This window comes from Rhinopithecus roxellana, chromosome 1, assembly GCF_007565055.1.
Source record: "Rhinopithecus roxellana isolate Shanxi Qingling chromosome 1, ASM756505v1, whole genome shotgun sequence".
NCBI classification, from domain to species: Eukaryota; Metazoa; Chordata; class Mammalia; order Primates; family Cercopithecidae; genus Rhinopithecus; species Rhinopithecus roxellana.
Window position 1 is genome coordinate 79884595 of NC_044549.1, and position 287345 is coordinate 80171939.

The following is a 287345-nucleotide window of genomic DNA, read 5'->3' on the forward strand; positions in this document are numbered from 1 at the left end:
GGTGATTTAGGCAGCCCTACGTCATGCTGGGGTGGTGGGCTTCGAGCGCGAGTCCCAGGACGCCGTGAGGCGCAGTGCCTGCAGCAGGCGGCAGGGGGCGAGCGTGGCCCAGGAAATTCCGCGGGAGGGTCGGTACGGGGCGGGGCTTAGGGGGGCCGGGGCGGCTCAGCGCGCAGGCGCGGGGCCAGGCGCCTCGCGCGGCCGGAGGCGGGCGGCCGCAGAGCAGCATCGGCCGTGGCTCCGGTAGCAGCAAGTTCGAACCCCGCTCCCGCTCCGCTTCGGTTCTCGCTACTTCGGCCCTTGGGCCTCCAAACACCAGTCCCCGGCAGCTCGTTGCGCGTTGCGTTCTCCCCGCCACCAGGATGCCGGTAACCGAGAAAGATCTGGCGGAGGACGCGCCTTGGAAGAAGATACAGCAGAACACGTTCACACGCTGGTGCAACGAGCACCTCAAGTGCGTGAACAAACGCATCGGCAACCTGCAGACCGACCTGAGCGACGGGCTGCGGCTCATCGCGCTGCTCGAGGTGCTCAGCCAGAAGCGCATGTACCGCAAATACCATCAGCGGCCCACCTTTCGCCAGATGCAGCTCGAGAACGTGTCGGTGGCGCTCGAGTTCCTGGACCGTGAGAGCATCAAGCTCGTGTCCATCGGTGAGTTCTCTGGTCAGGCCCAGGAGCCGACTGTGGTGCCGACCCGCCCCCGCGCGTGCACCCCTGGGGAGGGCGAAGACTTCCCGCAGCGCGCCCCCCCCTCGGAGACAAGGGGGAGTCGTCCCCGGGGGTGGGATATAGGGGGCCTAGATCCCCTCCCCGGTACCCTCCTCTGGGCTGGGACCTGGTGTGATCGCTCCCCGCCGTGCGCCCCAGCAGTGCACCTTTGGCTGGCTAAGGGTTGAGGGTTTGGACTGGGGTCACAGGAGGAGAGGTGGAGTTGTGGCATTTCTCTGCACCTGGGGCGCCCGTATGGGAGCTAGGGGACTAGAAACCCTCGTTCGCCATTCCCGGGCGCGGGGCCCTAGAGTCAGATGCTCTCCGGAGCGCTCGCCCGGCTGCGCCCAGGTTGGTGCTCTCTGCGGCAGCTGAATGGGCGTTGGCTCGGAGGCCGGACCATGAGACCTGGGGAGGAACCGTTCTCTGCGCCTGGGGCCTCCCCGCCCAGGTGGAGACGGAGACCTGGTACCTTCCCCTGCTGTCGCTGGAATGGGTGTGGGCCCCGAGGTTGCAAGGGGAGGCGCGGGTGTGTGTCCTCGCTCCCTCTGCTCCCAGCTCAGCTCTGGCCGCGCGCCGCAGGTTGAACCCACTCCTTGCTGCCGAAGTTATAATTTAGGGATGGTGGTGGTAACAGTAATTGCTGTCTTGTAGGGAGCCCAACTAGCGTTCTCTGTGTACCGTCAGCCTTCTAAGTTATCTCCGTCCCTACACATCCTGCGAGCTGGGGTGAGGCTAGACCCGTTTTAGAGATAAGGGGGTCCAGAGGGTTAGTTGACCTGTCCAAGGTCAGCAAGTAGGGCCCAGCTGAGAATTGAAGGAAGTGGGCGACAGTTAGAAGAAGGCTTTGTTTTCCTCTCCCCTCCTAAACCCACACCAGGGTCTTCCTGAAAGGAGGGAGGGAACTGGTGTCTCTTGCTGGACTGAGCCAGCTGGACTGGGGAGGAAGAATAAGGATGAAGTTTCCCTTGTGGTCTGAGATAGTTGGGGGCTTCCAGGAGGGCCACAAGGCTGCTGAGAGTGTGGGCTGTGACAGTAGGGGCAAGGAGTTTGTAGTATGTGTGTGTGCATGTGGACATGTTGTGCAGAGAATGTGTGTACACACATAGCATGTATGTATAGTGTGTGCATATGCAAAGAGAGTTTGCATGTACACGGAATGGGTGTGCAGAGTATGTTTGTATGCAGAGAATGTATATCCGCCTACGTGTGTGTGTGGGGGAGTGGGTGGGTAGGTGGGTTGGGGCGGGGGAGGGTCCTGAGTCTGGATCTCTTCCTAAGGAGAACCAGGGACTGGCCCTGGCCTGTGACTTGGGTCTTTTCCTGAGGAAACCAGGTCACTATAATGACCCTAGTGACAGGAAGAAAGGGAGATGGGTGTGGCTGCCAGGACTTTCTCCAGTGGAAAAGGGATTCCCTCTAGGCTGAGCCTCCCCTAGGCTCAGGGCCTCACCCTTCTCTTCCCCCACACCTGTCCTGGCAGGTAGGGCTGCTTCCTGCTTCCTGGGCAGCCGCACCACCCAGCCCAGCCGCACCACCCAGCGGATCTCCAGCAGCCCTCCCCCTCCCCAAGGGTGGCTTCCGGGCAGAAAAATCCACATGCCATGCTGTTGTCTTCTTTCTGGGGTCCATCTCCTGTACTGGGGAGGGATAACCTCAGAATCTTCTGGAATTCTTTACGGTTCAGAAACCAGCCTCCCCTCTGAAGAATCCCAAGGCCCAGCTGGGCTCAACTTCGATCTGTTCTTTGTTTTCAAAATGTGTATTTATTTAATTAACTGAATAAAGAAACTTAAAGTAAACCAGAAGTATCCAGATATGACATGAAATCTCTACAACAACAACAAAACAAAACCAAACCGCAGCACTAGCAAATCACAGACTGCCTGATGTACCAACTGTTTACAAAGGCAGCAGCTACTTCCAGCACTGTCTGTCATCAGTGCCTGGGGCTGTGGGTCTCATTCTAGATTTTGTCTGGTCGCTTACATTTTTTTACTTGGTTCTCCTGATTCCCTGCTCCCCCTGCTCCCTACCACCCCGCCCCAAGATGGAGCCTTGCTCTGTCTCCAGGCTGGAGTACAATGGTGCCATCTCCGCTCACTGCAACCTCCGCCTCCTGGGTTCAAGCGATTCTTCTGCCTCAGCCTCCTGAGTAACTGGAAATACAGGCACGTGCCACCACGCCCGGCTAATTTTTATGTTCTTAGGAGAGACGGGGTTTCAGCATGGTGGCCGGACTGGTCTTGAACTCTTGACCTCATGATCCACCCGCTTCGGCCTCCCAAGTGCTGGGGTTACAGGCCTGAGCCACCGCGCCCAGCCCGGTCCTCCTGATTTTTATTTTCAAATCCACTCAGGCCCTGGCTACTCCCATTGTCCCGACATTCCAGGGTTAGTTCCCCTTCGTCTGTGCTGGGCCTGTGGGCTGTTGGCAGCTTCTTCCTGTTCCTACCACAACTTACATTCTAGTTTTTTCCTTTTTAATGATTTCTTGGATCATATTCCCCAGAGTGACATTCCTGGGTTAAAGGGTGTGACCACATTTATGACTTGTATCATTGGCTGTCTAATTGCTCTCCCGAGAGATCTTGCAACAAACAGGTTTTTCAGCCTCTGGAGACCACAGAGAGCCTTGGCAAGTGCTAGGACTGCTGTGGGGATAAAGCAGGAGGTTTCTTCCCTCAGCTCTTGAGGCTGTTGTGGGTAATGGTCCTTCAAGGCAAAGTTACCTCCAGCTTGGACTAAGGTTCATATATTCACTGCTTAGGTTGTGTTACATTGTGCTGACAATGACACTAGCTTCTATTTGGGGGGCACCTACTGGGTGTTAAGTGTGTTCTATTGATCACCCCATTGAATCTTCATGCTAATCATTGATTGATAGCAACTACTGCCCTATCTCTAATGATCTGCTTCTGCAAGTCACTTAGAGAGTTCAGGGCTTAACTCTGTCCTGGGCATGTGTTGCTTAGAAAATGGTGCCTGTTAATTAAATAAGGTGCTGTCTAATAATTATCTCAAAAGTAATGCCAGGGCTGGATGCCATGGCTCACGCCTGTAATCCCAGCACTTTAGGAGGCCAAGGTGGGCAGATCACCTGAGGTCAGGAGTTTGAGACCAGCCTGGACAACATGGTGAAGCCCTATCTCTACTAAAAATAGAAAAATTAGCTGGGCATGGTGGTGCACACCTGTAGTCCCAGCTACTCGGGAGGCTGAGGCAAGAGAATCACTTGAACTGGGAAGGTGGAGGTTGCAGTGAGCCGAGGTCTTTGTGTAACTGCACTTCAGCCTGGGAGACAGAGTGAGACTCTGCCTTAAAAAAAAAAAAAAAATCATGCCAGAATGGTTTGCACACTGAAGGGACATTCAAAATCAGGGGAGTACAGCCTAGTTGTTCCTGTTTGGTTGATCCTACTCTTGCCGCAGTTAGTATTATTATCTTTATTTAAAGATGGGAAACAGGAGTGAAGCCACTTGTGGAAGTGACCCAGCTAGCTAGTAAATGGTGTCTGAAACCCAGGTCTGCCCAGCTGTTGAATTGAAGCCTTAACTGACTTGCCTTCCAGTTTCAGAGATGAGTAAAATACAGCTTTTCTCTCCACATCAGAGGGTCCTGTGACACACTAGGTTTGCAAGTCTTAGGTGTTAGGGTGGTGGCTGGATACCCATACTCTGAACCTCTGACCTTCGACAAAATAGGGATGTCAGGGCCTTCCATGATTGGCAGGATGAATCATCTGGGCTGTGATGAGCGTCTCACAAGTTGAGAGTCAGCTGGGAATTAAGTGGGGTCAGTTTGCCTCTTGTGTTTTCCTCATTATGTTTTGTTTTTGGTTGGTTGGTTGAGATTTCCTACTGCCCAATGGATGATGTTTTATTCCATCGTCAGGGAAGGTATCGTTGAACGAATACAGGGTTTTGTATGCTTTGGATAAGGCCAGACAGTTGGGGGAGTCATTAGAATTGTGTACATGCCTCCAACTCTGAGATAGGTGGTGGTTCAACAGCTGCCAGAGGACTCTGGCTTTTCTGCCTAGAATTCACTGAAACACAATCCTGGCTATTTATTCACGTTTGTGGTTCATTGTAAGGTAGGCCCCTAGGCACCATCCAAAAGTTGAAAATTTCCTTACGTTTCTTGTTATGTGGTGGGCAGTTCATAGCGAGGCCTCAGTGTCTTTAATTTCAGATGTTTGCCAGGAGTTGGCAGTTTTATTTACTTGTTTTTCCAAAAACCTTTCTGACATGGGGCAGCCCAGCCAGCTGGGAGGAAAAGGGGTCTCTCAGCCCAAGAATGATGATCAAGGCCTAGAAGTTTGGGTGGTGTGTTTTGTTTTGGGCCTTTAGAGAAAGAAATTGTTTCTTTTTCAGAGGATGTGGTCTGACCCTAAAGTTTACTTGACTGACTTGCACCAGGCCAGCGCCAGAGCAGGCAGGGTATGTGTTCCCAAGACTTCGGGTCACTGGGCAGTTTCCAGGGTGGCGGGTCACTGGTCCAGTCAGCTCCTTTTCCTTCCTCTCCCTTTTGTGCTACTACTACCAAAATAATTTCCAAATAACTTTAAAGTTCTGCTCTTTCTTGCACGTCTAGCAGATGCCAGCGTGTCTTTTAGGCAGTACAGAGAGTGCTTAAAAAGTAGCAAAGTTGGCTGGGCACAGTGGCTCACGCCTGTGATTCCAGCACTTTGGGAGGCTGAGGCGGGCAGATCATGAGGTCAGGTCACCATCCCGGCTAACATGGTGAAATCCCATCTCTACTAAAAATACAAAAAAATTAGCTGGGTGTGGTGGCGGGCGCCTGTAGTCTCAGCTACTTGGGAGGCTGAGGCAGGAGAATAGTGTGAACTCGGGAGGCGGAGGTTGCAGTGAGCCAAGATCGTGCCACAGTGCTCCAGCCTGGGCGACAGAGCGAGACTCTATCTCAAAAAAAAAAAAAAAAAAAAAAAAAAGTAGCAAAGTTGGCTGGGCGTGGTGGCTCACACCTGTAATCCTAGCACCTTGGGAGGCCAAGGTGGGTGGATCACCTGAGGTCCGGAGTTCGAGACCAGCCTGAACAACATGGAGAAACCCCATCTCTACTAAAAATACAAAATTAGATGGGCGTGGTGGTGCATGCCTGTAATCCCAGCTACGCGGGAGGCTGAGGCAGGAGAATAGCTTGCACCCAAGAGGCGGAGGGTGTGGTGAGCCGAGATCACGCCATTGCACTCCAGCTTGGGCAACCGGAGCAAAACTCCATCTCAAAAACAAAAAAATAGCAAAGTAGCATGCTTTGTTAGAATTATTAATAACAAGTTCTGGGCCATGTACAACAAGGTGGCACATTAGCATTCAATGTCACTTGTGTAGTAGTTAAGAGCAAGGATTCTTGGTTCAAATCCCACTTGCCACTAAGTAGCTATTAAGAAACTTCTGTACCTTGGTTTTCTTATCACCAAAATGGGGATAATAACCACCTCCTTAAAAGGCTGTTGTAAAGATTAAACAAGTTAATAATTTTTAAAGTGCTTGGCCCAGTTTATGGTACATAGTAAGTGCTCTGTGAATGCCTGTTAATTAAATAAGACACTGTCTAATAATCTCAAAAGTCATGCCGGAAAGGTTTGCACACTGAAAAGTCATTTAAAATCAGCGCACTCTGGGGAGAACAGCTTGGTTGGCTAAGGTTGATCCTACTTGCTATAATATGGCTATGGACTGCCTAGAGGGTGTTGCCTCCTTAAAAGGGGCTGCCCCCTGCCTCCCTGAAAAGGGGCTGCCCCCTGGTATGTTGTGGCTGCCTCCGGGGCCCATTCATACCAGCTTTGTTTCCAGGCTGGACAGGGAGCTCCAGGCGGCTGGTCATTCCAACCTCCCACCCCGTTCAGGAATCTCTGGGCCAAATCACTTCCAGATGGTGGTTGGGCCTCTGTGGAGTTCTCCCAGCAACAGCGGAGCCAGCATGCCAGTCAGCAGCCGCCTTCGTTCTTGGAGAGTCTGTGCTAAAGGAGGGCTTTGATTTGGAGCCAAATTGTGTCTCGGGTCCTGGTTTTGTGCTGTGAGGCAGGTACCATGCAGTGGGCTGCTGACTTAGTTGAGGATGGCTGCCCTGCTCCTTGGGGGAGCAGATACCCAGGGCCTGGAGCCTTTAGGCCCTGCCTCCAGTGGCTCCATGGTCAGGGTGCCAGTCACCCTGCTTTTTCTTTTTCTTTTTTTTTTTTGAGATGGAGTCTTGCTCTGTTGCCCAGGCTGGAGTGCAGTGGTGTGATCTTGGCACTTGCAACCTCCGTCTCCCGGGTTCAAGCAATTCTCCTGCCTCAGCCACCTGCGTAGCTGGGATTACAGGCGTGTACCACTATGCCTGGCTAATTTTTGTATTTTTAGTAGAGGTGAGGTTTCACTTTGTTGGTCAGGCTGGTCTCGAACTACCAACCTCATGATCCGCCTGTCTTGGCCTCCCAAAGTGCTGGGATTACAGGCGTGAGCCACCGGGCCCGGCCAGCTTTGCTACATCAGTCTCCAGGTAGCACATCCTAGGCAAAACTAGATGTAGCCTAATGATTCAGGGCCTCTGTCTGAAGCTAAACTGTTTGGATTCTAATCCGCACTCTGCCTGCAGGGCCTCTGTCTGAAGCTAGACTGTCTGGATTCTAATCCGCACTCTGCCTGATACCAGTTGTGCAACTCTAGTCCACTCTTTTAACCTTTCTCTGCCTGCTTCCCTGTCTATAAAATGCAAGAGCAAAATAGTTGCTATCTTTTCATTGCTGGAAGCATTATATTTGATTAGGTTAAGTTATAGCACAGTGTTGTCACTATCACTATTAATATTGTGCTTTTGGACCCAAGTCCAGGACTTTGTCTTGTCTTCTGTCTATTCTCTGGCCAGTCCAGATATTTTTGGAATCCTATTGCTGTCATCTGGTGTGTTAGCTGTTCACTTTCTCCAAGTTCAGAACCTCTGATGAAGATGTCTCCCAAGATCCCTTCTTCTTTTCCTCATTCAACAAATATCTGAAAGCCCATCTCTGAACCAGGCCCTGTGCTGGGTGCTAGGACCACAGGAATGAGAGGATCATGTCCTTTGCTTGCCTCAGATACTGCTCAGAGGAGAAGAGACAAGCAAGCAGGGTGAGCCATGCAGAGGAGAGCTGCTCAAACGTTCAGGCCCCTGCTCATCACCTGGGGACTTTGTTAAAAATGCAGGTCTGATTGAGTAGGTGCTGGGGTGGAGGAGGCTGGGATTCTGCTTTTCCAGCCAGCTTCAGATCCTGCTCTCTGTGGACCGCGCTGTGAGTAGCAAGGATCTAGGTGCCAAGCCCTCTGAAAAGGAGGAGCACTACCCCCAGGCTGGGTATGGGTAATCTAGAAGGTTCCCTGGAACCTTCTAGATTAGCTGAAGGGACCTTTCAGCTAAGACCTAAAGCATGACTAGAATTAGGCAGGCAAACAAACATTTAGCACAGGAGCAGATGAGCGTGTCAGTTTAGAGGTCTTGATACTCAGGTCAGGGGGCCGTGGAGGGGTGGGCAGGGCTGGCTTACCAAGGACTTTCTGAGACTGGAGGCTGCCTATGGGGTGTGCTCCTTGAGTTTGTTTGTTTATTTATTTATTTTTTGAGTTGGAGTTTCACTCTTGTTGCCTAGGCTGGAGTGCAGTGCAGTGGCATGAGCTCGGCTCACTGCAGCCTCCACCTCCTGGGTTCAAGAGATTCTCCTGCCTGAGCTTCCCAAGTAGCTGGGATTATAGGCATGTGCACACCTGGCTAATTGTGTATTTTTAGTAGATATGGGGTTTCATCATGTTGGTTAGGCTGGTCTCGAACTCCTGACTCAGGTGATCCACCCGCCTGGCCTCCCAAAGTGCTGGGATTACAGGAGTGAGCCACTGCATCCAGCCCCTTGTTTAGTGTAGGGTGGTAAACCCAGGCGAAAGGGGTCATCTATCTCAGGCATATCACCTGTTGCTCCAATCATTCCTATTAGAAGAAAGTCTTGTATGTGCCTCTTCCTCATATATATATATATTTATATTCATATTTATATCTATATGTTTATATATATTTATAAGCTATAAACATATTCTGCCGTCAATTTATATATTAAATATTAGTAAAGCTTAGTTTCTTTTTAGATGACAAATCCGAATATAAAATCTGGTTTTTTTTCTGGCTCTAACGGATTATCTTGTGTGCCCTTGGAGTGCATATACCTCTTTTGGAGGCTCCTGTGAAGGCTTGTGTTTCCCCATTTAGTTTTTTTCTTTTTTCCGTATTCTTGTTATTCTGCTTCTAATTTTCATCTTTGAGTATTCTAAATTAAGGAGCTGGATCTGTAATTGTAACCCCTTCCCCCAACAATAAGTTTAACTAAATGAAAACATTCAATGGAATGAGCCATTTTAATCTAAATGGGGCTATTTCTTGCTTTTATAATGATTACAATTGCTTTTCATGACATTCTACTAGAAGACATCTTACATTACTGTTGCTAGTTATTCATTAAACGGGCGTAGTAATCCCTAAATTGGCTCAGGTTACTGTATAATAAACAACAATACTTTCTTCTTCGGGAGCCTGAGAAGTGATCTTGTGTTTTTAAGGTGCCTAGCTCACTTTTCATAGGAAACTGAGTCCATGTACCAGGAAGGAAGCTTTTTGGGGAAAATGATTAGAAAACCAAATGGGTCTCTTTATGACTAAAGTGATGAACCAGTAGATGCGAATAGGTATAGATGGTATAGAGGACAGAATTACTGGGTATTTTAATCAGGCCTGCTTAGTATCACAATTTATTATTTCATTTTATTTTTATTATTATTTTTTGAGATGGAGTTTTGCTCTTATCATCCAGGCTGGAGTGCAGTGGTGCTATCTCAGCTCACTGCAACCTCCGCCTCCCGGGTTCAAGTGATTCTCCTGCCTCAGCCTCCCAAGTAGCTGGGATTACAGGCATGCACCATCACGCCTGGCTAATTTTTTTGGGTTTTTAGTAGAGATGAGGTTTCTCCATGTTGGTCAGGCTGGTCTTGAACTCCGGACCTCAGGTGATCCGCCCACTTTGGCCTCCCAGAGTGCTGGGATTACAGGCGTGAGCCACCGCGCCTGGCCAGTGTCAGGATTTATTCTGTGGGAGGGGAAGAGAACAAAGAAAAATACTGAGCTATGTTTGAAGCTCCTGCCCTCTAAGAGCCTTACAGCAGCTGCCTTAAATGTGTTCCTTTGATAAACTGTAGATGGTTGTTGTAACTCTTCTGCAAACAGTTTATTTTTAAAAACAATTTGATGAGATTTTACTTACGCCTATTGTTTGAGAACAGCATTTACCAAAGAACAGTTTTGGCCAGATCCCATGCAGTAGAATGTCCTTGGCCAAAATTTTCTTGTATTATAAGCAAAGGAGCAGTTTGGTTTTTCACTTAGTCAAGACTGCCTATCAGACTGAGTTACTGTGACAGAGCCGCTGAGTCTCTCCCTTTCCCATGATCAAAACCTGGCTTTTCTAAGCAGCACATGTAGAAAGCTTGGCAAGGAGGATCCTTGTCCTCCTACATACTATTCCTTGGCTCTTCTTGGTACCAAGAATACATACAAATACTGCTGACTGTGTACCGAATGTTGAGGCGTGCACCGTTGAGGATATTTATCCTCTAATATAACATCAAGTATTTCTCATACCTGCCATCTGCTGAGCATTGGTCTGTCTTACTTATACTACTTCTAAACCTCATGAACTCTGCAAAACTAGTGGCTTTACATCTATGAGAAAACAAAAGAACTTTTATCGGAGGAAGGCGAGTCCTTTTAAAGTATCAGGCCTGGAAAGACATTAAATGAGACAGCAATCACATTCTAGTACCCTCTTTGAGCTATGTATTCATTGACTTAGTTTTTTAATTTTTTTTTTTTTTTTTTTTTTTGAGACAGAGTTTTGCTTTGTTACCAGGCTGGAGCATAGTGGTGCAATCTTGGCTCATGGCAACCTCCGCCTCCAGGGTTCAAGTGATTCTCATGCCACAGCCTCCTGAGTAGCTGGGATTACAGGCGCCTGCCACCTTGCCTGGCTACTTTTGGTATTTTAATTTTATTTATTTATTTTGAGATGGGGTCTCACTCTGTCACCCAGGCTGGAGTGCAGTGGCACGATCTTGACTCACTACAAGCTCTGCCTCCTGGGTTCCAGCGATTCTCCCGCCTCAACCTCTCTAGTAGCTGGGATTACAGGTGTCTGGCACCATAGCCAGTTAATTTTTTGTATTTTTAGTAGAGACAGGGTTTCAGCATGTTGGCCAGGCTGGTCTTGAATTCCTGACCTCAAGTGATCTGTCTGCCTCAGTCTCCCAAAGTTCTGGGATTACATGTGTGAGCCACTGTGCCCTGCCTATGTATTCATTTCTTAAAATTGGTTGCTGGCTAGGTGTGGTGGTACATTCCTGTCCTGTAATCCCAGCACTTTGGAAGGCCAAGGCTGGAGCATCTGTTGAGGCCAGGAGTTCAAGACCAGTCTGGGTGAGATCGCATCTCTACAAAAAAATTAAAAAATTATCTGGTTGCAGTGGCAAAAGCCTGCATAGTCGTAGCTACTTAGGAGGCTGAGATGGGAGGATAGCTTGAGCCCAGGAGTTCATCTGCAGTGAGCTATGATTACATCACTGCACTCTAGCCTGGGTGACAGAGTGAGACCCATTTCTGAAACAAAGAAATTGCTATTGTCACAATTAGCTATAAATTAATCTAATAATGCTGCACGCAATACTATAATCCACACCCTATAGCTTAATGATGGATGGTCAACCACTGATCAATGCTATTTCTGTAAGCCAATAGGAATTCCTGACAAACAACTTTGTATCAGTCCACTGCCTGTCTGTCCCCTTTTTTGCTTTTAAAAACCTGCTTGTAACAAAGGCCAAACAGAGCTCATATCCAAGGTTACTTGGGCCTGAGTTTTTCAGGCAGCTGGTCTTCACTTTGGCTCAGGTAAACTCTTTAATAGTTTAAATTTTAAGGCTCAGCAGCCTCTTTCTTTTAGGTTGACATCTGTTTCTATTTTACAGATGAGAAAACTGAGGCTCGGCTCAGCCTCACTTTACAGGTCAAGCTTAATCCCTGCCTGCATCATGCTGTAAAGGACTTTTGTATCAAAGTTGGGTTTGACACTCTGTAAAGTAAAATAGATATATTGTAGTGAGAGGGTATGGAAGAGACTGTTTTCTGCTTCTGTGGATTTTTTTCTTCTTGTTTTGCTTTCCTCCAAACTTGACTCATTTGCACTTGATTCATGTGAAACTGAAATTTCCTTCTACAAAACAAAACTTTCTGGGGGCTACCTGCCATATATCTTTTCCCACACCATGGAGCTCTGACTGGGACCTTTCCACAGTTTTTGGAGACATTGCTCTAGTTCTTTCCCTGTCTTTGGTCGCGGGGGGAGGGGGGGGGGCAGTAATGTCACCGCAGGTGTGGACAATAGGGACTAGCTAAAGGTTGCTTTGGGGAAGGTGGGCAGGGCTTTTCTTTGTGAGGTCTGGAAACCAGAGGTGAGGAAAGAGAAGCCCCTGAAACTCCTCGTGGCTGCAGGGCTCACAGCACACACCATGACACCACAGGACATGTCTGTGTGTGTGTGTGTGTGTGTGTGTGCGCGCGCACGTGCGTGCTGGGGGGAGTGTTGTTGAGAGCCAACTATGCCAGGAGATCCTTGGTGACAGTGGACATAGGCACAGCTGTGCTCTGTCAGGAATGAGTTCACCCACAGCCTTTTCTTCTGCTACCTTATTTAACTGGTGGGAGGGTGTGCTGGGTTGTGTTTGCTGGTGAGCCCAGCAATTGCACCCTTCTTTCCAGGCCTGGCACCCCGCCTTTATCAGTCTCATGGCCCTGGCACAAGTGGGCAGCCTGCTTCCAATCCAGCCAGGCGGCTTTCGGCTCATCTGCAGGTAGCCTCGTGGGCAGACCTCTTGCTGTGCACTGCAGCAAGAAGCTGCGTGAGCCAGAGCTGAACTTGTGATCCCCACGGGCATCTCCTGAGGCGCACCTCTCCCGAGACAGAAAGCTGGTCTGTCCAGCCCATTCAGGGCTCAGCCTCCCCAGCCGTGGCAGGGCTGGCTTGCTGAAAGGTTTGGGTGTTAACACAGCACTCCTGTTCTCTCTCTCTGAAGGCCCTTTATGCTGGCATGAATTCCTTTTCTCATAGAGATCTGAAAGCTCTTTTGACTAAATGGGTCACCTTTCTGAGTATTTTCATAAGGCTGTCAGCCTTTACCACGCCAGACAACTTTTCTGGAATTTCCTTTCCAGAAAAAAAAAAAAAAAGCTACTAAAGAGGTTGGAGTTACTTGGAACGCAGGGTGGAATTTTGGCATTCGAGCTATAGGGAAATGGGTGGGGATTTGTGGCAGGCACTATGTAAATTTGCCGCAGCCCATAAATTCAGACTTTAAGATGAAAAATGGCAAGCAGCAGTCAGCTTGCCTTCTACAGACAGGAGCGGTGCTACCTTCCGCCTGTGCTGAGTGTGACTGAGGGAGAGGCAGGCCTCCTAGGGAGGCCAGGAAAGGTTTCTTGGTGGCTAAAATAAGATTTCTCAGTTTCCCCCGTGTCCCAAGAAAATAAGTTCTTATCATGCTTGTACCACACTTCTTGTGCGTATCACCCTGATTTCCCTAAACCTCCTTGAAGTGGTTTATCAGATTCCAGGGACACAAGAATGGTTTGGCATCTACAGCCTATTGTGGGAGCAGGGGCCCGGCCTGGTGCTTCTTGCCCAGGAACAAACTGATTGTTCCCTTGGTGTGGGGTAAAGCAGGCCAGAGTATGGGACCAGGCCCTGCCTCCCAGGGGACCTGAGGTGCAAAGCCTTTGAGCTGAGACCCTAAAAGGCCTTTGTGAGTCTATAGTGCTATCAGTTGAGCAGAGTTCAGGGTTCTGTTTACAAGATTCCCTCTCAGCAGAGGCAGGGGTACCTGCTGGAAGACCAGGGATGTGCTGCCACTGGGACGGGGGCCCTCGGTGGAGCTTCCAGCCATCGGGGGCAGAACCCGGAATGTGTTCTGAGCGAGGCGCCTTGGGAGAATTGGCTTGAAAGCACCTGGGCAGTGGCTTGTCACATTCCTTATCTCCACCAAAGGAGGAAAGCTAGCACCTGGGGAATGGCTCTCCCGTCAGGGAGTCCTTCACAGGAAGTAATCCAGGTGTCACATTACACTTCCTGCAGGCATGTACCTCTTACCTAATTGTCTCTCCTGTTCCCTTTTTCTGGCACTCTTGTCTGACATCCATGGGGAGTCACACCCAAAGTTGGGCGTGAGGTCCTCTCCTGGGCACCCAACACCTTGTTTTTCTCTTTTTTCTTTTTTTTGGAGACAGAGTCTTGCTCTATCACCCAGGCTAGAGTGCAGTGGTACCATCACAGCTCACTGCAGCCTTGACCTCCTTGGCTCAAGTGATCCTCCCACCTCAGCCTCCCAAGTAGTCACAATTACGTGCACACACACCAATACTCCTGGCTAATTTTGTATTTTTTGTAGAGATTCAGTTTGCTGTGTTGTCCAGGCTGGTCTTGAACTCCTGGGCTCAAGTGATCTGCCTGCCTCAGCCTCCCAAAGTGTGGGGATTACAGGCATGAGCCACCGCGCTTGGCCACACTGCCCTCTTACTGAGCCGTATTGGTGTTCTAAATGGCCTTCTTACGTTCCCACGGGTTTTCAGTGCTCCAGGGGCAGGCGCTGTGTCTCTTGTTTATCTCTGTGGCTCTGAGCTTGGCACTTAATAGAAATTTAATAAATAACTTGTTAAATAAACAGTCTCTAGCATAATAGGTTGAGTATTAAGTCTGGTACATTGACTTATTTGCAATTCAGAAAATGCAAAACAGTGGCTCTTTGCTGCCTTTAGTGAAGTGGGAATTATATGTAGTAGACAGCTGGGTCTGGGGTCCCGGTGGAACACTTCACTTTTGGACTGTGATGCTGAACTTAAAGAACTTAGTATTTTGGGCCGGGCGTGGTGGCTCAAGCCTGTAATCCCAGCACTTTGGGAGGCCGAGATGGGCGGATCACAAGGTCAGGAGATCGAGACCATCCTGGCTAACATGGTGAAACCCCGTCTCTACTAAAAAATACAAAAAAAGAACTAGCTGGGCGAGTTGGCGGGTGCCTGTAGTCCCAGCTACTCTGGAGGCTGAGGCAGGAGAATGGCGTGAACTTGGGAGGCGGAGCTTGCAGTGAGCTGAGATCCGGCCACTGCACTCCAGCCTGGGCAACAGAGCGAGACTCCGTCTCAAAAAAAAAAAAAAAAAAAAAAAAGAACTTAGTATTTCATGTTCATTCTCTGGACATCTGTGATTTGCTTCAATAACTGTTAGAGAACAAGTCCTTTTCCAGGTGAAGCTCAGAAAATGAATTTAATAGGAAACGAGTGAAAGTCACAATCATAGTAACAGTTTCATTAGTTATAGTGAATGCAGAGAGAGCAAGTACTAAGTATCAGGCATTGTGGTAAACACTTCTTACTAATAGCTATACGAAATATCATTGCAATTCTGAGAAGTAGTTATTGTTGTAATTCCCATTATGCAGATGAGAAAACTGAGGCACACCCAGATTGGCCAGTGAGTATGTGGTTATTACTCAGATCCTTGTCTGAGATTTTAATCTTCCTATTTTACTGCTTTCCCAAGGAAAGACATCAGCTCAGCATGTCTTTGAAATTTGCTGCTGCTGCTGCTTTTTTTTTTTTTTTTTGATACAGAGTCTTTCTCTGTCACCCAGGCTGGAGTGCGTTGGCGCAGTCTTGGCTTACTGCAACCTCCGCCTCCCGGGTTCAAGCGATTCTCCTGCTTCAGCCTCCCAAGTACCTGGGATTACAGGTGCATGCCACCACGCCTGGCTATTTTGTATTTATAGTAGAGATAGGGTTTCACCATGTTGGCCAGGCTGGTCCCGAACTCCTGACCTCAAGAGATCAACCGGCCTCAGCCTTCTAAAGTGCTGGGATCAGGTATGAGCCACTGAACTCAGCCTTTTTTGTTTTTTGTTTTGAAATGATGTCTCCCTTTTGTCACCCAGGCTGCGATCTTGGCTCACTGCAACCTCTGCCTCCTGGGTTCAAGTGATTCTCCTGCCTCAGCCTCCTGAGTAGCTGGGACTACAGGCGCGTGCCACCATGCCTGGATGATTTTTGTATTTTTATAGAGACAGGAGACAGGGTTTGCCATGAAGGCCAGGCTTGTCTCGAACTCCTCACCTCAAGTGATCCGCCTGCCTCAGCCTCCCAAAATGCTGGGATTACAGGAGTGAGCCACTGTGCCTGGCCTGAAAGTCACTTCTAATAAGTTTTTATTGGAGCATTAAAAAGTTATATCTGTAGTTCTTACTCTTAGCAAAAAATTGCAAGAACACAGAAAAATATAAAGAAAAAACATCACCTGCGAAGAATTGTAATGAATCTTTCTACTTTTAGGGAATTTTGCTTACAGTTGCTTTTTAATCAGAACAGGGAAGAAGGAGATTCCTTTCTCAGGAAAAAAGTGACTGTGGACTGGAAGCGCTTTGTGAAATAATTTTGGTCATACTGATGGTTATGATGAGATTCGTCCTCAATTGAGTTATTGCTGAGCTTTGTCCAGCATTTAAATGTAAGGTCTCATTTGAGTCTTATTGTGGTTTGTAAGTCTCCCTTGGTCTAGAAGTATGTTTGGTCAACCACGGCATGGAGGTGTTCCAGCTACTTTCTGTCTCTTAAAAGTTTTTAGGACCCACTTTTATTGGGACTGCCGAGATCTCTTAATAATAGTTATTATACTTGGTAACTATTGTGACCTTGTCTCATAGGCAGCCCAGCATAGAAACTCATTTAGCTTTTAGTTGCTCAGCTCCATTAGCTGTTTAAACATGTTTCAGATGTGAGCCTGACAATGTAGTTGGGCAGCTCGGTTCACCCTTGACTGCCTGGGAACTTTGAGAAGTCTGAAAATTATAGGTAGCCCTAAGGTCTTCATTGTATTGTTTTTTGGAGGCACCATTTCCCAACAGCCCTCAGAATACCAGGCTCATGAAGCCATCCTGTCTCAGCCAGGAGGCAAAGGAGATGGAATGGAAACCACTTCTGGATACAGATCCAGCCACTTCCCGAGTGCTTCAGAGCATGGGTCAGATAGACCTTGCTGCTTTCTAGCTGGCAGACTTGGGGAAAGTTATTTGATCTGAGTTTGTGTCCCAGGCTATAGCAGTACCCACTTCTGGCATTGTCGAAGATAAAATGATATAATCCTGATAAATCACTTGACCCAGTCCTTGGAGGCGGTGGTGGGGGCTGGGGTAAGTGCCCCATGAATGGTGGTCATTATGCCCCCCCACCTCCTTTTTCTCTTCTTTCTCCTTTCCCGTCTTTCACACCCCTAATTCCTGGACCTGGGGGTGATCTCTCCAGACTAGATGAAGAAGCGACCCAATTATCTAGGAAGGTAAAAGGTGGTTGGGAATACTCCCAGAAACAGGTCAAAGATACCTTCTCTTACCTAAAAGACTCTTTTTAGAAGAAGAGGCAACCTGGGTTTTTGGATAACTGTTGAGTAGGAACCATCATGAGTGGCATTTCTACATTTCTGGTCTTCTGGACAAGCCTCCTTTTTTTTTTTTTCCTTCTTCTTGAGATGGAGCCTTGCTCTGTCGCTGGGCTGGAGTGCAATGGTGCAGTCTTGGCTCACTGCAACCTCTGCCTCCCAGGTTCAAGCGATTCTCCTGCCTCAGCCTCCTGAGTAGCTGGTACTACAGGTGCCACCACCATGCCCAGCTAATTTTTGTATTTTTAGTGGGGATGGGGTTTCACCAGGCCAGGATGGTCTCAATCTCTTGACTTCATATTCTGCCCACCTTGGCCTCCCAAAGTGCCGGAATTACAAGCGTGAGCCACTGCACCCAGCCTTCCTTTTTTTTTTTTTTTTTTTTAAGTAGCTCCATTGCCCTTCCTCACCCTTTCTTTTGTCTCCTGTAATGCCCTTCCCTTCCATTTCTTTTTTTTCTTTTTTCTTTTCTTTTCTCTTTCTTCCCTTCCTTCCTTCCTTCCTTCCTTCCTTCCTTCCTTCCTTCCTTCCTTCCTTCCTTCCTTCCTTCCTTCCTTCCTTTCTTTCTTTCTCTTTTTTGTGAGATAGGATCTCATTTTGTGGCAAAGGCTGGAGTGTAGTGGCACGATCATGGCTCATTGCAGCCTCAACCTCCAGGGCTCAGGTGATCCTCCCATCTCAGCCTCCTGAGTAACTGGGTCCACAGGCACACACCACCACACCTGGCTCACTTTTGCATTTTTTTGTAGAGATAGTGTTTTGCCATGTTGCCCAGGCTGGTCTTGAACTCCTAGGCTCAAGGGATATTCTCTCCTCAGCCTCCCAAAGTGCTGAGATTACAGGCATGAGCCTCTGCACCTGGCCTTCCCTCCCATTTTTTTTCTTTCCTGGTTTTCCCTGTCCCAGACCACCCTCTTGGAAATATGCTCTCCCAGCAGCAGCAGTAAGGTCCTGGTCTTGTGTTTGCTCCTGGGCCTGAGTCTTGGCTTTGCTCCTTTGTAGCTAGCTGGCTGATACCAGGGAGCTGCTTCCCTCCAGGAGTCTGTCGTCCATATGCTGAATGTGATCCTAAAATGGTCTGTCTAACAGCGGCCAGGCGTTGTGGCTCATGCAATTCAGGAGGCTGAGGCGTGCAGATCACTCGAAGCCAGGAGTTTGAGACCAGCCTGGCCAACATGACAAAACCCTATCTCTGCTAAAAATACAAACATTAGCCAGACGTGGTAGCATGTGCCTGTAATTCTAGCTACGCGGAAGGCTGAGGCAGGAAAATCGCTAGAACCTGGGAGGCGGAGGTTGCAGTGAGCCGAGATCATGCCACTGCACTCCAGCCTGATCAACAAAGCAAGACTGTCTCAAACAAACAAACAAAAATTGCTCTGCCTTACAGAGTTCTTAGGTATAAAAGAGAAGGTGCATCTAAAGTTCTTGGCACTGTGCCTGGCTCATACTAAGTGCCTGGTAAATGTGAGCTGCTGCTATTGTGGTGTTAGTGTCAGTAATGTTGCTGTGAGACCCTGCACTTCCCGCTTAGCCTTGGAAAAATAAGTCTTAACGTTCATGCCATGGGCTACCGCTTCTCTTTTCAGGGCTTCGTGGAGGAGGGTGGAGCTGGAGAGACACGTCAGGGACTGCCAGGGTTACATCCTCCCTGAGGCTGAGGCTGTGCTGACTGCCTTGTGTGCTTTCAACCTGGAGTAAAGGGTGGCTGTGCCAGCTGCTCCCATACCCCAGGAGTCTGACTCGTCCCTGCCTTGGCCCTGGGCAGCACTTCCCTCCTAGCTCTTTGGCATCTGGGGTCATGGTGGGGCCGCCTGCCATCTGTCAAAATTTTTGCTGCCCTGGGTGTGGCGTTAAACCCCTCACTATCCAACCTGGTGTCATGGAGCTGTCGACAATATTTTTACAGTGGTTAGTGCTTGGAAACTGGACTTCTGGGTTATACCCTGTACAAACAGCATCAAAGTCACTGGGCTAGGGTGACAGAGGAGGCTGCCAACAGGGAATTCTCTGGCTCCTGGGACAGGAATGGATATGGGAGGTTGGGGGCCAGTATTTTGAGTCAGTATTTGAGGAGTTGGCTAGTATAGTCTTTGCCCTGAGGGATCGAAGGAATCTGTCTGTGTCTTGCATGAACCGTGTACTTCCCCCAGTTGCTGCTTGGATACCAGCTGCCTGCTGTTCATAATTGGGCCAGATTTCTAATACTGCCGCGCTACCAAATGTCAGTTTTAGGCCGTCTCTGGTGTAGCCAGGGAACGCCCAACACCTTTCCCAAAGGTAGAATTTGTGTGGGTTTTACTTCACTAAGTGACTAATGCAGATCTTTATGTTTTAATGATGGGAAGAAATTTGTCAGCCTAGGTACTTTTTCCATGTGATGGGGCAAAAATTTAAAACACTTGCACAACGACTTTTGTTTCTCCAGCTACTAAAGGTGACTATGAGTTAGGCATTATGAGTATGATCAGCTGGTGTTAACCCACTCCCCTTCTGGAGACCTGTTTCTGGTTCTGGGAAAGGTGTAGGACATGCTGGATTTGGCAAGATTGCAGGTCCCAGGCAGATGTCCGGACTTAGACTCTGGCTCTCTCTCTTTTTTTTTTTTTTCCCAGACAGGGTCTCCCTCTGTCTCCCAGGCTGGAGTGCAGTGGCGTGATCTTGGCTCGCCACAACCTCCGCCTCCCAGGTTCAAGGGATTCTCTTGCCTCAGCCCCCTGAGTAGCTGGGATTACAGATGTGTACCACCATGCCCAGCTAACTCTTTTTTTTGAGATAGAGGTTCACTCTGTCACCCAGGCTGGAGTGCGGTGGCCCGATCCGCCCGCCTCGACCTCTCAAAGTGTTAGGATTACAGGCGTGAGCCACCGTGCCTGGCCCCAGCTAATTTTTGTATTTTTAGTATCAGCGAGATTTCACCATGTTGGCCAGGCTGGCTTTGAACTCCTGGCCTCAATTGATCCGCCCACCTCAGCCTCCCAAGGTGCTGGGATTACAGGCATGAGCCACCGTGCCTGGCCCAGACTCTGGCTCTTACTCCTGGGTCTACCTCTACCATCACTGGGGCCCTCGCTCTGAAGCTTTTCCCCCATCTATAAAATGGGAGAACTAGACTAGGTCCCCCAAGCTTACATCATTCCTAAAGGAACCACCTTTACTATTTTGCGATATCCCACGGCTGTCTCTATTTCATTTTTCACTTAATATTATTTTCCCCTGCAGTTGACTCACTTGTAAAACAAATGTATTTGAAAAGGAGACTTTGTGTCACTGTAATAATGGAAAAACAGCGTCATTAGGTAAATGGAAGGTGACCATAAATAAACCCCAAACAGTTATTAAATTCTAGCCAGCACTGTTGCCTGTTCACAGCATGAGGCATACTCTCTTTTGGTTAAAAAGGAAAATTAGCAAGAGATGGAGAGGTGTTGAAGGTAACCTAGCACTACATTGAGCCTTTTCCTTGACCTGCTCAGAAGGATTGAGAAAGCACTAGGAGAACTGGGAAGAGAATAACGTCTTTTTGTGATGCAAAGTGCCTGAGTGTGACCCAGAGCTCAGAGTAGTAATGTATAGATGCTTTGTTCGGATACTTTTGCAGCCATTACCATGTGCCAGGGGTGTAGAGGGGCTAGGAGTATAGAGGGGATTGGGACTGGTTCACCGACCTCCGGTTGCTTGTGGACTAGTAGTGGGGAGGTGGTCATAGGAGAATAGTGAATGTAAACGAAGGTCCGAGCAGGCTGCAGGAGTTTAATAGGAAAATCACAGGACTAAGTTCTGTCATGTGTATATGGGGTCTACAAATAAGAGTTGTTTAGAATTTTTTTTTAAATTTAAATTTCTGATGAAATGTGTAATAAATCTGTTTCATTCCAGAATGATTCTAGAGAAGCTCTAAATACATTAAAGTTGTGTTGGCTGGGTGCGGTGGCTCATGCCTGTAATCCCAGCACTTTGGGAGGCTGAGGCAGGAGGATCACTTGAGGCCAGGAGTTTGAGACCAGCCTGGGCGACATGGGAGACCTCATCTCTACCAAAAAAAAAAAAACTTTTTTTTTTTTTTTTGAGACAAAGTTTCACTTTTGTTGCCCAAGCTGGAGTGCAATGGCATGATCTCGGCTCTCCGCCTACCGGGTTCACACCATTCTCCTGCCTCAGCCTCCCAAGTAGCTGGGACTACAGGCACCCGCCACCACGCCCGGCTAATTTTTTTGTATTTTTAGTAGAGATGGGGTTTCACCGTGTTAGCCAGGATGGTCTCGATCTCCTGACCTAGTGATTCGCCTACTTCAGCCTCCCAAAGTGCTGGGATTATAGGCGTGAGCCACAGCGCCCGGCCTCATGTTCTATACTCTCTGCAAAGCAAGATATACACCAGAATTGGACCTCTAAAAAGCCTCATACCGTTGTTAATCTCTGGGAATGAACAGTGTTCTTTGGGATAATGGGATATGAAGCTCAGTCTGATTTTTCTGTTCTGCCGGTAGCTTAGGGCCCCCTTTCTTCTGTTGGGTTTCTGGGAGAATGAGAATTTTTTTTTTTTTTCTTGAGAGTCTTGCTCTGTCGCCCAGGCTGGAGTGTGATGGCGCAATCTCAGCTCACTGCAGTCTCCGCCTACTAGTATCAAGTGATTCTCCTGCCTCAGCCTCCCAAGTAGCTGGGATTACAGGCGCCCGCCACCATGCCTGGCTAATTTTTTTGTAATTTTAGTAAAGATGGGGTTTCACCATGTTGGCCAGGCTGGTCTCAAACTCCTGACCTTGTGATCCACCCCCCCTGCCAGCCTCCCAAAGTGCTGGGATTATAGGTGGGAGCCACCTCGTCCAGCCAAGAATGAGAATTTGGGAGTCAGGCAGCTCTGGGATTGAATCTGGAATTGACTGAGTGACATGCTTTCTCTGAGGCCTCCGTCCTCACTGCTCTCATCTATAAACTGGGAATAATCATAGTTTCTATCTGAAAGAGTGGGTGTGAAGATTTAACGAGCTAGATTGTAAAGTGCCTGAGACATGGGAAGAAGTCAGGATGTGCTAATGGGTAATCCTACACTTCCCTAATGGAAAGGGCCAGTTTATATTACTCTAGGTTGGTAGTGAGCTAGGCAAAGGGGATATCAGGTTTGGGCTTGGTTAGAACATGCTAATGGCATCAGGACACTCAGAAGAGATACAGAGTTTGATACAAATGGCACCATGAGCCCTGAGACATTGTGTATGGGGTGAATAGGATAGCAAGAATAGCCTTCAAGGAGGGAGGTAGGGCAGTTAGAATCCTTTCAGCTGCAAGGAACTGAAAACTGGCTCACATAGAAGGAAAATGATTGGCTTATGTCAGCAAGCCCAGACGCAGAGCGAGTTATGGGTTTCAGGGATCCAGCATCTAAGTGATAACATCAAGAACCCAGGTTTTTTGGGTCTCTGCTCTGTTGGTTTCTTTCATCCTAAAGCTGGTTCTCCTGTGGTTTACCATAGTAGAGTTCCTGTGAGAACTCTACTCTGACCAGTGGGGCCTTCCCAGAGCTTCTGACCAATCAGGCCTTCCCAGAGCTTGGGGTGGAGTGGCTTCTTTTGAGGCCCATGGGTCCTATCTGGAGCGGGTGGATCCAGACTCCTATCAGGAATCTAGGAGGGGCCGGGCGCGATGGCTCATGCCTGTAATCCTAACACTTTGGGAGGCCAAGGTGGACAGATCACTGGAGGCCAGGAGTTCCAGACCAGCCTGGCCAGTATGGTGAAACCCCATCTCTACTAAAAATACAAAAATTAGCTAGGCGTGGTGGCAGGCGCCTGTTGGCCCAGCTACTCGGGAGGCTGAGGTGGGAGGATCACTTGAGCCTGGGCGTGGAGGTTGCATGAGACTGTGGTGAGCTATGGTTGTGCCGCTGCACTCCAGCCTGGGCAACAGGGTGAGACCCTGTCTCAAAAACAACAACAACAAAATCTTATGTACCCCATAAATATATATACCTGTTGTGTATCCACACAAGTTAAAAATTAGAAAAAACAAATTGCAGAGATTTCCATATGCTATGATACTGTTTATATGAAGTTTTACATATGTCATAAAAATACAGATAACCTTTAGGGGAATGATCATTACCAAACTTTTGGATAGTGGTTTCTGGGGATGGGCAGAGAGGGCTATACAGTCATGAAGAGGTGTGTAGGGGCTTTCAACTCTTTGTAGTGTTTTATTTCTTCAGTCCCGTGGTGGTTATGTGATTCTTCACTCCCCCTTGTTTTGTGTGGAATATTTTTCTTATAAAAAGTGTGTCTTTTTTTGAGATGGAGTCTCACTCTGTCGCCCAGGCTGGAGTGCAGTGGTGCGATCTCGGCTCACTGCAAGCTCTGTCTCCTGGGTTCACACCATTCTCCTGCAGTCAGCCTCCTGAGGAGCTGGGATTACAGGCGCCCGCCACTACGCTCGGCTAATTTTTTGTATTTTTGGTAGAGATGGGGTTTCACCGTGTTAGCCAAGATGGTCTTGGTCTCCTGACCTCATGATCAGCCTGCCTCGGCCTCTCAAAGTGCTGGGATTACAGGCATGAGCCACCGTGCCCAGCTTTTTGTTTTTTTGTTTTTTTGTTTGTTTTTAAAGACAGAGTCTTGCCCTGTTGGCCAGGCTGCAGTGCAGTGGCCTGATCATGGCTCACTGCAGCCTCTACCTCTCAGGCTCAAGCATTCCTCCCACCTCAGCCTCCCAAGTAGCTGAGACTATAGGCATGTGCTACCGAGCCTGGCTAATTTTTCTATTTTTAAAGGTTTTGCCATGCTGCCCAGGCTGGTCTTGAACCCCTGGGTTCAAGCCATGCTCTCGCCTTGGCCTTCCAAATTGCTGGGACTGTAGGCGGGAGCCACTGCAGCCCCACCCAAAAGTGTCATTTTAATGCTGATATTACTAAGTGTCATTTTAATGCTGATATTACTAAGTGTCAAAAGTGTCATTTTAATGCTGCATTACTAAGCTTGACCAGGGGAAGAGAAAGAAAAATATCTTGTGTTTATTATTTTGTTTGTTTGTTTGTTTGAGACAGGATCTTGCTTTTTCTCCCAGGCTAGAGTGCAGTGGCATGAACATGGCTCACTGCAGCCTCCACTTCCCAGGGTCAAGCCATCCTCCCACTTCAGCCTCCCAAGTAGCTGGGATTACAGGTGTGTGCCACCACACCTGACTAATTTTTTTGTATTTTTGGTAGAGACAGGGTTGCCCAGGCTGGTCTTGAACTCCTGAGCTGAAGCAATCCTCTCTTCGGCCTCCCAAAGTGCTGGGATTACAAGTATGAGCCACTGTGCCTGGCTTGTTTGTTTGTTTTAAAGACAAGTTTGGGCCCAGCTTATAAGAAAGAAAACAGACCATCCTTAGGGTGTCAGGATGATATTTTGTCAAAAGACTTTCATGCTTAGCAGGATTGTCCTCCCCCTACCCCCACCCCAAGTGTTGAAATGCCTGAGCTAATTACCTTAGAATGTAAGGCTTCCTCTGTTGCTTGTGAACGAGGGAGACTTGGGATTCTCAGAGACAGCGGGCTTCAGAAGCTTGCTTCCGGGAGCGTCCCATCAATAGCTTTTTGTCTAAGCAGAAGGAGATATTGCCTAAGGTACTATCTCAAGGGACTGCTGAATCAGTTGCATTGTCTCTAAAAGTAGGTAAAAGTCTAGAGTAGGGGTTGGTTCAATAGTGGAATGAGTGTTAAGAGAGAGTTGCATTCTAAGAACAACTTTACACCGTGGCCAAATTCAAGCAGGTCCATTTTGTGGTTTGGTGGTCCCCATCTAGTGGGCTGTGGTATGGTACCCCAGACACCTGAATATATGAGCTCAGATGGGTTTAATTTTTTAAAAACTGCTTTATTGGCTGGGTGTGGTAGCTCATGCCTGTAATTGCAACATTTTGGGAGGCCAAGGCAGGAGGATCTGTTGAGCCTGGGAATTCAGGACCAGCCCGGACAACACTGAGAGATCCCCATCTCTACCCAAAAAAGAAAAAAAAAAACTGGGTGTAGCTGGGTGTGGTAATGTGCACCTGTGGTCCCAGCTACTCAGGAGTCTGAGGTGGGAGGATTGCTTAAGCCGGGGAAGTCAAGACTGCAGTGAGCCGAGATTGCATGACTGCACTCCAGCCTGGGCAACAGAGTGAGATGTTGTCTCAATCTCCCCACCCCCGCCAAGAAAACCCCCAAAATATTGAGGTATAATTGTCATACAATAAAGAACACATTTTGATAAGTTTATACACACACTCCTATGTACACATGTACACTCACACATCAGGAAACCATCACCATAATCAAGACAGCGAACCTCTCTATCGAGCCCCGGAAGTTTCCTTGTCCCTCTTTGTAATTCTTGCCTTTTATCTCTCCATGCCTTCCACCCCCATCCTCAAGCATTCACTGATCTACTTCCTGTCCTTATAAGTCAGTTTTCATCTTTTAGCCTTTTATGTAAATGGAATCATATAGTATGCATTTGTTTGTTTGTTTGTTTTTTGAGACAAGAGTCTCACTCTGTTACCCAGGCTGGAGTGCAATGGTACGATGTCGACTCACTGCAACTTCCACCTCCCGAATTCAAGCGATTCTCCTGCCCTAGCTTCCTGAGTAGCAGGGATTACAGGTGCATGCTATCACGCCCAGCTAATTTTTGTATTTTTAGTAGAGATGGGGATTCACCATGTTGGCCAGGCTGGTCCCGAACTCCTGACCTCAGGTGATCCACCCACCTTGGCCTCCCAAAGTGATAGGATCATAGGCATGAGCCACTACGCCCTGCCAGTATGTACTCTTTTTGAATGGCTTCTTCCAGCATAATTATTCTGAAATTCATCCTTGTTGCTTGTGTCAATAGTCCTATTCCTTTTTGTTGCTGAGTAGTAATCCATTGTATGGATATACTACATTTTGTTTATTCATCCTTCTGTTGATAAATTTGGGTGGTTTCTTATTTATTTATTTTTGACACGGAGTCTCACTCTGTCAAACAGACTGGAGTGCAGTGGTGCGATCTTGGCTCACTGCAACCTCCACCTCCCGGGTTCAAGCAATTCTCCTCCCTCAGCCTTCTGAATAGCTGGGATTACAGGCATTTGCCACCACACCTGGCTAATTTTTGTATTTTTAGTAGAGACGGGTTTTCACCATGTTGGTCATGCTGGTCTCCAACTCCTGACCTCAGGCGATCTGCTTGCCTCTGCCTCCCAAAGTGCAGGGATTACAGGCGTAAGCCACCGAGCCCAGCTGGGTGGTTTCTAAATAAAGCTATCACGAACATATTTTACTACTCTTTGTACGGATGTATATTTCTATTTTTCTGAGTGGAATGTTAGGATCATACATCATAGGTATATGTTTAACTGTTCAAGAAACTGCCGAACTGTTTCCCAAAGTGGTTGTATTGTTTTACATTTCCATCAGCAGTGTTTGAGAGGTCTAGTTCTTGCACATCCTCACCACAAAAGGTTTTGTTTTTTAAAGACAATTTTTTTTTTTTTTTTTTTTTTTGGAGACAGTTTCGCCCTTGTTGCCCAGGCTGGAGTGTAGTGGTAAGCTAATCCCTGTTACAGACCAGAGACTGTGCTCAGTTGGTGTTTTACACCAAGTATCTCACTTCACTCTAATGCTCCACCATTTTACAAATGAGGAAACCGAGGCACTGAGTGGTTTAGTAACTTGTGGCACAGCCAGGAAGCAGTAGAGAAAGACTTTTGAGTATACATGTATCCATTAGGATGTATATGGTTCCAAGTCATAGGAAATCAACCTAATCCTGGTTTATCCAAAAAGGGAGCTCATTGGCTCTCGTAACTGAAAAGTCAAGGGGTAGGCAGGCAGTTGGATATGGAAGTCTCCAGGGCATCAGAGAACCGTGGCTCTGCTTCTCTGATTCTGTTGTCTCTCCACAGATGGGTGGGTGTAGCAGTCCCAGGCCCGCAGCCACACCCCACACCTCCCAGAGGAAGAAGGCAGGCTCTGATCCCAGTAGTCCCAGGAAAGCCCTGAGGTTCACTGTGATTGGATCAGCCTGTGTCACCTGCTCACATCTCAGCTAACCACTGGCAAGGGTGTTTGACTCTTGGGAATGACTCTTGGGACTGGCTTAACCTAGATTACATGTTCTACCTGAAATTAGGGACATTGCAGAGGATTGGTGGAGTGGACCTCAAGGAGGTGTTTCACGTGGCTTTCTGTGACACTAGGTTGCCATTTATTCTTTAGAATCCCCCTTCGTTTGATGAAACCCTGGTGTCTGTCACAGGCTGTGTGACTTAGAGTAATCACCTTGTCCACATCTGTGAAATGAGATTACCTCTTCACCTCACAGGCAGATCAAACAGGAAAACAAAAACAAAACCAAACCTCAAATACAAGTAAATTGTAGAGTGCTTGAGGTTTCTTTTAAGCTGTCTGTATAATTAAAAGCTGTTACTTAGACTTGGATATGAAATAAAATCTGACTTCAAATTTAAGTGGTGTAATTTCCATGCCTCTTAAAATATCAGGTAACTTCATTTGTGAGCCTCAGTCTGTAGACTTGAGGGATTTCCAGCTGAAGAGGGGGCAGATTGGTGGCTTAGGGAACACAACATGTACCCCCACCCCCAACTTTTTTAGGAGGAAGAGTTGAAAGAAAGAATGAACGTGTGAGAAATAGGGGGTTTGATTGCCTTCCAGGGTCCGTGTTGAAGGAGAGGAAAATGTAGCTCAACCACAGTGACTCTCCCCAATTAAAAACTAAAAAAAGATCTGTGGTTATAGGGCTTGGACTTCTGACAAGCCAGCAGCCTCAGTCATTGTGAGTGTGATTCCAGATTGGAAGGTTCTGCTAGGAGGAAAGTGGAAGTTTTGAGAATTGCTAGTTGGACGGAATGCCTCTTGATCACGGCCCCAGCTAAAGGAGACCACTCTTTGCTGGATGGATTAGTCGGCTACGTGTGAAGTTTGGCTCAGTACAACATTCTCGGCCTGGGGCGGCAACATGGGAAAGATTTTTATTGGAATTAACTTTCTACAGAGATGCACTTTCAAATGAGACCATCCTTTTCTCACTGGTGAGCTCACCTGGGCTCTTATTCCACAAAGCTTAATTGTTTTGGACCCATACATTTAAACTCCTTAATTAATTGACTCAAGACTTAGGACAGATTTGCTTTTCTTTATAATGAATCCATGGCTGTAAATGCTGATTCAGATGAAAGAGGATCGTGGAGCATAGAATGAGAAGGACGTGGACTCAGGATACCAGGTTCTTTGTTCTGACTGTGCTCTTCGTCAGCTCTGGGGCTTTGGACCTCAGTTTTGTAACCACCTAACGAGTTCACCTTGCCTGCTGCCTGGACAGAGCTGATTTATCAAGACAGAGGAATTGCAGTGGAGAAAGAGTCACCCAGAGCCAGCTGTGTGGGAGGCTAGAGTTTTATTGTTACTGAAATTAGTCTCCTGAGCATTTAGGATCAGAGTTTTTAAAGATAATTTGGCAGGTAGGGGCTCAGGAAGTGGGGAGTGCTGATTGAGCAAGTTGGAGATGGAGTCATAGGGGGTAGAAGTGAGGTTTTCTTGCTGTCTTCTGTTCCTGGGTGGGATGGCAGAACTGGTTGAGCTAGATTACCGCTCTGGGAGGTGTCAGCTGATCCATGGAGTGCAGGGTCTGCAAAATATCTCCAGCACTGATGTTAAGTTTTACAGTAGTGATGTTATCTCCAGAAGCAATTTGGGGAGGTTCAGACTCTTGCAGCTTCTGACCCCTAAACCTTAATTTCTAATCTTGTAGCTAATTTGTTAGTCCTACAAAGGCAAACTGCTCCCAAGGCAAGAAGAGGGTCTTTTTGGGAAAGGGCTATTATTAGTTTTGTTTCAGAGTGAAACCATAAACTAAATTCATTCCCAAGGTTAGTTTGGCCTATGCCCAGGAATGAACAAGGACAGCTTAAAGGTTAGAAACAATATGGAGTCAGTTAGGTCTGATCTCGTTCATTGTCTATAGTTTTTGAAAGGCGGTTTCAGTTTCTCATCTGTAAACATTGAAGACTGAACCAGAATCAGGGTCAGCAAATAGCACCCCGGCTATACTTTCCTCTCTTCGTGACAAACACTGCTAGTCAGTTGATACGATATTCTTTCCTACTGGGCCCAGATTTGACATTAGAGTCTTTTTTTTTTTTTTTTTTGAGACAGAGTCTCACTCTATCACCCTGGCTGGAGTGCGGTGACTCCATCTCAGCTCACTGCAACCTCCGTCTCCAGAGTTCAAGCGATTCTCCTGCCTCAGCCTCCTGAGTAGCTGGGATTATAGGAGTGCGCCACCATACCCAGCAGATTTTTGTATTTTTAGTAGAGACGGGGTTTCGCCATGTTGGCCAGGCTCGTCTGGAACTCCTGACCTCAGGCCATCCACTCGTCTTGGCCTCCCAAAGTGCTAGGATTATAGTCGTGAGCCACCATGCTTGGCCAACATTAGAGTCATTTTAGCCTGCGATGCAAGCTGTCCTCATTGGGCCACTAGCATTGGCTTCAACCTTCATATCAGCCAGCTAAAGCCCCTTGTAATGAATGGGGAGGTTCCTTCACGCTTGCCTCCCCCTGCCTCCGCTTGACCACTCATTTCTTTTTTCTTTTTTTTTTTGAGATGGAGTCTTGCTTTGTCACCCAGGTTGGAGTGCAGTGGTGTGAACTTGGCTCACTGCAACCTCCATCTTCTGAGTTCATGCAATTCTCCTGCCTCAGCCTCCCAAGTAGCTGGGATTACAGGCATGCGCCACCATGCCTGGCTAATCTTTGTATTTTCAGTAGAGACAGGCTTTCACCATATTGGTCAGGCTGGTCTTGAACTCCTGACCTCAAGTGATCCACCCACCTCAGCCTCCCAAAGTGCTGGGATTACAGATGTCAGCCACCACGCCTGGCCGACCACTCATTTTTTTTCTTGTAGTTCAGAAACCAATTCAGATGATTTCCCTTGTGAAGCCCTCTAGAAACCCCCCAGGTAGACTTATTCATTTCTTCCCTTGCGTTCCCACAGCACTGTGCCCACAAATTAGAATCCTTGTAAAATGGCCACGATTCTGTTTATGACCCTGGCCCTCCACCAGACGAGCCTCTCTGCCCTCTGGCTTTTTTAGATCACTGGCATGGTTTCTGCCTACTCCAGGTGCCAGTATTATTTTGTGAATGTTTTTTTCTTTACATCTACTCATCTTTATAGTACTTTACTCATAAAAGGAAACTAGAGAACATGATCTTAAATGAAAACCACGATCACTTGCCAGAAAGAATAGGTAACTAGGCTTTGAAAAAATAAGTTAGAGGAGATAGCATAAGAAAAAATTAAAAAATAAAGTCAATGGAAACAATGTGTTACTAAATTCTCAAAAAGTTTGTTGAAGACTCTGAGCCTGAGGCCTATTCTTATTGTTTTTTTTTTGTTTGTTTGTTTGTTTGTTTTTATGACAGAGTTTCGCTCTTGTTGCCCAGGCTGGAGTGCAATGGCGCGATCTTGGCTCACTGCAACCTTTGCCTCCTGGGTTCAAGCGATTCTCCTGCCTTGGCCTCCCGAGTAGCTGGGATTACAGGTGTCCGCCACCATGTCCAGATAATTTTTGTATTTTTAGTAGAGATGGGGTTTCACCATGTTGGCCAGGCTGATCTCGAACTCCTGACCTCAGGTTATCCACCTGCCTTGGCCTCCCAAAGTGTGGGGATTACAGGTGTGAGCCACCATGCCCAGCCTGTTCTTACTGTTAAAAAGAGAGATTTGTGTGAAAGCTGCTGACATCTTTTTGGCACCAAGTCAAGACTGACTTAGTTCTTGTCAGAATCTGATTATTTTTGAATTTATGGCTTTTTTTTCCCCCCTGAGTTGGGGGTCTTACTGTGTTGCCCAGGCTGGAGTACGACCACTATAACCTCAAATTGCTGGGCTCAAGTGATCCTCCCGCCTCAGCTGCCCAAGTGGCTAGGACTGCTAGGCATGCTCCACCATGCCCAACTAACTAAATTTTCTTTTCTTTTTTTTTTTGGTAGAGACAGGTTCTCACTATGTTCCCCAGGCTGGTCTCAGATTCTCAAATTCCTGGCCTCAAGTGATCCTCCTGCCTCAGCCTCCCAAAGCTCTGGGATTACAGGAGTGAGCCACTGTGCCTGGCTGGATTTTAAAGTTCTGCCCATGCACCTCCTTAGCTCTGGCAGTTACTACCTGTAGGCAGCTGCTTTGTCTGCACTGCCCCTTGTTGGGAAAGGCGGTGCTGACTGTCAGCTGGCACCCAGTGCATAGAAGAGATAGTTCTCTGTAGATGATGTTGAACAATGTGGTACTGTAATCCCAACCTGCTGTGTCTTTATTTACTGTCAAAAGCAACAATTGGGCTGGGCATGGTGGCTCATGCCTGTAATCGCAGCAGTTTGGGAAGCTGAGGTGGGAGGGTTGCTTGAAGTTAGTTCTTTTTTTTTTTTTTTTTTTTTTTTTTTTGAGACGGAGTCTTGCTCTGCCACCCAGGCTGGAGTGCAGTGGCCGGCTCTCAGCTCACTGCAAGCTCCGCCTCCCGGGTTCACGCCATTCTCCTGTCTCAGCCTCCCGAGTAGCTGGGACTACAGGCGCCCGCCTCGTCGCCCGGCTAGTTTTTTGTATTTTTTAGTAGAGACGGGGTTTCATCGTATTAGCCAGGATGGTCTCGATCTCCTGACCTCATGATCCGCCCGTCTCGGCCTCCCAAAGTGCTGGGATTACAGGCTTGAGCCACCGCGCCCGGCCTCTTTTTTTTTTTTTTAAAAAGACAAGGTCTCGCTCCGTCACCCCGGCTGAAATGCAGTGGCATGATCATAGCTCACTGCAGCTTTGACCACGTGGGGTCAAGGAATGAACCATTGTGCCAGGAGCTCAACACCAGCCTGGATAACACAGTGAGACCCTGTCTCTACAGGGGAAAAAAATAAAAAACGGAAGAATTGCATAAGGATCATCAGAACTGTTGAATGGAAAACCAGACTTTTGTGGGTTTGGTTTGTTAATTACATCTCGTTGGATTAGAATTTGATAGGTTAAAAAAAAAAAGTGTAGAAAAGTGATTTTTTCCTCAAGCCCCAGTCTTGAGCAAATTTTTAATGGAAAACGGTGTCTTGGTTCTGTGTTCACTACAACTTGTATCTAAGGGAAAGCCTAGTGATGCAGACATTTTATTTCGTGATGGGAACACTGATGCCCAGAGGTTCACAGCTGACTAGGGGCTAGTCTGATTGGGGGAACTAGGTCACCACCCTCCTTGCCTTGTTTTCCCAGCTTAGTGCATTTCCTACTAGACTTTACATGTAATTCAAGTTTCTGAGTAGCAAACAAGAACCACAATGACCAGAAGAAACAGAACTAACTTTTTTGCGATCTGAAAGTGGAAACTTATTGAGGGTTCTTTTCATCCCAAATAATGCAGAAGTGCCCTGATTTGCTTTTGGAAGGACACCATTCACTTTATTGCCTCTTCTCATTGTTGCCCAGAATGTCACCATGATTCATTCATAGGTGGTAGGGAGGGTAGCACTAGTGTATGCTCCCAGCAAGGAGGAACATCTCACGTTGTGAAGAGATGCGCAAAGTCAGGGCAGGGCGTGGTGGCTTACGTCTGTAATCCTAGCACTTTGGGAGGCTGAGGTGGGCAGATCACCTGAGGTCAGGAGTTCGAGACCACCGTGGCCAACATGGTGAAACCCCATCTCTACTAAAAATACAAACATTAGCCAGGTCTGATGGCAGATGCCTGCAATCTCAGCTACTTGAGAGGCTGAGGCAGGAGAATTTCTTGAACCCGGGAGGCAGATGTTGCAGTGAGCTGAGACTGTGCCATTGCACTCTAGCCTGGGCAACGAGTGAAACTCCATCTCAAAAGAAGCAAGCCACATCTTGGGGTGCTGCAATGGCAAATTACCCAGTGCTGACCTCTCAGGTTCTCTTGTGGGATTAGTGTTTGTTGAATAATAAGCAATACACCCTGACCCAGGGAGCAAAAGCAAACAGGACAGTAACTGAAACTGCAGGGGAGTGTGAGTAAACAGTTACCTTCTACCCTCATAGAGCTGGCCTCTGGCCAGCAACATGATAGCTGTTTGCATCTTACTCTTATGGAACCATTGGCCCTCTCATTAAGGTGGGGGCAGCTTCTGGTCCACGCCTGCAAGTCCTCATGGGTGTGGGTACCTGACAGGGTGTAAGGGGTAGCTCTGAGGACATGGTTTCTTTTTTTTGTGGTTGTCGAGATGGAATCTTGCTCTTGTCACCCAGTCTGGAGTGCAAAGGCACTCTGTCTCCGGGTTCAAGCGATTCTCCTGCCTAAGCCTCCTGAGTAGCTGGGACTATAGGTGCATCCCGCCATGCCTGGCTAAGTTTTATATTTTTAGTAGAGACAGGGTTTCACCACGTTGGCCAGGCTGGTCTCGAACTCCTGACCTCAAGTGATGCACCCACCTCAGCCTGGGATTAGTGCTGGGATTATAGCAGCACGTGAGCCACTGTCCCCAGCCAACAAGGTTTCTTTAAAATACACTCCCCCCTCCACCCCATTCATATATGGGAGTTGAACTGCATCTGAGTGGTTTTTTTTTTTTGTCTTTTTCTCTAAATCTTTTTCTAAATCTTTCTTGTGTTTTTTTTGGATCACAGAATGGATACATGTTAAAGTTTGATCATTATAGAAACTTAATTAGACTATTATTTGAGTGCTAACCATAGTGAGTGAGTGCTTACTGTGTGCTAGGTGGCTTTTTATGCCTCATGTCACTTACATGAGGTCTGAGAAACAGTGTTAATCCCCATTTTGCAGCTGAGGAAACTGAGGCTATGTTTACGGTCACCCAACTGGCAAGCAAGTGGCTGAGCCTGAAGCAGCAGCAGATCTGGGGAACTCCACAGACCAGATTCCTGTGTGGTATCCCTGTTTACACAAGGATTTAACCTGATTCTTTTTGCTTTCAGTATCATTTTATGATAGTACAATGAGCTTGTAGTATTTATTTTCAGAAGAAAAGCCAGATTATTCTCATTTATAAGAGAAGCTGCCAGGTGGGCAAGGATTCTCAGCACTGAACCAGCCAATGTGTGCATCGTCTCTTCCCGCTGAGCGGCCCTGGTGTGCTGGGTTAGTCTGTGAGCTGCAGGAAATGTTGTTAGGACCTCTGGGCTTTTGGATGTCAGCAGGCCTTCAGTGGTAGGGGGATCGTGGCTGGACTCAGAGGACTCCTTGCTTTTCCTGAACGACCCTCCCCACCAACCACCACCACCACCAGTGTGGCTAGCCCATGCGCTGTAAGCCAACCTCTTCATTCCTAACTTAATTTTCCAAAGAATAGTAACTTACCCACTACCATTGCCATCACTGGGCTGGGAAGACAAACACTCCTGCCTTGAATCCGTGCCTTGAGCCAATAGCCTTTTTTTTTTTTTGAGAGAGAGTCTCGCTCTGTTGCCCAGGCTGGAGTGCAGTGCTGTGATCCCGGCTCACTGCAAGCTCTGCCTCCCAGGCTCACGCCATTCTCCTGCCTCAGCCTCCCAGGCAACTGGGACCACAGGCGCCCGCCACCACACCCGGCTAATTTTTTTGGTATTTTTAGTAGAGACGGGGTTTCACCATGCTGGCCAGGCTGGTCTCGATCTCCTGACCTCATGATCTGTCCGCCTCAGCCTCCCAAAGTGCTGGGATTACAGGCGTGAGCCACCACGCCCGAGCCAATAGCTTTGACCCAGGGTAAGGCAGTTATGTGCTTGGTCACCTGGGTCATGTTTTTGAAATTGTCTCAAACCTACCTTACAAATCCTTCCTGGAACCCTGCTTGGCTTTTCTTTGTGGGCTTCCCTTAGGAGGGAAGCTTCCGGAACAGCTTGTCTTGACTATAGCCAGCTGGGTGGTCCCAGCCACACAATTTAACTGTCAAACAACCCCAGAAGTGTTCCTCATCCAGCTGTCTTGCCCCAAGTGCCCTCTTTGCTTTCTTTTTAGAGAGTTCTGAGACTCGTTAGAGAGTTTAGAGATTTTAGCATTCTTGAAGTTCTTTCTGTGGTCACTTTGGTGAACCATTTCATTTCTAAAGTTTCTCAGTTGACCCCATTCTTCCCCAACTTCATATTCTCCATGAAGCCACCTGTGTTTGGTGTGTATGGGTTTTCTGAAACCTAGGTTGAGCAAGTCCTCTAGAATCCTGAACAATTGGTGATTCGTGCTGGCCTAGTTTTTCTAATTGGCCTGGAAATGTGGCTGTAGTGGACTTGGCCTCCTCCTTGATTCAGGATAAACTTTAGATTTGCATTAGCTCTAGCTCTGTTTGATTAGAGGATCTTACTGGTTTTTGTTGTTATTTATTTACCATATATTTACCTTTTAGGAGCTTTAGTCTCTTAGGTGTTTTTTTTTGTTTGTTTGTTTGTTTGTTTGTTTTTTAAGACAGGGTCTTATTCTGTCACCCAGGCTAGAGTGCAGTGCAGTGGCATGATCACAGCTCACTGCAGCCTCCACCTTCCTGGGCTCAGGTGATCCTTAGTTTCCTGAGTAGCTGGGACTACAGGTGTGTGCCACCATGCCCGGCTAATTTATTTCTACTTTTTAAAGACAGGGTCTCACTTCTCACCCAGGCTAGAGTGCAGTGGCACGATCACGGCTCACTGCAGTCTCAACTTCCCAGTCTCAAGGGATCCTCCCACCTCAGCCTCCCAAGTAGCTGGGACTATAGGCACGCATCACCAGGCCTAGCTAATTTGTGTTTTTTCTTGTAGAGGCGGGGTTTTGCCATGTTGCCCAGGCTGGACTCGAACTCCTGGGCTGAAGTTATACCCTCTCCTTTGCATCCCAAAGTGCTAGGATTACAGCTGTGAGCCGTTGCGCCTGGCCTAGTCATTATAGATTTATCCCCTCTTTCATCTCATGCTACGAAAGCAGTTCTTATATTCTTACCCGACTTGTGACTTTCTACTGGGAATGTTTATTTGTGATGGTTGGCAGGGTGCTGAGAGGGAATTAATCCCAGGAGGCCCAATATTGGGCCGTGTCATGCTGTTGGCCACAGTCATTTGACACCTGTAACTTCTTATCAATTCTTCTGATGGACTGGGGAGGAATTGGGAAATTTCCTGGATTTTTGTCTGCATTATTGTGTTGTTTTGAGAACATAAACCTTAAACTCTAGCTGTGTAAACTGGATAAGTCATTTTGGTAATTTGGCATTCCTTTTTTTTTTTTTTTGAGACCGAGTTTCGCTCTGTTGCCCAGGGGAATGATCTCTGCTCACTGCAACCTCTGCCTCCCAGGTTCAAGCAATTCTTCTGCCTCAGCCTCCCAAGTAGTTGGGACTATAGGCACGCTCCACCATGTCCGGCTGATTTTTGTATTTTTAGTAGAGATGGGGTTTCACTATGTTGACCAGGCTGGTAATTTGGCATTCTTTTGAGTACAAGTGACAGAAACTAACTTGAGCTGGCTTAAGCGAAAACATTCTTTGTCAGGAGAGTTTCATGAATTTCTTTTTAGTGGCAAGTCATGGAAACCCCTTTGAAACTGCTTAAAGACAAAAGAGCTAATTTGTGAGCTATTATTTATTATTATTATGTATGTGGCCAACAAACATATGAACAAAAGCTTACCATCATCACTGGTCATTAGATAAACGGCAATCAAAACCAAAATGAGATACCATCTCATGCTATTATTATTATTATTATGGAAGATATTCTGTTAATCAGAATCTCAGGCCGGGCGTGGTGGCTCAAGTCTGTAGTCCCAGCACTTTGGGAGGCCGAGACGAGCTATTATTACTGGGAGCTACTTGTCCCAGTAACTGAGATATCCCAGAGCCGACTGCCCCCAAGCATTACTTGGTCCCAAGTCTCAAACGGGTCGTCAGGGTTTGATCTCTCTCCTCATCTTCAGTCTGCTTCATTCATTTTGGCTCTATGTGGTGGCAGAAGGGCTTCTGGCATCTCTGGACCTTTATGCCTCCCAGGTCCAAACCCAGCCAGAAAGAAGAGTGACAGTGCTGAGTGCAAAACTCTCTCCTATGGCTCCTATACAAGTCCAGGATTTGCTGTTAGACTCCTTGAACCATGTGACCAGCTCTGAGCCAATGACTATGTTTAGGAGGCTCCTGTCTCATGCACCCACCCCGATACTGGGCATCAGAAACAACCAGTGATCCCTACAATGAACCATGGGTTCACAGACTTAAGTGCAGTCCTGCAGCAGGGCCTCAGGAAGACTCGAAACCCAAAATCAGAAAGCCATGGTTTTTTCTTGTCTTCCTGGTATCTGTTTCGTCCCCTTTTCTCTGTAGAGGAGTCCCGCTATCACTGTAGGCAATGGGGCTGCCCTGCAATTCCTGCTGTTTACATTTCACTTGGTGTAGCCATAGGCAGAGACCTCAGGGAGAATCTGATTCAGCTTGGATTAAGTCAGGTTCCACCCCAGTCCAATCAGTTGTGGACTGAGAGGGGATGAGGCTGGGCCGTTTAAGACAAATCTGGGTGGGTAGAGTCTGTGCTTAATGAAGTTGTGATGTTAGCTGATGGCCCAGAAGGGACTGGTAGGTGCCTCTCATTGTCTGGTTGGGAAGCATTCTCTAAAGTCCAAGATGATGATAAATAGTATTAGGCCAGGTGCAGCGGCTCATGCCTATATATCCAGCACTTTGAGAGGCGGAAGTGGGAGGATCGCTTGAGCCCAGAAATTCAAGGCCAGCATGGGCAACATAAAGAGACCCTGTCTCGACAAAAAACAAACAAGCAAAACAACAATTAGCCAGGTATGATGGCACACACCAGTAGTCCCGGCTACTCAGGAAGCTGAGGTGGCAGGATCGCTTGAGCCTGGCGGGTTGAGGTTGCAGCAAACTGTGGTAGCTTGAGCCTGGCAGGCCGAGGTTGCAGCAAGCTGTGTGTGAGACCCTGTCTCAAAAAATAAAAAATTCAAACAAACAAACAAATAAATAAATAAAATCAAAGGCCCCTCTCCCAAGCTAGGAAAATATCAGCTGAAGCTGTAGCCCAGCTACGTGGATGGCTGCTTCCTGCCTGGAAGCGATGCCCAGATCAGCACTTTGGGACCCCTCTGAGCTTGCCTCTGCTCCAGTGTGGGCCCTTCCTTCCTGCAGAGGAGACAGCACTGTCTGAGAGGCATGAATGAGAATTTCCTCCTTCTAGGCCCAAGTCAGCATGACTCGGAGATGGCTTTGACTGGAAAAACTGAATCAAAGAGTGTGCTACAGCCAAGGATTTCCCCAAACACTAATCAGTGCTGATTACTTCCAGGGTATTGCCTTTGGCTCTGTGGAGTTTTGTCCACTGTGGCTTCAGTGTCTGGCTTGTGCTGCCCAGAAGATGAGAAATGAGTTTGTACGGATGAGCCTGGGTGAAGGGATGTGCCCTTCACCATCCTGACCTCTACTAGGTGTAAGAAACCCTGATTGCCAAATTCATAGGTCATAGGTTGGCTCTGCCCCCAGCATTAACACTCGGGGGTGGAGTTGGGGGAATCATAGTATTACTTGCTTAAATGGAATCCTAAAAGTTTGCTGGGACAGCTTCATAAAAATCCTCACCATGATCAGTTTGAAAATGACGTTCCCCTCACATCTTTGTCTTTTGAACTGAGTTGCGATGCTGAGTATGAGTTTGAGAGTCCCAAGATCTTCTAAAGCACGCTTGTCCAGCCCGCAGGCTGCGGGCCGTAGGCGGCCCAGGACAGCTTTGAATGCGGCCCAACACAAATTTGTAAACTTTCTTAAAACATTATGAGAGCCTTTTGCATTTTTTTAAAGCTCATCAGCTATCGTTAGTGTTTGTGTATCTTATGTGAGGCCCAAGACAATTCTTCTCCAGTGTGGCCCAGGGAAGCCAAAAGATTGGACACCCCTGATTTAAAGGAAGTAACTCAATTTTGTGAACCTGAAACTTGATCTTGGATGAACCAAATGAAATTTTATGATTCTCTTAAGCTCACGAAAGTTCAATAACTGTGCTGTGTAAAATAGAGGTAAAAGACTTGAGTTGGACCACGAGCGGTCGCTCATGCCTATACTCCTAGCACTCTGGGAGGCCGAGGCGGGTGGATCACTCGAAGTCAGGAGTTCGAGACCAGCCTGGCCAACATGGTGAAACCCCCGTCTCTACTAAAAATATAAAAATTAGCCGGGCATGGTGGTGTGCACCTGTAGTCTCAGCTACTCAGGAGGCTGAGGCAGGAGAATCTCTTGAACCCAGGAGGTGGAGGTTGCAGTGAACAAGATCATACTACTGCACTACAGCCTGGGCTGCAGAGCAAGACTCCGTCTTAAAAAAAAAAAAAAAAAAGACTTGAGTTGGTTCTAATAGAATACCTTGGAGAACCTTAAGATGCCTTCTGGTCCAGCCAGGTTTACAGATTGGAAGATATTCTGTTAATCAGAATCTCAGGCCGGGCGTGGTGGCTCAAGTCTGTAGTCCCAGCACTTTGGGAGGCCGAGACGAGCGGATCACGAAGTCAGGAGATCGAGACCATCCTGGCTAACACGGTGAAACCCCGTCTCTACTAAAAAATACAAAAACCTAGCCAGGCGAGGTGGCGGGCGCCTGCAGTACCAGCTACTCTGGAGGCTGAGGCAGAAGAATGCCATAAATCTGGGAGGCGGAGCTTGCAGTGAGCTGAGATCCGGCCACTGCACTCCAGCCTGGGCGACAGAGCCAGACTCCGTCTCAAAAAAAAAAAAAAAAAAAGTCAGAATCTCAGACAAGGACAGGCCATACTCAAGGTAATACAGTGAGTTGTGGTGGCTGGGCTGGGCTAGAACCTGGGCCTCCTCAGTTCCAGGTCACAGGGACCAAGGGATTTGGCTTGTCTTAGTCCTACTTGTAACTATAATACTGCCTTCTGCTAGGAAGAATAAGGGCTTATAGGCTAGAGGAATTTATAGGAATTTTATTTCTTTTAAAAAATCCCCCCCAAAACAGCTTTACGGAGATATAACTCACACACCATAAAATTCACCCTTTCAAAGTATACAATTTTTAGTATTATGCAGCTATCACTATAATTTAAGAATTTTTTTTTTTTTGGAGATGGAGTCTTATTTTGTTGCCTAGGCCAGAATACAGTGGCACAGTCTTGGCTCACTGCAACCTCCATCTCCCAGGTTCAAGCGATTCTCCTTCCTCAGCCTTCCGAGTAGCTGGGATTATAGGTGCACGACACTACACCCAACTAATTTTTGTATTTTTAGTAGACATGGGGTTTCACCATGTTGGCCAGGCTGGTCTCAAACTCCTGACCTCAGGTGATCCGCCTGCCTTGGCCTCCCAAAGTGTTGGGATTACAGGTGTGAGTCACTGTGCCCGGCCAATTTTAGAATATTTTTATCCCCTCAGAAGAACCCCTGTATCCATTAGCAGTCATTCCCCCTTTCCCTTCCCCAACCAGGCCCAATAAACCACTAATCTACTCTGTCTCTATAGGTTTGTCCATTCAGAACATTTCATATGGTAAAATCATACATGTGTTCTGGTGTTACTGACTTCTTTCACTTAGCAGCATGTTTTCACGGTTCAGCCATGTTATGTCTGTACTTTATTCTTTTTCATGGCCAAGTGTTGGAATGTGTAGGATTCGAGTTTTCAAATAAAGCTGTAAAGTTTTCAGATTTATTTTTACTTTGTCTGGTGTGTTTTTTCCTGGAAAGCCAATTTCTACATTTGGAGATTAAATGAGAAACTTTTTGTTTTTTTTTTTTTTTTTTTTGAGTTGGAGTCTCGCTCTGTTGCCCAGGCTGGAGTGCAGTGGCGCGATTTCGGCTCACTGCAAGCTCCGCCTCCTGGTTTCACGCCATTTTCCTGCCTCAGTCTCCCAAGTAGCTGGGACTACAGGTGCCCACCACCACTCCCGGCTAATTTTTTGCATTTTTAGTAGAGACAGGGTTTCACCATGTTAGCCAGGATGGTCTTGATCTCCTGACGTCGTGATTCACCCACCTTGGCCTCCCAAAGTGCTGGAATTACAGGCGTGAGCCACCATGCCTAGCCTTAAATGAGAAACTTCCTCAAACTCCCTGTACCTAAGTGGTTGCTGCTTTTCTTAAATGTTTTGACACCAATGAGAAAAATTAGTTTCTAGAAGAAAGTGTGTTTTCTTTTATTGCCAAGAAAATTAATGCATGTTAATTAAGATATATGCTCAAGACCCAGAGTTGTAATGAACTTTTTTCTTATATTTATTTTCCAGATGTTTGACTTATTTTAACAGTTTTCATTTTAGCAATAATGTTTCCTTCCCACTCCCAAATTTATTGGAAACCCTCAATCAACCCTATTTATTTATTTATTTTAGAGATGGGATCTCACTTTGTTGTCCAGGTTGGTCTGGAAACCCTCACTCTTATAGGTAGTATGAGAGAAGATTATAGCCAACTCTTATATAACCTTCCCCAGAGCCTCCAATTGTTAATGTTTTGACACATTTGCTTGCTTTATCACTTGTTCTAAAAATGCGTATCACATACTTTTCTTTTTTTAATTTATTTTTGAGACAGAGTCTGGCTCTGTTGCCCAGGCTGGAGTGCAGTGGCATGATCTTGGCTCACTGCATCCTCTGCCTCCTGGGTTCAAGTGATTCTCCTGCCTTAGCCTCCTGAGTAGCTGGGATTACAGGCACAGGCCACCATGCCCAGCTAATTTTTGTATTTTTAGTAGAGATGTGGTTGGCCAAGCTGGTCTCGAACTACTGACCTCAAGTGATCCTCCTGCTGCAGCCTCCCAAAGTGCTATAGGATTACAGGAGTGAGCCACCATGCCCAGCCACATGCGTATTTTTTATTGAATCATTTGAAAGTACTCAGCTCATATCATGACCCTTCACCCCCACATACTTCAACAAGAATCTCTGAGAACAAGGATATTCTCCTAACCACAGTGTCTCTGCAGACCCAGGACATTCTAACCACAGCGTCACTGCATACCTGGGAGTTAGCACTGATATAGTAATAACATCTTGTGTAAAACTTCCCAAAATGCTCCCAAGTGTCCTTTATGGCAGTTTAAAAAAAATGGCATTTTTTTGGATCCAGGAACCAATTACTCAATTGAATTTGGTTTCAAAGTCACACATCTCAGCCTTTCTTTTAGTCAAGAACAGCCCCCCTACCTTTTCACATTTTTTGGTCTTTCATGACCTTTACATTTTTGAAGAAATCAGGCCCATTGTAGAACTGGTGTTTCTCAAGTGTGCTTGGGAGGGTCTTGGTAAAATGCACATTCTGATTCGGAAGAACAGGGTGGAGCCTGGGAATCTGCACTTTCTAGCCAGCATCTCGGTGATGCCAGTGCAGCCGGTCTTCGGCTGTAGAATGTTCCACATTCTAGGTCTGTTTCCTTGTGATTAAATTCAAGTTAAATATTTTTGGCTAGGGCACTTCCTGAGGTCGTAGGTACTTCCCATTGCCTCACAGAACAGGCACACAATCTCAGTTTGTCCTGTGACTTCGTGGTGTTAAGTGTGGTCACCTGCTTCATGTGGTGTCTGCCTGCTCTCTGTTGGAACAGTACCTTTCTCCTAGTGTAATGATTAGGTAACCTGTGATTGTAATTGATAAGTTATCTTTGAGACTACATGAATATCCTGTTCCCCAGCAATTTTCACTCATTGGTGAACTGTTTTGGGAAAAATAATAGCATCCTATAGTTATAATCCCTTGCAGGTAACACGTGGCTCTTATGTTAATTGTTTGTATGTGTGTAATTTTTATTTTTTATTTTTTTGAGACGGAGTTTCACTCTTGTTGCCCAGGCTGGAGTGCAATGGCACGATCTCCAGCTCACCACAACCTCCGCCACCTGGGTTCAAGCAATTCTCCTGCCTCAGCCTCCCGAGCAGCTGGTATTACAGGCATGTGCCACCACACCTGGCTAATTTTGTATTTTTAGTAGAGACGGGGTTTCTCCATGTTGGTCAGGGTGGTCTCAAACTCCCAACCTCAGGTGATCCGCCTGCCTCGGCCTCCCAAAGTGCTAGGATTATAGGCATGAGCTACTGCGCCCGGTGTAATTTTTGTTTTTAAAATGTAGCTAGTAACTGATAACTGTCATTTGTGTTTTAAACATCGGCTTTTACAGCTTCTCAGTACATTTCACTCTATGTATGTTTTTGTTAGAGCATTTGTTGTCCTGTGTAATGGTTTAGGAAATCCTGTAGGCCATATGAAGGGCTCGAGACTCACCTGTGTTCCTACCAAGGTTGCCAGAGAAAATACGGTTAAATTTGAATTTCAGATAGACGATGAATAACTTTTTAGTATTTGTGTTCCAAGTATGGCAGACAGCTCTCACATGTTATAAGTCGTTGCATAGGACATACCTATACTAAATGATTTGTTGTTTATCTAAATTCATATGTAACTGATATCTTGTGTTTTTATTTATAAAATCTTCCAAGCCCATGTCCCACCGCCTTCTCAGGGATGGCCACCATTTGTATTTGCTGCCTGGTGGTGTTTGCAGCTGCAGCAAAGGCCTTGGAGGAGGAGAGAACTGTAGTGGTATCTCCTTGCTGTGGCCTTGGGCACTGGGGTGGGGGCTAGATGAATAATTAGCTAAATATGACCTCACCCATGAAGAATGTGCCCTTGCTAGGTATTAGCAGAGGTTTAGGCTCCAGGGAGCCATTGTCAGAAGCTTGTCAGTGATGTCATCAGCTGGAAGGCCAGCTTTCAGGCCTCAGGAAAAAGCTTGAAAGCCAGGGCTCCAGTTTTGGTAATAAATGGAAATGGAGTTTCACAGGTAGGGTGTGGAGGAATTTATTATGACAGGAAGCCTGATGGAGCCTCCTGCCTGTGTGCAGCCCCCAGCCAGGTTTCTGAGTTCTGTTGAACTACCAGAAGCTTCCACCACAGCCTGTGATTACACTGTTGGCTCAATGCCCTGGAAAAATTGCCTTGCTCTTGGGGAACACTCCAGGAGCTGCAAAGGGGGTGTCAGGACTGTTATGCAGCTCCCCTTAAATTGGGGAGGGGGGGAGGCTGATGTGAAAGTTGTTCATTAGACTGCTCAGGGCAGTGTGAGAAAACGTGTAATCTGTGGGCATCTACCCCTAGCTGCCCCTCTGATCTCACCCACTACTGTGGGAGGACCCCATGGATGGGGGCGGGGGAGGGTCCTCTGGATTTAGACACTCACAAAACTTCCTTTTACCGTGTTCGTTGGAAGAAATAGAAAATGCCTTTTTTTTTTTTTTTGAGACAGAGTCTTGCTCTGTCGCCAGGCTGGAGTGCAGTGGCACGATCTTGGCTCACCTCAACCTCTGCCTCCTGGGTTCTAGCAATTCTCCTGCCTCAGCCTCTGGAGTAGCCGGGACTACAGGCGCATGCCACCATGCCTAGCTAATTTTTGTATTTTTAGTACAGACAGGGTTTCACCATGTTGGCCGGGACGGTCTCGAGCTCTTGACCTCGTGATCTACCCGCCTCGGCCTCCCAAAGTGCTGGGATTACAGGCGTGAGCCACTGCGCCTGGCCTCTTTTTCATTTTTAAAGGGTAATTTGCTGTGCAGGAGTGGGCTCTCAGACCAGAAGGGGGGACCTGAATTAAATCAAGGACTGAGTATGGTAACTACAGCCATTTAATTTTATTTGAAGTCTCCCATAAAATGTTCTGGAGAAAACAGGGGTTCCAGGGGTGGGTGGGCAGTTTCAATCATGGACTGGATTTTGCGGTTCAAATTTCTCCGGGCCTGTTGGAGATTCCCGTTAAGCAGTTACCCAAGCCAGTTCTGCCCAGCTGTATTGATTACCTGCACGCTGTACCAGTGAGGACTCACAGGTGAGCAGCTGGGAGGCGCTGAGCTTGATTCTGAAACCCTGGCCTCCATCCCACCTGACATTCAACATCATATTAGAATTTGGAAGACCCTTAGTCTCCAGATTGGTGCACTGGGTAGCTCCTGAAATGGGGTGGCTGAGACAGGTCCTCTGTACCCCCTTTTCTTCCACAGCTTCCCCTGGGGCCCCTCTGCTCACTGGCATGTGGTTCTGGGCAAATAGGCCTCTCCCAGTATTTGTTTTGGCATCTGTGAAATGGGGCAATATTTGTTCCTATTGTGGGTGAAGCACTGCTGCTGGGGTGCTCAGGTAACTAACTCTGTGGGTAGCTGATATTGGCTGGGCAAGTGGCATTTTAGAGGAAATCTGTGCCATCAAAAGAGTTGGGCCTGATCACACTTTTGCTTTTGAATATGCTTTGTCCCAGCCTGGCCATTCGTCACTTGGGACCCTCTGGGTCTCTCTGACCCACTGTAAAATGGATATGCCATGGAGTTGTCCCAGGAATCAAGGGCAGGTCCTCTCCAATGAGTGATGGGCTTGCCTCTCACGTCTCTAACACCCTTCTGCTTCCTTGTGTAAGATTTCGCTATTAGTGGCTATTCTTCTTTACTGAAGAAAAAGGGAGACACATGCCCCTTCTAGTTCACTGTTCACCATTGCAGCATATTTATTCCAAGGGACTGGCAGAATCATCCCTTTCTTTGTTAGAATGTGGTTTTGTTACCTTGAGACAAGTGGCTGGCATGTCTGCACTGAAGGAGGCTTCGCTCAATAGCCTTCGGCACCTCCAGTTCTGCAAGTATGTACAGTACTTGCTCTCCTTTCCCTGTCTTTGTATACTTTTTCTGGTCTGCTACGGGTCCATCTGCATGTGGATAAAGGGTTGTCTTCTTGAGTAGTGATTTTGCTGTGATGGGATTCCTGTGGAGACAGTGATTCCGAAGGTAGACCCAACTGGAAAGCTTTTAAATTGCTGATACCCCAGCCCCACTCCCCAAGAGATGCTGATTTTGTTTTGTTTTGGGGAGGGGCAGTTTTTTTTTTTTTTTTTTAAAGCTTTTTGATGTGTAGCCATGGTTGAAACTGAAGTGATTTTTGTGAGTAACAGAGAAGTGTTAAGGCTTGAGAAGAAAGTTGGAAGAGCCATGCCTGAGATAGGACCAAAGTCATGTGCCTGGCATTAGCCCAGAGCACCCCTGACCTGTTGGAGAGCTGGGCTGGATGGATGGGGTCAAGGAAGATTCTTTATTTATTTATTTATTTATTGATGCAGTTTCACTCTTGTCACCCAGGCTGCAGTACAATGGCACAATCTTGGCTCCCTGCAACCTCCGCCTCCTGGGTTCGAGCAATTCTTGTGCCTCTGCCTCCTGAGTAGCTGGGACAACAGGCATGTGCCGCCACGCCCGGCTAATTTTTGTGTGTTTTTTTTTTTAGACGGAGTCTCGCGCTCTGTCGCCCAGGCTGGAGTGCAGTGGCCGGATCTCAGCTCACTGCAAGCTCCGCCTCCCGGGTTTACGCCATTCTCCTGCCTCAGCCTCCGAGTAGCTGGGACTACAGGCGCCTGCCACCTCGCCCGGCTAGTTTTTTGTATTTTTTTTTAGTAGAGACGGGGTTTCACCGTATTAGCCAGGATGGTCTCGATCTCCTGACCTCGTGATCCACCCGTCTCGGCCTCCCAAAGTGCTGGGATTACAGGTTTGAGCCACCGCGCCCGGCCTATTTTTGTGTTTTTAGTAGAGATAGCGTTTCACCATGTTGACCAGGCTGGTCTCGAACACCTGACCTCAGGTGATCCATCCACCTCTGCCTCCCAAAGTGCTGGGATTACAGGTGTGAGCCACTGTGCCCAGCCTCGACTCGCTTTATTGTATCCACACTTGGAATACAATTTGGATTGATTGTAGTGGGACATTTTATAATTAGGAAAAATTAATCAGGAAAAATCACTCCATGTAGATTAGTACCACCATATGAGGGGACAAGAATTTCTTCAGATTAGGAACTTCTTCCAACAGGACTGACAGGGTCCAAAACTGCTCTTGGATCCAGCTTTAAGATGGACCCAGCCCACTGTTGAGTCCCCTCTGAGGTCTTCTGTGGATGGATTTGATTGTTAACAATGGCTGAGTCATTTGGCACCCAGCCTGGTGAGTAAGACAGCTGAGTAAGAGGGGAAACAGGGCCTTTGGTCAGAAAAACCGGACTGACTTCAGTCTTATCTGTTTCGAGAAGCCCCAGAAGCTGCAAAAATTGCAGCTTCCAGACGTTAGTGTGCCGTGGTCATGACATCGGTGTGGATGGCAGGTTGTCATCTGAGCAGTCAGGGCGGCAGCACACAGCTTGCGGGCTGGCTGATGGCCGAGGTGTGTGAACTGACCTGCCCCTAGTGACTTCAGTGCTGAGCACACCATAGGAGCAGTACTAAGGGTATGGACAGTATGCTCGGAGGACATTAGGGAGCACAGCTGTGTGTAAAGGGCTTGCCCTGCCCTGTCCAGAGATAGAGCAGCTATAGCACTGAAACCCCATAGTCACCCTTGTGTTTCTACACTTCTGCCTGTGCCAAGTCTAGTTTATGTGTCTCCTCCATTTCGTGTGTACATGGGGGTATTTTTTTCTGCTAAGCAACTGCGATTTATGCCTCTCAGTACTGTGCTTAGTGTGTACTGTTCCTACAAGGTGTAGACATTGTCAGCCCATTTTACAGATGAGGGAAATGGAGTTTTTGAGAGGGTGATATCATTCAGTGGCAGAATGGAATGTTAACCCAGGTAGCCTAACCTCTCTGCTGTAGATCTGATGTCCATTTGAGCCTTAGACTTCCCATCTGTGTCTAGAGTCTAGCTCTTAAAAAATGTGATAAACAGGTTTTTAGGTAAGTCTATTAATTTCAGAAAGACATTATTATTATTTTTTAGAAAGTTAGAGTTTGTATTAGGGCTCAGTCTATCCTCCTGCCTCAGCTTTCTAAATAGCTGGGACTGCAGGCACATGCCACAATGCCTGGTTAATTTCTGTAGTATACATCATTGATTGCTGAGAAGTCACAGTCATTTGTTAAATTAACTGAGCTATTCATAGCCAAATCATTTTTAAAACACAAATTTAAGCAAAAACAAAACATTTATTTATTTATTTATTTATTATTTAATTATTTATTTATTTATTTATTTATTGAGACGGAGTCTCGCTGTCACCCAGGCTGGAGTGCAGTGGTCCGATCTCAGCTCACTGCAACCTCTGCCTCCCGGGTCAAGCGATTCTTCTGCCTCAGCCTCTCAGCCTCCTGAGTAGCTGGGACTACAGGCACCCACCACCATGCCCGGCTAATTTTTTGCATTTTTAGTAGAGACAGGGTTTCACTGTGTTAGCCAGGATGGTCTTTATCTCTGACCTTGTGATCTGCCCGCCTCAGCCTCCCAAAGTGCTAGGATTACAGATGTGAGCCACTGCACCTGGCCCAAACATTTATTTTTTTAAATGAAAGTGTGTTTATTTTACAAACAGTGCATTCTTACTAATTTTACAGGCCCTGTACTAGGGACATGGGCTTGTCTTCCACTATCTTACAGTGAAGAAGTAAAGACAGAGAAAGTATGCATAAGTTACTACACAAATCTCATTTTAGTGCCTCCCAGAGGCGTGAAGAGCAACACCTTTCACCTGGGCTGTCCTAGAAGGCCCATGGCAGTGGTGGGGTTGGTGAACAGTGGGGCTTAAAGGGGTGAATTCAGAAGACAAAGGACCTTCTGGGCAAAGAAGGGCCCAGTAGCAGGAAGTGCAGGAGTGTGATTGAGAGTGCCTGGAGTTGCCCACTCACTGGCTCTGGCACTTGGTGCTGAGTGCTTGGGAAGCGTTGGGAGGATCAGTTATGTTGCTGGCTGGGTTCTAAAGAACCTCAAAAGTTATATAAAAGTTACCTTTGATTTGACTGTGCTACCCTCCAGTTACGTGGCTTGTTAAATTAATTAAATCAAATTTAAAATTAAGCTCAGGCATACTAAGCATATTCAGTGTTCAATAAGTACATGTGACTTGTGGCTAAGGCTCTGGACAGTGTACATATAAAACATTTCCATCGTTGCAGAAGCTTCTATTGAACAGCGTTTGTATCAGTCTGTTCTCAACGCTGCTGTGAAGAAATACCTGAGACTGGGTAATTTATAAAGGAAAGAGGTTTAAATGACTCCCAGTTCCACAGGGCTGGGGAGGCCTCAGGAAACTTACAGTCATGGCAGAAGGGGAAGCAAACATGTCCTTCTTCACAAGGCAGCAGCAAGGAGAAGTGCAGAGAGAAGAGGGGGAAAAGCCCCTTATAAAGCCATCAGATCTTGTGAGAACAGCAGCATGGAGGTAACCGTTCCCATGATTCAGTTACCTCCCACCAGGTCCCTCCCGTGACATGTGGGGATTATGGGAACTACAATGTAAGATGAGATTTGAGTGGGAACATAGCCAAGCCACATCAGTGGTGCTATTAGACAGTGGTGCTGTGGTGTGTAGGTGGGAAAACTATGGCCTGTAGGCCAAATCTGGCCCTCTGCCTATTTTTATAAAGTTTTATTGGAATACAGGCCACACCCATTTATTTATGTACTGTCTATGGACACTTTCACACTGCAACAATAGATCTAAATAGTTGCAAAGAGACTGTGTGGCCCACAAAACCTAAATATTTACTGTCCAGGCCAGGCACGGTGGCTCATGCCTGTAATCCCAGCACTTTGGGAGGTTGAGGTGGGCAGATCCCTTGAGGTCAGGAGTTCAAGAGCATCCTAGCCAACATGGCGAAATCCTGTCTCTAATAAAAATACAAAAATTAGCTGGGCTGGGTGGTGCTTGCCTGTAATCCCAGCTACTTGGGTGTCGAGACACGAGAATTGCTTGAACCCAGAAGGCAGAGGTTTCAGTGAGCTGGGATCATGCCACTGTATTCCAGCCTGGGTGACAGAGTGAGATTCTGCCTCTCCAAAAAAAAAAAAATTTTTTTTACTCTCTGGCTTTATGGAAAGTTTGCTGACCTCTTCTATAGATGGTAGGGTATAGTAGAAGGTGTTCAAGCCAGGAGTAACATGAATGATTGTATTTATGGCCTAAGATGATAACTCTGGTCGTGGTGGACGGGCCATGTTGGTGGAGAGACCCATTTTCAGTGACTTCCAAGAGTCCGCATGAGAGATGACTGAGGCCTTGCCCTGGCAGGAATGGTTCCATTAATCTGTGTCTCATTTGACAAATGAGGAACTACAAATGGGAACTACAGTTTAAGATGAGACTTGGGCGGGGACACAGCTAAACCACATCAGTGGTGCTAATAGTCAGTGGTGCTGTGGTGTGTAGTGGGGAAGACTATGGCCTGTGGGCCAAATTTTGAAGTCCTTTTACTTTTTGGTTCTAAAAATTATTAACTGTAGCCAGAGTTGTTAACTTAATATGTCTTGGACCCCTTGGGCTCTCTGAAGACTGTACTCTTTCTTTCCATATAATAATAAACCCAATGATATTGAAATAGATATCAGAAATAAAATTTTTAGCTATAGCGATAAATGCACATCTGTATTAAAATGTGTAATAACAAGATCTAACAGTGAGTCTAATAACTACCATCATTTTCATGTAGCAGTGGCATAAAGGATAGTTTGTACTATATCTAAAACTCTGTCACATGACAGGAGAAGATCTGATTTCTTTGGTGATAAAACGACAGGTGCTGCTAATACACCTGTGTTTTATGGTCTTCGTTCATAATGGAAAGAAATGCTATTAATAAATTTTATTTATTTATTTATTTATTTATTTATTTATTTATTTATTTATTTGAGGTGGAATCTCACTCTGTCGCCCAGGCTGGAGTGCAGTGGCATGATCTCGGCTCACTGCAATCGCCACCTCCTGGGTTCAAGTGATTCTCCTGCCTCAGCTTCTGCCTCAGCTTCTCAAGTAGCTGGGATTGTAGGCGCGCTCCACCATACCCAGCTAATTTTTGTATTTTAGTACAGACGGGGTTTCACCATATTGGCCAGGATGGTCTCAATCTTCTAACCTTGTGATCCGCCTGCCTCGGCCTCCCAAGGTGCTGGGATTACAGGCGTGAGCCACCACGTCCTGCGACTAACTCAGTTATTTAAAAATTGACTGTAATTTCTCAGCAATCAGTGTGTACTTGGAAATTGTTGGGATATGAGAAAACTAACCTATAACTCATTTTCTTTTTTCTTTGAGGCAGGGTCTCTCTTTGTTACCCAGGCTGGAGTGTAGTGGCATGAACAGGACTCACTGAAGCCTTGACATGGACTCAATCCTCCCACCTCAGTCTCCTGAGTAGCTGGGACTACTGGCATGTGCCACCATGCCTGGTTAATTTTTGTATTTTCTGTAGAAATGGTGCCTTACTGTGTTGCCCAGGCTGATCCTGAACTCCTGAGCTCAAGCGATCCACCCACTTTGGCCTTCCAACATACTGGGATTACAGGGGCGAATGAGCCACCATGCCTGGCCTGGAACTTCTATAAATACCAAAGTTAGTAATTAGTGAAGATGATAGTCTGCAAGCTCTGAATTATACTTCTATTAATTTCAATTCCTTTCAATTTTCTAATGTTTTATGCCCAGCCTGTCCTGTCTGCCTCTACGCAGCTTTAGAAGTGTTTTGTTGGTTCCTGAGAAGGAGCTGTGCCTAAGGGGTATGAGGTTGCCCTCTGAGTTCAGTGAGGAGATTTGGGAAGAGTTTTGATTTGTAGGCTTAGATGGAGTGACCCATAAAGGGACTTGACATTAGCTGGTGGCCGCTGGGCTAGGGAACAACTTAGAGACAGCTAACAGGATTCAGGGAGAGTAGATTTGGTGGGAGAGAGTAGTCTAGGATGAATCCAATTGGGTTTTTATGGGTAGTTTGGTAGTTGGTTGACTGGGTGGGTCGTCCCTTGGTTGTTATTTGTTGGTTAGTGGTTGTTGTTAGGTTGGTTACACTTACATTATAGTTGATGGAATCTCAGATTTGGATCTAATACCACATGTAAGTCGAGTGTTTTTTTTTTTTTTTTTTTTTTTTGAGACTTTTTTGGCTCTTGTTGCCCAGGCTGGAGTGCAGTGGAGCAATCCTCGGCTCACTGCAACCTCCGCCTCCCGGGTTCAAGCAATTCTCCTGCCTCAGCCTCCTGAGTAGCTGGGATTACAGGCATGCACCACCACACCCGGCTAATTTTGTATTTTTAAGAGATGGGGATTTCACCATATTGGTCAGGCTGGTCTTGAACTCCCCACCTCAGGTGATCCGCCCACCTCAGCCTCCTAAAGTGCTGGAATTACAGGTGTGAGCCACTGTGCCCAGCCAGTTGAGTAGATTTTATTAGCACTCAAGCTTCGTGGCTCATTGCTATTATTGTGCATGTGAGCATTTTATCTTTAAGTAGCATTAGGGATGCTACTTGGATGTTTTAGTTATTACAGAAATAATTTTTACTAACTTTTACTAAATTCTCTTTCCTCTCCTGTGTAGGAAGTTTAGAGTGAAGTAGCAATTGGCTGGAGGTTCTGAAGTTTTCCCCCTTTCACATAATTTGATGTTCCAGTTGTCCACATCTGGACGACTCCCTCTCTTTCTACTGATGTAAGCAGTGGGCCAAATTATGGGGCTCCATCCCTGCATCTTCCTACTTGTCTAAATCTTCATCACAGACAACATATTGGCATTAGAAGCTCTAAAGGAAACCTAGAAAGGAGGAGAAGCTGGTTTTAGCCCAAATTCCTCAAAATCATCGCCTGTTGTTTAAGAATTACAGTTTGCACTGAAACAATAAGATGTTCCTTAATGTGGTTTTTAAGTGAGTTGGTTGTCACCAGAATTTCATAAACACTGTGGCTAAGGATTGTGCAAAAGGGTGTGCTTCCCTTTAGCATCCTTAATTAGGGACAACGTTTTGAAAACTGCTTTTTATTGTCCTTTATCTGCAAAACTTCTTGAATCCAAATAGCAAGATTCTAATTTCTTAATCACTGCCACAGAAAGTTGTAGATTAGAGAAAGCTCCAATTCCTTATTTCCTGTCTTCCTTTTTTTGTGTGTTTATTGCCTGTGTCTCATCCTCACTCCTGCCAGTTTTATAGAATGTAACCTCCCAGCCTCTGGGAATGTTTGGAAGACTTGTTTGTAGAGGATCTGAAGAGCAGTTTAAAGTGGACTTACCCAAACTGCCTTCTGGAGAACATTAGTCTCTTTGAGATGAAACTATGAAACTTTTAAACATCCCCTAGTCCAATAGTGTTGGCAAATTCCCTGTGACACCGTAGCCCTCTCTTTGAGATTGTCAGTGTACACTGGCATGTTAAAGGCTCTGAGAAGTCCTGCAGCAGTTAAAAAATTGTTTAGTCTAGTGTGCCTCCAGTTGTTTGGCCACTGAAACCCTTTTTCTGGAAAAACCAGCTAACATCTAGTAGTCTTTTCTAAGAGGTGGTACTGAAGATGATACTCATGTTACACATTTGAAAATTCTAACATGTATTTTTCATGTATTTATAAAATGCAACAAATGTATCAAACCTGTAATTGCCAGGACATAATTACTTAAGCTAAGGAAAAAAGAAAACATGAGTGAAGGAAAAACTTTAGTAAATGGGCCAGGTGGTAAGAGGAGAGAGCCTTGTCTGTGAGTGTGGTCTAGGGGGATGTTGGACCTAGCTTTTCAGAGCTAGGTTCAGGCAGAGCTGCTCTGAGATGTAGACATTGCAGCTGGGGTTCTTGTTGAGCCGGGAAGCAGCTTCTGACTCAGGCGCAGACTGTTTAGATGAGCTGGTCATAAAGAGCCCTGACTGTGGACTGCGTTTCCAGCCACGGCAGCAGCTGGTGGATGGGGTGATGCCTTGGATATTCATCGTATGTTGCTCGCCTGCCCTGCCCTTGGACAGTGTGCCTCAGGAATGTTAGAATGTGTTCCCCTTTTAGCAGCAAAGCCGATCTGCTGGTTACTTGGTCTGTTTATCTTACTGCTATGACCGTTTATCGTGGGCCAGAGTTCAGGGGCACAGTGATAAATCTCTTTTAGGAGGATGATGTAACCCTCAGCATTTTCCCTCTCCTTGGTTCTGAGTTTTTAAAGCCTTCGTTACACCATTGTGTCCTTGTTTGGGCATCTTCCTGTGTCCTCTCATTTGGGTCTCCAGGGTGAAATGGCCAACAGTGGATTCCAGAGTCATGGCCTGGGTTCAGATTCCTGCTCTGCTGCTTATCAACTCTGTGACTTTGGGTTTAATTGACCTATTAATTATTTTTCTTAATCTGGAAAATGGAGCCAACAGCAGTTCCTCTTAAAGCAGCTGTGAGGATTCAAGGGGGTAACTGCACGGGACCAGGCCCTCGGGCTTCACCTCTCACTGGGAGATCGGACCTCTGCATAATGGACAGGCTCTCTTTAGGGTGCAGGTGAACGGGGCACAAGGGAGTTAGGAAGGTGAGTGTTTTTTTGTTTTTGTTTTTTGGTGGCTTGAAAAACATGCCCAAGGCTGGGTGTGGTGGCTCACGCCTGTAGTCCCAGCACTTTGGGAGGCCAAGGCGGGAGCACTGCTTGAGCCCAAGAGTTTGAGATCAGCCTGGGCAACATGGTGAGACCCCCTCTCTTTTGTTTTTTGCGATGGAGTCTCGCTGTGTTGCCCAGACTGGAATGCAGTGGTGCAATCTCAGCTCACTGCAACCTCTACCTCCCAGGTTCAAGCGATTCTCCTGTCTCAGCCTCCTAAGTAGCTGGGATTACAGGCATGTGCCATCATGCCCAGCGAATTTTTATGTTTTTAGTAGAGATGGCATTTTGTCATGTTGGCCAGGCTGGTCTCGAACTCCTGATCGCAGGTGACCCTCCCACCTTGGTCTCCCAAAGTGCTAGGATTATAGGCGTGAGCTGCCGTGCCTGGCTGACCCAAAAAATTAACTGGGTGTGGTGGCACACATCCCTGTAGTCCCAGCTACATGGGAGGCTAAGGCAGGAGTATTGCTTGAGGCCAGCCTGGGTAACAGAGCAAGACCTTGTCTCAAAAAAGAAAAAAAAAAAAAAAAAAAAAAAAAGAAAGAAAGAAAGAAAGAAAGAAAAGAAAAGAAAAACATGCCCAAAGGCAACCAAATGACTCCATCTTTTGCAATGTAATCTTCAACATCTACTCCTCTGGCAAGCTGTTTGGAAATGGACTTTTGGAAATGGCAAAGTCCATCTCCTGAGGCTGGGAGATTGCTTGTCCAGGACGGGTGTGTCTGGTGAGGAATGGAAGGCATTTGGATGGCCACTGAGAAAGCTGAGCCAAGGAGCGTCAGCAAGACAATCAGGCAAACCCAGAGAGTCTCCAGGTATTCCTTTGCTGATAGGTAACATTGCACTAGCTGTTTAAACAAACAGGTGAAAGGCCATCACCCTACTACCCCGCCTCACCTCCATTCCTTGCTGCTCTTCCCAGAAGCAACTGCGTGGTCCGGGAATAATTTTTTGTCTTGTCCAGAGATAGTCTGTACATAGATGAATTCAATTATGTGATTTCTGTAGTACCCTGTACTCAAATTTGAACCTGCCATACACATTGCTTTTATCATTTCATAATACCTGTTGATTTTCCCACATTAGTACCTATAGATCCTGACAAACAATTTTGTTAAGATGAAGATTTCTTCATATGTATATTACTATGTTTCTTTTTTTGGTGGTGTATGTCAAGATTTATTATAAAAGCAACAGATGGGTAGGGCGTGGTGGCTGATTCCTATAATCCCAGCACTTTGGGAGGCCGAGATGGGAGGATCGCTTGAGCCTGGGAGTTCGATACCAGCCTGGGAAACCTGGCGAAATCCTGTCTCTACAAAAATTATGAAAATTATCCAGGCATGGTGGTGACCGTCCCAGCTACTCGGGACCCGAATGTCCCAGCTACTCAGGAAGCTGAGTTGGGAGCCTGATCCTCAGAGGTCAAGGTTGCAGTGAGCCGTGATTGCCCCACTGCACCCCAGCCTAGGTGACAAAGTGAGACCCTGTCTCCCGCTGGCCTCCAGAAAAAAAAAAAAAAAAAAGTAACATATGTAGCTTAAATTTTAAAAATTCAAAATTTTTTTGGACTGGGCATGGTATCTCACGCCTGTAATCCCAACATTTTGGGAGGCCGAGGTGGGCAGATCACCTGAGGTCAGGAGTTCAAGACCAGCCTGGCCAACATGGTGAAACCCTGTCTCTACAAAAGCACAAAAATTAGCTGGGCATGATGGTCGGTGCCTGTAATCCCAGCTACTTGGGAGGCTGAAGTGGGAGAATCGCTTGAACCTGGGAGGTGGAGGTTGCAGCGAGCCGAAATTGTGCCACTGCACTCCAGCCTGGGTGACAGAGTGAGACTCCATTTAAAAACAAAAACAAACAAACAAAAAAATTCAAGCAATGCAGAATAAATAACAACAATAAAATGAAAGCCCATCTTCCACCATTGGCTTCTTAGTTTTCTTCCTAGAAGGAGCCAGTGAGGACAGTTTGGTGTTCATGCTTCCAGATCTTTCTGTTCAGATGCAGTCATGACTCTTGAACAACAGGATTGTATAGTTTATACTTTTCTACAAATTATCCCCTTGCCTTAATACATCATAGAAGCCTGTTCATATTGGAACAAACAAACCTTTCTTACTCTTTTTCACAGCAGCCTGTTTTCCTCTTGCTTGAACGAAAAGTTTATTTAACCACTTACTGTCAGGGAGGCATTTGTTTTCAGTTGTCCCTCCCTCCCCCCCAGTTATCTTGCAATGAACTGCTTTAATGGCTAAAGATCACTTTAATATCAAAACCTCCCCCATCTCCCATTAGAAAAAGAAATCATGTTAGGGAACTTCAAATTGAATTTATGGACCTTGTGTTTAATTTTGTGTCAGCAGTGGCCCAGCCTGGCCCCTGCAGACTGCCCGGGAATCTGCGGGAGGAGTTGCGGTGGCCTGCACACTGGAGCACACTGCCAGTTCATTCAGCAGCTCACCGAGCAAGAAACATCTTGATTCTATCAGGCTTAATCCTGTGTCCCATTAGGGACCCAGCTCTTGTGGTCATTAGCAGATGGAATGCTCATCTGTGCTGGAAGGTAGACTTCTAGGGCATTGGGCTCTGAGCAGTCTTGAACCAGAAATGAATGGCTTGAATCCTTTTCACAATGCCAATGGGGAGGCACCCTTAGCTCCCAAACTTGTGTGTGTTATAATACTATGACAGTAATAACAGTGGTTGCAGTAGCCCCCATGAATTTGATGGGACGATCATCAGGCAGTGCTGCTTGCTTGCTTTACTCCATCGTATCACCGCAGCCTGATGAGGCGAGGCAGTTCCGACTCTCATTTTGCAGATGAGGAGACTAGGCACAGGCACTCAACCCACTCATGGTCACACAGCTAGTAAGTCACTGTGCTTGGGAGGTGAACCAGGCTTCTCTGACGCCCCAGCGGGACGTCTGAACTTCTAGCTGCCCCATCACTGACTGACTTAATGCCCCTGACTCCTGGGTGACTTGGCCACCAGTTACTTCAGCCAGCGACCTACCCTTTCTTTGAGTGGGTTCCACCCATCCCTGCACCATGCTTTTTTTTTTTTTTTTTTTTTTTGGAGACAGAGTCTTGCTCTGCCACCCAGGCTGGAGTGCAGTGGCCGGATCTCAGCTCACTGCAAGCTCCGCCTCCCGGGTTTACGCCATTCTCCTGCCTCAGCCTCCCGAGTAGCTGGGACTACAGGCACCCGCCTCGTCGCCCGGCTAGTTTTTTTTTGTATTTTTAAGTAGAGACGGGGTTTCACCGTATTAGCCAGGATGGTCTCGATCTCCTGACCTCGTGATCCGCCCGTCTCGGCCTCCCAAAGTGCTGGGATTACAGGCTTGAGCCACCGCGCCCGGCCGTGCACCATGCTTTTTACTGTGGATGTTGGTGGCATGGAATTCCACCCGTAAGAAAGAGGTCGGTCCCTGGGCTGAGAGAGTTCTTTGCAGAGAGCTCTGTTGGGATTGGGTGGGTCGTGTGCTCGGAGGCCTCCTCACGTAATTGTGGGCTGAAAGGTCCAGATTTGGGGATATAAAGTTGAGCCGTCAGCTGAGCTAAAGACAGGGCACAGGGAGGAACCATCCAGAAAGTGTCAGTGTAGGTAAAGCAGGCAGAGTTCCCCCTATCTGTCCTCTGAGGGCCTCCTTTCTTGTGGCTTCCTCCCCTTTCTGTGGTGATGGTCAGAGCCAGCGGTTATAAATTATTTGAAATTTTCCTCAGCTTGGTTCCTACTCAAGACTTTAAATTAGGAGTTTTGTTCCTTTTATGACTTCACAATCGTTGGGCAGGCTGCCATCTCTATAACAGACTTACATGAGTCGTAACCTGCAGTGAGTTACAGGGGAAAAATGGAAGCGGATTTCTTCTCTTTCAAACCAAAGAAGCCACCTTGATCTGACTTTGTAACAAAGCTCAACTTTTATAAGTTTGCAATTAAAGGATAAATACCTATCCTATTTATTATTATCATGAACTGTTTTTCATAAAAGGGGGAAAAAACTCTCAGGAAACATAGCCTAGTATGAGGGACAGAAAGCCAAAAGGTTTTTTTTTTTTTCTTCCTTTAAAAGGTCCTCAATGTCTTGCCCTGTGGACACTGGTTTTTATTATAATAATGCTGTTATCTCTTTGTAGAGTCATTTAAAGCCAATTTAACTTTCTCATTTAAAAGTATAATTGGTATTCAGCACAGAGCTGGGAGCTCAGTAGGCAGTTAGAAAATATGTATATAATTTTTGAGATGGAGTCTCGCTCTTGTCACCTAGGCTGGAGTACAGTGGTGCGATCTTGGCTCACTGCAACCTCCACCTCCCGGGTTCAAGCAATTCTCCTGCCTCAGCCTCCCGAATAACTGGGACTATAGGCACTCACCACCACGCCCAGCTAATTTTTGTATTTTTAGTAGAGATAGGGTTTCACCATGGCTGGTCTCAGACTCCTGAGTTTCGCCAGGCTGGTCTCAAACTCCTGATTTCAGGTGATCTACCCACCTTGGCCTCCTAAAGTGCTGGGATTATAGGCATGAGCCACTGTACCTGGTGGTAGTTAGGAAATATTTATTGAATATGAGAAAAGAAAAATAGAGCAAATTGAATCTTCAAGTACTGTATGAGTAACTCTAATTTCTGTTTTCTGGAAAACACGCAGGCTGATAGGTTTGGGTAAATAAGAGCAGAGCTGCATCTTCTCTCAAGTTCCCTGATTCCCTCAAGGAGTTATCTGAGAATAGCTCTGTGCCAAGCAGTGAGGCATGCATAGGGGACCTCTTGAATGGAGGGACAGCCCATTATTATTAGAATCCCCAGTTCCAGCCAGGTGCAGTGGCTCACGCCTGTAATCCCAGCACTTTGAGAGGCCAGTGTGGGCAGATTGCTTGAGTTCAGGAGTTCAAGACTAGCCTGGGCAACATGGCAAAACCTTGTCTCCCCCCACCACACACACACCACACACACACACACACACACACACACACACACACACACACACAAGCCAGGTGTTGTGGCAGGTGTCTGTGGTCCCAGCTACTTAGGAGACTGAGGTGGGAGGATTGCTTGAGACTTGGAGGTTGATGGTTGATACTGCAGTGAGTCGTGATTGTGCCACTGCACTCCAGCTTGGGTGACAGAGCAAGACACTAGACCCTGTCTCAAAAAAAAAAAAAAAAAAAAGAAATCCCCAGTTCTTAGGGTGTAGTAGAGACTGAGTCAGTCATGGCTGAGACAAAGGGACTGTGCTCCCTGTGCCTCCTGTGCCCTGTGTTTATATGGTTCATACGCTACCTGTCCACCATGTTTTTTCCTGAGAGCCTTGGCAGTGTGGGCATCGTGGGAATGATTGGGGCAGGTGGAAATTCAGAGGCCCTGCCCTGGGGGGCAGAGAAGCCTGGCTTACCTCCCAAGCACAGCATATGGGTAGATCACTTCTCTGCACTCAGTCTCCTCATCTCCAAAATGGGAGTCGTAACTGAGCTCACTTCATCAAGTTGTTATGAGATGATGTAGATTCAGGGAAGTAGCAAGAGTAGGAGTTTGGGCTTTGGCAACACAGAGAAGTGAGTTTCCATCTAGATTCTCCCCCTATGTCACTTTTGGCAGTTGGCTTCACCTCTGTGGGCTTCTGTTATGTCATCTGTAAAATGGGATTAGCCCTAAAAGCCACCCCGAGGATTGCACAAGGTGATGCAAGTGGCATGGGGCCTGGCCCAGGAGAGGGGGTGGAAGAGAACGAGCCGCTGTTGTATTTTGGTTGCTGTAGATCTAAAGGAGAAGAGGTGCTTAGGAGTCTTTCCCAGGCATGGTTCCCCCTGCCTTCACCTATCACTCCTTTCCTTGAGGGATTCCCTGTGGTGTACACAGCCCCAGGGTGGGCCTGGCTGAGCTCACAGGAGCCTGGGCTGTGTTTCAGGTGAGGTGGCCTCACCACATGACAAACTGAGCTGGAGTCAAAGGGTCATGAGGATCTCCGTTCACAGCCAGCATTTATTATTTCAGCTGGAAATGTTTGCCGAGCAGTTGTAGCTGGAAGCTGTGAGCGAGACACAGACCGCCATCAGGCTGAGGCCTCCAGAGCTCATGCTGGGCTTTAACCTGAGCCTCTTAGGGGCTGAGCTCTGAGCTCTTCCACTTCTGCTCATGCCCAGGCATCCTTGGGGGCCTTGAACTGTCAGTTGTCCAGGGGAACTGTGTGGCAGCAACAGAATGAGTTTGTATAGGGACCTGTTGCTTTGAGGTCTAAAACTTAGTTTAGAACGCAATTGTTTTGACCATTTTGAAGTGTCTATCCTTTTTTTCATCTTCTTTAATCTTTTTTTTTTTTTTTATTTGAGACAGAGTTTTGCTCTTGTTGCCCAGTGGCAACAAGAGTGCAATGGCGAAATCTCGGCTCACCGCAACCTCTACCTCCTGGGTTCAAGCTATTCTCCTGCCTGGGCCTTCTGAGTAGCTGGGATTACAGGCGCCCGCCACCATGCCTGACTAATTTTTGTATTTTTAGTAGAAACGGGGTTTCACCCTGTTGACCAGGTTGGTCTCGAACTCCTGACCTCAGGTAATCCACCTGCCTTGGCCTCCCAAAATGCTGGGATTACAGGCGTGAGCCACCACGCCCTGCTTCTTTGTTTTCCTTCTTTAACCTTTCTAACAAGAGGTTAGAATCCTGGTTTTAACTTTTAAAGGATTTTCCAGTGATAGAAAGTGGTAAGATAGTTACTATATCCTAGGCCCTTTAGCAGACCCATCTCATTTATCATGGGTGGCTTTGTTGTTGGATATCAAGTAATTCTCAAAATTTTACCTTTTCAAAAGTGGCATTGAAAATAAAGGCATTGGGTGATGAAAATGGAACTTTTAAATACAGCGATTCCTGTTAACCAGAAATAGGGTGTCTGGGATAATTTATGAAGCAGTACACCGTCATAGATTTTATGAGCTGAAAGTTCACCAAACTCTCTATCCCAAAATAAAAATAAGGTATTTATGAAGTGATTCGTTCCAAATATTTGAGGCAAAAATTGTCCAGCAAGTGAGAGAGAATAGAAGGAATAGTTGGCAAAGTAGGGAATTTGAAGTCTGAGGTTATGCGTAAGGAATGTGTTATGGGCCTATAGTAGAAATCTCAAATCAGGGATTAGGGAATGTTTACTCAATTCTGTTGTGGAGAAATCCTGGCCGCCACTCCCCCATGCCATGCCCAGGGCAGGCATTGCTAATCTTCACTGCCTCCATTCTCCATACCCTGTTCATGGACGACATTTCTAATGCATTTTAGCAGCCTATTTTTGCTGAATCCAGATGTGGCCTCAGAATCCTTCTCAACACAGTGTGCTAGCACCACTTGGCGCTCCTGATCTACTGTATCATCCCTTGAAAAACTACTAACATAAAAAGACCTGCCAAGTCAACTCTATCTTATCCGAACCCTTGACACAGTGATGGATAAAAATTAATTCAAACACCTTCTTTGTGATCTTTGAGTAGTTCATGAGCAAGAAAGAGAACTGGAAATCCAGCCAACTTCAGTCCCCTTGTCTACTTTTATTTTATTGTGGTTTATGTTTTCTCTCACCAATGGAGATAGGCCCATGTGACTTCTGGTCTTCCAAAGCCCAGAGAACATCCCCACATTATAGTTCAACCACCACTGTAACAGAGGTTGTTTTTTTTTTTTTTGAGACAGAATCTTGCTCTGTCACCCAGGCTGGAGTGCAGTGGTGCGATCTCAGCTCACTGCAAGCTCTGCCTCCCGGGTTCACACCATTCTCCTGCCTCAGCCTCCCAAGTAGCTGGGACTACAGGCGCCCACCACCACACCCAGCTAATATTTTGTATTTTTAGTAGAGATAGGGTGTCTCAATCTTCGGACATCTTGATCCGCCCACCTCAGCCTCCCAAAGTGCTGGGATTACAGGTGTGAGCCACCGCGCCAGGGCAGAGGTTTTCTTTTCTTTGAGACGGAGTCTTCTTCTTCTTTTTTTTTTTTTTTTTTTTTTTGAGATAGAGTCTCGCTCTGTCGCCCGGGCTGGAGTGCAGTGGCCGGATCTCAGCTCATTGCAAGCTCCACCTCCTGGGTTCATGCCATTCTCCTGCCTCAGCCTCCCGAGTAGCTGGGACTACAGGCGCCCGCCACCTCGCCCGGCTAGTTTTTTGTATTTTTTAGTAGAGACGGGGTTTCACCTTATAAGCCAGGATAGTCTCGATCTGCTGACCTCGTGATCCGCCCGTCTCGGCCTCCCAAAGTGCTGGGATTACAGGCTTGAGCCACCGCGCCCAGCCTGAGACGGAGTCTTGCTGTGTCGCCCAGGCTGGAGTGAGTGGCGCGATCTCGGCTCACTGCAAGCTCCGCCTCCCGGGTTCCCGCCATTCTCCTGCCTCAGCCTCTGAGTAGCTGGGACTACAGGCGCCCGCCACCTCGCCCGGCTAATTTTTTGTATTTTTAGTAGAGACGGGGTTTCACCGTCTTAGCCAGGATGGTCTCGATCTCCTGACCTCGTGATCCGCCCGCCTCAGCCTCCCAAGTGCTGGGATTACAGGCGTGAGCCACCGTGCCCGGCTAGAGGTTTTCTTAAAAACAATAACAACAAAAACAGTTGTGGAAAGCATGTAGAGTGTGGGTTTTTTCAGTCTTCAGGTTGGCAGGACATCTGGGACCCAGGTTCCTTCCCTCACCTTGCTGGGCCTCTCCTAGTGCAGGCCAAAGCCAGGTAACTGCGCTGTCCGGGCTCCTGGCTGGCAATCGGGGAGAGAGTGCATGAAGCAGGCACACCCCCTGTTCAGGTCCTGAAGCTGTGGCTCGTTTCATACCATTTGTTGCCCATTTGAAAGACAGGCACACCACTGACTTCCAGGTGGAAGCTGCACGCCTGGGAGGGAGAAGGGGATGAAGGATCTTCGAGGCCACAGATAGACATCAGTTGTCAGGGCCTTGAGTCTGCTTTGTTGGCATGCAGCGTTTTATTGGATCAAGGTCCTGGAGAAAATCCCTGAGCAGGAGGAGATAAAACAGTTTGGTCCCCTTCATCCTACCCAGGGGCCTCTGGGGTACCTGAGCCAAAGTGCACAGTTCATTGGCTGTGTGGATGGAAGGGCTGTGGGACTTGAAAATGTGACTCCGGTCCTGGGCAGCTGACCAGGACAGCTGACCGACATGGTCCTCGTTAACCTGCTCTCCAGGGAGATGGGTTGCATCTGCCTTGGTTTTGACTGAGGACCTGAGGAGAGCTGTTAGCTGTCCCCGCTTTGGTTCAGAATGCCCTTTTGTTTGGACAGCTGAAGCCTACAATTCAGCCAAGGTTTGTCTGGGCTCAGAAAACAGGCAAGGATGGAGAGAAACTGCAAAACTGACCTGGACTATCAGTGGGCACCAGGTCCTGCTGGCCTGGGGTCTGGATGCAGGAGATCTGACCTTTTCAATGTGGGGTGGCCTTGCAGCAGCTCTTCACAGGCTGCTGCTGCTGTAGGCTCACCCAAGCAGCCAAGACAGTCAGGATCTATTCTAGTTTTGCGCAGAATTGGATATAGAAGAGGCATTAGCCAGGTCAGGAAAGAGGATGGATAAGGAGTTCCAGGCCAGGTGAGCATGAGGCAAGGTAAACTGGGATGTTAAGGAGGGGCCAGTTTGTGACCAGCCTGGGCAACACGGCAAAACCCCGTCTCTATAAAAAATAAAATTAGCCAGGTAGGTGGCATGTGCCTGTAGACTCAGCTACCCAGGAGGCTTAGGTGGAAGGATCGCTTGAGCCCAGGAGGCGGATGTTGCAGTGAGCAGAGATTGTACCATTGCACTCTAGCCTGGATGACTGAGACCCTGTCTTAAAAAAAGGCGGGGAGAGGGGCCAGACCCCTGACCCATATGTGCTGCTTTTCTCTTTCAGGGAGGTTTGATAAAATATCAGTAGTTCAATTCTTTTTTCTCTCTCTCTCTCTCTCTGAGATGGAGTCTCACTCTGTTGCCCAGGCTGGAGTGCAATGGAGTGATCTCGGCTCACTGCGACCTCTGCTTCCTGGGTTCAAGTGATTCTTGTGCCTCAGCCTCCCGAGTAGCTGGGATTATAGGCACCCACCACCATGCCTGGCTAATTTTTGTATTTTTAGTAGAGACAGGGTTTCACCATATTGCTCAGGCTGGTCTCGAACTCCTGACCTCAGGTGGTCCGACTGACTCAGCTTCCCAAAGTGCTGGGACTATAGGCATGAGCCACCGTGCCCAGCCCATAGTTCAGTTCTTCAGGTGGTTCTTGGTGCTGCATGTGAGATCTCTGCAAGAAGGACACATCTGAGCTGTGTGGTTTAGAAGGCCAGCATGGCCCAAGACCCTCAGAGTAGCACCAAGAACCACTTAAAATTCTTTCTCAGACGTGTCCTCCTTGCAGAGACCTCATGTGCCCCAGGTTTGCTGCAGCGTTAGAGGTCAGCCTCCCCTTGGAACAGGAGAGCAGGGGCCTTGGAGGTGGCGGTCATGGCCCCCCTAATGAATTGCTTGACTCAGAGAAGTGATAAATCGAACATTTCAACCACCTGTTAATTCACAAGGTACTTCTTTTCATTTCTTGTTGCTTGCACAAAACACTTGGAGTATGTCTTGTGGATGTCTGGCCCTAGGGAAGAGTGTTTGGCACATAGCAGGTACTTAAGTATTAGGAAAATGAGGATGGAGGGAAGGGAGGGAACATTATTAAGCAGCCAACTGTGAGACAGGCGTTGTGCTTGACTCTTTTTTTTTTCTTTTTTTTTTGAGACAGTCTCGTTCTGTCACCCAGGCTGGAGTGCAGTGGCGTGATCTCAGATCACTGCAACCGCGCCTCCTGGGTTCAAGTGATTTTCATGCCTCAGCCTCCCCAGTAGCTGGAATTGCAGGCGCCTGCCCTTATGCCCTGCTAATTTTTAAATTTTTAGTGGAGACAGGGTTTCACCATGTTGGCCAGGCTGGTCTCGAACTCTTGACCTCCGTGATCCACCTGCCTCGGCCTCCCAAAGTGCCAGGATTATAAGTGTGAGCCACTGTGCCCGGCCGACACTTGGCATTCTCTAACCTACCTACTCCTTATAACAGCACTGGGAAGTAGTTGACTGTGGCCATTTCTATTTGGTAGATGAGGAAAAATAAGGTTCAGAGATGGATTGTTCAAACTTACGTATCTAGTCAAGCTGCTGCTTCCTGAGCCTGTGTTTGCAACCCCTCCACCATGCAGCCTCTCCAGGTGGTAGAGATGAGGGGGCAGAGTGCACATCCTGTTCCCTAGATGGCCAAGTCTTAGTGCGAGTGTCTATGGGCTTGGTAACTTGTGTCAAGCACATACCCCATCTCTCTCTTTTTTTGAGACAGAGTCTCTCTCGGTCGCCCAGGCTGGAGTGCAGTGGTGCCATCTTGGCTCTCTGCAACCTCTGCCTCCTAGGTTCAAGCGATTCTCCTGCCTCAGGCTTTCGAGTAGCTGGGACTACAGGCACATGCCACCACACCCAGCAAATTTTTGTGTTTTTAGTAGAGACTGAGTTTCACCATGTTGGCCAGGATGGTCTCGAACTCCCAACCTCGTGATCTGCCTCCCTTGGCCTCCAAAGTGCTGGGATGACAGGCTCTCTCTCTTTCTTTTTTTTGAGACAGTCTTACTCTGTTGCCCATCTTGGAGTGCAGTGGCGTGATCATGGCTCACTGCAGCCTTGATCTCCTGGTTCAAGCAATTCTCCTGCCTCAGCCTTTCAAGTAGTTGGTACTAATGGTCATTCACCACCATACCTGACTAATTTTTTTATTATTATTATTTGTAGAGACAGGGTCTCCCTATGTTGCCCAGGCTCTGGTCTTCAACTCCTGGGCTCAAGCTATCCTCCTGTCTCAGCTTCCCATAGTGCTGGGATTACAGAGATGAACCACCTGGCCTACATACCCCATCTCTCCTTGATTCTTTTTTTTTTTTTTTTTTTTTTTTTTTGAGACGGAGTCTCGCTCTATCGCCCAGGCTGGAGTGCAGTGGCCAGATCTCAGCTCACTGCAAGCTCTGCCTCCCGGGTTTACGCCATTCTCCTGCCTCAGCCTCCCGAGTAGCTGGGACTACAGGCACCCGCCACCTCGCCCGGCTAGTTTTTTTGTATTTTTTAGTAGAGACGGGGTTTCACCGTGTTAGCCAGGATAGTCTCGATCTCCTGACCTCGTGATCCGCCCGTCTCGGCCTCCCAAAGTGCTGGGATTACAGGCTTGAGCCACCGCGCCCGGCCCTTTTTTTTTTTTTTTTTTTGAGATGGAGTCTCCCTCTGTCTCCCAGGCTGGAGTGCAGTGAGGCGATCTTGGCTCACTGCAACCTCTGGCTCCCAGGTTCAAGCGATTCTTGTGCCTCAGCCACCCAAGTAGCTGGGATTATAGGCACACGCCACCATGCCCACCTAATTTTTGTATTTTTAATAGAGATGGGGTTTCACCATGTTGACCAGGCTGGTCTCAAACTCCTGACCCCAAGTGATCCTCCTGCCTTGGCCTCCCAAAGTGCTGAGATTACAGGCGTGAGCCACTGTGCCTGGCCTCTCCTTGATTCTTACAGTCACTTTGTTGGCTGTTTCTGACGCAGCAGCTACCTGCCTTATGGCCAAAGGATGACTTATTCCTTCCCAGGAGGGCAAAAATGTAGAATAGTGTCTGTCCATGCCTCTCCTCATGGGCCACCACCTCGGCCACCCTGGTTAATCAGTAACAACCAGGAGAGAAGCTGCTGGAACTGACCTCTGGGAACTCCCTGGATAGTTTGGTGCAGGAATGTAGTAGGCATACACATGGTAATGTGGATCTGGGCCCTCCTGATGTGAGTAGAGAGGTAAAAGGCCACCATCTCCCTGACCTCTGGGGAACTCGTCCACGAATAAGATGTTTCCAAGATGCTTCTGAAGGTTGCCTAAAAATAGCTGATTTCCACCCCCATAAATGCATCCATTCCAGAATACTCCTTCACCAGAACCAGAGAACTGATTTACAGAAGTGACATGAAGACATTCCATCCCAGAATTTTAGTAGCTCAAGTTAAGTTTCTAGCTATTAAACAAAACAAAACAAAACAAAACAAAACCAAAAACACCCACCCTGCTCACTTATAAGCAGCACTGAGTAATTTTAAGTAGTTTGAGAAAATGTATGTGGTTTGAGGGTCAGGGTTGTCCAGAGCCAGGACCAGTTATGTGGGAATTGTGATTGGCTGGATTTGAGGAGGAGAAACCCATGGCCCAATTCCAACCCACTGAAATCTAAGCAGATTCTAGGTGGTTTGGCGGACCTGGTAGGCGTTGGTTTATTTTATTCCCAAAAAAGGCCCTCGAGCAACTCGTGGGCCTCACGTGGAATCCTGCTGAAAGGCTTCCGTCTCATCTGGCCTTTTCCTCCTCTTAAGGTTCTGCTCCACGTTTTACCCTCGGCGTAACCATGAGGTCTGAAAAGCATATCATCTATGTGATGGTCAGATGTTGTTGACCCTGTGATGCTGTGTAACATTTCATTTTCGAGGCATGGGGAGTCTCCTATTTCATGTGGATGGGAACCTGGAGGTCTTTGGGCAAGTCGCCATCTTTTTATTGTTCCAAGAGTTTGGTGAAGCGTTTGAACCTTCACCTGTCAAAATCAGTTTTGGAATGAGAACGGCTCTCTCTGTAGCTCCTTAGAATAGCAGACGGAAGGTATCATTTATCCCAATGAGACCATAAAGGGGGCTTTCCCATGTGAACACCCACCTTGAATTCGATTGGAAACAGAAGTTCTGGGCATTGTATTTTTTTGTAAATTTGGCTCAGATTTCAACTGGGTCATATTTCCCCCAAAATCTTTTCAAAAAAGACTTGTGTCTCATTCCTTTTGACTAGCATTTGTAAGCTGGGTAAAAATAGAGCAAGCTGATTTCATGTTGATGATTTCATGTTAGGTTTATGAATCAAATCTGCGAGTCTGCTTTTGAAAAGCATGTAACGTATAACTTGGGAAAGTTAGAGTTTTGCAGACTAATGCCGGTGGCTGGATGAGACTTCATAACTCCATCCAATCCCTCCTGGTGCAAGAGATCAATGCCTTGAGGGTGCCTGGCCACCACCATTACCCCGACAGTATACCCACTATTTATTTATTTATTTATTACCCTTTTGAAGTTTGCTCTTCTCCCTTTAACTTAAAGGAAATTGGCATGGGAACTTGTTTGATCTGGAATTTCTGATAATCAGTACGTAGTAACTCCATAATCAATCGCACTTCAAAACAACAACCAAATAACAGGATAGCTAATCCAAAAAATTCGGTCATGGTCAAGGACTTCCAGCTCAGGAAATGTCTGGTCCCGTGGGGTGAATTCCTTGGATAACCAAGTTCTGTGCAGGGCCTGGAGTTTTATGCAGACCATTCATTGCTCCTTGATTGACCACAGGACCTTAAAAGGAGGGCTGGCTTCATGACCACATGACCTGTGTGCTCAGAAGGGCCCTGTGCTTGGTTTTATTGCTCTGCTGTTGCTGTCTTGACGTTCTTAAATTTTTTTTTTTTTTTTTTTTGGCAGTAGGGAGTTGCAGTTTCAAACAACACTCATTTATTGTCTCACAGTTTCTGTGGGCCAGGAGTCCAGCCATGGCTTAAGACCAGGTCCTTTGCTCCAGGTCTCACAAGACTACAAGGAAGGTGCCATCTCGGTTGTGTTTTCATCTGAATGCCTAACTAAGGAAAAATCCACTTCATTCAGATTCATTCAGGTTCATTCAGGTTTTTAAAAGAGTCCTATTTCCATGTGATTGTCTCACTGATGGTCCCAGCTTTTTACTAGCTGTTGCTTGGAGGCTAACCTCAGGTTTTAGAGGCTACACTCATATCTCTGCCACGGGGCCTTCTGCATAGGCAGTTAATGACACGGCTGTCCTGTTTCCTCACAGCCAGCAAGAGAATCTGTCTCCTGTCTGCTAAAGTGGAGTTTCATGCATCATAATATGGTCATGGGAGTAATAGCCCGTCACCTCTGCCATTGTTGTATTGGTTAGAGTAAAGGCACAGGTTTTCCCCCACACTCAGGATGAACCCATGATATAAAGACTTTCAGTAAAGGAGACAACAAACAGAATATGGAATGATCAGAATTACTCTTATGACCCAGACCAAGAGCATCAGCATTACCTGTGAATTTATGGGAAATTCAAATTCTCCTGTTTCACCCCCGGACTGTTAAATCAGAAACTTTAAAAGCGAGCCCAGCATTCTGTGGTTTAACAGGTCCTTCAGGTGATTCTGACACCTGCTAAATTTTGAGAACCACTGGTCTAGAGGCAGGCAGGTCTTGCTCCCCTAGGAGTTAAGTTTGATGTATCTTCTGGTAATACTGAGAAATGAGCTGGGAAATGGTTCCGAAATCGGGTTATCCTCCCCAGGATCAACAAGAATCATAGTTGCAAAAGAGAGTGAAGAAGAGAAACTAAAAAAAGCAAGAGGCTGGGTGTGAAGCTAGATTCAAACCATTAAAGACAGCAACACATGGCAAAAGATGGGAATTTCAGGAAGTGGGTAGTGAAAGCAATTCTTGAGCTAAATTACAAGAAAACACAGTGAATTTGTATCTGTTTCCTGTATTTAGGGGCCTGGCTTAAACGTTAGTGATACATTTGGAGAGTAGAAAATGGATGTTGATGTGAAGTTCTTAAGTTTTGAACAAGGAACTCTGTATTTTCATTTTTCTCTGAGCCCCATGAATTATGTAGACAGTCCTGCTCCGAAGTTATTATTTATACAGTTCATTATAGAGAAAGTCCTTGGGAACCTTAACTTTGAGTGAGGATTGCTTGAATTAGTTTTTCTTACCAGCCACTCCATGATACTCTTTGTTTTTTCCGGGTTAGATGATCAAGTTTTATTATGACTGAATCTGCAACTGCAAAATTAATTCTGATTAATTAATTAAATTCTGATGATTTCTCTCTGATGGTTTGGGTGTGGGCTCTTAAAGAGGGTCTTTTGTTGCAAGAGAATATAACAATAATCAGGTTAATTAAATAAAGCTGTCACCCTTTCAGTTTTGCGTGGCATGCCACGCACCCCTTATCAGTGTGTAAGTTGCTTTTCATGTGGTTGTGGTTGGGTTTCATTAAGTATAGTTTGGCATGTGTTCAACCAGCATTCAGGTGGCTCTTGGCGGGTGGCTGGGGAGACACGAAGATGCAGACAGCTCAGTCACTCCCCAGCAAGTGGTTTCAATTCTGGAGTGAGGTGGGAGCCCAAGGAACTCACACGTAAATGCTGGTGGGAGTGAAGTGCCACCAGCTGTAGAATCTGGTGTCAGAATTATGAGCCAGGAGTTGTCCCACAGGAGGATGGGTGAAGGTCTTCCCATCAAAGGGATGGAGAACACACGAAGAGGTCCAGAGTCTTTGAGCCTGTAGTATGGTGGGTGGGAGTGGCAAGAGTGGAAAGCGGATCAGATGGGTGTTGTGTAGGTTCTGAGGTGTGCTGTATGTTTAAGAGTTGACTGTGTGTAGCAGGGACCCTGGTGAATTTGGAAGCACAGAGGTACCTGACGAGAAAGACGGTTCTGGGGTTATGTGAACAGTGATTTGCTTGAACCCGCGAGGCGGAGGTTGCAGTGAGCCCAGATCGTGCACATGTGCACACACGCATACACGCACACACACAATCTGGTACACTGTATACTACCAGGTTAGCAGGTTGTTACCTCTGGGAGGCAGTCACTCCTTTTTATCATCTATATTTGTGAAATGATTTCTTTCAGTTTTTGAGACAGCATCTCACTCTGTTGCCCAGGCTGGAGTGCAGTGGTGTGACCTCGGCTCTCTGCAACTTTGGCTTCCTGGGCTCAAGCGATCCTCCAACCTCAGTTTCCTGAGTAGCTGGGACTATAGGAGTGAGCTGCCATGCTTGGCTAATTTTTTTTTTTTTTTTGGTAGAGAGGGAGCTTTCCATGTTGCCCAAGCTGGTCTTGAACTCCTGAGCTCACAGCAATCCTCCTGCCTTGGCCTCTCAAAATGCTGGGGTTACAGGAGTGAGCCACTGTACCTGGCCATTATTATGGAAAATTTTAAGCATACAGAAAAGTAGAGACAGTGGTATCTTACGTGCTCATGAACCCATGATCCAGTGACATCCGTTGACAGCATTTTGGAATCATATTTCATCTCTTCTTGTCCTCAAGTGTTTTGAAGCAAATTTCAGCATTACATCCTTTCACTCTTTTTTTTTTTTTTTTTTTGAGACGGAGTCTCGCTCTGTCCCCCAGGCTGGAGTGCAGTGGCCGGATCTCAGCTCACTGCAAGCTCCGCCTCCCGGGTTCACGCCATTCTCCTGCCTCAGCCTCCCGGAGTAGCTGGGAATACAGGTGCCCGCTACCTCGCCCGGCTAGTTTTTGTATTTTTTAGTGGAGACGGGGTTACACCGTGTTAGCCAGGATGGTCTCGATCTCCTGACCTCGTGATCCGCCCGTCTCGGCCTCCCAAAGTGCTGGGATTACAGGCTTGAGCCACCGCGCCCGGCCACATCCTTTCACTCTCAGTGAAGTATCTCAGTATGGTTTTCTAATAGTTGAAGACTCCATTTACATTTATATAAGGAGCATAATTTACACTTGTGTAACCCAAAGGACTGACCAAGGCTGTGCTTCTCTCCGCAGATAGCAAAGCCATTGTGGATGGGAACCTGAAGCTCATCTTGGGTCTGGTGTGGACGCTGATCCTCCACTACTCCATCTCCATGCCCGTGTGGGAGGATGAAGGGGATGATGATGCCAAGAAGCAGACGCCAAAGCAGAGGCTGCTGGGGTGGATTCAGAACAAGATCCCCTACTTGCCCATCACCAACTTTAACCAGAACTGGCAAGATGGCAAAGCCCTGGGAGCCCTGGTAGACAGCTGTGCTCCAGGTAAGTGCCCAGGGCTGCCTAAACCATCTGTCCAGGATGGGGGCGTGTGGGTCCCAAACATTCTGGTTTTCAACAGAAATGCTATCGTTGCTTTTGATTGGTGTATTTCTCCAGGTCTTGGCCCATTATAAAACAGCTAAGGAAACTAAAACTGGCTCTGTTTACCCTTCCAAGGGCAGATCTTCTAGATATATCCATAGACATGTTTGAGCATCAAGTTGAGCCTTTTATCCAAATTCCAATGAAGGAGTTGGTGCTTAGAAGCAAGACTTGGGTTTAGCTTCCAGACTCCAAAATCCTGTGTCATCCCACATTGGTGCTCAGTTTCTTGTTGGATTTGGAGAAACATTTGGTCCTATTAGGTGGCTTGGCATGAAAATCTAAAAACTTCCATGGAGTGGAAAGTACCCATTTTTATTAACCACTGGTTTGACTATATATGGCATTCTCCACCCTTTTCTTTCTGTGTTACTGTGAAATAGCACTTGGTCAGGATCCAGCTGGAGCCTTTTCCACCCTTGATGGGCTGCTTATTTCTTAGTGGCTGAGTGTATATGAAGGTTGTAATTATTTCCACTAGAGGGTTTAGAGTGATGGGTAGAAAGACCAGAGCCAGAGTTTACACACACCCCCTAAAGTTGATTTTAATAAAAAAAAAAAAAAGGTATTAATCATATTTTCCATTTACTGTGTATTCTGTATTTACTGGGCACATTAGTATTTAGTTAGTTAGTGGTTCTTGACATACTCAAAGCAGAGCTAGTGTAGTTGGGTAGGGGAGGGCTGAAGGCCTCATTCTTCCTTGAGAGCCTATAAGTTGGTGTCATCCAGGAAAAATTCAAAGTGCAGCATTAATTGATTTCCTAATATCCTCTTTTTAACTTCCATTTAAGGACACGTTTTAGGATACCTCTTTTCAATTTAAACCTGGGAGTTTTTACTCTAGTCCTTTACCTGTTGTGCTTATAAAGCCTTTTAAGATAATTCTAGGTTTGTGCCTTTGAGCAAGTGGATTTTTGAATTACACAAGATGCTACTCTAGACTTTTTAGGTATATCCAGGAATAGAGTTAAAAAAAAAAAATCCCTCCTGCATAAAGGCACCAGGCTTTTTCCAAGCTTTGTTTATTTTTTAACACCACTCCTTCAAGGAATGGATAATCCCCATCTTCATGCAAGAACATAGCACCCGGAGGAGAAGTCTCAGTGATGGAGGATATTTTATACCCTGGCACTCTCATACCTGTGATACTTTTTGCCTATTAAATATATGATTCGCTCAGATTTTAAGAAAAAATCATTCTCTGAATTAAAAGAACAAATGGGGTTAGTTTAGGCACATGGTTTCCTTTAATCTCTTTGGTCAGCTAATGCTAAAAGCATCTTTTGTGTTCTGTTAACAGGTCTGTGCCCAGACTGGGAATCCTGGGACCCGCAGAAGCCTGTAGATAACGCACGAGAAGCCATGCAGCAGGCAGATGACTGGCTGGGTGTCCCACAGGTATGCACAAGTGTGCCAGGTCCTGTGAGGTTGCCCCCACCACTAACTTGTCCTGTGGATGCCTTCCTGGGTCAGGGAGGCAGCCCGACCTTCTTGGCATTGAGACTTAAAAGAGCATTGCTTGTGACGCGCTCTCATCTTCTTCAGTTTACCCATAATAGTAGGTTCTCATTGACTTAGGTGCTTATAGATCTTAGTGTGTTGGTTTAATGTAGATCATCCAGAAATTTTCATGTCACTCTTCTTTGTCACACAATGGCAAATTTCCTAGTATTTCTTCTCTAAATATTTTGAAGGCTACCTTTAAACCCCAGACTACAAATATGAACCCTAACTATTAGGTTGAGCCATAAGAAATTGATAATGTTTGACCATTTTTCAATCTACATTTTAAAAGGTAATTTTAATCCAGTAGCTTAGGAAAAGTCACAGGACTTAAAACTTTTGGTTGTTTTTTTTTTTTTTTTTTTTGAGATGGAGTCTCGCTCTGTCGCCCAGGCTAGAGTGCAGTGGTATGATCTCGGCTCACTGCAACCTCCACCTCCCGGGTTCAAGCAATTCTCCTGCCTCAGCCTCCTGAGTAGCTGGGATTACAGGTGCACGCCACTGCGCCTGGCTAATTTTTGTATTTTTAGTAGAGACAGATTTTACCATGTTGGTCAGGCTGGTCTCAAACTCCTGACATCATGATCTGCCCGCCTCGGTCTCTCAAAATGCTGGGATTATAGGCGTGAGTCACTGCGCCCAGCCGACTTAAAACTTTTAAAAACATGTAAGCCAGGATAATCCACCATTAATGGAAATTCTGGAATAATCTCTATCACCCATAATCCTATCATAGGAATATAACAAGAGGACTCAGAAATCAAGTAAGTCTTGGATACCATCTACAGTAGTCACATTGCCTAGTTGAAGTCTGATCTTCCTAGCTGGGAGGAAAACCAGTGTTTTCTTTCCAGAAACTCCCTCTAACAGTTAGGCACCATGAGTCCCATGTCCAAAGGCCAGCCAGGGAAGATTGCAGGTAGCCAGGGCCATGGGACTGATGGCCTCGCTATAGGCTGCATTGAGGTCTGAGTTCAGTGTATTTTTTAACAGGGTCCCTTGGAAGGTAGAACAACATGCCTGTTTCTTTGGTTTGGTTTTGGAGTCATGTCTCTCCTACATGGCCCATTTGTTTCTTGGCTCATCCACTCAGGAAGTGGTGTGGTGTGTTTTTCATCTCCGCTTAAACCTAAACTGTCTCCTTTTTACATTCATGTGATGTTGGCATGGGTGAAGTTGTTGAAGGAGCTGCCGGGAAGAAATGCCAAATCGACACACATCCTACTTTTTATGGAATGTGTTGAAGGCGACTGTTCAAACCCAAGTAGCTCTTTTGTTCCTGCAGGCTAATGGTCAGAATGTTTTCTGGTGCTTTTTATCACATGGGGAGGGAAGTTGGACACATCTGTTGTTCGTTGCACATGGTAAACCTGGTTCATGAGACACAGCCTCTGTTCATCCGAGGAAGTGTGATTTACCTCCTTAGCACCATTGCTGGAGGCAGGGAGGACTCTGCATGCTGTTTAGGGCTGGGTCAGGTGATGGTACTGAAATTGAGGTGGTGGCACCTTCAGGGAGGTCACCTGTCCAGGATGGGTCTAGTCTTGCTCCTAAACTGAATGTCAAGAGAAATTCACCCACTCCCTATTTATTTATTTATTTATTTATTTATTTGAGACAGAGTGTTGCTCCGCCACACAGGCTGGAGTGCAGTGGCATGATCTCAGCTCACTGCAATTCGCCTCTCCTAGGTACAAGCGATTCTCCTGCCTCAGCCTCCTGAGTAGCTGGGACCACAGGTGTGTGCCACCGTACCCAGCTAATTTTGTATTTTTTAGTAGAAATGGGGTTTCACCATGTTGGCCAGGGTTGTCTTGAACTCGTGACCTCATGATCTGCCCACCTCGGCCTCCCAAAGTACTGGGATTACATGCATGAGCCACTGCACCCAGACTTTTTTTTTTTTTTTTTAAGAGACGGCGTCTTACTCCTCTGTCACCCAGGCTGGAGGGCAGTGGCATGATCTTGGCTCACTGAAACCTCTACCTCCTGGGTTCAAGCCATCCTCCTGCCTCAGCCTCTCTAGTAGCTGGGATTACAGGTGTCTGCCACCACACCGGTCTAATTTTTGTAGTTTTAGTGGAGATTGGGTTTCACCATGTTGGCCAGGCTGGTCTCAAACTCCTGACCTCAAGTGATTCTCTTGTCTCGGCCTCCTAAAGCAATGGGATTACAGTCATGAGCCACCACCCCTGGCTTCCCTATTTTTTTAATGGCTCCTAGTATATTGAGATCACATATCTAATATTTATATGTTGTTTCTTTTTTATTTACCTTTTTTAATTAGTAGAGTTAATACAGATACAGACCATGAATATATGAGGAAAGGAAAAAGCTGGTTAACCTGTGCACTTTTTTGTAACATGCTCTCATCCTGTGTGTGCTTCTTTCTTCATTTTCCTGACTTGCTATAGTTTATCCTTTTATCATTTTTGAAAGCTTTGACCAGAGGAGTAAATGGACTTTTGGGGAATGGGGAAGACAATGAACTTTTGGAAGTTACATGCAGAATTTTTTGGAGAGGGGCCCCTAGCTTTCAAAGGGGTCTGCAATTTCTCAAAAATGGTTAAAAACACTGATGCTGGTCTGTTGGTTTAATGTAATTTCACTTAATTGAGAAGCTGACTCAGTTTCCTAATATTTGTAGTGCTTGATTTAAGAGGCATTTGCAAACACTTCAATGGTTGCTAAGTGATGTGTCCTGGGTGTTCATCCACTATGTCATTATCCTAGGTCATCACTCCTGAAGAAATCATTCACCCGGATGTGGACGAGCACTCGGTTATGACTTACCTGTCCCAGTTCCCCAAAGCCAAGCTCAAGCCAGGGGCTCCTCTCAAACCCAAACTCAACCCGAAGAAAGCCAGGGCCTATGGCAGAGGTGAGTGTTGGTCCTCTGATGTTGTGTTGGAGACGTGTCCTCTGGTGTTGGAGATGATTTCATGGCTTCAAGAGTGATGTTCTCGGAAACAAAAATATATGGGTGTAATCCTCAAAGATACCCCAAGCCTTCTTTATAACACATTTTATGACTATTTTATTCTGCCTTGTTTTTCTAAGGCTTTAAGAAATCCTTCTGCTTAGATGGAAAGGGCAAGTTTGCGGCTTGGTGATTTTAGTGCAGTAGCCCGTTGCTCCCATTTTTCAGAAGAGGAATCACGGGGTAGGGAGTCAGGGTTGTTTGGTCTTGCCCCAGATCACTATAGTCAGTGATGGGGGTGAGCCATCTGGCTGCTGATTCATTTCTCCTTCTGTGACGCTAAGACTGCCTCAGATTTCCAGCCGGAGTGGGAGCTATTGTTAACCCCTGGCAGATACTTCCTTGCTAAGACATCCTGTTTATGACTGTGAGGCAGCTGCAAGAACACCGTTCTGCTCAGAACATTATAGTGGGTAGAAGCCATTTCAAGGCGTTTGGCGTTGTGACTGGCACCTGACTTCAAGCACACTAGCTTTGTGAAGAGAACAGTTACATGACTGCAAAGTGTGGTTTCTGGTAAACATCAACACGGCCAGATACAACTTAACGCCTTTTCTATGGGGGAGGGGAAGGAGTGCATTTTATTTCTCATTTTTCATAATTAAGAAAATATCGGCTGGGTGCGGTGGTTCATGCCTATAATCCCAGCACTTTGGGAGGCCGAGGCAGGCGGATCACCTGAGGTCAGGAGTTGGAGACCAGCCTGGCCAACATGGTGAAACCCCATCTCTATGAAAAATACAAAAATTAGCCGGGCGTGGTGGCGGGCATCTGTAATCCCAGCTACTCAGGAGGCTGAGGCAGGAGAATTGCTTGAACCCGGGAGGCAGAGGTTGCAGTGAGCTGAGATCATGCCACTGCACTCCAGCCTGGGTGACAGAGTGTGTGAGCCTCCATCTCAAAAAAAAAAAAAAAAAAAAGAAAAATGTTATCCCAGTGGGATAACAGTTATATACACAATATTCTGCATATCTTCTCCCAGAATTGACAGTTGTTACCATTCTAGCTTAATGGTTTTCTCTTGCCCTTTGTGTGTATTTGCATATGTGTTTGTGTGTATGATTGCTGAATTATTTGAAAATAAGTTGCAAGCATGATGACAGTTCTGTCCTCAGTACATCACTAAGCTTCTCCTAAGAATAGGATATCCTCTTGCATAACCATAGTACTCGTTGGCCGTATGTAAGAAAATTAACAATAGTTTCATATAGTCTAATATTGTTTGTGTTCGAATTTCCCTATTGTCTTAAGATTGTCTTTTATAGTTGTTGTTTTACAAACTAAGGTCTGATTAAGGTTCACTTACTACATTTGTTATTTCTCTTTAGACTCTTTTCATGCTAAATAATTTTCCCAACTTTTTTTTTTTTTTTTTTTTTTTTAATGACACTGACTTTCTGAACAGTTAAGGGCGTGTGTCTTGTAGGATGTTCCTTCCCTACATATGTTCCCTTTGAATAAAGCATTTTCCTGCTTGGTATCAGCTTAGTGGTTTTTGTTTGTTTGTTTGTTTGTTTGTTTTTGAGACAGAGTCTCGCTCTGTTGCCCAGGCTGGAGTGCAGTGGCACATTCTCAGCTCACTGCAACCTCTGCCTCCTGGGTTCAAGCAATTCTCCTGCCTCAGCCTCCCGAGTTGCTGGGATTACAGGCGTCCACCACTATGCCTGGCTAATTTATGTATTTTTAGTAGAGATGGGGTTTCACCATGTTGGCCAGGCTGGTCTCCAACTCCTGGCCTCAGGTGATCTGCCCGACTCGGCCTCCCAATCAGCTTATTCTTAAGATGACACATGGCTAGAGCAGTGGTGCTGACCACGTGCTGTTCTCACCTCTGTGGCCGGGTCTTCTTATCTGACTTTTTCGGCATGATATAGACCAGCAGATAGTTCTGGAAGGAACCCCTTACCATTTGAGGTTCTGTTTGCAGTGAGGTGTGAGGTCTGTGACATCACTTGTGTTATGTAGGGACTAGGGACTTCAAAGCCCTCCTCCCATTCACAGTCACTTGAAGGTTGGCATGTCCTCACTTGCTTTAAAAGTGCTTTCTTTGGCCTGGTTTGGTGGCTCATGCCTGTAATCCCAGCACTTTGGGAGGCTGAGGCGGGCAGATCACGAGGTCAGAAGATCGAGACCATCCTGGCTAACAAGGTGAAACTCCGTCTCTACTAAAAATACAAAAATTAGCTGGGCGTGGTGGTACAAGCTTATAGTCCCAGCTACTCAGGAGGCTGAGGCAGGAGAATTGCTTGAACCCGGGAGGCGGAGGTTGTAGTGAGCCAAGATCGTGCCACTGCACTCCAGCCTGGGCGACAGAGTGAGACTCCATCTCAAAAAAAAAAAAAAGAGGGGAGACTTTCTTTAAGGTATACCACAGGTGGTGGCTGGAATGAGGAATCTCTGACTGTAAAGATTATGCTTCCTTAATGGCAAAACAGTTGCAAACAACCAAATAAATCCTTTGTCAACCAGATTGGTCAAATGGACTGAATCGAACCAAGGCATGATGTATGTTTGTAATAACCTTATCAGTGGCTGTCCGGCTTCCCTGTTGTTAATGCGAGACAGTTTCCTTTCACGGTGCTATGTTCTAGAAAATGATCGCTTGTTATGGTTCAGGAATGTGGCTGGTCATTGCCATTTCCTTCATCTGCCTCTTAGCAAGTGTGGTGCACTTGTGGAGGAAACACACCCTTTTTAAAAAACAATTTTTTTTTATATGTGTGCATTTTGCATTTTTTTAAATTGTGGGAAAATGGCCATAACATAAAATTCACTATCCATTTTTAAGTGTGGCATTAAGTGCAAACACCACTGCTATCCATCTCCAGAACTTTTTCAGCTTCCCAAACTGAAACTCCATACTCATTAAACAATAACGCCCCATTCTCCCCTCCCCTCTGCTCTGGTAACCTTTATTCTACTCCCTGTCTCTGTGAATTTGCTTATTCTAGGTACGTCCTAGAAGTGGAATCATATGCTGTCTGTTAGGTACCTCCTAGAAGTACAGTCACATGCTGTCTTTTTTTCTCTGGCTTACTTCACTCGTCATATGTTTTCAGGATTCATCCATGTTGTAGCATGTATCAGAATTTCATTCCTTTTTAAGGCTGAATAATATTCCTTTGTATGTCTGTATTTTGCTTATCCATTCATCTGCTGATAGACATTTAGGTTGCTACAATCTTTTGGCTATTGTGAATAATTCTGCTATGAAAATATGGGTGTACAAGTGCTGTTTGAGACCCTGCTTTCAATTATTTTAGGGATATACCCAGAAGTGGAATTGGTGGATCATATGGTAATCCTATATTCAGCTTATTTTTCAGGAGGAAGTGGCCTCACTCTGCTTTTTAAAGTAGGAAGAAAAAATGGTCATATTAGGTGACAGGGTCACAAGGCCACATGGGTGGGGCTGTGAGATATTGTTCTTGTCATGTGGTGAGATGAAAGCCAGGGTCAGTTTTGGTCTCCTCTGTGTGACCACATTGCTTCATTTCTGCCACCTGAGCCCAGGAAGAGAGACAGTTTCATCTTCTCGTTTCTAAAAGATTTGAAAGTGTTGTTTTATTTTTTATTTCCTGGTTGTTTAATAGATGCCAGTTGCCAGCCAGTTAGCATTTGTCGATCTATTCACTGAGCCCTACCTTGGATCTATTCACTGAGCCCTACCTTGCTTAGTTCCAGTGGGATGAAAGGAGAGAGAGCTGGGGTGAGGTGGGCCTCCAGCCACAGATCTTTGTGGTGGGCTTCCTTTCAGGGTTAACTATGTGAAAAGCATTCGTCCATAAGCTAATCAGAAATCTTTGTAAAAATCTAGTTCTCTATGAAGCATTTACTGTAGAGCAATCCTTTAAGCATCCTTCTATCTGAGTAATCAGAGGGGGGCCAGTTGTCTTCTTTCATGGTAAGCAAAGCTCCACAGGAGTTTACAGAGTAGCGGTGTGGTTCAGCCTCCTAACCAACCATGGTTAGCCACAGGTGACCAACCCAAGCCCAGACCTTTGACAAGCTGCAGAGTAAGTTGTTTCTTAGGCTGCTGGAGTCAGCCAAAGTGGGACTTTTAGTATTTTAGGTGCATGTTTATTTACTTACTTTTGCTGTTGTCATTTTGAGATAGAGTCTCACTCTCTCTCTCTCAGTGTAGAGTGTTGTGATGCCATCATGGCTAACTGCAGCCTTGACCTTGTGGGCTCAAGTGATTCTCCCACCTCAGCTTCCCTAGTAGCTAGGACCACAGGTGTGCACCACCATGCCCAGCATATTTTTTTAATATTTTATTTTGAGACCAGCCTGGCCATGTTGCCCAGGCTGGTCTCAAAATCCTGAGCTCAAGCAGTCCCCCTGCCTTGGCCCCCCAAAGTGGTAAGATTACAGGCATGAGCCACCATGCTTGGCCATTAGGTGTATGTTTAAATCCATTTGTTTATATCAGTTACATAACCTGACTGTTATGTAAATCTTAAGCAAAAGAAAAATATATGAAATAAAATTTGAAACTCACCTCCTAACTGCCAGTCTCATTTCTGCCTTCAAAGTTTGAGGTATTTATTTCCAGCCTTTTTTCTATGCTGAGTTAAACTGTGTATCTTTTTTGCTTTGCATTTCTTCCTGAGCAGTGTGGGAAGGCTACCTTTTAGACTTTATTTGTAATTCTTTATAATTTTTGCCTTACTTTCTTTTTAGGCAGAAAGATTATCTTATTATGTAACAGTCTACGGCCATTTTTTCTTAAACTAAATTATTGGGAAATGAATAGAAATCCAGAGTGTAGTAACAAATGACCTAGTATCTTTAACAGATTTGTAGCAAGGAAAAGGAAGTGATGGAGAGACAGCCAGAGGTTAAATGAGACTTAAGAGACTTAGCAACCATTTGTAATATGTGACCTTATTTGGATGCTATTCCAACTGATGGTTTAAAAAATTCATGATAGCCAGGTGCTGTGGCTCACCCCTGTAATCCCAGCACTTTGGGAGGCCAAGATGGGTGGATCATGAGGTCAGGAGGTCGAGATCATCCTGGCCAATGTGGTGAAACCTCGTCTCTACCAAAAGTACAAAAATTAGCTGGGCGTGGCAGTGCATGCGTGTAATCCCAGCTACTTGGGAGGCTGAGGCAGGAAAATCGCTTGAACCCGGGAAGTGGAAGTTGCAGTGAGCCGAGATCGCGCCACTGTACTCCAGCCTGGCGTTGGAGCTAGACTCCATCTCAAAAAAAAAAAAAAAAAAAAATCATGATAAAGCAGCAGTTCAAGGTGCTGTAAGAAATTAATGATATTTATAAGATAATTGAAAATTTGAACACTGAATATTTGACATTAAGGAATTATGTTTTTTAATGTGGTATTGGTATTGTGGGTACTTTGCGAGTATCTTTTAAGGATACATAGTGATTGTTTATGGATAAAAAATCTGGGGTCTAGGATTTGTGTCAAAATAATACAGGAAGAGGGAGGAGGCAGGAGTGAAGGTGAAACAAGACCAGCTGTGAGTTGATAGTTGTTGAAGCTGGGTACAGGAGGTCCACTGTGCAGTGCTCTCTACATCTGTGTTTGGAATTCCTTTTTTTTTTTTTTTTTTTGAGACGGAGTCTCGCTCTGCCACCCAGGCTGGAGTGCAGTGGCCGGATCTCAGCTCACTGCAAGCTCCGCCTCCCAGGTTCACGCCATTCTCCTCCTGCCTCAGCCTCCCGAGTAGCTGGGACTACAGGCGCCCGCCACCTCGCCCAGCTAGTTTTTTTGTATTTTTTAGTAGAGACGGGGTTTCACCGTGTTAGCCAGGATGGTCTCGATCTCCTGACCTCGTGATCCGCCCGTCTCGGCCTCCCAAAGTGTTGGGATTACAGGCTTGAGCCACCGCGCCCGGCCTGGAATTCCTTTTTTTTCTTTTTTCTTTTGGTTTGGAGTCTCACTCTGTCGCCCAGGCTGGAGTGCAGTAGTGCGATCTCGGCTCACTGCAACCTCTGCCTCCCGGGTTCAAGCAATTCTCCTGCCTCAGCCTCCCAAGTAGCTGGGATTACAGGCATGCACCACCACCGCCCCCCCCACCCCCTGTTTTGTATTCTTAGTAGAGACAGGGTTACACCATGTTGGTCAGACTGGTCTTGAACTGCTGACCTCAGGTGATCCTCCCACCTCGGCCTCCAAAGTGCTGGGATTACAGGTGTGAGCCACCGCGCCCAACCTTTTTTTTTTTTTTTTGAGCCGAAGTTTTGCTTTTGTTGCACAGGTTGGAGTGCAATGGTATGATCTCAGCTCACTGCAACCTCCACCTCTGCCTCCTGGGTTCAAGGGATTCTCCTGCCTCAGCCTCCCGAGTGGCTGGGATTACAGGTGCCCACCATCACACTTGGCTAATTTTTGTATTTTTAGTAGAGACAGAGTTTCATCATGTTGGCCAGGCTGGTCTTGAACCCCTGACCTCAGCTAATCCACCTGCCTTGGCCTCCCAAAGTGCTGGAATTACAGGTATGAGCCACTGTGCCCGGCCTACTTTGGAATTCTTCATAATAAAAAGCTTTTTAAAAAGGTAATATTTGAACTTCTGCTCCTGGGAAGATGGAATAGAAGGACTTTTCCTAATTCTTTCTGCTAACTACAACTAAAACCCCTGGGCTATACATAAGGAAAACATAGGGAGACTCTGAAAAAGGATGAGGTAGACCAACCAGGGATCTTGGGACTCGAGGAATGACACAGTACTGAATTCCTTGGGTTTACTTTGCTTTATATATTCCAGATTTGGCCAAAGAAAGAAGCCAACAACCTGAAAATGCCAGTGGGCACAAACACAGAAAGTGCCAACAAAAGCTCCCCTGTCCAGCCAGAAGACCAGGAAAGGGCAGCCCAGTGAGGCAGAAAACTTTTAAACAATCACTGCTCTACTCCAGGTCCACACCATAGAAAAAACGTGCAGCTCCGCACTTACTCACGCAGAGCTGAATGGGGAGCCTCGGCTTTGACAGCAGTCTAGCAATAAGGAAGCCACTCCCCGGTGCCATGGAGAAGTAATGAGGTACTCCTAGTCCCTCCAGCCAGAACTTGCACCCCCATGCACCAGTAATGAGCCCCCCAATCTTGAGCATCAGTGGAGGTTGAATGGAGAACCTTGACTTCTTCCCCCACTGTTAGTAACAAGGTGTGTATCCTTCCCTCCCCTGCCAGCGTGGTATCATAAAACACTAGCTACAACAGAACATTTACAGAAGACCCAGAGTCTCATTACATGATACCCCAAATATCCAGTTTCAGAAAAAAAAAAAAATCACTTGTCATACCAAGAACCAAGAAGATCTCAAACTGAATGAAGAAGATAGTTGATGCCAACACTGAGGTGATAGAGATGTTAGAATTGTATGACAAAAATTTTAAAGCAGTCATTAAAAAAGGCTTCAGTAGCCGGGACATGGTGGCTCACGCTTGTAATCCCAGCACTTTGGGAGGCCGAGGCGGGCGGATCACCTGAGGTCAGGAATTCGAGACCAGCCTGACCAACATGATGAAACCCCGTCTCTACTAAAAATACAAAAAAATTAGCCAGGCGAGGTGGTGGGCACCTGTAATCCCAGCTACTCAGGAGGCTGAGGCAGAAGAATCGCTTGAAACTGGGGGGTGGAGGCTGGTTGCACTCCAGCCTCGGCAAGAAGAGTAAGACTCCATCTTTAAAAAAAAAAAAAAAAAAAAAAAAAAGGCTTAAGTAAGCAATTAAGAACAATCATGAAAAAAATGAAAAAAGTAAAAATCTCAGCAAAGAAATACAGTGTCCCAGCAAAATAATAATAAAAATTTAGGAGATATAAAGAATCAAATGGACATTTTAGAACTGGAAATTGCAGTAATTGAAATAAAAACTCACTGGATTAGCGCAATAGCAGGGTGGAAGGACAGAGAAAAGAATCCTTGAACTGGATAACAATTGGTTGTTTTTTTTTGAGATGGAGTTTTGCTCTTGTCGCCCAGGCTAGAGTACAGTGGCATGATCTCGGCTTACTGCAACCTTTGCCTCCTGGGTTCAAGCTCTTCTCCTGCCTCAGCCTCCCTAGTAGCTGGGATTACAGGTGCCCACCACCACTTCTGGCTAATTTCTATATTTTTAGTAGAGACGTGGTTTCACCCCATTGGCCTGGCTGGTCTCGAACTCCTGACCTTAGGTGATCCACCCACGTTGGCCTCCCAAAGTGCTGGGATAACAGGTACGAGCCACTGTGCCCAGCCTCTGTAAGCTTTTTTCTGTGTTTAAAACTTTTAATTTCATTTTTGTACTTTTAAAACTTTTTTTTTTTTAATTAAACACACGCATTAGCCTAGGCTTACACAGGGTCAGGATCATCATTATCACTGTCTTCCACCTCCACATCCTGTCCCACTGTTCCACTGGTAGGTCATCAGGGACAGTAATGTGTGGAACTGCCGTCTCCTGTAATAACAATGCTTTCTTCTAGAATACTTCCTGAAGGGCTTGTTGAGGCTGCTTTACAGTTAATTTTTAAATAGAAGATGCACACTCTAAAATGTAATGATAGAAAGTATAGTATATTAAATACACAAAACAGTAGCATTGTCATTTATCATCAAGTATTGTATATTGAACATAGTAGTACGTGCTCTATATGTTGCTATGGCCAGCAGCACAGTGGGTTTGTTTATACCAGCATCACCACAAACACATGAGTAATGCGATGTGTTACTGCGACGTCAGTAGGCAACAGGAATTTTTTGGCTTAATTTATAATCTTATGGGACCATCATTGTATATGTGGACTATTTTTGACTGAAACTTCATTGTGCAGCAAATGACTATATTAACAAATAAAATTGAGCTGTATATAATGAAGAAGTACACGTTATAACCAAGTGGGGTTTATTCCAGGGATGCAAGACCTGGTTCACTATTAGAAAAGCAGTCAACATAGGCCGGGCACGGTGGCTCACGCCTGTAGTCCCAGCACTTTGAGAGGCCCAGGCGGGTGGATCACCTGAGGTCGGGAGTTTGAGACCAGACTGACCAACATGATGAAACCCCGTCTCTACTAAAAATACAAAATTAGCCTGGTGTGGTGGTGGGCGCCTGTAATCCCAGCTACTTGGGAGGCTGAGGCAGGAGAATCGCTTGAACCCGGGAGGCAGAGGTTGCAATGAGCCGAGATCGTGCCATTGCACTCCAGCCTGGGCGACAAGAGCGAAACTGTCTCAAAAAAAGAAAAAAAGCCAGTCAACGTAATCTTCCATATTAACAGACTGACGAAGAAAAGTTACATGATCCTATCAATAGATGCTGAAAAGGCATTTGACAAAATTCAACAGCCATCCATGATAAGAATTCAAACAAAAGAGGAATGGGGGAACTTTCTCACTTTGATATAGAGTGGCTACTACAAGAAACCTACAGCTAACACGATGATTAATAGACTGAATGTGTTCTCCTGAGAGAAACAAGGCAAGGATGGCTGTTCTGACCACTCTTATTCAACACAATGCTAGAAGTTTTAGCCAGTGCAGTCAGGTAAGAAAAAGGAAATAAAAGACATGCTTATTGGAAAGTAAGAAATAATACTGTCTCTATTTGCAGATGTAGATGATTGTCTATGTAGAAAATCCCAAAGAATCCATGGTGGGGAGAAAACCCAAATACCCCCCCTTAAATAAGTGAGTTCAGCAAAGTCACAATATACAAGATCAATATGTAAAAATCAATTATATTTCTGTATAATTTAATGAACAAATGGACACAAAAGTTAAAAATAGCATAGCCTGTTTATAATTGCATTACAAAATGTAAATGTAATAAAATATATATAGGAGTTAAATGCTGAAAACTACAAAAACACTGATAAATAAAAGAGACCTAAATAAATGGAGTGATATAATGTCTTCATGGACTGTAAAAGTCAAATAGTGGGCCGGGCGCAGTGGCTCACACCTGTAATCCCAGCACTTTGGGAGGCAAGGGTGGGCGGATCATGAGGTCAGGAGATTGAGACCATCCTGACTAGCACAGTGAAAGCCCGTCTCTACTAAAAATACAAAAAATTAGCTGGGCATGGTGGCGGACGCCTGTAGTCCCAGCTACTTGGGAGGTTGAGTCCCGAGAATGGCATGAACCTGGGAGGCGGAGCATGCAGTGAGCCAAGATTGTGCCACTGCACTCTCCAACCTAGGTGACACAGTGAGACTCTGTCTCAAAAAAAAAAAAAGCCAAATAGTAAAGATACCACCTCTCCTCAAATTGTCATTGAGGTTCGATGCAATTGCTGTCAAAATCCCAGCAAGAGCTTTTGCAGATAGCAAGAAGAGTATTATTTTAAACATATATGGAAAGGCAAAGGAATTAAAGTAGCAAAAACAATTTTGAGAAAGAAGTACAACGTGGAGTCATCAGCCTTCCTGATCTCAAGACTTACTGTATAGCTACAGAAGTCAAGATTTTGTGGTATTGGTCAAAGGATAGACATTATAGATTAATGAAACAGAATTGCAGCCCCACACAAATATGCACAACTGATTATTGACAGAGGTGCAAAGATAAGTCATTGGAGGAAAGAACCTTTTCTGCACATGGTGGCAGAGAAATTGAACATCCGTAGGCAAAACAAAACAAAAGCAAACCCCAAACCAAAAAACAAAAAACCCATATAACTATAAAACTTTGAGAAAAAAACATAGAAGAGAATCTTTGAGATCTAGGGCTAGGCAAATAGTTCTTAGATTTGACACCAAAAACATGATCCATTAAAAAAAATAAATTGGACTTCATCAAAATTAAAAACTTTTTAACGTTTTAAGAAGGATGGTGTGTCTCAAAAGCTCAACATGGTACATGGTGGTTGACCTTTATGTGCTGTTGAGGGTTTTCTTGCATCGAAGGGTGTACTCCTGGGTCACCCACTGTCCTGCAAGACAAGCTGTCTTAGCCCTCACCCTATAAAAGCCACCCAGACACATCTCAGACAGAACTCAAAATATTGCTGAGACTGGGATCTGGGGGCTAGATTTTACTTTTACAAACAATTTAAAACTTTTTACAGTTAAAGGATGAATACACAGCTAAAGACTGGGGGAAAAAATGCCCAACAAAACACAAGTATCTAGAACATGTAAAGAACTCTCAAATCTCAGTGGATAAAAAGTAGACAAACATTTAACCAAACAACCCAATAAGAAAATGGGCAAAAGACATAAACAGTTTCTGCTGAAGAGTACATCCATATGACCAAACCTCCCCCCCCAAAAAACATAGAAATTTGTTCAGTATCATTAACCATGAGAAAAATGCAAATTAATCCTAGTACACACTATCAGAACAGCTAAAATAAAAAGTATTAATACTGATAACACTGAATATGGAAAGGATGCAGAGAAACTGAATCTGGGTCACTCATACATTGCTGGTGGGAATGTAAAATGGTGTAGCTACTTCGGAACTCTGTTTGGCAGTTTCTTAATAAAGAAATAGGCTGGGCACAGTGTCTCACTTCTGTAATCCCAAGCACTTTGGGAGGCTGAGGCCAGAGGATCACTTGAGCCCAGGAGTTTGAGACCAGCCTGGGCAACATAGGGAGATTGCATCTCTACAAATAATTTTTTTTTTTTTTTTGAGACAGAGTCTCGCTCAGTCGCCCAGGCTGGAGTGCAGTGGCACGATCTCGGCTCACTGCAAGCTCCACCCCCTGGGTTTATGCCATTCTCCTGCCTCAGCCTCCCCGGTAGCTGGGACTACAGGTGCCCGCCATCACGCCCGGCTAATTTTTTTGCATTTTTAGTAGAGACGGGGTTTCACCGTGTTAGCCAGAATGGTCTCGATCTCCTGACCTCGTGATCCATCCGCCTCGGCCTCCCAAAGTGCTGGGATTACAGGCATGAGCCACCGCGCCCGGCCTACAAATAATTTTAAAAAACTATCCAGGTGTGGTGGTACACACCTGTGGTCCCAGCTACTCAGGAGATTGAGGCAGGAGGATTGCCTGAGCCTGGGAGGTAAAGGTTACAGTGAGCCATGATTGAGCCACTGCATGATCCAGCCCGGGCTACAGAGTGAGACTGTTCTCAAAACAAAAACAAAAACAAAAACAAATCCTCAAAAAACAGTACATGCAGCTACCATATGGCCCAACAATTGCACTCCTTGACATTTATCCCAGAGGAATGAAAACTTACTGTATAGGAGAGCCACTGTTTTTCCTTCTATATTCTCATAGCTAAAGAAAAAAACTTTTCTTCTCTACTACTTCTCTCAATACTTCACTTCTGGTCACCAAAATCTATGGACTTTTCCCCCCATACTGACCAATTCTCCAATTTTATGTGGACAACAAGTAGGTGTCCTATAATCAATTCGCTTCAATTCTGACACCGTCTACCTGAAGTTAGTGCGGACCCCACTAAGGGCTCAGTCCCTCAAAACTCACCCCGACTTCAGGGGCCAGTCAGAAGTGGCGGGTCCTCAGGCTACCCACGACTTCTGTCCAGGTTTGCTACAAATCAGAAGTTCCCATTACCCTTCCTCCTGTTGCATTATTTGCTAGAGTGGCTCACAGAACTCAGGGAAACACTTCCCTTTAGCAGTTGTGTAGTGAAGGATATGATAGAGGATACAGATGATCCTCCAGATGAAGAGGTGCACAGGGCAAAGTTTAGAGGGGTTTTGAACACAGGAGCATCTGTCCCCATGAAGTTGGGGCGGGCCATCCTCTTGGCACATGGATGTGTTCACCAACCCAGAAGCTCTCTAAACTCCGTACTTAAGGGATTTTTGTGGAGGCTAAGTCACGTAGGCATGATTGACATTAATTGAGACTACACTTCCTCTCCCTTCCCTGTAGGATGGGGAGTGGGGCCAAAAGTTCTAAGCTTCTGATCATGACTTGGTCTTTCTGTTGATTAGCCCCATCCTGAAAGCTATCCGGGAGCCCACTAAGAGTTGCCTCATTAGAACAGAAGATGGTCTTGTCACCAAGGACATTCCAAGGAGTTTAGGAACTCTGGAACCAGGGACCTAAATATGTAATTTCTTACTATTTTATACTTACATTCACACACACACACACACACACACCCCTATGCACAGATGTTTACAGCAGCTTTACTGGTAATAGACAACTAGAAATAACCCAGATGTTCTTCAGTGGGTGAATGGTTAAACTGTAGTACGTCTATACCATGGAATATTAGCTACTCAGCAATAAAAAGGAAAAAAACCATTGATAGAAGCAAGAAGCTGGGTGAACCTGTAGACAATTATGTGTAGTGAAAAAGACCAGTCCTAAAAGTTTACATAGTTATGATTCCATTGATGTGACATTACCGAAATAATAAAATTACAGTGTGGAGAACAGGTTAGTGATTATCAGGGCTAAGGAGAGTGTGGGTGTGGTTATGCAAGGGCAGCAGCAGGACTCCCTGTGCTAAAGGGAATGTTCTCTATTTTGATTGTATCAACGTCAGTACCCTGATTGTGAGATTGTGTCATAGCTTTTTACCGTGTTACCACTGGGGAAACTATTTTGAGAGGGAGTCATGCTCTGTCGCCTAGGGTGCGATCTGGGCTCACTGCAACCTCCACCTCCCCGGTTCAAGCAATTCTTCTGCCTCAGCCTCCCAGATAGCTGGGATTACAGGCATGCGCCACCACGCCTGGCTCATTGCTGTATTTTTAGTAGAGACGGGGTTTCACCATGTTGGCCAGGCTGGTCTTGAATGCCTGACCCCAGGTGATCCACCTGCCTCAGCCTCCCAAAGTGCTGGGATTACAGGCGTGAGCCACCGTGCCCAGCAAGGGCATTGTTTCTTACACCTACAGGTAAAATCTGTCTCAGTGAATTTGCTCAATCATCTTAAAATAAAAAGGTTATTTTTAAAAATGGTTGAATGTAATTTTTAAACATGTCAGGCAATGCAATAAATGCTGTTTAATGAGAAATAAGCTTCCCTCCTCCCTGCTGTGTTGCTTCCGTCAAGGCAAGCTCTGCTACTACTTACTAACTACGTTATTTTCCACAATTTTGTATAAACTCCTGACTGAGGTTCTCTGAATATCAAAATTGGATATTGCTTCAGTAACATGGACAAAATTAAGGCTTTCAACCTGTCTGATTGTTCTTGTCAAGGCAGTTTGTCCCCATTTCCGATGTGGGATCTGCAGGGCTGGGTCCCATCTCTCAGTTCCCTGAAAGAGATGCAGTGGGCGATGGCTCATGCCACACTCTCGCCCGGCTTCTAACGTATCTGTGTAAACCTGTGGCAGGAATCGAGCCCACTGGAAACATGGTGAAGCAGCCAGCCAAATTCACTGTGGACACCATCAGCGCCGGGCAAGGAGACGTGATGGTGTTTGTTGAGGACCCAGAAGGGAACAAAGAGGAGGTATGTTGGAGGATGCTGCCTCTCCTTTCTAGCACCTCATGGAAATTTTGGGGCTTGTAATGGGGCCAGGGACTGTGCCTCCATTTTCCTCATTTCAGCTCACAACAGAAAGTTGTTTTTTTTTTTTTTTTTTACCAGAAGGATACTGAGGCTTATAGCTGTTAAGTAACCTGCCCAAGAGCTGAGCCTTGAAATTGAATTTAAATTGATTGCCAGGGACACAGTGTTTAATGAAATAAAGGATACTTTGTATTTAGCAAAGGTGCCTTGTCAGTTGAGGTTTTATTATTTTTATTTATTTATTTATTGAGACGGAGTTTCACTCTTGTTGCCCAGGTTGAAGTGCAGTGGCACAATCTTGGGTCACAGCAACCTTCACCTTCCAGGTTCAAGTGATTCTCCTGCCTCAGCCTGGCTGATTTTTGTATCCTGAGTAGCTGGGAGTACCGGAATCTGCCACCATGCCTGGCTAATTTTTGTATTTTTAGTAAAGACAGGGTTTCACCACATTGGCCGGGCTGGTTTCGAACTCCTGAACTCAGGTGATCCACCCGCCTTGGCCTTGCAAACTGCTGGGATTACAGGTGTGAGCCACCGAGCCCAGCCTCAGTTGAGGTTTTAGATACTGATGGCCAGAATAATAAGATAGTCTTGCCCCGCTCTCTTCCCACACTGGCCATTCTTTGGTTCCTCCCTCAGAGCCTTTGCACATGCTGTTCTTTCTATCATTTATTAGAACCTATTTTATTCTTGGCATTTAGCATAATTTGCAATTCTGAAGTTTACCGCTGGATGGTCCGTTTCTCCCACTGGGGTGGGGATTGTGCCTGACTTGCTCATGTTTTATTTTTAGTACCTAACACTGGGACCGGCATTTCATAAGCTTTCGATGAACTATTGAGTGGATAAAGGTTTAAGTTTCTTGCTTCATACTCCATCTTACCTAGAGAGTGCCAGCCTGAGCTGGACACTGGAGAGTCCTGACTCTGTTATGCTTCTGCACTGTGTGGTTTTGTTTCTGTGACTTTTGGCAGCTTCTCTCTTGGGGCGTTGTGCAAGAGGGACAGAAGCTCGCCAGCATCTTCAGTGTTCCCAACCTGGCAGCTCCTGCAGAACCCCTGCTGACACAGCATGCTCCTTACTCACACCTGGCGCCTTTTCTAACTGTTGCCCACCTTTCCTCCTAGGCACAAGTGACCCCTGACAGTGACAAGAACAAGACATACTCTGTGGAGTATCTGCCCAAGGTCACTGGGCTGCACAAAGTAAGATGAAGCAGCATGGCCGTGGCTTGGGCTGCTTTTGGGACTTGGAGAAGAAAGATAGCCCAGGAAAAAGAGTGTTTTTCTTAAGTGAATTTCTGATTTTCCTTTCTGATTATAGAAGGATCTATGCTCCTCATAGAAAATTGGAATCGCTAGGATTCCCTCGACTAGCTAGGATGAGTTGTTTGCAGTGTCGTAAGGTTTTTCCAACTCCATCTAGGTAACTAATGGTTGCAGCTGTGTGTCTGGAGTGTAGCTGCTGTGGTGACTACACTATAGATGGGCTCTTTTTCCCTGATTCTTTTTTTGGAGATGGGGTCTTGCTCTGTCGCCCAGGCTGGAGTGCAGTGGTGTGGTCTCAGCTCACTGCAATCCCCGCCTCCTGGCTCAAGCGATCCTCTCACCTCAGCCTCCCGAGTAGATGGGATTATAGGTACCCACCACCATTCCCGGCTAAGTTTTGCATTTTTAGTAAAGACCGGGTTTTCACCAGGTTACCTAGGCTGTTCTTGAACTCCTGACCTCAAACTATCCTCCCGCCTCAGCCTCCCAAAGTACTGGGATTATAGAAATGAGCCACCGCACCCTGCTGGCTCTTCGTCCTTAATGCTTTCTTAAGTACTCCCCTTGGAGGTGCTCTGGAGGGGCTGTCAGCATTGAAGGCTGAGGCTGGAGTAGTTCAGCTGAATATAGTAGAGGGAAATGGCCCCCTCATCACCTGGAGAAATGATAGGGATTGAGGCCTCAGGCTCTTTGTCTTGGCAACCTTTCGTGTTCTGTTTGAGATGACATCTAGGTGGCCTATAGGGCAAGAGCTAAGAGAGCCTGTCTTGCAGGAGAGTGGGGTGACCCAGGATCACACTTTTCATTGGAAGAAAGCCCTCAACAGCACATAAAGGCCAATCCCATCATGTACCTGCCCAGACTTTGGAATATAGACTGAATATAGACCACCTTGGGCTTTAGTGAATTCACCTGGAACGATGGCCTTAGCGTTCTCTTAGACTCTTAGAATATGATGCATTTGGAGTAAATGCTCTTGAAGGGAGCATTTATAATGTAATTAATTCATTCCAATCAATATAGGTTCATATGAAACCCAACCCAATTATTCCCCAAAAATTTCAAAGATGAGAACAGTGACTCAAGTTTTAGATGGAAATCATTCTGCTTTGTCCCAAATCCATGTGTCTAAGAATGATCTTGGTCCCTTGAAAAAACAGTTTGGCTGTGGATTTGAAATCCTGGAACTGTACATTTTATTCTGAGGGATAGTGGCCCATTCAGCCCCCTGAAAGGACTCAATGTCCAGAGATTGAAATGTGTTTGTTTCCTATTAAAGAGACTAAGCGTATCTAAGGTCAGCATTTTTATTTTGCTAAAGGTGTCATGCCTCAGACCCAGCTGTATGGCTAAAGGGGCCAGGTGGGAGTCCTATTCAGGCTGTTAAACTTGGTTCCAGGGCTCCTCATTTTAGACACCTTGTGTGTGCCATCATGGGAGGGTAGGAGAGGTAATCATGAATGTATGTGGCTTGATGGCAGTCTTGCTGGGCGCACAGAGAAGTGATTATGTATTTCTCACCTATCTGTTACCTACAGGTCACAGTCCTCTTTGCAGGACAGCACATCTCCAAGAGCCCATTTGAAGTGAATGTTGACAAGGCCCAGGGAGACGCCAGTAAAGTCACTGCAAAAGGTCCAGGGTTGGAAGCTGGAGGGAACATCGCCAATAAGCCCACCTACTTTGACATCTACACAGCAGGTAAGGTGCCTTTCCTCCATGGATCTGACCTTTGGGCTTCCTTCCAAAGGCTGAAATGTAATCTTCAGGAACTTGAAGGCCTGACCTTTTGTCTTTTAAATCAAATAATCACAAAGACAGTTTTTTCAAATGTGTTACATTAGATTTTTCAAAACCAGCCTTTCTTCTCTAAAATACTCAAGCTTCACTTGAATAAGACATACTTCTTGAATTGTCAGCTTCTTTTCCATGTAGTACATAGAAAATGCAGAAAAAGGAAACATTCAACCATAAACCCTTCCACCCCTAGAACATAGTTAACATCTTGGTGTGGACCTCCCTGAGAGCTTGTCTCCTGTTTGCCTTTTTTTTTTTTTGGCGGGGGAGGGGTACAGAGAATCGCTCTGTTGCCCAGGCTGGAGTGCAGTGGCATGATCTCAGCTCAGTGCAACCTCCACCTCCTGGTTTCAAGCAATTCTCACGCATCAGCGTCTCAAGTAGCTGGGATTACAGGCGTGCGCCACCATGCCTGGCTAATTTTTGTTTTTTTTTTTAGTAGAGATGAATTTCACCATATTGGCCAGGCTGGTCTCGAATTCCTGACCTCAAGTGATCCGCCCACCTTGGCCTCCCGAAGTGCTGGGATTACAAGCGTGAACCACCACACTGGTCCTGTTTACATTTTGCACTCAGCAGCAGTGAGCTTTCAGAGAGGGTGACCTGGGCTCAAGGAGTGCTTGCTTTCTCATAGGAGCTGGTGTGGGTGACATTGGTGTGGAGGTGGAAGATCCCCAGGGGAAGAACACTGTGGAATTGCTCGTGGAAGACAAAGGAAACCAGGTGTATCGATGTGTGTACAAACCCATGCAGCCCGGCCCCCACGTGGTCAAGGTCTTCTTTGCTGGGGACACTATTCCTAAGAGTCCCTTCATTGTGCAGGTTGGGGAAGGTGAGTGCTGGGTGTCTGGCCACATCGGCTTCTCATGTGGAAACTGACTGCACAGCTGGGCACGGAGGCCAGGAAAACAGGGCCCAACAATGACCTTATGCCTGTCCTTTTCTGCCAGGGCTACTTCAGCAGGAAGTGGCTTACTTTGTCCTCAATATATTAATATTAATATCTTCTATGAGCCATGCAGAGACCTAAGTGCTTTACTTATATTAACTCATTTACTTCTCTCCAAAACACATGTACGGGAGAGTCATTATCCTCACTGAGGGAGGTGGGACTGAGGCAGTGGGAGGAGTCGGCATCATAACCGAAGTTAGCAGCAACATGGGCCCTGCAGCCTCCATTGCTTGGCCTTTACTGGCCCAGGCACTTACCATGACTGCATCTAATCATTGCATCAGCCTGTGTGTTGCAGGTGCTATTATTATCCTTAGCTTGCAGGTGGAGATGCTGAGGCTTAGATAATGTTAGATGTCAGTACTACAAGGCATCAGTAGGGCTAGAACCTCAGACTCTGTTGGCCTTACCGTTAACTACTCTGCTAAACTCCCTCTGGCGCTGGGGGTATGCATTTTTCTCAAATGTTAGACTCTCTCCCTCTGACTTTGTTGCCCCTTTTTTTCTGTTTTGTTTTGTTTTGTTTTCCAACTGTACTACCTTTTCTAACCCACGCTTGCCTTTCCCTGTTCTGTCCTCCGAATCTGCGTCTGCAGACGTGGCTTCCTCTTCCGAATCCTACCTCTGGGCCAGCCTGGACCCTGAAGCTGTTGGCTTCCTAGTTGAGACCACTGGGCCAGAGGCCTCTTGCTTGGTAAGGGCTGGTTGGGTGGGACTTCCTTGCCAGTTCTTTGTGCTGCTTGTGAATGTTAGCTGGGCCCGTGCTCTGTGTGATTTTAGGAAACTCCTGTGCAGGTGTTATTATTACAGCTTGTCCAGCCGGAACCCAAACCCACTCTCTAATTGCCTTTAAACACATCTAGGGCTTTTTTAGATAGTGGAGGAGCTGGTGGTGCCCTTCAGACTCTAGCCCCATTTAATGTTTATATGAACTCAGCAGTTACTCTTTTGATGTTGAGACTGTTGCACACGTTCATAATTTCCATGAGTGTGTATGTTTCTTAAGACACATTAAAACCCTCCGAGGAAGTCCTGTCATTGTATTGTGACTTATTTCTGGTGTGACCAACTTTTCTCCCTCTACAAAGAAAAAACAGGCAAAAAAAAATTCTAATATATTCCCAAGCAAAGCTCTTTTTTACATAAGAGAGCATTTTGAATAGATTTCCTAATTCTACTATTGTTTTCCAACCTTTCCTCACTCATGGACTTCCTTTTTCTTTTCTGGCCTGTACATCCTATACTATTTAGCATTTAATTAATAACCTTTTTCTTTTAATTTACTAACATCCCCTCTCCCACCTAAATGATTTTATATATGTAAAATGTATATATATTTGTAAAAAAAAAAATATATATATATATATTTGCAGGGGGTCAGTGGGAAAGATACAGGGTCTCACTCTGTCTTTTGGGCTGGAGTGCAGTGGTACCATCATGGCTCACTGTAGCCTCGACCTCCCAGGCTCAAATGATCCTCCCTCCTCAGCCTCCTGAGTAGCTAAGACTGTAGATGTGCACCACCATGCCTGGTTAATGTTTTACCTTTTTTCCCCCCCTTTTCTTTCTTTTTTTTTTGAGACAGAGTCTCACTCTCTCACCCAGGCTGGAGTGCAGTGGTGTAATCTTGGCTCACTGCAGCTTCTGCTTCCCTGGTTCAAGTGATTCATGCCTCAGCCACCTGAGTAGCTGGGACTACAGGTGCACACCACCATGCCCAGCTTAGTTTTTTTGTACTTTTAGTAGACACGGGGTTTCACCATGTTGGCCAGGCTGGTCTCGAACTGCTGATGTCAAGTGATTCACCTGCCTCGGCTTCCCAAAATGCTGGGTTTACAGGCATGAGCCACCATGCCTGGCCTAATTTTTCTCTTTTTGTGGAGATGGAGTCTCACTATGTTGCCCAGACTGGTCTTAAACCCCTGGACTCAAGCGATCTCCCCGCCTCAGCCTCCCACAAGTGCTGGGTTTATGGTGTAAATGATTTTATGTTAAAAGAAACTTTTTTATCACTTTCACAATGGAAAACCGAAGTCACTTGCCGTAAAGTGCCACCATAAGCTTATGTTCATCCATAAAACATCTAAAATCATCTCTAACTCCAAGAGTATATGTATGACTCTTTGGGAAGCAGTTCTTTGCCAAATAGCCAGCTAAGGCCATTGCAGGAAGGATGAACCAGAGAAGGAATTACCTTCCGTCTGTGGAGTAGAGTCCCATCTTCTGAAGTCTGTGACCTTCCTGTATAGAGAGTTGTCAAATTTGCAGTATTTGAAAGGAATTTGAAGGGAAAAGCCACTTAATACGACATTTTCCCCACTAGTCTCCCATTTCTATTTACTGAAAAGGTTGTCCGTGCTGGGCAGAGGATTTATTCTAGGGCATAAAGGTATCTTTTATCAACCTCTAGATACCATGGAACAGTAGTTCTGTGGACATTTCAATAAGGGATATTAGAAGCTATCTTTGTCCTTAACTTTTAGACTTACAACTTCAGGTTTTCAAGCTAGACCCGGAAATGAAATCAGCAGTGGTTTTTACTGCTAATTATTGCCTTTATAGCCACCCACATTCTGAAGGCCTTGTAACAGACAGCACTAAAAGATTGGTCTGCCTCAGCCAAGGTGGGGCTGAACTGGTCTCTTTCCAAGCTGTGTTGGTTGTTTTTGCCTGGTTGTTCAGGTGGAAGACAACAACATTTAGACACTTAAAAATGGCTGACCCAGGTTTTGGAACCCAGACAGGCATTTTCAAGTACTGCATTTTCCAAGAAGACTTGAAAAAGCCCAGTCTATCCAATTACTGAGCCCTTGAGTATGGCAGTGAGGTCTGAATAATGTCCAGTACTCGGCCTTAACTCCCTTTCACAAATGAAAGGTTAATGCTGGTACCAGGAGCACAGCATGGATTTGCTGTGCTCTCCTGTTTTCTTTGCCAAAGTCGCTTTTCTCCAGTCCTTCTGTGGTGTGACTGGACAAAGTTATGTTGTGTCTGTATTTGCTAGCCTGGTGTGCTCCCTGAGTGGGACCCCTGGTCTTGGGCAACTACTGCATACTATTTGTGCAAAGCAAATATTTTCTTGGCGGGTGGCTCCAGGTTACCTTGGCTTTCACGACTCGGACTAAAGAATGAAAGATTGAATTGATGTCAAAACTGTGCTTGCAGCCTGCAATCCAAATGCCTGCCGGGCCAGTGGCCGAGGCCTGCAACCCAAAGGCGTCCGTATCCGGGAGACTGCAGATTTCAAGGTTGACACCAAAGCTGCAGGAAGTGGGGAGCTCAGTGTAACCGTGAAGGGTCCTAGTAAGTGTTCCTTTGTTTCTCTATCTCAGGTGTGGTTTTGACTAACTTTGCAGTCATGGCATATGGATTTCATCCCACGGCTGGTTTTCCTCAATAATCCCAGAAGGCTATGTCAAGGATTTGAGGCTATCTGGGCTCCTTGGGGAAGACAGCAGTGATTGATTAGTAATGTCTGCCCTGGATGCAGACAGTGGGTGGCTTGACAGCTTTACATTGCATCAAGACTTCTGGGAGTAGAAAAAGCAGTGAGGTAAAGGAGTTGGGGAAATGCTGCTGTTGGAAACCAGTGGCTCATTTTTTATTTTAGAAATCTAGGCTCAGAGAGGAAGGCTCTTGCCCAAGGTCATACAGCTTTTGTAAGCATCTGAGCTGGAATTCAAGCACTGTCTCCAAAACCAGTGATTTTCTCACTACAGGTTAAATTTTATAGAGTATGAAATTATGTCGAGTACTTAATTACTATGATCAGTGCTTATAGAAGGAGAATAAAATTCCCTAAGATTAAGTTTTCTTTGTAGATAAATGCCATTTGTGGAGGGACAGGTTAAACCCTGCAACCCATTCTCTCTCCCTCTTTTGGGGAAGGAGACAGCAGATGTGGGGACGGGTGTCTTCACTTTTTTCCTTGGAACAGAGAAGCATTTCAGCACTTCTAGTCTTGGGTGTAGCAGCCTTTAGTGGTTTTACTCCCATACCTGTGGAATCTTGAGCTTCCTGTATCAGGATTGCTCTTACCCTCTGTGTTCCCAACAGGCTGGGGCAGGAGCATTCTGAGCTCTGGAAAGTTAATGTTTGACTTCACAGCACCTGGCTTTGGGGCAGGCTGTGCCCTGAGGGTAGCCAAGGTTCTAGACTGCCCAGACCTGGAGTCAAGCTGCTTGGGGGCTGCCTTCCCTCCCAGATTATCGCAACAGGAGCCAAGGAGGGGAGTGTGTTTGTGTGTGTCTGTGTCTGTGTGTGTGTGTGCCTGCATGCATGCGTGTGTGTGTGTGCCTGCGTGCATGCATGTGTGTGTGTGTTTTCTCCTGACCTTGGATACTTGCTTGACTCAACAACTTTCTCGGCCAAACCTCAGGGCTCAACACAAAACAGGTTCCTGCCTGATGGCTGGGTTTAGAGTTTGCAGCGTCGCATCTAAAACCTGTCCTCTTGCAGATAGCATCCAAGGACTTTCTTGCTTTTGTTGTCCAGCTTTCGATGGAAAAGGATATGCTGGAACACTTAACTTAAAACTCATACCAAATACTTCTAAAGGTTTGCTTCTTCCCCAGTGTTTGTGGGGGACTGGGAAGGGTAGCTATGATTATTGGGAAATACTGAAATGTGACTGGATTTATCTTTACACAGGTCCAGGGAGTTCAGGACCTCAGGGCCCCTCGTAGCCAAGTGAGATTTCTAAAGCCAGTTAGCTGGGAAGTCCTCCATTTCCTCATACCTTGAAGCAGAGATGGCTGTGTTTTTAGCTTTGAAGTAATCTCCCAGGCTTGGTGGGGAGAGGTCCCATACTCTGGGGCAGTCCACTTGGTTTTATGTATGGTTTATGTTTTGTCAGTGTGGCTGCCTCTCTCTTCTTGTCCTTTTGATTCTCATTTTGGGCCTAGGATTGTGTTGGAAAGATTGTCTCCTTCCTTCCCACAGAGGGTCTGGAGGAGCTGGTGAAGCAGAAAGGCTTTCTGGATGGGGTCTACGCATTTGAGTATTACCCCAGCACCCCGGGGAGATACAGCATTGCCATCACATGGGGGGGACACCACATTCCGAAGAGGTGAGGCTCCTGCTGCAGAGGGGTCCTCTCTGGAGGGTGCTCGGCCCAGGGCAGACTCACGGGTGGTTGCTTCCCGGGTTGCAGGAGGGAAAGAGATCTGCTTTGTCGAAAACTTTTTTTTTTTTTTTTTTTTCAGAGCAGCGAGACATTTGGCCTGTTCTCAAAAGCAGCAGAAAGTTGCTGTGGTTTTAGCTGACTTGCTTTAAATCAAATGCTGGCGGTTAGGGGCTGGTGGGAGGCAGGGGAGGCAGAAGGAGCAGTTAGAGCAAATGGGCTGTGTGTCTAGATGCCCGCATATACACTGAGATTCTCTTTTTCAATGAACTCCTTTGTTCATGAATGCCACGGGGCAAAATCTGCTGTGGTTTACATTAAGACCGTCTACGTGAGTGCTTTCAGGGGCCAAGGGACGCAGTCTACAGCTTTCCTTGTGGGCAATGCACTTGCCCCTCTGCGTTCTGTGTTTTCCAGCTCCCCTGGGGGTGCAACTTTAAACTCTGAATAAATTCAGTTAGCCTTGAGAAATATTTGGGCATTATTGGGTTCTGAATACCTACCACACTTTTTTTTTAAGCCTCCCATGCCAAGGTTACAGCACATTCATTCATGTATGAGATAAAGCCCATTCAGCCGAGTTTTCTGGTTATAGCATAAACAGGATATAGTGTGTGTGGACTCTCTCACTTTCCAGAATCATAGTCTGGGGAGGCCTGCACACAAAGGTAAAGGACCAGGAGGCTGGTGCAAAGCAGCGTGGCTTGAGTGTCAACCTAGTGGCCATCTGAGCTCCCAGAAGCAGTCACATTACATTATATTGTTGACATAACAATAGCTATGGGTGAGGGACCTGTGGGAGGAAAGGGTTGGCTGGAGTTTGGGATGCCAGGTGAAAGGATCAGGCAAGTGGAAAGAATGTGCAAAGGAACTGCAGCTTATGGCTATAGTGAGGCCTTACTTTACTCTTCTTTGATGCTTCTATTCCTTTCCCTGTAGCCCCTTTGAAGTTCAAGTTGGCCCCGAAGCGGGTATGCAGAAAGTCCGTGCTTGGGGCCCTGGGCTCCATGGTGGGATTGTCGGGCGGTCAGCAGACTTCGTGGTGGAATCCATTGGCTCTGAAGTGGGGTCTCTGGGTAAGTGGACGCAGCTGACCGGCATCTTCTGGAGGACTGAGGATTACAGGGCTTCTGGGCTGTGTCAGGTTGGATGTTGGGGCCTTGCCTAGCCTCAATACCTTTAGCTTCCTGGCCTCCTAGCCACCCTAAGCCATCTCTGCGTGCTGCTGTAGAGTTGCCATTTCCATTTGCAGTTGCCTCTGATACCAGCATTCATTCATCCAGGAGAGTTGGGGGCAGAAGCCTTACATGGGTATTGTGCCTAAAACAATGCTTGAAACTGTAGTAAACACTTAGCAAATAGTGTTGACTGACCTATAGTTTAGATGAATGAATGAATGAATTTTGCTGACATTTGGATTTGGAAGATAAATATTTTCTTTGGAGCACAGCTGAAGTATATTTTAAATACATGTCTAATGTATATATGATCATTTTATATCAGGAGTCAGCCAGCTTCTTCTATAAAGGGCCAGATGGCAAATATTTTCCACCTGTGGGCCCTATGGTCTTTGTCACAGTTATTTGACTCTGCCATTGTAGGCCTGAAAGCAGCTATAGGAATACGTAAACAAATGGGTGTGGCCATGTTCCAGTAAAACTTTATTTGCAAAAGTAAGCAATGGGCCAGATGTGGCCTTCAGACTGTAGTTTAGCAACCCCTGTTTTAGGTAATAGCAATAAGCAAAAGAGAAAAACAAGAAATCACATTTATTTTTCCCTTCTAGAGAGATGATATTAATTGTCTTGTCTATTCATAGTCTAGAGATAATATTAAGCCTTTTCGTGTATCCTTCTAGACTTTTTTCTCTGTACATATGCATGCAAATATTGATTTGGTACAGAAAATATCTTGGACAAGTCTTTGTATCTTTATGTGTAAATATAGGGTATGCCTTCATTTTCCATGGCTTCCATGGAATTCCACTGTATGGCTGTATCCATTGTCTGGCTCTCTAGTTATTTCCAAGGTTTTGCTATGAAAACAGTGCTGACTGTGTATCCTTGGTAATTGCCTTCAGATAAAAACCCAGAAGTGGATTTGGTGGTGCTAAGAGTGGGTGTTGGTTCAAGGCTTTTGCCACATGTTGCCACATCTCCAACAGAAAGGTTTGCTGGTTGGACTTCCTCTGTTGGATGATGACAAAATACATATAATGTATTTAATACTATATATATATATATTCCACCCCTTCCATCTCTACTGAAGACTCAGTGAGCTTGGTTTTGGGAGAAAGGGACACAAACAGATTTCAATCTTCTGGTCAACACTTGGCTTTTAGGGAGGCAGCGGGAATGAGTTGTCATAACATAGAATAGGTGCTTTCCACCATATAACCAGGGAGACCCTTCTACCTCTACCACCTAGGGTTTGCCATTGAAGGCCCCTCTCAGGCAAAGATTGAGTATGACGACCAGAATGATGGATCATGTGACGTCAAATACTGGCCCAAGGAGCCTGGCGAATATGCTGTTCACATCATGTGTGACGACGAAGACATCAAGGATAGCCCGTACATGGCCTTCATCCACCCAGCCACAGGAGACTACAACCCTGATCTGGTGAATCAGCTGCTGTGCTTCTATCTTCTTGTCCCTGGCCCCTGGTTCCTCACCCCCATGCCCGAAGTTGCCTTAAGCAGCATGTTGAGAGACGGCAGAGAGGAATCATTTGGATTTTAGGAAGGAAACAGGCCTGCATTTGTTTGTTTTGAGACAGTCTTGCTCTGTCACCCAGCCTGGGATACAGTGGCATGATCTCAGCTCACTGGAACCTCTGCCTTCTGGGTTCAAGCGATTTTCGTGCCTTAGACTCCCAAGTAGCTGGAGCTACAGGCATGCGTCACCACAGCCGGCTAATCTTTGTATGTTTTGGTAGAGATGGGGTTTTACCATGTTGGCTAGGCTGGTCTAGAACTCCTGACCTCAAGTGATCCACCCGCCTCGGCCTCCCAAAGTGCTGGGATTATAGGCATGAGCCACCACACCCAGCCCAGGCCTACATTTGAATCCTGGTAGTATCACTTAGCACTTCTATAGTGTTGGGCAGTAACTTACCTGTCTGACTCTTGATGTCTTCCTCTATAAGACAGGAATGATAGTAGTCTCTGCTTCTACGATGATTCAAGAGGTGGCATGCATAAAGACAGCCTTTAGCTCATGCCTGGCCCATGCAGGGAGCTCCATAAGCTGTTATTTTTCTTGCAACTCCAGGGATCATATGTCAGTCTTACAGCCATTTTCTGTAGTTATTATTTCAAGATGCTCCATAGATAAAGGAGGTTTTTTTCCCTAGTTCCCTGCCTCTTAAGTTGGAGCAGTGTTTGCAAGAGTTTCCTCTTAAACCATTAGCAGGCTGATAAGCATTAAGTCTAAGCCAGCCTGGCTGACAGGGAGTTGGCCCCACATGCCAGGTGTGCTACTGTTGGCCCATACGGGCAGCTGTCCATAGGCTGATGTCAGTCTGGGCTGGTAGCTACCCTTTTTGGCCAAATGCTATTCCTTTGCCCTCTAGGGCAAATCTTGTCCGTGGTAAAGATTTTGAGTCCCCTCAAAGTGGTAACATTGAAACTGAGCATGACTGGAGGTCTCTGCCCCAGTTGTTAGAAGTTCTCTAGGTCAACTTAGAATAAGGCAGGGAGCATGGGTTAGTTTGGGCATGGTTTTAGAACGGGTTTCCAATCTTTTGCCTTCCCTGGGCCACATTGGAAGAAGAAGAATTGTGTTGGGCCACACATAAAATACACTAACGATAGCTGATGAAGAAAAACAAAATCAAAATTGCAAAAAATTTTGTAATGTTTTAAGAAAGTTTACAAATTTGTGTTGGGCTACATTCAAAGCCATCCTGGGCCTCATGGGGTCTTCAGGCCGTGGGTTGGATTTGTTTAGAGAGTTTTTCTCCCTTATGAGGGAGAGACATTTATTTTTAAGTTACAACCTACTTTAGCACTTTACTTTCCATAACCATCCTCTTATGTGGATACTGTAAAACCAGACACAGGTCATTTTGTTCTTCCCCCATCCCCTGGTTACCTGTCTTTGTATAAGGGTTTAGTTGGGGCGTTACACAGAAAGAGACTTATTATCTGCCTTTGCTTCAGGTTCGAGCATACGGGCCAGGTTTGGAGAAATCTGGGTGCATTGTCAGCAACCTGGCCGAGTTCACTGTGGATCCTAAGGATGCTGGAAAAGCTCCCTTAAAGATATTTGCTCAGGTAAATTTCAGGGGGCCACCTGTGCAGGTAATTGTCAGGTAACAAGATCTGTCTATGTAATGGCAAGTTGTGGAGTCCATCTGATCTTCAGTTTCCTCATCTGCACCTTCGAAATGATAAGAAGATTATCTTATGGGGTTATGTGAGGGTTCAGTGAGACTACCATGTAGAGTACTGGGCTTTTAAAAAAATCATCTTTCTGATTCGTATTCTGTGGAAATGAGGCTTGTTTGTTTCAGGTTATTCTGTAATGTCTTTTGGTGTGGCTGAAGCTGCTGAGGCCATGGTGGGAGTTTGTAAACAAGGATTTAAAAAATATGTTTATTTAATCTGATTGAATTTGACCAAAGGACTTAAATGCAGGAATTGAAAGTATAATGCATTGAGTGGCCATAGCTTTGTTTTTGGGCCACTTGCTTTTAATAACTAAAAATAAATGCATGTCATATTTTGTCACAGGTTGTCATCGTGTTGTGAAAACATGGCACGTTGTAGTTGGTCCATGAAGTTTTGTTGTATAAGCAAATGGTGACTTGGCTGTCTTGGGAGGCCACAGTAGCCCTGTTTGATAGAGACAATGTGAGGGCCACCTCTGGTCCTAGCTCTGGCTTTTTTGCAGGATGGGGAAGGCCAACCTATTGACATCCAGATGAAGAGCCGGATGGACGGCACATATGCTTGCTCATACACTCCGGTGAAGGCCATCAAGCATACCATTGCCTGTGGTCTGGGGAGGCGTGAACATCCCACACAGCCCCTTCAGGGTAGGTTGTGAGGCAGAATCCTGGCTGTTATATAGAAACGCTTGGTCATACACCAGGTCTGGGATCCGTGCCTGATGGCCAAGGCAGACATATGAAAGGAACCTGTCCCTGGTGGGAAATGAATGATGGAGGGGCCTGAAGGGCAGAGTGCTCCAGCCCACCCAGAAGAACTATTTCTAACAATGTTTTTTATTAGTATTTTACTGGGTCCAAGTGGAGGAGAACTTGATGACCTTCTCCATGTCTTCTCTAGGTCAACATTGGGCAAGGTAGCCATCCTCAGAAGGTCAAAGTGTTTGGACCAGGTGTGGAGAGAAGTGGTCTGAAGGCAAATGAACCTACACACTTCACAGTGGACTGTACTGAGGCTGGGGAAGGTGAGAAAGGGCCTCGTTCAACCCAGTGATCATTGCTCCTTGGGGAAGGGAGTTCTTATCATAACGTTTTGAGGGCAATTCCCTTTGAACTAGGAAGTAGTCCATCTGAATAGGTAATCATCTACTGAGCCTCTGAGTCATTCCTTGGTGGTATCTTTGCTAATCCATCATCTCTTTCCCCAAATCCTTACTTTTTCTCAGGTTTCTTACTAGAAACTTCCCAATTGCTTTTTTGGGGTGTTAACCTGAGCTGGAAGAGATTGCACAGGACATGCTGTTTCTTGTAAGCTGGTGCTAATAAGCTGGTCTGTTCCAGGTGATGTCAGCGTTGGCATTAAGTGTGATGCCCGGGTGTTAAGTGAAGATGAGGAAGACGTGGATTTTGACATTATTCATAATGCCAATGATACGTTTACAGTCAAATATGTGCCTCCTGCTGCTGGGCGATACACTATCAAAGTTCTCTTTGCATCTCAGGTATGTGTTGGAGCATGGAGTGGAGTAGGTTTGGATTCTCTTTGGCCACTCGTGTGCATGTCTCATCTACTTTTTGGTGTTTTATTTTATTAGTATTATTATTTTTGAGATGGAGTCTCACTCTTTCACCCAAGCTAGAGTGCAGTGGTGTGATCTTGGCTCACTGCAACTTCTGCCTCCCAGGTTCAAGTGATTCTCCCACCTCAGCTTCCCAAGTAGCTGGGGACTGCAGGCTCACACCACCCAGCAAATTTTTTTTTTTTTTTTTTTTTTGTGGTGGAATTTTGCTCTTATTGCCCAAGCTGGAGTGCAATGGCGTGGTCTTGGCTCACTGCAACCTCCGCCTCCCGGGTTCAAGTGATTCTCCTGCCTCAACCTCCCGAGTAGCTGGGATTACAGGCCACCACACCTGGCTAATTTTTTGTATTTTTAGTAGAAATGGGGTTTCGTCATGTTAGCCAGGCTGGTCTCGAACTCCTGACCTCAGATGATACGCCTGCCTTGGCCTCCCGAAGTGCTGGGATTACAGGTATGAGCCACTGTGCCTGGCCACTCAGCTAATTGTTTTGCAGTTTTAGTAGAGACGGTTGCCCAGACTGGTCTCAAACTCCTGACCTCAGGCCTGCTTTGGCCTCCCAAAGTGTTGGGATTACAGGCATGAGCCTCCTTTTTGAGCATTTGGCCTCCTTTTTGGTGTTTTAGTGACAGGGAAGTTGTCTTGAGAATGCTGTTCAATTGTTTTCTCTCTGGCTCCTTACAACCAAGAAGGAAAAAAACTTTTCCAGAACTAAATTATTACCACTTTCTAACAAAAGTGAGGCATTGTGTTCAGTGGTTAAAAGCAGGGGTCTGGAGAGAGACTAGTTTGTTATAAGCTTTCATCAATATTTCGGTTGAAATGCAATTAGCTTCTAGATATGTTCTACTTTGATGCCGTTGAAGCAAATGACAGTGGTCTCTGCCCTTAAACTTTTATAGAGAGAAGTGATTCGAAGTTTCAGGTATGCAATGGTGAAGATAGGGTGAGCAGGATCCTGAAAGAGAGAATTTTGAAATCCTAGGGATTAAAATTAACCTTACATGTAAATGGGAACCTTAGTAGAATGTTCTGTGCCTAAAGGTAGTGGTCTAGTGGTCTTGACATCATCCATTTAACCTCTTCTGCCTTTATTCCAATAGTCTGCAACATTCTTTTTGAAGAATTATAATCGTTCTGTCTCTGATCACTTCTTGCATTTCCCCAGACCTTATTTCTCAGCTGCTCCTGGAGGACATTTCCTTCCTTCAGCCCCATATATTATTATCCTTTTTGGTTTTATTCTTGTTGGCATTTTTTATCCTAAGTACTTAACATTTGGTATTACAGGCTCAAAGTCCTCAGGTTTGTTTGTGACATCAGGGATCCAGGCATTAGAGAGTGACCTATTATAGAAGGCCCTTACCCAATGCTGGGCGCTTTTGGCTTATCTTACCCTTCTGTTTACCTGTGGTAACAGAAGTCTGCTCACCCCTCGCTAAGTCAGAGTGATGCTAAGGTTAACCGTTTGTTCAAGGCACCCTGAGCTCTGGCTGTTGCTTCAGGGGCTTTCCTACTAAGACCGTGTCTCTGCTACAGGAAATCCCCGCCAGCCCTTTCAGAGTCAAAGTTGACCCTTCCCACGATGCCAGCAAAGTGAAGGCAGAAGGCCCAGGGCTCAGCAAAGCAGGTAAGATGGCACATCAAGGTTGTCCTGGGCCCCTCTGCCGGCCGGTGGCACTGGGAGTGTTTCATCCATGGCCTTGAGGAACCTAATCTCCATCAACACCAACACCAAGCTGGCAGGTGTTCTGTGCAGCTCTGATGCAGTAGTGGCCGGCCAGGGCCTGTTGAACCTGTCTGACGGGTTCTCAAAGTGAAACTACTCCAGCTCGTCTGTCTCCTCACACAGTATATCTTTCCAGGTGTGGAAAATGGGAAACCAACCCACTTCACTGTCTACACCAAGGGGGCCGGGAAAGCCCCGCTCAACGTGCAGTTCAACAGCCCTCTTCCTGGCGATGCAGTGAAGGATTTGGATGTCATTGATAACTACGACTACTCCCATACCGTGAAATATACACCCACCCAACAGGTAGGGTCCTTCTCCCCTCTGCTCCCCTGGCCCCCAGCCAGGCCCCTTTCTATGCAATCTGTGCTGGGTCACTGTGGACACCAAGGGGTGTGAGAGGTGCTCAGCCAAAGTGCTCCCTGATGGGAAGCAGCTCCTGGCATTTTGAACCCCTCTAGGAGCACCTATAGGAAGCCCGATAGGTTCTGTCAGGTGGACTGCAGAATTCCCCAAGAGCAAGCAGGAAGCTGGTACCATATCTCCACCTTCGGTTTGGGTTTTATCAGAGAAATGCTCAGTTATTGATATTCAGGCCCTAATATCTATTTTTCTGTTACACACACAGGTGCACACATGTGCACACACACACACGTGCACTCCCTCGCAGCCTCACCAGCTGCCTTTTAGTCTTTTCATTAATTACCCACAGAGAAAGAGCTGCTACACCTTTATGTTTCCTTCCTGGCCCTTTTAGCTTAGTTTACCCCTTTTACGAGGTGTTGGAATGAGGTCTTTTCTCAAAGAGCCAGTTCAGCCTTTTGTCCCTAAGGCCCAACACACTATTTAGGGCAGCAAATTATTCCCCTTTACAAAATGCAGGATTTCACATGTGATCTTACCGTCTAGGCTGGCTTCCTCTGATTATTTCAGGCCATAAGGGCCTTAAAACTACCTCTCTGTACAAGTTAATGTTTATTTGTTTAAAAACATTAAAAAAAATTTTTATTGTGGTAAAATACATATAACATAAAATTTACCATCTTAACCATTTTTAAGTGTATAGTTCATTAGTGTTAAGTGCATTCATTATGTCGTGCACCCATCACCACCATCCATCTCCTTAACTCTTTACATCTTGTAAAACTGAAAGCCTGTATCCATTATATTTGTTTAAAATTTTGTTTTGCTTCATGTTCACACCTCTGGGGTCTGGAGACCAGACATCCTGGCAGAAAAGTCTGGATTTTAATACTTAAGCCTCATGTTCTAAGTGGTTGTTCCAAACCTCTGAGATTCCTTTATTCTTAAGGGAAACTGTCCTGCTGTGTTTGAAATGCCATTTGTAGGAGAAGAAGGGCAATGCTTTCGGCAGAAACACTGCTCAGAAGCCTTGCTTCCACCTGGGTCCTTTCAGCGAGGAGTGGGCAAGAGTCAAGTGGGGAAGAAAGAGGATTATAGTGAGGAGGGGGGCATGGTATAGCTGTCCCCTGAGTTTGGCGGCTGCACACCCTTGGAGATGGAATCCTTACTGTCAGAACATCCCTGCAGTGGGAGGGATTCCCTGGGCAAAGGGATTCTGTGTATCGTGTTATAAATGTGGCCCCTTTCATCCAGGCTTGCTGCTGTTTGTGCTTTCTTCTCCAAATTTTTATTTTTATTTATTTATTTATTTATTTATTTATTTATTTATTTATTTATTTATTTTAGACAAAGTCTCACTCTGTTGCCCAGACTGGAGTGCAGTGGCATGATCTCAGCTCACTGCAACCTCTGCCTCCTGGGTTCAAGTCATTCTCCTGCCTCAGCCTCCCGAGTAGCTGGGATTACAGGCACCCACCACCACACCTGGCTAATTTTTGTATTTTTGGTAGAGACGGAGTTTTGCCATGTTGGCCAGGCTGGTCTCGAACTCCTGGCCTGAGGCAATCCTTTCACCTCAGCCTCCAAACCTGCGGGCATTACAGGCATGAGCCACTGCCCCTGACCTCAGTATTTGTCTTTTTGTGACTGATTTGTTTTTCTTTGCGTAATGTCCTCCATTGTCATCCATGTGGTAGCATGTATCAGAACTTCATTCCTTTTTGAGGCTGCATTCCATTGTATGTGTATACATTTTGCTTCTCTCTTCATCGGTTTTTTTGTTTGTTTGTTTTTTCTTGAGATGGAGTCTTGCTCTGTTCTCCAAGCTGGAGTGGCACTATCTTGGCTCACTGCAACCTCTGTCTCCTTGGTTCAGGTGATTGTCCTGCCTCAGCCTACCGAGTAGCTAGGACTACAGGCACGTGCCACCATGCCCAGCTAATTTTTGTATTTTTAGTATGGATGTTTCACCATGTTGGCCAAGGTTTCACCATGGGGTTTCAACATGTTGGCCAGGCTGGTCTTGAATTCCTGATCTCAGGTGATCCACCCGCCTCAGCCTCTGAAAGTGCTGGGATTATAGGCATGAGCCACCACGCCCGGCCCTCTTCATTTGTTGAAGAACATTTGGGTTGCTTCCATCTTTTTTGTCTGTTGTGAATAATGCTGGGTGTACATATATCTCTTTGAGTCTCTGCATTTAATTCTTTTGAGTATATACCCAGACATGGAATGCTGGATCCTATGGAAATCTCTTTTTGCTTTTTTGAGAAACCACTATGCTGTATTCCACAGTGGCTGCACTGCTACAGTCCTGCCAACAGCATGCAAGGATTTCTCCACATCCTTGTTAATGTTTGTTTTTTTTCTGTTTTTTTTTTTTTGTTGTTGTTGTTGATAGTGACTATCCTATTGAGAGTAAGATGGTGTCTTATTGTGGTTTTGATTTGCAGTTTCCTAATGATTAGTGATGTTGATAATCTTTTCACATGCTTGTTGGTCATTTGCATATTTTCTTTGGAGAATTATCTACTTGCCCATTTTTATATCAACCTTCTTAATTTTATGTTGAGTTTTAGGAATTCTCCATGTATTCTGGACATTAGTTCTTTATCAGATAAATGATTTGCAAATATATTCTCTCACTCCTTGGGTTGCCTTTTCACTCTGTTAATAGTTCTCGTGTGCAGGTTATAAATGTGGCTTCTTATCTCCAGACTTGCTTCTTCCTGTGCTTTAAAATAAAAAATCCAAAACAAAACATTCATTATTAGTAATGATAAAACTAATACTTTTATAGATAGAGCATCCCTTTCTCATCAGGCCACTCAATAGTAAGTAGGTAATTATTTTCCTGCTGATGGTTCTGAGGGTTGGTGGGAGCCTTACTATTGGGCGCACCAGCCTGAATCTTCTTTGTTGCCAAATGCTCCACATAATTTAGGAGAATGCACCAGAAAGCCATAGCTGTCTGTGTACAGTGACTAGGATCACAAGGTCATAGCATCTTCTAAAAACATTTTGTGACTTTTGCTTTATTCTACGTCTATATGCCTTTTAGTGTTTTGGCTGAGCCATTAGAAAGTAAGTTGCAGATGTCAGGACAGGGTCAGGGTTTGATCTGCATCCTTGGAAAGGACTGCAGAACCCAGTACCCCAGACGTCCTCTGCTGCTGGTTGAGGCAGAAGTGGTTAGGAGCCTAGGTCCGGTTTTGTCCCCTTTGAAGTGATGCTGGAGGGGAGGCTTCTTACTTCAGAGTCACCCCAAGGTCACATTCATCCAGTTCTCTGATAGCAGCAGGTTTGAGAACTGCTGCCATGCTGAGTACTCACTTAGGGCTGTGCGTCCGGATGGTCCCAGGATACATTCAGGGAGCCTGGTGGGCCTTGGTGGCGGTTGTTGCCTTCAGTGTGAATGACTTGCAGGGTGGCACTGGGGTCCTTCTTGTTGTTTGTTGTTTAGAACTGGGTTTATTGTTTCATTATTTGGGCAACTTGCGATTCTGCCTATTTTTCTGTGGCAAAGAAAACATTAAATCTCTCCTTGGATTGAGTTTCCTTCCCACTCCCACCCCCATCCCCAGCACAGAGCCTGGCCCTATAAGTGCTCTGTATGGATTAATGGCTGTGAATGAGTGAATAAATGATATGATGCCTGGATTCACAAGCAGAGATGGCCTAAGAACATTGTAATCTGGTAGAGGAGTGATGCCCACACCTCCTCATTCTCCTTTGAACTCTGTTTTCTGAAGAGCAGCTATAAGCTCAAGACTGGGCTAAGGAAGTATGCCCTTGGATGTGGTTAAGAGACCTGGGGCAGCCCAGAAAGCCACCCCCTGACACGGGGGAGGGAGCCTCCTTTGAGGGCTGACACCCACAGACACACCTTCTCATGGTGTGTTTAGGGTATAACAGGCTGGAAATCCCCAGAAAGGTGGCTGCTTCGCATGGGTGTGTCCTGGCCTGGGGTGGGTGCTTCCCCCTCAGAACACAGGCTGTGCCACGTGGGGAGCTGAGGTCCTGCCTGAGTAACCCAGGTGCCTGGTTGCTGGTTTTGCTCCCTGACACCTGCAGCCCTGCCTGGGGTGGATGAGCGACGTGGATGGCTGTAGGATCCTGTGAGTCCCTTGAGGATGCAAGAGTAGAGCTCGTTTTGCCTTAGAGGAATGGACTTGTTGGGTTGGGGCTTGAGGACCCTCCCACAGGTCAAAGACTCAATTTTATAGGAGGGAAGTTATTTCCCTGAGGACTTTGGTCTTCTCTTGGTTGTGGGTGGCCTCAAGCAGCTTAAATTTCTCACCCCAGGTTCCCCCAAGCAGAGCAGTTTGAGAAGCTAGTGGCGATGTCTCCATTACATGCTGTGCTGGGAGCCACTAGGTTTGGGGACAACTCCATGTACTACTCTGGCACCTTTAGGAATCCCTGTAAGCTCACAGACCCTCACAGGGTAGCAGTCTCTACCTTGAAGTGTTCTTACCATGGTGGTCCTGGCTGCTCCCAGAGGGCCCTAAAAGAGATGGCGCTGAGGGTGGCTCTCTCAGTCCCATCCTCTTCTGAGCTGTCTGATCAGTGTCTTGTGTATGTATATTTTGAAGAATAAGATTCAGGTTTCAGAAGCATGTAGAGGAGAGTGAAACTGTCTTGCAGCCTTCAAAGTTGTGGCAAAACGCACTGGCCATCACTACTCATACATCCCTCACTTCATGGCCCTGTTGGGGAATAAACACAGTCCATTCCTTAGTTGGGGCCTCAGGGGATGCCTTAAAATGCTGTAGGCATTGTAGGTGTAAATCTCCAAGATTTTTTCCCTCCCTCTTCTTAGGTTATTTAAGGTAGAGTTCATTTTCTATCTGAGTTTTTGTTTTGTTTTTGACTGCTAATGAGAGTATACTTTCTTTTATGGGATGGGTGGGCTTAACTGGAAGAGGATTTTTCACTGTCTTTTTTAGCACTTCAGAGAAGTGGCCAGAAAACTTTATGCAGGTGAGGGAGAAGGTATCCCCAAGACCTCTGGTTAGCCTGAGGTCTGCCTAGTGAGCCCCTGAATTGTTAGGGGCTGTGGGGAAACGGAAGTTCGGGAAGAGTTGGCACATTGGGAATGCCGCGTTGGCTGAAGTAGTGAGTCAGTCCTGATTTAAACAGTACAAGAAGGAGACCTTTCCTGCCTCTTGGCTGGCTCCCAGCTCTGTTGAATTTGAACTGTGCACATTTTACCAGGAAATGTTGTACGCATGAGGCAGGGGGCCAGTTGGTTTTGTGTGCAATACTTAAAAATCCTGGAAAATTAATCCTCCCTTCATTGATGCAACCAGTTTTTGTTTTGTTGTTGTTGTTGTTGTTTTCTTGGCCTTTACCCCCTTCCTTGTTACAAAAGGAATGTGACAAAATATACATAGGCCAAATGCTATACACCCTTTTAACACTCGATCAGCAACAGCTTCAGCAGTGTCTGCATTCCAGCAAGGCTGCTGGATTCTTGGGGGGAACTCATGTCTCCCTCCCACTTCCCTGTTACATTATGCCTGGTTGATTGAGGTGAAGGGGATCTTGATCTACTGAGACAGCCATGAGATTTCTTGGAGCCTCGATTTGGAGGGAGGGAACTTGGCCAGCCATGGAGAGAAGAAGCTGGCTGTGTGCCATCCTGGAACCGGCCAGAGGAGACAAATGGCACACACATGGCCATCCCATGCCACCCGGCCACCCGTGAGGGAGCCTGCCAATCCTGCAAGCACCGTCTGCCTTCACACTTGCAATTTTATTTTGTTTCACATAATGGACATTCAGATACTGTGCGGTGGTCTTAGCACAGGTCTAGGTGAACTCTTGCAAATCCCTGTTGCAGCCTGGGGGCCTCAAATGGATTCCCAGGACAGAAATGGTTCTGTGTGGTTAGTGGCTCCAGGCCCAGCTGCTGTACCTGTGGCTGGCACTGGGTATGATGGTGGGGAGGTGGTGTGGCACAGCAGCTAGGACACAGGTTTGGGGGCCATGGGTATGAGGCCCAGCTTGCACCCTTACCAAGGTGTGTGACTTGGGGTACGTTATTTACCAGTCTGAGCCGTGGTTTCCTCTCCTGAAAAAATGAGATGACAGTAGGAACTGCCCCTTAGGACTGTTTTGATCTTGAATTGAGGAAATGCATAAAAGCACATAGCATGGTGCTTGGTGTGTAGAAAATGTTCATTATCAAATTATAAAAATTGCTCCTGTTATTATTAGCTGCTCTTATTTGATCTGATTTTTCCATTATTCTTGCCTTATGGTCAAAAGCTGAAAGAAATAGATCTAAGACACTTTCTACATTGATTGGAATCAAGTCTCCCCTGTCTGTGGGAAGAATGAGGGGTCTTGAGGGGAGTTTAAATATCAAGTTAGCATGTTGGTACCGAAAGGTAAACTGGGTTTTCTCTTTTGTTCCAGGGCAACATGCAGGTTCTGGTGACTTACGGTGGCGATCCCATCCCTAAAAGCCCTTTCACTGTGGGTGTTGCTGCACCGCTGGATCTGAGCAAGATAAAACTCAATGGGCTGGAAAACAGTAAGTGCCTGAATGGAGGGCATATGGGTTATTGATGACCACACAGCGTGGCTGCTGGTTAGATTTTCTTCAAAAGATGGAATTCACAGAGAAGTAAATTCTACTTGAAGAGATTTTGCAGTTGCACAGACTTTGGTTTGAATTAGGGCCGTGCTGTGAAATAAGTGTGACTGTGTCTGCCCCTTAGCCTCACCAAGACTCAGCTTTCTCATTTGTACAGTGGGGGTGGTCGGCGGGGAGAGGTTGAGAACACCCGTGGGAATATCGTGAAAATTATATGAGCTAATAGTTCAGAGGCTGGCACGTAGTCAGCCCTCAGTATACTGCTGGCATTGCAGTAGGAAGTGTTCATTAAAAAGAGAATTTGGGCCACATCGCTTTCTGATGAATTTCTAACTGTGCCAGCTATCCTTGGCAACTGAATCCACATTAAGGTTGCGAGTCAAGCATAAATGCCAGATCCCTGGCACTCAGAAGTCACTACCATCACGCCTCTGCCCCATCCCAATATTCCTTTAGCTTGTTAGGGATTTTACTCTAGTATAAGCCCATTTCGCTTATTTTCAATTTTCTAATTATTTTTTAGTAGGAAAATTTCAAACATAGAAAAGAAAAGAGAATAATATAACGTGAACACTGATGTACTTATCACTCAGCTTCAGATGTTCAACACATGCTCATAAAATGATTTTTTTTGTACAAATAAAAATAAATCCATTTTTCATCTAAAAAACATTACAGTTAAGGGGTAATTCCACTTTAACCCTCACCTCTCCTGCTCCCTAGGATTAACCACAGTTGTCAATTCAGTTTCTGTTCTTCCAGATCTTCTGTCTGCATCTATACATATAGATGTGCCTGTGGAAAACATTTGGCTATATTTATTTTGCGTTAAAGTTGCCCTGCTGTATAAACCTATGTCTTCAGCCTGCCTCCAACAGTGCATCTCGGGAATCATTCACTCGTACATTTTTTCTGTTGGTATTTACCACTGAGTGGCCCCAGACTGGATGCCCCTCTGGGCTCACATTCACCTGGTTTCAGGCTTACTGAGGCAGGGCTGAGTGCATACCCCCAGGACAGGGCCTCCTGTATTCACCTGTGAGGGTTTCTCCAGGGTACCACTGGCAGTGCCATCAGTGAGCATCTTCCTTCACTTGTGACCCAAGCGCACAAGTTGCAACCAAGGCCAGCTCCCAGTTGCGGAGATCCGAAGTGAGAGCTCACTCTTGGCTTTTGTAGCTGGGGCAGCCAGCTCTGAGTGTGTGAACGTTTGCTGCCCAACCCCGTCATGTCTCCCCTTGTCACTCCTTTCCCCAAGACATGAGAGCTTTGACTCCAGAACAGGAAAAGCATGGTGCCAATTAGGAAAGCCACTTTTCCGGTGGGAAGTGGCGACCGGAGACCTCCTTGCTTATGGTTCGACAGTGTCCATCTTGCCAGGCCCTGTGTTGCTTCAGAGTCAAGGTTCTCTGAGTTGTGGCGGGAGCCCTGTGTTCTCAGTGCTTTTGTTTTGGGTAAAGTCCTTTCCCTGCTTTTGTCTAATCTAACACTTGGGCTTCCTGCAGCCCTGCTTTGCAGAGACCTTTTGGAAACCATCACGGTACAGTTAGTTCTCAGGACTTGGTTCAATCACCTCGCATTTGGCAGCTCTGTGACTTCTGCTCTCTCGAGAGGGAAGGATGCCTGTAAGATGGAGTTGGCTGCCAAGAATTAGTAAATAAAACATTGACTTATGAGGGTGTTTGGATATAAAGCTAACACCAAAAGTAAGTAAATAAGAGAAGACAGTGTCAGATTACAACTTTCTGGTCAGCAAAGATTGTGGGGTCAGGTAAATTTCACTTTAAGTCCCAGTTGGGAGGCTGCTGCATATGTCACCCTGGACAAGTTACTTAACCTCTCTGAGCATCAGTTTCCCCATCTTTGAAAGCCATTGGTTAATAATAAATACCCCATAGGATTGTGGTGAAAATTAAGACAATACCCTCTTTGTGCTTGACATATAAAATGCATTCAGTAAATGATAGCCATTATTGCTGTCATCACTAATGGATGATTGTGCCTTCACTGGTTGTTACTGAGGCTGAGATGCTGATGATACTTACTCAGCTTTGCTGCTTGTCCTCTGCAGCAGCTGTTGCTTATGGTAGAGGCTGAGATAAGTCCCCGTGTCCAAAGAACCATTGCTTCTGTGCTCTGGATTGTTCCTGCTGCTGAAAACGGTCAGCTCTTCACCTCGGCTTGTGTTTCTTTTCCAGGGGTGGAAGTTGGGAAGGATCAGGAGTTCACCGTTGATACCAGGGGGGCAGGAGGCCAAGGGAAGCTGGATGTGACAATCCTCAGCCCCTCTCGGAAGGTTGTGCCATGCCTAGTGACACCTGTGACAGGCCGGGAGAGCAGCACGGCCAAGTTCATCCCTCGGGAGGAGGGGCTATATGCTGTAGACGTGACCTACGATGGACACCCTGTGCCCGGGAGCCCCTACACAGTGGAGGCCTCGCTGCCACCAGATCCCACCAAGGTCAGCCTTTGCTTTTGTCCCAGAACTTGCCTCGTTGTTGTCAAACATGACACCATAGTCCTTCTCTGGTTCTTCCTGGCAAAGACCTTCTGAAAATCGTTTTGTGATGAAAGTCAGCACAATTCACTCTGAAAGGTCTGCTGTGTAGGTGGGTAACAACCCTGCTCCTCCTCTTGCTCTCTGACTATAAGACTTTGGTGAGGGGCTCCCTGTCCCAGAGTCTTCTTTCTTCGCTTGTTAGCATAATCACAGTCCTCACTACAAAGCCAGCCTGTAAGAGGTAGGTGAGTTAGCAAATGTGGAGGCCTCTGCCCAGCACCCACCTCACAGACGGAGCTCACCCTATAGAAGCTAGAATCGTGTAATATAAACATACGTTATTCTGGCCAGGTGCGGTGGCTCATGCCTGTAATCCCAGCACTTTGGGAGGCCGAGGCAGGTGGATCACGAGGTCAGGAGATGGAGACCATCCTGGCTAACACAGTGAAATCGTGTCTCCACTAAAAATACAAAAAATTAGCCAGACGTGGTGGTGGGCACCTGTAGTCCCAGCTACTTGGGAGGCTGAGGCAGGAGAATGGCATGAACCTGGGAGGCAGAGCTTGCAGTGAGCCGAGATCGCCCCACTGCATTCCAGCCTGGGCGACAGAGCGAGACTCCGTCTCAAAAAACAACAACAACAAAAAATACATTATTCATGGCTGGGCACGGTGGCTCACACCTGTAATCACTGTACTTTGGGAGGCCAAGGTGGATGGATCACTTGAGGTCAGGAGTTTGAGACCAACCTGGCCAACATGGTGAAACCCCATCTCTACTAAAAATACAAAGATTAGCTGGGCATGGTGGCGCACACCTGTAATCCCAGCTACTCGGGAGGCTGAGGTGGGATAATCGCTTGAACCTGGGAGGCAGAGGTTGCAGTGGGCTGAGATCGTGCCACCGCACTCCAACCTGAGCGACAGAGTGAGAGTCCGTCCCCTCCAAAAAAAAAAAAAAAAAAAAAAAAAAAAAAAAAAAAAAAAAAAAAAAAAAATAAGTTCATTGTCATTTGTTCATAGTAACCCTGACTCAGCGGGTTTTGGAAGATTTCCAGTGGTCTCAATGGTATGAATCCTATGAAGGTGTCTTGTTTGTTGAATTAGAGGGGAAAGCCTCATTCCTCACTCTTTTTTAGAAACAATTTAGTTTTTTTATTACACAGAATTTGTTGAGCAAAGTGCGACAGCCCAAGCCAGCCACAGCCAGCTCCACAAGAGCCCTTCCGTGAGCCCTCAAGCTGGGATCCCACGTATGTTTGTTGGAATGGACATTAGGTCTCCAAGTCCAGGCCTCTGATTTAGAAGGGTCCGGTGTGGTAGGAGAGAGGAGAGTCTTGGAGGGACTGCTCCAGGGGGTCACACCTCTCTCGTGCCTTTTTGCTGGTGATCGAGTTCTGAGGCATTTGCTGCATTGACTGTTGTGGCTCTAACTCATGTGTGCAGTGTGTGACACATGAAGCCCCAAGAGAAGGGCTGCCTGTCTAAGATGCACTTCCATGCTGATTACATGTGTGGGTGTTGAAAGCAGTGCTGGCTGAGCAGCGATCCCAGTGCAGTTTGACTTTATTCTTTGCTCAAATAGGTGAAGGCGCATGGTCCCGGCCTCGAAGGTGGTCTTGTGGGCAAGCCTGCTGAGTTCACCATCGATACCAAAGGAGCTGGTACCGGAGGTCTGGGCTTAACAGTGGAAGGTCCGTGCGAGGCCAAAATTGAGTGCTCCGACAATGGTGACGGGACCTGCTCAGTCTCTTACCTTCCTACAAAACCCGGGGAGTATTTCGTCAACATCCTCTTTGAGGAAGTCCACATACCTGGGTCTCCCTTCAAAGCCGAAATTGAAATGCCCTTTGACCCCTCTAAAGTTGTGGCATCGGGGCCAGGTCTGGAGCATGGGAAGGTGGGTGAAGCTGGGCTCCTTAGCGTCGACTGTTCAGAAGCGGGACCAGGGGCCCTGGGCCTGGAAGCTGTCTCGGACTCGGGAGCAAAAGCTGAAGTCAGTGTTCAGAACAACAAAGACGGCACCTACGCGGTGACCTACGTGCCCCTGACGGCCGGCATGTACACATTGACCATGAAGTATGGTGGTGAACTCGTGCCACACTTCCCTGCCCGGGTCAAGGTGGAGCCTGCCGTGGACACCAGCAGGATCAAAGTCTTTGGACCAGGGATAGAAGGGAAAGGTGGGTTTTATTAAAAAAAAAAAAAAAAAAGGCAAACTGAGACTTAAGGGTTACCTGAAACTTGGAGCTGCAAACTCAGCCACCTGCAGGAGCCAGGTGACCTATAAGGCGGTGTTCACCTGTTCCCTCTGCCTCAGGGAGTGGTTGGGGGGCCCTGGTGAAGGTTGAGCACATTGCATTTCTGGGGACCGTGTTAGCTGACCCCTGATTTCTGTTGCTCTATGGGGAACAGGACTTAGCATTGTCAGCAGAATCTCTAGTTTTTCTGGCAAAGCCAGAAATCTTGATTTTTCTCTGGAAACTCAACATGCAACATGTTGGCATTTAATTGGAAAAAAGTTTAAAAGGTGGTGTTGGCTAACACCTGCATGCCACACGGCAGGTTTGTCTTCAACCTTTAACCTGTCCTAGAGCCCTCAGTGTGAACAGTCACGTTGTCACTTAGCCATGGCTACTCTGGAAGGGACTTCTTTTGGGAGGGAGTGGGTTAATATTCTTGATTTCAGAGGTAGAAAAACCAGTTTTCCACTGTTACTGAAGTTAGACTTCATGTGTCCTGAAGTGCCAGGAACCTTGGTTCTGGGGTTTACTCTTGGGTCTGGGGTACTGGTGGCAGTGTTAGCTGTGTGCTTGCTCTGCAGATGTGTTCCGGGAAGCCACCACCGACTTTACGGTTGACTCTCGGCCACTGACCCAGGTTGGGGGTGACCACATCAAGGCCCACATTGCCAACCCCTCAGGGGCCTCCACCGAGTGCTTTGTCACAGACAATGCTGATGGGACCTACCAGGTGGAATACACACCCTTTGAGAAAGGTGAGTCGCCCTGTCCTTGGACTGGACCCTTGTTCAGAGTTGTCCTTGGTCAGTTCCTCCTGGTGGCTGGTACTGACACCTGCCCCATGTGCTAGGCCTGTCTTAGCAGGGCCACATGCAGAGTGACAGAGTGGAAGTCAGCCTCCGCAGCAGTCACCTACCCACTCAGTGCCTGGCTTGCTTGCCTTGTGTAATAGGTGGGCTGGGTTTAGCCTCAGTCTTACCTCATCAGGTTATGGGGTAATGCCATGATATTGCTCATTTGTGCCGTTTTTCTTTGCGTATGAATTTCTTTCTTCTTGAATATTAGGAATTATAAAAAATTTCAATAAATGGAAAAGCATAAAGAAAAAAATAAAAGTGCCATACATATCTCCACTACCTGGAGATCGGAAGCCTGCAATATTGTGGCATAGATGTTTTTAATCTTCTTGTAGATGTGTATTTCTTCTGTTTCGTGGGTTTTGCTTTTTCTTTTGGTTAATGGCTGGTTGGTGTTTTCCCAAATGAGGGTAGTCTGTTTAGGATAACTGACTTGAAGTTGGAGTGGAGTGGCTTATGTGACTGCAGATAGACGGTTTGTATTATTTAAAAGTCAGATCATACCTACATTACTGTGGGTTTGTTTTCTTTTGTTTTTTTTTGAAACAGGATCTCACTCTATTGCCCAGGCTGGAGTGCAGTGGTGCAATCACAGCTCACTGCAGCCTCCACCTTTTGGGCTCAAATGATCCTCCTGCCTCAGAACTGCAGGTGTGCACCACCACACTCAGCTAATTTTTGTATTTTTTGTACAGATGGGGTCTTGCCATGTTGCTCAGGCTGGCCTTGAACTCCTGGACTCAAGCGATCTACCCACTTCGGCCTCCCAAAGTGCTGGGATTATAGGTGTGAGCCACTGCCCCCAGCCACATTACTGTGTTTTTAACCCCCTTTTCCAAATAACATAGTATAGCATGCAGACTTGAATGCTGGATAAAACTCTGAAGTAGAGAATCATTTTTTCACAAATAGGGGATTTATATGCAAATATGTGTTTCTGTTTGTTGTTTTGAACAGGTCTCCATGTAGTGGAGGTGACATATGATGATGTGCCTATCCCAAACAGTCCCTTCAAGGTGGCTGTCACTGAAGGCTGCCAACCATCTAGGGTGCAAGCCCAAGGACCTGGATTGAAAGAGGCCTTCACCAACAAGCCCAATGTCTTCACTGTGGTTACCAGGTGGGCAAGGCCCTACATTTGGTGTCTTGAATCTCACTTTTATGGCTAGATTCTACATATGTGTCATAGTTTCCTAACTTTTGATAAGATGCATTTTTATTTTTATAGTGTATATTTCCTTCTGTAGAGATGTTACATAGAAGGACCAAGCATACCTAAAAAACATACCAAAGCACTAGATAATGGTCATGAAACTATTTAGCAAACTGGGACTGAACCAAGCTCTGTAACTTCATAATGTAAAAATTTGTAGCCAACTTTGTAAGTATTTTTATTAAAGTTGGTTGCAAGGCATATGCCTGTGTTGTACTTGCAGTCCTAGCCAGTGCAATTAGATAAGAAAAATAGGCTGGGCATGGTGGCTCACACCTGTAATCCCAGCACTTCAGGAGGCCCAGATGGGACGATTGCTTGAGGCCAGGAGTTTGAGACTACCCTGGGCTTGCTAGTACACGCCTGTAATCCCAGCTACTACTTGGGAGGCTGCGCATGCGAATTGCTTGAACCAGAGAGACATAGGTTGCAGTGAGTCAAGACCGCGCCACTGCACACCAGCCTGGGCAATGGAGTGAGACTCTGCCTCAAGAAAAAGAAAAATCAATGAAACATAAGCATTGAAAAGGAGGGGTCAGAGTGTCTTTATTTATATTATACTAATGTGAAATTCCCTTTGTGAGAGTGTATCGTAGTAATTGAATTGGGGTGGCTACATGGAATAGTTTATAAAGAGAATTTGCATGAATTTTGGCAATAAACAGATCAGCATAAATGGTGCACATTTCACTTTCTTTTCCATCCTTTCCAGAGGGGCAGGAATTGGTGGGCTTGGCATCACTGTTGAGGGACCATCAGAGTCAAAGATAAATTGCAGAGACAACAAGGATGGCAGCTGCAGTGCTGAGTACATTCCTTTCGCTCCGGGGGATTATGATGTTAATATCACATATGGAGGCGCCCACATCCCTGGTAAGCTATTCCTCAGAGAGGACCCCAAAGAAGAATTCATTTTGCAGGAAAATGGGTTTGATTTTGCTTATCTTTCTGAGTGGGGAAAACAATCCGATATTTGTAATAGCAGGAAAAGGAAAAAAAAAAAAAAGAAAATCTCTACCTTATTTTGTGCTTGGCTCTTATATACCTTATTCATGTGTCTTGGTTTCTTTTTTTCACTGACTATACTAGTAGCTGATCAAGATATGCAGATTCAAATTCTTCTTTATAATTTCTTTTGTATTTAGTGATGTCATGTACATTCACTGTGAAACAGGGTTTCTCAACTTTGGCACTCACTGTGAAACAGGGTTTCTCACCTTTTGGCCAGATGATTCTTTGTGGTCTGGGCTGTCCTGTGCAATGTAGACTTTTGTCAGTATCCCTGGCCTGTACCTGCTAGATGCCCATAGCAGACTTCTTCCCCATTCTTATTTGTAGCAACCAAAAATGTCTCTATATCTTGTCAGATGTCTTAAGGGACAAAATCACTTCAGGCTGAACCACTGCTGTAAAGATTTAAACAATAAACAAATATATGACTTAAGTAGTGAAGGACCCTCCCCCATTTGTTTTGGGGGGAGGACTCTCCATAGGTTCTAGTTCTCTACTCAAATGATTGTCACCCCCACACATTTTATTTATTTATTTCAATAGCTTTTGGGGTACAAGTTGTTTGTGGTTACATGGATGGATTCTATAGTGGTGAATTCTGAGACCACCTCCCCCACCCCCATTTCTAAAAGGGCAGGTGAGTATGTGGTGTGGACACAAGACCAAGGACTGGGGCTGTTCTGGGCCACTTACTCCTCGTCTCAGGTGTGGTGTGAAGAGGGCAGAGCCCCACCCCAGGACCCCAGGAGCAGGAAAAGCCTCAGCAGAGGCTTGTTCTTCTCTCTCTGGGTCACACTGAGAGGGGAAGGGCAGGCTGAGAGGCCCACTGCTGGGTTCTGAGTTGACTCTCAGGCAGCTGGAGTGTCCACTGACCACACACTTTCCTGATTCCATCCCTGCTTCCCCATTACCACATGGAAATGTGCACACACACTCACACTCACTGTCTTTCTCTCACACTGATCAGAAAGTATTGACATTCAACTCAGATTGATTCTACTTAGATACTCATTTAAGCCTCAAGTCATTTAAAACAACATGTTTCTCCTCAAACTTGTGCTTGTGGCTCATTCAATATAGATTTAAAAAATTCCCATAATCACTAGTCTAGGAGATTTCAGCTGTGGGCAAGACAAAGTTCCTGCCCTCAGAGAGCTTACTGTCTAGGGCTTATACAACTAAAACTTGTGATCACGACTGCTATGAAGAGCGAGAATGGGGCTCGGTGACAGAATTCAGAGCTACGGGCTCCTTTTGGAGTTTTGTAACACTTGCATTAGGAGAGAGTTGGGCACAGGGAATGAGTAGAAGGCTGCTCCCAGGAGGGGTGATGTGGTGGCTCCGACCTGGCAGGCAACAGTGGAGATGAACATCTCCTGGTTTTTGTGGCAATGAAACTTTTTGACTATGGGGAAAGGCTGGGGAATGCCACCGGCTTCTGAATCCCCCTTACAGAAAGGGGTCAGAGTTTGTCCCCTGTGGCCCACCTGTGAGCTTAAAGCAAATGGCCATCTTTGAGCATAACAACAGAAAAACATTCATTTGTGGTTTTCCCATCAGGTGTGGATGGTGCCTTTTTATGTTTCAGGCTCTCTGTTGCCTCCCAGAGACAGCCAAATGCCAGCTTTTCCAGAACCCCAGAACTTTCCCAGGTGGAAACATTTAGTGAAGTGTTGGTTGGTTTTCTTAGCATCAGGCTTCTTAGCTAAGGCAACCCATGGGGGTACTGCCATGAAACAGTCGGCGACCTGCCAGCTTCTAATTTCTGGGTGCTTAAATATTAGCCCAGTTTTTCCTGGCCTGGTTCAAAACCCGAAGTGGAGTTATTTTTAACAACGTGTCCTGTCTTACCCATAATGGCATGTTGATTTCCTCTGGTAGGCCAGCTGTGGTCGGTTGGTGGCGGCTGCCTAGACCACTGGATTGACTGGGGTTCAGAGTGCATGAGGAAGAAGGGCTGGCATAAGGGAATGGTGACGTGTGTCTGGGCATGGAACAAGGGAGTGGCGGATAATGCTTGGGGTCTGCCATCTTGGACAGTTTATCTTACCCGGGTTTGCTGATTCTTGGCTACTCTCATGCTGAGTTCAGACAACTTCTAGTGGAGGCTCTGACTTAAAGATTGGTCTCAGAGGTAGTCCCTTGCCGTCAGCTGTTGACATTGAAATCCTCAACTGTCACTCTCTAAAGTAAAGCCCCCTTTTGTTCCTCTCACCCCAGTGTGGAGGCCTGTGCTTGTTTGCCAGGGCCAGCCATTTATTTCACGTAGCTAAAGACCTGGATGCCGTTGAAACCCATCTGTTGTTAGAAAGCCGGAGACTCAGTTCTTTGTGTGTCTTGGCTATCTACCATCTCTACTTCTACAAAGTATAAACTCTCTGAGATGCAAAGCAGAGAGCCCTCAGCTTTCATGGCAGTCATTCACTTTGCCAGATACCATGGGGAGCACCAGGACTCCCGTGCAAGGCAAGAGGTGCATGTGGCCCCTTGACGATTGGCGTGGTAGCCTGAGGCATGCTGCAGGTACCCTGGATGGGGAGGTCCCCCCTCCACAGAGGAGTCCATGAGCATCCGTGGCCCAGCCCTTGTTTCTCTGTTTAGCACTTCTCTAGCAAATCGCTGTCTCCTTTCCTCGACTCCTCTGTGCTTCATCTTTAAAACAGACACCCACAAGGAGTCAGAGGCCCTCAGGGTCCCCCGTGGAGTCAGCCATGCAGCAGGAACTCAGCTTACACTCAGGAAGACAGTGAGGCTTCACCAGGTAGCTGGGTGACTGAGAAGGCCGAGTGTGGTCAGAAGGTGCCAGCTGCATTGGAGGGAGAGGAGTCTGGGGGACACATGGGAGCCATTTGTGGGAGACAGGGCTGGATGTGGGCTGCAGGGCCTGCCCATCTCTCTCCATTCTGTTCTTCCACCACTCAGCTTCCTCCTTCAGTTTCTCCAGCAGCCTGTCTCCTCCCTTGCCTCTGGGCTCCCGCATGTGTTGAGGCCTCTCTGAAGCATCTCTCCATCTGCTCCCTCTTGTGCCTCAACTGAGATGTTACTGGAAAGCTTTCTCTGGTCTTACGCAGACCAGGTTGATTGCCTACTGAGTGCTCCACCTTCCACACCCCCAATACGTTATGTAGGATGTTAGAGCGACTTGCTTGCTTCATCCTTCTCCTGCATTGTGCGTTCCTGGGGTGGGGGGCGGTTGTTAACCACTCAGGATCCAGCATCTGGCACAACATCTGCACGTAGTAGGTGCTCTGTGAGAATGGTTGACAACAATGAGTGGGCACATAAGCAGTGCACACAGTGAGGCAGGAGGAGCTGACCGAGGCCTGCATAACTGAGGTCCCAGGGGAGCAGCAGTGCCATTCTGGGTGTGCACAAGGTAGTCTCCAGTTCCCAGCTTGTGCTCAGAATCCCATGACCTCTCTTCCAGGCAGCCCCTTCAGGGTTCCTGTGAAGGATGTTGTGGACCCCAGCAAGGTCAAGATTGCCGGCCCTGGGCTGGGCTCAGGCGTCCGAGCCCGTGTCCTGCAGTCCTTCACAGTGGACAGCAGCAAGGCTGGCCTGGCTCCGCTGGAAGTGAGGGTCCTGGGCCCACGAGGTAAGTATGCACCCTGCTTTCCTGCAGACATTCATCTGCCCCAGGCAGGGGCAGCTGTGACCCAGAGCAGATGCTTTGCTTTTGAGTTTGCTCATGAGCTTAAAATTAAATTTAAAAAAATTACTTTATTGTTTCATGTTCTATTTGAACAGTAGAAATTCCTGCTTACAAGTAAGCAGGCTTGTTATTTCCCCAGTGATCTGTCCCCCCATTTAATAATACGGCTATCAGTTTCTTAGATGAAGCAGCAGTATTTGGGCTCTCATATGTAGTATGGTGGCGACTGTTTCATTATGTGTTTCAGCATTTGTGAGGGGGCGGGTTGGTCTGGATGCGGCAGATGATGGGGTTTGGAGGTGATAACTCACTGAGATACCTTGGTGTCCATGTGGTACATACCAAAACCTCTGGGAATGCCAGGGACATGATGCACGTGATACGTGGCTTTGTCATTGTCTCAATTCCCCAGAGAGAGAGGGTGTCTTGGGGAATGGGCTTTGTTGGCAATTTGGCCTGCCCTGTTGGCAGCCTGGAACTTGGGTTTGGTAAGGCTAGCGGGCCATATGGGGACAAAGCCCTGAAGGGCATCGGAACTTGCCTTTTTTGGTAAGTGACCATGTTTCCTCCTTCAGCACTTAAAATTGCCTTTCTCCCGCATAGAGGACAGTGCACCTAATTTCTTACATAATCTGGATTTTCCTCCCCAGTGATATATTCTTGGATTCACAGAAGTGGCAAATGGGGATTTCCCTCTTTGAAGAGGAACCTTCTCCTTCATGGAGTTCAGCAGGAGGTTATGTCCTTTGAAGCTCAGGGCAGAAGTGGTTTGGGGCAAATGAGGTCATGGGGCTGGGATCAGATTCTGTGAAGTTACAGAGCTTCAGGACCTGCATGTGTTTGTGTGCACGTATGTGTCCCTTTGTATGTGTGAATGAAAGAGGGAGAAAAAAAGAAAGAAAGAGAAGCTTCACTTGGATATCTGCCTCCATTATGAAGGACTCTCAAGTAACAGTCTTTTGATTTTAGCTGATGGCACAGATTCCCAGTCATGGCGCAGCCCCTTGAAAGCCCTTTCAGAGTTCTTTAAAGGTGACCCGAAGGGTGACTTTAATGAGACAGGTTTGCGTTTTCCCATGGCTGCTGAATTATGTAACCCAAATGCTTCTTGCTGGCCTCACTTCTAAAATTGGCTTACACCCTGCCTCATCTGCTTTGCTTAATGAGCATGCCATGCTTTGATTAACCTACCCTGGAGTTGGCCCATCCTTGACTCTCACGTCGGAAACTGGGATCTGGACTCTGCAACCCAGTGCATGCCTTGATGATGTTTTAGCGTAATCTTCAACATCTCCACAGGCTTCTCTTGAGGGTCCCCTTGCCCCATAAGATTGGCACCATCACCTGCCCTGCACCTATGCCCCAGCATGCTGGTACCACAGTGTTCTTTACTCAAAGGTGGCCACAAGTCTTGACTAGCCAGCCCATTGGTTAATTTTTGCTCTTCACAGTTCTGGACTATTTGGCAGTGTCTCAGCTGTAGAGTAAAATTGCCACATCCTAAGCATGCCTAACCAGCTTGAAAGGTTATAGCGTGTCTTCAACATGCATCATCCACATACACCCTCCAGCAGCAAGCACAGGCAGTCTCCTTAATTATACTCTGGGGCAGACTGAGTGTATTTTAGCCAACAGAAAGCTAAAGGTGTCTCTTGGGGTCATTTCTGCAACCATGAATTGGGGTTCCTATGATTTTTTCAGGCCTGTGATTATGGTTGCTTGCCTTTAGGTTACTCATCAGTGGAAACCAATAGCTCTTAGGGATGGATGTGATCCTATTTCGAACTTAGCCAAGGGTGAGGTAAAGGTGAAGTCAGGCTCCTCCTTAAACCTCTCATCTCTGTCCTCAGGCCTGGTGGAGCCAGTGAACGTGGTGGACAATGGCGATGGCACACACACAGTAACCTACACCCCATCTCAGGAGGGACCTTATATGGTCTCAGTTAAATATGCTGATGAAGAGATTCCTCGCAGGTAAGCTCCATCCATCCACCCGTCCATTCCTCCATCAGTCTATCTGTCCACCCATGCATTCCTCCATCATTCCATCCACCCATCCGTTCCTCCATCAGTCCATCCATCCACCCATCCATTCCTCCCATCAGTCCATCCACCCATCCATTCCTCCATCATTCCCTCCATCCACCCATCCATTCCATCAGTCCATCCATCCATCCATCCATCCATTCTTTAATCATTCCATCAATCCACCCATCCATTCCTCCATCAGTCCATCCACCCATCCATTCCTCCATCATTCCCTCCATCCACCCATCCATTCCTCCATCAGTCCATCCACCCACCCATTCCTCCATCAGTCCATCCATGCACTCATCCATTCCTCCATCAGTCCATTCATCCACCCATTCATTCCTCCATCAGTCCATCCATCCCTCCACCAGTCCATCCACCCATCCATTCCTCCATCAGTCCATCTACCCATCCATCGAGGCAGCAAGTGTTACATAGAACCTGCAACTTGTCACCACACACTAGCTTTGATATTTGTGGCTCCTGCTCTCTCGCTCCCCCAATTCCTTTCGACATCTTTAGTTTAAAGGTAAGCTGAAATTAAGAAGTTGGAAATTCTAATCAGGTGTGGTGGGATTCGCCTGTAATCCCAGCTACTTGGGAGACTGAACTGGGAGGATCACTTGAGCCCAAGAGTTTGAGGCCAGCCTGGGCAACATAGACCCTCCCCTGATATCTCTTTTTTTTTTTAAAAAAAAAAAAAAAAAGGCACTAGGAGTAGTAGTAGTAGTAGTAGTAGTAGAGAATCATTGAAAAAAATTAGGAATTTATTAGTTTATTAGAGGTTTCCTTTTGGTGTTTTGGGACAGGACAAAGGTCTTTACTTCAGGGTTTGCTTGATAAAAGCATTTCCAGAAGGTTTTATGTAGAAACTTTCTTCCTTGTTGATATTAATTTTTAAAAAATGTTACATAAGCTCTTCACTTCTTGGAACAATCTCTAAGTGTTTTCTTTTCCTTTTTTAAAAAATCATGCCCCTTACGATGAAAAACTTTCACCCATATCCCCTAACACATATTTTATATAGAGATAAGCATATTAGCTCTATCTATGTCAAAATGTGTAATTTATAAATGACATTTGTATATTGTTTTACTAATATACCATGTACCATATGAAGCATACTAAATATAGAATAATTATAGATACAGAATATAGAATAAGATGAGATATAAATATTAAAATGAAGTTCTAGTATTCTTTCCATTTGGTGACCATCATCTTAGCATAACAAACGTGGGCTAAATGTGTTTAACCCTGTATTTCCCAAACTAGTTTGTGAGCTCTTCCTCCCCAAACTATTTGTATCCCTTGAAACAGAGGTCCCCAACCCTTGGAGCGTGAACTGGTACGGGTGCATGGCATGTTAGGAATTGGGCCGCACAGTGATGGGTGAGCAGTTATTACCGCCTGAGCTCCGCCTCCTGTCAGATCAGCGGTGGCTGCATTAGATTCTCGTGAACCCTATTATGAACTGCACATGAGAAGGATCTAGATTGTGCGCTTCTTATGAGAATCTAACTAATGGCTGATGATCTGAGGTGCAACAGTTTTATCCCGAAAGCATTCCCCCACCACGCCCCCTGGTCTTCCACAAAACCAGTCCCTAGTGCCAAAAAGGTTGAGGACCACTGCCTTGGAACACACTCAGGGCAAAACCAGTCTGTCATGTAATGGTTACTGCCTCATAGTTATAAACTTCTGCTGGACTTAGGCACCTTGACTAACTCACTATCTTATCTGCTGTAGAAACCCCCTTTTCCATCCCACTCATGTGTAAGGAAAGTCAGATGCAGCTGGGTTGACACATATCTTTACTGACTAGGGTGTGTGTGTGTGTCTATCAAGTCCCTTCAAGGTCAAGGTCCTTCCCACATATGATGCCAGCAAAGTGACCGCCAGTGGCCCCGGCCTTAGTTCCTATGGTGTGCCTGCCAGTCTACCTGTGGACTTTGCAATCGATGCCCGAGATGCCGGGGAAGGCCTGCTTGCTGTTCAAATAACGGTAACTTGGAGTTATTTTTTGAGCCAAACCTTAATCCTAAGACTTAATTTCCAGGCCAGATTTAAGAACAAGGGTTTCAATAACCGATTTCTGTGCAAGTTGTTTGTTAGATTTTCCCACCAAAGAGTCAGTAAATGTGCAGAAGCATAAGCAGCTCGCCTGAGAGATTTGAGGGTGTAGCTCCAAGAACCACTTTTTGGTGAATTTTCATATTTTTTTTACTACATCTTTTCCTATGTTTTTATTTTTGTTTTTTTAAAGATGGGTTTCACCATGTTGCCCAGTCTGGTCTTGAACTCTCCTGGGCTCAAGCAATCAGCCTGCCTCAGCCTCCCAAAGTGCTGGGATTACAGGCATGAGACACTGTGCCCGTCCCCTATGTTTTTATTTTTAAATGTTTTAAATTACTCTTTGGATCAGTTAAGACTAAGTTATGCTGCATACCGCAGTAAACCTTAAAATAAGAGTGACTGAAATAAATGAGATTATTCTCTCTTGTTAAGGAAGCCCAGGTTAAGCCACCTGGGTGCCCTGTACCTCACCAAGGAAGTCGGCTCCATTTCTCTGCTCCTCTACCTAGCATGTGACTTCTATCCTTAAGGTCTCCTCCTGGACCACAAGGCTGCCAGTGCTCTGGCCATCACATCCACGTGGCAGGCCAGAAGGAGGAAGAAAGAAGGGAAAAAGGGGTCCTCTCAGCTCAGTTGGCTCTCTTAAGCAGCCCTTCCAAAAATCCATCATAGACTTCCATTCCCTTCTGATTTGTTGGGGGTTGGCCACAAGTCACATTACCTAGTGGCAAGGATGCTAGGAAGTGGAGTCCCATCTGGGAGCAGTGCACCTAGCTAAGAGTTACAGTCCTATTAGTAAAGAGTAAAGGGAGACTGGATGCGGTGGTGTGCGAGCAGAAGCCTCTGCCTCCTCCCCTCCCTACATTTCAGAGGATTTCGAGCTAAAACACCCCTGGTTCACCTGACAACAAAGTTACTAAAAATTGGCCGTGTCTGTCATGGTGTTAAAGGGATCTGTGACCCTCTACTCTCCCTACCAAAAAACAAAACAAAACTAGATTGTATTAAGCCATCCATTCTGTCTCTCCACTAGAGGCACTAATAGGAAAATATGTCAAGGTTTTCCGTGAATGTTTTCTACATCTTAACAACATCCTAAATAGCATTTCTGTATGATCCACAGGACCAAGAAGGAAAACCCAAAAGAGCCATTGTCCATGACAATAAAGATGGCACATATGCTGTCACCTACATCCCCGACAAGACTGGGCGCTATATGATTGGGGTCACCTACGGGGGTGACGACATCCCACTTTCTCCTTATCGCATCCGAGCCACACAGACGGGTGATGCCAGCAAGTGCCTGGCCACGGGTGAGTACAGAGCATCTCAAGGTCAGGAGCACAGGCTTTGCAATCAGAAACTGGGCTATAGCCCTTCTCTGTGATTTACAAGCTACATGATCTGGGCACGTTGCTCGACCTCACTGAACTTCAGTTTGACATAGATTGAAGCTCTTCATTTATATTTGGAGAACATTTAGATCCAAGAAGCTCTTCTAAGGAACAGAGACTGTTGTACAGGGTTATTGCAAAGATTAGATGAGGTCAGGCATGAAAAATGCTTAGCACGGTGCCAGGTACATGATAACTATTATTATATGCTTTTGAAGTGTTGAGAACCCAACTCTGATGGCGGCTCCCATGAAAAGCAACAAATTTCTGCCTTTTATGAGTAGATAGTTACTCAGCATTCATTCAAGAGCATTTCAGGTCAGCATTAGAGAAACACATTTAAGGATCTAGGTTTTTTTCTTCTTTTTTTCCCTCCTCCTTCCTTCAGTTTCTAAGACACAACTATTGACTGTCACAGGCCTTTCTTTTCTTTCTTTTTTGAGATGGAGTCTTGCTCTGTTGCCCAGGCTGGAGTGCAGTGACGCAATCTCAGCTCACTGCATCCTTAGCCTCCTGAGTAGCTGGGACCACAGGTGCCCACCACCATGCCTGGCTAAGGTTTGTATTTTTAGTGGAGACAGGGTTTCACTGTAATTGGCCAGGCTGGTCTTGAACTCCTAGCCTCAAGTGATCCGCCCTCCTCGGCCTCCCAAAGTACTGGGGTTACAGGTGTGAGCCACCGTGCCCGAACGGCCTTTCAGTTTTTAAGAACAGCCCTTGGACAGCTCAGTGCTGCTGCTCAAGCAGATTTTAAAACATGAATCCCCATCTCTAAAATGAGACAGATTTACTTCTTTTTAAATAAGTAGACTAAACACAGGACTACCCTTGATGTGTTCTGTTTCTCTCATAGCCCATCTTTTTTTGAATGGAGAAAATCTGGGCTTTCACAGCAAGGTTGTGAGTTGCTCAGTGTGGCCCTTTTTGGCTCACCCATGGCAAAAAATGGAGAAATTTTGGAATGCTGGCCAGTCCACCACCTCCTAGGTCTATGCAGCTGCCAGCGACAACCAGATCATCTTTAACTAATTGATGGCTAATTTACTAATTGATGTTAACGCTGGATGGGGACTTCCCCATGGCCTTCCAGGCCCTGTTTCCTCCCCCAGCTTGGGCAGAATCCTGAGCTGAATACTTGCCTTTTGGCTACACCTTTGCCTTGGCTAAACCAAGGGTCTGTCATTCAGTGCCTTCCACAGATTGACTCCAGTCTTCTCTTCCACTACTCCCTGAACAAACTGTTCTGGCCACCCTCCCTGTTACTCCTACGCACTTGGCTCATATTTGCCAATGTGCTTTTAGTTCATGCTGTTCTGCGTTTCCTGATGTATGGATCCTGTGTAAAGGGGTGCCAGAAATCAGAGAGAGACTGGTCACTGGGGAGAGGTTGCAAGTATCCCTTAGCCAACAGAACCCATCCTTCCGGGTTCAGCCATATTTCCTTTCTTTAGGAAGCCCTTTGTCAGTGTGGCAACCCTGGTATATAAATTCTTAGAACCTTTGCCTAGATATGCTGCCAGACACTTCCCCGAGGAACAGTGTGTTATTTTTTCTGTAACTTAGTTCCTCTTCAGCATTTCCACTGCAGTTGGAGCTATCATTCTTGGTGCCTGGCCCTGTTAGCATCTTGAGAGCAGGGACTGTGTCTTACCCACCTTTATGTGTACCTGGCACTTAAGAAAATGCCCAATATGTTTGTTGAAAGGTGACCTTCCATTGCCACACCTTTAAATGCTGGCAAACCCAGGCTAACCTTTAGTCAACACTCAGAGCTTACAGATGCTCCTTATTTAGTAAGTAATTGATGAAGTAGCCCTTTGAGCAACACCTAATTGGGGATCTTTGGGATATCCCTCTGAATGGCAGCAGTTGAAGGCCTAACATTTACAGGCACAGACAGCATGGATGGGTGTGATTTGTTCTTCGGCCTCCAGGACGTGTGTCCATACTTCCATTCTCTTCCCCTGAACTCTTCTCCAGGTCCTGGAATAGCCTCCACTGTGAAAACTGGTGAAGAAGTAGGCTTTGTGGTTGATGCCAAGACTGCCGGGAAGGGGAAAGTGACCTGCACGGTTCTGACCCCAGATGGCACTGAGGCCGAGGCCGATGTCATCGAGAATGAAGATGGAACCTATGACATCTTCTACACAGCTGCCAAGCCAGGCACATATGTGATCTATGTGCGCTTCGGTGGTGTTGATATTCCTAACAGCCCCTTCACCGTCATGGTAAGGGAAAGTCCTTCTCCAGAGCATGCTGTTATTGGTGGAAACTGTAACAACTGCCATTTGTTGAACCTTGACCAGGATATCCTCTTCCACTTTTTTTTTCCATTTGGAAAAAAATTTCGTTAAGCAGTCATGACCTTGTAGAGTCCCAGAGTAATCTCTAGAAACTCAGAAACCCTTTGGCTCTAAGAGTTTTTAGGGAATCTTACTGGCCACCAAGGTGTCTATCATAATAAGGGACTTGGTCAGCCGCACTTGACCACAAGGTTCATAGGCCCTTCATGTTTTTAATGACCTGGCCTTGTGCACAGCCTTGGGCTCATTATTAGGCAGTATCCTGGCCTAAGCTGAGGCGTTTTGAAAGATAACTCCTCAGAAAAACACACCTTTATGAAAATGTTTCTACATAAAACATGACAGGTTTTTAACCTGCCGGCTCTTCCTTCTTCCATCTTCATGGCCATTCTCCATGGCTGGAGGAGAGAGCTTCCTGATGCTGTTTTATTTGGAGACTTGACTCTGATATCTCAGGACTCAAAGTACCTCCACTTGTGTTTTGGAAAGATTCACACTTGATGTATGAGGGGGAAATACCTTGTCTTTTGCAGCTAGAAACATCTGGAATAAAAGGAGGAAACCATTATGCAAACATCTGGGTTAGTGAATGACCAAGGTCTTTCATTTTCAATTCTGAGTGACTTATAGATCTTCCTCTGAATATTTATTTTTGTTATTGCATAATGGATCTTCCTCTGAATATTCTTCAACCAGGAAAGGGATTAGAAACCTCAGGGGCATTACCTCACTGAACCCTCAAAACCAAGCATCGTTGGGCTTTTTTTTTTTTTTTTTTTTTAAACAAATGAAGTGTGCTTGGTCTAGACAGACACCAAGTACCATGCTGTCATCCTCACTGGTGTCCTTTGATACTGCCATCAGCAGCCGCACTTGACCACAAGGTTCATAGGCCCTTCATGTTTTTAATGACCTGGCCTTGTGCACAGCCTACAAAGCACCTTCTAATTATTTCATTTTGTGCAGTAATGGAGAGGTGCATGACGACTCCTTTCCAAACAGAAGCTCAGGGACTTTGTTCCCTTCCATCGATGTTTGTTTATCTGTAAACAGCGTGCCAGAGATCTGGAGGCTCTTTTATGTCTCAAGTATGTAAACACTAGTCAACTTTTTTTTTTTTTTTTTTTTTTTTGAGACGGAGTCTCGCTCTGTCACCCAGGCTGGAGTGCAGTGGCCAGATCTCAGCTCACTGCAAGCTCCGCCTCCCGGGTTCACGCCATTCTCCTGCCTCAGCCTCCCGAGTAGCTGGGAGTACAGGCGCCGCCACCTCGCCCGGCTAGCTTTTTTTTTTTTTTTTTTGTATTTTTAGTAGAGACGGGGTTTCACTGTGTTAGCCAGGATGGTGTCGATCTCCTGACCTCGTGATCCGCCCGTCTCGGCCTCCCAAAGTGCTGGGATTACAGGCTTGAGCCACCGCGCCCACTTGTCAACTTTTGACATTGTTCATTTAAGAGTGTTTTTCTTCTATAGGAAGAAGGAAATACAGCTGGGAAGTTGATGTCGTTATTCACAGAGAAGGGTACCAATTGTAGTCTTCAGAATCTGTTTTTAGCCCATACTGGGTTTTATCTGGTTGGTTAGAATTAGGTAGGAGGGAAAAGCAGCTAACCACCGAGCAGTGGTCATGGGCCTGGTGGTGTGATGAGTTGGGGGTAAGAGAAGACCATATTGGGAAGGTCTAAGTGAGAAAGTCAGAGTAAAAAAATTGAGGACCCTTGTTGCAGAAGTGGAGGCTTCCAAACTCAGTAAGAATAAGTGTCTCCTAGCCCCTGAATACACACAAAGCAAGAATATTTTGTGTTTACCCACTGCCCCCTGACCACTGCTGAAGGCAGAAAGGGATGATCACCCACAGTACCTATAGTACCTGGTTTGGGTCTTTATTCTGTCATTCCAGGGAGAGAATCTTAACTGGATGGACTGACTGACTGTTCATTGGCTTTGGTTGGGTAGATTCCCTGCTTCTCTTTATAAGTTTGAGGCCAAAAAGGACACTGACCAGCACTGCAGTCATAGCAAATGTCTCAAGGACACCCATACCGCGTGAGCCATCGCGCCCAGCCAGGAGCATTCAATCTAAGATTTGTTGAAAATGAATTTATAAAAAACTTTAAAAACATTAACTGCTGAGCATGGTGGCTCACGTCTGAAATCTCAGCACTTTGGGAGGCCAAGGTGAGAGGATTGCTGGAGCCCAGGAGTTTAAGACCAGCCTGGGCGACACAGTGAGACCCCCATCTCTACCAAAAAAAAAAAAAAAAAAATTAGCCTAGTGTGGTGCGTACCTCTAGTCCCAACTACTCAGGAGGCTGAGGTGGGAGGGTCGCCTGAGCCCAGAAGGTTGAGGCTGTAATAAGCTGAGATTGCGCCACTGCACTCTCCAGCTTGGATGACAGAGCAAAACTCTGCCTCAAAAAAAATTAAATAATTAACCACAGTAGACATTTATCAAGTAAAAAAAGACCTTTTTCCTGATTCTGTGCTGCAGAGATGCCTCGTGTTAGTTTTTACCTGCTTACACTTCACACACCTCAGTTTCATGCCTGGGGTCACACTGTACATATTACTTTTGCACCTTGCTTCCTTCCCTCAGTGTGCCATAGATACCCTTACATATTGATTCATTGGACCTGACTGCTGTGTTCCACCGGACAGACTCACCAGAATTTATTTGACCCAACCCCTTCCAGATGGACATTAGGTTGCTTTAGTTTTGCATGACCACAGACGGCGCCAGTCAAGGTCCTTACACACATCAGTTACCTATGGAGCCTCTCGCCAGCGTAGGTCTGCTTGCCAGAAGTGGGGTTGTGGGCTCACAGGGCATGCACATCTGACAGTTGAAGAGAGGACACCAACTTGCCTTCCAAAAGGGCAGTAAGAAAGTGTCCTTCGCTAGAGCGAGCAGCTCACTGCGGTTCAAGATGGAGCAGTGGGGGAAGCAGCTCTGTGGTGGTAGAGTCTACTGAGTGTATCCTTCCAGTATGGTTCCCAACTAATCTCCATTTGCCACTGACCAGGCCACAGATGGGGAAGTCACAGCCGTGGAGGAGGCACCGGTAAATGCATGTCCCCCTGGATTCAGGCCCTGGGTACAATTTTGGTTTTTTTCTTTTTGTGTTTCTGTGTTTACTCAGCCTTCATTTCAGAAAATCTGCCATCTGCTTCTGGGATTGCTTAAGCCCTGTGGGTGTCCTGGTCATTGGTCATTGGTGTGCCCCTCACTGATCAGCCCATCACGATGATCCCTGCTTTTTCTGTAATAAGATCACCTTCGCGTCACCATCCGTGCTCCACAAATCGCCAGCCGTCGTGTCTGTGATCACGCTCGGTGTAGTTTGTCTCCGTGTTTAAAGAGAAAGACAGCTGTCTGCAGCCCTGCTGCTGCCTCTCAAAGCTGCCACTTGCACATTCAGTTTCTGTTCAGGGGGAAAGCCACCCACTGCTACTCTCTGCCACTTAAAATGCACCTTCTTTTCCAGGCCACAAGCAACTAAACCTTTCCAGATGGAGCCTCTTGGGACTCATAGACATTGCTGTCTCTCACTTTTCCACTTTCCCGTGGGCGCTGCTGGGAATTTTACAAACAGACTCCCGAGTGATTGCTAACAGTTGGTCAGCATGACTTCGCCAGTCCCTCAGGTTCTACCCTGGGTCTGGAGCCACTTAGACAAAGCCCATACCACAATGGGCAGCCACATTCCCAAATCCCGGCCTCACTGGCTTGCAGAATTCCCAGCAGCTCTACCCCCTGTAGCTTCACCAGCTCCCACTGTTGTCTGCTTTACCCAGTGACCACTGCCTTCTGTTTTTAGGTGACCGAAGAGGCCTATGTCCCAGTGAGTGACATGAACGGCCTGGGATTTAAGCCTTTTGACCTGGTCATTCCGTTTGCTGTCAGGAAAGGAGAAATCACTGGTAAGCACTTGCCGTGAAGGCTGTCTCATTTTCACTTGCTCTCATGAGCTTCCCAGAATGGTGCCGGGGAGGTGTGTCCACTGTCCCCTAGACCTGGGCTCCTTAACCCAGGGTCATGAGTTCTTGGTCTCGGGTGTTGGGCCATGGAGCTCCTGAAACTACAGAATGTGCCACATGTGTGTTTCTCTGAAGAAGTGACTCACTGACAACTTGCATTACTTTCTTGAGGGGGCCCATGATTCTCTCTAGGTTAAGAACTGCTGTGTTTAAATACCTCATGACTGTTGGGTTCCTGTTTGCCCCTTTTCCCTGCCTTCTCTTGTTTGACTTTTCCAGATGCGACTTTGACACTGAGTCTGTCATACAGGAGTTCCTTTCTCCCCTCAGCCGCTTTTCAATGCCTGCTTCTCTTTGGTTTGATGCTCTACCTATCCAGCTGGTTTCATGGTCTTCTCAAGTCCTTTCTGAGCTTGATTTTGCCAGTTGTAAAAAACTCTTTAAGAGTTGTCTGCTGTATTTTGTGGAAGTCAAATGGAACTGGAAAAAAAAGAAGAAAAGAGCAAATGGTCTTTCCCATTGTGGGACTTGAGTGTTTTAGGCAGCAATGAATGTCCTTGGGTCTGGAAACCTTTATTTTGAATACATCGGTGCCTTGGGCTCTGCTTCTCTGGGGAAGGTCGCTGGTGGGCTCATTGCACCGTCTCCCTGTGCTCCATAGGGGAGGTCCACATGCCTTCTGGGAAGACGGCCACACCTGAGATTGTGGACAACAAGGACGGCACGGTGACTGTTAGATACGCCCCCACTGAAGTTGGGCTCCACGAGATGCACATCAAATACATGGGCAGCCACATCCCTGGTAAGTTGAGCTGAGCAGGCCCAGCAGGGCTCCACCATTCAGGGGCATCTGGGCAGCATACAGACGCTCCTCAGCTGCTGTGCAGGGAGTGGCTTTTGGCAGCAGGCTGGGGAATGTAGCACTGGCAACTCTGCAAAACCAAACAGCCTGGGACCCTAGCAGGTCCAGCTGATTTCTAGAAGGGATGATGTAGCTCAGTGTCTTGGGTTGCAGTGCAGGCCTTTGGGTCTGTGGTTGTTTATCTTTGTCACTACGCCGAGTGTGGCCAGAGGGCAAGCTGGGAGAAAAATGTGAGGCACAGTGAGGGACTTTCCAGCCTGGCCTGCAGAGCCCTGTGTGGCCTGGGGACTTGGGGCGGGGTCAGAGGCGGAAGAAGAGGACCAGCAGCCCAAGTTCCAAGGGAATCTGGCCCAAGTTCCATGGGCCACCAACCAGCACAGTGTCACTGGTTCACTCTTTCTTTTTGTAGTTGTTTAAATATTTGTTTTTTAATTTAGTATTTTGAATGGGTAACACATTCTCATGGTTCAAAAATAAAAATGGGCCGGGCGCGGTGGCTCAAGCCTGTAATCCCAGCACTTTGGGAGGCCGAGGCGGGCGGATCACGCGAGGTCAGGAGATCGAGACCATCCTGGCTAACATGGTGAAACCCCGTCTCTACTAAAAAATACAAAAAACTAGCCGGGCGAGGTGGCGGGCGCCTGTAGTCCCAGCTACTCGGGAGGCTGAGGCAGGAGAATGGTGTGAACCCGGGAGGTGGAACTTGCAGTGAGCCGAGATCCGGCCACTGCACTCCAGCCCGGGCGACAGAGTGAAACTCCATCTCAAAAAAAAAATAAAAAATAAAAATGATATGGAGAAAGGTTTCCTTCCCACCTATACCCTCTGTCTGCCCTCTCCTTGAACCAGACTATCATAAATTTTTTTATGTTCAACTTCAGAGTTTTAGGGTTTTATTTTGTGTGTGTGTGTTTGTGTGTGAAGATAGGATCTCACTATGTTGTCCAGGTTGGTCTCGAACTCCTGTCCTCAAGCATTCCTCCCGCTTTGGTCTCCTAAAGTGTTGGGATAACAGGCATGAGCCGCCACACCTGGCCAATTTCAGAGTATTTTTAAGACTCTCCATGCAAATAGAAATACAGATATATTAGAGAGTGTCTTGCCAGCCTTCCCTCATGTGGACGAATCATTACATATTTGACCATTTCCCTGTTGGAGGGCATTTTGGTTCTTCTGCCGTTGCTGTCCCCAGTCTTGCTGCAGCAAATTGACTTTTCCCCTAGTCACTTCACACTCATGAAGATGTATCTGCGAGATTTAGTTACCAGACGAGGCATTGCTGGGGCCCCAGTGCAGGCATCTACGATTTTGACAGATCTTGCCAAATTGCCCTTCAGAGGGGCTGTTGCAGTTCACGCACCCTCCAGCCATGGAGGAGAGCACCTTCTTTTCCACAAAATTTGCCAGTAGAATATGCTATCACATTTTTGGATCTTTGCCAGCCTGATGGTTGGAAAGAAACACAATCCCAGTGTCGCTTTATTTGTATTTCTCTTGTGAATGAGACCGCACAGCTTTCCATATGTCTACTTGTATTTCTTTTTCTGTGAACTGAACGTTTGGATCCACGGCCTGTTTTTCTATTTGGTTATTGGCCTTTGGTCATATAGTTTCTAAGAGCAATTTAAACATTGGAGAGATTAGCCCTTTGTGGTAGGAGTTGCAAATATTTCTCTGAGATTGGCATTTGCTTTAGTTGCCTGTATGTAATATTGGTTTAAAGCAAACATGTATTATCTACTTCTATTTAAATATTCTAAAGCGGCAGATGGAGAGAGAGGAAAAAATGTTTCTCACATCTGCCATCCACTTCCACTGCTGGTGCAAGTTGTGTATCTTTTTAGATGTTTCTCTCTGTATCTACAAACATACATATAATTTTGTTCTATTTTGTTTTTAAAGGAGTAGCGTAATGGTATTCATAGTTTATAGCAACTTGCTTTTTTTCTTTTTAATGCATCATATTATGGATAATTTCTCAAGTTAGTAAACGTGGGTCTTCCTCATTCTTTTTAATGGCCCATGAGTAGATCAGCATTTATTTAACCAGTCCCCTGTTGTGAACACTTAGGTCTTTTCCTGATGTGCACCTGAACACTGCAGAAATGAAAGTGCTTACATAGGGCTAGCAGTCGGGGTGGGTGGGAAAGACCACTGTGGGGTTGATTCCTTACAGTTTGAATGGCATGGGCAAATGGCCTTCCAAAAGCCCTTTCCACTTACCTTCCATCTAGCCATGGGTCCTTTCACCACACAGTGCAAGAGTTTCTTCCTTATTTATCAGTTGGGCTGGATTGCCTTACCTTAGCCCCCTTCCTCATCTGGGGCAGCCTCCAAGATTGTTTTTCTTATGTTGTGATTGAAGGAATAATACTGTGTAGACCCTCTCGGATGTCCTAGGATGGCGGGGGACAGGAGGTGCATCTGCATCTCTTTCTGTCTCTGCATCTCTTTCTGTCTCTGCCTCTGCTTAGGAGGCACCAGACCTGTAGAAAGGTGAGTGTTAAGATGCCGGTTGTCCAAGGTCTTCATTCACCCCTTCATGAGCACCAATTTTGTTTGTGTTCTTTGTAAACCCAGAGAGCCCACTCCAGTTCTATGTGAACTACCCCAACAGTGGAAGCGTTTCTGCATATGGTCCAGGCCTCGTGTATGGAGTGGCCAACAAAACTGCCACCTTCACCATCGTCACAGAGGATGCAGGAGAAGGTACTGTGTGGTTTACGTGTTTATATGCCTCCAGCCGTCCATTCGGAGGGTTAAGTGGACACGGTTCTAGGGTGGCTTTTAAAAGTGAGACAATTGAATGGTAGTATTTGTCTTGTCTTTTCTCTCATATAAATCTGTAGAGCTGCTTTGTCTTCTACCCAGAAAGACATTTTTGAAGTCCTTTGTGTTCTAATTGAAATCAGATTCATGCTATGAAATACTTTATGTGGCTTGTCTGGAATTTAAGTATGTTTTGGTTGGTGATGTTTTTGTTCTTTTTGCACATGTATCCACAAGACCACATGACTTACTGAGTGGCTCTTTTTGATAAAGCTGTGTGCCCATTCACATGGTATTCATGGAGACTCCCAAATCTGTGGTTCTAATGGGATTTCCATGATGGCAGCCAGTGCCTGATAGAAAGGGACAATACACCTCTGCCCTCTACCACCCACCGTCTCTTATGTGAAATTGACATGCACGGCTCCTTCCTTTTCTCATCCCATGCATCCTGAGAGTTGAGACAGCTCCAGGGTTACTTGCAGTGAAGAACTCAGACATTTGGGGTTTCTTCTCAGTGGATGTTTTTACCACATGGAGTGCTTTGTTCTGACAGATGTCCCTTTGTCCACAGCTCACGTGGAGTGCATCAGTCTGTTGTCCCCAGCATCAGGGCTGCCCTAGATGAGTTGTTACAAGGAAACTCTTAAAACAAGGAAACTCTCCCTAACACCCCTGCATCCTTGTTCCCACTTGTAGGTGGTCTGGACTTGGCTATTGAGGGCCCCTCAAAAGCAGAAATCAGCTGCATTGACAATAAAGATGGGACATGTACGGTGACCTACCTGCCCACTCTGCCAGGCGACTACAGCATTCTGGTCAAGTATAATGACAAGCACATCCCTGGCAGCCCCTTCACAGCCAAGATCACAGGTAGGGTTGTCTGGCTTCTGGGGGCTTCCTCATGGGAAGCGTGGCTGCCCCTGACTGCCACCCTCCTTATCAGACCACAGGCGGCAGGCTAGACATCTCTTTGAGTTTAGGTTTCACGGAGACTCATTGAGGAGGAGCAGGGGGGTGGAATCCAATCTTGGATTGGCTAAATTCTTCCCTTGCTGATAATCCAGGAAAAAGCAAGAGCTAGTATTTGGAGCACACTTTTATTGTGCCAGTGTTACTCTAGTGTGCAAAGAGAAAGCTCTCAGATGGAGTATTCAAATCATACTGACCGCAATGGTGCATGAACTCAGAGATGCCCTTCAGCGTCACTACTAGATAAATTTTCTGCTATCCCTTTTACAGATGGGAAAACTGAGGCTTGGCAAGGTAGTGGTGTAGCCGAGTTCACATATGGGTAAACAGATCCAGGTTATCAAATTCCAAAGCCCATGCTCCTCACCTTGCTGTGTTCAGGTTATGCTTTCAGTGGGTTATAAGGAAAATGCACAAGGCAGAGCCCGTGTGCCCACCGTGTTTAGACCTGTCTGTGAAACAGCCAGTAGTACTCTGTGGAATGTGGTCATTGTTTACCTAGAAATGCCCACAGCCATGCCAGGCAGGTGCGAGGTCCCTTCAACTACCAAAGATTCCTATATTTTATTTTATTTTTGAGATGGAGTCTTGCTCTGTTACCCAGGATGGAGTTCATGGCGCAAACTTGGCTCACTGCAACCTCCACCTCCTAGGTTCAAGCAATTCTCCTGCCTCAGCCTCCCGAATAGCTGGGATTACAGCACCCACCACCACACCCAGCTTATTTTTGTATTTTTAATAGAGATGAGGTTTCACCATGTTGGTCAGGCTGGTCTTGGACTCCTGACCTCAAGTGATTCATCTGCCTCGGTCTCTCAAAGTGTTGGGATTAGGCACCTGGCCCAAAGATTCCTTTAAAAGGTGGTCCATGAGGACTCAAGTCTCCGGGTCCTGCCAGCTCCTTGTCTTTACTGCAAGCAGGCATGAATCCCATCGTTCTTCATTGGTTGGGTCTACTCAGTGTTCAAGGCTCATTTTTTTTTCACTTAACTTCGTGTAATTAGTTCTTGCCTGTTCATCCGTGAACGGCATATGGCATGGCAGCTCTGGGAAGCCGGGATGACCACATGTAACGGGAGTCCTTTTTGGGGGAATGTTTCCCAGATGACAGCAGGCGGTGCTCCCAGGTGAAGTTGGGCTCGGCCGCTGACTTCCTGCTTGACATCAGTGAGACTGACCTCAGCAGCCTGACGGCCAGCATTAAGGCCCCATCTGGCCGAGATGAGCCCTGTCTCCTGAAGAGGCTGCCCAACAACCACATTGGTGAGCTAGGCTACCCTTCCTGGCTGGAGCCAGGACATCTTGGGTGGGAGATGGGGACTCTTGCAGTTCTTTCTTGGGAAATTGGTAGCACAATGGAGTGTGATGTGATAAACCTGCTGGGTCACATGCACGATAAATGCCCAAGTGTATTTGTGCATTGTGATATCGACACTCTGGGTTGTTGGATGTCAGGAAAAAGGTCATATTTCTATTTCTGAGAGTGTGTCTCGCCTGCTTCCTCTCCGCCATCCCCTTACAAACCTCAATCTGTGTTCTGACCCAGGCATCTCCTTCATCCCCCGGGAAGTGGGCGAACACCTGGTCAGTATCAAGAAAAATGGCAACCACGTGGCCAACAGTCCCGTGTCCATCATGGTGGTCCAGTCCGAGATCGGTGACGCCCGCCGAGCCAAAGTGTATGGCCGCGGCCTGTCAGAAGGCCGGACTTTCGAGATGTCTGACTTCATCGTGGACACAAGAGATGCAGGTCTGTGTGGTCCCAAGGGAGAGGCCCAGAGCTTGTGGGAACAGACTTATTTTGCTGAATCAGTGTCATCTTTTCATCCTACCAACTCCTTTTCCTTCCTGAGCATCCTTCAAGCTATAGGTCCTTCTGCCTGCATTGTCTTTTACGCCTCATGACCATTGGCAAAAATAGGATTGTCTTTGTTTTTTAGATGATGAAACTGAGGCTCGCAGGGCTTAGAGCCCCCTCTGCCCTAGGATATGAACCCAGAGCCACAACACCTCGCAAACCCCTGTTTTCTCATCTGTTCTCCCACCCTTGTTCTCAGCTTCCCGGCGTCTCTCCAAGCAAAGAATGTTGGGTTGGCTGGCCAAGACCATGGTCATCTGAGCAGAGCTTTTGTGGAAATGAGGCATCTCTTTCTGTTCTTTCTTTGAGATGGTTTGAGTTAGATTATGTCTCTTCCAAGCTCGCCACACCCCAGTGCGTCCAGTCATCTGCTTTCTTGAGGCATGGCCACACTGGTGAATTCTAGACAAATTCTACCCAGGGGAGAGGGCTGGAGAATTTCTGGTCCTAGTTGGGAGATACTCCCTGTTAAACCTTCAGATCTGCTGACCTAGTTGAGGTAGCCAGGGGCTGTTTAAAAATTCAGAATCTCAGGTCTGGCTGTGGATAAACCCCCGAGGTAGGACGTGCAGTTCTTGGAGCGTGAGGGCAGAAGGTCCTCTCCAGCAGTTTGCACAGGGCACATCGTCTATGGGATATTAGTAAATACCCTTCAGGAAAGCGTTCTGTGGCCAAAACCAGGTTCAGCAGGTTATTTCATTTTGGGACTTCTCAGGGCCCTTAACCTACTCATCCCGCTCTGGGCTCTGCAAATGAGGCCGCCATTGCTTTCTTTCTGCTATGTAGAAATAGACTGAAGCATAAGGGTCGATGTCCTTTCTCCATTCATCGGGCTCCCTCTTCCTGAGGAGTTGCTGTCAGAACAGCCTGCGGCTGCTGTGTTGCAGGTTATGGTGGCATATCCTTGGCAGTGGAAGGCCCCAGCAAAGTAGACATCCAGACGGAGGACCTGGAAGACGGCACCTGCAAAGTCTCCTACTTCCCCACTGTGCCTGGGGTTTATATCGTCTCCACCAAATTTGCTGATGAGCACGTGCCTGGTATGTGTATTCCGTTCCCCTCCAGATGGGGTGCTTGGGTTTTCTGTAAATGCTGTGCTTTGGCCTCTGGGCTGCTCACAGGAGCCTTCTTGGGTCTTGTAGGGAGCCCATTTACTGTGAAGATCAGCGGGGAGGGAAGAGTCAAAGAGAGCATCACCCGCACCAGTCGGGCCCCGTCTGTGGCCACTGTTGGGAGCATTTGTGACCTGAACCTGAAAATCCCAGGTGGGTGTCACGGACTAGTGGGGTGGGGAAGCCTTGGCTCCAGCCCTCAGGGCAGTGGGTGCCTTTGGGAACCAAATTTAGGCATGGCCTAGAACACAGTATCCAAGTCAGCTGTGCTGACCTTTTCATTTCACTTCATTTCATAATTTTCTTCTCTGTTTATTTTCATAGAGGCTCATCAAAGAATAATAAATCTGTTTACCTCGCTACCTTTTTCCAATTCCAAATAAAAATAACTTTATTGGGTCACATGGGGGAAACGTAGATATGCTTTTAGATTTTTAGATTTACTATCTGTCAAACAGAATCATGTCAGTGAAAGAACTGGCCCAGCCGATGCCAGTGTCTGGAAGTATTTAAGAGGTGGCAGCCCAGCGGCATCCTTCTAGTATTTCTCTTTCCTTCCTGAAATTAGAACGAGGGCTGTGCTGCAGATCTCACTGGGCCACATCTAGCCCTTTGGCGGTGAATCATTCTTCATGGGCCCCAATTAGCCAGTCAACAGGTCACACGGTCTGTCTGAAATGTGGCCCAATTTCTTTCTATAAAGAATCCTTCCAGAGAGAAGTCACTGGGAGTGAAAGTTTTGAGGCTCCTCTGCCCAGAAGTTGACATGTCCTGTGGAATTGCACAAATTCTACAGAGAAGGGAAATATAAATCGTCTTCAGATGGAGCTTGTGTTGCAAGCTCTGGAGAGGAGGCTGCTTTCTACAGTACACGTCCCATCCTTCCTAACGTCAGGGAGCTGTCGACTCCGCCTTCTTGGCTTTAGTTAACGGGTTCTTCTTGTGTAGTCACATCAACATTGGGTCACATGGGAATGTGGCAAAGCCTCATTACTGTAGAGTTCAGACATGATCACTTAAGAAGAGCTTTACTGGGCTGGGCATGGTGACTCACTCCTGTAATCCCAGCACTTTGGGAGGCCGAGGCGGGCAGATCACCTGAGGTCAGGAGTTTGAGACCAGCCTGGCTAACATGGCAAAACCATATCTCTTCTAAAAATACAAAAATTAGCAGGGCGTGGCAGCAGGCACCTGTAAGCCCAACTACTCAGGAGGCTGAGGCACAAGAATTGCGTGAACCTGGGAGGCGGAGGTTACAGTGAGCTGAGATTGCGCCACTGCACTCCAGCCTGGGCGACAGAGCGAGACTTTCTCAAAACAAAAAAAGCTGTACTGATCATTTCTGGTCATAAACAGTTTGTGTGCCTCAAGGTGGAGGGAGGAAGTGTCACCTCCCAGAGAGAGGCTGGCTCACATCTTAGGTGCAGAGTTGGACCCTGGCTGCCCCGTCCTCACAGCCGTGTGTACTCACTTTCTAGTCACATCGGGGTACTCCTCATCCACTGTTTTTGTGGGCATCTTCCCACTTCAAAAAATGGACATCCACATAATCTCTTTCATGACCCAGATAAAATGCCATTTCATTCCATGGAACTGTTGGTCATAGAAAAAGAGAGATTCCATTTCATGTCTAGATGCATCAACCTTCGTTACTCATCTCTGTGCCTCAGCTCCCATCATCAGGGCTGCTCTGACATTTGCCACCCTGTGCTCAGGCTGTGGGCCAGATGCCCAGGAGTGGGCTGGGCTCGTGCATTTCAGACGCTGCCACACCTTGGCAGACCGCCCTCTACATTTCTGCACACTCCCCCACCAGCACTAGGGCTGTCTCTTCTCACGTTGGCCAACCTGATGGAAAAATATGGTGTCCAGTATTCAGTTTCATATCTTCAATTACTAGTGATATGTACTGTGTTTTCTTTTCATTTGCTTTACATTTCTCATTTGGCAAAATACCTGTTCTGTTCTCTGTTTATTTGTTTCTTGAGGAACTAGCAAGTATCTGTGCAGCGTGGACGTTTACCCTTTCTCTTAAGTCTCTTCCAGCTCTTGGCCATTTTGTTATTCTTTTAGTTACTTAGTACCAGATGACTCTGAGTGAGGCTCAGTTTTCCCCTCATTACCCAAATGGTCCTCTCAGAGAGCCCCTCCTCCTTAATGGAGGACAGCTCACTAACCAGATGTCCTCCGGACCCAGGTTTTGCAGGGCATCGTCGTTAGTTTGGGCTGCTTTAGCAAAATCACATGAACTAGGTGGCAACCAACAGAAATATATGCCTCGCAGTTGTGGAGGCCAGAAGTCCAAGATCAGGTACCAGCATGGCCAGATTGTGGTGAGGGCCCTTTTCCAGGCTGAAGACCGACAGCGTCCCCTTGTATCATCACACGCTGGAGGGCAGAGGGAGCAAGCTGTCTGAGACTCTTATAAGGCCACTGATCCCATCACAGGGTCACTCCACTTTCCTGACCTTATCTAATCCTAATTGCCTCCCCAAGGCCCCACCTCTTAATCCCATCACATTATTGGGGATAGGGTTTTAATATTCAAATTTTGGAGGGACACAAACATTCAGTTCATAACATGGGTGACCCTCTTTTCAACCTCCCTTCCCTTTTCTGTCCTCAGGGGTCAGAGTCATGAACTGCTCTGCCCAGATCCTGTGGGGCTGGAGGGTGCAGTTTCATACTGGCTCTAGGTGATGGCAGTGCTCCGTGCCCCGCCTGCGGCCACCTGGCCTCACCACGGCAGTACAGGCACAGTCATTGGCATGTCGTGAGCAGCTCACGTAGAGTGATGTGGTCTTGTATCCTAGCGCTGGTGACCCGAGACATTGCTTTTCTGAAAGTATGGCCCCTGGTCTTTGGTTTGCTCAAAGCTTTGCTCACGCATGGTTTCCCTTTTGCCATTGGGACTGACGAATGTTCACCTTTTTCTCTAACTTTGTCTTGTTGCCTAATAGAAATGCCAAAGCTTCTTGACAGTAAGGGATGATGGCTCTTGTTTTCTACCCTTACCTACCTGTGGAAAGGAGCCCATCTATGCATGATGGATGACCACGTCACCTTTGGCAAGAAGTCTCAGTGCCCCTAGCATGGGTGGCCTGAAGGTCCCTGCCCACTCCATGCTGGCCACAGGAGGGCAGGCACCCAGCCTGAAGGGAAGGAAATCTGGGCACCCCGTGTCCACTGGGCTGCATACACCTTGCTCTCGGCTGCTTGCCCTGCATGTCCTGCCCCGTCTCAGGCCCTTGCCCTAACCTTCTTCTCTCCCCCAACCTCCCTCCCTCTTTCAGAAATCAACAGCAGTGATATGTCAGCCCACGTCACCAGCCCCTCTGGCCGTGTGACTGAGGCAGAGATTGTGCCCATGGGGAAGAACTCGCACTGCGTCCGGTTTGTGCCCCAGGAGATGGGCGTGCACACGGTCAGTGTCAAGTACCGTGGGCAGCACGTCACTGGCAGCCCCTTCCAGTTCACCGTGGGGCCACTTGGTGAAGGAGGTGCCCACAAGGTGCGGGCAGGAGGCCCTGGCCTGGAGAGAGGAGAAGCGGGAGTCCCAGGTGAGCATTCTGGGCAGGATTTTCACCTGGGAAGAATATGAGTTGAACCCAGGCAGTGTGGGCACCCACATACTTTTTTGCCCTGTTCGAAAGAGAAGACTTCTGATAGGTGGCATTAAGGGGCATTCTTTAAAACAAGGCATCTGTGACTAAGTCTGGCACACTTTGTGACTAAGCTTTGCTCACGTAAAGCCAAACAAGTTTCTTACTGGGAGCCTCCTTGGAGCCTGTAACTTATTAGTGTATATCTGAGTCTCTAATTGGGGAGCAGAGTAATATTGTTTCCAGAGCATCTTTCAGGGCTGATGTTCTGTGGAACACACTAGAAAGCTACAAAACTGACTGTAAGCATCCTTTCTTAAGGTTGCTGCTGGTGGGAAGATCTGTGGGGAAAAAATGGAACATTCTCATCTTTTTCTGGCTTGGTTAGGGTGTATTCACATTTTTAAAAATTTTTATTTAATATTTTTGTCTTTCTTTTTTTGTTAGAGATGAGGTTCCACTATCTTGCTCAGGCTGGTCTTAAACTGCTGGGCTCCTGTGACCCTCCTGCCTTGGCCTCCCAAAGTGCTGGGATTACAGGCATGAGCCACTGCGCCCAGCCTGTTAAGATGTCTTCAGAGTACTCCAGATGTCCTATGAATTTAGATATCACTAGTGATGCTTAGGAAACTTCAGTGATGGACCTTGCTTGGTTTCTCCTTGGGGTGAGAGAAAGAGGAAAGGGCTAGCAACAAATGAAACCTAGCGCTGCAGGTTTGAACAAGAATAGAAGAGGGGCAGGGGCTCTGTGGGGCTCAGTCACTAACCAGGTGTCTCTTTGCTCTCAGCTGAGTTCAGCATTTGGACCCGGGAAGCAGGTGCTGGAGGCCTCTCCATCGCTGTTGAGGGCCCCAGTAAGGCCGAGATTACATTCGATGACCATAAAAATGGGTCGTGCGGTGTGTCTTATATTGCCCAAGAGCCTGGTATGTATTCAGGGTTCGCAAGAGGACATTTTCCTTGTTTGAACCTGGTTAGGTTGCAAGGACCAGAAATCCATCAAGTTTGCTGAAGTCAATGAGGATTCTATGTGTATGGGCACATGGGAGAGCCTCCTAGAAATCCAGTTGCAAGATACATGGTCAGACCTCCTAAGGGTGGGAACGCTTGTTCTAGTTGCCTCTTGTCTTTCTCCATTAGCCTCTCTGCTTCTTGCTTTCATTCAATTGCTCCATTCTTTCCACCGACCAGCCTTTGTCTGCCCACCCATGGCTACCTTGGCTGGCTGCCCCAGAAGAGTGACCTTGGCATCTGAGCTCCCTCTATCAGGAGTTCTTAACCTTTTGTGTGCCATTAACTCTTGCCATCTGGCAAAGCCTATGGGGACTGTTCTTGGGATAATGTTTTCAAACACATGAAATATGTCACATTATAAAGGAAATCAATGATACTAAATACAGTTACCAAAATCTTATAAGAACAAATATGCAACATAGAAATATGCATATCTTCATTAATACATTAAATCGTAAGATTTGGTGACAGTATATTAACTGTCATCAAAGCAAAGTAATAAGTGAAAATTATATGTCAAAATCACTGTAAAATGACATAAAAACATCTATAATTTTTAATGGTGATGTAAGTAATATGAACTTACAATGTGTTGTGATTTCTTGTCAACATTTCTGAAGAAAGGACATGGTAAATTTCAGTTAGTGGATGGTGAAAATTAAAATGTAGTTTTTTTCCCATTCAAGTCCATGGATCTCCTGAATTCAATACACAGGCCATTTGGGGACCCTGTGGGCCCCGGTTAAGAGTCCCTGGCCTTGCCCCACTAAGGAAATCATATTGGCCCAGCCTCAGCCAGGCAACTCCCACTCAACCAATCAGCTGTGGCCATTGAGGAGGGCTGGGTCTCTCTGAAGGCATTTTAGCCCTTGGTGAGAAGCAAGAGGCCACTCTGGGTCCAGAGTCTCTGAAATGATGGGACTTTCCTGTCCTCATAGGTAACTACGAGGTGTCCATCAAGTTCAATGATGAGCACATTCCGGAAAGCCCCTACCTGGTGCCAGTCATCGCGCCCTCTGACGACGCCCGCCGCCTCACTGTTATGAGCCTTCAGGTGAGATGCAAGGAAGCATCCATCTCCTTGGCCACAGGCCGCCAGTGAGACCCCTGGACTCCTGAGGCCGCTTCAATGTCCCCTTAGGTGCTGAGGCCTCTTTTCACATTTTGACCACAGATGTCATCCAGTCACTGGGGAGCTTTCCTACGGCAGAGTCAACTCCCCATACACTTAGGGCAGATGACACTCGGGGCGAGCAAAAACAGAGCCACAGTCAACAACACACCTTAATGTTTGGGGACAAGTTTGTTTTTAAAGGTTTATTTAAGAGAAACAAAGGAAGCCTGTTCATAATTGGTTAAGGGATAACAAGGGCTTTCAAAACAAAACCAACACAAAAATAACAGTGCAGTGATGTTTTAGGCTGCTGTGGTTGGCTGCCCTTCCTCAAGAAAGTCAGTTGCAATTTATTATGATTCATTTATAATAAGTGTGCAGGGAACTATGTTAAGAGCTTTATCAGTGTTACCTCAGGAAATCCTTGCAATAGCCTGACAAGTAGGTTCTCTTGACCCCATTTTAATGATGGAAAAACAGAGGTACAAGGAGGTTTTGTCCACTGGGAACCGCTAGTATGAGGCAGAGCAGAGGCAATGTGGCTCCAGAACCTGTATTTTTGTTTGTTTGTTATTGTTGTTGAGACAGAGTCTCACTCTGTCATCTAGGCTAGAGTGCAGTGACATGATCTTGGCTCACTGAAACCTCTGCCTCCCAGGTTCAAGTGATTCTTCTGTCTCAGCCTCCTGAGTAGCTGAGACTCCTGGCATGCACCATCACACCCGGCTAATTTTTGTATTTTTCGTAGAGATGGGGTTTCGCCATGTTGGCCAGGCTGGTCTCAAGCTCCTGACCTGAGGTGATCCCCCAGCCCCCTCAACCTCCCAAAGTGCTGGGATTACAGGCATGAGCCACTGTGCCCGGCCAGAACCTGTGCCCTTAACTGCAACCTCTCTAACCCCCACCTGTCGTTGTGGCACACGGTTGCATAGTCCATCCCATTAGGATACCAGGAGATGCAATGTTTCTCCTCGTCCTAAACAGGTCACTTAATTCAAGGTTGCACTAGCACCTTCAGCCAAACTAAGAACCATCAGGGATGCCTCTGGGTTTTTGCCCAGGACACTGAAAAATAATTAGGTGTCTGAATTGGGAGTAGCAATTAAGTTGTAAAATAACATTGAAATCCCAAAGTATGATTTCTGGGTAAGAGTTTCTAAATAGCCTTGAGCTGCCCCCAGTTCTTGAAAATATTGGATTCATTAAAATCCAATCTGATGTCTAAGATCAGTGATATCATTGGCTCTAGTTCCCTACACTTGGTTTACATTTGAGATTCTAATCTTACTCTGAGGAGAACTGGGATACCTCCAGTCCAAACATTAGTCTTTCGTTTAGGGACGTAAACAGAACCCAGACCAGACTCAGTCCACACATTGAAGCGGCCTCATCCAGAGAATACCAAGGGTACTAACTGGTTACTGTGGTGTAGATGTTTTTCTTGTGTTTCATTTAAAGGCTTCTTAACAGAAGTGTCTTTTGTGGCCAACTTAACTAAAACCTACAGAGGGAGATAAACCCAGCACTTGTTGAGGGCAGGAGCTGCCCTCATGCATCTCGAAGATTTCTTTCGAATCTTCCGAGGCATTTATCTCCCTCTTGAGGATTTAGTGGCAAGCGGATTCAGGTAATGTAAATTATGCTGTCTAAAAGGAGCTGGTTTGGAAAAATCCTCTCCAGGAAGCTTTTCTGTAGAGTCCTCTCGTCATAGCTGGGTCATAAATGTTTCAGTAAGTACACAGCAGGCTGTTTCTCAAGCTTTTGTAACCAGCTGCTGCCACAGGAGGGGTGTGTACATCAGCACGCCCCCTGTTCTTCCCGGGTCATTGGATGCCGAGTGATATGTAAATTATTGATCAGAGATTTCGCAGAGGCCCACGCAGCAACATCTGGGGCTGATGAGCAAAGAGAGGCATGTATCATTTTGTCTTGCTTTTGAGACTTTCTAGGAAATTGGAGTAGGCTGGCATTTGGGGTGGGGGTGGGATGGGAGTGATCTGGTGATAAAAGACTCTCTAATTCTGTGTTTCATCCTCCTTCCTCAGTCTTTATCCCTTAGGGCAGCACAGTCCAATAGTAGGTTCTGCAGTGATCACAATGCTCCAAGTTTATGCTGTGCAGCATGATAGCCACTAACCACATGTGACCATTGAACATCTGAAATGTGGCCAGAGGAACCAAGGAGCTGGATGTTTAGTTTTATTTAAGTGTATTAAATTGAAATATATGTATATATGGCCACATGTGGCTGGTGACTACCAAATTAGCCAGTGCAGCTTTGGGACCTTGCCATGAAGATGTGGTTCTTGGACCAGTTATTGGACCTCAGCATCACCTGAGAACTTCAATCCCAGACCCACTGGATCAGAATCTGCATTTTAATAAGATTCCCAGATGGTTTGCTTACACATAAAGTGTGAACCATGCTGCTTTAGAGTTATTGCCTGAGGAGTGGCTGTCCGACCAAGTCTAAATCAAAATTACTGACTTGTAAAATGCTGCTGTTCGGGATTGGCCAGTCTTAAAATATCTCAAATGTTGTTGCTCAGCCTTGTTCTTAACCATCTGAACTTCTGATCCCCTCCTCCCAGAAGAGGAGATAGTTTCCAAGACAAAGTATGGGGAGTGAAACTGATCCAGAGAAGAGCAAAAGCTATGTCTATGACTTCTTGTGGGGATACAACCTCTAAATGCATATTAATATTTAATAATAAGCTTATGTTTTCAAGTCTCTCTGTGTATGGGCTAGGCCCTGTGCTGAATGTTTTGCATGCACAGCTTAATTTGATCTTTATAGTAGCCCTCGAGATGGATCATTATTATGCCCATTTTACAGATGAGGAAACCAAGACTCGAAGAGGTTTGGCAACCTGGATATATAGCTAGGAAATGGTAGGAAATCCAGGGCTGATTCTTAACTGCTATGGAATACCGCCTTCTTTGCACATGTAGCCCTTTATAATATGTTCCTCCAGGTCTGCCCTTGAGATAACAAACAGCATAACATAAAACTGTGTTTGTGTTTGTGAGTGCATGACTTTGTTAGCTGCCAGTATTCTCCTAAAAGAGGATACTTTTTTGACCTGGAACATACTAGGTTTTCTGACCTACACAGGTGTTATTCTGAATGCTGAGATGATAGTCCTTTTGACCAGGATATCTCAAGTATCCAGTCATCTCTTGAAATCATCCCTTCCAGGCTGTATCAAGATGGTGTGCATAGGAGACCATGCAGATGCACGTCTCTGCTGTCTTACGTTAAAAATGCAGAATGGCTCACCTGCTCTTTTGTTGTCATATGTTATATAGAAAAACATTCTGGGCCTATTTGCATGAGAACTGTCACCCAGAGTTTTGGGTAGGGTCAGTGTGTGCCACTGAACAGGAACGCCGAGGGCCATAACCTTTCTAATGTATTAAATTCTCAGGAATCGGGATTAAAAGTTAATCAGCCAGCATCCTTTGCTATAAGGTTGAATGGCGCAAAAGGCAAGATTGATGCAAAGGTGCATAGCCCCTCTGGAGCCGTGGAGGAGTGCCACGTGTCTGAGCTGGAGCCAGGTGAGCAGGAGGCCTGCTGGGGGGTCCCAGCACCAGCGCTTTCCAGCAGAATGTTCTTGTAAATGTGCGTCCCAAAGGAGGGCTGATCGGTTTCATTACTGCCAGTGAGCCTCTGGATTCCCTTTGCTGTTGCCAGACGTTGTTTATAAATTCGCGTTTAAACCTGTGCCAGGAATAGGCAGACCCTTTACCCTGGGAGAGAATTCTCGTTCTTTCTTTCTTTTTTAAACAAATGCTGGGCGGGATGCAGTGCACTAACCTGGGAGGCCAAGGCTGCTGTGAGCTATGATTGTGCCACTGAACTCCAGCCTGGGCGACAGAGCGAGACCCTGTCTCAAAAAAAAAAAAAGAAAGAAGCATACACACACAACACAAAAACAAATGCTGCTTTGTTTTCTGTTAGTTTCTCAGATTCCTTTTGCATGACATTCATCGTGATTTTTCTTTCATACTGTAACAACATCTTATAGATTTTTATTATATCGTTGACCTTATGACATGAGTAAGCATGCTTTGGTCTCACTTTACTCTAAGGGAAAGGTAGGTTAATGTTCTGTAAATTAAAAAAGAAAATCTGGGCCGGGCGCGGTGGCTCAAGCCTGTAATCCCAGCACTTTGGGAGGCCGAGACGGGCGGATCACGAGGTCAGGAGATCGAGACCATCCTGGCTAACACGGTGAAACCCCGTCTCTACTAAAAAATACAAAAAACTAGCCGGGCGAGGTGGCGGGGGCCTGTAGTCCCAGCTACTCGGGAGGCTGAGGCAGGAGAATGGCGTAAACCCGGGAGGCGGAGCTTGCAGTGAGCTGAGATCCGGCCACTGCACTCCAGCCCGGGAGACAGAGCGAGACTCCGTCTCAAAAAAAAAAAAATCTGGGTCTCTAGGCCCCAATGTCCTAAGATTTTTCTTGCTTGGTGCCTTGGTATATGGAATTATCTGATTTAATCAGTTTTAAAGAGACAATGTTACCGGTGAACATAATACATTTATTAAGTGTCAGAAACTTGAAGGAAGGTATAGGGCTCAAAGAGTTGCTCACAGTTTAGTGAAGTCCTGGCCAAAAAGCAGATGATGACCCCAGATGATCGCCATTACCACAGGAGAACTGAGAAGCAAATGGTGAAGATGGTCAGAGCAGGAGAGAGAAATAGTTTCTGCCTTGGTGAGTTCAGGAGGGCTTCTCAGAGGAGGTGACATTTGGTGTGTGCCTTGATGTATGAGGGGGAGACCTATGATCACTGCCTTATAGGGCATTTGTTGTGTGCCTGGCTATATTTGTATAGTGTAGTTGGAAATCTAGGCTCTGACCAGGCATGGTGGCTCACATCTGTAATCCCAGCACTTTGGATCAGTTGAGCGCAGGAGTTTGGGACCAGCCTGGGCAGCACAGTGAGACCCCGTCTCTACAAAAATAAAGTAAAAAAAAAATTACCCAGGCATGGTGGCACACACCTGTAGTCTACTTGTGAGGGATGAGGTGGGAGGATTGCTTATGCCCAGGAGGTCGAGACTGCTGTGAGCTGTGATCATGCCACTGTACTCCAGCCTGGGTAATGCAGCAAGACCCTGTCTCAAAAAGAAAGAAAAAGAAATGTAGGCTCTGTGTGAACATTGAGATCTATGTTTCCCAGTAGGCAGAAAGGGCAGTGGGGAGCCTCAGGAGGAACAAGTAGGAAGGATGGGGTCAGATCCCGGTTTTAGTCTGAAAGGCCAGGTGGCGAGCTGGTGCTCCCAGAGTGGTCCATTTGAGAAAGCAGCAGCACTGGAAATGGAGAAGGCCAGAGAGCTATGGTAGCCATAGAGAATGAGAGAGAGAACCCATTCCAAAATGTTCCAGGTAGCTTAGTGATTGGGCGGCAGATGACAGTACAGTTATCAGAACTAGGGCCAGCCAGGCAGAGGATGGGTGAGGATTGGTCAGGGCCTTAAAGGGTTTAATATTTTGCTTTGAGGGGTTTTGAAGGATCCCCGATACCCACATGGAGATGTTTACTAGATCACTGTGAGGTTTGGTGGCCTCAGCCCCAACAGTCCCTCACTGGGTACCCTCCCTCTTCTCTTAAAGCCAATGTGCTTCGGGAGAAGCTGGCTCCACCCCAGGCAGGATTTGAACCCCTACAGATATATGAGATCATTAGCATGACACAGTTACTATTGATTGCAAATTACAGGATGCCCAGCTCAAGCCAACTCACACAATAAAGGGGCCCAGTGAGTTGCATAACTGGAAAGTTCAAGAGATCCAAGATGGGTTTCAGCGATTTGATTTGGTCATTGAGCTGTGCCCTGCAAGGCCTCAAATATCTCTGCTGTTCTGCTTTGTGGGCCTGGTTCTGAGGCTGGCCTTCCTCTTGATGGCAGGATGGCTCCAGCAGCACCAGATGTCCCACCTTCACACCACATTAGTTAAGAATCATCTCTGGATTCTTAGAAGTCGAGAGGCTCCTTTCCCAGAAGTCTCCAGCACATCTCCCTTCCCATCTCACTGACCTGGACACATGACCACTGCTGAGTCATTGCCTGTGGCTAAAGAAGTGCCATGTGTTCACTGGCGAAGGCTTAGCGAAGGATTTTTCCCTGATCCACTCAGGGACCACACTTTGACGTGGCAGTAGAGCCGGCTTCCCCTAAAGCATATTGGCTTTAAGGGAGGCAGATGGGGACCTAGCTAGGGGACTGTTGGGGGATGTTCAGTGCCAAAGGATGTAGGGTGCACAGCTCCATGGAGATGCGCCTCTGTGGAGACCTCCAGAGGCAGGGAGAAGAGCTTTGGGGAACACAAATTCTGAGAGGGATGAAAAGTCCTAGGAGCCAGAGAGAGACTGAGAGGCTACCTGGAGAGGCAGGAGGAGAACAGGCTCTGCACCCTGGGCAGGAGGGCTTCAAGGAGGAAGTGGTGGTCAGGTGGTGCACAATGAGTAGATGTTCTAGGTGCCCATTTCAGTTAACAGATTACCTTGCTACATGCTGTGACCCAAACGCACAGCCAAAAAGCCTGCCCTGTGGGGCAGTTCCTAGCTTTGAGCTTAATTAAGGAGCATTAATGCCAGTTGAAACCATTTTTTCCCCTTCAACTGGCCAAATAGAGAAACGTAGAAGAAGCGAGGTTTTCTTTTTTCCCTTCATATATATTCTTTTTTATTTCTTGTTAAATCTTCCCAAAACAGAGACATTCAACAGTAGTTAGAATGGCCATCTCCGGCCGGGCGCAGTGGCTCAAGCCTGTAATCCCAGCACTTTGGGAGGCCGAGACGGGCGGATCATGAGGTCAGGAGATCGAGACCATCCTGGCTAACACAGTGAAACCCCATCTCTACTAAAAAATACAAAAAACTAGCCGGGCGAGGTGGCGGGCGCCTGTAGTCCCAGCTACTCGGGAGGCTGAGGCAGGAGAATGGCATAAACCTGGGAGGCGGAGCTTGCAGTGAGCTGAGATCCGGCCACTGTACTCCAGCCTGGGCGACAGAGCGAGACTCCGTCTCAAAAAACAAAAACAAAAACAAAACAAAACAAAAAAAAGAATGGCCATCTCCCAATGTTTAAAAAAAACCTGAACCCCCGCAATGGATGAACGAAGTAAAGGGTAGTAACCTAGAGTTCAGCTGAGTAGGCCACTGTGGAGCCTTAAGTGGTGAGGTCTTCCAACTTCAGAGTGATGTGTCTTCAACTTGTATCATCGTTTTAGTGGAAAAACATCATTTAATTTTGGTGAAATGAGATTCATCTCACGACAGGATTAGTAAGCACTCACGGAATTTCACATTCAAAAAGTGAGGTTTTCTGAAGAAAGGAATGGTTCTTCTGAGGCAGGGGTCAGAGTTTTGTCCTGTGTTTATAGGATTTGTGATGTGGATGTGTTTTCCTTGGGGCTGATGAGGGATACCCAGGGGGATCTGTCTGGTTCTGAAATCCAGGATGCTGAGTGCCAGGCTCCCTGTAGAACTGCTGATTTTAAATGGGCCATCTCGGGTTGGCCTTCATCCTTTGTCCTCACTGAACTCGGGGGCGTCCATTTGCCTGATTTCACCCTGTGCCTTTGCTCATTCTTTTAGATAAGTATGCTGTTCGCTTCATCCCTCATGAGAATGGTGTTCACACCATCGATGTCAAGTTCAATGGGAGCCACGTGGTTGGAAGCCCCTTCAAAGTGCGCGTTGGGGAGCCCGGACAAGCGGGGAACCCTGCCCTGGTGTCTGCCTACGGCGCAGGACTCGAAGGGGGCACCACAGGTAACCCACTCCTCTGCTTCTTGAAGACTTAACTGAATCAGCTCCAGGGACAAGCCAGATGGAAATCCTCAAGCCCCGTGGAAGCTTTTTACACGCGCTTCCCATGGAAACTGGGGTCATGCACACTTTGGAGGCACTTGCTGTCCAAAGCTGTTTTGGGAGTTGCGGTTTGGCCCGTGGTAAATTCAGAGTGAGAGCTTGATGGCTGTGTTATCACACCTCATTACTGTTAGTTGTGATTCAGATTTCTTCCTCTGCCAGGTTTCTTGACTTTCAGAACAGGATGCTGATAGTCAGGGAACACAGCACAGTGTCATTAATTTTGAGGGTTTCTTTGCCTACACAGAATTCATGATGCATCCAAGGGGGCTCCTACCCATCTGTTCTTTCATGGTACCGGGCCCCCAGAAGTGCACTGAAGCAGCAGTAAGACCTGTCCCAGCCCATCTCCTCCTCTTTTTACTCTCAGATCTTAATGGAGGAGGAGAAAAGACTGAAATGGTCAAAGAATTCTGAAGCTTTTTGGACCCATTGCAATTTATTTTTATTCTTTGCCACAGATGGGACATGTTTGATTGTGAAAAATACAGGCAGTGAAGAAGTAAATAAAGTGGGACTCACTCTATCTTCTCTCCTCCTCCCCCACCTGGGTCCAGAAGCAAACGGTTCCAGGAAGGGAGGGCCTTCACCCTGTCTGTCATCTCATTGTCTTCATTCTTGGTTGCTGGGTTGGTTAGCTAATCGGTTCATTAGACAAGCAGACACAGAGTTTTGCTTTTGTCTTACAGAAGGAATCTTACTGCATCTACTGTGATACAGCTTGTGTTTTTGCTTTGACCTCTTAAAGATCTTTCCATGTCAGAACAGATCTTCCCCTCCTTTTCCTGGCTGTGTGAGAATTCCTGCTGTGAATCACAGTTATTTGAACAGGTGGCATCGGGTGGCGTGCAGTGAGTGCGTCACTGTTATGGAGGCTGCCAGGGTGGAGAGCCGGTCCTTAGTCTCTGCAGGGGAAGTGCGCAGTGTGGACTCACTGGGGCATGTTTGCATTTGGTGTTACTTTGGACCCCCTTGGGAAAGCATATGTCCGGGTTTCTTGAGTCTCTCGTGTGTGTACCCCCACCCTGCATAAGGAGAGTGGGATAGAGCAGACTTGCCTCCCAGGGGTGAGGGGTGAGTGGCTGCATGGTTGCCTGGCATCCAGCCCCGGGAGCAAGTGTCCTGTGTGGCCAAGGGGCCCTCTTCAGGTGCAGGAGTGACTGGTGGGCTGGCAGGCTGCCCGGGACTCTGACCAAAGCAGTGGCCTCAGCAAAGCCACCCACAGGGGTGGTGTGAGTGCTGCCAGACTCCCCAGGCAAATCCAGTCTGGCTCCACCCTGAACTCTGGGCCTGCAGCTTGCCTTTTGTGAAAGGCAGTGGTATCATTTTACCGTAAGTGATGTCCATTTTACAGATTTGGAAAGTGAGAGGCAGAGGTTGAGTCACTCCCCAAACAAACACTCCCCCAAAAAGCAGTCAGCTGGGAGGAGGCAGAACCAGGAATCAATCCAAATCTGTGACCTCAGAGCCTGTGCAGTGACCCTTGGCCCCCTCTCTAAGTGGCTGGCTCACCCAGAGGCAGTGACTACATCCCCAGCCCACTTTGGGGTGTCCTAAACCAGGACCCCTGTCCTCCCGGCTGCTCAGGAGTACTTTCCAGGCAGCAGTACTGGCAATTGGGCCCTGACAAGCTACTCACCTTTTAGGGCCCAGGTGGGGTCCTCTAGGCACTTGGAGCGCGTGGCAGGCTTCAGGCCAGGCCCCACAGCAGCTGCTGGGGTCTCCCACACTGGCCAGGAAGCATCTCACCTTCCTGCTGGCTCATGCCGCTGTGCCTGGGCCCTCTCCCATTTCCTTTTGGCTGTTTGCACACCTTTTTGGGAGCTTAGGTTTCAGGCTGTGCTCTGCAAGTGTTGGACGCTGCTGAGAGAAGGAGCTGCTCTTGCAGGGAAGCTCCCAGCCAGGAGGGGAGAGGTACAGAACCGCCTGCTTCAAACCCTGTGTAAATATTGCTCTTGTCACAGGGAAGGCGTCTTGTTTTTCCAGCCCTCCTGCTCCCAAGCCTTTCCCTAAATATCCATTCTGAGATTACACAGCTGCAGTGTGCATGGAATGAAAAGGTATCTGTGCTTGGCTGCCAGAGTGCCCAGTATCCTGACCTTCTGAACAAAGCAAACCTCCCTCTGTTTTTATGGGTGAGTTTGCTGTATCTCTTGGCTCAAGCTTTAAATGGTCCATTCTGTAGATTTTGGAATAGGGGAATGTGGAGAATTTGAGGACGGGACCCTGCTGGAGGAGGCTTGAGAGGCAGGGAGATAGACCAGGGAGCTCCAGATTCTTTGGAGCCACTGAGCAATTTCCCTAATAAAATGATCCAGGAATCCCAGTGTGCTCGGGGTATACCAGAAGGGCCTCCTTCCCTCCTTCTATCCCCTTACCTGCCTTGAAGAACAAGCAGTACTGCATTTAACGTGCATTAAACTCATAGGAACTGGGCCGGACATATTTGAGGGGGTGGGGGAAGACCGCCGTACCCAGAGATGTTTTGTGGTGTCAGATACAGGTTGTAGCTAGAGGCAGTGGTGACAGACTTCTGCTTGTGGATTTTTTTCTTCCATCTTCTCTCAGGTAAGTGCTTTAGCTCCAAGTTGGACAGACTTTATGTTTAAATCCCAGTTCTGCTGGTCCTCAGCCGTGTGACTCCAGATGAATTATCTGACTTCACTGTGCCTCTGCTTCCTTTCCTGCAAAACAGGAATAATAACGGGACCCACCTAATAGGCTTGTTTGGAGCCATAGAGGAGGTAACAGCCAAGTAGTAGCTCTTGTCCCATAACCCCTGATTTATCTTTTCCCACCTTGTCTTCCCTGCCCTTTTGGACACTCACAGTCAAGATGAACTGATTTTTGGTTGGTCAAAATATTGCATTAGCACCAAATGGGTGCGGTGGCTCATGCCTGTAATCCAACCACTTCGGGAGGCCAAGGCAGGAGGATTGCTTGCCCCAGGAGTTTGAGACCAGCCTGGGTGACATAGTAAAACTCCATCTCTACAAAAAAAAAAAAATTAAAGACGAACTTAGGAATGAAACAGCTTGTTAAAAAATGGTGGAACTTTCCCCTGCAGCCACATCATTTCAACCTCACTTTAAAAATATATTTTTGGCCTGGCACAGTGGCTCACACCTGTAATCCTAGCACTTTGGGAGGTGGAGGTGGGAGGATCACTTGAGCCTAGGAGTTTGAGACCAGCCCAGGCAACACAGCAAAACCCCATCTCTACAAAAAAAATTAAAAATTAGCCAGGTGTGGTGGTGCATGCCTGAAGTCCCAGCTACTTTGGAGGCTGAGGCAGGAGGATGGCTTGAGCCTGGAAGATTGAGGCTGCAGTGAGCTGTGATCATGCCACTGTACTCCAATCTGGGCAACAGAGGAAGACTTTATCTCAAAAAAAATATTAATAATAAAGCCAGGTGCCCTGGCTCATGCCTGTAATCCCAGCATTTTGGGAGAGCAAGGTGAGCAGATCACTTGAGGTCAGGAGTTCGAGACCAGCCTGGCCAATATGGCGAGACCCTGTCTCTACTAAAAAAATACAAAAATTAGCTGGGCATGGTGGGGAGTGCCTGTAATCCCAGCTACTTAGGAAGCTGAGGCAGGAGAATCGCTTGAACCTGGAAGACAGAGGTTGCAGTGAGCCGAGATCATGACACTGCACTCCAGCCTGGGCAACAGAGCGAGACTCTATCTCAATCAATCAATCAATAAAATATCTTTCCTTATCGTCACCTTACAGCTGCTTCCTGGATGGACACACTGTCTCCTTGTTGCTCACCTCCCGCTTCTTCCCTACGTAGCCCCTGGCCTCAGAGCTGCTGCTTGAGGGGCTTCTTGGCTGCACAGATTAGATACCATGATGAGGTTGAGATAGTGGGGAGGGTGGACCTTGGGACAGGAGCCTCAAGAGCTTCCAGGAACAGCTGGGTTGTGTTTGAGAGTCGCACGATAGCAGCTCTTTTGTTTTATTGATATCCAGAACAATAATTCTTTCTCTGGACTAGGAGCTATAATTAAACCAAAATATTTCCCAGCTGGGGCAGTGTCTAGAGCTCTGGCAGAAGCACAGCCCTGCCTGGGGATGCTATGCCAGGCATGCCCCATAGAGGGCACTGTAGCAGGCATGTGCCAGGCCTGATGACTGAAGGAGGCTCTCCCTGGACCAGCTAAGTTGTTTCAGGGCTGCGGTTAGGGGATCTGAGGCAGCTCCACTGTCCATCCAGGGGTCAAGAGATGAGCCTGGCACCAGAGCCATGCAGTCATCGTTCAAACCGAGCTCTACCACTTTCTAGTTGTGTAGCATGACTGGCCCCCTGCCTGAGCCACAGAGTCATTTGTGAAGCAGGAATCGCGGAGAGGATTCCATACCACATGTGTAAATGGTGCTGTGCACAGGACCCGGAGCCCGAGTGGGGCACACATGCCCCGTCATCAGGAGCTGCTGTTTTGTTCCTGTGCCTGTTGCTGGAATTCACAGCAAAGTGGGTGGGCTGGCAGGTCACAGTGGCTGCACCCAGTCTGTAGCACAGTGCCTGGGGTGAGGGCTGAGGAGGAAGGGAGGAGATGCTTGGCCTCCCTGGCTTCTCCAAGTCTGCTCAGAGAAGAAAGGACGGTCAGAGGGGCCCACGCCTCCCCCACACCCCTGGAGGGAGAGCTGGGCTCTGGTGGCTGAAGCAGCATTTCAGGCTCACAGTGTGACTCAGGCTTCTCACCCTTAACCACAATGGCTTATGCCCAGAGGAGAGAACAGGGTGTCCAGGCTGTTGGTGCTTGTGGGCGAAATGTCAGCCATGCTCCTCCTGCCTTGGCCTGGAAAAGGGAGCCCTCACCCTGCAGGACCTGAGGTTTTCTCTGCCAGAAGTTCAGAGCTAGTGTCGGTGGGTTCCCATGCCACCAGGGCGAGCTCTCTGTGAGGGGACCTATGTGTGTCCCCCACCACGGCCTCAGTGCTCCTGGGAAAGCCCTCCAAGCCATCAACACAGCATTTTCTATTCCTTTCTCCCAGGTATCCAGTCGGAATTCTTTATTAACACCACCCGAGCAGGTCCGGGGACATTATCCGTCACCATCGAAGGCCCGTCCAAGGTTAAAATGGATTGCCAGGAAACACCTGAAGGGTACAAAGTCATGTACACCCCCATGGCTCCTGGTAACTACCTGATCGGCGTCAAATACGGTGGACCCAACCACATTGTGGGCAGTCCCTTCAAGGCCAAGGTGACAGGTAACGATCAACTTACCTTCGGAGTTACTCTCCCTTCCTGGGGAGCTGGTTTTGTCAGATCAATCATAGTGGAAACTATGGATGGTTTTGGGTGTGTTAAAGCTACTTTGAACTTTGAATGTCAGTAAATAGCATGAGATGTCAGAGGGCAGTGTTTGAAACTTACAAAAGTCCACAGAGTGGAGCGTGCAGAAGTTGAGAAAACAGGTAGTTTTCTGTCTCTAACAGGAAAGAATAGATATTGAAATCTTATGTATTTGTTTAGATCAGGGCCTGAAAAATCCCCTCATTTCTAATTTTCACTTTAAAAATAATCAAAAGGTGGCCGGGCACGGTGGCTCAAGCCTGTAATCCCAGCACTTTGGGAGGCCGAGACGGGCGGATCACAAGGTCAGGAGATCGAGACCATCCTGGCTAATACGGTGAAACCCTGTCTCTACTAAAGAATACAAAAAACTAGCCGGGCGACGAGGCGGGCGCCTGTAGTCCCAGCTACTTGGGAGGCGGAGGCAGGAGAATGGCGTGAACCTGGGAGGCGGAGCTTGCAGTGAGCTGAGATCCGGCCACCGCACTCCAGCCTGGGCGACAGAGCCAGACTCCGTCTCAAAAAAAAAAAATAATAATAATCAAAAGGTTTTATTATACTTATAAAAATGTGTCTCCTCCAAAACACCGGAAAAAATACCAAACTATGAAAACCAGTTCACAGCCACCACCCAAGGTAACCACCATAAACACTGTAGTAAATCCCTTCCACACGTCATGATTCACTGTTAAGTAAAGGATGTAGGTTCATCGCAGAAAAATTAGAAAATTCACATAGAAAAATCATCCTTTCTCATCCACAGAATCATTTTTCGATATTTCATTATATGTCATCCCAAATTTTACTCTGCTTATACATAGACTATTTTATGTAAATAGAAAGATGTGAATTCCACCGGCACATCTTTGGGTGGGGTGGGGGCTGGGGGGATTGGGAGGGTTCTAGGCCTTGTCAGCCAAGGCCGGACTCATCCATTTGCCCAGAAAGCCAGATCCTAGTTGTATGGGGGTAGGACCGCAGGGGTTTAGAAGACATTATGGGTGTGAGATACGGGTGTGGTGGCTTTTGTATCCAGGTGTTGGGGTGCGCGGGCTCTCCTGGGGCTACTATGTAGGGTACTTGCCTGTCCTCTGGCTGAGAGACCCCTCTTGATCTGGCCATTCACGCCTGTCCCCCTCCCTCCTGTATCTTAGGCCAGCGTCTGGTTAGCCCCGGCTCAGCCAATGAGACCTCATCCATCCTGGTGGAGTCAGTGACCAGGTCTTCTACAGAGACCTGCTATAGCGCCATTCCCAAGGCATCCTCGGACGCCAGCAAGGTGACCTCTAAGGGGGCAGGGCTCTCGAAGGCCTTTGTGGGCCAGAAGAGTTCCTTCCTGGTGGACTGCAGCAAAGCTGGTAGGTGTCTGGGCCTTTTCAAGGGTGGGGTGGGGCAGGGGCAGGCTGGACCCCCTGGGTACACTGACCTTCCCTGCTGAGGTCTCCTGCAGTGCCTACCCCCATGTAACCCAGCCGTTTGTAAGTAACCATGTTCATGACCCTGTTCTCCTGCACTTAATATTTTTAAGTGATTTTCTTCTCTTTTGCCTTTCGAACTTGGGTATTTATTTGGGTTTCAACGGTCGGTTGCCTGGGTTCTGGCATCCAGTACACCTGGGTTGGAAACCTGGTACTGCCACTTCATTCATTCATTCATTCATTCGTTTGTTCATAAAACTTATTTAACCATGTGACCTCGGAAAGTTATTAAATCTCTTTCCAAAAGTCAGTTTCCTCTTCTCAGAAGTACCTTCCTTAAGGTGCCTGTGAGAGTAAACAAGAAGATTCTCACAGCTAACGCTTAGAATAGCACTTACCGTGTGCTAGCGTTTGACACCCATCACTCCTTAAACCTCACAACTAGCTCGTGAGGTATGTGTCGTTCTCATTCCCTGTTTACAGATGGGGACGCTGAGCTAGGGAGAGGTGAGATTCCAGTCCAAGGTCACCCAGGTAGCAAGTGGCAGGGCAGGGATTTGAACCCACACCGTCAGGCTCTATGAGCCTTTGCTTGTAATTGCCACACTCTCCCACCTCTCAGGGGCCCCAGCGTTACGGCGGAAGCTCCTTCCCTTTGGCTCTCATGCTCCCTCCTCTTCCTGTGCCTGTCCTGACGCATCCGAACGGAATAACCACCTTCTTTTGCCTCCTAGGCTCCAATATGCTGCTGATCGGGGTCCATGGGCCCACCACCCCCTGCGAGGAGGTCTCCATGAAGCATGTAGGCAACCAGCAATACAACGTCACATACGTCGTCAAGGAGCGGGGCGATTATGTGCTGGCTGTGAAGTGGGGGGAGGAACACATCCCTGGCAGCCCTTTTCATGTCACAGTGCCTTAAAACAGTTTTTTCACATCCTGGGGAGAGTTCTTGTGGTTGCTTTTGTTGCTTGTTCGTAATTCATTTTATACAAAGCCCTCCAGCCTGTTTGTGGGGCTGAAACCCCATCCCTAAAATATTGCTGTTCTAAAGTGCCTTCAGAAATAAGTCCTAGACTGGACTCTTGAGGGACATGTTGGAGAATCTTGAGAAATGCAAGCTTGTTCAGTGGGCTGAGAAGATCCCAAGTACACTAGGTGCCAACCAGAACTCTTGGTGGAACAGATCACCCACTGCAGCAGACAGACCGGGCACACGATGAGACTGACGTTTCAGAAAAACAAAACTGGTTAGCCTGAGCTGCTGGTTCGCTCCTCAGCATTTATGAAACAAGGCTAGGGGAAGGTGGGCAGAGAAAAGGGGGACACCTAGTTTGGTTGTCATTTAGCAAAGGGGATGACTTAAAATCAGCTTAATCTCTTTCAGTGCCCATGTTAATGTATTTGGCTATTAGATCACTAGCACTGCTTTACTGCTCCTCACTGCCAACACCACCATGCTCTGTGGCCTTCTTAGGCTTCTCAGAGGGCAGAGTGGATGTGGTGGCAGCCGGGCCCACATGTCTCCCAAGTACCTGTACCCTCGCTCTGATGATTATTTCTTGCAGAGTCACCACACGAGACCATCCCGGCAGTCATGGTTTGCTTTAGTTTTCCAAGTCCGTTTCAGTCCCTTCCTAGGTCTGAAGAAACTCTGCAGTGGCGAGCAGTTCCCCACTTGCCAAAGATCCCTTTTAACCAACACTAGCCCTTGTTTTTAGCACATGCTCCAGCATTTCATCGGCCTGGGGAGTCTTACCAAAATGTTTAAAGTGACCTCAGGGGGCCCATGGATTAGCGCCCTCATCCCAAGGCCCGTCCCTTGACTTAACACTCCACACCCGCCCCAGCCAGCTTCATGGCTCACTTTTTCTGGAAAATAATGATCTGTACAGACAGGAAAGAATGAAACTCCTGCCGATCTTTGGCCTGAAAGTTGGGAATGGTGGGGGAGAGGAAGGGCAGCAGCTTATTGGTGGTCTTTTCACCATTTAGCAGAAACAGTGAGAGCTGTGTGGTGCAGAAGTACAGAAATGAGGTGTAGGGAATTTTGCCTGCCTTCTGCAGACCTGAGCTGGCTTTGGAATGAGGCTAAAGCGTCAGGGACGTTGCCTGAGCCCAAATGTGTAGTGTGGTCTGGGCAGGCGGACCTTTAGGGTTTTGCTGCTTAGTCCTGAGGAAGTGGCCACTGTTGTGGCAGGTGTAGCATCTGGGGCGAGTGTTGGGGGTAAAAGCCCACCCTCCAGAAACTGGAGCAGCCCGAAGCCTGATGTGAAAGGACCACGGGTGTTGTAAGCTGGGACATGGAAGCCAAACTGGAATCAAACACCGACTGTAAATTGTATCTTATAACTTATTAAATAAAACATTTGCTCCGTAAAGTTCTCTTGGTGTTCTTGGATGGCGTCGCTTCTGAATAAATTGTTTAATCCTAGGATTTCACCACCAGCAGCCTGGGTAACACAGCAAGACCCAACCTCTACAAAAAATTAAAAAATTAGCCAGCATGGTAATGCATGCCTGTAGTCCCAGCTTACTCAGGAGGCGGAGGCAGGAGGATCACTTGAGCCTGAGAGGCCAAAGTTGCAGTGAGCTGTGGTTGCAACCCTGCACTCTAGCCTGGGCAACAGAGCGAGACAGTGTAACACACACACACACACACACACACACTCACTCTCTCTCTCTCTCTCTCTCTCTCTCTCTCTCTCTCTCTCTCTCTCTCTCTCTCTCTCTAACGTCGTTGGAGCCCCAGACCAGCTCCCCCAACCTGTGCTTTAAGGGACACAGACTAGCAATTTGTTTTGACAGTGAACCTGGGCTCTTTTTTTGGGGGGGTGAGTAAACAAGAAGCTGTCACCTGTCACCCTGCTGTGCTAATTGTTGCTGCTGTCTTCCCCTCCCTTTGCCTCTGTTTCTCTCTTTCTCTCTTTTTTTTTTTTTAATTTTCCTTTTTTGAGATAGTCTCAACTCGCCCAGGCTGGAGGGCAGTGGTGGGATCTCAGCTCACTGCAACCTCCACCTCCTGGGTTCAAGCAATTCTTCTGCCTCAGCCTCCCAAGTAGCTGGGACTACAGGCGCGTGCCACCATGCCTGGCTAATTTTTGTCTTTTTAGTAGAGATATGGTTTCGCCATGTTGGCCAGGCTGATCTTGAACTCCTGACCTCAAGTGATCCGTCCCACCTTGGTCTCCCAAAGTGCTGTATTACAGGTGTCAACCACTGCAACTGGCCTGTTTCTCCTTTTTCTAGAAGACCTTCTGATTACTAAATGCTTGGGAGGTACCTAGCACCCCTCCTCCGCCTCCGCCTCCGCTTCCCCCCCACCCCACAGCAGTGATACCGCTTTGCAGATGGCACTACCACCTCAGGTGCTGCAATGACATGTTTGCAGATGCAAAGCTCACTTGGGGACAGACCCAGGGCCCCTGCCTTCTTGACCCCAGAGTGGGAGTTCTACCCCCTGCTGATACCGCTGTGGAAACAGGAGCCCCCAGATAGGCCCCAGCAGGTGCCATGGTGATGGGAAATCACTGCTGGGCCTCCAGCCCTCCAGATGGAGGTTGAGGGTGGAAAGAAAAGCAGGGAAGGGAGACTGGATTTTCTGACACCTGGCTGTCAGTTGGGATCAATTGTTTGCCTCTAAGAGCAGCCTTATCTGTGGCCTGCGCCAGGAAGCACTGCTTCCTGGACTGCTATCTGGGAAGGTCCGTGGGCTTCAGGATTCTGCAGTGGCGGGCAGTTCCCCCACTTGCCAAAGAGTCCATTCAGGCTCTGCCCGATGGGTTCTGGCCGGCCCACAGTTTGATGCTAGTTTGCCCACGGAGGAGCACAGGGCACAGCCATTGGTTTCTCCAGTGTGAAGCCCGGTGGCTTTCTGTTGGGGGAGGTAGCATTTGTAAATTAACAGCGTGGGCTTTGGTGTCAGGCACCCCAGAACTTCAACCCTGGCTCCACTGTTCATCGACTGTGTGCCCCTGGGGAAGTCGCCTTGCCTCACCTCTCTGGGTGGTTGTGAGGATCAGGTAAGAGCCCACAGGGAGCTGCAAGGAACAATTACCTGCCAGAGTCTCAGCCACTGCTGTCTGACCAACACCTGCCGGAAGTGATGTTCCTTGCACAAGGCTGCCCCCTGGCGGCTTGTTGGTATCTGGGGCTACACCTGGTGGTCCCCTGCATGGGAGCGATGGTGATGTGGCCCTGGGTAAATTTCCCCACTAGAAGCCACTGCCTCCTGTTACGTTAAAGACATCTTAGGGTGGGATGCACCTCTTTATCGGTCAATGGCTAGGAGCACAGGGCAACCCTTACCTGCACCTGGGCTTGGCTGCTATGGAAACCAGCTGTTTGTGCAAACACCTTGAAAACTTTGAAACTTGACCCTGGACAAGCCTGGTGCCAGGTCCTTTCCGACTTTTGTGTTTTCTTTCCAACTTTCACTATTGACTTTGCCTCATTCCTACTAGGAGTGGACAGGGCCGATGGAGGTGAAGCAGACAGCAGCTGCCCTGCAGAGATTCCCAGGCCCTGCCCACTTCGAAGCACAGAAGCCTGCCTCTTCCTCATCATATTTCCCTTTGCAACCCAGGGAGGCAGGCACCAGGATGCTGCCAAGAAGGAAACATTTTATTAACATGTTTCTTTGTTTCAGATGCACTTATAACACTTGCGCCCCTTGACCACATGTCTAGTTTTAGGACTTCAAAGGGGCTTTGAAGCCACATTTTGATGAGTTTGGTGTAAAATAAGTAGGGTGTGTAGGGATTTAATTTCCCTTGAAAGTTGCACAGACTTAAAAATTAGCAGAATAGGCCGGGCCTGGTGGCTAACACCTGTAATCCCAGCACTTTGGGAGGCCGAGGCGGGCAATCTCCTAAGGTCAGGAGCTCCAGATCAGCCTGGCCAACATGGTGAAACCCCCTCTCTACTAAAGATAGAAAAATTAGCTGGCGTTGTGGTGCATGCAGACCTGTAATCGCACTACTCAGGAGGCTGAAGCAGGAGAGTTGCTTGAACCCGGGAGGCAGAGGCTGCAGTGAGCCGAGATCGCGCTACTGCACTCCATCCGGCCTAGGCGACAGAGTGAGATTCCATCTCAAAACAAACAAACAAAAAAAAAATTGCAGAATAAAGGTTAATGGCAAAATGAGTGCTTGACCCTTGTCAACCCGCCAAGTTTATACTAAAAATGGGGAGCGTTGTTGTTAATTGGAGTGCCCGTTAGCCTCAGTTCTCAGCCCTATGGAAGCAGAGTCGGGGAAAGGGATGGAGTCTTTCCAAATCTCCACTAACTTGGAGAGGGAAGAGGCTGTATAATCCATATATTTCACAAATGAAAACTCCCAGAAATGAGTATCTTATGTAGGTATTTTTTCCTTTTCACAATAGTAAATCATAATTTGAGGAAGTAAAAATGTCACACTGGGGGCAGTAAGGGCTCAAGCAAGCCTGTATTCAGTTTATTTTTCTGGCTTTGTCCTAAGGATGCTGCCTAAACACATGGTGGGAGGAATCTTTCTAAACAAAGAGATCCTTCTCTGCTTTGTGATAAGGCTTTTGTCTGAGCCCCCAAGCCCACGGGGACCGGCTCATGAGCATGGAATTTAGGGAGACCCACTCCACACCCCTCACACGCTTTTTCTCTCTTCCTCAAGAGTTCTCGAGAGCAAGCAGGAAATGCAGAATTTACGAGCCTGACTTGTGGCACGGATCCACATATCCAAGGGGGTTTTGTATTTTGGACTCGCTTATCTCCCCAGGACAAAGTACAAAGATGAAAGAATCTGCAAGCCTTTTATTGCCCATGTTTCTTCCTCTGCCCTGACTGCCTTGCCAAGATACCAGAACACCTCTCCCTGTCGGGGGTTGCCCTCCCTTTCCAGGAAGTGGACGTGCTTAGGGCAAAGCTGATGCTGAACCCCAGCAGGGTGTATTCGGAGAAGGAGAAAACCTCAGCAGAAGCACCAAGTCCTGGAAATGCCAGCTTCAGTCCCAGCTACAAGCAGCAGGCTCCGTAGCAGCAGAATAACCTTGTGTAGAAGCAGCATTCAGAGAGCAGCAGGTCACATGCTGCAGGTTCAAACCTGATTCCAATCCCAGCGCTGCTGCTTACCAACCGAGATACCTCAGGCGGTCACCTTCTCTGTGCCTCACTGCTCTCATCTGTAAAAACCGGGAAATAATGGGAAACAGCCATTCTAAAATCAGATGAATTCCAGAAAGGCACCTCCCGCTGCCTCCCTCCCCCTCAGCACATCCACCCACCACCTGGCCTGGGCAAACCTTCCCCAACCCAAAGCTGTTGAGAGAGGGATTGCCTGAGTGTTGCAGAGATTTGGCTCCCCAAGGCAGACTGGAAGGGGCACCCCAGCTAGGGAAATTGAGGCTTGTGGAGAAGCCATTGAGCATGGTGGCTCTAAAATTGGGCCGAGGATTCAAATCCTGGCCCTGCCATGACCTCTGGCAGGCAGGTCACTGATCCTTCACAGAAAACTGTGCCTCAGTTTTCTTTCCAATGAAATGGGGTAACAGGACCCACCCCATAGAGTGTTCTGAGAACTCACTGACAAACTACACATAAAGAGGATTTCAGGCCAGGCATGGTGGCTCACTCCTACAATCCTAGCACTTTGGGAGGCCAAGGTGGGCAGATCACTTGAGGTCAGGAGTTCAAGACCAGCCTGGGCAACATGGTGAAACCCCATTTCTACTAAAAATACAAAAATCAGCCAGATGTGATGGCATGTGCCCGTAACCCCAGCTGGAAGGCTGAGGCAGGAGGATTGCTTGAACCCAGGAAGTGGAGGTTGTGGTGAGCCAAGATCACGCCACTGTACTCTAGCCTGGGTGACAGAACGAGACTCTGTCTCAAAAAAAAAAAAAGAAAAGAAAAAGAAAAGAAAAGAAAAGCATTTCCAGTGTCCAGTACATGATAAGTGTTAATGAAATTACTATTATTGGTGTAAGGGAACTAAGACATCAAGCTCTGAATCCTAGGAAAGCAGTGTGGTGTGGCAGACAGAGTCTTGGGCTGGGCATTAGGGTTGGGCGGTATCAGTGGGAGTGGGTGGGGTGGGGTGGGCCAACCACAGAACTCTGTCTGAGGTGGGATGTTGGTGGCTTCAGGGAGTGGCCAGAAAGGTGGGAGGAGAAAGGGGTGAGTCACATGCACCCAGGAGGGCTCCAGCCCACTTGCCAGCCTGTTCTTGTCCCCTGGTTTCAGAGCTTCACCTTTTTCCCTTTGTGCAGGCTTAGGCCAGTGACGGGCCTGAGGGCTGCCCCCACACCGTCCCGGAGGTTGTTAGATGATTGGGGTTTAAATGAGTTAATAAACTAAGAGTAAGAAAATTATCATCGTAAGTAACACTAAAGCTATGCACCGAGTCTTATTACATTTTTAAAGGAGAATTTGTCAGGGCTCAGAAAGGTTTGGTGACTGGTTGGGCGTGGTGGCTCACACCTGTAATCCCAGCACTTTGGGAGGCAGAGGCAGGTGGATTACTTGAGGTCAGGAGTTCAAGACCAGCCTGCCCAACATGGTGAAACCCCATCTCTACTAAAAGTACAAAAATTAGCCAGGCGTGGTGATGGGCGTCTGTAGTCCCAGCTACTCAGGAGGCTGAGGCAGGCGAATTGCTTGAACCAGGGAGGCAGAGGTTGCAGTGAGCCGAGATCGCGCCATTGCACTCCAGCCTGGGCGACAGAACAAGACTAAAAAGAAGAAAAAAAGGTTCGGTGACTTGCTCAAGGTCACACAGGTAGTCATTAATGGTCAAGGCTGTGTTAAAACCTGGTAAACCTGTCTAGGAACGGAGCCGTGAAGTTGTACACGACTCCAGACACAGAAAACAGAAGCCAGAGGAGGCTCTCGTAGTGGGCCGTCGGCCTCCTTGGGAGCGCCTCTCTGCACAGTCCCAGCTCTGCTCCCCTCTCGGGGAAGTTGTGGGCCTCCAGGGCGAGAGGACGGCCGCCTGGGTTGTCGTCGCCGCAGTGACCGCTAGGGGTCGCCTTGGACACGCGAACTGCATCCCCGAGCGGAGTACCAGCGTTGGGCAAGGCGCGGGCTCTCCCAGGCCGGGAGGAGGGGGACCCACCCACCTCTCCCCTTCTGCGCTGGTAAGTCTGGGTGTTCCAGCGCAGAAGTTTCGGGGGTGGGGCAGAGAGGCTGTCTGGAGTTCTAGCAACAGACCCCGCCCCGCAACCGATTGACTCCAGGGTCCCGCCGCCCCGCAAGCCCCGCAACTCCTGACTTGCCTTCCTTCACCCGTCACCCCTACTGTCTCCCTTAACAGAGCCAATGTGAGGTGCCCCTAGGTATAATTTCCTTGAGCACGTTTCCCAGGCACCTACTATGTGCCAGACTTGGCCCGCGGAGATACCCTGGAGGAGTAGATACCGCGTCAAGTTACAGGGTAGGGCAGGATCAGCTCCGCGAGGCCAGGGCGTTTTGTCGTGTTGTTCACCTGCAGCCCGGGACACACAGTAGGCCCTCCGCCAGGAGAGAATGACTAACTGGTGCTTAGCTCCTGCTCAGGGAGCCTGCCGGTGAAAGGTTCATCAGTCACTACTGTACGTGCCCCGGGGAGGCATCTCAGGCCCAGCTATTCCACTTAACCTGAGTTTCTTCCCCAAATTTTCCAAACTCCCTCACAGCCCATTTCACACGTGGAAAGACCGAGGCCCAGAGGGCAGTCTATACAGCTGTGGCCTTTCTTGCCTTTCTAACTGGGACGTCCCAGGCTGCAACACTCTTCCCCTGTGTTTTGCCTGGCTAACTCATGTTCATAGTTCAGGTCTCAGTCAAAGGGCACCTCTTCCAGGAAGCCTTCCCTGACCTATTCACTGCAACCTGATTAAACGTCTGCCTTCCCTTCTAGAGGGTGAAACCCTGAGAGCAGGAAGTACCTGGGCTCTGTCTTTCCTCATCTACATTTTGAGCCTGGCTCGGTACCTGGCACAGGGTCAGAAGCTAATGATGTTTGTCGAATGAATATGAGAGTACATGCAGCAAAGTGGGAGGCAAGTGGCCCCAGGGCCCTGTGGGTAGCCTCCTTCTCCCTGGTCAGGGAGGCAAAAAGTGTGAGGATCCAGGAGGCTGACTTTGTGGTGCTGCTGAGGCACTGGGGGGGGTCCTCCCCTGCCCCGCCCTGCCTGCACCTCTCTCAGGTGCCCATCCCACTTCCTGGGAGAATTTTGTGTCTGTAACACAAGGACTTGGGTTTTAGGGTTAAACCCAGAGATTCCTCAGTTTACTCATTTGTGAGAGTGACGCAAGACAGCCTGTTTGCAAATCACTGTGAAGATTAAGTGATGTAACAGTAAAGCCCCCAGCGCAGGGCCTGGCATGGAGTAGGTACACACCAGCCATGGTGCCCTGGGGCAGTCACATGGTTTTCAAGCCTCCATTGCCTCACCTGGAAAGGAGGGCATGAGAGCCTACTAATGGGGAGGATGGTTTAAGGCATGCAGAACACAGCTTAGCACCCACCTCACGGGTGCTTGTGAGACGGCAGCTGATGTTGAGGGAGCGCTTCCTCCCGGCCACACACTGTCCCAAGTATTTTATATGCTGGGCTAATGTCATTCTCCCAATACTAAGGGTAGTTCCCACTCTCACCCTGCTGTACAGAGGAGGCCATTCCACTAGCAAGGGACAGAGCTGCGTATCTGAGGAGCTGGACTCTAGAGTTGCCCTGGAAACCCCCTGGCTGTGTGTCCAGCGCTCCTTGAGGCCAGGAAAGACTGGGCCTCTTTTTGGACCCCTTTGGGTGCCTAGCACATAGTAGGTGTGCATCAGAGTTTGCTGAATGGAATAGCGGCTGCAGCACCCCATGCACCACCCCAGGGCCCTGTGCGTGTGAAGGTAAAGGCCTGGGCCTGTCCCTCAGGGGAAGGACAGGCACCCTGGATGGGTTGTGGCCAGGCTCTGCACCCTTTTCCAGCCTGGTCTGTTCTTCTGCCTATGGGACCCCCCAAGTCCCCCAGGGCAGCCCAGCCTCTCCTCTCTGTCAGGGCCTTGGCAACCCAGCCCTCACTGAAGCTGCATATATCCTTGGAGATGAGGCGCTGGGAGCCCAAACCCAGGCCGCAGAGCTGTGGGAAGAGCCATTCTTCCCTCCTCCACCTCTCCCTGCCTCTGCCACGAGGGAGCTGGGGACCTCCTAGAACCAGGCCTGCTGGAAGGAGTGCATCCAAAAGGAGGCCGCCGCCTGAGTTGCCTGGAAGATCAACTATGGCCACAAGTACCTAAGGGAGGGACCGCGCCCAGGAAGCAGCTCCAGCAGGCCCCACCCAGGTCAGCCTTGGTAGCAGGTCCAGTGCCTACCACCAGCTCCCATGATAGCAAGCAGGTACAGGTTGGATGGCCAGAGACCAAGGGGCCCAGAACCAGCTGTCCAAGGGAGTGGGTGCCAGGACTCCCCACCCAAGGGAGACAGAGTCTGGGAGGCCAGAAAAGCAACTCAGGGGCCAGCGGGCCAGACCAAGGCAGAGGGCTTAGAAATGAGGCAGGTGCCCCCAAGAATCCTGCAGCTGCTCTTCCTAGGCATCTCCCACCGATAGCCAAGGCCAGGCCCTGGGCCTTCAGGCACGGCATCGGCTGAAGCCCAAGGAGAAGTTCCAGAAACCAGTCATGTCATCCTGGGAGTACAGCTGACACATGGGTAAGGGCCACCACCATCTTGCCATTCCAGGCCTCTGGCAGGCAGGCCCGGCCTCTCTCCCCAGCCTCATCCTTCACCACCCCTCACTCCTGGCTCGTGGACCTGGATCACCTTACCCCGAGCATGTAGACCTTGGGGATGTGCTTAGGCACCTTCATACTTCCAGGCCTTTGCATGCTCTGGTCTCTCCACTTGGGATGCTCCTCCTCCTGCCCCACCCTGATGAATTTTCACACATCGCCTCCTCTGGGAAGTCTTCTGAGATGCCTCCAAGCAGATTACTTGAGCCCACCTTCATGCTTCTGCAGGTTTTTGAGTCCACACAAGCACTGGGCACACGGAATCACCATTCTTTATATATCCATCTGGCCTGGGGAGCTCTTTGGGTTCCAAGACTTCTTAGTTAACTTTATTCATGCCCTCCCAGCTCCCAGCCTGGGGCTGGTACTTGACTGTGGAATGAATGAGCAAATGAATGAACATGGACTAGGGATGAGAACTTGATTTGGAATCAGGAGGTACGAGTTCAAATCCTGGTTCTACCACTTCTGCATTGTGTGATCTCAGGCAAGAGCCTCAACTTCTCTGGGCCTCAATTTTCACAGCTGAAAAATGAGAATAACCTAGTATGTGCCTTCCTGTGTCATGGAGTTTTGGGGAAATCAAGTGGGAAAGCACCGGGAATAGGAACTGTCCTCACAAACCCCCTGTGAGGTAGGAACCCAGTGTGATTCTGTCTTTCAGAATGGAAAGAAGATCTGGAGTTACTGAATCCCAGCTCAATCTGGAAATGAGTTGCTGAACAAACAATCACAGAATTGTGACTCAGTGTAATTAGGAGGCAGGGTTTGATTTCTGGCTCATTCATTCAGTCAGTCAATCATTTAACAAGTGTCTGTTGGGCACCTGATATGTGTCAGACACTTACACATTTTGTCCCTGGGCATACAGCAGAGAACAAGACAGACATGATCCCTGCCCTCACCAAAGGCAGACAACAAACAGATAAATGATGTAGTGTCCGGCAGTGGTCCACACTGCTACAGAGCAGCGCTTTTCCATCTTTCCTATGCACAGGAATCAGCTGGAGTCTCGGCAAAATGCAGGTTCTGACTGGGTCAGGGAGTGGGCAGCGATGGGGGAAATTCTGCATTTCTAACAAGCTCCCAGATGGTGCTGATGCTGCTGGTCCGTGGACCATACCTCGAGGTCAAGGCTGTAGAAGGAGATAAGTTAGAAGAAGGAGATGGCCAGGTATGGTGGCTCACACCTGTAATCCCAGTGCTTTGGGAGGTCAAGAAAAGAGAATCGCTTGAGCCCAGGAGTTTGAGACCAGCCTGAGCAATATAGTGAGACCCCATCTCCACAAAAAATTTAAAAATTAACCAGGCACGGTCATGTGCAACTGTAGTCCCAGCTACTTGGGAGGCTGAGGTGGAATAATTGCTTCAGCCCAAGAGTTTGAGGCTGCAGTGAGCAAAGATTGTGCCACTGCACTCCACCTTGGGCAACAGAGCAAGACCTTGTATCAAAAAAGGAAGAAGAAAAGAAGGAGAAGGAGAAACAGAGGAAGAGGAGGAGAAGAAGGAGAAAGAGAAAGAGAGGAAGAGGAGGAGAAGAAGAAGAGGAGGAGGAAGGGAGAGGGGAGGGGAAGAGGGAGAAAGGAGGAGAGGAAGGAGAAAGAGGAAGAGAAGAAGAGAAGAAGGAGGAGAAGGAGGACAGAAGGAGGAGAAGAAGAGGAAGAAGAAGGAGGAGGAGGAGGAGGAGGAGGAGAAGAGGCTGCTCTGGTAAACAGGGTGGTCAGGAAAGGCCTGCTGGGAAGGAGCATTTGAGCAGAGTCCTCGCGGTATTATAGTATCTACTCCACAGGACTCATCCACAGAGCAGGTCTTAATTGAGGCACCACACAGCATCCTCCCAGTCCCCTCCTGCTCTGGCCCATGCGTCTGTGTCTGCTGCCTGTGAAGCCAGTGCCAGTCATAGGGTTGCCAGATCTAGCAAATAAAATTCAGGATGCCAGTTACAAATGGTAGCTGGTATTATGTCGTGGTGGTGGTGGTGATTCAACAGGCAGGATTTGCAGCGTATGAGCATGTGGGGAGCTAGTTCAGCCTTGAGCAGCCCCCACGTGCCTCCTGTGGAGCACTGGTATGGGTGGGGTATCCAGGGACAATGGGAGAAATGGGATGTGGGTAAGTGAGCTTGGGGTGGGGTGGGGTCAGAATAGTTCAATGGAATTGCCCCCCTATCAGGACAGACCCTGGTGGTGCTGCCAAGGTGGGGTGTCGAGGTCTTCGTGCTGTGCCAGGCATTACTCTTTAGATATGAGGTCATAGGAAGGTCTGAGGGTCCTAAGATAGGGGTCAAGGGCCTTAAGAAGGCATGGCTGGTCCTAGGTGGTACAGAAATATTGCACTGTTTTAACAACTGAAGCAGCTATAGCAGTGTGTTCCTGCTGACCCTCAGCCCTGTGGGTTGGAGTAATGTGGCAAGAGGAAGGTGACCCTCACTCTCCCTAGCCTCTGCTGTGTTGCAGGGGACGCTATGAAGCACATCAAGGTTCCAACTTATGCTAAGGTCCAGTCCATCACAAAGGTGCTTTACACCAAAAGTGTCATCTTCCATTTCTCACAGCGAACAGACCAGCTCACGTGAGCCCACATGGGGAAGGGTCCCCAGAGCTGCTCCTCTCCTGTGCCCATGGCCCATCGGGACCCTCTGGCCAGGCTCAGCCTTGCTCTGCAGCTGTCAAGCCCCACTGCCTCGCTGTGGATGGGTAGGCACGAGAGTGACTAAGGCGGGGTCTGGACAAATCGGTGGCCCTCCCTGCCAGCTCTGTCTGCCCCCAAGGACCTCGGCTCCTTGTAGGGCTGCCTCCGCCCCTGCCGTCATTGGTAAGACATGGATATGAGGCCTGCTTTCCTGGGGGGAAACAGTGGGGTTTCCAAGTGCTCCATCAGCAGACCTAGGGCAGGAGAGGGCTCGCTAAATCCTTCAGGTGCTAAGGGGAGAGAATATCTCCCTGCTTTTTAATTCTCTACGTTCTGTTGAAGGGATCCATAGCAGGGTTGCTTAGTGCCAATGTATCCCATAGTTTAGGGAAGAAGTAGTTTAAGTTTTTGCTTAGCGCTTCTCTCATCTCTCAGAACCTGTGTTAGTCAGGGTTGCCTCACTGCTACAACAAACAGCCCCTAAGTCCTAGTTGCTTAAACCAATAAAAATGTCTTTCCTACATGGCCATCCAATCTGATGTTGGGTAGGTGACCTTCCATCTGCTGATCTGGGGACTCAGGTTTCTCCCACTTGGTAGCTCTGCCATCCCCTGGGGCCTTACAGCCCTCCCCTGAGTCCTCTACATCCAGCCAGGGCAAGGGGAGAGAGACTGAGCATGGAGAGAATCCACCCGCTCTGAACCGCCTTGGCCTGGAGCTAAGCAATGTCACGTCCTCTCCCATTCTGCTGGTGAGAACAAGTCACATGACTCCTAGAGGTGAGAGGGCTGGGTTGATTCATGGAGCCATGCGCTCAGCAAGAAGAGGAGAAAGGGTACCACAGTGGCCTACGCGTCTTGTGCAGCCACCATGCTAAACTCCAAGCTCCATCCTGTATCAGTTTCTTAGGGTTGCCATAATAAAGTACCCCAAACTTAGCAGCTTAAAACAACAGAAATCGGCGATCTCACATTTTTGGAGGCTGGGAGTCAGATCAAGCTGTGGGCAGGGTCGCGCTGTCTCTGAAACCTATAGGGACCAACCCTTTCTCGCCCCTCCTGGCTTCTGGTGGCAGTCGGCATCCTTGGCCTTCCTCAGCTTCCAGCTGCAGCACTCCAGACTCTGCCTTCCTCGTCACGTGGCTGTCTACCTGTGTGTCCCTCTGGCTTCCCATGGCTGTCTCCTTAGAAGGCCATCAGTCATATTGGATTAGGGGCCCACATACTCCAGTATGTCCTCATCTCAACGAATTACATTTGCAGTGGTCGTATTGCCAAATGAGGTGGCACTGGCAGTTAGAACGTGAAAAAAAAAAAAACTTAAAAAAATCTTTTGGGGGCTGAGCGCAGTGGCTCATGCCTGCAATCTCAGCACTTTGGGAGGCTGAGGTGGGCAGATCACCTGAAGTCAGGAGTTGGAGACCAGCCTGGCCAACATCGTGAAACCCTATCTCTACTAAAAATACAAAAAGTAGCCAGGCATGATGGCACGTGCCTGTAATCCCAGCTACTCGGGAGGCTGAGGCAGGAGAATCGCCTGAACCAGGGAGGCAGATGTTGCAGTGAGCTGAGATCACGCCACTGCACTCTAGCCTAGGCGACAGAGCAAGACTCTGTCTCAAAAATAAATAAATAAATCGTCTTTTGGGAGGAACAATTCATTCCATACCACCTCCCTTCTGACAGCTAAACCTTGGTTACTCCTATTATCTTGATGGGCCTCCCTCCTTCTCTCAGAAACAGTTCTCTTGCAGAATCCCAGACATGTCGAATGATTGTCCATGGACCCATCTGATGTTGGTGCCCACAGAATCTGATTGCTTAGAAGGCCTCGGGCAGGTAGGGAATTCAAATAGTCATCCCTGCACACAGCTCTTTCAAAACCAAAATGCTCATGGGCAGGTCTTGTTCAACCAGGCTATTGTGGTACACTTTCCTCCTTACCTGGACAAAAGGGCAGTTCCTCAGGCTGGACAGAGAAAGCACTGGGCAAATGAATCACTCTTCCCCGGTCTCTAGTGGTCTGTCTCTTAGCCTGAACCATCATCACAGAGGAGCTAGATCACTTAAAACTGCGAATGCAACTATCTTGCCTGGTTTTCCCTTAGCAATCTTGGGAATGCGAGCGAGCATCAGTGCGGGAATGGATTCCCCTGAGACGCGCATAGCAGCCTTGCACACCAGGGCTGCTGGAAAAACACCTGCCAGGTTTAATCAAACACCAAATGACCCCTGGGTTCTCTAGAGTTATTTGATTGAATGCAACGAATATTGATCCAGCAGCTCCTGTGGGCCGGGCCTAGGTTGAACTCCTGGGGAATGAGAGGTCAGATCTTGGAGCTCACAGACCATAGTGAGAAGGGCTGTATGGGGGACAGCGGACAACTTTGGTGCACAGAGGAACCTTCCTGAGGGAGGCCACTGTCATTTCTGTCATTGAAACAATGCTTAGAAAGACCTTAGCACAGTGCCTGGCTCTATACATGTGATTTATATTAATAATAATTATTACTATCTCTATCAGCAGGAAGTCTTCAAGCTCCTTAGAAAAAGACTGGCTGCAGCCTTTCTCAACTGGGATTCTGTGAATAAACGAAATCCTACAGAAAATGACGCCAGTGACTCTTTCCTCAGTCCTCCCAGGAATGACATCATTCTACAGGCATGGGAAAGAAGTTGATTCATTACAAACAGGGGCTGTCCCCGAATGTTAGGGCTCAATTCTTTCTGGGAAGCCAGTTAAGAAAGGCTGGTGGGGAGTTTATTTAGGTATTTAATGAATACCTGTTTGATATCTGCAGGCATTTTTCTAAGCCCTGCACTGTCCAGTTCGGTAGTCATGATCCAACCACATGTCCATTGAGCATTTGAGTCTTTTCCAAATTGTGATGCACTGTAAGTATAAAACACACACTGAATTTCAAAGTTTAGTATAATGAAACGTAAAATTTCTCATTAATAATTTTTATATTGAGTTATATGTTGAAATGACTATACTTGGATAGACTGGGCTAAATCAAAGGTTGACAAACTTTCCCTGTAAAGGATTGGATAGTAAGAATTTTCAGCTTTGTGGATCACCTGGTCTCAGCTATGCAACTACTCAACTCTGCCCCTGCAGTGCAAAATCAAACATAGACAATACAAAAACAAATGGGTGTGGCTGGTTCCAATAAAAGTTTATTTTAAAAAAACAGATGCGGCCGGGCGCGGTGGCTCACGCCTGTAATCCCAGCACTTTGGGAGACCGAGGCGGGCGGATCACGAGGTCAGCAGATAGAGACCATCCTGGCTAACACGGTGAAACCCCGTCTCTACTAAAAATAGAAAAAATTAGCCGGGCATGGTGGCGGGGCCTGTAGTCCCAGCTACTCGGGAGGCTGAGGCAGGAGAATGGCGTGAACCCGGGAGGCGGAGCTTGCAGTGAGCCGAGATCGCGCCAGTGCACTCCAGCCTCGGCGACAGAGCAGACTCCGTCTCAAAAACAAACAAAAAAAAAACAGATGGTGGGCCAGATTTCACCCACAGGCTGTATAGTTTGCTGATTTCTGTGTTAAATAAAATATTAAATATATTAAAGTTAATTTCACTTATTTCTTTTACTTCTTAAAATACTGGCTACCAGAAAATTTCAAATTACATTTTGGCTTATATTATATTCCTATTGGACCAGACTGGTCTAAGAACTTTACAGATATTAACTCTGGGAGATGATACTTTTATCCTGGGAGGGGTGTGTGTGTGTGTGTGTGTGTGTGTGTGTGTGTGCTGAGATGTATGAATTCCAACGACAGTCTAGAGCGAGTGTGAAGTTGGCTCCCCGGCCTGGCTCCACCACTGCTGAGTGTGGAGCCCAAGTGCAGGCTGGCTTGTGGAGGTTTCCTGCGGGTGTTCTGGACCTGTCTGAGCCCTTCCTCTTTCTATGTTCACCTCTGGACTAAAGGTAAGTTCCCTAAAAGGCCACTGGGTGGTGCTGTCGGACCACACGCCATGGTGGTTGGCCCACTGGAAACCTGAGCTCTCCACCTGGCTCTGCCATTTGCTGTGTGGCCTTGGACCTCAGTTTCCTCACCTGTAAACAGGATTAGACTAGACTGAAAAGAACACGAACTTTGAAGGCAGACAGACCGGGATTTTAATTCTGCCTCCACTCTGGCCCCATTGTGACTTTCATGGGCGTTAGGCACCTTTGCCTTTATAGATACTTTCCCCCACAAAAAATATTAAATATTATGTTTTACAACTATATTGGTATGAAGACAAACATGTTATTATTACTATGTTAATTTTTTCTTCATCCCCAAAGTTCATGTTTTTCTTTCTGATTCCGAGGGAAATTAACACATTTCCATGGCCCTAGGCACGGTGCCTGCTGTGTCTAATGGATGAATCACCCTAGGTCACTACTTCCCAGCTGTGTGACCTTGGGCAAGTTGTTTAACTTCTCTGGGCCTCACTCTCCTCGTCTATAAAATGGAGATGACATCAGACTCCACCTCAGTGCTGTGGCTGGAATTCAGTGAGATGGCCCATGCGACAGCCTCTTAGCACACAGCCTGGCACAGAGCAGCCCTTGGCAAATGGCAGCCATTACTTATTTTTACCTTTAAGGATATTTTCAGCTCTAGCCTCTATGAAACTGTGAAAAGATCTCAGAAGCGGGAATCTCAAAGTAACGATAACTTGGAAAAATAAAACTTCCAGGGTATTTGGTGGTAGAGTTTCCTAGAGCATACACGGGCAGCAGAAGGAGTTTCTGCAAATGACCAACCTCCTCCCACCTGCCATCGGAGGGCATATTTGAGGCAGGGACATGGGCTGGTGCCACCCGGCCAGAAGCTGAGCAGGCCAAGGAATATGTGCCAGACAGGGAGACCCTTGGGAAAGGGCTGAGTGTGTGTGTGTGTGTATGTGTGCATGTACACACGCACAAACCTGCATCCATAGATTCTTGTTTCCTCAAATTCCCTTATTTTGACTTAATCTCAGTATCTTCCCTGAATCCCAAAGATTGACACCACTGTTGCCAGGGTCTTGGGGACTGTGGGGACCTGCTCCTCCTTTGAAATATGACCCAAGTGACAAGGAGATGCTGGCTCCTTCAGGATCATTCAGGTGGAAGCCCGCCCCTGATCAGGAGACTGAGCAGCTGATGCAAATGTGAGCCTCTCTCAGTGGCCCTGCTTTCCACCCTGCCTGGGCTGGGTGCCTTTCCCCTTTCCAGGAGGGGCGAGGGATGTGGCCCCCAGTTTGTCACCCTTTCCTGGTTTGGCAACTACTCTTTATACTTGCCCTCTCCAGCCCAAGAGCGAGATAGGAGCAGGGTTGCTGAATTGCAGGAGCTCCCTTCACCCACCCCACCCCTAGCAGGGTCAGGGTGAAGGTCACCGGGGGAGGGTTTCTGTATTTGTGGCAGGAAAGTGGTGTTGACAAGGAAGAGGATGTCACAAAGACTGGAAGCAGGGGCGTCTCCATCCTCAGGCTTACTTGCCAAAATATTTGCAATATTTGAGGCGAATGACAAAGAAACAGAACCCTGGCATGATGCCTTGTGTGGCAAAAATTCATTCTGAATAACCAAGCTTGAGCAACATGTACACCCAGACGTAAAGCAGCCTACCCTTTAACAGAGTAAGCCCTGTTAATGCAAATATACAAGTAAGGGAATTTAATTTATCAAGGGCTTACTAGGCATCGCGCACATCCTCCATGGTTTACACCCATCACCTTATTTAAACTTTACCTATGAGGTTGATTCTCTTATTATCTCTATTTTACACATAAGGAAACTAAAGGTAAGTAGCCTGCTCGAGGTCCCACAGCTGGTAGGCGGTAGAGACTATGGCTCCAAAGTGAGCCTGGTCCTTGCTGCCATGCTACACCTCTCCTCACCAAGGGGGACTGGGAGAGTGATTTCAAATCTGGGCCTCAGATCATGTGCCTTGGAATCAACTGGGGGACTTGTTGAAATTGCAGGTTCCTGCGCCCTGGCCGGAGACCCTTTAGACAGACTCTGGGAGACTGGGACCCGGGAATCGCCATGGTAACCGGTTCCCTGGGATTCTAGTGCATATCAAGGTTTAGACTCTTTTTTGTTCGTTTGTTTTTTGTTTTGTTTTGTTTTGTTTTTGACAAAAGGTCTTGCTCTGTTTCCCAAGCTGGAGTGCAGTGGTACGATCACAGCTCACTGCAGCCTCGACTTTCCAGGCTCAAGTGATTCTCGTGCCTCAGCCTTCTGAGTAGCTGGGACTAAAGGCATGCACCACCATGCACAGCTAATTTTTAAAATTTTTCGTTCAGATGGGGTCTTGCCATGTTACCCAGGCTGGTCTCAAACTCCCGGATTCAAGTGATCCTCTCATCTCAGCCTCCCAAAATGCTGGGATTACAGGCGTCAGCCACCACACCCAGCCAAGCTTTAGACTTTTTGGACAAAGCCAAGGCTAAAAGGGTGCCTATGACCAGGGGACATCCCTTTTCCCCAAAAGGCCACCAGAGTTCCTTGCCCAGGCCAGACCAGGTGACCCAAAGGGACAGGAGGATGTTTGCAGCTCCATGAGGTTATGTGCAGTGAGACATGCCCTGCTCTGTGCCCTCTTGCCTGGCAGAACTTGGCCGGAATAAGAGCTGGCAGATGCCTGTGGCTCCAGTAACCTGCTCCTGGACAGAAGTGGAGGGATGCCTTGTTGGGAGGAAGCTGCAGGGTGTCAGGACCAAGTCAGAGCCATGGACAGACTCATTTAGTGTCTGGTCCTCCCTCCCATTTCTCCCCCAGCCAGCATGGAGTCCCAAGCTCCAGCAGCCAGGGTTCTTGTCCCAGCCTTGTGGGCTGTCAGAGTTTGCAGTACTTTGGGACAGAAGTAAGGGAATTTAATTTATCGAGGGCTTACTAGGCATCAGGCACATCCTCTGTGGTTTACACCCATCACCCTATTTAAACTTTACCTATGAGGTTGATTCTCTTATTATCTCTATTTTACACATAAGGAAACTAAAGGTAAGTAGCCTGTTCCAGGTCCCACAGCTGGTAGGCAGCAGAGACTATGGCTTTATGAGACAGAAGGATGAGCCTCTCCCTTCGGAATAAGCCAATTTATGACTTGCTTGACCTTTTTTCTTTGAGAGTCTCACTCTGTCGCCCAGGCTGGAGTGCAGTGGCACGATCTCAGCTCACTGCAACCCCACCTCCCGGGTTCAAGCGATTGTTGTGCCTCAACCTCCCAGTAGCTGGCTACAGGAGTGTACCCACCATGCCTGGCTAATTTTTTGTATTTTTAGTAGAGACGGAGTTTTGCCACGTTGGCCAGGCTGGTCACGAACTCCTGAGCTGAGGCAATCGGCCCACCTTGGCCTCCCAAAGTGCTAGGATTACAGGCATGAGCCACCATGCCTGAACTTGTTTGACCATTTTGGACCATGGAAACTGGCAAGTTTCCTGGAACAGTGGGCCCTGGCTTAGGAGAAGGGTGACAGATGTGTTAGCAGCCTTGCCATCCCTCCCCCTCACCAATTCGTGAGACCTTTGTCCAATGAGGTTAAGTGGGCATTTGGGGAAGATGGCTTCCCCTGCTTAGTGAGGGCCCTCTTGATTGTATTTCCCCAGTCAGATGTTACATAATTTCAAGCATCAGACTTAAGGTCTTTTTCTCCTACATCAAAAGTCACATCATCCCCAATATATTAAAGGGAAAAAGCCAGGAGTGGAACCGTGCATATGGTGCGCTGTATTTTGTATTTTTAAGGTTACATATGGTGCTCATTTCTGTGCAGTCTCTCTGGAAAAACACATGAGCTGGGAAGAGGGGCTGTCTCTGAGACAGGAAACTTGGGGATGGGGTCAGGGCGCGGCGTTCCTTTTCCCTGCTTATTCTTCGGTACTGCCTGCACATTTAGCCATGTTCATGTATGACTCGAACAAAGAAACATCAGGGAAAACAAAGCAAAACAAACAAAAATAGGCATACAGGCTAAATGGTGCTGTATTGTTGGACTCCAGTGAACCTTCTTGATTGCAGAAAGATAACAAAATTCTCGAGTCCCAGCCAGCCCACTAGGTGTTTGTCACACTGGGGCCCCAAAGATCCCCAACACTGGCCCTGGTGACAAATACAATGTGGTGGATGTTGCAATAGAGGTAGGGCGCACATGGGGGCTGGGGGCACTTGACCCGGGCTCTGGAATAGGGCAGGGCATGTGGGGGCAGAGCCAAGGCCCCCAGGGAGGGAGAGCATGGGGGTGCAGGGTGGAGGACATCCTCCTGGAGCAGGGGTTCAGGGTGCGACCCTGGCAGAAGGTGGGGCTGGTACAATATACCAGATAACAGAGACCTTCATGGTGGCCAAGACTGAGCTCTCTCTGATGGTGATGGGAGCCACTGAAGGATTTATGAGCACGGGGTGGGACTGAGGGTGGGCTGTGGTCAGATTAGTATTTCAGAGGATGACACTGGTGCTTCCTGGGCTGACTGAGTTGGAGGAGGACAATTTGAAGGCAGAGAAACCAGGCGGGAGTGGTCTTTATCCTTCACCCTGTGAGACGTGATGGTGGCCTGACCTCACACAGGAGGGGCAGATTCTTAAAACAGTTAATTGCCCAAATCACAGGGGCAGCTGGGGCCTTGGTGTTTCTGGTCATTGCCCGTGGAACAGCACCCCTCAGGAGAACTGAAAGCCGATGCTCTTCCTCCCGCTGTGGCCTCTCACGTGACAGGGCTGAGCAGACCCAGTGACAGAGGATGGGGCTCTGGCTCAGGGCATGAAGACCATCATTTTGGGCTACAAATGCCCCTGGTTCCCTTTTGGACAATTTAGGGGAGGTATGAGGCCAAAAGAGATAGAAAAGATTCTCCTTCCAATTTGGCTCAAGTCAGAATAAATTCAGGTCAAAAAATGAAAGCAGTTGGATCAGTCTTGTTTTCTAAGTTCAGGGAGCAGTTCATATATCTGTTAAAGACATTTTATTTAGAGGCAAGAAATGGTTAATAAGATGACACCCTTGGATCTAGGAGCGTTTGCTCTTTGTTTTGTTCCTTACAGTGACAGATTTTTTGCTGTTGGTGAAGGCCCTTGAAGACTGTAGTTTAAATTCAACTGGAAAGTGGTCGCTGACATCCAGGGCCTGTAAGGAGAAAGGGGAGGTAGATATGGAAATTAGGAGATGCCTGGGAGATGCTTTCATTTTAGCGATGAGCAAATTCAGGACCAGGAAGGGGAGATGAAATGCCCAAAGTCACCCCACAGAACACACACTGGTAAGTGTTATTCCAAGACCAGCTGGATCAGAAATTTTGGCGGGTCTTCAAATCACAAAATCATAAGCATTGAAACTCAAGGTCTAGTGCCCAACATTGTGTCTTCAGTCTTCAGCAGTGACCTCAAAGGGTGACATCAACCCATCTTTTTCTTCTTCTTTTTTTTTTTTTGAGACAGGATCTCACTCTGTTGCCCAGCCTGGAGTGCAGTGGTGCGATCTCAGCTCACTGCAACCTCTGCTTCCTGGACTCAGGTGATCCTCCCACCTCAGCCTGGGACCACAGGCATGCACCACCATGCCCAGTGAATTTTTTTGAATTTTTTGTAGAGATGGGATCTCGTCATGTTGCCCAGGCTAACTCATCTTTCTAGGACAATGGCATAGAAAGACAAGATGGCAGCCTTACCTCCTCTTCAGTCAGCTTGTAAGCTTTCTGGAAGTCAAAAACACTGTTTGACTTGGGAACAACAGAACTGATGATTTCTTGTCCTCTAAGCACAATCCTGGAACCAGGGGAGGAAAAACAGTTGTGTTAATCCAACCTGTGATTGCTGAGATCAAACCAAAGTCTGTGTTTGCTGTTTGGAATTGACTGAGCAGCCTGGCCCTTTCATGTGGCACTCAAAGTCCAGACCTGGTTTTAGCCTGTGACCCTAAAGGACAGTGCCTACCACTGTGAAATAGAATCAGTCCCTGCCATGGTTCTGTGGACACCAGGACACTATCTCCCAGTGTGGGCAATGTCCCTGGTGGAGTAGGAGGTTTTATATGACACATGCACACTATCCCACACAACAATGACTTGTGTACTGAGAGTGCTGTTCTCTTTTCAATTATTTTCACTTTCCCTGATTTGATTATGGAGAAATTCTCAGGGAGGTGCTGGTTTGTCTTTAATACCTCCCTCAGTCCCATGCTGACAGAGAGTAGGCTGCCATTTCTGAGCATTCTGCAGACAAGAGAATTAAAGCAGAATTTAACAATGCATGATTTTCATTGGACTTAATTTTCACACTACCTTCAATTTATGGCAAATGCTGCTGCTTTCTTACTCTTGCTAGTATCAATTTTCTTTCTTTCTTTTTTTTTTTTTTTTAGATAGAGTCTTGCTCTGTCACCCAGGCTGGAGTGCAGTGGTGCGATCTTGGCTCACCGCAAGCTCCGCCTCCCGGGTTCACGCCATTCTCCTGCCTCAGCCTCCCGAGTAGCTGGGACGATAGGCATCCGCCAACACACCCGGCTAATTTTTTGTATTTTTAGAGAGACGAGGTTTCACCGTATTAGCCAGGATGGTCTCGATCTCCTGACCTCGTGATCCGCCCACCTTGGCCTCCAAAGTGCTGGGATTACTGGCGTGAGCCACCGCGCCCAGCCATGAAATTTCTTTTAAAAATTTATTTCAATAAGAAATTAAGGGATTTAATGAAAAATATCGAGAAAAATCACAGCATATGTGCTTTGCAGTAATGACAAAAAGTAAGAATGAGGTAGTCAAATGAATCTTGGAAACAAACTAACATATCCCAAGCTGGGTGGTGCAGTTGTAGTCTACGTGGTCCTGAGTGACTTACCGAGGAATGGCGAGGTGAGTCAAACTGCCATTTCATGAGTGCCCACTGGTCCTTCCCCATTCTAATCGACAGTTTTGGTATCTGCATTTGCTAACATCACCACCCCAACTAACTTTCTTCTTTTTTTTTTTTTTTTTTTTTTTTTTTTTTTTTTTTTGCGACAGAGTCTTGTTCTGTTGCCCAGGTTGGAGTGCAGTGGCGCCATCTCAGCTCACTGTAACCTCTGCCTTCCAGGTTCAAGCGATTCTTCTGCCTCAGCTTCCCAAGTAGCTGAGATTATAGGTGTGTGCCACCATGCCTGGCTTATTTTTGTATTTTTTAGTAGAGATGGGGTTTAGTCGTGTTGGCCAGGCTGGTCTTGAACTCCTGACCTTAGGTGATCCACCCACCTCAACCTCCCAAAGTGCTGGGATTACAGGTGTAAGCCACTGCACCCGGGCTACGGCTTTTAATTCAACCCAAATGTAAATTCTTCACATCAAATTAGAGATTGTGATGAAGCTTTCCTTTAAGGACATCAAAAGTGGGCCGGGCGCGGTGGCTCAAGCCTGTAATCCCAGCACTTTTTGGAGGCCGAGACGGGCGGATCACGAGGTTCAGGAGATCGAGCCCATCCTGGCTAACACGGTGAAAACCCCGTCTCTACTAAATATACAAAAAAACTAGCCGGGCGAAGTGGGCTGGGCGGCCTATAGTCCCCAGCTACTCGGGAGGCTGAGGCAGGAGAAATGGCGTCAACCCGGGAAGGCGGAGCTTGCAGTGAGCTGAGATCCGGCACACGCACTCCCAGCCCCCCGCGACAGAAGTGAGACTCTGCCTCCAAAATAAAAAAAAAAAAAAAAAAAAAAAGACTCAAAAAGTAAAGAAAGAGATGTTTAAGGCTCCTCTATTTCTGACTTCTTCCAGGGATGTGCAGGACCAGGCCGGTGTTCATGTGAAGTTTTCCCAGGCTGGTCCAGGGCACCGGCCAGATCCTGGGCATCTTTGCATGATCCCCCAGCACTCAGCACATGAGAGGTGTTTGATAAATATGTGAACACGGAACAAAGACTGGAATTGAGACCATCTTGTCTAACTCCATTTTTAAAACATCATTTTTATGGCTTTTTATTTTCTCAGTTTATTTTATTTAATTTCACTTTTTATTTTATTGTATTGAGACAGGTCTCACTATGTTGCCCAGGCTGGAGTGCAGTGGCTACTCACAGGCATGTGATCATGTTGCTCTAAAGCCTTGAACTCCTGTGCTCAAGTGATCCTCCTGCCTTAGCCTCCAGAAGTAGCTGGGATTACAGCATACGCCACCGCACCTGGCCTATGACTTTTTAAAAGCCACGAGAGGCCGGGCATGGTGGCTCACACCTGTAATCCAAGCACTTTGGGAGGCCAAGGCAGGTGGATCACCTGAGGTCAGGAGTTCAAGACCAGCCTGGCCAACATGGCGAAACCCCATCTCTACTAAAAGTACAAACAAAAAAAAGAAAGAAAGAAAAAGCCGGGCATGGTGGTATATGCCTGTAATCCCAGCTACTTGGGAGGTTGAGGCAGGAAAATCGCTTGAACCCAAGAGGCGGAGGTTGCAGTGAGCCAAGATTGTGCCACTGCACTCCAGCCTGGGCAACACAGCAGGACTCCGTCTCAAAATAAAATAAAAAAAAAAAAAGCCACAAGAGTTCTACATGTTGTTATGAGAAACAAAATTCAGAGTATCAAAATAAAAAATGAATCATTAAAATGTCACATGCAATCCCACCATCCTTTGGGATACATGTGTATAAAGTCAGGATCCTTTTAGTAAACATCTTTTTCTAACCTGTTCTACCCCCTCCCGATCTACTGTGGCCATGTTGCCTTCTGATTCTTCTGTATCATTTTCAGTCACTTCCCACTCATTTGCCAGGGGAGAAGAAAGGCGCTGGAGAAGGGACTTGACCTACCCAAGGGCACGCAACTGCCATGTGCGAGTGAGTGAGTGAGTGGCCATCGTCCCGGCTTTGCTGGAAGTCCTTCAAAATAGGGGGTGGGGACGGTCTGGGCACTTAGTCCCCTGTAACTCCCCACCTTGGGTTTCCAATTTGCAGAATGATAACTTATGCAAAGGAAACACCAGCCTCAGAAACTCCAAGAGGAACAAAGGAGGTCATGGGATGGAAATGAAAGCTAGACTTCGAAACTTGAGAAGTGAAAACGAGTGGCCTGGTGGCTGTCATGCAGATGGCCATCTCACACTTCCTCGTGGCAGGCTGAGCTCTGGGAACTGTGGCCACCACCTGGGACCAGACTCCTAAGGGTTTCCCCACCTGTGGTCGCTGTGATGGAAGATCACCAACATTCACACGCCTCAGGCACTCCCCACTCTGTCCCCATTGAAGGAGCAAAGATGAAAGCTGTTTGAAAATCCCTGAAGGGACTTTAAAAAGCACAAGGGAATGCTAGGACTTAAATGTACACATTTGCATTTAGGAACATATACCTGAAGCTTTAAAGTACAAATACGGTTGCACTAATCGATCTCATTTTGGGGGTTGTTTCCCGAGGAAATCATAAGTACTTGCACAAAATGCACAGAGGATATTGATTTTAGCAGTATTTATAAAAGCAAACCCTTGGTAATAACCTAATGCCCAATGATAGGGATTGGTTGAATCAATAGTGGTAAGTCTTTGTGATGGAACAATGAACAGCCCATTAATGTAATGAGCACTTGCCGTATGCCAGGCATTGTGCTAGCAGCCTGACATGCTATTTCATTGACTCCACATCAGATCTTCATGAGTGAGGCACTAGGATAATTTCCATTTTACAGGGGAGGCAATGAAAGACACAGAGAGCCTGTCTCTTGGTCACAGACATATGAAGTGGTAATGTCAGGATTTAAATCCAGGCCTGTCTGATACCGAAGCCAGTGCTTACCTCTGCTAAGCTACAATGCCCAGGGCCACCGCACAGGGTCCTGAGGTTCATACACTGCATGTGGTACCCAGTAGAGGGGCCTGACATTTGATTGACTCAGCTCTCCAAGCAGTGTGCTTTTTTTATTTTTATTTTTATTTGTTATGTTTGAGACAAAGTCTCACTCTGTTACCCAGGCTGGAGTGCAGTGGTGCGATCCTGGCTCACTGCAGCCTCCACCTTCTGGGCTCAAGCGATCCTCCCATCTCAGCCTCCTGAGTAGCTGAGACTATAGGTGTTTGCCACCACGCCCGGCAAATTTTTGTATTTTTTGTAAAGACAGAGTTTCGTCATGTTTCCCAGGCTGGTCTCAAACTCCTGTACTCAAGCGATCCACCCGCCAAGGCCTCCCAAAGTGCTAGGACTATAGGCGTGAGCCACGGTGCCCAGCCACCTCGCGCCTTTCCTAGTGCACACCAAGCACTGTGGTGAGCCAGCAGCACCCTGCAGGGCCTCCTACCTGTCATATGCACACTTGGTGCTCCTCTTCACCGTGGTATCCTCTTGGTCTCCGATTAGCCAAACGAACCTGGGGTCGGTCCTCAAGCGGATGTTCTTCCAGGCCTTCTTGGGGACATAGCTGCAGCCGGCATTGAAGTCACCCATGAAAATGAAATTCTAAAAGACAAGATTTGAAATTGTCACCTGGTGGATGCTGCTGCAGAACGCTTTCATGCAGGTCTCTAGCAAAGACTCCGCCTCCCAGGCCCAGTGAACAACAGGGTCTGTTATGGGCTGAATCGTGTCTACCCTGCTCCCACCCGGGCCAAATTCCTGTGTTGAAGTCCTAACCCCCAGCACCTTAGAAGGTGACTGTATTTGGAGATAGAACCTTCAAGAGGCAATTAAGGTAAAACGGGCTCTAATCCAATATGACTAGCGTTCTTGTAAAAAGGGGAAATTAGGACACAGAAAAATGGAGCAAAGACAATGTAAAGACACTGGAAGACGATGGTCATCTACAAGCTAAGGAGAGAGGCCCCCAAAAGAAACCACCCCTCTGGCACACCTTGATCTGGGACTTCTAGCCTCCAGAACGGTGATGAACTCACTTTCTATTGTTTAAGCTATCCAGTCTTTGGTATGGTACTTTGTTATGGCAGCTCTAGCAAATGAATACAGGGTCTTTAAAAATTTCTTTTTGCTGTTTAAAATTGAGTCACAGTTTTGATGAGTCAATGACAGGCGAGTGCGTACCAGGGAGGGTGTTCTTAACAGGAAGGAGAATGTTTGCTGTTCTTAGTCACCACAATTCCATAATTCAGCATGCAGAGTCAGGTGTGGATAAAAAAAAAATTCAGTGAATCTATCCCTCACATCTTTTGTCTCTGGCTCAAACTACTGTAGGGTGTAAACACACGAATGAATCAGCGCCTTTTGTTTTCAAGCAGGAAAAGTAAATTTGGGTGGTGTATTGGCAGCCCTGGCATCACTCTTTCTCTCCTATTGTTTTGAAGTTGGAAACTTATTTCTGTGAAAATTCAGTTCGTTGAGGAGGTGGGAGGCATCTTCGGGGGAGGGGACCATCGAGTGAGCTGTCCACCCCCACCCAAGGCCACCAACAGAAACTTTCTATCTTGGAAATATTTTTCCCCGCACGGCTCTTGGAACAGAATTTTCAACATTCCACAATCCAGAGGAAGTGCCAGATTTCCTTGTTTGTGCTATTGTTTGGTGGGGCATTGCTGACTTTAGAGTTTTCTTCAAGAACATTTTATTTTGACCTTAGTGATCACGATTTTCCCCGTGATTGACGGGTTCAGTTGAGGACAGAGTGTCATTCTTAACCTCAGTGATCACCAGCTTCTGCTAATATAGACATGATTTGCTGAACATTCACTATGTGCCAGGCCTAGCACTAGGTGTCTTTAAATTTACACCTCACAGCAATAAACAATAGGAGGTAGAAGGGCCCACTAACCTCTACAGAAACAGGATTGAGAGATTAAGTGACCTGCTGTAGGCCACAGGACTGGGAGGTTCAAGTGGTGAAGTCAAGAATCACAGCCCAGCCGGGCGCAGTGACTCAGGCCTGTAATCCCAACACTTTGGGAGGCTGAGGCAGGTGGATCACCTGAGGTCAGGCGTTCGAGACCAGTCTGGCCAACATGTTGAAACCCCGTCTCTACTAAAAATACAAAAATTAGCTGGGCATGATGGCGGGTGCCTCTAGTTCCAGCTACTCAGGAGGCTGAGGCAGGAGAATCTCTTGAACCCGGGAGGTAGAGGTTGCAGTGAGCCGAGATTGCACCATTGCACTCCAGCCTGGGGAAAAGAGTGAGACTTCATCTCAAGAGGAAAAAAAAAAAAAAAAAGGAATCACATCCAAGTCTGCTTCACTGAAGCAGTTTCCCCTCTTGTTCACTTTTAGGCCACTGATGCCTCCCCACAGCCCGACACTCAATAGGTGCTCAATACATTCTTGTTTAATAAGTAAATGATTTCATAATTTTTGGAAAGAACGAATCTTTCTTTTGACCTATTTATTAATAAGCAATGAAATATACCCCTGGTCTTTTCCATGCCCCAGCTCTGATGGACTATGTTCACAGTCTACTTGATTCATTTTGCACTTTGAGCAGTGGAACTAAGGAGGAGGAAGGGGGAATCACAGGAGTCACATTCCGAAAGAAGAAAAGAGAAATACAGAAGAAGAACCCTTGGGTGCACTTCCATATTTGCCAAGAGCTTTCACAGACCCTCACAGCCACAAGTAGTGCATCCCTCTCTTCCAAAAGTGGACAGACCTGAGCCTATAGGGATGGCAAATGTATGCCCCCTTCTGTGAAAACAGCACTCCAAGTTTCTTTGGGAGACCACCCATCCCTCCTGCACCTCAGACTGTGAGTTTGGGGTGAAACTAGGGTGGACACAGATTTAGCCAATCAGAGTATCTCAACACCCTGATCACAACGATTGGTTCAGGGGTGGACATGTGACCCAGTCAGAACCAATGAGACTCAGTCCCACAGTATTTGTTGCATTGTGGGAAAGAAAATTTATCAGTTGGTCTGGAGGCTGCTGGTGGCCATCTTGCCATCCCATGGGTGGAGCCAACCTGAGAATGGAGCCACATAGAGAAAAGGGTGACCAGGAGATGGAAAGGAAGAGACAAATCAAGCCCTGATTATCTTGTCTGAACCCTGGATCCAGCTATGCCTGAAGTACTCCTGGACATTTCAGTTACACAAACCAATCAATTGCTCCTTCTTTGCATGAGCCGTGTTAAGATTCTGTCCCTCGCAACTGAAACAATCCTGACTGCTCTATGCCTCATGCTTCTCAATTGCAAAGTGGGAATGAGAAAGGTACTGTAGCTACCTCAAGGGATTGTTGGGAGGATTAAATAAACTTGTCCATGTCAAGTCTCAGCACAGTGCCTGGCACTAGCTATTCACTCAGTAAACGTTGGCATCTGTTATTAATGGGAAAGTGTGGGAATTCCCAAAGCCCACGTGCAGGGTACCCAGGCAGATTTAGCAAGAGGGATCCTTAGGGCTGAAGAAAGGCCTTAAAGAAGGCTGTAAGTGGTGGTAGCCTGCACATGCCCTGCCCTCTCCCCCTCCCTGGAGAGGTACTCATCCCACTCAGGGACCAGAGCCTGCCCCTGCTAGATGGGAATTCGGCTGACACAGCAGTCATCACCTCTGCCTTCCAGCGGTGTTTCACGTCCACGTAGACATCAACCAACTCGTCGATCTCTTTAACGGATGTCTCTGGGGTGGTGTGCAGGGGGATAATCACAAAGTCTTTGACAGCTGAGGAACAGGAAAGAGGCAGAGGTCACACACTTCCCTTGTCAAGGTCTCACAAACACTGCTGGAGGGAAACAGGCTCTTCCCTCCAGAAGGCACAGGCTGCATTGTCTGGGTCCCCTGTTCCTAGAGGGTCCAGCCAGTGGCTGAGATTTTAATGATCTCGGGGTCATTAGGCTGCCTATTTTTAGTACACAAAAGACTCATTTCTCCCAGTTGCCCTTCATGGCTAAGAGAAAGCTGGTAGACTGTTGTAGAAAGTAAAAAAGTTTCCTCTTCAAAGTTTCCTTTCTTGTTAAAGAATAAATCATAAGGGTTAGAAATAAGTTTCTTTTAAAGACTAACTTCCTTCAAGCCTCCTTGCTTTGTGCTAATAACTCTTTGTTAAGCCCTATCCTGTGTAGCTGTTAGACATGCTTACAGGCATGTAGTACATTCTATGTCCTTGTACCTTAACCAAGATATTTGTGCTGGACATGCTCGCAGGCACGTTCCAGCTCACAGCCTTTGCCCCTTCCCTATTTGGCATAAGCAACTTCCTCTTGTCCTTTGTTCTCCCTTGCCTTTACCTATTTAAGAAAGGTTTAAATTATTAGCCAGTCAGGTTAGCTTAGATTGTGTGGTCTGGCTCCAACCAATAGAGACAGGACACAGCAGCAGGGACAAGCTGAGTAAAGCATAAAAATTGCTTCCCTCCTTTATTCAGGTGTGCTCTCACCATTGTTCCATCTGCGAGGAGCACCCTTTCTGCAGAAAGTAAAATTGGCTTGCTGAGAAAACTTTTTGTCTGAATGTTGATTTTTCTTTGCCGTACCAGGGAACAAGCATTCTGCTTCTAAATGAACATTTTACTTATAACAACTGTGTTCTGGCCGGGCGCGGTGGCTCAAGCCTGTAATCCCAGCACTTTGGGAGGCCGAGACAGGCGGATCACGAGGTCAGGAGATCGAGACCATCCTGGCTAACACAGTGAAACCCCGTCTCTACTAAAAATACAAAAACTAGCTGGGCGAGGTGGCGGGTGCCTGTAGTCCCAGCTACTCGGGAGGCTGAGGCAGGAGAATGGCGTAAACCCTGGGAGGCGGAGCTTGCAGTGAGCTGAGATCCGGCCACTGCACTCCAGTCCGGGCGACAGAGCGAGACTCCGCCTCAAAAAAAAAAAAAAAAAAAAAACAACAACTGTGTTCCATGCTGGCATTGTGGGTGCTTTTATCTTCCCATTTGTGTGTGTGTGGCAAATCTATTTTCTTTTGTTTCTGATGTATTTTATCCCTCTTCTTCCTTTTTTAAATTGACAGCTAAAAATTGTATATATTTATGGTTGCATTTTCTACTTTTTTTTTAAGGTTTTCTTTTTTTTCTTTTTTCTTTTTTTTTTTTTTGTTTTTTTTGTTTTTTTTTTGTTTTTTTGGGGCGGAGTCTGGCTCTGTCGCCCGGACTGGAGTGCAGTGGCCAGATCTCAGCTCACTGCAAGCTCCGCCTCCTGGGTTTACGCCATTCTCCTGCCTCAGCCTCCCTAGTAGCTGGGACTACAGGCGCCCGCCACCTCGCCCGGCTAGTTTTTGTATTTTTAGTAGAGACGGGGTTTCACCGTGTTAGCCAGGATGGTCTCGATCTCCTGACCTCGTGATCCACCCGTCTCGGCCTCCCAAAGTGCTGGGATTACAGGCTTGAGCCACCACGCCTGGCCTCTTTTTTCTTTTTGAGATGGAGTTTCGCTCTTGTTGCCCAGGCTGGAGTACAATGGTGCAATCTCAGCTCACTGCAACCTCCACCTCCCAGGTTCAAGCGATTCTTCTGCCTCAGCCTCCCAGGTAACTGGGTTTACAGGTATGTGCCACCAAGTCTGGCTAGTTTTGTATTTTTTTTTTTTAGTAGAGACAGGGTTTCTCCATGTTGGTAAGGCTGGTCTCAAACTCCCAACCTCAGGTGATCCATCCATCTCCGCCTCCCAAAATGCCAGAATTATAGGTATGAGCCATCACGCCCAGCCTATTTTCTGCTTTTCAAAAATAATAAACCTGTTTGGTTTTTGCACTAAGGAAAAACATTTTCTTTTTCTTTGCTTTTCTTTTTTTTTCAAGATGGAGCCTTGCTCTGTCACCCAGGCTGGAGTGTAGTAGCACAATCTCAGCTCACCACAACCTCCACCTCCCAGGTTCAAGCAATTCTCCTGTCTCAGCCTCTTTTGAGTAGCTGGGATTACAGGTGCACACTACCACCTGTAAAAAATTACCCGGGTAATTTTTTGTACTTTTAGTAGACACGGAGTGTCACCATGTTGGCCAGGCTGGTCTCGAACTCCTGACCTTGTGATCTACCTGCCTCAGCCTCCCAAAGTGCTGGGATTACAGGCGTGAGCCACCGAGCCCAGTAGAAAATTTTCTAATTAAGAAAAATTGACCAGGCCTGGTGGCTCACACTTGTAATCCCAACACTTTGGGAGGCCGAGGCGGGCAGATCATCTGAGGTCGGGAGTTCAAGATCAGCCTAGCCAACATGGAGAAAACCTGTCTCTAGTAGAAATACAAAATTAGCCAGGCGTGGTTGCGCATGCCTGTAATCCCAGCTACTCTGAAGACTGAGGCAGGAGAATCACTTGAATCTGGGAGGCAGAGGTTGCGGTGAGCCAAGATCACACCATTGCACTCCGGCCTGGGCAACAAGAGCGAAACTCCATCTAAAAAAAAAAAATGAGGCTTGTCAGTTTATACTCCTTTTGTAATTAAGAACAAAAGTTCCAAAAAGCTATTTAAAAATTAGCGTGGTCTTCATGAAAGACTTTTGTGAAGTGTCTGAAAACCTTCCCCCACCGTTGGAGGACTGAGAGAGCCTGAGTGTGGCAATGTGCGTGACCCTCGGAAGCCGTGCCTGGCCCACCTGCTAACAGCAGCTGTCACTTTCTGAGCACCTCCTCCTGGGACCTCCCCTCATTCTCAGCCCAGATTCCCACTCTTACCTCAACAGACAAGGGCGATGGGGTCGTCACTGCTCAAGTCACACAGACAGGAGCCAGAACTCAGCCCAGCAGGCTGCATCCAGGGCCCTACACACCCTCATCGCCGGCTCTCCTCCTCAGGCCTCCACTGCACTCCCCCATCCTTCTTTTGGTCCCCCTAAATATTCCAGCCTCCTTCCCACTTCTGAGCTTTTGTGCTCACTGTACCCTCCACCTGGAATGCCTTTTCTCCAGCCCTCTGTATGGCTGGCTTCTTCAGGTCACAGCCCAATGTCACCTCCTCTGTCTGGTCCAGTGCCCTCAACAGAGCCTGGCACATAGTAGGTACTGAAAAAATACATGATTCTTGACTCCATCGAGCATTGCATAGTGGTTAACATGGGCTCCTGGCTGGGCACAGTGGCTTACACCTGTAATCCCAGCATTTTGTGACGCCAAGGCAGGCAGATGGCTTGAGCTCAGTGGTTTCAGAACAGCCTAGGCAACATGGTGAGACCTCATCTCTACAAAAAATTTTAAAATTAGCTGAGTGTGGTGGTGCGTGCCTATAGTCTGAGCTACTTGCGAGGCTGAGGTGGGAAGATTGCTTGAGCCCAGGAGGCGGAGGTTGCAGTGAGCCAAGATCATGCGACTGCACTCCAGACTGGATGACAGAGCAAGGCCCTGTCTGAAAAACAGAAAAAAAAAAGAAGAACACGAGCTCCTGAGGTAGTGGCCTGGGTTACAATCCTGGCCTGTCCATTTCAGCAGCTGGGTGACTTCACGCCTTTTTAAACCTCAGTTTCCTGAAATGTAAAGTGGAGATAATCCCACTCCCTACCTTGTAGTCATTGCAAGGATTACAGGAGGCTGGCACTTAATCAGGTGCCAGTACAAGTACTGTTGTTAGAGTTCAGGGAACAATGCATTTGGATTTCCTCACCCGCTGCAGCCTGTGGAGGAGTCTGCAATGCAGTGACTGGCTGGAGAGTGAGCCTCTAGGCTAGCGGTTCGCCTAAGCCATCGCTTACGATTTTTTTTTTTTTTTTGAGACAGAGTCTCACTCTATCGCCCAGGCTGGAGTGCAGTGGTACGATCTTGACTCACTGCAACCTCTGCCTCCCTAGTTCAAGCAATTCTCCTGCCTCAGCCTCCCGAGTAGCTGGGATTACAGGTACATACCACCATACCCAGCTGATTTTTGTATTTTTAGTATAGACAGGGTTTCACCATGTTGGCCAGGCTGGTCTCGAACTCCTGACCTCAGGTGATCCACCTGCCTCAGCCTCCCAAAGTGCTGGGATTACAGCCGTGAGCCACTGCGCCCGGCCAGGATTTTTTAAAAGGAAGGAAGGGTTGTACTTGACAGAAACCAAGGAATTGCAGAAAATAATTTCCATGCGCCTAAACTCTTCAGAGAGAGGGGAGCTACCATTGCTTCCAGAAAGTGGGTTCTAGGCTGGGGAAGTCTTGAGTCATGGCATTCTGAGAAGCAAGCCTGGTGCCATCACACCGAACTGCATCGTCTACATTGAGGTATTAGAAGCAATGCACTGTCACATCCAGCGTAATGCCTCCCTAATGGGCTGCATAAACCTGAGCTCATGGTCAAGGCTGCTGCCCATTCCTGGGCCGTTGGGGAGGTCCCAGAGAGAGAGGCCTGCGGGTCTTACCAGTGTGGGGCGACTGGAACCAGACCACAAAGGGCTCCCTGGAAAACACGTCTACATCTCCATCCTGATAGTCGTGGTAGTGATAGCTCCTCTTCACAGATACCAGCTTTTCCCTAAAAGAAGGAAAAGGAAATCCTCCCAGCTGAGTCAGCCCTTTTCTTACTACTTTCATAAAGCAGAGATGTAGGTTCCCTTGGCTTTCTTAGACTCCAGAGCAGGCTCAAGCATGGGATCATTTTCCTGAGAACAAGGCTGAGTCAACTCTTCTCAACAGCCAGGGAGCTGTTGAGAATCTGGGAGCTGAAGATCTGAGCCATACTAGTTATCTGTGGCACCCACAGGTTAATATTCAGACTTAAGAAATTACTAGCAGGAAGAGGAAAAGAATATGAAGTTCAGGAATCAGCTGTGCTGAGCACCTCAGCTTTCCAGCCTTGGGCCAGGACTTGACTATGAGGAGTAAAGAACTCCTGGCCTGGCAACCATGGAGCCAACCAACAAATGAGGTGTTAGGAGACCCCTTGTGTTTTCAGCTTGAAGAGTTAATACTTTGCATAAGTCCCCAGTTTTGACAGCAGTTATTTTGATCAACACTGAAAATTGGTTAGAGATCAAAATTTGGTTTTGCAGAAAAGACATGCATTTTGATTCAATTCACGATTTATTAGTGGCCATGTTCTAGGGACCATAGATGATACTTACTTGTAGAGAAAGGCATATTGTTCTTTATATATGTTTCTTCCAAGCCGAGAGCTAATCACATAGTTATACGTTATGCCTCTCCTTGAATTTCTAGAAAACAAAGATTTCACACTGCATCTTAAAGAATAAACATTCCCCTACTGTGTATGTTCCTCTCTTTCCAGTCTGCCCCCATACACCCGATGTGTGGAAGGGCCACTGTTCATCATAACCTTTGAGTCCAATAAGAAGGGCCACCATTGATTGGCTGGAATGTGGCATCTACCAGGATCTTTACAGCCATTATTTCTTGCCTTATGAGAAAGGTATTATCATTATCCCCTTTTTATGGTTTGCAAGGCCAAGTTGGGATTTGAACCTAGATCCAACTCACCCCAAAACCCGCATGCTTTGGCCTGTACCTGTAGGAGGCCACTGAGACCCTAGAAGACGATCTGGGCCAGAATCAACCCCTGACCCCACTCATGCCCATGGCTGCAGCTGCAGCTTATGCTTTCTGGTGGAATAAACATCAAGCCACCTGTCTGTGTCCACGAACCACTCCTGAGCATTTATGATAAGCAAGAATATTTTCTCCTCTGAAAGCCCCCAGGCATTTTCTCACAAGCCTTGGAAACATGATTTCACTTCACTGTTGTTTATATCCTGGGTGCTGGGGATACAGCCATGGAGTCCCATTGACCTTGCCCCTCACCTGCACCAGGGAAACCAGACTCTCTCTGTGTGTTTGCCAAACCTACTGATAACTCCACTCTGGGCAGAGCCTAACACAGTTTCACATTGTCTGCTCACAAAAAGATCTAGGGCATGTCTAAAGCTCCAGCATATTCTTAGGTTCAGTTGGAAAAAAAGCAGAAGGGGTATTTAGGGGCCAATCTTATAGAAATTCCTGGTGGGACTTCAGATGCATTACTCTAAGGCAGACCCGGCCCCTGGGGCCCCAGGAGTGTGAACAGTAGGTTCTGCTGGGCTTCCACTTTGGGGAGGTTGGCCCTATTTTGAACATAGCCTGCCAAGTCCTGAGTTAGCAAACTGCTTGGGGTGACTCAGTTGCAAAGTGACTAAGGCCCATCCTGGCTTGTGGGGGATAAAGGGGCAAACAGGCTTGGCTCTGCCTGGAGTCCATGACAGTCTAGACAGGTTGGGGAGTGCCAAGACCAATGGTGGTGAAAAGACTTGCCCCAGACGGACTGTGGTAGAGATGCCTGGAGCCCACCTGACCCCTCAGTCCCCCACAAACCTGTCCCCTCAGTCTCCCACAAACCTGACTGGGACCACTCCAAGGAAGGCTGAGATGACAAAGAATAGAGCACTGGCTATGAGATCAGATGTGATGCAAGTTCAGCGGTAGGCGTGGCCACTTCCTGGCTGAGTGACTCAGGCAGGTCCCTCACTCATTTTCCTCACTATAAGGGAAGCCCTTAGGCAAATTGACATGGATTCTTGCCTGTCCCTACAGTTGTCCTACACATTCCTTCCCTATGATGAATAAGCCCGGAGGTTGCGGGATGATGGCACCGGGATCTACCATCTCCTCTCGCCTCTGCCCAAGACCCAGACATGGCTTTTGTTCAAAAGTCTCTATTAAGTGTTTCATGCTGAGATGGCCAGGTGCAGTGGCTCACGCCTGTAATCCCAGCATTTTGGGAGGCTGAGACGGGCAGATCACTTGAGGTCAGGAGTTTGAGGCCAGCCTGGGCAACATAGCAAAACCCCGACTCCACTAAAAATACAAAAGTTAGCCAGGCATAGTGGTGCCTGACTGTAAATCCAGCTACTTGGGAGGCTGAGGCAGGAGAATCACTTGAACCCAGAAGGCAAAGGTTGCAGTGAGCCGAGATCTTGCTGCTGCACTCCAGCCTGGGCGACAGAGTCTCAAATTTAAAAAGTACTAAAATAAAAAGCAAGTGCCCCTCATTCCTTCACTAACCCCTTTCACCACAGCTCTCTGATCACACCCCCCAGAAGTAACCACTATGAATAGTTTGGAGAGCATCCTTCCAATCTTTCATCTTCTATGCACATGGAAACACAAACACACCCTTATTCATGTAACATGACAACTCAAATGGGCTATTTTACCTGCAATTCTCAACTTGCTCTTGCTTATTTTAAATACATTGCAGCCATTATTCCATGCTGGAATATTTAGCTCTAACTTATTGTGTAGCAAGCATTTTTTTTTTTTTTTTTTTTTAAGAGACAGAGTCTTGCTTTGTGGCCCAGGCTGGAGTGCAGTGGGGTGATCATGGTTCACTGTAGCCTAATCCTCATGGGCTCAAGTGATCCTTCCACCTCAGCCTGCCAGGTAGGTGAGACTATAGGCACGTGCCACCACACCTGGCCGCCAGCATGACTTTTAACAGCTGCATAATATTCCAGTGTGTGAGCATATCATAATTTTATTGATCTTTCTTCTACTGTTGGTTTTTAATTTTTTCTTTTTTCCAACATTTTCTTCATACCTGTACTTTTTAGCTCAGCCTCATCTGCTTTTTTCATTTCTTTCTGTGTCCAGACCCCTCATCTATTTCCCCTATTCTGTTTTATCATAGTAAAATCAGCTGGTTGAAAGTTCTCAGGCCGGGTGCGGTGGCTCATGCCTGTAATCCCAGCACTTTGGGAGGCTGAGGCGGGTGGATCACGAGGTCAGGAGATCGGGACCATCCTGGCTAACACGGTGAAACCCCATCTCTACTAAAGAATACAAAAAATTAGCCAGGCATAGTGGCGAGCGCCTGCCTATAGTCCCAGCTACTCAGGAGGCTGAGGCAGGAGAATGGCATGAACCCAGGAGGCGGAGCTTGCAGTGAGCCGAGATCATGACACTGCACTCCCGCCTGGGCGACAGAGCGAGACTCCGTCTCAAAAAAAAAAAAAGAAAGTTCTCAGGACCGTGGCTAAGGGAGTTGGAATCCTGGGCAGCACAGGCTATGTGAACTGGTGGTAAAGTGCGGGATCTCACATTACTTTCAGATCCCTGGAGCTTTCAGATGCCCTTGCACTTGACCTTGAGCCCTAGCGGGCCCACCCTTCCCCATGTTACCCATTCAGCTTCTCCATCAGTACAGGGCAGATCCTGTTGTTGCTATCCTTGATTTCCATCAGGAGTATGATGTCACAGCGTTTGATGACCTGCAAGAAAGAGAATTCCCAAGGGTTGAGGTCATTTACCACAGATAAATAAAACCTTTTATTGGACATTTACTGTTTTTAAGCATTGCACTGAGTGCTTATTAAAATAATTTCTACTCTGAACTAAATGAAGGACTCCCTGAGGTAGGTTGGTACTTTTGTTATATACATTTTTAAGAGAAGCGTGAGGCTCAGAGAAAGTTGAGTAAATTACACTCCCAGTCACCCTACTAGAAAGTGGCGGATTCAGAATTTGAACCTGTACGATTCAAGCCCAGAGCCCCTTGCTCATGACCTCCCCACAATATCCTGCCTCTTGGCTTTGCTTGAATAATTATAATAATAATAATAAATATTAAGCCCTTAGCAAAGGTAACAGACTGGATTAGAAATAAAGAGGTATAATTATAATGATAATAACTATAAAAGCTGACATTTACTGCAAACCTACTCCAAGTCTTACAACAACCCCATGGGATAACTATGTTTTTTTGTCCATTAAACATAGGCAGAAACCAAACTCAGAGTGGTTGAGTGACTAGCTTAAAGTCATACAGCCAGTATAGGTTATAGAGCCAGGATTTGAACTCAGGTCCACGTGACTACAAAGTCCACCATGCTGAACTATTAAAACACAGTCCTGGCTGGGCACAGTGGCTCACACCTGTAATCCCAGCACTTTGGAAGGATGAGGCAGGCAGATTGCCTGAGGTCAGGAGTTCGAGTCCAGCCTGGCTAACATGGTGAAACCCCGTCTCTACTAAAAATACAAAAATTAATCGGTCATGGTGGCATGTGCCTGTAATCCCAGCTACTCGGGAGGCTGAGGCAGGAGAATCTCTGGAACCTGAGAGACAGAGGTTGCAGTGAGCCGAAATCACGCCACTGCACTCCAGCCTGGGGACAGAGCAAGACTCCATCTCAAAAAAAAATAAATAAATAAAAAGAAAACCAGTCACTACTCTGGAAGACTCAGTCCAGCAAGACAGACAAATGGAAACAGCTAGCTATGATGTGAGACCAAAATCAAACCAAAACAAAAACCTGCACTAAATAAAAGTCACAAGCTGTGGAAGTGTTGAGGAGTAATTAATTGCTTCTATTCGGAGGATTTGGAAGGGCTCCACAGTGGAGGTGACATTTGAATGGTCCCTGAAAGTTGAGAAAGCACTCAGAGAGAAAAGAATATAGGAGAGGCTCCTTCAAGGTGAGCAACAACCTAGAGGCCAGGGTGCAGACCAAGCCCACAGCCCTTTCTGTGACCAAGCCCACAGGGGCCTTTCTGTGTATGGGATCCTGGTGGGCTCAATGACACAGAATTTGTTGGTCAAGGACAAGGCATCCCCAAGGTTAATATCTTTTTTTGAGACAAGGTCTTGTTCTGTCACCCAGGCTGGAGTGCAGCTGTGTGATCATGACTTACTGCAGCCTCAATCTCCTGGCCTCAAGTGATCCTTCCACCCTGGCCTCCCAAAGTGCAGGGAGTACAGGCATAAGCCACCGCACCTGGTCCCCAAGGTTAATTATGTCCTCTTACACAGCCACCAAAGACATAGAGTACGAGGGTTATGCCAGTGGTCCTGTCTTTTCAGAGCACATGTTCCAGTTCCATCTTTAGAAGGACCCAGTGGGGAGAGACACCAGCACTCACCTGTCTGGGTGCCTCTGTGACTGGGGGTTCAGCCTTTAGGAAGCTGCTCCAGGTGGGAGGTCCACCCGTGTAGTGACTGACGAGGAGAACAATGTCCTAAGGCTGGAGCCTTCCATGGACAGCTTGAACTCCATGGCATCAGCCACACAGGGCTCTCCTGCGAGCTGGAAGCTGCTGGCCAAGCCAGTCTGCTGATTTAGTCACTGTGACTGCCACACCTTTCTGGAAGGTATTTTCAAATATGTATGCCCTTTGACCCAATTTTTCCACTTTGAAGAATGTCTTCCTTTGGGGCGTAGGTGGCTGAAGCCTGTAATCCCAACACTTTGGGAGGCCAAGGCAGGCAGATCACCTGAGGTCAGGAGTTTGAGACCAGCCTGGCCAATACGGTGAAACCCTGTCTCTACTAAAAATACAAAAATCAGCCGGGCGTGGTGACGTGTGCCTGTAATTCCAGCTACAGAGGAGGCTGAGGCGGGAGAATCACTTGAACCCGAGGGACAGAGGTTGCAGTGAGCCAAGATCACACTGTTGCACTCCAGCCTGGGTGACAGAGTGAGACTCCAACTCAAAAAAAAAAAAAAAAAAGAATGTCTCTCATTGTAAGGAAATAGCCACAATTTCTCTGCACCTCAGGTTCCTCATGTATAAATTGGGATGATAATATCAATCCCTCATGGGGTTGCTTGAGGATTAAGTGGGTACTTAGAATAGTGCCAGCCATATAGGAGGCATGAAACAAATTATTATTACCTGTACAGATCAAAGAGAAAGATGTATTGCAACAGAAAATTGGAAATAACCTAGGTATTGCCAAACAGAAAATCATTCAATGAATTAGGTTGCAAACACAGGATAAGGCATTATATAGCATTAAAGCCATGTTTTAAAAGAATATGAACATCGTGGGAAATATAATATAAAGCAGAATACAAAACTGATGACACAGGATGGTGTCCCTGCTGCAAAACCCATGCGGTCTTACATATGCCTGTAAGAAAATTACCCAAATGCCAACAATTATTACCTTCAAGTGGCAGGGTAATGAATGATTTCTTCTTTACAGGTTTCTGTATTTTAAAAATCATCTTTAATGACTATTTTCATTTTAAAAATCATTGTTTAATTTATACAGAATATAATTTAAAAATCAGACGTTTATAATTAAAATGGAAGTCTTATTTAAAAAAGAAAACTGCTTGATGGGTAAGAAATTATGGGAGGTAATGGCCAAAATTTATCAGGACATGACAGGTGCATTTCTAACTAACTTATTTAATATAAGTTAAATGAGTTGTCTTATATAACATGCTTAATACAGTGCCTGGCACATAGGAAGGGCTTCATAAGAGTTACCTCTTATCATTGACTCATCAATTTTTTTTTTTTTTTTTTGAGACAGAGTCACAGAGTCTCACTCTTTTCACCCAGGCTGGAGCACAGTGGCGCAATCTCGGCTCACTGGGTTCAACCTCCACCTCCTGGATTCAAGCGAATCTCCTGCTTCAGCCTCCTGAGTAGCTGGGATTACAGGCACCTGCCATTATGCCCAGCTAATTTTTGTATTTTAGTAGAGACAGGGTTTCACCGTGTTGGTCAGGCTGGTCTCGAACTCCTGACCTCAGGTGATCTGCCTGCCTTGGCCCCCCAAAGTGCTGAGATTACAGCCGTGAGCCACCACGTCCGGCAATTAATCAGTTTTCGTGGTAACTCTTTGATGCTGGTCCTCAATGCTAGTGTAGTTGGGTACTCTGAGGCTCCATGAGGTTTAATAATTTGAACACAGAGTGAATACAGGACAACAGGTTATGTACACTACAGAGCACCTTCTTGACCACTATATTTATTTATTTATTTATTTTTGAGATGGAGTCTTGCTTTGTGGCCAGGCTGGAGTACAATGGTGCTATCTCAGTTCACTGCAACCTCCACCTCCTGGGTTCAAGCAATTTTCCTGCCTCAGGCTCCTGAGTAGCTGAGACTACAGGAGCCTGCACCACCACGCCCAGCTATTTTTTTTTATTTTTAGTAGAGACAGCGTTTTTCCATGCTGGTCAGGCTGGTCTCGAACTCCTGACCTCAGGTGATCTATCCTCCTCGGCCTCCTAAAGTGTTGGGATTACAGGCATGAGCCACTGCGCCCGGCCAAATACTGCATTTTCTAATCCCTCTTGACACATGTTCTCCCTGCTCAAACTTCAGACCAGGAAAAATATACTTGCCCTGGCTCCATCTTCTCAAGAGGAGGCTCCCAGGATGAGAGTCCCAGGGAGGAAACCTTCCAGAGCCGAGACCTGAAACACTGATATCTCCCTAAGGCCAAATTCCTGACTCTGTTCACAGGAGGGGAAGAGGAATTTCTGGGTTGTGCATGCCTAGTGTTGACAGAATCCAAGCAACGTGTGTTATAAGTGGGCCTGGGGAGAGGGGAAGAGATGGTCTGGAGGGGTCTTGAAATATCTGGGGCAGGCCGGGCATGGTGGCTCACGCCTGTAAGCCCAGTGCTTTGGCAGGCTGAGGCAGGAGGATATTGAGCTCAGGACTTTGAGACCAGCCTGGGTAACATAGTGAGACCCCATCTCTTCAATTTTTTTTAAATTAGCCAGCATGGTGGTGTGCACCTGTAGTTCCAGCTACTCAGGAGGCTGAAATGGGAGAATTGTTTGAGCCCAGGGGGTCAAGGCTGTAGTGAGCTGTGGTTGTACCGCTGCACTCCAGTCTGGGCAACAGAGCAAGAACCTGTCAAAAAAAAAAAAAAAGAAGGAAGGAAGAGAGGAAGAGGGAAAGAGAGGAAGGAAGGGAGGAAGGAAGGAAGGATGGATGGAAGGAAGGAGAGAGAGAGAGAGAAGGAAAGGAAGGAAGGAAGGAAGGAAGGAAGGAAGGAAGGAAGGAAGGAAGGAAGGAAGGAAGGAAGAAAATTAAAAAGAAAGAAAGAGAAGAAAAGAAAAGAAAGAAAGATCTGGGCCAGAGGGTGGCTTGTGAAACCCTATGTCATGCCTCTAAAGAGGGAGCAGCTCAGCATGGTGGGAAGAGCCTGGGCTCCAGCCCTCCCTCTGCCACTTATGTGCTCCACAGCTATTTGGGCAACTCTCTTCACCTCTGAGTTCTATTTGTCTCCTCTGCAAAATGGGCACAATAATCAGAGTGGCTGTGTGGCTGAATTAGACACTGCACATTAAGGGCCTGGCACATAGCATGCACTCCTGAAATAACCATTACCCTATGCTGTAAGCTCTGTGAAGAGGGAGGCAATGCCTCCCACAGCCACTGCTACATCCTCAGTGCCCTGGTGTGTCTGATGCAAGGTCTGGCTTCACTGAGCATTTGCTGGATGAACAAGCTCTGTTCTTTAAGGACACCCTGGAGAACGCACAGACAGGACACTCAGCCAGGGAGGGGTTGGCATCTGGACAGCTGCCCATGATATGCGGGGGCCAACCCAAGATGGAGAAGGCAGGCCTTCCTCACTCTCCAGCCTCCCCAGTGCAGGTCAGGATGACGGCAGCATGATGCTGCTGAGTCTCTGAAGCGATAAATCCGGACGGAAGAGTGGAGAAGGCATCTCAGCTTCTATGGCTGGGCTGTAGGGGTGTGATTGACTCTGGCTCTTCCCCTTACTGGCTATGGAAATCTAGATAAGGGGCCACTCTCAGCCTCTGTTTACTCAGTTATGAAATGGGGGCGACACCACCTAAGTCACAGTATTAAATCCAAATACAGAATTCCTGGCCTATAGGAGGTGCTTAGTCAATGGGCGCTACAGATAATCCTATTCTGAGTGCCTGGCATTCTTGGGTGACTGTGAGTGCACTGTTGGGTGGCTTTTGCAGTGTTTTGGGGATGATGGCCTCTTGGTAGGATGGGGAGGGTGAGGCAGCCTTGACAAGGACTTCAGACACGCCCTGCAGGACACAGCTGCTCGGGGGCGATGCAGAGTTCAAGCCCCCATGATGGACTCACTAAGGATCAAAAAGACAGCCGGGTTGCATCAGTGAGGAAGGAGATGGGAACTCAGTGGCTACCCAGGTTCCATGGGCCATGTGTGAATTGGGGAGAATCATTTCCTTACATGTCAGGGTTTCCCATTGAACAATCTTGTCATGGTTCCCACAGGCTTGGCATTGCTATCCTGGCTAAACAACACCATCTAGAAGGCCTTGGGTACCTCCCAAAGGGCAGGGCCACCCGGGTCTGAAAGGCTCATCCAAGTAAGAACAGAGCCTGCCAGTCCTTACTCCAATCCTCCTTCCCAATGCAACAGCAGCAGCTCTGGCTCATGAATACCCGCCTTGCTGCAGGCTCTGCTGGGCGCCTCAGGCACCCTGAGTTCTCTTCCCCAGCCAGTGCTACAGGTGGTATTCGGGTGTGGTCGCCGTTTTACTGAGAATAGCTGGTGGTTCAGGGAGGTGCAGGGCCTCCTGAAGCTCACAAGTCTGGTAGGTGGGATCTGAACCCAGGGCTCCTGGCCCCCCTACCACACCATGGTGCCTCAGGTTTCCTAAGGTAATAAGTACCTTTCCAGAGTCCTGGGAAAGGGTTAAGTTGCCAGCATCAAAAATAAATTACCCTGTAAGATAAATGGAGTCAACTAACTCCAGAGAAAGCGAGCAGTGTCCCCAGACACTGGATATATCACCCAAGGAAAGCTTAAGTGAAGGTGGAAGGAACGGGGGAGTAGAGGAGGGGGAAAGATGAAGGAAGGAGGAGAAGAAGGAAGAAAGAGAAAGAGACGGAGGGATGGTGAGGATGGGAGAGAATGAAGGAAGGAAAAAAGCAAGGAAGGGAAAGAAAGAAAGAGAGAGAAAGAAAAAGAAAGGAAGAAGAAAGAAAAGAAAAAGGAACAAAGGAAGAAGAAAGAAAGAGAAAGAAAAGAAAGAAAGAAAGAAAAAGAAAGAAAGAAAGAAAGAAAGAGAGAGAGAGAGAAAGAAAAGAAAAGAAAAGAAAAGAGAGAGAAAGGAGCTGGGCTTTGCTGGTGAAAAGGAGCAGCTGTATAAGATTACTTCATCTTTCTTTGTTCATCACCTCTGCGTGGGGAGTAATAGTCCCTCTTCATAAAGATGATGAAATGAAACCATGTGCTTATAGTGCCTGATACAGGCATTCAATAAATAGCAAGAAAAATCGTAATAGCCAACCCTTATGTGGAACGTATAATGAGCCAGACACTACGTTAAGAGCTTTCTATTTGCCAACTCCTATAGTCCCCTCAGCGATCCTGGAGAGAGCCCCTGTTTTAAGATGATGGCAGGAGGCACAGAGAGTTGAAGTGGTTATTGTTCCAAGCCAGCTTCTACATTCCCCCTAAGGGCCCACTTTAAGTACCTTGAGTCTCTTAAAGTCTGAAGACAGGAGAGAGGGTGTAAGGGGTGTCTGGGATCCTCCTCCCAGGAAAGGGACTCACCTTCACAATGACATCCATTGCATTCTGGTCTTCCTGCTTGCTTTCCCCAAAGGACCTGATGTTGAAGGAGCAGATCCTCAGGGCCAGGGCACTGTGGATGGAGAGGAGGAGAAGCAGCAGTGGGGCCAGCTCCTGTGACATCCTGGCGCTGCTCTGGCTTCAAGACTCCGTGAGAAGACAGCAGCACTTGGAGTGCCGGATTCTGGCCACCTCCGCAGGCTCCACTGACTTATAAAGCCTGCAGATAACAGGAATTACTGGATTTCTCATTGCAACTTTCAGTTCTCCGAGGAAGTGAAGATCATGGGGTTTAATCCCCAAGGAAATACAGATACATTGGGCTAGTCTTTTAGGAGCTCCTATGTTCGTCACCCGGGTGCGGAAATTGGCATGCCTCATTTAGGCACCATCCTCCACAAAGTCACTCATATCCCAACCGGGAGCCAGCTCTGACATCTAGTCATCGGTCCTGCGGTTGCATGCCATGTGCCTTTTCCTGACAGTGGATGAACTCGGAAGTGGTCCACCCTAGAGGGCACCTGGGGTGACGGAACCTTCTGCTGGGGGACAATGAGGCAGGAGGCATGGGAAATTCTGCTGGGTTTTCTCTAAATCACTGGGATTTGGCGGCCTGGTGTCCTCAGACACACCCAGACTGTGACTCTAATTGCCCTGGTGGTGTAAAGTAAGGTCAAGGGTAGTTTGAATGACTTAATTTTTTAGGCTGTTTTACTGTACAAATACTAGCAGTGTGTTGCCAGAGAAAGCAACGGGGGATCTGATGGAATGGATGAGGAAAATGTCCCCAGACTCTGTGAGCAAATAGCCCATGAAACCCATGGAAAGACCCGTGATTCAAGCTGATATTAATTTAATATTGACGAGAGTTGTGTGACCCTGGGAGAGAAAGGTCTTGTAAGAACTGTAGGATATCAACTCAAGCAAAATGACATTTACAGATTTGGGCAGGAAACTATGAAGGTCTGTAAAGAAAAAAAAAAAAGCAAAATCCAATCAAGATATAGTAATGGACTTTGGCAAAGACAATTCTGTGAAAAGGATAGGGAATAAGAATAACTCCAAGCCAGCATCGGGATCTGCGGACCAACCCCTCTTAAGGGGATGGGTCTGGGGCCACAGCCACAGGGAAAATTATACGTGTATCCCCAACATACATCCAGGCAGCATCCTGGCCAAGCATGGCAGTAATTCTATAAGATAACCCCAAATAGTACATGGAAGGAAATGGTTTTCTGAGTTCATGCTGCAATCAATCTCCCTGTTGTCTGCAACCTAAGACCTCAGGCCTGGTTGAATCTCTGGTAAAAAGTGGCTCTGGGCCAGGTGTAATGGCTCACTCTTGTAGCCCCAGCACTTTGGGAGGCTGAGGTGGGTGGATCACTTGAGGTCAGGAGTTCAAGGCCAGTCTGGCCAACATGGTGAAACCCCATCTCTACTAAAAATACAAAAATTAGCTGGGCATGGTGGTGGGTGCCTGTAATCCCAGCTACTTGGGAGGCTGAGGCAGGAGAATGGCTTGAACTTGGGAGGCAGAGGTTGCAGTGAGCCAAGATCGCACTGCTGCACTCCAGCCTGGGCGACAGAGTGAGATTCCATCTCAAAAAGTAAATAAATAAATAAATAAATAAATAAATAAATAAATAAATAAATAGTTCTAGGGAATGGTTAATTGTCTTTCTTAGTGAATAGGCATCTTCCAACCAGAAAAAGATTTAGAATTAAGTGTAGAAATGTTTAAGAGACTGAGAGCCATGGTATAATGTTTCTGTGTGTTTTAAGATGGAATATGTGGTATTTTATGGACTTAATGAGAGCTGCTTGGCCAACTATATAGAAAATCTTGTAACTCTCTTACAAAATGTGCACTTGGTAGGGTTTGATTCAGATTCATGACTTTACATTGAAACCTTTGTCTGAATACAGTTCTGGAACATTTATAAACATTTTGGGTTATCATCAGTGTTTTGTTTGTTTACTTTATTAGAATTCAAATGATTTAGTATTTTTTAAAGGTAGCTTTTTTGTTAATTCAGACAATTGAAGAAATTTTAAAAGAAAATACGGCATATTAAATAAAGTTTAAAATGTTTATAAGTTGGCCGCAAACTCCTTATAAGTAATTATTTAGGTTTGTTGGGTTTAGGGTTGGCAGATGTAACAAATAAAATCATAGAACAGTAGGTAGATTTGAATTTGGGGTAGTTCGTATTTAATTGGGTAACTTGTATTTTATCTGGAAGTCCTAGCTGGGTTTATAAAAAGAATGAGAACCTTTGTAAGCTGACCTTAAAAGCATGGCATTTTCTTTTTTTTCTGTTAACAATTTTTCTTATTTTTAATTTTTGCAGGTACATAGTAGGTATATATATTTATGGAGGCATGGCATTTTCTAAGATAGTAATCATTCCATCAAAGTCCTAGAAAAATTCTTAGTTCCTAGCTTTAAAAACAAGCTAATGTGTAGAATAAAGAAAGTCAAGTAATCTGTTTTTTTTTTAATTTCCAGCTTTGACAATTTGAGTATTAAATTGAAAAAATAAAGTAAACTTCTAAATAGTGGTTTCTGCATATAGAAATTGCCCTTGAGGACTTAAAGAAGAGTCACATGAACAGATTAAGAGATGGACCCCATTCTCTAATTAGCACATCCATGGAATGAAATTGGACCTTTTAAAAAATGCCTGGATTCTGGAAGGAGAATTCTAAGAGCCAAATTTAACTGAATCCAGCTAGGTGCAGGTGCTGCATTAGGGCTTTCTGTGTTTCATCTCACTCCATATACCCCAAGCCCTTCCTATGGCTGCTTTATTTTAGAGATGAGCAAACTGAGGCTTGTGCCCAAGGAAACAGAGCTAGCATGTGGCAAAGCTGAGATTCAATCTCAGAGTGCTGACTCCAGATTAACCTTCTCACCCACCGAACCAGGCATACCAAAACCTTAATATGGAACACTGGGGATGCAGGGAGGGATGCAGGGCAGGAGATGAAAGGAGGACTTCCACTTTTTACTCGATATACTTGTGTATTGTTTGATTTTTTTTTTTTTTTGCAAAAACATGTACTTCTTTAGTAATTAGAGAAAAAGAAAAAAGTGCTAAAAGCTTTTCATTCTTTTAAGCAGGTTAAACAATGCCCATGCAAACATGTTTTCTGTCTTTGTGTGCAACTGAGTCAAGGGAAGCTTTCTCCTACCTCCAAGAGTCATTGACCCCACCTCTAGAAGGTTCACTTCAACCCCTCCATGCAGTACTGGAGGACCCTGGTAAGGCAGAAACCTTCCGTCTCATCCTTCGGTTGGCTTCTCTTGCTGGGAATTGGGAATTCTGAGGCACTTGCCTAACGCCTGCTGACAGCTCCAGGGTCTCCATCCTCGGGATGAAGTTTCCTGCTCCATATACTTGCAAACACCAGTCTCCAAGATGCACCTGGAAGAAAAGATAAATATGCATCATTCTTTCTTGGAGATTTATAATGCACATTAGCATATTAAATGTTCTGAAAAGTCCTGTAATTGTAAAAAGCCGCTTAACTGTGTTGAAACAGGGTGTCCAAAATTTATTGTCTGCGGAGTCCTTTTCTTCATAGAATTCCTTGGACTATCTTGAGCAACATCTACTTTTGGGAATACTGTCCTTGATTGTGCAGTGACAATCAGATCCCCTCAAAGCCTCAAGCTCTTGTCTTGGTCAGTAAGTCCCTGCTGAAGAGCTCCATGCATGTCACATGAATGGGCTGAAATGAGGATCAGGAGTTCAGACACATGGCCCCCATACAGCCATCCACTATGGGCCCTGATGGGACAGGAGTCAGTGGAGACTGATACGTTGCGCAAAGGCTACCTTGGAATTTGAGAAAGGCAAGATATGGAGATTTCAGGAGGAGCAAAATGTCGTAGGCTGAGTCACCCAAAAGCAGCAAGAAGAAACAAGAAGCCTGCAGGAAAGTGCTCACTCCTGGCAGAGGACAAGCCTCGTGATCCAAATAGGTGTTTCCAGTGACTGATGCTGGTCTTTGTCCAAAAAATGAATGAGCATTAACAATAATTTTGTAAAATATGCAAAATGCTCCATTGCCATGTTTCACAACCAGCTTAGAGTTTGCGGGGAGGAAGGTGCATTAGTTAAGGTTGCATAACTGTGACAAACCTCACCTTTGCAGACTTGTTCCCAGATGATGACACACACTCTGGGTTTCAGCCTCACACACTATCTTCCACACAGGGCTGTGCCTGGACGTCAAGAGTCACTTTCTGAAGGGAGGCCTGCTCTGATTAAAATCCTTCCAGGGCTTTTATTGGTCAATGACCCAACTCCTTAATGTGGCCTCTACCCGCTCACATTTCCCAGGTCATAACACTCTACTCCTCTCTTCCTCCCTGACTAGTCTCCCCTCCACTGCCCGGTTTCAGTTTTCGGTTCCCCCCTCAGGGCCTTGGCACAGCTGTTCTCTCCGCCTACACTGCTCTTCCTTCCTCCAGCCTCAGGGCTCAGCTTAAATGTCACACCCTCAGAGAAGCCCTCCTGGCCTCAACCCTATCAGGGTCTTCCCTATTCTTCTCTGTCGTGGCACCCAGGTCTTTCACTTCACGGTGTGCATTGTAACATCTTATTGTCTCTGAGCTTGTGTGTTTCCTTGTCTAATGTTGTCTCTCAACTAGGCTGCCGCATAGGGGCAGGGGCACCTCCATGTGTCTGTGCTGCCTGGAATAGGATTGTCATGTAGCAGCAGATGCTCAATAAATCATTGCTGAATGCGACGTATGATGCTCTAATGGACTCCAGAGACCAAGTTCTTCTTTTTTTTTTTTGAGACAGGGTCTCGTTCTGTCACCCAGGCTGGAGTGCAGTGGTGCGATCTCAGCTCACTGCAGCCTCAATCTCCCAGGCTGAAGTAATCTAATCTTCCTACTTCAGCTTCCCAAGTAGCTGGGACCACAGGTGCATGCCACCATGCCTGGCTAATTTTTGTATTTTTTTGCAGAGACAAGATTCCACCATGTTGCTCTGGCTGGTCTTGAATTCCAGGGCCCAAGCGATCCTCCCACCTTGGCCTCCCAAAGTGTTGGGATTACAGGCGTGAGCCACCGTGTTCGGCCTGAGACAGGGTTCTTGATCACAGTGTGGGTGCAGTGCCAAGGGAACTCAGCTTCCCTGGAAGCCACGGGAACCCCCAGCCATAGAGACAAAAGGGAGTAATAACAACCACAACAATGTCTACCTTCCATGGAGCACTAAGTGCTAAGTCCTCATGTACCTTTCTGACTGGGATCATAGCATAGAGCAGGCTCCTCAGCCTTGACACTGTCGACATTTGGGGGCAGATAGTACTTTGTTGTGGGGACCATCCTGTGCATTAATGGACACTTTAGCAGCATCCCCTGCCTCTACCCACTAGACGCCACTAGATGCCAATCTACCCACTAGATGCCAGTCCTCCACTTGTGACAACCCCCACTTGTGACAACCAAAAATCTCGGCAGATGTTGCCAAATATCCCTGGGGGCATGGGGGTCATCTCATGTCGGGTATGCTGATGACGTTAAAGCATATACACTTTTACTTACTGACTGTTCAGCCTTGGACGGATAACCAAACTTTTCTGTGTCCTTTTCCTCACCTTTAACATGGGGATAATAATATCTCTTACATGGTAGGGCTGTGAAAATTCAGAGAGGTTATAACTAAAGGGCAGACTCAACACGGTGCCTGGCCCTTAGGGGTACTCAGTTGGGGTGATAATCTGTTTTCAGAATAAACTGCAAAGCAGCAATTGCTATCCTCATTTTACAGATGAAGAAATTGAGACTTGGGGATTAAGAAGTTGGTCTCTAGTTGCTGGCTGTGAAGTGGCATCAAAAGCAGGCATTTGACTGGGCGCAGTGGCTCACATCTGTAATCCGAGCACCTTGGGAGGCTGAGGCAGGAGCCCAGGAGTTCGAGACCAGCCTGAGCAACATAGCGAGAGCTTGTCTCTACTAAAAATAAAAAAGTTAGCCAGGCATGGTGGTGTATACCTCTGGCCCCAGCTACCCTGGAGGCTGAGGTGGGAGGATGGGAGGATCACTTAAGCCCAGGATTTAGAGGCTGCAGTGAGTTATGATTGAGCCACTGCATTCTAGTCTTCTAGGCTGGGTGACAGAGTAAGACTCTGCCAAAAAAAAAAAAAAAAAAAAAAGCAAGTATTTACATTCTCAGGATTAAGTCTTTTTGCCAGTCCTTTCTTTATAGGTACAAAAGGGCCTAATTGCAAACTCTGAGCTGGTGGTGATACGACTAACGGATTAGATCTGTCATGGCAGGACTAGGGCAAGGCCAATGAGACACTAGCCTTAGGCACAAAATTTAAGGAGTTGCCAAATAACTCATTAATCAAGCTAAATAACATTCAATGCAATATTTTGAAAAATCAAAAATTAATGAAGAAAAATCCATGATGAACAAAGTAACAAAGTAAAGACATGATCAGCCCCTGAACTTGTACTTGACCCTGTCTCATTAACCTCACCCTAAATCTTGCCCTTGGAATTTGCAGATTTGTGGAACCACACTCAGTGGGCATAGCTGGTGGCCAAAGCCTATCGGTGCCAATTCAAATGATGACACGGGAGAAAACAGCGCCCTCTTCTGTCTGACAATGAGCACTGCTCCTCTTCTGGGGAGCCAGGTTAATCTTGGCCCCTGAAGGCAGCGTCTCAGTGCTAGAAGTCTTTTCCCAGACCACAGTGCTTTTCTCCTTGATCCCTTCATGAGACATGTAGGTAAAAAGGTAGCAGACAGGTCGAACGATGCCATTGGAGCCCCCGCCTCATCCCTTGCCACTGGCCACTGCACTACCCTGGATCCATCGCCTTTGTCAGTACCACCCATGCCAACGCTCCAGGACTTGTCACCACATGGGTGGCACATCTGAAGAACCTACTATCAAGTTGGCCTTTCCAGGCTGACCACAAGGGGGCATGGTGAGGACACAGGACCAAGAGGCAAAGGGCTTCTCACAGCGCCTGACGTGGGAACCAGCAGGGAGCTGGCTGCTGGCAGAACTGCGGTTTCTTATTCTTCCTTTAATGGTTTTGTCACTTCCTAGCTTCCTCTTATTTAGGTATACTTTACTTTTTATTTTGAAATAATTTCAAATGTGCATAAAAGTTGCAGAAATAGCACAAAGAACTCTTAAATACCCTCAACCGACATTTACCAAGGGACGTTTTGCCACGTTTGCTTTGTCACTACTTTTCAATATTCACATATTAATTTTTTTATGAGACAGAGTCTCTGTTGCCCAGGCTGTAGTGCTGTGGCACAATCTTGGCTCACTGCAACCTCCACCTCCCGGGTTCAAGCGATTCGCCTGCCTCAACCTCCCAAGTAGCTGGGATTACAGGTGCATGCCACCATGCCCAGCTAATTTTTGTATTTTTAGAAGAGACAGGGTTTCACCTTGTTGGCCAGGTTGGTCTTGAACTCCTGACCTCAAGTGATCCACCTGCCTCGGCCTTCCAAACTACTGGGATTACAGGCATGAGCCACTGTGCCAAGCCTACATACTAGTTTTTTTCTGAAGTGTTCAAGAGTAAGTTTGAGACATTATGACCTTGTACCCTTAAATACTTTGGGTTGTATATCTCAATGACAAGTACATTTTCTTACGTAATCATCGGACAGTTATCAAAATCAGAAGTTTTTGCGATCATACAATATTATTAACTAATCTAAAGACCTTATTTGAATTTGACCAAGTGTTCTAATAATATCCTTTAAAGCATTTTCTTTTCTTTCTGGTCCGGAGTCTGATTCAAGATCATGCATTGACTTCACAGTCTTGTCTCCTTTAATCTGAATAGTTCTTCAGCCATCTCTTTGTCTTTCATGACTTTGACATTTTTGAAGCATACAGACCAGTTATTTCATTTAAATCTCCCTCAATTTTGGTTTGTCTGAGGTTTCCTCATGATTAGATTCAGGTGATGCATTTTGGGCAAGAATGGGACTTCTGAGATGTGCCTCATGGAATTTATTAAATGAGCTTCTGCTGCTGACATTCCCAGGAAAGCTAACTGACTCTGAGACACAGGAAGCCGATTATAACTTAGCAGCTTTTTTTTTTTTTTTTTCTTTTCTGAGATGGAGTCTCACTCTGTCGCCCAGGCTGGAATGCAGTGGTGCGATCTCAGCTCACTGCAACCTCTGCCTCCCAGGTTCAAGCAGTTCTTCTGTCTCAGCCTCCTGAGTAGCTGGGATTACAGGTGCACACCACCACGCCCAGCTACCTTTTGTATTTTTAGTAGAGACAGGGTTTCCCTATGTTGGTCAGGCTGGTCTTGAATTCCTGACCTCAGGTGATCCACCCATCTTGGCCTCTCAAAGTGCTGGGATTACAGGCGTGAGCCACCATGCCCGGCCTTACCAGCTCTTAATAACAGTAGCTAACATTTTTTGAGAGCTTGCTATTTGACACTCCTTTCTGCATTTGATTTAGGGGGTATTTTCCCTTTGGAACATACTGTGTAGGGTGCTTATGTTGGATTAAAATTGTAACGATACAGGCATGCCTCATTTTATTGTGCTTTGCTTTGTTGCACTTTGCAAATATTGCATTTTTTACAAATAGAAGGTTTGTGGCAACCCTGCATCGAGCAGGTCTACTGGCATCATTTTCCAACCGCATGGGCTTACTTTACATCCCTTCATTACATTTTGGTAGTTCTTGCAATATTTCAAACTTTTTCATTGTCATTATGTCTTCTGTGGTGATTAGTGATCTTTGTTGTTACTATTGTAGTCATTTGGGGGGCAATGCAGAAGCACGCCATATAAAATGCAAACTTAATAGATACATGTGTGTTCTGATCACCAACCAGCCACTTCCCCATCTCTCTTCCTCTCCTTAGGCCTTCCTGTTCCTTGAGACACAACAATATTGAAATTAGGCCAATTAACAACCCTACAATGGCCTCTAAGTGTTTGAGTGAAAGAAAGAGTTGCACATCTCTCACTTTAAATCAACAGCTAAAAATGACTAAGCTTAGTGAGAAAGGCATGTAGAAAGCCAAGACAGGCCAAAATCTAGGCTTCTCGGGCCAAACAGCCAAGTTGTGAATGCAAAGGAAAAGTTCTTGAAAGAAATTGAAAGTGCTACTCCAATGAACACATGAATGAAAAGAAAGCAAAACAGCCTTATTGCTAATGTGGAGAAAGTTTGAATGGTCTGGATGGAAGATCAAACCAGTACAACATTCCTTTAAGCCAAAGCCTAATCCAGAGCAAGGTCCTTCCCAACCATCTTCAATTCTGCAAAGGCTGAGGGAGATGAGGAAGCTGCAGAAGAAAAGTTGGAATCTAGCAGAGGTTGGTTCATGAGGTTTCAGGAAAGAAGCCATCTCCATAACATGAAAGTGCAAAGTGAAGTAGCAAGTGCTGATGGAGAAGCTGCAGCAAGTTCTCAGAAGATCTAGCTAAGGTCACTGATAAAGGTGGCTACACCAAATGACAGATATCCAGCATAGACAAAACAGCCTTCTATTGGAAGAAGATGACATCTAGGACTTTCTTAGCTAGAGAGGAGAAGTCAATGCCTGGCTTCAAAGCTTCAAAGGACAGGCTGGCTCTCTTGTTAGGGGCAAGTACAGCTGGTGACCTTAATTTGAAGCCAGTGCTCACTGACCATTCTGAAAATCCTAGGGTTCTTTTTTATTTTATTATTATTTTTGAGGCAGAGTCTTACTCTGTTACCTAGGCTGGAGTGCAGTGGTGCGATCTCGGCTCACTGCAGTCTCCGCCTCCCAGGTTCAAGTGATTCTCGTGCCTCAGCCTCCCAAGTAGCTTTTGTCTACAGGCGTGCACCATCACTCGCTTCTAATTTTTGTATTTTTAGTAGAGACGGGGTTTTACCATGTTGGCCAGGCTGGTCTCAAACTCCTGATCTCAAATGATCCATCCGCCTTGGCCTCCCAAAGTGCTGGGATTATAGGCGTGAGCCACTCTACCTGGCCCAATCCTAAGGTTTTTGAGATTTATGCTAAATTTACTCTGTCTGTGCTCTACAAATGGAACACAGCCTGGATGACGGTACATCTCTTTATAGTGCAGTTTGCTGAATATTTCAAGCCCACTCTTGAGACCTGCTGCTCAGAAAAAAGGATTCCTTTCAAGATATTACTGCTCACTGGTAATGCAACTGGTCACCCAAGAGCTCTGGTGGAGAGGTTCAAGGAGATGAATGTCGTTTTAATGCCTGCTAACACAATGTTCATTCTGTAGCCCACAGATCAGGAAATTATTTTGACTTTCAGGTCTTATTAAGAAATACATTTTCTAAGGCTAAAGCTGCCTTAGTGATTCCTCTGATGGATCTGAGCAGTCAGTTGAAACTCTTCTAGTAAAGGATTCAGAATTTCTAGATGCCATTAAGAACATTTGTGATTCACGGAAGGAAGTAAAAATATTTACATTAGTAGGAGTTCGGAAGGAGTTAGTTCCAACCTTCATGGATTACTTTGAGGGATATAAGATTTCAGTGGGAAAAGTCACTACAGATGTGATGTAAATAGTAAAAGAACGAGAAGTGGAGTCTGAAGATGTGACTGAATTGCTGCAACCTCATGATAAAACTTGAACAGATAAGGAGTTGCTTCTTGCAGATGAGGAAAGAAAGTGATTTCTTTAGATGAAATCTACTCCTGGTAAAGATGCTGTAACATTTTTGAAATGACAACAAAGGATTTAGAATATCACATAAACTTAGTTGATAATGCAGGGTTGGAGAGGATTGACTCCAAGTTTAAAAGAAGTTCTACTGTGGACAAGATGTCATCAAACAGCATTACATGCTATAGAGAAATGTTTTGTGAAAGAGTCAATCGATGTGGCAAACTTTGTTGCTGTCTTCTTTGAAGAAACTGCCGCTGCCACTCCAACTACCACCCTGATCCATCAGTAACCATCAACATTGAGGCAGGTCCCTCCATCAGCTAAAAGATTATGACTCGCTGAAGCCTCAGACGATCATTAGCATTTTTTAGCAATAAAGTATTTTTAATTAAGATAGGTACATTGTATTTTAGACATAATGTTCTTGCACACTTAATAGACTACAGTATAGTGCAGACATAACTTTTTGTTTGTTTGTTTAATATAGTCTTGCCCTGTTGCCCAGGCTGGAGTGCAGTGGTATGCTCATAGCTCACTGCAGCCTTCACTCCCTGAGCTCAAGCGAGCCTTCCACCTCAGCCTCTCTAGTAGCAGTGAGTACCAGCGTGCATCACCATGCCTGGCTAATTTTTGTATTTTTTTGTAGAGGCAGTGTTTTGCCATGTTGCCTAGCCTGGTCTCAAACTCCTGGGCTCAAGTGATCCTCCCTCTTTGGCCTCCCAAAGGTGTGAGCCACTGTGTCTAGCCGACATAACTTTTATATGCACTCAGAAACCAAACACCTTGTGATATTCACTTTATTGCAGTGGTATGGAACTGAGGCTGCAATATCTCCAAGGTGTGTCTGTAATAGTGGCTATGGGTTCTGACCTGTAGTAGGCCCGTATTACACATCTTTACATGGACTCAGTCCTTTAAACCTCACAACGACCTGACTACTATTATTCTCCTTATTTTCCAGATGAGGAAACTGAGCCTCAGAGAGGGCAAGTCATCTCTCCAGGTGTCACATCACATCTGGCCAGGACTATTTGACACCAGAATGTGAGAGCACCTGGTCAGTCCCCTATAGCATTTCTTCTCTGGCACATAACAGTGACAAGGCCCTGCCACTATTCCAGCTCAGAACACTGAGAATAATCCACGTCCCTGACTCCAGATTCCCAGCAAATGGAAATGTTTTCTCCCTATATTCTGAAACCCTGTGTGTCCCACACATGCATAAGGAGCCTGAGGGCTTGGGGGACACACTGGGTGTGAACAGAGGGTCCCAGAAAATCATCTGGTATTCTTTGGGAGAAGGCTTTGCTCCTGAATCATCATGCATTAAGCATGATCTATGTAAATTTATCTATAAGTCTATCTAAAACTACACCAGTTCTAAAGACAAGGTTTGCAGTGCAGGTATGAGCACGTGTCAATTCTTAACCACACAGTGACTGATGAATGATTTTCTAGGCAGGTATTGTTGGGCGCCAAAAAGGCCAAAGGAATTGTGAACAACTCAGCATTCCACTGGAGGCTGTATGATCAAACAGCAAACTGTTTATCATGAATGCAGGATGTGAGCAAACTTGCACTGCGACTGCCACCAAAAGATTTGCTGAGGGCCAACACTCCCTGGCGTCGGGCTCCTTGAAGTTATCTACTGAGAAATCGAGCGCCTGTTGTTCAAAGGGTGCAGTCTCGCAAGCCTGCTGTGAACCAAACGACCAACTGACAATTACCCAACAATCACCACCCCCTTTTCTCGTTATCTCTTTTACCAATAAATACAGAGGGCTGTGTAAAGCTCAGGGCCCTTGTCCACTAGAGGCAAGATGCCCCCTGACCCCTTCTTCCAAATATATTCTTATGTCTTTGTCTTTTATTCCCACATCCCCCCTCTTTGTTCAGTCCACCAGGCCCCTGCAGATGACAAGGAATCCCATTCCCAGGAAGGGATTTCCCCCTCCAGGGGCAGAGCCTACTCCAGCTTCATTCCAGAACCAGATTTAGATGCAGGCCAAGGTCATTTCTAGTATAGGACCTTAAAAAATCAGCCCTGGGCCAGGTGTGGTGGCTCACACTTGTAATCTCAGCACTTTGGGAAGCCAAGGCAGGTAGATCACTTGAGATTAGGAGTTCGAGACCAGCCTGGCCAACATGGTAACACCCCGTCTCTACTAAAAATACAAAAATCAGCCAGGCATGGTAGCACACACTTGTAGTCCCAGTTATTCAGGAGGCTGAGGCAGGAGAATCACTTGAACCTGGGAGGTGGAGGTTGCAGTGAGCTAAGATCTCATCACTGCACTCCAGCCTGGGCAGCAAGAGCAAGACTCCATCTCAAAAAATAAAAATAAAAAAAAAAAAAATAGATTAGCCTTGGAGATTTGTTGAAACAGCTCTTGGCCTGGGACTTGAGATCATTCTGAGCTGTGGATGTTTTTGTTTTCATAGTGACAGTATCTCCCTATGTTACCCAGGCTGGTCTCAAATTTCTGGACTCAAGTGATCCTTCTGCCTCGGTCTCCCAAAGTGCTCAGATAACAGGCGTGAGCCATGGCACCTAACCTGCACTGTGGATTTTTGGATTTGTTATTCACTCATTTAACAATTTACTCTTCTAAATGTGCAGGGGGATACAAATATGAACAAGACAGTTCTTGACCTTGAGGGCTCAGAATTGAATAATTAGTTGGATTTGTCTTTGGTTTCACTGAGTTTTCTGTGCCTCTGAGCTATCATTCTATATGCAATGGCCACAAAACTGTCATGATTTTGAATTATCAGTGTAAATCTTGGACTCAAACCATCTTGAGCTCCATTGGCCACCAGTTTATCTGGACTATTATGATGTCTCTGGCTGAAGTGTTGGGGAGGGCAACTGACCATCCTGGTTCCCCCAAACCTTAGTGGGGTTCCCAGGATGCTGAGCTTTCAGTGCTAATTCAGAACAAGTCCTGAGCAAACCAGGATGAATTGATCATCCCAGTGTTGGGAACAGGGGCAGCAGGAGGGGAACAGGTGGGTGGGGAGGAATTATAATAGCTAACACTTATTTTGCTTAATAATGTAATAATACTTAGAACAAATGTATGAGGTAAGTACTATTATAGCCCTATTTTATAGAGGTATAAACCGGGACCCGGAGAGAGGGAACAGCTTGTCACAAGTGCTCATTCTGTAAATGGCAGAGGCAGGCCCGACAGCCAATCCTGGGTTCCCATCCATTACTCTGCACTGCCTTAGAGGGCTCATGTGTAAAAATGCAGTGCAGATCAAGTCTTGAAACTGTGTTTGAAATTAATTCTCAGAGATCGGAAGCAGAAGTCTGTGGAAGCTTTGTTTCCATGGAGACCCAATTGTACCCAACCACAGTGTGTTCAAATGTAGTCACAACAGTGGGGAGCAGCCATCACGGAAGTGAAGTGCATTTCTCTTTCATTTTTTCTTCCAGATGGAGTCTCGTGCTCATGCCCAGGCTGGGGTGCAGTGGCATGATCTTGGCTCACTGCAACTTCCACTTCCTGGGGCTCAAGTCATCCTCCCACCTCAGCCTCCGGAGTAGCTGGGATTACAGGCTCACGCCACCACACTCGGCTAATTTTTTTGTATTTTTAGTAGAGACAGGGTTTTGCCATGCTGGCCAAGCCAGTCTTGAACCCCTGACCTCAAGTGATCTGCCCACCTCAGTCTCTCAAAGTGTTTGGATTACAGGCATAAGACACCATGCCCAGCCAAAGTGAGGCGCATTTCTTAAGGAAGAGACTTGCAGTAGAAATTTCCTAAGCTTCCCCATTGTGTGTTCCATCGTTCATGACTTCAGTGGAGTCTCCATGGCTGACTGCAAAATGTAAGTCTTGCACAGAGTCCTAGGAGATGCTCATCAAGTCCCATGTGATATACTGAATTTAGGAGATGATTCCCTACTTACCAGTTGCTAGTTATGTGACTTTGGGCAAGTTACCTAACCTCTAAGCTGTTTCCTCGTGGTGAAATGGTGTAAGTAATAACACACTCAATGGCTGTGGTGAAGATGGAGACAAAAGGGATAATGCAAAAAAAGCCAGGTCCAGAGCGGGCAATGAAGAAACGTGTGCTAGCTGCTCACTGGCATCGGCTCAGCCTACGTCTTTAAATGAGAACAATCCCTTTGAGAACTAACAGGAAGGCGTGGTCTGTTCTCCACTGCCGCTTTCTCCTTCTAGCTTTGCCTGCCCCATCTCTCCCTACTCTGTTTCAACCTCCATCCCACTTCTGACTTTTGGGCCTATTCCCAACCATTTTTGTGCCACTGGGAAGAGATGAGCAAACTTGGTTCCTCCTATTCCTGCCCCCACTGGGTACCCCATTCTCCCAGTCCACAGAACCCCAAATTAGACACTAGGACACTGCTTGATGGGTAACCAGACTTTGATCCATTCATACACATAGGTAACCCAGCTCCCCACATAACCTCAGCAGCTCAGAGAAGAGAAGAGATGGGAACAGATGAGGATGCATTGTCCTTCTGATAGACTAGGTGAATGAGAAAGCATCATGATTAAACGGCACAATATGGCATGCATCTTTGAAAGTTTCATTCAGATGTTCAAATTCAAGTGACTAAATGGTGGGGTACATAAAGGTCCCAGGAGAAACCAGGGAAAGTCAATAGGGACAGGTCTTGGTCCAATGACATGGGTGATACAGATGCTGAAATGAAGCCTGTGAGGAGTTCAGCAAGAAGCCTTGGAGAAATGTGTGTTTTCTTAGCAAGAAAAACTCAGCCCTACGTTCCCACACACGTGCAAACACCCGCTGGCAACTGTCACCCATCGATTCCCCACTTGCATTTAGGGTCTTCATAATGTCTTTCACAATGGAACTTCAATTATTCAAGGCAGTTTTCAGGCCCTCTGAGGACTGGGTGAGCTCAAAAAAAGCTTAGTGTATAAACAGCAGTGATGCTGAGAGCTAGCACGATGCACAGTGCCTCTGTGCCAGGGGTAGTGCTAACTTTTAAAGGCATTGTTCAGCTCGATCTTCTCTGAAGCCCTGTGAGGTTGGTATTATTATCAATTCCTCATCATCCTCCTCTGTTTATAGATGAAGAAGCTGAGGTTTATTTTATTTTTGAAACAGAGTTTTGCTCTTGTTGCCCAGGCTGGAGTCCAATGGTGCAATCTTGGCTCACTACAACCTCTGCCTCCTGGGTTCAAGTGATCCTCCTACCTCAGCCTCCCAAGTAGGTGGGACTACAGGCACCTGCCACCACTCCTGGCTAATTTTGTATTTTTAGTAGAGACGGGGTTTCATTATGTTGGCCAGGCTGGTCTTGAACTGCTGACCTCAGGAGATCCACCTGCTTTGGCCTTCCAAAGTGCTAGGGTTACAGGTGTGAGCCACCGCTCCCAGCCGAAACTGAGGTTTAGGTAGTCAGATATCTAATAAGTGGCAGAACAGGACTTTACGATTTAGAGCCCACCACCTTCACCTGAGATATGTTCAAGTGACTGGAATACGTGGAGTTAGTGTCTCTGCCTCTCTCCTGCCACCTGTTGTTTTATGGCCAGCCCAGTGGCCATTACTCCCAAGGTGGCACTCAATCCCCATTTCCTTGGGGTGCTGTATTTCCCCTAATCTCAACCCATGTGGTTCATGTGAAGTAGGGAAGAATTTCTTAAGACATAAAAAACACTAAACATAAAGGATAATTTGACTAAATTAAAATGAGTATCTGTTTATCCAAAACTACTAAAGTGAAAAGTTAAGCCACAAACCGGAGAAGATAATTGCCTCATGTATAACTACAGACCATTAAGCCACGGACGATTAGAAACATAGGGAATTGACATGAACAGGTTTTTCACAGACACAGAAACATAAATGGCAAATACATGCTTGAAAAATTGCTCAACTCCACTAGCAACCATGGACATGAAGATTAAGATCACAATGAATTCCATGTCACACTCACTAGATTAGAAGCCTAGATTGTGCTTAGTGTTGGGAAGGATGACTCCAAGATCCTAAAGAAACCCTTCTATATTGTCTTCTGGGAGTTTAAAGTTTTGCTTTTAAAATTAAAGTCTTTAATCTATCTTGAATTGATTGGGGAAGGAGTGACAGAGTCATTACATTCCATGTTTTTCTGTATGAATAATCAATTGTACTAACACCTTTTGCCAAATTGCCCCTTCTTTCCCCAATGATCAGAAGTACTGGGTCACAAATCAAGGTTATTATATGCATGGGTCTGTTTCCGTGATTTCTATTCTGTTTCGGTGTTTTTAGAAGTCTGGATAGCTTCTTTTTACTGTTTATGGGAAATGTTTTGGCTTTTCCTGGATCTTTGCTCTTCCACAGGAGTCAGGATCAGCTCCTCATCTTCCTTGAAATGCCCTGTAGAGATTTTGATGGCAATGGTCCTGTTTCTGACTTCAAAAGAAACTGTTCTAATTTTTAACTATTAGGAATGATATTTGTTATGGGTTTTGATAGGTGCCTTTTAACTGGTTAAGGAAGTTCTCTCTGTTCTTCGTTTGCTGTGAGTTGCTACCATGAGGGACTGTTGGATTTTCTGAAATCATTAAAAAAATTTTTTGCAACTATTCAGATGATCTTATAGTTCTCCTCTAATATGTTAATGTGGTTACTACAGGAATATATTTTATTTTCTTTCTTTCATTTTCTTTTTTTTCTTTTTGGCAGGGACTCACTCTGTCACCTAGGCTGGAGTGCAGTGACTTAATCATAGCTCACTGCAGCCTTGACCACCCAGGCTCAAGCAGTTCTACCGCCTCAGCCCCCTGAGTAGCTGGGACTACAGGTGCACACCACCACGCCCAGCTAATGTTTTAGATTTTGTAGAGACAAGGTCTCCCTAAGTTGCCCAGGCTGGTCTTAAACTAATGGGCTCAAGTGGTCCACCCGCCTCAGCCTCCAAAAAGCTGAGATTACAGGCGTGAGCCACTTCGCCCAGCCAGGAATAAATTTTCTAATGTTAAATGATCCCAGCAATTCCTGGGATAAATCCAACTTGATTATGATGTATAATCCTTTTTATATATTGCTGGATTCAATTTACTAATATTTTATTTAGGATTTTGACTTCTGTGTCTTTAAGTGTTTTAAGAGAGGCAACCAGCTTTAACTGGTTGGTCTTGTTTGGTATCCTGTTTGTATTGAGATCACAGAGTGAGGTGGACTGTGTTCCTGCTTTCCATTTTCCCGAAGAGCTATAAGAGAGTGGAATGATCTAGTCCTTGAAAGTTTAGCAGAACTTATTTCTAGGACCATTTGGGCTTAATATTTTTCTTTGGTTAAAAATATCAGGCCAAGTGTGATGACTCATGCCTGTAATCCCAGTACTTTGGGAGGTCAAGGCAGGAGGATCACTTGAGGCCAGGAATTCGAGACCAGCTGGGCAACATAGTGAGATCCTGTCTCTGCAAAAAACTTTAAAAATTAGCTGGGTGTGGGGGCACGCACCTCTAGTCCTAACTACTCAGGAGGCTGAGGCAGGAGGATCATTTGAGCCCAGGAGTTTGAGGCTTCAGTAAGTCATGATCTCACCACCGCAATCGAGCTTGGGTGACAGAGTGAGACCCTGCCTCAAAAAAAAAAAAAAAAAAGCATTGATTTCTTTAATAATTCCAGGCCTTATATTTTGCTGAGAAATTAAATTTGTAATCATTATGTAACCATCCTCTCCATCCTTAATAATGCTTTTTGTAGTCTATGTTATCTAATATTAATATAACTATACTAGCTTTCCTTGGGATAATATATGTTAGGTATACCATTTTTCACACTTTTACTTTCGATCTTTCCAAATTCGTGTGTTTTAGGAGTGTCTCTTGAAACAGTGTCTCTTGGGTTTTTTAAATGTAATTTGACAATTACTGACTTTAAACTGATGAGTTAAGTTAGTTTACATTCACTTTGATTATTGATATATCTGAACTTATTTTTACTATTTTTTGTCTTACTTTTTTATACACTTCTTTCGGGTTGATTGATATTTGTTTGTTTGTTTGTTTCTTACTGGCTTTTGCCATTTCCCCTTTCTACTGATTTGGAAGTTGTATATCTTATTTATATTATTTTAGCAACTACCATTGACTTTATTTATTATTATTTTTTTCTGAGACAGAGTCTCGCTCCGTTGTCCAGGCTAGAGTGCAGTGGCGCAATCTCAGCTCAACTGCAACCTTCGCCTCCCAAGTTCAAGTGATTCTCCTGCCTCAGCTCTGGAGTAACTGGGATTACAGACACATGCCACCACACCTGGCTAACTTTGTATTTTTGGTAGAGATGGGGTTTCACCATGTTGGCCAGGCTGAGCTCAAGTGATCCACCAGCCTCAGCTTCCCAAAGTGCTGGGATTACAAGTGTGAGCCACTGCACCGGGCCCCCATGACTACCATTGACATTTTGCCACATGTTTGACAAAGACCAAAGTTAAATATCCACCCCCTTCCCACACAAATGCAAAGTCGCTCAGAACACTTTAACTCCAGTCACCTCTTTCCTAATTTACTTTTGCCCAGTGTTTTAATTGTTCTTTAATTCTGTCCTAAACTCACACATTATACGTTGCTGTTCTCATCTTTATTTTTTTGTACTGACAATTTTGTTTAGATTTATTATACTTATCAATTTTTTCACTCCTTCCATCTCTTCTTAATGGGATAATTTTTCTTTTTTCTGAAGTACACCTTAGAAGCGCAAGCCGGGTGTGGAGGCTGAGGCAGGAGGATGGCTCCTTGAGCCCAGGAGTTCGAGGCTGCAGTGAGCTATGATTGTACCACTGCACTCTAGCCTGGGAACATATTATTGTAAGGGACCGGTCTCTTAGGAAAAAAAAAAGGTTAGTTAGTCAAATTATCTTAGTTTTTATTTGTATTTCACCTTCATTATTAAAATGCTGGGTATCCAATTCTCAGGTCTTTTGAAGATACTGCTTCACTATCTTTTGGTTTCTATTGTTGCCACTGGGAAATCTAGTGACAATCTAATTTCTTCTTTCGTGAGTAATCTGCCAAAAAAAAAAAAAAAAAAAAAAACCCTCTAGCTGCTTATAAGATTATTTGTTTGTTTTTAGTGTTCTGCAGTTTCACTACATTTCTTATTATTTACCCTGCTTTAGATATACTGTGCTTCCTGGCTGGGCGAAGTGGCTCACGCCTATCATTCCAGCACTTTAGGAGGCCGAGGCAGGCAGATCGCTTGAGCCCCAGAGTTGGAGACCAGCCTGGGCAACAGGGCAAGACCCAATCTTTACAAAAAAATAGCTGGCTGTGGTGGTGTACGCCTGTAGTCCCAGCTACTTGGGAGACCGAGATGGGAGGATCGCTTGAGCTTGGAAAGTCAAGGTTGCAGTTAGACATGATTGCACCACTGCACTCCAGCCTCAGTGACAGGGAGAGAGACCCTGTCACAAATAAATAAATAAATAAATAAATAAAGATATGTTGCCCGACAAAGTTCTAATATCCAGAATCTACAAGAAACTCAAACAAATTAGCAAGAAAAAACAAACAATCCCATCAAAAAGTGGGCTAAGGACATGAATAGACAATTCTCAAAAGAAGATATACAAATAGCCAACAAACATATGAAAAAACGCTCAACATCACTACTGATCAGGGAAAGGCAAATCAAAACCACAGTGTCATACCACCTCACTCCTGCAAGAATGACCATAATCAAAAATCAAAAAATAATAGATGTTGGCGTGGATGTGGTGAAAAGGGAACACCTCCACACTGCTGGTGGGAATGTAAACTAGTATAACCACTATGGAAAACAGTGTGGAGATTCCTTAAAGAACTAAAAGTAGAACTACCATTTGATCCAGCAATCCCACTACTGGGTATCTACCTAGAGGAAAAAAAGTCATTATATGAAAAAGATACTTGCACATGCATGTTTATAGCAGCACAATTTGCAATTGCAAAAATGTGTAACCAGCCCAAATGCCCATCAATCAATGAGTGGATAAAGAAAATGTGATATATATATATACACATACACATCATAGGATACTACTCAGCCATGAAAAGGAACAAAATAATGGCATTCGCAGCAACCTGGATGGAACTGGAGACCATTATTCTAAGTGAAGTAACTCAAGAACGGAAAACTAAACATCGTATGTTCTCACTGATAAGTGGGAGCTAAGCTATGAGGATCCAAAGACATAAGAATGATACAATGCACTTTGGGGCCTCAGGGAAAGGGTGGGAAGGGGGTGAGGGATAAAAGACTACACGTTGGGTACAGCGTATACTGCTTGAGTGATGCGTGCACCAAAATCTCAGAAACCACCACTAAAGAACTTATTTATGTAACCAAACACCACCTGTTCCCCAAAAACCTATGGAAATTAAAAAAAAAAAAAATGTTGTGCTTCCTTTATCTGTGGAGTCACGTTCTATTTCCTGCCCTAGAAATTCTCAGCCATTTCCACCTCAAATATGGCCTCGCCTCCTACTCTCCACCTTTCACACTAACTAAATATTAAACCTTCTCAGTCTATCCTTCATATTCCATAATGTCTTTTTCATATTTAGTCATGTCATCACTCTGTACTGAATTCTGGAAAATGTCTTCAGATCTGGCTACCAAATCAATTGTCTCATTAGCTGTATCTTACCTGTTGTTTCACTCATCCTTTGGGTATTGCGTATCCATTCACATTCTTTGATATCTATTCCTTCAACTTCAAAATAGATATTTTATTTTAAAAATTTCTATTTGTTCCTTTAAAAACATGTCCAATTATTTAAGAAATATACTGTTGTTTACTAATTTTTGTGATTCCACCTTTTATTTGTGCTAACATTACACACATAATTGGTTTATAATTTAATAATTCTATATGAAAATATATAGAATTATAAAATTATATATATTTGCATGATAAAATTCTAAATATTTGCACATATTTCTTTAATATATGCAAATTAAAGAAATTAATGCAAATTAAATAAATACATACAAATATATCTTTATATACAAAGAAACTTGGGGACTCTATAAATTGGTTGTTTGCCCTTACTGCTGACCTTCTTCCTCTCTCTCTTTCTCTCTTTCTGTCTCATTGTGACTCATTTCTTTGTGTGTGATGGTGATATTGGTTTTGACTTTATTGTTAAGAATATATTTGTATTTAAGCATGACATACATATAGAAAATTGCACATAAGTATGTAGTTTGAGAAATTTGCACAAGTGAATACACTTGGATAACTACCACCCCAGATAAAGATACAGAATAATTACTGGCACCTCAGATACCTGCCTCAAGCCCCCTTCTAGTCATTTCCCCCCAAAGGCAACCACTTCTAATTTTTAACATCTTAGAGTAGTTGTTCTGTTTTTGAACTTTGTCAAGTGAGCTCATACAGTATCTGCTCTTTTGTGTCTGGCTTCTTTCAGTAAGCTCGTATGTGGTGAATTATGATCTACGAGAATTCTGGGTGGTTTACAGAGAGTATCCTTCTTTCTACATGATAGTAGTGAAGGCACGCCAGCATCTGGCACTGCTATAGCTCATTTGAGGGTCCCGGCTAAACATGGAGCTTTCAGGTTCAGCTCCTTAAAGTTATAGCTGGCCAAGTTTAGTCTCCCAATATTGTTTATGGGTACGATAAACATTTGTTCTCAGGACAACACTGCATTTCACATTTATTTGTTGCTCACTGTCCCCTACTCTTATTTTGATACATGTCAGCCCAACAACATATGAAAAAGTCTATTTTATCCAGAATAGAGATGAGTTGAGAAGGCTGCATCTGGTCTACCATATGCTGAGATACAATTTGGATTTTTTTTTTTTTTTTTTTGAGATGAAGTCTTGCTCTGTCGCCAGGTTGGAGTGCAGTGGCACTATCTCGGCTCGCTGCAACCTCCGACTCCCTGGTTCAAGGGATTCTCCCACCTCAGCCTCCCGAGTAGCTGGGATTATAGGCACACACCACCATGTCCAGCTAATTTTTTGTATTTTTAGTAGAGATGGGGTTTCACCATGTTGGCCAGGATGGTCTCCATCTCCTGACTTTGTGATCCGCCCACCTCGGCCTCCCAAAGTGCTGGGATTACAGGTGAGAGCCACTGTGCCCAGCCTTCAATTCGGATTTTAAAGCTTAAAGGTGGGATGGTTAAATTTCACCATAATGTTTTTGGCATATTCCAAATTATTGTAACAGTTTTGAATCTCAATTTTCTTCCTAGCTTTGTTTAATTTAAAATTTAATGAGAAGTCTGAATTTGTGTTCATCTCAATTAAAAAAAAAATTTCAAGAAGAAAGAACTAGAGCATTTTATTAGAAAATTGCTTCCAGGCAGGACATGGTGGCTCAGGCCTGTAATCCCAGTACTTTGGGAAGCTGAGGGAGGAGGATGGCTTGAGGCAAGCAGCTCAAGGCCAGCCTGGGCAACATAATGAGATGAAGGAAAGAAAGAGAGAAAGAGAAAGAGAGAGAGAAAGAGAGAATGAGAAAGAGAAAATGAGAAAGAGAGGAAGGAAGGAAGGAAGGAACGAAGGGAGGGAGGGAGGGAGGGAGGAAGGAAGAAAAAAATTGCTTCCAGTCTCATTTTGTCAGCTTAAACAAAATTGGGCCACTGTTGTTTAACCTTCTATGACTCCACCAAACTGTGATATTTCAAAGTCTAAATTACTTCATCTTCTCCATAAACAGATTATAAAATGTTTTGTTCAAAGCCTACTACAGTCAAGATTCTGTATGCAATTTTCTGCAACGGTCTCCAGGTCTATTTATGCTAGTAACTGTGAAACATTATTCCTTTGGTGTGATTATTCACAGTGAACCCAAAAGAGATCTTGTACTTACCTCTTTTGTTTTAGTTTAATAATCAGATGCAGAACTTTGCTACAAATCAACACCATACCTCTTGGTCTTGAGATCTGTGTATCAGTCTTTCTCCTTTATTTGAAATGGGGCTCTCACCCATTAAAATCTTCTAGCATTAATTTCTCAAAGATCACTGAATATGTTTCTTGAGATCACATTTAAATATCCTTTTAGTATCTTGGGCAGTAATTTCTCTTGATCTGGTAATTTGAACTAATTTAAATTTTTATGTGCTCTTTCTCCATCTTTTCTTCCTATCCTGAGCTCAGTTTCCCTCTTTATGATATTTTTGCCTGATCAAATCGTTCTCCATGATCAAGATGATGTAAAATAGGAAACTGGTAGTTTGGCTTTCCCTCTGCCATCTGTTAACATTCCATATGCTCCGTTCCTTTTGCATTCATCTTTTTTATCCTAATTTGGATTTACATTAACCTTTTTCTGTCTTTAGCAGTGGAGTCCCAATCATTCTGCGTGTTAGTATCCCTTACCTCTTATTAAAGGTCCAGGTTAATCTTTTGGAAATTTTCCATCGCCTTCTGTCTTAGTCCATTTTATGTCGCTATAAAGGAATACTTGAGATCGGGTAATTATTAAGAAATAAGGTTAGGCCGGGCACGGTGGCTCACACCTGTAATCCCAACACTTTGGGAGGCCGAGGCAGGAGGATCACCTGAGGTCAGGAGTTCGAGACCAGCCTGGCCAACTGGTAAAACTCTGCCTCTACTAAAAATACAAAAATTAGCTGGGTGTGGTAACATGTGCCTGTAATCCCAGCTACTCAGGAGGCTGAGACAGGAGCATTGCTTGAACCCAGGAGGCATAGGTAGCAGTGAGCCAGGATTGTGCCACTGCACTCCAGCCTGGGCACCAGAGCAAGACTCTGCCGAAAAGAAAAGAAAAGAAAAGAAAAGAAAAGAAAAGAAAAGAAAAGAAAAGAACAGAAGAGAAGAGAAAAGAAAAGAAAGAAAGAGAGAGAGAGGAAGAGAGGAGGAGAGGAGAGGAGGAGAGGAGGAAAGGAAGGTTTATTTGGCTCATAATTCTGCTGGCTGGAAGGATCAAGACTGTCCATCTGGTGAGGGCCTCAGGATGTTTCCTCTCATAGTGGACATTGAAGTAGAGTGTACATGTGTAGAGATCACACGGTAGAAGAGGAAGCAAGAGAGAGAGAGTGGGGAGTTGCCAGGCTCTTTTTATATACCCACTAGCTCTCATGGGAAATAATAGCGTGAGAACTCATTTACTCACCACCCCTCCCTGTCAGAGAGCATTCATCTATTCATGAGTGATCTGTCCCCGTGACCCAAGCACCTGGCATTAAGCTCCACCTCCAACATTGGGGATCAAATTTCTTTTTTTTTTTTCTGAGATGGAGTCTCGCTCTGTCGCCTGGGCTGGAGTGCAGTGGCCGGATCTCAGCTCACTGCAAGTTCCGCCTCCCGGGTTTTACGCCTTTCTCCTGCCTCAGCCTCCCGAGTAGCTGGGACTACAGGCGCCCGCCACCTCGCCTGGCTAGTTTTTTGTATTTTTTAGTAGAGACGGGGTTTCACCGTGTTAGCCAGGATGGTCTCGATCTCCTGACCTCGTGATCCGCCCGTCTTGGCCTCCCAAAGTGCTGGGATTACAGGCTTGAGCCACCGCGCCCGGCCCTGGGGATCAAATTTCTACATGAGATTTGTGGGGATCAACAAACCATATTCAAACTACAGCATCTTCCCACTTCTCTTCAGGTGCTTGGCAAGCCTAAGCTTATCAGAGTGCTGCAGGTGCAGTGATACTGCTCTCTCAAAGTTCTCGCTTTCCTTCCCATCCAGGACACTCTCTGGCCTAGCGCTCAACTGGCATTTTCAGCGAATGAATCAATATAGTAGGAATTACAATCTTAGAACTTCCTAATTAGTGAGTCCTTTCTATGATCATATACTACATATGACATGTGTTGACATATGTTGACTTGCTGTCTTGTGATATGTTCTTATTACTTAACTCTTGCATGGATGTTCTTTTTTTCAGGTGTATATAATTTAGACTGTTCTCCTTAAAGGAAGGAGTAAAATTTTATCTACCACAGCTTGGGTCCTATGCTAAGTAAATGCTTGTAAACATTTAATTCACAAATAAATGAATAAGCAATATTTTAAGGCATTTGGAAATAAGTATTTTTAGCCTAAAAATGTTATTATTTCATAAAATGCTGGGTACAAGCTTTTTAAGGTGAGATTTTGTTATATTCTTCTTATTTAATTCCATTACTTGTCATGGCAGCAGGTGGCTGAATGGTTAGAATACAGATTTTGTGCTCAGACATACAAAACTTTGTTTGAATTCTGGCAGTATCACTGACTAGCTGTGTGACCTTGGTGATATGGTTTGAATGTTTGCCCCCTCCAAATCTCATGTTGAAATGTGATTCCCAGTATTGGGGGTGGGCTTAATGGGGGTGTTTGGGTCATGAAGGCAGGTCCCTCGTGAATAGATTAATGCCCTTTGGTGGGGAGGGGTGGTGGGTGAGTGAGTTCTCATTCTATTATTTCCCAGAAGAGCTGGTTGTTAAAAAGAGCCTGGCAGGTGATTGGATCACAGGGGCAGATGCCTCATGAACTCCTGACCTCAGATGATACTCCTGCTTCGGCTTCCTAAAGTGCTGGGATTACAGGTGTGAGCCACCGTGCCTGGCCTAAACATATTTCTTAATAATTATCCAATCTCAGGTATTCCTGGGGAGATGGAAGTGGAAAAGGAGTTCACAACTCTGTAAGTTGAGAGTTGCCTAAATAAATAAACATATCCACATGTATAATGTGCTACAGGGGTATGTATAATGTGCTACAGGGGTGTGGACAATGGAAAAATTAATTTTGCCTGGATAGTCAGGTAAGGCTGCTAGGAGGCAGTGATATTGGAGTTCCAGATTGGGCAGAGGGCTCAGAGTTGTCACACAGCAAATGCCTGAGGAATAGATGGTACGAATGACTCATAAGCTCATGGGTGCTGCCCAGCTGGTGTCTGTGTACACATGGTATCTTGTGTTTTTCACTTTCCTCCTACACACATTTCCATGTGCTGACATGGCTTTTGTATGATTCCATCATAGTTTGTGTGTGATTCCCTGATTAAATAACTCTAATATTTTATTATTATAAATAGACTCTAAGTCCTTGAGGGCAAGAAGTATGTCTCTGTTCATCCAGACAGTACCTAGACAGTACCTAGTATATAGTAGGTTCTCAGTAATGTTTGATATATAAATGAATGAGTGAACTCTTTTGACTGCTGGCCCTGCCATGTGCTGGCTGTGGGATCTTGAGTGAGTCCATTAACCCCTCTGCACCTCGGTGTGTCTGTAAAGTGGGTTAGTATATCTCACAGGTGAGCATATTTCACTATGTGTTGTGAGGACTAAGTGATTTGATGCCCTGTGGCTGAAGGTAGTAGGTGCGCATTAAATAATGGCACCCTTCAGCTCTGATAGCTGTGCTGCTGCATCTGGGAGACATGTACAGGCTTCATGGCAGAGTGAATCCTGGAGCATTCCACTGCAACTGCTGGCAGAAGAAAGGTTTCAAAACTCTTTCTTAATGCTAGGGTGAGACCTGTCCACTGATAAGGAGTTTCTATTTGGGATGACTAAAGGCACCATCTGGAAAGTACCAGGCCCCCGGGACTGCTCCCTGGCCTCCTACCTAGGCCCTGATTCCTCAGTGACAGTACTCAGGGGCATCACCGACTCAGGGAGGGGTCAGAGTTGAGTTCCCTTATCTCCTCTTGCCACCTTCACTGTAAAACTGGAGCTAACAAGGCTTCTCTCCTGTCAGTCATCCAGTGGAGATAAGTCACCCAGAATGTGAATCCCACGTGGGGCTTAAAAAGGTGTTTCAAAATATAAAACTCTGAGGGGAAAAAAAACCCTCGGGATATAGAAATTATCCCGAGGATAAATAAAAAACCCACCAAACTGATGAACTACCCATTTTTAAGGTTTTGGAGAGGGAAAATGAAAAGACTAAAGAGCAATTATTTTAAACTTTATACCAGGTAAAGTGTATTGATGGCTTCTAGGCTGGGGCCTTCCAGGAAGTCATTCATCAATTTCATTGTCTATTTAGTTGTTCATCCGCTGGACTCCTGTTTTGGTGAATGTTCCTGAGCCCAAGATGCTAATCCAATAGGCGGCCAGTAGTGACTGAAGGACATTTAATCCCCACAGTTCGTGCTACCTCTATGGACCTGCTCTGGGGATGTTGGTGGACTGCTGGCTTGGAAAGGTTCTGCTTCGGCCATGAGGAGAGGTAAAGCCAGAGAGGTGGGACTGAGCAACCCACTCTTTGGTGAGTAAATTGCCACTGAAATTCGGGGGCCATTCCCTGAAGTGAATCACATGCAGCCCTTGAAGTCTGAGTGATAAGGCAGCCAACAATTTAAAGGAAAATGCTCCAGCCCAAGTCAGGGGGACTGTCCCAAATTCCAGATGAATTCCAGCTGCCCTGCAGAGCAGGGTTTACAGGCATGGGGCTCACTAGTAGCTTCAGAGATGCCCTTTTGCCACATCTCTGGGATTTCTTGACCATGTCCTATTCTTAAAACCAAGAACCTGCCCCACTCAGCCAGGCTCCACCAGCGTTGAGGCCTTGGCAGGCTGAGGCCCAAAGGCTGCCTTTGTGGTGCATTTAAACCACCAAGAGAATCCGGCTGGGCCCTGGCGCCTTAATGTCTGGAATGGCAGGCAGACAAGCAGGCCAAGCACTCAGTGCAGCAGGAAGACCTGGGTGCCACTGAGGCCCCTAACAGGTGTAGTAAATATGTCTTAAATGAACGAATATATGTTTTGATGAAAGAAGCCCACAGTGCAGTATGAGCCCAAAGAGGGCTTACTGAAGGCTTCCTGGAGCAAGTGGCAGCTAAACTGAGACATGAAAAACAGGGAAGAGTAGCCAGGCCAAGCTGGGGTTTAACTGTCCCTAAAAGAAAGAAATGACCATAGCAGGGGTTTAACTAGAGGTGGCCGAAGGTCTTTCCAGACGCCCATTTCTCCCGCATAGCTTTGGAGTCAGACGATCCTGAGTTGGAATTCCCAGTTGTGTCCTTACAGACTGACGTCCCACACTACCAAACGCCGGCAACTGTCTCCAAGCACCCTAAAGCCAGGGCGGGAGCACGAGCGCCTACGGTGTTCCTTGGGGTGGAGTCCTTGCAGTGTCTAGAGGATCTGGCGGCTCCTGCGCCCCCATTTCTCCCATTTCCTGGACTATCCAGGGCAAGTCCCTCACCTCCCTGAGCATCGGTATCTTCTGAGAAAAGAAGCCGACCCCAGTGCCTACCTCATAGGATTACGTGAGACAACCGATGTCAAGCAATGTTGCTTTGCTGCCTGAGAACCCCTGCCTGTCCCTTTCTCTCTGATGCCTTTCGGGGCAGAGATCCAGAGATCCTGCCTGAGTCACTTTGGCGGGTTTAACGCCCAGCCGCGCCAGGCACACAGTAGGTGCTCCATAAGTGAAACAGTGCTGGGAAGAATTCGGGCCAGGGATGTGGAACTGTGTGTGGCTCTGCGGGCTCAGAGGTCCTCCGCGCGCCCCGCCACCTTGTGCGCTCGAGGGCGGGGCGCCAGGGTCGGGACCGGGCGTTCGGGCTCCACCCCCGGTACCTCGTTAGGCGATCCTGTTCTCGCCCTGGCTCTCGGGTGCTAGGAGACCACTGCCGGCGTCGGGTTGTGCGGGACGCTAACTGTATCCTCGGGATTTAACTCTGTGAGCCCGCGCGCGGAGGAGCTGGGGATAAGCGCCCCGGAAGCGCCCTGGAGCCCCAAACAGAGCGCGGCCGCTGGGGGATTGCGCGCGGCGCCGGGTCCGGGCGGGGCCCACTTTTCTGTCGGAGGACGCGAACCGGCACGCTGCGCCTTTAAGGGGTCCGGCTGGGCTGGGCGCCCGAGCTGGGAGCGGCGCTGGTAGGAGCGCGGCTGCAGGTCCGAGTCCGGGGCTAGGGACCGAGGGCCGGGGTCCAGGCCCGGAGGCGGGACCCAGGCGGCTGAGGCCGGTCAGGTGAGCGGGGGCGGGCGGATGGGCGGTGGTTCGGCCCTAGGGGGATGGGGCGCCTTGATGGCCCCGTGACCTCTACCCCAATGCCTCCCGGCAGCAGCGCATCGGGTGGAAAGAGTCGGGGATCTGCACCTGCCTTTCCACTACGCTCCCCGCGCGGACGCTGCCCCCACCTCCCGCTGCCTGGATAGGTTTGAGTTGCCCGAACCCCGGCGCCCGACGTCCGGGGTCCAGGCTGCCAGCCTCTTGAAGCCAGGGGACAGAGTGAGGACGGGTCGGGACCTGCACCCTCTTTCTACTCCGCCTACCCACCCCCTGCGCCCGCAGCAGCCCTTAGGCGCCCCTCGCAGTGCTGAGAGGATTTTGGGGCTCCTGCAGCCCCGTTTCCCCCATTTCATGGAGAAGGACTGCAGCTCGCCCTCCCAGACAGCATCTTGCTTCGTGTCACGCGCCGCCTCCGCGCCGCCCCCCAGATCTCTCTCCGCTAATACTCCCCTCCCCGAGCAGCCTTTCAGTTTCCCTTTCCCCAGCCTGCCCCGGCTCCCGTGCCCTTGCACCCTCTCCTTGTCGAAACCCTTGAGTCAGGGTGCTGTCCAGCCAGGTACTCGCCGGCAACCTGCGGTCCCCCGCCTACGGCGACACCGGCTTCCCGGCTGCCTCAGAAATGCGGATTGTGTAACGCCGGCTGCAGGGCAGTGCACGTGCAGGGTTTGCACCCCTGAGCCCACAGCGAGGCCCGCTGACAGAGTGAGGCATGGGGGAGTGGGGGAGGAAGAGGATGCCAGAGGGTCTAGATACTGTGCATGCAGGGAATATATATTTTGAGCCCTTTGTGTGCCCCAGGAGCTGGGTAGTTAAGAAAAGGAAATAAAGGGGGGTCTTACTCCAGCTGGGACCTAGAGGCCCGCATTTATCTCACCACCCCGCTCCCCGCTGCTCCTGCCTGCTCAGAAATCCCTAGTGGCTCCACCTGGCTAAGAGTTTAAAATAGTTTGTAATGAATAAGAGCTGACATAGAATAAGCAAATATTGTGTGCCAGGCCCTGTCCTAAGCCCCTTAAAATAATTACCTGCCATACTTTCCCCAACGGCCCCTTGAGGTAGGTACCACCGCTGTGCCCATTCCTGAGAGCAGGAATATGAGGCTTCCAGAGGTGGTCCCTTCCCAGGACACGAAGTGAGTCTGGCCTCAGAACCACCCCCCTCCCCCCACCCTCCCCCACCCGGCATCGAACCAGTAGACTTTTTACCCAATTTCAACAAATTCTTATCAAGAACATCAAATATAGGAAATTAGAAATAAGAGAAATTAATCACCTGTGTGTCTAGCACCAATTTATTTTTCTAAAATTTCGTTCTCAGACCAGCAAGGGCCTCTCAGTTTCTGGTATCAGTATCCACTTTAGAGGGTAGTGGCAATATTTAGATAAAATAATGCACAGGGCCCAGCGTGTGTTAAGCACTCAGAAAGCAGCAGCTGTTATTATGAAGAGTGGTAGTTGACCACTACCTTGAATTACTGGAAAAAAAATCATTAATAAATGGCTCACACTGACTCTGCAGAAGTTAACCATTTTTTGTGCTCAGAAAGGCCTATGAGACTTTCTCCAACTCTCTTTTCATCTTTTTATTATTTTTATTATTTTGCCTTTTTCGACACATTCTGTGGCTTTCTTCAACTCTAAATTACCCATTGTCTTTGTAGTTAGAGACGGAATTGCCCTTCTGTTTTTTTTTTTTTTTTTTAGCTTTTAAAATGTATGACCTTTGAGTTTTGTGAGCATCTGCAAACCTAGAGTAAAAGATGGGAATGCAGTTTGTGCAACTGGGAAGTAATTCTGAAACTTGATGTGAGAAAAAACTTGTCCTTAGAGGTGATCCTGGTTTGCAGTATGTGTTGGGTGAGGTCTATCCTGGGGGCAAGAGGTTAGACTCAAAGATTATCTTTGGGTTTAGAGGGAAGAGAGGCAAGCATGAGTGTTTTGACTGGGTGTGGTGGGCTCACACCTCAAAGTGGCCAGCACTTTGAGAGGCCAAGGCAAGAGGATAACCTAAACCCAGGAGTTCAAGACTAGCCTGGGCAACATGGCGAAACCCCATCTCTACCAAAAAAAAAAAAAAAAAAAATTAGCTGGGAGGGGTGTTGTGCACCTGTAGTCCCAGCTACTTGGGAGCCTGAGGTGGGAGGATTGCTTGAGCCTGGGAGGTCGAGGTTGCAGTGAGCTGAGATTGCACCACTACACTCCAGCCTAGGTGACAAAGTAAGACCCAGTCTCAGAAAATAAAAAAATAAATAAAGGATGAGTGTTTATCCTAGTAGGCTAGCAGGCAGCTGAGAGTGGAAAACAGCTTCACTATGTCATATTCTTTAAAAAAAATTTATTTTTTAGAGATGAAGTCTCACTATGTTTCCTACTCAAGCTGGCCTGGAACTCTTGGGCTCAAGTGATTCTCCCACCTCAGCCTCCCAAGTAGCTGGAACTACAGGTGTACACCACCACACCTGGCACACTATGTCATACTTTTTATGAAACTCCTGGTTATTTTGGTGATTAGATCAATTATTACTGTGATGAGTGTTCAAAAGAAAAGAGGCAAGGATATCCCCATCAAAGCTAAGTGTTCGGAGGATGCTGGGAAGCTAGTTCTGCAAGTTGAAAAAAAATTTATTAAAAAATTTCTCCTATTTGAATCTTAATTTTTTTTTTTTTTTTTTTTATAGAGACAGAGTCTCACTCTGTTACCCATGCTGGAGTGCAGTGGAGCAATCATAGCTCACTGTAACTTTAAACGTTTGGGCTCAAGCAATCCTGCTACCTCAGCCTCCTAAGTAATTGGGGCCACAGGTGTGTACCACCAAACCTGGGTACTTTATTTATTTATTTATTTTTAGATGAGTCTCGCTCTGTCGCCCAGGCTAGAGTGCAGTGGTATGATCTCAGCTCACCGCAACCTCCACCTCCCGGGTTCAAGCGATTCTCCTGCCTCAGCCTCCCGAGGAACTGGGATTACAGGCATGCACCAGCACGCCTGGCTAATTTTGTATTTTTAGTAGAGACGGGGTTTCTCCATGTTTGTCAGGCTGGTCTCAAACTCCTGACCTCAGGTGATCCGCCCGCCTTGACCTCCCAAAGTGCTGGGATTGCAGATGTGAGCCACTGCGCCCGGCCAAACCTGGGTAAGTTTTAAATTTTTTGTTGTTGGTTGTCACAACTTGTAGGTAATATCAAGTGAATAGAGGCCAAGGATGCTGCTAAACGTCCTACAATGCACAGGACAGTACCACAACAAAGAATTATATAGCCTCCAATGTCACTTGTGCCACAGTTGAGAAACTGAAACCAGACATGATTTTCACAACATTAAAGTCCTTTCTGACCTTGCATGTAGTTGCCTCTTCCAAGAAGATCAAGGTATTCTCCTAAACCAGACTCTTAGAAACCGTCTGGATCCTATTTGACGCTTCCCAATCCTAGAGGCCACGTAGGGTGTCGCTGCCCGTGGCTGGATGGGTTTGGGGTCTCTCATGAGCTTTTGTGCGACTCTCTGGTACTGTGCCAAGGAAACTGCTGATTCAGGGGAGCAGGACAGCACTCAGGAGGTATAGGCAGAGGTTCTTACACTGCTGCGGGTTGGGATCCTCTTCTTTTTAAGTAATATATTAACAGCAACCTTTACTCTTAGGCATTTTTCCAGAAGCTTGGCTGTTTGGCTGTTGGCATTGGGTGTTTGCCTTGTGATATATCCAGAAAAGGATTCAGACCTTACATATGATGAAGTCTGGGGATGGGACTGGATTCTGAGAGTATAAAGATGGCAATGCAGACCCTGCCCAGAGACTACTCAGGCATCTCCATAGGCCTGAGCAGTGGCCATGCAGGGTGGTGGAGGTATGGCAGGGCTGCCTAACTCTGCCTGTGAAGTCAGGCAAGATCCCAGCAGTGCAGAGTGACTGCTTAATATCTACCTGTCACTGCTTTGAACCGTTTCCTTGCATCATCCCATTTCATCCCCACACTGAGGTAGAATTCTAAGAGGTTAGGTCCCTTGCTACAGTCACATGGCAAGCATGTAACCAGAACAGAGTCACAGTGGTCAGTGGCAGAGCAGAAATTTGAACCCAGGTTGTTGAGCTGCAAAACTGAACTGTCAGAGGAGCATTTATAGAGAGGGGCAGTGCTTTAATAACCAAGACTTTTAGGATAGGCTGGAGCTCGCCAGGCAAGAGGGAGAATAGGTGTGCTGGGGAGAGGGGAGCAGGTGTGCCAAAGTCCTGGAGGTATGGGAGAGCACGGCGTGTCTGGGGGTTACAGATCATTATGGGAAGGGATGGAGGGCAGGTGATAGGCAGTGATAGAAGAAGATGACTCTTGAGAGATGGGCAGGCACCAAATCCTAAGTGCCTTCAATATCATGCTGAGAGCCACTGCCAGCCACTGGTGAATTAGCAGAGAGGAAGAGAAAGCTGTGTAACATTGAGCAGCTTGCTTAACTTCTCTAGGACCCAGCTGCCCATCCAAACTAAAACTTCTAAAACTATACTGCTCTGATGAATGTTTCTTTCATTGGTAGCCGTATGAGCAGAGTGAAGGAATGGCCTGTGTTGACACTGGTAGGGCAGCCCTGTTGATTCATGACTTCTCCCCCTAAGTCTGTGTGATGGCTGCAGGGAGTGGTTTCTTATCAGTCAGCAGTTGGTTCTGTTTCGGCTTTCCAGCTTATCATTTGGCATTGACCAAGTCCGCCAAGGGCAAGGCACAATGGATGCTAAGTATTGTGACAGAGGCAAAGATGTGGTCAGACTTCTTTTTGAGGGGCTTGCAGCCTAGTGGAGAGTCCAGCCAGTGTTTTCATCGCAAGATACAAATCACAAGTGTCTTGAGAAGGAAGTATTCATACCAAATATTCTGGGGCATGGAGAATGAAACAAAGGTTACTGGGGGATTGAGGAAAGGCTAAGTGAAGGAGATAACTTCTAGCTCCACCAGAAAGATTTTTTAAAGGATAACTGGGGGTAAACAGAGTACATCTTACAGGTAGAGAGAGTGGAGAAAATAGAGAAAAAAAACCAGAAAGCCAGTGCAGGTATAGTCATAAGGGAGTCAGATTATTAAGTGTATCTAGCATCTGATTCTCCACAGTTTCCATATTGTGGATGGGAAGCAAAAGTTTTCTTTTCTTTCTTTTTTTGAGACAGAGTCTCATTCTGTTGCCCAGGCTGGAGCGCAGTGGTGCAAACTTGGCTCACTGCAGCCTCTGCCTCCCGAATTTAAGGGATTCTCATGCTTCAGCCTCCTTAGTAGCTGGGACTACAGGTGTGTGCCACCATGCCTGGCTAATTTTTTTGTATTTTTAGTTAGAGACAGGATTTCACCATATTGGCCAGGCTAGTCTCGAACCTCAAGTGATCCACCTGCCTTAGCCTCCCAAAGTGCTGGGATTACAGGCGTGAGCCACTGCACCTGACTGGGAAACAGAAGTTTTCATAACAGGAAAATATTAATGGACTAGCCATGTGCAAAATTAGGTCCTACCTCATCATCTCTCCCTCTGTTTTCAACCCTGATGGTCAGTTAGGCTCCAGAAGCATCCATATTTTGACTCTGGGTCTCTCTCTGGTCGTCATATGGTTTGCAGGTATGATACAAACAATGGAAAGTAAAATTGCGACTCTTAAGGGAGGCAATGTCTCATGAAATCAAAGCCAGTGAGGTTGGAGAACTGCTTGGATGATGTGTCGAAGCAATAATAGGATCTGGCAATGTGAGATCTGCCAACAATTGATGAAGAGAAGGGATGAACACTCCTTTAGGGGAGAGACTTGAAAATCAAAGAATTGAGAGGCCCTTGAGAAATCAGTGAGGCCATAAGATATTTTTGCAAAAATGGCTTATGATAGCACAGTGATGACCAAATGTTAATTGGAAAAACTTATACTGTAAAACAGTTTACACGAGATCAAGTCTTTGTTCTAAGAATTCGCACAGGGCTGAGCATGGTGGCTCGCACCTGTAATCCCAGCACTTTGGGAGGGCAAGGCAAGAAGATTCTTGAGGCCAGGGGTTCGAGAACAGCCTGGGTAACATAGAGAGACCCCATCTCTACAAAAAGTGAAAAATTAGCTGGGCATGGTGGTGCATGCCTGTGGTCCCAGCTACTCACGAGGCTGAGGTGGAAGGATCACTTGGGCCCAGGAGGTCGAGGCTGCAGTGCGCTACTGCAATCTAACCTGGGCAACAGAGCAAGACCCTGTCCCAAATTAAAAAAAAAAAAAAAAAGCACAGAAGTGTAATTATAACCTAAATTTTGCTTAGTATTTACTATTGCTTTTAAAATAGATAGATTTGATTTTTGTTTTATTTATTTGGATAAAGTACTAAACAAAACTGTATTTTACTCTTAGCTATGAAATTCTGAGTGTGGCTTTACCATATATCCTTTTTTCTGGTGTTCATCTTCTTGGGCTACTGAGGTCTCCGGGGAGGAGATTCTGGCTAGAAAGAAGATGTGGATCAGCTCACAAGGACCCTGAATGCTAGACTTTGTGCTGGGAGTGGGAAGTCTTGTCCTGCTAAAGCCTGCCAGTGTTTATTAACAGGGCTCCTTTTCTTGTTTAACATCAACTTTGTTCCTGCAGTTAGAAGGTACTGTAGACCAACTTCACCTCCTTTTTTTTGTTTGTGTTTTAAGACGGAGTCTCGCTCTGTCACCCAGGCTGGAGTGCAATGGCTCCATCTCAGCTCATCGCAGCCTCCGCCTCTCAGGTTCAAGTGATTCTCCTGCCTCAACCTCCTGAGTAGCTGAGATTACAGGTGCCCGCCCCCACACCTGGCTAATTGTGTATTTTTAGTAGAGACAGGATTTCACCATGTTGGCCAGGCTGGTCTTGAGCTCCTAACCTCAGGTAATCCGCCCAGCTGAGCCTCCCAAAGTGCTGGGATTACAGCCATGAGCCACTGCACCTGGCCACTTCACCTCCTTTAGAAAGGCAAAACCCCAGGCGGGGCACGGTGGCTCACGCCTATAATCCCAGCACTTTGGGAGGCCGAGGCGGGTGGATCATTTGAGGCCAGGAGTTTGAGACCAGCCTGGCCAACATGGCGAAACCCTGTCTCTACTAAAAATACAAAAATTAGCCAGGCATGGTGGTGCATGCCTGTAGTCCCAGCTTCTTGGGGAGGAGGCGGCATGAGAATTGCTTGAACCCTGGAAGCAGAGGTTTCAGTGAGCTGAGATAGTGCCACTACACTGTAGGTCGGGCAACAGAGGGAGACCCTGTCTCGAAAGGAAGGGAGGGAGGGAGGGAGGGGCAAAAGCATCTTTGACCTCCCTGCTTTTCCTCTTATTTAAAAGTGCAAGTTTGGCCAACAGAGAATGTTTTGGGTGCTGAGGTTCTATTTTTGCTCTCTGCTATATAGCACACCAATAGAGGGCTATTTTAATTCCTTTCAGTGATGTGGCAAATAGTCATGTACATGATGCTCTTTCTAGCACTTTACCATTGAGGGGTGACCTGGCTGATGACAGTACATGTATTCATGCTAATTCAGTGAGAAATGTTCAGATCAAAGCCTGTTGTGGGCTCCACTAGAGCCTGAAGACTTTGGGCTCTTTGAAGGTAAAGGGTCAAGTGGCTTTTGGCTCCTGTTTTATCCAGCAGGAGACTGGCTTGTATTTCTGTAGGGTTGTCTTGTTTTAAACACGTTTTCAAGCAGGCAGTTATTCCAGACTATCACCACAGCCCACATCTTGACCAAAGAGGCTGATGTTGCCAGGTCAGTGCATGTGTGACATGTTTCATTGCCTTGCTTCTTGGCCAGTGTGATTTGTTAAAAGCTGTAGCACAGGATACACAACCCCCCTGCCTTCCAACTGAGCCTCGGACTGATCTGCCTGCCTGTCCCCCCTCTGCCTGTCACTTATCTAGAGGATGAGGTAGCACTGCTTTCTGGTTCTCTCTGATCCTCCACCCACAGGACCAGCCTCACTGGACTGACTTCTCTTTCCCACGGTGCTGCCCAGGTGGCCAAAGCAGGGAGGGACTGTGGGCTAGACTGGTTCTTGAATGAGAACCCCCATGAGGAACCAGTTGTCAGAGTTTTGGTGCAAAGCAAGAGAGAGTGAACCATCTAACCAGTACCTCTCCCAGAACCACAAAGGAGATAAGAATTTGTGGTTTATGGATGGTCGTGTTTCCAGGATAGAACGATAAGAACGTTTATCATTAGAAAAATTTAAATTCCTATCTTCTATCTTAGACTACTGGACTTTGAGTCTTAAGGACTAAAGTTCCTGCCATGCAGGCATAACTTTTGGACTGTCACGTAGACAGTAGTCCCCCAGTCATTGAATGTTAATAGAGTGGGCTGCTAGGCTGCGTAGCGTGTGTGGAGATGGAGGGAGTTTCATCTTCCGTCCTTCCAGCATCCACATTTGTATTTCTTCCCTCATAATGCGAAACAGTTAATATTTGGTTGCTGTCTTTAATGGGCCTTTTTTTTTTTTTTTTTTTTGAGACAGAGTCTTACTGTGTCACCCAGGCTGGAGTGCAGTGGCCTGATCTTGGCTCACTGCAACCTCCGCTTCCCAGGTTCAAGGGATTCTAGCTGGGACTACAGGCATGTACCACCACACCCGACTAATTTTTGTATTTTTAATAGAGATGGGGTCTTGCTACATTGCCCAGGCTTGTCTCGAACTCCTGGGCTCAAAGTGATCCTCCTGCTTCAGCCTCCCAAAGTGCTGGGATTACAAGTATGCGCCACGGTGCCTGGCCTCTTGAACTAGTGTAGAGTCTGGGACTGGCCAGTAGAACTTTTGCGATAAGGGAAATGTTCTATATTTCTGCTGTCCAATATGATAACCACAAACTAGTGGCTACTGAGCATTTGACATGTGGCTAGTGCAGCTGAGGATCTGAATTTTAAATTTTATTTAATTTCAATTTAATTTTAAGCAGCCACATGTGACTAGTGGCTAACATATTGAACAATACAGATGGACTACTTTATTTGAGGAGTTTATATTGTAGTTTTTTTGTTTGTTTGTTTGTTTGTTTGTTTGTTTTTGAGACAGTCTCGCTCTGTCATCCAGGCTAGAGTACAATGGCACAGTCGTGGCTCATTGCAACCTCCACCTCCCAGTCAAGCGATCCTTGTGCCTCAGCCTCCTGAGTTGCTGGGACTACAGGCACACAGCACCACGCCTGGCTAATTTTTGTATTTTTAGTAGAGTCGGGGTTTCACCATGTTGGCCAGGCTGGTCTCGAATTCCTGGCCTCAAGTGATCCACCCGCCTTGGCCTCCCAAAGTGCTGGGATTACAGGTGTGAGCCACAGTACCTATATAATGAAAAACTATATTGTAGTTTTTCATTAAATACGCACATAGTAGCACTTCAAAAGGGACAGAAGGTGTCAGTGAAAAGTCTCCCTCTCATTTCTGTCCCCAGCCCTGCAGTTTCCCAGTGCTAACCATAATCATGGCCAATTTCTTTTGTGTCCATTCAGAAGGATTTCCCACATACATAAGCATAACAAATATGTTTTCTCTCTCACTCTCTGTTTTTCAATATTAGAAGTATTACTCTTAACCACTGTCTTCTGTTCCATGCTTTTTTGAGTTAATGTACCTTGGAGGTCATTACCCATAGGAACAAATAGGACTGTCTCATTATTTAAATGGTTTACATTTAATTTCTATTTGTATTTAATGGCTACATGTATTTCTTTGCAAAGCTATATCATCATTTACTTAACTATAAGTTCACTATATGTGAGCATGTGAATTATTTCCAATCTTTTGCCATTTTGAATACTATTGTAATACTCTTACACAAACATTTTCACATATAATCAGGGATAAACATAGATAAATTCCTAGAAGAAAAGCTCATAGCCAGGCATGGTGGCTCACACCTGTAATCCTAGCACTTTGGGAGGCCAAGGCAGGCAGATCACCTGAGGTCGGGCATTTGAATACCAGTCTGACCAACATAGAGAAACCCTGATTCTACTAAAAATACAAAATTAGCCGGGCGTGGTGGCACATGCCTGTAGTCCCAGCTACTCGGGAGGCTGAGGCAGGAGAATCACTTGAACCCAGGAGGTGGAGGTTGCAGTGAGCCGAGATCGTGCCACCGTACACCAGCCTGGGCAACAAGAGCGAAACTCCATCTCAAAAAACAAACAACAAAAAAGAGATGATCATTAGGTCAAGGATATGTGCATTTTCCATATCCGCAAATTTTGCCAAATTGCAATCTGTAGAGTTTGCTGATGAGAATGCAAATTGGTACATTATATGAGAGCATCTATTTTTCCATAGCCTCAATGACACAGTCTGTATTAAACTTCTTGTTCTTTGCCAGTACAATAAAGGAAGATCACCATCACCCTGTAGATTTAATTTGCATATCTCTTATTATAAATGAGATTGAGCATCTTTTTATATGTTTAAGAGTCATTTGTATTTCGTTCCTGGTGAATTACCTGTTCAGATCATTTGCTCATTTTTGTATCAGGTTTTGCTGTTGTTGGTCTTGATTTGTGGGAACCCTTTATACATTAAGGAAATTACTATGTTGTCTAAGTATTTACAAATTTTAATCTTGTTCATTGCATCTCTTTCCATGTGGAAATTTAAAAAGTTTTTTATGCAACTAATACTCTTTTTGTTATGACCTCTGGATGTTAGACATTACTTAGAAAGCCCTTTCCTATGGAGATACTTTTAAAATAGAATTCTCATGTTTCCTCCTAGAACTTTGATGGTTTTATTTTTTATATTTAACTCTTCGATTCATCTGAAACAATTCAGGGGTTTTGCTGATTTCATTTCCTTTGCTCATCTCATTCTCTGGCTGCTGGGCAGTTTGTAGTGCCTCCCTGCTTCTGCCTGGCCCAGTTTTGGAGCGGTGCAGCTCCCCTGACAGTACCAGTGCCGACACTCTGGTAACAATATTATCCTCACTTGCCCATTGGTTGCTGCCTTGCTTCCATTCCTTTCTGAACACACTGTTTAGGTAAGCCCTAACCCCAGTGGAGGAGAGCTTGAACTATCGTTCCATGCTGGACTAGTCACCAGATTTCTTCTTTGACCTCTGTCAGTCCTTCCTAGTCCTGGCTCATTATCTGAGATGCCCTGCCCTTTGTGCACATTTGCCTTATTGCCTCACTGGGGTAGGTGACCTGAACAAGAGGCTATAAAGTATAAAGCCTTGTTTATACTACAAGAGGCTTGTAGTATAAAGCCACAAGCTGTTTGTACTTTGCCTGTGCCGAGGAACAGAGCACTCCACCTTCACTGAAGCCAGCAATTTGGCTGGCTGTTAGCACTTCATTCATATTCCCTAGTATGAGTTAATACTTTGTCATTTTATTTCTTGTGATTCCAGAATCTCATTTTCAGCTTCTGCCAGAGCCAGTAGCAGTTGGGAAAGAAGGCTGTGCTCTTTGAAGAGTGAGTATGGATTTTGACCACCATAGATTTACCCCAAAAGGCAGCCTTTAATGAGACTGGGACTGCTGTTGGGAGCCCCGCTCCCGAGCCCTCTGCAGGCCAAACTGTGCTGCATGATTTCTCTGATCAGTAGGTCTGGTGGGAAGGGATTCGGCACCTGGTGGTTTTCAAAGCTCTGGTGCACACCCTAAAAACTCCCTACAAATAGTTTTGAAAGACTCTGCGGGGGAACCTGGCTCTGAATTTGAAGGGAGTCTGGAAGGCATGGGCTCATGGGCCCCAATGCTTTCCTGGAAAGGGGACACTTGAACCGGCCCTGAGGGCAGAGAAGAGTTCATCAGGCAGCTCAGACGTGGGAGTGCTCCACACCAAGGGGTCAGCAGGAAGGAAGACAGAATGAAGCTGTGTGGGGCTTGCATGGGGGCTGGGAGCTGGTTATTTGGGGTGCAGGCAAAGACATGGGTGTCAGGACTGGGAAGTTGAGCTGGGACCACATGGGGCGGTCAGAGTTCACATTTTATTTGGTGGATATGAGACCAGCATAGCCTGATCCTTGGTGTGAACTGAGAAGATTCCTGTGGCAGCTGATGGTGGTGGGACTGTGGGGCATGAAAGAGTAGCCTTTACAGAAACAGGAGGGAGAGGAAGGGAGGACCTGGACCCAGTGTGGTGACTGAGGGGAGCTGCGGTCTGACTCATACAAAGTCCTACACCTGGTGACAATTTTTCTTTTTACCTTACATTCCTAGTAAATGTTGAACCCAACTGGGATTGGGTTTTTAGGGATTAGTTTTTAGGGATGTAAGTCCCCTAAGGCTGTGCTGTCTAATATGGTAGTTCTTATCCACATGTAGCTGTTGAGCACTTGAAGTGTGGCTAGTGTGGCTGAAGAACCGAAGTCTGAATTTTCTTTGGCTTTAATCAATTTAAGTTTAAATTGCCATATATTGGGCAGTGCAGTTTGTTTAGACTTGGACAAGTTGACTCCAGTGCTGGTGCCTCTTCACCTTTGCCTAACAGGAGTGATGAGCAAGTAGGAGAATGAAATATGCATTGGCATCTAGGAGGTTAGACTGATGCAATTACTGTCGGCAGAAATCAGTAAGTTGGCCAGGTGCAGCAGCTTGCGCCTGTAATCCCAGCACTTTGAGAGGCTGAGGCAGGGGGATCACTTGAGGTCAGGAGTTTGAGACCAGCCCAACATGGTGAAACCCTGTCTCTACTAAAAAGACAAAAATTAGCTAGGCATGGTGGCAGATGCCTGTAATCCCAGCTACTCAGGAGGCTGAGACAGGAGAAGCGCTTGAACCCAGGAGGCAGAGGTGGTAGTGAACCAAGATTATACCACTACATTCCAGCCTGGCTGACACAGCGAGACTCCATCTCAAAAAAAAAAAAAAAAAGAAAGAAAGAAAAAAAGAAATCAGTAAGTCAGGAGAAGCAAGGAGAGATGTGTCTATGAGATTCTATGAAAGTGTTTTACGTTGTTTATTCTTGGATTTTACTTTATACCCTGAAGACTAAGATATCGGAACTCAAGATCCCAGTTTTCAAATCAGTGAGAACATTAAAAGAAAACTGTGAGATGTGCCTTACCCCTAACCCCAGATTAAACTTCATTTCCCTGATTCAATGTTTATCTGGATCCACTGACATGTCCCCCATCCAATTAATCTTTGCCACTGTGTTCAGACATAAGGGCCCCCAAATGCACAGCTTGGGTGTTAAGCAGTGGCAGAGGATCCTGAGCCTGGGATGTGAGAGTATGTTTTCCCTGGTGCCAGCATGGCCAGCTCTCCTTCCTGGCACTGCCTGCTTCACACTGTGCCGCAGTGTCTTTAACCCTGGGGTGCCTCACTTTACACGATAAATAGATAAAATGAAGTGTTTTTCTTTTTCAGTGTATTCAGTCAGGCGATAAACATGAGCAAGCACCAAGTCTTTGCCAGGTGATGTTTTAGGTTCTGGGAACTCTAATAGGAAAGAAGATTCTTGTGGGGGCGAGCCAGATCCTACTCTTTAATTGCCTGGCATAATTCCAGAAATGTTTAAGTCACCAAAGTAAGAAAGAACAGACGTGACTATTTGAATGTTCTCATTAAATAGGTGAGGAAGCCAAGGTCTCCCAGCTGACATGTGGAAGAGCCACGTTGGAGAGGGCCAGCTGCCACACTGGTGCCCCCAGCCTGGTGCCATCCATCGCACGAGTCTGCCATTTATGGACGACCACCACGATTTTTGCTAGATTCATGTATCACCTACTAAACATTTTTCTTTAAATTTACTCCTTTTTTTTTTTAAACAGTCTCCTTCTGTCACCTAGGCTGGAGTGCAGTGGCACATTCTCAGCTCACTGAAACCTCAGCCTCCAGGCCCAAGTGATCCTCCCACCTCAGCCTCCTGAGTAGCTGAGACTACGGCGCATGCCACCATGCCCTGCTAATTTTTGTATTTTTTATAGAGATGGGGTCTCTCCATGTTGCCCAGGCCAGTCTCAAACTCCTCTGCTCAAGCAATCCGCCCGCCTCAGCATCCCAAAGTGCTGGGATTATAGGCATGAGCCACCACCCCCAGCCTAGAGAGCTGTTTAACACCACCACACTGAGAGTTTCTCTTTGACCCAACCAGGACTGAAAAGAGCTGAAAAGAGATGACTTTCCTAGTATATATGTTGTTATCCGATGCTGTGTACCCCTGAAACACTCTTTAGTACTCTCCTACTCACTAAAGTCATCTTGCAAACTCTCAGTTGTATGGGTCCCATGCTTTGGGAAACTCAAGTCACACTTCTTAGTTGATCTCTGATTTTTGGCCATTGGCAGTTCCTGGTTTATAATGCTTCAGTTTTTTTCTGCCTCCAGCCTCTCCCCTGGGTACATAGAGTATTCTAGAAATAAACACCAGCATGGCAGGGGAGCTGTCTTTTTAAAGGAAAGCTGAAGCAAGTCCTTTGTAAAATGAAGGATGTCATAGAGGTAGGAATAAATTGCCTACTCTTTATCTGTACAGAAAACTCAGAATTGTGGTTTCTTCAACTAAGATCTGGATTTATTTGACCTTGTCAGGGAGAGTGTGCAGGGTTTTCTGTAATAAGTCCAAACCTTGCTAAATTGATCATGTTCTACAAAAGCTGCTTAGGGAAGACTTTATTCTGCTGTTAAATAGAAGATGGAGCCAGATGCGGCCTTTGCTGAAACTGACTGGCATTTTGGCAGGCACCGACAGAGCAGAGAGGGGTTTTTTTGATGATGTGCCTTCATTTTGGGGCTATCATCTCCAGTGTCAGAGTCTATGATATATATGGCTTTGGGCATAAATTGTTCTAATTCCTAGTCCAAAGGACTCCCTGCTGCTCAGTAATCTGAATTCACAGTGGCTCCCAGCAGTTTTTAAGGACTTTGTATGATGTGGAAAAGTCTTCTCAAAGCTGACGGTCCCCATCTTTGTCAACTTATTCACAGCCCACGATGTTCCAGCAGACCTGTACAGATTCCCTTCAGTCTGTGATTAACTCGCTTACTCCTTGATGGTGATGCCTTCTAGCAGGGTAAATTGTAGCCAGTGTTAAATAGGTGACTCCTTCAGGGATTTTTGTAATTACTAAAAGAGGAAAGATGTCAGGTCTCTTACAGAATCATTGGGAATGGTTGTTCCTGAAAGAAATGAAACAGATGGAACCCATTTTGTAAATTTGCTTTTCATTGATTCATTTGTACCTTATTTGTGTCCTGTGCCATACTTGACACTGAGAAAGAACATACATGATTGTCCCTACCCTCAAGGAGCTCTGGTTCCAGAAGGAAAAGCAGGCCAATGATTTAAGTGTGCTGGGAAAATTATTTACAGTGACTAAGAAACTGAGAGGGCAGTTGCATCAGGGACAAAGCCAGTGCTTATGCCCTGGGGAGGTGGCAGCTTTCATCACTGTAGACTCAGGACTGTACTCAAGTAGAGTATGTGTATGTAATGAAAAGAACCATCTAACCCACCTATGGGTGCATCTGTCTCCTTCTCCAGGCTGTGAGGTGCTTGCTAGGCGAAACCTCTTGAAGATGGAGAGCTCATATCTTCATGGAGAAATTAGGGATGATGAATGTAGACACCTAACAGCAAAGAGGTTACACAGACTGAGGAAAGGCCATTTGTGAAAAAAAAAAATAGACAAAGTGGAGCTTGGTGCAAAGGTAGTGGATTGGAGTTGGAAACCTGTTTCATAATCACGACTACTAGCTGGGTGACCTTGGGCAAGTTAGCCTCTCAGAGCCTCAACTTCCTCAGCCTATAAAACAGGATGAAACAACTGCCTTTCCTATGTGACAGGGTTGATGTGCTATATCAAGGGTTGGCAAATTAGAGCCTACAGGTCAAATTTGGCCTACAGTCTAGTTCTGTGAAGTTTTATTGGAACACAGTCATACTCATTTGTTACATATCTTCAATGGCTGCTTTCTCATCCAGTGGCAGATTGAGTAGCTGTGATAGAGACTCTGTGTCCCACAGTGCTAAAATCATCACTGTCTGGCGCTTTACAGAAAAAGCATGCTGACCATTGTGCTCAGTGGTTTGGGAGGTTATACTGTGCTGCATTGAACTTGTTATCAAATTGAATTAACTATCAGTCGATAGAGGCATATGGGAGAGATTGCTTCATTTCCCAGGAAATATAGGGAAAGCCATGATTTGCTAGATGTTAATGCTTTTTCTTAAAGAAATCTGTATTATGTTTGGTGAATCCTACACACTTAGCACAGATGGCTGGGAATCAAGGCAGAGGTTCACACCTGGCTTCCAGGTCCTTCCAGGTGTTGTATTGGGGAGAATGATGGGACTTGAAATATATATTTATATACTTTATGATATATATGTGTGTATATACATATATGTGTATACACACACACACACATATATATATATGTAAATAGATATGAGGTCTTGCCATGTTGACCAGGCTGGTCTTGAATGCCTGGCCTCAAGCTATCCTTCTACCTCTGCCTCCCAAAGTGTTGAGAATACAGGCATGAGCCACGGAACCCAGCCTGAAGTATTTTTCATTCCATGCTAGAATGAACTGTAATGTAAGCTCATAAGACAGGACAGGGCAGGGCCTCTGATACAGCTGGAATTCTAATGCCCCGATAATGTGTCAGGTCCTAGTCTTGGTGCTGGGGACACCCAGTCCTTACTCTCATGCATCCCACATTCTAGCCTTCAGATGTGTAAGTCTTTAGGAAGATCTCAGAAAGTACACTGAAAACTACCGTTTTGGCTTATTCCCCCCTAACTTTGTATGACGTATTTATTTTTAGAATTGGTTATATATTTACGAAACAACTTAAACGTTTTAAAAAGTGAAAAATAAGTCTCCTGTCTATTCCTGACACTTAGCTATCTAATTCCCCACCTTAGATGCAATCACAGTTACTGGTTTCTTGTATCCATGTGTACATGTATATTTGTTCATTGATTTCTTTAAAAGTCTGTCTTTTTTTTTTTAAAGGTTCTCACTCCATTGCCTAGGCTGGAGTGCAGTGGTGCATTCATTGCTTACTACAGCTTCAAACTCCTGGGCTCAAGTGATCCTCCTGCCTCAGCCTCCCAAAGTGCTGGATCACAGGCATGAGCTACCACGCCCAACCTGTCCTCGTTTTTTATCTGTTTTTGTTTTTGTTTTGTTTTGTTTTGAGATGGAGTCTTGCTCTTGTTGCCCAGGCTAGAATGTAATGGCACGATCTCGGTTCACTGCAACCTCCACCTCCTGGGTTCAGGCGATTCTCCTGATTCTCCTGCCTCAGCCTCCTGAGTAGCTGGGATTACAGGCGCCTGCCGCCACACTTGGCTAGTTTTTGTATTTGTAGTAGAGATGGGTTTTAACCATGTTGGCCAGGCTAGTCTCAAACTCTTGACCTCAGGTGATCTGCCCAGCTCAGCCTCCCAAAGTGCTGGGATTACAGGCATGAGCCACTGCACCCAGCTTCTTTGTTATTTTTAAATACTGCAAGCCTAAAGAAAGATTGAAAGGATAATATTATGTAACCTTCACCTGGATTCCCCAGTGGTTAGCATTTTACCATATTTGCTTTATTTCTCTCTTTTCCTCCCACCAACACACACACCAACACACACACACACACACCAACACACACACACACACACACACTACATTTTCTCTCCTGAACCTTTAAAAGTGAGTAGCAGATACCATCATACTTCACCCCTTACAGCTTCAGCAGACAGCTCCTAAGAGGGAAGATATTCTCCTATGTACATACATAACCACAATTTCATCATCATACTCAAGAATTGTATCACTGATACAATGACGTTGTCTAATACCCAGCCCTTATGCAGATCTCCACATTTGTCCCAACAATGTCCTTTATAGTGTTTTTTACAAATCCAGGCTCCTCTGAAAAATTCCTCGTTACTTTTAGTTGTCACATCTATTTTTTTTTTTTTTTAAAGCACTTGCCTGCTTTGGTTTCTTCCTGTTCTTTACCCTCATTCTGGGAACTTCACTTTTCTTGTCCCCTTTGCTTCTTTGCCTCTTTTCCCTTGATACAGAGTTTTAATATCGTCATTCTCTTTGGCCCCTGCAGGAGTCCGCCAGTCTGAAAGAGCAGGATGGATCTTGATGTGGTTAACATGTTTGTGATTGCGGGCGGGACACTGGCCATCCCAATCCTGGCATTCGTGGCTTCATTTCTTCTGTGGCCTTCAGCGCTGATAAGAATCTACTATTGGTAAGCCAGTTGCATCATTGACATTTTCAAGAGTATCATAATATTGACAACTTCTCTGCTTGTCCTTTTTGTGGTGGTTGTCCTACATTTTGTCAGGAAATAGACATAGAGAAAAGTTGAAAGGTACTCATCCTGTTTGGAATTTTGGGAGTGCTCTTGAAGAATATTACCAGATCAGTTCTTTCAGGTTTGTTGGCTTATTTGTTTATTTTTTGGAGACAGAGTTGTGCTCTGTTGCCCAGGCTGGAGTGCAGTGGGACGATCTCAGCTCACTGCAACCTCCACCTCCTGGGTTCAATCAATTTTCCTGCTTTAGCCTCCGAGTAGCTGGGATTTTACAGGTGTGTGCCACCAAGCCCAGCTAATTTTTTTTGTATTTTTAGTACAGGTGGGGTTTCACCACATTGGCCAGGCTAGTCTCAAACTCCTAGCCTCAAATGATCCACACATCTCGCCCTCTCAAAGTGCTGGAATTACAGGCATGAGCCATCATGCCTGGCCCTTTCAAGTTTCTGATAGCATCTTTCTCTACCCACATTCCCAAAGTCAGTGATTCTGTCTTCAAGCAAGTATTGCACATTTTTATGGGAACTTCTTTGATATCTTCTTGATCATCGGTTGTTTTTTGTTTTTTTTGGTTTTTTGTTTTGTTTTGTTTTGTTTTGTTTTTGAGACAGAGTCTCCCTCTGTCACCTAGGCTGGAGTGCAGTGGTGTGATCTTGGCTCATTGCAACCTCTGCTTCCCAGGCTGAAGTGATTCTCCTGCGTCAGCCTCCCGAGTAGCTGGGAGTACAGGTGCATGTCACCATGCCTGGCTAATTTTTGTGTTTTTAGTAGAGACAGGCTTTCACCATGTTGGCCAAGCTGGTCTCAAACTCCTGACCTCAAGTGATCCTCCCACCTCATCCTCCCGAAGTGCTGGGATTACAGGTGTGAGCCACTGCGCCTGGCCTTGATCATTGGATTCTGACTCTGTGATGTCCTGACAGGTGCAGCGATGTTACTGAAAGATGAACAAGAAAGACCAGAACCATTGAGATGGCATGTGTAGGACAGAATACTTTTAGAGTTGTTCTAGAAGTGTTCATTAGTAAATAAGTGACAGAAAGAAAAATAAATTTCCAAAATATGTCATTCTTGTACCACTATTATTCTTGTCCTGTCTGGATACCACCTGTCCTTTTATTTTGTATTTTCTTTAGAGTGAGCCATCTTTAAAAAAAAAAAAGTCATTAAATCAAGTATTTAAAAAGTGATATGAATATCACTCCCTTAAGTGGAAAGCTTGTCATAAATAGTAAATTAATATCAAAAAGTGCCTGGCGGGTGGCTCATGCCTGTAATCCCAGCATTTTGGGAGGCCGAGGCAGGCAGATCACCTGAGGTCGGGAGTTTGAGACCAGCCTGACCAACATGGAGAAACCCTGTCTCTACTAAAAATACAAAATTAGCCAGGCATGGTGGTGCATGCCTGTAATCCCAGCTATTCGGGAGACTGAGGCAGGAGAATCGCTTGAACGATTCTCCTCTGAGGCAGAGGTTGCAGTTAGCTGAGATCGTGCCATTGCACTCCAGCCTCGGCAACAAGAGCACAACTCCATCTCAAAAAATAATATATATATATATATAGTAAAAATAAACACAATGACATTAAACGGTCTTATTAAATTCTGTCTCCTTTTACTTTGTTACAAAGCATGAGCAGCATGAAAGATGTAGCAGCCCTGAGCTGAGCCTTTCTCCTTGTTGGAATCAGAAGTTTAACAGTTAAAAAGAAAGTGATTTTCTCATGATGTGCTTCATTGCCTTTTCATGCCACTGTCCAATTATCAAATGAAATTGCCCTTCCCACCCCCATGGTGTACATCCCCTGGTGAAGGGAGCACCGAAATAGACCTGGTTCCTCTCTGTGCTCTAGGTAAGCCCACTAAGATCTAACTGGGACTTTGGGAAGTCAGAACTCACTTCTGTATGTAGAAGAGTGCAGGGAGGGTGTTATACCCTTTATCTGCCCTCTTTTCTGGCTCCCTTTTGTTTCACTTGAGTGTGGAATTTTCCGCCTGCCAGCCAGGCTCTGACCCTTGAAAGGAAACTAATTGAATGGAATGGAGCTTTTCATCTTTCACTCTTGCTCTCTGGGAGTGGGAGTGGGGAGTTGTGACCCTCTCCCGAGTCACCCGGGACCCACCTTCTGCATTGAGAAAGCGAGACTCGCTCTGAAGCTGAAATGCCGTTGCCCTTGCGGTGCTGGTAGTAGGAGTTCTGTGCTTTGTGGGCTAAGGCTCCTGGATGACCCCTGACATGGAGAAGCCAGAGTTGCGTGCCCCTTCTCATGGCCTTGTCAAGGCATCATGGACTGCCACACACAAAATGCTGTTTTTATTAACCACATGAAATTGAAGCAGAGAACGCAATTCACTGATGTGGCTTGTAACCATGGATATGGCCACATACAGAGGTGTGATTATATAAAGGTTATTCCGCCCACCTCGTGTGGAAACCAGCCTCAATGCTGCATAGTCCCCCAACAGTTCCCTGGGCTGTCGAGGAGAAGGCTTTCAGAGTCAGGGTGTCAGGGTAATTTTGATGTTTCATTTGTAATGAGAAAAATAAGTTGATAGCAATAAAGTTAAAATTGACGTAACTTAAAAGTCACCATTTTAAAGTGTACAATTCAAGGCTGGGCACGGTGGCTCACACCTGTAATCCCAGCGCTTTGGGAGGCTGAGGCGGGTGGATCACTTGAGGGCAGGAGTTCAAGCACTTTGGGAGGCTGAGGCGGGTGGATCACTTGAGGCCAGCTGGCCAACATGGTGAAGCCTGTCTCTACTAAAAACACAAAAAGTTAGCCAGGCATGGTGGTGCGTGCCTGTAATTCCAGCTACCTGGGAGGCTGAGGCAGAAGAATTGCTTGAACCCAGGAAGCAGGGGTTGCATTGAGCCGAGATCGTGCCACTGCATTCCAGCCTGGGTGACAGAGTAAGACTTTGTCTAAATAAATAAATAAATGAAATATAAATAAATAAATAAATAAAGTGTACAATTCAGTAGTTTTAATGTATTCAGAGTGTTGTATAACCATTACCACTATTTAATTTCAAATATTTCCACCTCCCCAAAGGAGTCCCCATACCTAGTAGCCGTCACCCCCAGTTTCTCCCTCACTTCATCTTCTGGCAACCACTTACCTACTTCCTGTCTTTTTAGATGTGCCCATTACGGACATTTCACATAAATGGGGTTATATAATGTGTGACCTTTGTGTCTGGTTTCTCTCACTTAGCATAATGTTTTCAAGGTTCCTCCATGTTGTAGCATACATCACTCCTTCACTTTCTGTTGTGGTTGAAGAATGTTCCATTGTGTGCACATGCACAGTTTGTGTATCCATTCGTCTGTTGATGGACACTTGGGTTGTTTCCACCTTTTGGCTATTATGAATGATGCTGCATAGCAAATAATTCACTTTTATTAACAAATAATACCACAAAAAACCAGAGAGGCCCCACAGGGCAGAGCATTCAGAGCCTCTTTAATTGGCAGTGTGGATGCATGGGGTCTTAAAGCCTGCCCATGCCTGTCACCCAGCTCAGAGCTGTGGCTGAAAGACAAACACAATGCTCTTTATTTTGTGAACTCAGGCACACAGGCCAAGAAGAAAACCCAGCTGGTTGGGGAAGATGAAAATCCTAGAAAACCTTTCAGATCATGCCAGGTGGCATTGTGACATGGAGGATTATGGTTTTAGTAATAAAACCCATGATGCCATTGCAGAGAGCTGTCAGCAATCCTGTGAGGCACTTCCTCCGCATCACTGAAATGCACAGACTGTTTCCTCCAAATAGCCTCACCGCAAGTGACATTTACACGGTAGTTGTCATAGAATGAGCAGCTTCACCATGAGTCACTTATATCCCTTAACCACAGCGACTCCTCCAAAGGGCTTCATTGGCTCGGCTGCCAGTAATGGCCACCAGTGGGTTCACCTCACAGACCTAGGTAGGTCAGGTTAATTTTCAGGATTGCTACACAAACAGGATCAGCAGGCAGTAGAGATAGCTTGGCACCCACTCCCCGTTCCCCGCTGTCCTGCCATATGATCATAAGGGTTTGGTGAAGTCATCACATTGTGCAAGCTCCTGGAGTTCCCTCTGGGATCGTCTCAGCTCCTCTGGGAACAAGAACAGGTGTCCCCAGTAGGCCACAGCAAGTCTTCAGAGCAGCTCTCTCTGGGTTTAAGTGTCCTTGGAGCATGGCCAGCACACTTCCACAGCACCGTGGACTATGGCTGCTCCTGCAGGAGGTACCAAATGCTTCAACGTGAGTCAACAGAGAGCCACAACCGGGGGTGCTGTGGCCACTGAGGATGACATCAGGTCTGATTTTCATTGTGTAATGAAAATATCAGGACAAGGCCGGGCGCGGTGGCTCAAGCCTGTAATCCCAGCACTTTGGGAGGCCGAGACGGGCGGATCACAAGGTCAGGAGATCGAGACCATCCTGGCTAACACAGTGAAACCCTGTCTCTACTAAAAAATACAAAAAACTAGCCAGGTGAGGTGGCGGGTGCCTGTAGTCCCAGCTACTCGGGAAGCTGAGGCAGGAGAATGGCGTAAAGCGGGGAGGCGGAGCTTGCAGTGAGCTGAGATCCGGCCACTGCACTCCAGCCTGGGCAACAGAGCAAGACTCCGTCTCACAAAAAAAAAAAAAAAAAAAAAAAAAAAAAAGAAAATATCAGGACTGTTCACAAGATGAAAAAGACAGATTTTCTAAGATTTTTGTTTTCCCAAAGAAACTCAGTTGTGAAATCAAGGTAAGAAATCATAGTGAACAGTTCACTTGTATAAATATAAGAAAGAAAAGGGGGCCAGGCGCGGTGGCTCACGCCTGTAATCCTAGCACTTTGGGAGGCCGAGGCGGGCGGATCACGAGGTCAGGAGATGGAGGCCATCCTGGCTAACACGGCGAAACCCCGTCTCTACTAAAAAATACAAAACAAAATTAGCCGGGCATGGTGGCAGGCACCTGTAGTCCCAGCTACTCGGGAGGCTGAGGCAGGAGAATGGCGTGAACCGGGGAGGCGGAGCTTGCAGTGAGCCAAGATCGCGCCCCTGCACTCCAGCCTGGGCGACAGAGCGAGACTCCGTCTCAAAAAAAAAGAAAAAGAAAAGAAAGAAAAGGGGATAAGAATTGGAAAAGAAGAAATAAAGCTGACATCGTTTGCAGATGGCACAATTGTGTACACTGAAAGTCCAAAAAAATCTATAAATAATTTGTTGGAATTAATAAGTGAATTTGGAGCTGGGTGCTGCAGCTTATGCCTGCAATTTCAGCACTTTGGGAGGCAGAGGTGGCCAATTGCGTGAGCCCAGGAGTTTGAGAGCAACCTAGGCTGCTCACTGCAACCTCTGCCTCCCAGGCTCAAGTGATCCTCCCACCTCAGCTTCCAGAGTAACAGGGGCTACAGGTGCATGCCACCTTGCCAGCTAATTTTTTCAGGTTTTTACAGAGACAGGCTCGAACTCCTGGGCTCAAGCGATCCATCCGCCTCAGCCTCCCAACGTGCTGGGATTACAGTTGTGAGCCACCATGCCTGGCCTGGTTTCTTTCTTTTTGTTGTGGCAAGATATACATAACTTTAAAAAATGAAAAATAAGCATTGGTGAGGATGTGGAGAGATTGGAACACCCTATGCACTGCTGCTGGGAATGTAAAATAGTATAGTGACTATGCACAAATTTGTTGGCTCCCCAGAAAGTTATACATTTAACATATCATCCAGCAATTCCACTTATGAGTGTAAATCCCAAAGAATTGCAAGCAGGGTCTCAATGTGTGCACCAATGTCCATAGCAGCATTCTTTACAATAGCCAAAAGATAGAAATAACCTAAATGTCCAACAGACAAATGGATAAACAAAATGTGGTATATACACAATAGAATATTATTCAGCCTTAAAAGGGAATGACAATCTGATGCATGCTATTAATACAACATGGATGAACCTTGAGAACAGCTGTGCTAAGTGAAACTAACCAGACACAAAAGAACAAATTTTGTATGATTCCACTTTTACCCAGAATAGACAAACTCATAGAGAAAGTAGAATAGAGGTTGCTAGGGGACTGGGGGAAATAAGGAGTTAATGTTTGATGGGTACAGAGTTTCTATTTGGGATGATGAAAAGTTCTAGAAATGGACAGTGATGGTAGTTTAGCAATGTTGTGTAATGCCATTGATTGTACACTTGTTAAAATGGTAAATGTTTATGTTATGTCTATTTTACCACAGTATAAAAAAATCTGTAAGTTCTTTTCTTCAGAGGTTCCTGTTAACTAGAGAGAGACTTATAGGATGAGGACTCTGGACTCCAGGAGACAGTATTAAAGAGGAATCCTGGGGAGGTCCTCTTTGGAGCTTTTCTATTTAGATCAATAGAGCCTTCAATGACTTCTGTCCCTGAAACAGGAGCAGTTTGGTTCGTGTATTGAGATTGTAAAAGACCTTTCTCCTGAGACATTCATTCATCCCACCTTAATTCTTCTCTGTTTCTGTTCTGTAAGGTTCTGCTTTTGTGAATTAGAGGTAATCTATTCTCTATTATCTATTATCATTAAACCAAAGAAGTTGTTTTTTTCCATCTGGGCCATGGGTCTTTCAGAACTTTTCAGCTGGCCTGGTATCTTAGCGTCATCTTCCTACTCTTTCGTTGAGGGGATCATTTGAAAATATTAGTTCTCTGGGCTGGGCGTGATGACTCATGCCTGTGATACCAGCACTTTGGGAGGCTGAGGCAGACCATCTGAGGTCAGGAGTTCGAGACCAGCCTAGCCAACATGTCTCTACCGAAAGGGTTTCTAGAGAAGCCCTGTCTCTACTTTAAAAAATACGAAAATTAGAGGCTGGGCGCAGAGGCCCACTCCTATAATCCCAGCACTTTGGAAGGCTGAGGTGGGTAGATCACAAGGTCAGGAGTTCGAGACCAGCCTGGCCAACATGGTGAAACCCCGTCTCTACTACAAATACAAAAATTAGCCAGGCGTGGTGGCACGCGCCTGTAGTCCCAGCTACTTGGGAAGCTGAAGTGGGAGAATCACTTGAACACCAAAGGTGGAGGTTGCAGTGAGCCAAGATAGTGCCACTGCATTCCAGTCTGGGCGACAGAGTGAGACTCCGTCTAAAAAATAAAAAATAGGCCGGGCGCGGTGGCTCAAGCCTGTAATCCCAGCACTTTGGGAGGCCAAGACGGGTGGATCACGACATCAGGAGATCGAGACCATCCTGGCCTACACGGTGAAACCCCGTCTCTACTAAAAAATACAAAAAACTAGCCGGGCAAGATGGCAGGCGCCTGCAGTCCCAGCTACTCAGGAGGCTGAGGCAGGAGAATGGCGTAAACCCAGGAGGGGGAGCTTGCAGTGAGCTGAGATCCAGTCACTGCACTCCAACCTGGGCGACAGAGCGAGACTCCGTCTCAAAAAAATAAAAAAATAAAAAAATAAATGAGCCGGGCCTGTTGGTGCATGCCTGCAATCCCAGCTATTCAGGAGGCTGAAGCAGGAGAATCACGTGAACTCGGGAGGCGGAGGTTGCAGTGAGCTAAGATTGCGCCACTGCACTCCAACCTGGGCAACAAGAGTGAAACTCTGTCTCAAAAAAAAAAAGAAAAGAAAAAATACTAGTTTTCCAACTCCTTGTTTGTGGAGCCTGGGTAAACTTGTCCAGTGGATGTACCAATTAAATGAAAAATATCAAGTAGTACCGAAGAGCTCCGTCTGGTAATGAAGAAGCCCTCAATTCCTGAGTCTGGCAGTCTGGCTGCCTTCCAACCCTTTGTCTCTTCACTCTGGTTCAAGTCATACTTCACTCTCCCCCAGGCCCTTGCCTCTGCCATCTCTACCTCCTGGCACACCTTCTCCAGCTCCCAGCTGATGTATGTTAGGTATCCAGTAGTCTGCTGAAGTTTCACATTTTACACCAGGTCCTTTCAGCTCTTCCGTGATCTCACACTGTGCTTTGTATGAGAGTTATAGAGAATTTGATGATTATAAAAACGTAACCCATTCGAGCCCCACTCCTGGTACCAAAAATAAAAAATAAAAAATAATTTAAAAATAAAAAAGTAACACAGAGAAAATGTAAATTGCCCATAACCCCTGGAATAATTTTCTTCAATGCTTCTTTTGTTCTTCCCATCTTTCTCCCCCACCACTTCATCTGTGTATACTTAATAGTTTTTTTTTTTAACAGAATTGGAATCAACAGTATTAAAAATAAAATTGCATCCTGTTTTTTCACTTGACATCATGTCATAAATATTTTTCCGTGTTACTGAATATTCTTTGAAAACTCCATTTTAAATAATAGCAGAATATGACATCACCTAGCTATATGGTAGTTTAATATATTTCCTATTAATGGACACTAAGGATAGTACTAATTTTTTTTTTTTTTTTTGAGACGGAGTCTGGCATTGTCGCCCAGGCTGGAGAGCAGTGGCCGGATCTCGGCTCACTGCAAGCTCCGCCTCCCGGGTTTATGCCATTCTCCTGCCTCAGCCTCCCGAGTAGCTGGGACTACAGGCGCCCGCCACCTCGCCCGGCTAGTTTTTTGTATTTTTTAGTAGAGACGGGGTTTCACCGTGTTAGCCAGGATGGTCTCGATCTCCTGACCTCGTGATCCGCCCGTCTCGGCCTCCCAAAGTGCTGGGATTACAGGCTTGAGCCACCGCACCCGGCCAGTACTGATTTTTTTGTAATTTAAACAACACATAACATGGCTGGAACATCTTTAAAAATATTCTTTTTCAAGGTTGCTACTTACTTCCTTGAGACAGATTATTCTTGGAACTATAATTACTGGGTCAACAAGGGGCATGAGGTTTCAAAGATTCTTGATATTTTATGCCAGATTGCTTTCTAGAAAGGCTGAACTGTGTAACTGATTATATAAATGCATGTGTGCACGTAGGCACGCACACACACGCACACACGCCAGCTGCAGTGGCTCAGTGGCAGGATCACTTGAGTTCAAGACCAGCCCAGGCAACACAGGGAGACCCAGTCTCTACCAAAAAAATTTAAAAATTAAAAAATTAGCCAGGCATGGTATATTCACCTGTAATTTCAGCTATTCAGGAGACCAAAGTGGGAGGATCACTTGGACACAGGACAAGGCTGCAGTGAACCTTGATTGTGTCACTGCACTCCAGCCTAGGTGACAGAGTAAGACCCCATCTCAATAAAAAATACCCCACCACTTTTCTAATTTAGAAGCTCATAAAGGGTATTCATTTTTTTCTTTATTAATTTTTTATTTAAAAAGTTGGGGGATACATAGTATGTATATATGGGGTACACAAGATGTTTTGATACAGGTATGCCATGTGAAATAAGCACATCATGGAGAATGGGGTATCCATCCCCTCAAGCGTTTATCCTTTGAGTTACAAACAATCCGGTTACACTCTTTAAGTTATTTAAAAATATACAAATAAGTTATTATTGACTATAGTCACCATATTGTGTTATCAATAGGTCTTATTCATTCTTTCTATTTTTTTTTTTGTACCCATTAACCATCCCCCTTACCCCCAACTACTCATCTCAGCCTCTGGTAACCATCCTTCTACTTCTATGCCCATGAGTTCCATTGTTTTGATTTTTAGATCCCATAAATAAGTGAGAACATGTGATGTTTGTCTTTCTGTGCCTGGCTTACTTCACTTAACATAATGATCTTCAGTTCCATCCATGTTGGTACACTATTCATATTTTTAATTACTAGTGAACTTGAACATGTTTTTTATGTTTGTTAGTCATTAATATCTTTTCTACTCTAAGGTACCTTTTCATTTATTTTGCCTAGTGTTGAATTAGGATTTTAGCATGGTTGAGATCAATTTGTGAGCTTTTTATTTTTTAAGGATATCAATCTGTAGCTGTCATATTCATTGCAAATATTTCCCCTAATTTTTCCTTTTAATTTTTGGCAAATGATGTATTTGGAAGGACAAAATCATCTTTACATAATATTAATAACTATCATGTACTGAATACTTACCATGTGCTGGGCATTGAACAAAACTTTGTACATGGATTACCTCATCATTTAATCTTTGCCATATTCTTAGTGGAATGCAGCATTTCCTCATAAGATTATATAGTTAGTGTCTTATTCCATTTTGTGTTGCTACAGCAGAATGCCACAGACTAGGTAATTTATAAAGAACAGAAATTTGTTTGGCTTATGGTTCTGGAGGTTGGGAAGCCCAAGAGAATGGCACCAATATCTGGCAAGGGCCTTCCTGCTGTGTCATCCCATGGTGGAAGGTAGAAGGACAAGAGATTATAAGAGTGAGCCAGAGGCAAGAGGGGGCCAGACTCACTTTTACCAGGAAACTACTCCCTCAATAATGGCATTAATCTATTTATGAAGGCAAAACTGTCAGGGCCTAATTACCTCTTAACAGTCTCACCTCACAATGGCAATTAAATTTAAACATGAGTTTTGGAGGGGACGTTCAAAGTCAATAAGTGAATGAGAAGGGATGTGAATGGATGAACAAAGTCATGTTATAATTTAGAATTTTGAAATAGGCTTACCTTGTTGTAAGAAGAGCTTTTAAGCTAGCCAATGCTATTATGTTCTTTACGTTTTGAGTGGCAATGCAGTCATTAAAAAGGTTTCAAAAGAAACCAACCAGGTGCAGTTTAACCAGCTGGACGCCTGTAACCCCAGCACTTTGGGAGGCCAAGGCGGGCAGATCACTTGAGGCCAGGAGTTTGAGACTGGCCTGGCCAACATGGCGAAACCCTGTCTCTACTAAAAATACAAAAATTAGGCAGGCATGGTGGTGTGTGCCTGTAACCCTAGATACTCAGCAAACTGAGGCACAAGAATTGCTTGAACCCGGGAGGTGGAGGTTGCAGTGAGCTGAGATTGCCCCAGCCTGGGTGACAGAGCGAGACTCTATCCTGAAAAACAAACAAACAAACAAAAAACCCGACCAAACAAAAAAAAAAAACATTATGTATGCTCCCACATTTTTTGTATGCAGATAAAAGTAAATATGAATATATATCTTCTCTCCTTCTCTGCCTCTCTGCTTATTTTACATAAAGAGTTAAGACCAGTCAGTTTAGGTTATTTGCTTTTGCAAGACTTGGCTACTTCTTTAGTGTGAAGTATCTTACAAAGTGCATCTCTGATTAAATTAATTATGTCTCATCTTGGAGGGATTCACCATGCAGAGAGTTCAATTTGTTTAGATGATAATTTCATATTGAAATCGATTTTGGGCCAAAGTTTAGCACTGCCAAGTCTTATGTAACCAGCAGAAGCTGAGCTTTCAACCAGCTGCCATATGTTATGAGGAACAAAGCCAGAGGACCAGTGCAGATGGTTCTCAAGAAATAAGTTATCACTCTCAAAGTCTCTAGAAAGACATATTATCAAAAGGTTATTATGTGTGGCATGCTTCTTAAGAAAACACCGCATTTCCCTTCCTAGAGTGATTAGTAAAATATATACCAAAATAGTTCATTTAAGGTGTTCTCTGGAATGGTTTGGCTTCGTATTCCTTGAGAGTAAAGCTCAGGAGGACTCTAGAAACTGATGGAGGGCAAGGGTTGGAGAAGTGTTTGTGTTATCACTAAGTAAGACTTATAGGGAGGATCTGTGCCCTTCTTGAAGCCACTCATCTAGAGCTTACTGATTTTGATTTGTCTTTATTTCCCACCCTCTCCAGGTACTGGCGGAGGACATTGGGCATGCAAGTCCGCTATGTTCACCATGAAGACTATCAGTTCTGTTATTCCTTCCGGGGCAGGCCTGGGCACAAACCCTCCATCCTCATGCTCCACGGATTCTCTGCCCACAAGGATATGTGGCTCAGTGTGGTCAAGGTGCAATTCTTGATTCTTCTCTCTCATAAGAAAAGGGAGTTGGGTGCAGTGGCTCATGCCTGTAATCCCACACTTTGGGAGGCTGAGGCAGGAGGACTACTTGAGTCCAGGAGTTCAAAACCAGCCTGGACAACATAAAGAAACCCTGTCTCTACAAAAAATGAAAAATTAGCCAGGTGTGGTGGTGCGTGCCTGTAGTTCCGGCTACTCAGGAGGCTGAGGTGGGAAGATTGCTTGAGCCTGGGGGGGTCAAGCCTTCAGTGAGCCATGATCATGCCACTGCACTTAGCCTGGGCAACAGAATAAGACTGTCTCAAAAAAAAGGGAAGAAGAAAAGGGTTTCCACTAGGACATGATGTCATCAACAATGGTAGAAAGCAAAGGGAACTCAGAACTGTGGTGGTTCAAGTCATATTAGAACTAATGCAGTGTGGTCTGGCATAGTGGCTCACAACTGTAATCTCAGCACTTTGGGGAGGCCAAGGTGGGCAGATGACTTGAGCCCAGGAGTTTGAGACCAGCCTGGGCAACACAGGGAGACACCATCTCTACAAAAAATACAAAAAAAAAAAATTGGCCAGGCATGGTGGCATGCACCTGTAGTCCCAGCTACTTTGGAGACTGAGATGGGAGAATCACCTGAGCCTGTGAAGTCAAGGCTGCAATGAACCAAGATTGTGCTATACCACACTCCAGCCTGGGTGACAGGAGTGAGACCCTATCTCAAAACAAACTAACAAACTAATACAATATATTACTCATTCTTTTGTCAGAAAAAAATTATTGAGTTGAATATTATATATAAAATCTATGGCTTAGAAATCTTTTTACTTCATGGATATTTCTTTGGGGAGGCTTCTGACACAGCTGCATCTCAGAACTGCTGTGAATTCAGAGTTGGGCTTTTAAAAGTCTTTTCGTGTACTCCCAAGTTTCTTCTCTTCCTTCCCCTCCATCTTCTTCCTTCACTCCTTCTTTTCCTTTCCTTCCCACTCCCTCTTCTGCATCTGCTTTTTTCTTTTCCTTTGCCATTTAGAGAAGCAGTCTTGATCTGGCAGCTTTCTGGAAGAGTTGTCCAAGTTCACTTTTTGTCTTGCTTTACTTGGGTGTGGCAACTTGCTGCCCTTGGTAAGAGTGATCAGGTGAAGGTTGGGGCTGGCAGAAGTCTTGGGCAGGAAGCATCCCTGGCTCCCACCTCAGGCAAGACCATACCTGAGAGATCCCAAGTATCATCTACACCAGGAGGTAAAGACTCACATACCCTCTAGTTAGTTGTTCCTATTTCCAAATTCCACTGTGAGGACAGTCATCTTCATGCCTTGATGAACTTCCTGTCCCCTCCTCAGATAAGTATCTTTCTTATAACTGGATGTTTGTTTGTTGGTAACTTATGTTTCTCAGTTTCCTGGTTAAAAGTGGTACATATCTAAATGGAAGAAGGTATTTTAGGATAATAATAATTTCGAGAATTAGACCTCAATGTAAAAAGAAACGAAGCAAACCAGAATTGGGGTGATCAGACGTGGTTCTTGGGGAAAACATTGCTCCTGTTGGCTCTGGAGCTGGCTAGGATATGAGAGAACAGAACCATCCCTTCCAGTTCCAAGTCAGCAGCTGCATGGCTGGAGTAAGTGTGGAAGGGGTGAGGGAAAGACGAGGTAGTACGTGTCAACTGGTGTGAAGAAAAAGCAAGAGACTTAAGCCTACTACCCCAACTTTGTCCCCTTTTTACAGGCATCTCCTGAGCCTGCTTCCATTTATGTATTAGTCTTTGTGGGCTTCTGCTCCTGATGAGGCTACTGGCAACGCTTATTCACATTACTGGGGTAAAACACTGAGTGGCCAAGACCCATATATCCCCAGGGATGACTGTCTGGGTCACTGTATGTGGGGTAACCTCCCAAGAAAATGGGGAGACATGTTTTGCACACCACATACTGACTCTCCAGGTCTGTGTGTCCTCAGTTCCTTCCAAAGAACCTGCACTTGGTCTGCGTGGACATGCCAGGACATGAGGGCACCACCCGCTCCTCCCTGGATGACCTGTCCATAGATGGGCAAGTCAAAAGGATACACCAGGTAAGCAGGAGGCTCTACCAAAGATTGCCCAGACTGTCTCAGCCACCATTGCCTGTCCAAGTCTGGAGAGCAGGGAAGGGAGTCCTGTGCTACCTCATGACCAGTCTCATTACATTCTGTCTAAAAGTGATGGCAAGCCAAATGGCAACCTGATGATGTCTCCAGTTGGCAGTGGAGGGCCAGGGCTTATTACACACTGTTCACCTCTAAGCCTATTGCAGTTGTTTGTAACTAAATACAATCTGAGCATTTTCTTAACTCTTTGAAAAGGGGTTTAGAATTTCTTAAAACCAGTTCCCTTCCTAGGGATCTCTTTTTCTGCTTACCAGCTATATGATAACAGTAATAGCCCCTCTGCCTAGCTGGGGAGGGTGTTCTTCACATTATAACCTACTTTAGCATCTATTGCTAGCACCTATTTTAGAATCTATCTCTAGCCTTCTCTGGCTAAGCTTTCAAGATCATAGGAGTTTAAGAGCCATTTCAGAATGGGGTAGCCTGTAAGTTTCAGGTTGACCTTAAGTATTTTCCCCCAAATGAGGATATTTAATATCTGCCTCCTCCATTAAACTGTTTTTTAAATTAGGTCAGGAACCTTGTCTTTTTAGCTCTTTGCTGTGTTTTCAGCATCTAATCATAGTTTCCTGTACATAATAGATATTCAATAAATATTTTTTAGAATGGTGGGTAGTTGGGTAGATGGCTGATTGGATGACTGGATGGATAGATGGATGGATGGTTGGATGGATGGATGGTTGAATAGACAAATGAATGGATAGTTGTATGAATAGATGGTCAGATGGATGAGAAGAGCTTTAAATTATGGCAGGAGCCCTCAAGCTACAGCCCATGAGCTATGTTTAGCTTGTACCTATTCTTGTAAACTAAATTTTATTGGAACACAGTCACACTCATTCATTTATTTAATACATATTGCCTTTGACTGCTTTTGTCTGCAACAGCAGAGTTGAATAGTTGCAACAGATCATATGGCTCTCAAAGCAGAAAATATTTACTCTCTGGACCTTTATAGAAAACTTCATCAGCCTGGGCAATATGATGAAACCTCATTTCTACAAAAAAAAAAAAAAAAAAAATAGCCAGATGTGGTGGTGCATGCCTGTAGTTCTAGCTACTCGAGAGGCTGAGATGGGAGGATCACCTGAGCCCCAGAGGTCAAGTCTGCACTGAGCCATGATCACACCACCGCACTGCAACCTGGGTGACAGTGTGAGACCCTATCTCAGAACAAAAGAAAAGAAGGAAAAGTTTGCTGACTCATTAACTAGTAGAATCCCTGTTGATTTTATATTTATAAATGACCTCTCAATCTCTTGTGCCTGATAAAGAGAAGTCCATGCATGCCACAGGGCTCATCTTATAACGGATCCAGTAGAGTTTCAGACTCTCAACATTTTCAGTTGTCCATAGGAAGTCCAGGGGGCTTCTATGCTGTAATCACCATTGCCATTGTCTACAGCTGTGTAACCAAGCCGCTTTCTCATTTCCCTTCCTAGTTTGTAGAATGCCTGAAGCTGAACAAAAAACCTTTCCACCTGGTAGGCACCTCCATGGGTGGCCAGGTGGCTGGGGTATATGCTGCTTACTACCCATCGGATGTCTCCAGCCTGTGTCTTGTGTGTCCTGCTGGTAAGTTATGAGGCTGAAACATCCCTCCGCAGGGATGAATCCCTGAGGAAACAAATTGCTAGTGTCTGCTATGACTATTTTTTAGAATCATCTTTTTGATGTATGCTTGAGAGATATGCAGTGTTTTACTGATAACTCTAACCAACGAATACTTATATAATCATAATCATAACCAGACTGATTTTGAAAATATAGAGCCAGCCTTTTTACACCAAGAATTTGAGGTGGAGCCAGGCACAGTGGCTCATGCCTGTAAACCTTTAGAATAAAAAAAAAAAAAAAAACGGAATTTGAGGTGGTTGATTAAAATGTATATAGTGCTTTGCAGCACATACTTTGAAATATAATGTTACTATTAACATCCAACATTTATTGGGCTCTTACAACCTAAGCTGTTGATATGAATTTAATTCTTGCAGTAGCCCTGAGAGGTAAAGGTACTATAATTATGCCCTCCCCTTTTTTGGTAAAAATTGAGAGATGTTTATTTATTATAATAAGATCTTTAAAAAATCAAACTTTAGTTCCTCTGTTATTACATGTACATATGTCAATGTGAAATGTAACATGTTCTTAGATATTACCATTTGAAGTTGGATTTTTGAATTTATTTTTCTTCTATAAGTCTTCAGACTTGTATTTATAATATATAATAGATAAAAATCATATTTTCTCTCTTTCTCCTCTATCTCCCTCTCTCCCTTTCTCTCTGTCTCTTCTTTTTTTTTGAGACAGAGTCTGTTGCCCAGACTGGAGTGCAGTGGTGCGATCACGGCTCACTGCAGCCTTGACCTCCCAGGTTCAAGCAATTCTTGTGCCTCAGCCACTCAAGTAGCTGAGATTACAGGCGTGTACCACTATGCCCAGCTAACTTTTTGTATTTTCAGCAGAGGTGGGGTTTCGCAATGTTGGCCAGGCAAATTTGAATCCTGTTGGCCAGGATCCTGTTGGCCTGAATCACCTGAACTCCTGACCTCAGGTGATCAGCCTGCCTCCACCTCCCAAAGTGCTGGGAATAGGCGTGAGCCACTGCACCCGGCCTCTCTCTCCCTCTCTCTTTGGTGCTTTATTGGGGTATTATTTATACATAGTAAATTGTCCAAATTAAATGCACATCTCAATGATATTTTACATATGCAGTTACCATCCAGGTCAAGATATTATGCCTATTTTATAAATGGGAACATTGAGGCACAAAGAAATTACATTAGTGCCAGAACCACAATAGGAACAGAGCCCAGGCTGCCTGACTCCAGAGCCCAAGCTGTAATGTTTGGAAGTCCTTGCATATTTACTACCTCCTTTTTATGACTCATATCTTCTACTTCCTCTGTATGATTCAACTAGAATCCAGCCATGAATTGAACATTTAATGACTTTTACTGAAACTTAACAAAATTGACCTTTAAAATCCTTCTGCCACTCTGAAAGCTAATCATTTTCGATATGTTAAGGACATTGAAATTGAAGACAAGACACTAAAGAGTCTTCTCTTTTTTTCAAGTATCATATCTGAAATAATTTGATCTTATAATAATAAGTTTGAGAATTGAAGGAACAGCATCCATGGAAGGTTTTTAGATTTTAAATCACTTACAGGAAGTGAAATCTAACTGACTTTTTCAAGTATAGGTTCATTTGCTCAGAGAAAAAATTTACATCCGAATTTCAATTGGAAATTTAAAATTAAGTTTGTATGTGAAAACTAAAAAGTAGAAATAAATTCAAGATTATATTCTACCAAGAGTTTTAAAATAAACTTTCTAAAAATGTTGAAATAATTGTAAATTTACAGAAAAGTTGCAGAGATAGTATAGAGAGCCCCATATAACCTTTACTCAGTTTCCCCAGTAATAGCTCATATTAGCACAGTAAATTTGTCACAACTAAGAAACCAACATTAGTATATTACGGGTAACTAAATTCCAGGCTTTATTTGGATTTCCTAATGTTTTTCAACTAATGTCCTTTTTCTATTCTGGGATCCAGTCCGGGATACCAAGTGACATCTAACCTAGGTTTAGTTTTGAAGAGAGAGGAAATAGATAATGTCATCTGCTTCATGGCATCATGAAAGCCATACATCATACTCATGTTAGATTTAAAGGATTTGCTGGACATAGATTTATAAAGTGTGGATTTCTGCATCACAACCAATATTATTGATGCTACTGCCTTTCTTTGTAAAATCTAGCTCTTTGCTAGATTTTGCTGGGTGAGATAGCTCACACCTGTAAACCTAACACTTTGGGAGGCTGAGAGGTGAGGATTGCTTGAGGCCAGGAGTTCAAGACCAGCCTAGGGGAGACCCCCATCTCTACAAAAATATAAAATTAAAAAAAAAAATCTAACATGCACATGTATGTTTATTGCAGCACTATTTACAATAGCAAAGACTTGGAACCAACCCAAATGCCCATCAATGATAAACTGGATAAAGAAAATGTGGCACATATACACCATGGAATACTATGTAGCCATAAAAAAGAATGATTTCATGTCCTTTGCAAGGACATGGATGAAGCTGGAAGCATCATTCTCAGCAGACTAACACAGGAACAGAAAACCAAACACCACATGTTCTCACTCATAAGTGGGAGTTGAACAATGAGAACACATGGACACAGAAAGGGGAACATCACACACCGGAGCCTGTCAGAGTATGGGGGTCATAGGGAGGGAGAGCGTTAGGACAAATGCCGAATGCGTGTGGGGCTTAAAACCTAGATGACAGGTTGATAGGTGCAGCAAACCACCATATCACATGTATACCTATGTAACAGACCTGCATGTTCTGCACATGTATTCCAGAACAAAGTTAAAAAAAACAAAACAAAACAAAAAAACTAATTATTTGGCTAAGCTAAATGTCTAAAAATTTGTTCCATGCTGGAAGTGAAAATTAGTTTTGCCCTCTTGCATACATAGCATCAGCTTCTGTGGACTCTCATGTCATGCCCTGAGGTGATGGGAGATAATAAGCAATCTCAATTTTGCTCTCCTAGAGGAAGAGCAAGTGTGGAGAAGGCAGCAGGGTTGCTGCCCTAAAGCAAGGGACAGCTCGGAAGCCTCCCAGTCCCCCTGTGTTTTGTCATTGACCCCAAATAAGAGAGTACCATGTGGGTCCAGGCCAAGGGAAGGAGTGTCATTCATGCCAGCCCTATGTTTTCTTCCGGTCATGTATTTCCTCACATTTCCTGTCAACAATCAAATGTAATCAGGCAAGTTGTCTTCTAGGCTAACCCTCCTTAAATTCTATCATACATATGAATCCCCTGGCAACTTGTGAGAATGCAAATTCTGGTTCAGGAGGGCCAGGGAGGGGCAGCATCTGCATTTCTTGTGGGCTTTTGATGCTCCTGGTCCATGGACCACAGTGTGAGTAACCAGTCCCTGAAATATGTGGAAGAATTTTTTTGTGTGTTTCTCAGTGTGGTTTTGATTTGAGCAAGGATGGCAGTACCAACAAAAAAGAAATCTACTCATGAAGTAAACCTGAAATATATTAACTCTGGGCTGCTATCGGAAGTTCCCTATATAAAATGGGGGTTGGTAAGAAGGTGGATGTATCATCAAGCCATTTGGGTTTGAATCCCACAGGCCTGCAGTACTCAACTGACAATCAATTCGTACAACGGCTCAAAGAACTGCAGGACTCTGCCGCTGTGGAGAAGATTCCCTTGATCCCGTCTACCCCAGAAGAGATGAGTGAAATGCTTCAGCTCTGCTCCTATGTCCGCTTCAAGGTGCCCCAGCAGGTAACGTGGTTGCAGCAGCGACACAACTACCCTCCCCAGAGGCCTGGGGGCGAGTACCAGCTCCCTGCATGTATTCCCTCCTTCACCTACTCATTGACTCCTTGTCCTCTTCTGTATATATTTAACAAGTGTCTTTGCAGTGCCTGCAACACTTCGGGCACTGTGCTGGCACAGTGGTCAATAAAGACAAGAAGGTCCCTGGGCAGACACAGTCCAGTGCGGGGAGGCAGACAATAACAAGTAAACAATGAATTACCAGTGGTCATGAGTTTTATAGCGGAAATGAAGATGGTATAGTGATTGAATACAGGGTGGCTTTGATAAGCCTCTTTGAGGGACAGCATATGCAGAGGTGGAAAAACATGCATATTCAAGACAAAGGAGGCTGGGATAGCTGGAGGCCCAAGAATAAGAGAATGGTCAAGATGGAGTTAGAAAGGGAGGCAGGGGCTAAATCAGAGATACTCAATTAAAAAAAAAAATCTTAGGACCCCTTATACTCTTTTTTTTTTTTTTTTTTGAATGGAGACTTACTCTGTTGCCCAGTCTAGAGTGCAGTGGCATGATCTCGGCAAACTGCAACCTCCGTCTCCCAGGTTTAAGCGATTCTTCTGCCTCAGCCTCTTGAGTAGCTGGGATTACAGGTGCCCACCACCATGCCTGGCTAATTTTTTGTTTTTAGTAGAGATGGGGTTTCACCATGTTGGTCAGGCTGGTCTCGAACTCCTGACCTCGTGATCTGTCCACCTCAGCCTCCCAAAGTGCTGGGATTAGAGGTGTGAGCCACCGCGCCCGGCTAGGACCCCTTATACTCTTTTTTTTTTTTTAATATACTTTAAGTTCTAGGGTGCATGTGCACAGAATGCAGGTTTGATATATAAGTATGCATGTGCCATGTTGGTGTGCTGCACCCATCAACTCGTCGTTTACATTAGGTATTTCTCCTAATGCTATCCCTCCCCTAGCCCTCCACCCCCCAACAGGCCTCGTTGTGTGATGTTCCCTGCCCTGTATCCAAGTGTTCTCATTGTTCACTTCCCACCTGTGAGTGAGAACATGCAGTGCTTGGTTTTCTGTCCTTGTGATAGTTTGCTGAGAATGATGGTTTCCAGCTTCATCCATGTCCCTGCAAAGGATGTGAACTCATCCTTTTTATGGCTACATAGTATTCCACGATATATATGTACCACATTTTCTTAATCCAGTCTATCATTGATGGACATTTGGGTTGGTTCCAAGTCTTTGCTATTGTGAATAGTGCTGCAATAAACATACGTGTGCATGTGTCTTTATAGTAGCATGATTTATAATCCTTTGGGTATATACCTAATAATGGGATTGCTGGGTCAAATGGCATTTCTAATTCTAGATCCTTCAGGAATTGCCACACTGTCTTCCACAATGGTTGAACTAATTTACACTCCCACCAACAGTGTAAACGCATTCCTATTTCTCCACATCCCTTCCAGCTTCTGTTGTTTCCTGACCTTTTAATGATTGGCATTCTAACTGGTGTGAGATGGTATCTCATTGTGGTTTTGATTTGCATTTCTCTGATGACCAGTGATGATGAGCATTTTTTCATGTGTCTGTTGGCTGCATAGATGTCTTCTTTTGAGAAGTGTCTGTTCATATCCTTTGCTCACTTTTTGATGGGGTTTTTTTTTCTTGTAAATTTGTTTAAGTTCTCTGTAGATTCTGGATACTAGCCCTTTGTCAGATGGGTAGATAGCAAACATTTTCTCCCATTCTGTAGGTTGCCTGTTCACTCTGATGGCAGTTTCTTTTGCTGTGCAGAAGCTCTTTAGTTTAACTAGATCCCATTTGTCTATTTTGGCTTTTGTTGCCATTGCTTTTGGTTTAGTCATGAAGTCTTTGCCCAGGCCTATGTCCTGAATGGTATTGCCTCGGTTTTCTTCTAGGGTTTTTATGGTTTTAGGTCTAACATTTAAGTCTTTAATCCATCTTGAATTAATTTTTCTATAAAGTGTAAGGAAAGGATCCAGTTTCAGCTTTCTACCTATGGCTGGCCAGTTTTCCCAGCACCATTTGTTAAATAGAGAATCCTTTCCCCATTTCTTGTTTTTGTCAGGTTTATCAAAGATCAGATGGTTGTAGATCTGTGGTGTTATTTCTGAGGCCTCTGTTCTGTTCCATTATTATATATCTGTTTTTGTACCGGTACCATGATATTTTGGTTACTGTAGGCTTGTAGTGTATTTTGAAGTCAGGTAGCATGATGCTTCCAGCTTTGTTCTTTTGGCTTAGGATTGTCTTGGCAATGCAGGCTCTTTTTTGGTTCCATATGAACTTTAAAGTAGTTTTTTCCAATTTTGTGAAGAAAGTAATTGGTAGCTTGATGGGGATGGCATTGAATCTATAAATAACCTTGGGCAGTATGGCCATTTTCACAATATTGATTCTTCCTATCCATGAGCATGGAATGTTCTTCCATTTGTTTGTGTCCTCTTTTATTTCACTGAGCAGTGGTTTGTAGTTCTCCTTGAAAAGGTCCTTCACATCCCTTGCAAGTTGGATTCCGAGGTATTTTATTCTCTTTGTAGCAACTGTGAAGGGAAGTTCACTCATGATTTTACTCTCTGTTTGTCTGTTATTGATGTAAAGAATGCTTGTGATTTTTGCACACTGATTTTGTATCCTGAGACTTTGCTGAAGTTGCTTATCAGCTTAAGGAGATTTTGGGCTGAGAAGATGGTGTTTTCTAAATATACACTCATGGCATCTGCAAACAGGGACAATTTGACTCCCTCTTTTCCTGATTGAATACCCTTTATTTATTTCTCTTGCCTGATTGCCCTGTCCAGAACTTCCAACACTATGTTGAATAGGAGTGGTGAAAGAAGGCATCCTTGTCTTGTTCCAGTTTTCAAAGGGAATGCTTCCAGTTTTTGCCCATTCAGTATGATATTGGCTGTGGGTTTGTCATAAATAGCTCTTATTATTTTGAGATATGTTCCATCAATACCTAGTTTATTGAGAGTTTTTAGCATTAAGGGCTGTTGAATTTTGTCAAAGGCCTTTTCTGCAACTATTGTGATAATCATGTGGTTTTTGTCGTTGGTTCTGTTTATGTGATGGATTACATTTATTGATTTGCATATGTTGAACCAGCCTTGCATCCCAGGGATGAAGCCAACTTGATGGTGACAGAGAAGCTTTTTGATGTGCTGCTGGATTCAGTTTGCCAGTATTTTACTGAGGATTTTCACATTGATGTTCATCAGGAATATTGGTCTAAAACTATCTTTTTTTGTTGTGCCTCTGATAGGCATTGACATCAGGATGATGCTGGCCTCATAAAATGAGTTAGGGAAGATTCCCCCTTTTTCTATTGATTGGAAAAGTTTCAGAAGGAATGGTAACAGCTCCTCCTTGTACGGCTGGTAGAATTCGGCTGTGAATCCATCTGGTCCTGGACTTTTTTTCCTTGGTAGGCTATTAATTATTGCCTCAATTTCAGAGCCTGTTATTGGTCTATTGAAGAGATTCAGCTTCTTCCTGATTTAGTCTTGGGAGGGTGTATGTGTCCAGGAATGTATCCATTTCTTCTGCATTTTCTAGTTTATTTGTGTGGAGGTGTTTATAGTATTCTCTGATGGTAGTTTGTATTTCTGTGGGATTGGTAGTGATATCCCCTTTATCATTTTTTACTGTGTCTATTTGATTCTTCTTTCTTTTCTTCTTTATTAGTCTTGCTAGCGGTCTGTCAATTTTGTTGATCTTTTCAAAAAACCAGCTCCTGGATTCATTGATTTTTTGAAGGGTTTTTTGTGTCTCTATTTCCTTCAGTTCTGCTCTGATCTTAGTTATTTCTTGCCTTCTGCTAGCCTTTGAATTTGTTTGCTCTTGCTTCTCTAGTTCTTTTAATTGTGATGTTAGGGTGTCAACTTTAGATCTTTCTTGCTTTCTCTTGTGGGCATTTAGTGCTATAAATTTCCCTCTACACACTGCTTTAAATGTGTCCCAGAGATTCTGGTATGTTGTGTCTTTGTTCTCATTGGTTTCAAAGAACATATTTATTTCTGCCTTCATTTTGTTATGTACCCAGTAGTCATTCAGGAGCAGGTTGTTCAGTTTCCATGTAGTTGTGTGGTTTTGAGTGAGTTTCTTAATCCTAAGCTCTAATTTGATTGCACTGTGGTCTGAGAGACAGTTTGTTGTGATTTCTGTTCTTTTACATTTGCTGAGGAGTGCTTTACTTCCAATTATGTGGTCAATTTTAGAATAAGTGTGATGTGGTGCTGAGAAGAATGTATATTCTGTTGATTTGGGGTAGAGAGTTCTGTAGATGTCTGTTAGGTCTGCTTGGTGCAGAGATGAGTTCAATTCCTGGATATCCTTGTTAACCTTCTGTCTCATTGATCTGTCTAATATTGACAGTGGGGTGTTAAAGTCTCCCATTATTATTGTATGGGAGTCTAAGTCTCTTTGTAAGTCTCTAAGGACTTGCTTTATGAATCTGGATGCTCCTGTATCGGGTGCATATATATTTAGGATAGTTAGCTCTTCTTGTTTAATTGATCCCTTTACCATTATGTAATGGCCTTCTTTGTCTCTTTTGATCTTTTTTAGTTTAAAGTCTGTTTTATCAGAGACTAGGATTGCAACCCTGCTTTTATTTGCTTTCCATTTGTTTGGTAGATCTTCCTCCATCCCTTTATTTTGAGCCCATGTGTGTCTCTGCATGTGAGATGGGTCTCCTGAATACAGCACACTGATGGGTCTTGTCCAGTTTGCCAGTCTGTGTCTTTGTCCAATTTGCCAGTCTGTGTCTTTTAATTGGGGCATTTAGTCCATTTACATTTAAGGTTAATACTGTTATGTGTGAATTTGATCCTGTCATTATGATATTAGCTGGTTATTTTGCCCGTTAATTGATGCAGTTTCTTCATAGTGTCGATGATCTTTACAATTTGGCATGTTTTTGCAGTGGCTGGTACCAGTTGTTCCTTTGTTTAGTGCTTCCTTTAGGAGCTCTTGTAAGGCAGGCCTGGTGGTGACAAAATCTCTCAGCATTTGCTTGTCTGTAAAGGATTTTATTTCTCCTTCACTTATGAAGCTTAATTTGGCTGGATATGAAATTCTGGGTTGAAAATTCTTTTCTTTACGAATGTTGAATATTGGCCCCCACTCTTTTCTGGCTTGTAGGGTTTCTGCCAAGAAGTCTGCTGTTAGTGTGGTGGGCTTCCCTTTGTGGGTAACCCGACCTTTCTCTCTGGCTGCCCTTAACATTTTTTCCTTCATTTCAACCTTGGTGAATCTGACAATTATGTGTCTTGGGGTTGCTCTTCTTGAGGGGTATCTTTGTAGTGTTCTCTGTATTTCCTGAATTTGAATGTTGGCCAACCTTGCTAGGTTGGGAAAGTTCTCCTGGATAATATCCTTAAGAGTGTTTTCCAACTTGGTTCCATTCTTCCCATCTCTTTCAGGTACACCAATCAAACATAGATTTGGTCTTTTCACATAGTCCCATGTTTCTTGGAGGCTTTGTTTGTTTCTTTTTATTCTTTTTTTCTCTAACCTTGTCTTCTCACTTTATTTTATTAATTTCATCTTCAATCACGGATCTTTCTTTCACTTGATCAAATCGACTATTGAAGCTTGTGCATGTGTCACGAAGTTCTCATGCCATGGTTTTCAGCTCCATCAGGTCATTTAAGGTCTTCTTTACACTGTTTATTCTAGTTCGCCATTTGTCTAACCTTTTTTCAAGATTTTTAGCTTCCTTGTGATGGACTCAAACATGCTCCTTTAGCTTGGAGAAGTTTGTTATTACTGACCTTCTGAAGCCTACTTCTGTCAACTCATCAAAATCATTCTCCATCCAGCTTTGTTCTGTTGCTGGCAAGGAGCTGTGATCCTTTGGAGGAGAAGAGGTGCTCTGGTTTTTAGAATTTTCAGCTTTTCTGCTCTGGTTTCTCTCCATCTGTGTAGTTGTATCTACCTTTGGTCTTTGATGTTGGTGACCTACAGGTGGGGTTTTGGTGTAGATGTCCTTTTTGTTGATGTTGATGCTATTCCTTTCTGTTTGTTAGTTTTCCTTCTGACAGTCAGGTCCCTCAGCTGCAGGTCTGTTGGAGTTTGCTGGAGGTCCACTCCAGACCCTGTTTGCCTGGATATCACCAGTGGAGGCTGCAGAACAGCAAATATTGCTGCCTGATCCTTCCTCTGGAAGCTTCATCTCAGAGGGGCACCCGGCTGTATGAGGTGTCAGTTGGCCCCTACTGGGAGGTGTCTCTCAGGTAGGCTACACGGGGGTCAGGGACCCACTTGAGGAAGCAGTCTGTCCATTCTCGGAGGTCAAACGCCATGCTGGGAGAACCACTGCTCTCTTCAGAGCTGTCAGACAGGGACATTTAAGTCTGCAGAAGTTGTCTGCTGCCTTTTGTTCAGCTAAGCCCTGCCCACACAAGTGGAGTCTAGAGGCAGCTGGCCTTGCTGAGCTGCAGTGGCCTTCGCCCAGTTCGAGTTTCTGGGCTGCTTTGTTTACCTACTTAAGCCTCAGCAATGGTGGACGCCCCTCCCCCAGCCAGGCTGCCACCTTGCAATTCGATCTCAGACTGCTGTGCTAGCAGTGAGGAGGGCTCTGTGGGCCTGGAACCTGCCGAGCCAGGCACGAGAGAGAATATCCTTGTCTGCTGGTTGCTAAGACCTTGGGAAAAGTGCAGTATTTGGGCGGAAATGTCCCATTTTTCCAGGTACAGTCTATCATGGCTTCCCTTGGCTAGGAAAGGGAAATACCCCCACCCCTTGTGCTTCCCAGATGAGGCGATGTCCTGCCCTGCTTTGGCTCACCCTCCGTGGGCTGCACCCACTGTCCAACCAGTCCCGTGAGATGAACCAGGTACATCAGTTGGAAATGCAGAAATTACCCGTCTTCTGCATCGATCACAATGGATGCTGCAGACCAGAGCTATTCTTATTTGGCCATCATGGAACCTATCTTCCTTATACTCTTAAAAATTATTGAGGAACCCAAAGAGTTTTTATGTACAGGGGTTATATTATTATTAATATTTACCATATTAGAAATTAAAACTCAGGCCAGGTGTGGTGGTTCATGCCTGTAATTCCAGCACTTTGGGAGGCCAAGATGAGAGGCTTGCTTGAGACTAGGAGTTCAAGACTAGCCTGGTCAACATAGCAAGACCCCATCTCTATTTAAATACAAATAAAAGAAAATAAATGAAAACTCAGAAGATTCTAAAATGCAATAAATGTACAAGCACTCATTCCAGTAGCCAAGAATGAGGAGATCATCCCACATTTTATAGCCTCTGAAAAACAATGCACTTTTGAAAGAATGTAAGTGAAGAGGCAAGTAACATTGAGTATTAGGAAAGTAGTTTGACCTCCTGGACTC

General features: G+C 46.3%; 3 protein-coding genes across 5 annotated transcripts in view; 2 read left to right on the top strand and 1 right to left on the bottom strand.

Annotated features, from left to right (window-relative positions):
- Positions 1 to 362: 362 nt before the first annotated feature.
- On the top strand, positions 363 to 167364 carry FLNB (filamin B). The gene is given in 47 exon segments (XM_010360474.2): positions 363 to 654; positions 72196 to 72444; positions 73847 to 73944; positions 76783 to 76930; positions 91267 to 91385; positions 92573 to 92650; positions 94252 to 94414; positions 95145 to 95342; positions 98628 to 98765; positions 100404 to 100530; positions 101524 to 101660; positions 103012 to 103205; positions 104747 to 104860; positions 105480 to 105581; positions 105583 to 105624; positions 105878 to 106001; positions 106318 to 106478; positions 108094 to 108184; positions 108420 to 108589; positions 115070 to 115187; positions 117449 to 117711; positions 119335 to 119932; positions 120574 to 120747; positions 121807 to 121969; positions 122775 to 122935; positions 126501 to 126668; positions 128576 to 128699; positions 130605 to 130761; positions 131956 to 132145; positions 134207 to 134454; positions 137550 to 137588; positions 138345 to 138447; positions 139166 to 139306; positions 141947 to 142075; positions 142835 to 143008; positions 144212 to 144370; positions 144654 to 144857; positions 145853 to 146005; positions 146108 to 146230; positions 149371 to 149637; positions 150468 to 150605; positions 151632 to 151747; positions 155236 to 155368; positions 159422 to 159598; positions 164700 to 164918; positions 166158 to 166361; positions 167156 to 167364. Coding segments are annotated over 47 exon segments (7776 nt in total). The 3' UTR covers positions 167344 to 167364.
- Positions 167365 to 188730: 21366 nt separating this feature from the next.
- On the bottom strand, positions 188731 to 216260 carry DNASE1L3 (deoxyribonuclease 1 like 3). The gene is made up of 9 exons (XM_010360475.2): positions 216177 to 216260; positions 212820 to 213057; positions 205679 to 205767; positions 202633 to 202722; positions 201931 to 202043; positions 197210 to 197322; positions 194025 to 194182; positions 189448 to 189544; positions 188731 to 188906 (listed from the first exon to the last, which is right to left on the bottom strand). The coding sequence occupies exons 2-9, from the start codon at positions 212958 to 212960 to the stop codon at positions 188790 to 188792; spliced, it is 918 nt and encodes a 305-aa protein (XP_010358777.1). The 5' UTR covers positions 212961 to 213057; positions 216177 to 216260; the 3' UTR covers positions 188731 to 188789.
- Positions 216261 to 227243: 10983 nt separating this feature from the next.
- The window catches only part of ABHD6 (abhydrolase domain containing 6), a 70917-nt gene continuing 10815 nt past the window's right edge, over positions 227244 to 287345 (top strand). The window contains exons 1-7 of one of the 3 annotated variants that reach the window (XM_030926823.1): positions 242029 to 242371; positions 253763 to 253827; positions 260424 to 260567; positions 272318 to 272474; positions 274440 to 274553; positions 276071 to 276203; positions 279804 to 279961. In XM_030926823.1, coding sequence (XP_030782683.1) covers positions 260449 to 260567; positions 272318 to 272474; positions 274440 to 274553; positions 276071 to 276203; positions 279804 to 279961 — 681 coding nt within the window. In that variant the 5' untranslated portion in view covers positions 242029 to 242371; positions 253763 to 253827; positions 260424 to 260448. Of the gene's footprint in view, positions 227325 to 241950; positions 242372 to 253762; positions 253828 to 260423; positions 260568 to 272317; positions 272475 to 274439; positions 274554 to 276070; positions 276204 to 279803; positions 279962 to 287345 lie in introns of those variants that run through there. The other 2 variants (XM_030926828.1, XM_030926812.1) reach the window with 2 other exon arrangements.

Coding starts and splice junctions, on each gene's coding strand:
- DNASE1L3 (XM_010360475.2), bottom strand. CDS start 212,960: ATGTCACAGGAGCTGGCCCCACTGCTGCTTCTCCTCCTCTCCATCCAC. Junction 194,183..197,209: donor AACACCGCTGGAAGGCAGAG/GTGATGACTGCT, acceptor CTTGTCTTTTAG/AATTTCATTTTCATGGGTGA. Junction 189,545..194,024: donor ACCAAGTGTGCATATGACAG/GTAGGAGGCCCT, acceptor CCCTGGTTCCAG/GATTGTGCTTAGAGGACAAG.